At 48.7% G+C, this 201,957-nt stretch overlaps 9 protein-coding genes and 1 long non-coding RNA gene across 36 annotated transcripts; 7 read left to right on the top strand and 3 right to left on the bottom strand.

Moving 5' to 3' along the window:
• Nucleotides 1-1,611: 1,611 nt before the first annotated feature.
• Nucleotides 1,612-4,472, bottom strand: LOC138225489 (uncharacterized). Its single transcript, XR_011183922.1, has 2 exons — nt 4,383-4,472; nt 1,612-3,157 (listed from the first exon to the last, which is right to left on the bottom strand). It is a non-coding gene; the product is annotated as an uncharacterized lncRNA (long non-coding RNA).
• A 427-nt stretch (nt 4,473-4,899) lies between these two features.
• Nucleotides 4,900-11,603, top strand: phospho1 (phosphoethanolamine/phosphocholine phosphatase 1). Of its 11 annotated transcripts, none has more exons than XM_015362038.2 (4): nt 4,900-5,145; nt 5,675-5,741; nt 8,120-8,450; nt 10,301-11,603. In XM_015362038.2, the coding sequence occupies exon 4, from the start codon at nt 10,425-10,427 to the stop codon at nt 11,250-11,252; it is 828 nt and encodes a 275-aa protein (XP_015217524.1). In that variant the 5' UTR covers nt 4,900-5,145; nt 5,675-5,741; nt 8,120-8,450; nt 10,301-10,424; the 3' UTR covers nt 11,253-11,603. The 11 variants fall into 11 exon arrangements, 10 of the variants coding, with proteins under 10 accessions (XP_015217524.1, XP_015217522.1, XP_015217525.1 ...); XR_011183921.1 differs by lacking the exons at nt 8,120-8,450; nt 10,301-11,603 and adding exons at nt 7,056-7,135; nt 7,564-8,113 and having other exon boundaries at nt 5,053-5,145; XM_015362041.2 differs by lacking the exon at nt 8,120-8,450 and adding an exon at nt 7,056-7,135 and having other exon boundaries at nt 5,059-5,145.
• A 5,912-nt stretch (nt 11,604-17,515) lies between these two features.
• eftud2 (elongation factor Tu GTP binding domain containing 2) lies at nt 17,516-34,609 on the top strand. The gene is made up of 28 exons (XM_006638090.3): nt 17,516-17,638; nt 18,684-18,796; nt 18,967-19,129; nt 19,799-19,877; nt 20,214-20,289; nt 20,638-20,703; nt 21,226-21,261; nt 21,559-21,649; nt 22,276-22,358; nt 22,556-22,722; nt 23,073-23,197; nt 23,504-23,567; nt 24,031-24,121; nt 24,460-24,595; nt 24,675-24,802; nt 25,164-25,357; nt 25,606-25,717; nt 26,105-26,245; nt 26,675-26,776; nt 27,106-27,188; nt 27,642-27,728; nt 28,245-28,371; nt 28,784-28,871; nt 29,131-29,249; nt 29,772-29,866; nt 31,377-31,530; nt 33,209-33,316; nt 33,540-34,609. Exons 2-28 carry the CDS (start codon nt 18,695-18,697, stop codon nt 33,633-33,635), a joined length of 2,913 nt encoding a protein of 970 aa, XP_006638153.1. The 5' UTR covers nt 17,516-17,638; nt 18,684-18,694; the 3' UTR covers nt 33,636-34,609.
• Nucleotides 34,610-34,730: 121 nt separating this feature from the next.
• gjc1 (gap junction protein gamma 1) lies at nt 34,731-71,965 on the top strand. 6 transcript variants are annotated; one of them, XM_015362059.2, is made up of 4 exons: nt 34,731-34,852; nt 35,645-35,843; nt 63,940-64,046; nt 64,780-71,965. In XM_015362059.2, the coding sequence occupies exon 4, from the start codon at nt 64,828-64,830 to the stop codon at nt 66,187-66,189; it is 1,362 nt and encodes a 453-aa protein (XP_015217545.1). In that variant the 5' UTR covers nt 34,731-34,852; nt 35,645-35,843; nt 63,940-64,046; nt 64,780-64,827; the 3' UTR covers nt 66,190-71,965. The 6 variants fall into 6 exon arrangements, 5 of the variants coding, with proteins under 5 accessions (XP_015217545.1, XP_015217541.1, XP_015217540.1 ...); XR_001480207.2 differs by lacking the exons at nt 34,731-34,852; nt 35,645-35,843 and adding an exon at nt 40,141-40,665 and having other exon boundaries at nt 64,780-66,487; nt 67,416-71,965; XM_015362055.2 differs by having other exon boundaries at nt 34,731-35,843.
• Nucleotides 71,966-75,779: 3,814 nt separating this feature from the next.
• LOC107079265 (protein DBF4 homolog A) lies at nt 75,780-87,425 on the top strand. The gene is made up of 12 exons (XM_015362094.2): nt 75,780-75,973; nt 76,877-77,010; nt 77,660-77,833; nt 78,473-78,523; nt 79,186-79,258; nt 80,140-80,204; nt 81,150-81,189; nt 81,525-81,570; nt 83,293-83,424; nt 83,893-84,028; nt 84,785-84,912; nt 85,228-87,425. Exons 2-12 carry the CDS (start codon nt 76,885-76,887, stop codon nt 86,552-86,554), a joined length of 2,298 nt encoding a protein of 765 aa, XP_015217580.2. The 5' UTR covers nt 75,780-75,973; nt 76,877-76,884; the 3' UTR covers nt 86,555-87,425.
• Nucleotides 87,426-90,378: 2,953 nt separating this feature from the next.
• adam11 (ADAM metallopeptidase domain 11) lies at nt 90,379-138,054 on the top strand. Of its 6 annotated transcripts, none has more exons than XR_001480201.2 (27): nt 90,379-91,492; nt 91,891-92,063; nt 97,550-97,626; nt 99,156-99,222; nt 107,749-107,831; nt 108,823-108,886; nt 111,788-111,848; nt 112,402-112,484; nt 113,070-113,144; nt 113,680-113,751; nt 114,451-114,617; nt 115,073-115,157; nt 115,670-115,760; nt 118,644-118,695; nt 119,275-119,374; nt 119,820-119,891; nt 120,405-120,497; nt 121,019-121,099; nt 121,741-121,791; nt 122,237-122,300; nt 122,632-122,731; nt 123,232-123,351; nt 123,677-123,845; nt 124,930-125,044; nt 126,037-126,115; nt 130,554-130,571; nt 131,864-131,929. XR_001480201.2 is itself a non-coding variant. In XM_015361998.2 (27 exons), the coding sequence occupies exons 1-27, from the start codon at nt 91,435-91,437 to the stop codon at nt 131,877-131,879; spliced, it is 2,298 nt and encodes a 765-aa protein (XP_015217484.1). In that variant the 5' UTR covers nt 90,379-91,434; the 3' UTR covers nt 131,880-131,977. The 6 variants fall into 6 exon arrangements, 4 of the variants coding, with proteins under 4 accessions (XP_015217484.1, XP_015217482.1, XP_015217483.1 ...); XM_015361998.2 differs by lacking the exon at nt 126,037-126,115 and adding an exon at nt 126,304-126,394 and having other exon boundaries at nt 131,864-131,977; XR_011183950.1 differs by having other exon boundaries at nt 124,930-126,115.
• Nucleotides 138,055-139,314: 1,260 nt separating this feature from the next.
• nmt1a (N-myristoyltransferase 1a) lies at nt 139,315-149,412 on the bottom strand. Its single transcript, XM_006638092.3, has 12 exons — nt 149,266-149,412; nt 147,023-147,131; nt 146,320-146,464; nt 145,701-145,819; nt 144,969-145,060; nt 144,383-144,499; nt 143,318-143,488; nt 142,905-143,013; nt 142,546-142,716; nt 142,121-142,288; nt 141,667-141,804; nt 139,315-140,231 (listed from the first exon to the last, which is right to left on the bottom strand). The coding sequence occupies exons 1-12, from the start codon at nt 149,373-149,375 to the stop codon at nt 140,211-140,213; spliced, it is 1,470 nt and encodes a 489-aa protein (XP_006638155.1). The 5' UTR covers nt 149,376-149,412; the 3' UTR covers nt 139,315-140,210.
• A 2,473-nt stretch (nt 149,413-151,885) lies between these two features.
• Nucleotides 151,886-180,597, bottom strand: LOC102698909 (1-phosphatidylinositol 4,5-bisphosphate phosphodiesterase delta-3-A). Of its 3 annotated transcripts, XM_015361966.2 has the most exons (16): nt 180,507-180,580; nt 169,852-169,908; nt 169,248-169,415; nt 165,540-165,771; nt 165,070-165,199; nt 163,287-163,515; nt 162,590-162,791; nt 162,018-162,162; nt 161,533-161,685; nt 160,169-160,309; nt 159,338-159,488; nt 158,711-158,827; nt 158,277-158,455; nt 156,578-156,713; nt 155,532-155,681; nt 151,886-154,495 (listed from the first exon to the last, which is right to left on the bottom strand). In XM_015361966.2, exons 3-16 carry the CDS (start codon nt 169,408-169,410, stop codon nt 154,383-154,385), a joined length of 2,241 nt encoding a protein of 746 aa, XP_015217452.2. In that variant the 5' UTR covers nt 169,411-169,415; nt 169,852-169,908; nt 180,507-180,580; the 3' UTR covers nt 151,886-154,382. The 3 variants fall into 3 exon arrangements, with proteins under 3 accessions (XP_015217452.2, XP_015217451.2, XP_069041938.1); XM_015361965.2 differs by lacking the exon at nt 169,852-169,908 and having other exon boundaries at nt 180,507-180,597; XM_069185837.1 differs by lacking the exons at nt 169,852-169,908; nt 180,507-180,580 and adding an exon at nt 172,370-180,500.
• Nucleotides 180,598-181,073: 476 nt separating this feature from the next.
• acbd4 (acyl-CoA binding domain containing 4) lies at nt 181,074-193,435 on the top strand. Of its 5 annotated transcripts, none has more exons than XM_015361968.2 (11): nt 181,074-181,148; nt 183,898-184,198; nt 184,337-184,457; nt 184,821-184,905; nt 185,181-185,301; nt 185,763-185,912; nt 187,442-187,527; nt 188,178-188,328; nt 188,767-188,978; nt 189,699-189,752; nt 191,839-193,435. In XM_015361968.2, the coding sequence occupies exons 2-11, from the start codon at nt 184,081-184,083 to the stop codon at nt 191,965-191,967; spliced, it is 1,227 nt and encodes a 408-aa protein (XP_015217454.2). In that variant the 5' UTR covers nt 181,074-181,148; nt 183,898-184,080; the 3' UTR covers nt 191,968-193,435. The 5 variants fall into 5 exon arrangements, with proteins under 5 accessions (XP_015217454.2, XP_015217456.2, XP_015217453.2 ...); XM_015361970.2 differs by lacking the exon at nt 181,074-181,148 and adding an exon at nt 183,264-183,504 and having other exon boundaries at nt 185,763-185,834; XM_015361967.2 differs by lacking the exon at nt 181,074-181,148 and adding an exon at nt 183,265-183,504.
• A 6,063-nt stretch (nt 193,436-199,498) lies between these two features.
• Nucleotides 199,499-201,378, top strand: hexim1 (HEXIM P-TEFb complex subunit 1). Its single transcript, XM_015361851.2, has one exon. The coding sequence runs from the start codon at nt 200,033-200,035 to the stop codon at nt 201,056-201,058; it is 1,026 nt and encodes a 341-aa protein (XP_015217337.2). The 5' UTR covers nt 199,499-200,032; the 3' UTR covers nt 201,059-201,378.
• Nucleotides 201,379-201,957: the final 579 nt, after the last annotated feature.

Below are 201,957 nucleotides of genomic sequence, written 5' to 3' on the forward strand. Positions count from 1 at the left end.
GCTAGATTAACTGACATTTCTAAATTGCTTCTGGGTGTGAGTGTGTATCCCATCCTGGGTGTACTCCCGCCTTCTACTCTGGGATGGGCTCTGGATTGCCATAATTCTCTCCAGGAAGTAGATTCTGATCATGGATACATGGATAACTACAGCTTTCAACACAAAGCGTAATTGGAAACAAATCAGTGGCAAAACTCTACTAATCCTGATCAGCCTCCTCAGAAAAGAGCCTTTTCTAGCTTCAGTCCAGCACCCAGTGCTCTTTCACTGTCCTACAGGAGTTCCTCAGTAGAAGTTCATCCAGTCATTGGCAGTGGATTATTTCTGGTAAGCATCAGAACCTAAAGCCTGCCCAGCAACAAAGGGGGCAAGATGGGCTTGCAATCTGGACAGAATGCCAGTCCATCATATGGCTCACACACACATACAGGCACACAGGGAACTTTAGACTGATCGGCCTGACCAGGATGCCTTTGGAATCTGGGAGGGAACCACAGCACCAAAAAAAAAACACAAGATTTCGAGAAGAACATTCAAACTCCACACAGAAGGTGCCCGTGACTCCCGATCTCTGAAGCAGCAACACTAACTTGCTGCTTGTAGATTGGATCCACACTATCATAGTGGGCAGGCGCTCCTAAGGTCTAGTGTTAATCTTGTGTTCTATCAACGGTTGGACCTTCACTAGCCTAGTTCCTTATAGCCTTCCTGTGCTTCGATGACACCAGCGGTCCTAAGTATTGCACCGTTTTCTCACACCGGTCAGTGACTGAAGGTGTGACTATTGTTTCTCACAAGGAGAAGATCTGGCACCTCCTGAGTGGCTCAGATGATGATGGTCACAGACATCCTGATTTCCTCTCTGCCTCCAGCACAATAGTGACCCTGAAACTGCAAGCTTCCCTGTCCAGAGGATTCTCCTGTTGCTGTGAAGCTGGTTCGTACTCCACTGCTAGTATTTTCTTCTCTGTAACAAATTTGTTATAAGTATAGCTTAGTGTGGGTTTCATTCAGGTTGATTAGAATCTTTAAAAGCCTGCTCACAACAACTCAAAGTAAACTGCACAAGAGCTGTTTTAGTAGCTGAACTATCACACTTACTAGTCAGATCCTGGTTACTAATTGCCAGGTATCTGTTTTAATTTAATCTTTTAACTAGAAAAATCGATCAAGAACAAAGTCTCCTTCATAGTGATAACTTGGATGCCCTTTTCATCCCACTGTCACTATATGATGCACCCTGGAGTAGGATGCCATATACATCAACACTGAGAGGCAGGTCTAGGTAAAATGTACACAGAAAAACAGCTGTAAGGCTCTTTTATTTATACTGTAAGGGGAACCAATTAGCCAAAATCACACAACAAAAGCCTTAGCTCTCTTTTAGTTTCTCACTTGATGTCTCTAGTGGTGTTGATTGATACTGGAAGCCTCAGCTTCCTGGCTTTTAAACATCCACCAAGTGTCATGTGACTGAGGATGGCCGGTCATCTCCCCCCCCAGCTTTCTGGGAAATGTAGTCATCTTCTCTGAACATAGTGCCTTCTCACACTAGGTTTTAAAACACGTCTTTTCTCACCAAGATCAGGATATCAAACAGTAATCCATTCGTTCTTTGCTTCTGTAACAGAATCATTTTATTTACTGTTTTGTATTCTGAGAAGCTTTAAAAATGGAACAAATGCACATGGTTCCATCTGTCGCATCTACAGGCTGTACAGGGATCTCGGATGTTTCAGGCCAGAAGACCTGCAGTTGGGTACAATTACATCAATTAGTCCAGTTGTTAAACAGCTGTGTCACACCTATTATACTGTGCACAGGAAAACTGTTTTGTCATTTTTCTTGCTATTAATCTAGAGAATAAAAACCAGCATTTCTGTATCAGTCAAAAGAAGCCCTGATCTGCTGCTTATTAGTCTCCTCGTTGTCAACTGAACCCTTTCACCTCAGTGCATTAACTAAGAGCTGTGGAGATGGCCTGCAGGCATCGGCTGTTGAGTAACAGTCTTGATTTCTATATATAGTCCAAACTCCAGGATTCCTCCTGCGCTGTGGTCAGCAGGATTTACAGCAGGAGTCCCTCGGGACCCACCTGCCATGAGAAGTGCGATGTATATTCTCACAGAGCATGTCCGGGACGTGCAGCCCTCAGCTTTGTGAAATGTCCGACTTGTGTAAGGGATCTGCCCAGAATGAAATGGGCAGGGTTCCTGGTAAGAGAGTGTTCAGAGGGAAAATGCTCTGGGGTATCAGGTGAGAGCAGTGCCTTGATCCCCTCCCAGTGTCCCAGTAGCTGAACAGCATGTACTTGACGTCTCGTAAAACAACGTGTTGTTGCAACATGCTGGGCTGCTCAGAAGCCCATTCGGACAGGTGACCTAGGCGCAGCACAAGCTCAGAACTTGCTGTCTCATCAGTTCCTTCCCTTCTGAATACAATTGCATTGGTTTAATATTCAATTATTCCTATGGTGGTTTCTGAAAAGTGGTTAAAAATCACAAGAATAAAAAAAACACGACTTTAAACTCTTAAACTGGTTTTGTGAAAGAACCTGCTACATTCTTCTAGAGGAGTAATTAACACATGCCTTTTCCAGTTTTACTTGTAGCAGTTTTCCATTCAAATAGCAACTTGGCACCATTTGATTCCTAAACTGGAGTAACCTCATGCAGGGGCAGATCCATTCATACATTCTCCCTAGAAAACTATGATCTGATTGGTCAATGAAAATTTCCAAAAGGCGATATGAGGTATCTTCTCCTGAGTGGGGGCAGGGAGCACAGGCGGTGTTTCTGAAGGCAGGTTGAGTCCCAAGCCCCAGGTTTGCTGCCCTGAGTCTGGGCTGAGTGGTTAGTGAGCTCAGACTGTATTTCACAGGTATGGGAGGCTGCCCAACAGTGGCCCCTGTGAATTCCCATGAGCCTGTGAGCGTGCAGTATTGTCAAGGAGGATCACTGCTGTGGTCTATGTTTAGATAGGTTTTACTGCTGGCAAGATCCTTTGTCAATGTGAAATAGAGACAGACATTCTGTTATGTGACGGTAATGCACAGTCAGGAACAGGACACTGGGCTGGATTCTCATCATGCCTTCATGATGACTCCTCTGCAAGCTCTGTACTCCAACTTCCCGTGGGCTGTGTAAGCAGAGGCTCCCTATGCTGAAAACGTTATGGTTCATTTTCACAGAGATGACAATCGTATGGCTTCCACAGCACAAAGGATAAAAAGGTCATCAGCTTTAGGTGAACTAGTTGGAAATCTGACAGGTCTGGGCCCATTTGTGTGCACACAGTTCTGAGTTCTGCTAGGTGTCACAGCTCATTATCTGAAGTGCCACAAGCAGGCTCTGTCAGAGCCGCGTGAGGGAAGCCAGCCAGGGTGCCTGAGCGGGGCAGTTCTGGGGCACTTCATGGGTGGAAGGGGTTGTGGGGGTAGTGGTAGGATATGAAAGTGGAGCCCCTGGATCCCCCCTGCGTAAAGCGAGCTGGGCCCTCCTGCCTGGGTGTTGGCAGGGCCTCTGTGTTGGATGCACAGATATCTGCAGTGCGTTCGCAGTGCAGGCCGGCTGCCCAGCCTCCTTCCACAGCCTCATGCAGCCAGGGCTTTAAATAGCAGGGCGTGGCCGTTAATTAGAGGCGTCTGGGAGCCAGTGGACCAGCCCTGCGCCCCTGCGCCCCGGCAGGACCAGGGGCTGCGACACAGAAACACAGCTGCCGGCCCAAGTGCCACAGTGTCACGTGGTGCAGGTGCAGCGCCAGTGGTCTCTGCGTCATGGGCTCCTCCCGTAAATCACTGTAAACCACCGCTGAGTCCATCTCGTATCCTAGTTAATGGGTCTGCAAATCTCCCCCCCAGGTGTTCGAGCCGGCAGCAGATGAACACCGCCCTGGCTGAAGAAGCGTCCTGGCGTGACGAGGGACGGCACCACCTGCAGCTGCTGAGCCCTAGTGCAGGAGGTGGGAAGAATGAACGCAGGAGAGGAAGAAAGGCCACAGGAAGGAGGAGTCTGCCCCTCGGCTCCCTCAGCTGAGAGGATCCCTTTACAAATCTAGCTGGAGAGCTGCTTCCACCCACTCCTCCAGTGCAGAGCCGGAGCCTGTCCTGGCACGCAGGGGGCGCAAGGTGGGGTAGGTCTGGACAGGACACGGACACACACACACGGACACACACACACCAGGGCCAATGTTTCCAGGAGCCGATTAACCTGCCACTATGTTTTGGGGAGGAAACTGGAGGCCCTGGAGGAAACCTACGCAAACACAGGGAGAACCCATGAACTCCACACAGACAGCCCCCCAGGAACTGAAGTGAGCACCGTGACCCCTCAAGCCCCCCTTGTTTTGTGTGAAACAGTGTGCATTTAGGACTAAAAACACACCTGCTTGGATTCTGCTTTGCCTGATAATTGTTCGGTGGCACTGCGAGCTGACTTCCTCAGGGTCGGGTCGTAAGCAGCAGCGTGTGGCTGTCATCTCTGCGCCTTATCGCTGTTCAGCACACGGGCAGCCAGGATGGAGAGAGCGCCCTCCTTTTGCGATAGCACCGCTTTCATTTCTGTGCCGAACCGACGGTCTTGTTACAGCAGATAGACTCGTATGCAGGAGCCTCGTTGTTTTACACGTACGCGAAACTTTCCTTTTGCAGCTGCCATCGCAAAACCCACCTCCCTGCGGGGTCTCCGCTCTTCCCCGTCAACTTTCTTCGGTTCTCCCGAATGCAGCCGTGGCGCTCCGGCGTCTCGCCTCGGTCTCCCACGGGCGGCCCGAGCGCCTCCCCGCCGGGGAGCCCCCGCTCGCCGCCCGGGTCCCTTTAATCTCCGCAAAGGGGCGGTCTCCATTGGATGCCGGCAAGTGACGTCACAAGGATGTCTTGTCCTGGCTTGGCAGCCCTTTAAATGGGCAGAGAGGCGCTGATCCGAGCGGAAAATTACCCGAATCACAGGAATGGGTGTCAGCGCTGCCGCTGGGCGACCCGGGGGGACACACTGATGAAGGGGACCGAGACTGGCATCGGACGGCGAAGCAGCCGGAGCATGCACGGCGATTCTGAGTTTCTGGCAGCCCTCCAGCCCTGAGCCTGCTCCGCTGTGTTAATACCGCAGCTGCCCGGAATGCACTTTGCCCAGAGCCTTCGGAGAGCCGGTAATTATTGTGTAACATCTATTTTTTCTTCTTTACCCTCCCTTCGTTTTGCTGTCCGTTAACGTGGGCACTGGGTGTGAACGGGGGAAAATGCAGGCAGGCGACTAAAAATAAACTTGTTGACCAAATGCAGAGACGTGCTGTAAACAGCCTGAAGTCCGAACGCAGGACAGTAATTTTGCCCGGTGTTAATTAAAAACAAATAAGTGTCATTACCCTGAAGGGTATGTAATGCTCGTCCAGATTGTCCTTGAACTGAAGTCCAGGTGTCGCGGAGCAGGACAGTTCACAGAGGACAGGGGACACGTCCCGGGCTCTGTGTGAGTTCACCGCAGTGATACAGTAGTGTGCCCTTGAACATAATACGTCCAGCTCCGTGGGTGTATATATATCTCTTCCACATACTTTCTACGGTTTTGGTTGCGACACTACCTCACGTTTAATGTTTTGTAACTCGCTGGGATGTGCACTAAACGCTGTTATTTTTATAATTTGACGGCTTGTTATTTTTTTCTTGTATGTCCTACAGATTAGCGGGACCGCTGTCACAGAGGATAAGAAACGCCAATACAATTGCGGAATACCCCAGCGAAACGGTCAGTTGGTGGTATTTATTTTAATTAATTAATAATAACCAACACCCCCCACCCAGTCCCCCCCCCCAAAAAAAGTTGAGATATTGCGCATGGAAACGTAACTTTATAAATAAATCCTCAGACACTGTTCATTTATTGCACTTTGATGCCGATACAGATTTCATCATCTGACCCGTGGCGTTTTGACAGCCAGCGAAGCGCATTCCTAATTTCTTTTCGGTAAAAGATGTGAACTCTGCTGTTGTTAACCCGCGTCTTGCCACGGCACAGCCACATTATTCTAACGCTGTCAGGGAGAAAGCTCTCCTGCTGCCTGCTGTCTCCCTGGAGATTGCCTTGTTAATGGCGCTATTTCATCCCAAGACCCTGCATACATTCACGCTGTACACATGGAAAGGTAGCATCAGGCTCATGCCAACAGCACACCTCACTTCCACAACGACAGAGCTCACCCCCTGCGTGTGCGCGCCCCCTTAACTTAACAAGGCAGTGAACTTTGGCTAGCAGAGACGAGCTGTCTGTCATGTTATACTTTCAGTTCTGGCCGTGTGGGGTGGGATACGGTGGCAGAACATCATGACATTTAGATTTAGCGATCTTTTTAACACTGAACTGAGGTTGGCGGAGAAGAGAGCGCCCCCTGCAGGGCAATCGCCTGCGCGCCTGTGTCTGGGTTGAAAGCAAGAACATGCCGCTGTCCCGCGAAACTCGGTCCGTCTGGAAACTCGCAGAGAACCGATCCGCTTATCCTGTCAGAAAGAAAATCATTGAAAGAGCAGCTGATTCAATCTGCATTGAGGCTGTAGAGGGCCAGCAGCAGGTCAAGTAGGTCCCAAAATGCTCTCCAGTTACCACTATTTCGGTTGTAGTCAGTTGTCATATTTAGTCAAATATGTATATTCAAAATGTTTTACATTTGTAAGTATTTGTCATAATATATTGCATGAAACAACCAAATTAAAAGTCTGAAATCCTTACCTTTATTGAAGATGTCGTGTGTGAGGAGTATTTAAGTGCCCATATTCATTAGTGCCCCTTGCCCAAGAACAGGACGTCTTCTCGGGCTGAAATGGAAGACGCAGTGGTAACTGAGCTGTGTGCACTGTGCAGGCAGTTATTTAGTTACATACAGTACCTAAATACTTTAAGCAGAGACCATGTGGCTGTCAGGCTGGAAACCTCCGTAAGATGTGACAATTTAATATACAAAAGATGGACAGTGGGGAACAGTACAGGAGTCCCTGGAAATAGACCGGAGCGCCTGTTCGATCTCCTGTTTGTTCGGCTGCATTGTTAGGATTGTCTTCTCTTCAGTGTCACTTCAGAGGTTGGAGGATTAGACGTTTTCCGAAAGCAGACCCGTCCGTCCCAGTAAGATGTCTCTCCACATTCAGGTGCCTTGGACTGGTCCAATATTAGGACTTTAGTGGGAGAGGGTTAGCATCTGTTGTAAATATCAGTTTCTGTGTTTTGTGTGAGTTAGTTTGTTTAAAAACGCCTTTCTCTGATAAGCTTGTGCCTGTTGTTCCCAGCAAACTGTTGAAGACAGAAGAAGTTGTTGCTCAATATTCTTTAATCAGTGGGGCTGTGTTATTATTTAACTTATGTGAATTACTTGTATTCAGGCTGGTATAGGAACAGACTGTAATTAATACTTATTTAACCTGCATTTCTTCTTTTATTCACTAACTACCCTATAGAAGAAGGATACTGGGACAATATGGATATTTAAACAATGTTCTGTTTCTATTTAAATGAAGTTCTATCTTCAATATATTTTGTTTTACGTTTGCTTATTATTTTACCTTGTGTTTCTTTCTAGTAAGTTTATTATTTTACAGTACATGGGGTGAAAGTGACACACCCTGGAGTGGAATGTCAATTAGGATAGTTGATAGGTAGGTCAAGGAAAAATAGACACTCGAAACAGCAATGATCTAAAGAAATAGTGCTCTTCTATTTACAACGAGAGACAAAAGAAAACTGCTATCTCCAGTAACATATTTGAAAAGCTTTGAGATTCTCCTTCAATGTGTTCAGTCCCTCCCTACCAGTAGCTGGGCAGCAAAGCTCTTTACCAGCTGCTTAGCAAAGTTCTTGTTTGTCAGTCAGTCAGATGCTTCTGTCCCTCTGGTGCAGCTTGCATCCCCAGAAAGCAATAAAAACCAGTGCTAGACGCCTCCAGTTCCTGGTTTAGAAGCGGTCATGTGACTGTTGTCTTACACCACTTGGACAGATGAAAGGATGGCAGGTCATTCCCCCCCACAGGTTTCTGAGAAATGTAGTTCAGAGAAGGATCTTGAGAGTACTGTGTCAACGGAGGGCGGGGTGGCCCAGAGAGAGGGCAGTGTCACAGTAGAACTGATTTCTGTTTTCAGGTGGAATTCAAAGCTTTTCCCACCCTGAATAATGGATGATGCCTCAAGCTTTTACTGAAGCAACAGAGTGACCAGTGTGGGCTGGACTTACATGAAGTCCAGGGACCCTCTTTTCTCCTGCGAGGGGCTGCCCTGTCATCATCTACTGCTGCCGATTTTTTCCTTTGCAGTTTCCCAGCTGTGCTCCCTAGGGTGATGGGAAGTGGACGGGATTGCAGAGCAATCCGAACAATTTCCTGTCCCTCAGCCAGCAAGCTGCTGGACTGCAACAGGCATTGCAGGATACCTGACCAGCAATAAAAACCTGCAGACAGGCACACCTGTTACCTCTGTAGGTTCAGTCTGCCCTCTGTGTGTGTACGTCAGGGGCATTTGCATACACAACGAATTCAGTTTTATGGTGTTTAATTGCAGTGTATACTCAGCATTGCTCTTCCTGTTCTGACCTCAGGCGTGAAGTTCAGAGGAAAGTGCACTGAAGCAAACAGCCCGTTATTTGCGCACATTGGCTGTGTGCCGCAGTACCTCTGGTGTCTGCACTGACTTCTCATTGAGCCAATCGTGACAGACTGGGATCAGTCTGGACAGTCTGGGTGTTGATTTCAGGTCTTATTCAGAGGATTACTTGATGACCCTGTATTTCGTGGGCTTCAGGCCTTCCTGAATGGAATATGTAGGCTTTCCTACAGTCTTCTCCCTATTTCCTAAAACAGCAGAAATCTCTTTAATGAACGATAAAAAAACAGGACCTCGAGGTTCGACTGAGTTGACACTGAAAGCTCTTCGTTTCAGTCATACGTTTAATCATGTTTTGCTTTGTCCCTCACAGATCACCTGATGAATCTTTAATTACAGTACTTGAGTGGTTTGTTTTCTAATTGTACCCTTGTGCATCACATTGGGCCACAGATTGATAGTTTGTCCATTTCTGGAAGAGGAAAATGTAAAGGCTGTTTTGCTGACAGGGAGCACTCTTGGAGGATCCTTTATTTAGTTATGACTGAAAGCCAGACCTCAGAGGGGCAGAGAGGGAAATTTACAGCCCGGAATCAACAGGAAGCTGGGAGGTCTGGCGTGTCCTATTATTTAGTTGGCAGGGAGAGAGAACTGGACCTTGGTGCTGTGTCCGCAGCAGTCCTGTTCTAGAACATGATGCATGCTGTATTACAATGAGCAGACAGCAGTAATGTGTACAGCGGTGCGATACCAATCACAGACACTGGACGCTTGCTCAGGTAGAGCCATCCTTGTGCCTCTTAGGACCTGACTGCCACAGATGCTCATGCACCAGCCCAATCATACCATGATGCCTTGAGCACGCACTGCAGAATTCCACCTGGGTGTGGGAGTGCTTGTGGCTGCATGATTGGGCTGCCTATCTAAGCAGGAGGTATTCCAGCTGTCCTGAGCCACACTGCTAGTCAGACTTCTCAGTAGGTAGTTTCCATACCAGAGTCACTTCACCTCATTGGGCCTGTGCAGAAGTGGACTCACTTGAAGTAAAACAGCAGATCTGCAGCAGGGACTTGTTATGACAGGGTAGCGACCCACCTGTTAAGAGAATTAACCACTATGCTACACTGCCCTGTAGTTTTGCCAAGTTATCTTAAGCGTTTATATGAATGCTGCTCAACTGGCAAGAAAGGGCAGGTGTGTTTGACTGTCAAAAGGCTCAGTTGACTTGCAAAGCCTTTGTTTCCCTGGTTTGTGCTCTTATTGCTTTTTTTTTAAAGAACCCCCTTCCTACATTTATTCGTGGCTCCTGTGCTGAGCCCAGCTGGGTTTGGTCACACCCAGCAGCCAACAGTTACACAAACACACCTCCTGAGTTTTATTGTCTCCCTGGAGATCATAGGCTCAGAAAAGCCATGTAATACCAGTTTATCGACAGGTTCATTTCATACTATGTTCTTCTTTGTTCTTTATAATCACCATTAATTAGTGATAATGCTTTTTTAAAAAGTAAGCTTGGAAATGAGACCAAATCACAAAAATGAAGATACACATAAGAGTATTTATGGGCGGCTTCCCTGTGACCCCGAGTGTGAAGAGCCGGTGAGAAAACGGGTGGATAAGAGTATAGCTCCTGTCTAAATCACACTGCATTGCAGGATGAGTTTTAGGTGCGAACTGTGTATTCTAACTAAAAGTTTTGTTTTTCTTTTTCTTTTATCATTCTAGTTCTCCTCCTTCCTATTTGGTGCTTAAGTTTGCCAGATTGACCAGATTGCGGTTTGTGTCCGGAGTTTCCTTGCTGTCCGGGACCAGGCGGAGGCAGTTGGAAGGAGAGGGGCAGCAGGCGGCCATGAGGGACTCTGTGTTTAAATGCTGTTTTGTCCCTCCCCCTCCCGCCCCAGGAGAGGAAGAGCCGGCCGCGGACATGGCGGGTCCCGGCGCCAAGCGCTTCCTGATCTTCTTCGACTTCGACGAGACCATCGTGGACGAGAACAGCGACGACGTGGTGGTGCGGGCCGCCCCAGGGCAGGCGCTGCCGGGCTGGCTGCGCGAGACGTACCGCGAAGGCCACTACAACGAGTACATGCAGCGGGTGCTGGCCTACATGGGCGAGCAGGGCGTGCGCGAGGAGGCCATCCGCGCCGTCATCGAGAAGATTCCCGCCTCCCCCGGCATCCCGGCCGTCTTCCAGTTCCTCAGGTCCAACCAGGACCTCTTTGAGATGGTCCTGGTGTCCGACGCCAACGTCTACTTCATCGAGACCTGGCTGCGGGCGGCCGGCGCCCACCAGCTCTTCCGCCTGATCATCAGCAACCCAGCCAGCTTCGACGCCCGGGGCCACCTGGTCCTGCAGCCCTACCACTCCCACTCCTGCCCCCGCTGCCCCGCCAACATGTGCAAGCGCAAGATCGTGCGCGAGTACCTGGCGCGGCGGGCGGAGGAGCGCGGCGGCCGGCCCTTCGAGAGGGTCTTCTACGTGGGCGACGGAGCCAACGACTTCTGCCCCTCGGCGGTGCTGGGCAAGGGCGACACGGCCTTCCCCCGCCGGGACTACCCCATGCACCGGCTCATCTGCGAGACGCAGCGCAACCAGCCGGGCGTCTTCCAGGCCGCCGCGGTGCCCTGGCAGAGCGGGGAGGGCATCACCGCCTGCCTGAAGAAGCTGCTGGGCAGGTGAAAGCGGGCGTGGGGGGGGGCTGCTCTCGCCAGGCCCCGGCTCAAGGAAAACCAAGCACTTTAGGATCAATGGCGGCGTTTTTATAAAAGCATTTTGGACCAAAGTGTTCCTGATTTTATCAACCCAGGAAAAAAAAGTCTGTTACTAATTAAAACAAGAAAAAACACGTTCTTATGCAAGTTCTGTTTTTGCATTGTGATGTAACCATGATATGTTTGCTTTTAATTTTTTCCAGCCCCCCCCAAACCTCTGACAGTGATAGAGCTCTTAACTGCATATTTTGTTAATTGGGTGTGAAAGGCCCTGGAGCAGGCTGTCAAACAGCAATGTTAATAAAAGAGACTCAAAATAGCTGCGAGGTAAAGAGATAGTGCTCTTTTGGTTAACTTGAGAGACAACTGAATACCAGCAAAACTCCAAAACACAAACAAAAGCCTAAGCTGTTCAAGCTTCTCATGAGACGTGTTCAATCAGCAGCTGGGCTGTGTCTCTTCCTCTAAAACCTTCAAGACTCAAAACATTCCCATCAGTCAGCCTGTCAGTCAAGTCCATGCTTGAGTCTTTCTCCCTCCCTCTGGTACAGCTTACACAACAGAGAATCTGCGTTGTTTCCCAGGTAGCAGATAACGACCAAAGCTGGAAGTCTCAGCTTCCTGGTTTTCAAACTGTTACGTGACCTATTTGCTTACACCAATCAGTCAGGTGACTGAGGATGTCATTCCCCACCAAAGGGAATGTAGTTCAGACAGGAATTTCCATTTTGTCTGTACCTCCTGCCTTCTCACACTGGTTATGAGTGATATAGGGAAAAGGTTATAATAATAATAATAATAAGACATCACTACTGTCAGCACTGAGGTCAGTGTCTTTTACTTAGTTTACTACAGTGAATCTGTGCGGCATTTTCCAACAATTCTGCCACACTTTCACCATGACACAGGGACAGCAACTGAGCTTCATCAGAGAATTCGGACAGCCTCAAAACCACCATTCAAGTTGACCTGTGTGTGTGGAGTGCTCCATGACAGCACAAAGAGAAAAAACATAAACTTGCCAAAGAGCAACTAATTGGATCTCCAGTCCAATGGGACCGATTGAAGCAACAAGGAGAACAAATAGTGTTCAGGCACTTTCACCAGCAGTGAAAAAAGACGCTCATGTTGAAAATAAATGCTGTCCCTTCTGCTAAACAAATCTGTTCTGCTTTAGAGTTGTTTTACATCCTCTGGTCCTTGTGTCTTGGTCTGAACTGAGGAACAGATGGATTCAGTGTATTTCAGCCAAAAATCAGCATCTCCTGTGAGGAAACTGGAGGTCAGCTGCAGATGCGCTTTACAAAAGGACAATGACAAAGACAAATACTGTATCAAATTCAAATAGTTAAAGAGATCTATATTCCTGATTGGTTACTAAGGTTGTGATAAAACAAGAAGGAGCTAAAGAGAGAAAATCAGAGCTGGAGAGATTCAGCGTGGAGGAGTGGTGGAACACCCATCACGAGACCCTGAAGTGTCTATGAAGCCTGAAGGTCTCGGGATTTTAAAACCAAAGGAAGGATCACAAGCTATTGATTACTGGAGTGAATAGATTAGGAAAGTTATTCATTTAAAAATTAGTAAAATTTAAAATAAATATCCTTTTCAATATCCTGTACAATCAGCACAACTCCAGGAGTGTTACAGTGTCCTGGTGTTTTCATTCCCTCCTGTTCATAATGAAAATGGTGAAACTTGCACAGATCTTTCGTTTTTGTTTAATCTATATTGACAGTTAATGATGATGCACACAGGCTTTCGTGCTAAAACAACTTTTAGCTACAGTTCAATAAAGGTTTAAATAAACGTGTATATTAGGGCAGTGGTTCTCAGTCCTGTACCTGCTAATTTCCTTTCCAGCTGGGCCCTTAATTACCAGTGCTAACTGCTTGTTTACAGTTTCATTATCATTCTGTCCTTGGCCTCATGAATACCCTAGTTAAAGTACATTATTTCTGTCAGCATATGCAAATTTTGTGCAGAATTATGCAAAAAGTTATGTCTCTTCTCAGCTTGCTAAGACTTGCTTATATCTGACTGGAACAATTTAATAGGGGAGTGTCTGGTGATGAGCAGACAAGGGTGGGAATGACAATCCTAGAGCGCACGTTTCACGTTTTCCTTCAGCTGAAGGAAAGCTCATTCATTTCAGCTGAAAAAAACAGATGAGGGGAGTTCTGCCACAGAAAGTGCCGCAGGGTTGATACAATTACAAACCCCAACAACATTTCTGAGAACTGGTGGAAAGCGCACCAGAAAACGGAAGACAGAGGGCTCCCCCAGAATCAGGATTGGGAATCGCTGTGTTAGGAAATGTGTCCCTGTACTTCAGACTCATGTTGCAGAGAGTTACCTGGCAATACCCTTGACTGCTGTCATTGGCAAGTCTCCGCCAGTGGCAATCCTGACCACTCTCCGTCCCGCCCACTGCAGCGTTCTCAGATGTGGTCTTAACTCTCTGTCACCTGCAGTTCCAATCCATGGCTGTGGTAATTGCTAATTTGTAAAATAACATCCTCCTTGCACAGTCACTGTTACCAGGCAGCAGGTTCCCATACAGGAAGTCAGCTTAGTGTTGCCACACAGTTTGCAACAGAGGTTGTGTTCCCGTAAATTCTTGCTCCCAGAAAAAGCCTTTGCTTCTTATTTTCTTTGGAAGCTCAAAGATTTGAATACAGAGAGAATTGAAGTGTAAACAAAAAAAATAAAGTGACTCCCCTTCCCCCAAGTAGTTTTCAAAAATGATTGGTGTCATTTATTTGGAGCACTTATGAACTGGATTGAGAAATTTTGAAATGTATCTTGTGCTTCAGGAAATGAGAGAGATGATTTCACAGCCGGAATGGCAGACCTTACAAACAAAAACTTTTTTAAAATCTCTTAATCATTTTTAAATTTAGAAATGTCCTTCATGGCCAAGAACCTCTAGCCACGTCTGCTTAAACTACTCAGTTTATTCAAATTCAAAAAGATTTTGATCAATTCAGGACTGGGCAAACAGCTGACAAAGCACATTTACAGTACATTTAGTTGTTTTTGTTGACGTGTCATTTTATCTTCCAAGCAATATGGAATAAAAAATGGGAACAAAATGTTAGGATATGTAGAGAAAAGTGGGGAATGTAAATAAAGTGTGTTAGAGTAAAATTAAACAATGCACTAGAAAGACCTTGTTTAAAATATTTTGCAGACATTTGTTCACACTGCTGCTCTGGAATCAGTTCAGATACAAGCAACCAGATATACTCCTGGCCAACAAATTCAGCCTGCTAATGAGATCAGAATCCAAGTCATTGATATCAATTAGAAAAAGCAGTGGTCCCAGTTCATATCCATGAGGGACTCACCTAATGACATCACCCCAAATTGAGCGTTTACCCCTATCTTATGTTATTGCTGTGGTGATTTTTTTCATTTTAATTCTAGTTTCCTTATTAAGACTGAAGCTGTTGTTTGGGAGGGTTTCAGTTTTTGTCACTCAGCCCCACAGGGCTCTCTGTTCCAGACTCAGATGGACGGCAGCCAGAGTTTGTCCAGGAAAACTCACAATTCACATGAAATATATGGCCACAAAACAAGTTGTTATTCCCCTTGGGACTCATTCACAAACCTTTCTAATGCTATGAGTAGAAGTGTCATCAGGCAAGGGATGCCCGGTGAAACGCCACACCCACAAACCATGAAAATCCGAAAAACGTTAAATTGTAGCCTATCTGCCTTTGTAGTGCCGCGGGGCCCCACAAGCCTGTCTGCACTCACAATACTTAGTTCCCCAAACATCTCTCTACTCCCCACCATGCTCCACTCCTGTCAGCCATGGTGACACCAAACTGCAGGGTTTCAGTTCCTGCTCCACGTCTCCTAACCCCTCTTCAAAATCCTGTCGCTGGTCCACCACTACGCCAGAGGAGAAATACTTCTCCCAACAGTGACAATTTAAAGGTGCTCAGACCCTCGTCAGCACACAAGTTTTTGGATTCAGAGAAGAGCTACAGTTCAATAAAGGTTTGAATAAACTACTGTATGTAGACCACATAATTGCAGTTTTTATTCTGATACTGGAATATTACAGAGGTATCATCTATGTGGTATTGCTATAAGGTATCACTGTCTAATTTTAAAAGAAAGAAAAAGAAAAATAAGTCCCGACAAAGGACACATAAAAAAAACACCGTTATAATAAAAAATCCCAAGGAACATGTCTTACAGTGTTCTCTCTCAGCACATGTCTCTATCTGTGACTTTCCAAAACAAATTCCAGCAGCACAACTCTCATGAACCAGCTCTGTCCTTTAACAAGAAAGGAAACTCCATTTAGGATGTCCTCTTTAATGACCCCTTTAACCTCTTCTGCTAGGTTGCTGTGGGATTCTGCCTCTATCCTCTCACAGAGCCCGTAAAAAGCACATGCTTGTCTGTCCCATTTGATAGTGAGTAGCTAATTGATTCAAGGATCTCGTTCAGGAATGTCTTAAAAAAAAACAGGGCATTTACTTCAACAACATGGCCCCTTTATGTAAATAAATGCCTCCTTTTCCAGTTTTTCATGTGATTTGCACTTGAATCACCCAGTTTAAGTTTCACTGTTTATTCTGAAGAATTACTCTGAAATAGTTCACTGGGCTTACTTTTGTTCATGGGTCTGATTAAACAATTATGAGGTTTTTGAAACTCCCTGTTGTTTAGGAATATAAATATTTATCAGTCCTTCTTGAAAGAAGCCAGTTTCATACTCCCACAATCCTTTGCCTCTTGTTCTTGGTATAAAATTCCGCATAGTTCCCACATGTGTCCTCTGGTTGGGTTTCACTGTTTATTCCGAGGATATTCAGTGGGTTGCAGCTGCCTTCATGTAATGAGAATGCTGTTGTCCCATGAGCAGCATGAGGATGTGTGTTGTGGTGCTGGAATATTGTGTCGTCAGTGAAGGATGACCCTGCAGTGGTGAGCTAGCTGCATTCCTAGGTTCATGACAGTTTTCAACAGCTCTCAATTGCATTTGAAAACGTTTGGCGATGCGGTGGCCAGGCATCGAACCTTTGCTCACCACTATACCACCAACACACGCAGTGGTGAGCTACAGAAGTCATCATGGAGGTATCTCCTCCTCCTCCCGTCTTGCCTGGGCAAGAGCTCCTCTGGACACAGACCAACATGGCAGCCTGCTGGACTGCCCACCCCTTAACTTCTCATGGTTTTTACACCACTCTGTGCTGATGCCACCAGTCAGTGATCCAGAGGACATGAATGCACTGCAGGAGAGCACAGACGGGCCTCTTCACCCACGCAGACCAAGGGTGAATATACAAACACCACGCAGATCGCTCCCCAGGAATTTAAACCCAGGGCTGCAGTGCAGAGTGGGAGAATTGCTCACCACTGCACCGTCGCCTCTTCGAATTCTTAATTCTGTAAAATAACTCTTCTGTTCTTTGTAATTTTACTCACACTGTTCCAAGTCAAGCCCTAGAAGTTTTCATTAGTAACATGAAAACGGTGTTAAGCATTTTCTCTTTTTCTTTGTGATGATGTAACTGCCACTTAGACCATTTAATCGTGTTCTCAGTAGTAATCAGGGAGCCGCTATTTAATCCTTAAAGGGGCTGAGTAGACAAAATCCAAAAGAACATGAACAACCTGCAACCAAACAAAGTATTTTTTTTGTTAACAAGCTAATAAACTCCAACATATATAGTTCATATAATGTAACGCATACGGCCTCCATTGCTTGCGAGAGTTGGCTTACCAGAGTGGTGACGTCACCGCCCTTCCCAGTGGATAGCAGGGACCGCAGCTGCTGGGCTGAGGGGAGATCTCTCTTTAGCTCACCAGGCTGGGTCCCTGTTGAGTGATGCCGGAGGCCCGGGTTTGAGTCCCTGATGGTGGGGGACCGACCTGAGGCAGAAGCGGTGAGGGTGCCTACGTGAACCCTGTAGTGTTACAATAATAAGATGTTAATAAGTTAACACTCTTTTGCAATACTACAATCTTTTTCTGCCCGTTAATATTTTGCTTGACAGGTTCACCTATTTTATCTAATTACAGTATTTATTACTGGATGAATTCTGACATATAAAGTTCCACATAGAATTATTTTATGTTTTTAATTTCATGGATATGAAAAAATCGACAAATTAAATAACAGTAAACTTGTATAAAAGTATTTTTGAACAGGCAGTACAGTGGCCGCCATTATCTTCTTACGTAATTTACTCCGCGCAGGGTCCTTCCTCTCTGCTTGTCGCAGCGGGTGAGGGCGCAAGTGAAACGCATTGAGAGCAACTCGCACCGGATTGAAGAAACATTGGCGAAAATAAAGGCAGTACTGTCTTAAACAACGTGTATACGAAGGTGAGTTTACAGTTATTTTAAATAATTCTGTAGTAAGACCAAGTCAACGTCTCGCGTTTAACACAAATGTTGAGGGAAAGCGGCAAATCATTATCGATTGATAGTTTTCAGACATTTGAATGAACATATAATAAACGCATTTTCATCTAAAGTTTGTTAATGATGCACACGTCGTCCAGGCAAATGGAGTTACTGAAATAGTTCCCGAGTAGCATCAGATTTTTAAAATTGGTTCCCAAATTAGCCACGTCCAGTACCAAACCTGTTTAGGATCAGCTTTACAGACATTCAACTGGGGGCTCAATTCTTTTGCACATTTAACTTTTTTTCTTGGTCTATATGTTAAAGTGCAAAAATAAAAGGATAATAGTTGACTATCCCTACAGTCAAGCTTGAGTTCTGGTGTGAAGTCAGACAAGAAATGCTCTGGTAATAGAAAATAAAGAAGGTGGAATGTCCGTGTTTAGGATGAAGGTTGTTTATACTTGTAGCTTTATTTGCAGCAGTTCAGTAAACCTGGAGCTGAAAAGCAGGAATGACCCATTCTGTCGTACCTTTCATACCGTTGTGGGACGCAGTTTGGTTAGACGTGACTGAAATTCCAGAGAAAGCAGAATCATAATACACGGGCCAGACCTTTACAGCAACTGCAGACGGCCCTGGTGTTCTGAGACACCCCAAATCCGTAGGAAACTGGCGAAAAAATAAACGAGTAAAAAATCATCGCTTTAATTGCCGCGGTTTAGAGAGTGGTTCCATTTGTGAATTTTATGGGTGATTTCAAACACCCCATGCAGGTTGGGGTTTCGTTGAAAATAGTTCAGAGTTCTGGGATTAAGAATAGTAATTATTGCTATAAATCAGATTTGATGCGATGATATTGTGAATTAAGCAAACAACTATATTCCAAGTGCAGATATAATGCAGAGAAATGGACTTGGTTTTTTGTTGACTTTTCCACACGTGAATTTGGCTATGAAGTAGAACCAGGGCAGTGTGTTTCTGAGCCCACTTAGGGCTTTTGATTGATTTTTTCCTCCCACAGATTGTTCCAGCATGGAGACCGACCTGTATGACGAGTTTGGGAACTACATCGGCCCAGAGCTGGACTCCGATGATGACGATGACTTGGACAGGGACGAGCGAGATGCGGAGGAGGTAACAGGCTAGTTGCTGCTGCTGCTCCTGCTCTGCTCTGTGCCCGGAGGAGATGGAGGGGTGTGGGCGGTTGAGCAGAGCCACAGTGCGTGGGACGCCCCTGTGTTTTTTCCTGGTGTCCGGCGGCGTGGGTTCTCCGCTGCGCTCAGCTTGTCCGTCTGCCCGCTCAGGCCGACGAGGACGACGACGAGGAGCCGGCCGACCCCGACGAGGAGACCCCCGGGATGGAGGTGGTGCTGCACGAGGACAAGAAGTACTACCCGACGGCGGAGGAGGTGTACGGGCCCGAGGTGGAGACCATCGTCCAGGAGGAGGACACACAGCCGCTCACAGGTCAGGTCCGGCTGGGGTGCTGCGGCTCTGTGTTCGCAGGGGCCTCTCTCGCTCAGCAAGCGTTCCCTTCTGACAGGTTTCCATTGCCGTCTGTTGAAATCGCTTCATATTATTAAAGAATCCAAAATTCGACCATTTCTGATTTCGCTTGTAGGTTGTAAGGTTTTCAGACATACCAAAATAATTTCAGTCCCTGCTTTAAGACGGCAACATTGTTTTTTATTTCCTTTTTCTGCACTACAGCTTGAAAGAGCAGTGTGAGGTGAATTACATCTGGTTTTGCTGTGAGTTGGAATGTAGCTCTTACAGAAATGGGAGAAAGAACACCTGTGAATTTGTGCACAGAGGGGTCCAGGTTAACGTAATTTTGTGACTTGAACGACCTGTCTGAGATTCAGAGATGTATGTTATAACCTTAGATTAATTTGGCTAATGTAAAGCACTTTTATGTCTAGTAATTTAGTCTCCTGTTTTGATTTTCTGCCTCTGAACATTTTTTATTATTGTTAAGCACTCATAAATGAGAATGTCTGTCATTTAATTATGCAGTTTCTTTTTTGAACATTTCTGGAAATGGAGTAATAAAGATGATGTACTTTGTGTGTGTAGGAAAGCATTGATGAACAAGTTACTTGAACTGTGAATTTCCTCTTCTCTCCTTCCCCCTAGAGCCCATCATTAAACCTGTCAGGACAAAGAAGTTCACGCTGATGGAGCAGGAACTGCCCTCCACTGTATATGACATGGAGTGAGTCTCAGATTACACCAGTTTCATTCAGGTCAACAGGCTCTGGTCTTGTGTAATGGCAGTCGATTGAACATGAATGCTTATCGCCCTGAGGAAGTCTAGCCTCTGCTCCAACAGTCTGGCAGCTGATTCCAGACTCCCACCACACTTCGTGTAACGAAGTGTCATATTTTTCACTTGTTCCTGAATCCTCGTTTCACTTCTAAAGTAGTCCTCTGGGTTGACATTGTCATTGCTTGTGAGAGTTTTAAGTCACTCTGTCTGAATTCCCCTTGTAGCTCCGTTGAAGGCTAAACATTTCAGTTCCTTTAAGTAGCCTCATCTTCCTTTCTGCAGGTTTCTAGCCGATCTGATGGACAGTCCAGAGCTGATCCGAAATGTCACACTTTGCGGACACCTGCATCATGGCAAAGTAAGTCTAATGCAGGATTGTTGGTTAGCAGTTTCCCCCCTGACGGACAAGGTCCTCAGGGGAATGCAGTTTACCTGTAACTCTTCAGCATGTTGCTCAGTGATGCGGACTAGAGTCCATCTTTCTGAAGAAAGGATACGTGCTTCTATATGCAGCACTTCAAGTTTGTTTTTCACCTTTGCAGTAGTATAATCAGGTCCTGATTTGAGATTTGGCCGAGGTCCACAGTAGTTCATTGGTTATGCAGCACAAGGCTCGGGCACGTTTCCTGGCTCCGTGCGGGAGTGAGTGTGCCCTGGCAGGGCTGGCCAGTGCTGGTGTGTGACGGCCTGCTGTCTGTGTCCCCAGACCTGCTTCGTGGACTGTCTCATCGAGCAGACGCACCCCGAGATCCGCAAGCGCGATGACATGGACGTGAGTGTTCAGACACAAGGGGGAGGCTTATAGAGATTCGCTTTCATTTACTGTTTCTCATTAATATTTTAATTTTTTAGCATTGCTGCCTTGCAGCACTGGGGCCTTGGGTTCAGTTCCTGGGGTGCTTTCTGTGTGGAGTTTGCATGTTTTCCCTGTGTTTGTGTGGGTTTCCTCCCACAGTCGACATGCTGACATGTTAATTGGCTTCTGGGGAAACTGGCCTGGTGTGAGTGCGTCTCTCTGCCAGTGACGATCCTGGTGTCCTGCGCAGGCTGTACCCCGTCTTGCGGCTATTGCTCCTCACGATGAGGCTCCAGCTCCCCCATGACCCTGTATTGGATAGATTAGAAAATAGATAAATGTTGGAAAATTGCAGTATGTCTCATCACCTGTGTTTATTTTATACACCCTTATTGCCAAGTCCTTAACGGCATCCTTAATGTAGGAGGTGATTGTACACAGAGTCGTCACCATTTTCACCTGTTTTAACAGGAATAATTATTATTTTCTGTGTTGCAGCTTCGGTACACTGACATCCTCTTCACAGAACAGGAGGTAAGGAGAAAACCTGTATGAATTCCATTCTTTCCATTTAGGAATGGAAAATCATACTTCATGCAGAGTTCTGGGTAGTGTGTAGATACTACGATTTTCCTAGTTTTCCTAAATCGTGAGTGGTTTTATACCTGTGCAGGAGGGTTAAACATTTCCTACCAGTACCACCAGATTTTGAGCTCTATTGAACACTTAGTCAAGTTAATCAATATTGTACTTATGTAGTGTTAGGTGCTGTTCAGTTTTCAGGCTTCATTAACTGGAATGTTGATCCTGTGTGCGGGTTTGTTTCTGTAGAGAGGAGTGGGCATCAAGAGCACTCCGGTCACAATGGTGCTGCCGGACTCCAGGGGCAAGTCCTACCTGTTCAACATCATGGACACTCCAGGTACATCTGGGCACCAGATGGGAGAGATTGGGCTCAGGCATGGGGTGAAACTGCCTGTGACCACAGATACGTTTATCAGATCCTATTATTGTACTATCATACAATAGTATTGGTGTGAGTAGTCATCTAATGTTGAGCCGTGTAGCTCTACTTGTCTTCTGCACCTTGAAACTGCTCATGCTAACTACAAGTCTGAAGAACACGGACATGGTATATTCCATTTTAAAACATTAGGTTTTAGGACTATAGATATCTTGTTGATTTGATTAATTATTTTCAAAGCATTTATTATTTATCATTTACATTTGCTATCCTTATTAATATTTATTCATCTAAAGCTGTTTAGCATGTGGATTTCACCTTTTTTCTCCAATTTGTAAATCCTGTGATCAATATAATTATTGAATAAAAATGTAATAGATCACGTTAATTAGAACGGAACTAAAGCAGTCTAGGAGTTCATCGGCCCATCTTGTAGATTTGCTAGTTGATTCATGAATCCAGTCCAGGCAGTTCTTCAAGATTCCCAGAATGTCATCTTAATAATTCAGCCGCTCAGTTTGTTTGAGACAAGCCCTGCGACTGTGTTTCTGATGTCTTGAATATGTGATCTCTCCCTGTTCCAGGCCATGTGAACTTCTCTGATGAAGTGACCTCAGGAATCCGCATATCCGATGGCATCGTGCTCTTTATTGATGCTGCAGAAGGAGTGAGTCATCTGCCTTGGATAGTTTCTGTTACTATATTTCCATGCAGGATGTGCCGACATGAAAGTAATAAGAAAAAAACAGCAGTTAAAGGTTATTTGTGCGCATTGCGTTAGATCTTATCCATGTTCTCTCTGCTGCTGTTGGAATCCCGGCTGTGACGGCCCTTTCAGCCCGACTCTGCGTGCTCGCTTTGCAGGTGATGCTGAACACGGAGCGGCTGATCAAGCACGCGGTGCAGGAGCGCCTGGCCGTCACCGTCTGCATCAACAAGATCGACCGGCTCATAGTGGAGCTCAAGCTGCCGCCCACCGACGCCTACTACAAGCTGAGGCACATCGTGGACGAGGTCAACGGCCTGCTGAGGTGCGGCCACTGACCCCGGCTCCCGGAGGGCAGCCTGCGGCTCTCCTGTTTTCCCTCTCCCCCCCAGCCTGGGTGCAGTCAGCCGCGCTGACGCAGCTGTACTCTCCTAGGGCTAGGTGGCTTGTAAAATGGGGTGGAGGAGAGAAAATACTTTTTTTTTAAATCCTGATTTTTAGTTACTACCTGGTAAACAATGCACCTAGGCTTAACTCCATCGTTGGAGCAAAAGGAGTTAAAAATGCAATTCTACCAAATTCAGTCTGATTTTTAAAGTAATCTGTTTTTTGCTAACACATAAAAGCTTGTTTTTTTTTAAAAAAAAGATTCAAATGTTTTCTCCCCTGTCTCAGCATGTACACCACTGATGAGAACCTAATGGTGTCCCCACTGCTGGGCAACGTGTGTTTTGCCAGCTCACAGTACAGCATCTGCTTCACGCTGGGCTCTTTCGCCAAGATCTACTCCGACACCTACGGTGAGCCACACTTTTCCACCCCCACTGCCTGCGGAGCTCAGGCCATTGACCCCAGATCTCTGGGCCACAGGGTCATCAGCTCTCACATCCTTGTGTTTCAAATGCTTTCCTGCACTTACGTGAAAGCTGAGGCTTCATGCCATGGTTTTATAATAAGACTATTTTGCCAGTGGCCTGAGGCTGTAACGTGCTGTGGGCCGTGTAAAGATGGAAGGGATGTGTGACTGTTGTCCACGTTGAATTGCGCTTCTCCCAGTCCTGCTGCTCAGCTGCTGAGCTTATCTGTTTCTTGTTTTTTGTTTCAAGGGGATATCAACTACACAGAGTTCGCCAAGAGGCTCTGGGGGGACGTTTACTTCAATCCCAAAACGTGAGTGTGAACAGCTGGTCTTCACATCCTGTTTGTAGGCGGTGATGGGAAATGCACGGCCCGGAGCAGACTGCAGCCGAATGGGTTCTCCTTGGATGCACAGAGAAATGAGACTGTTTGCAATTAACTGAGGATGGTAACTGCGATCTTAGAAGTCCAATCTCCACATTACTACTACAAAGCTATGAGTCTTTTTGTATTTAAATTGCTGCCCAGTATTTCAAGTTAGAAGTAACATTGCTTGGCCTTTGAGTAAGCCTCAGCCTTACAAGGAAAGATGATGACTGGCTGTTTCTCCTTTTTTGTTTTTGATGAGTCAGAAATCCTGACTGTTTTTGCATAGTTGTGTGTCTTTCTCGATTAAATTGGTAGTAGTTGAGAGAGCTCGGGGCCCTGAGGAACATTCTCAGGCTCACAGTCAATGTGCCTTCTGTTTCACTGATCTGTATTTCGTGCTCTTCAGGAGGAGGTTCACCAAGAAAGCTCCCAGCAGCAACTCTCAGCGCAGCTTTGTGGAGTTTGTACTGGAGCCACTGTATAAAATACTGTCTCAGGTGAGAGCACGCCGCTGGGGATCGGGGGGGTTGTGCTGCTTCGCTCATGCAGTACCGGATCCTGCCTGAAGATGGAGGTCTTGTGTTTTTTTGGGGGTGAGAATGAAAACCTCATTCTGCAGCGGGTTGCCCTTCAGGTGTGCTTCTAGTCTTCCTCGGCGGTGATGCACATGTCTGCTCCTGGTCCATGTGAAAAGCGGTGATGCCCATAATACTTCCAGGATTCAGACTTCAGAATTGCTGGTGCTGATGCTATTATTGAGCAGCTCGAAGCTGAAGATAGCATGTCAGCTGGACAGGTGTCCTGGCTGTCTGCTGTAATGGTGCTCCTGCGACAGGTGGTGGGCGACGTGGACACCTCTCTGCCCCGGGTGCTGGACGAGCTGGGGATCCACCTGACCAAGGAGGAGCTGAAGCTCAACATCCGGCCGCTGCTGCGCCTTGTCTGCAACCGCTTCTTCGGGGAGTTCACAGGTACGGCGCTCTGACCCCCCGCCCCCTGCTGGTGCTGGTGCTCTGAAAATAAGGTTTTCTTCTTCTCTTCCTGTGCTAGGCTTTGTGGACATGTGTGTGCAGCACATCCCTTCACCACAGGGTGGCGCCAAAAACAAGATTGAGCACAGCTACACTGGGGGCCTGGACTCTGACCTGGGGGAGGCTATGGCAGAGTGTGACCCTGATGTAAGTGCGCTGAAATAAACTGGGCGCCTGAGAGAGTTATAAAGTGTGAATATGAAGCAATTGAGGGGTGTCAGATCATGTGATCATGTCTGTGCAGTGAGGGGTCTGGACTGGCGCTGGGACGCAGTGAGGGGTCTGGACTGGCGCTGGGACGCAGTGTGTGACAGGGTGTCTGTGCTGTGAGGGGCGCTGGGACGCAGTGTGTGACAGGGTGTCTGTGCTGTGAGGGGCGCTGGGACGCAGTGTGTGACAGGGTGTCTGTGCTGTGAGGGGCGCTGGGACGCAGTGTGTGACAGGGTGTCTGTGCTGTGAGGGGCGCTGGGACGCAGTGTGTGACAGGGTGTCTGTGCTGTGTCGGCAGGGCCCTCTCATGTGTCACACCACGAAGATGTACAGCACGGAGGACGGGGTCCAGTTCCACGCCTTTGGGAGGGTGCTTAGTGGTACCATCCACGCGGGGCAGCCGGTGAAGGTCCTGGGGGAGAACTACACCCTGGAGGACGAGGAGGACTCTCAGATCTGCACCGTAGGGCGACTCTGGATCTCTGTGGCCAGGTGATGCTCCAGAGCCGCAACTAGAAAGGCACAGCTGGGACTCCAGCCTGTCCTGCCTTACATGGCTCTGGGGTCGAACCCAAGAGCCCTGGAGCTGTGGGGCAGCAGTGCCCACCACTGTGCCGCCAACATGCATGTCTTTCAAGTGTTCTGCAAAACTGGATTCATTGATTACAGGATCCAGTTGTTTAAAGAAGTCGAAGTCAGGAGCCGACTCCTCCAGCTGTGTGCCCTCTCTCCCTGCCCAGGTACCAGATAGAGGTCAATCGGGTGCCAGCGGGGAACTGGCTGCTGATCGAGGGCTGCGACCAGCCCATCGTCAAGACTGCCACCATCACGGAGCCCCGCGGCAATGAGGATGTGAGACCACTCCGCTGACGCCTCTCACCCTCCACACACCACACTCTCTCTCACCCTAATATTGTGTGACTAATATTGTCGACACGTTTTCCATGTGGCTTCTTGCAAGTGCTTTAAAATGCTCTGCTTTTAACAATTTATTCTAATATTTTTTCCTTTTTTTTATTGCTCACCTACATTCATGCCACATTCTTTTTTTACGTCAGATGTTCATCTAAATTTTATTCATAGATTATTTTTTCAATCTCAGCATCTCCTGTCTTAAATTAACTTGGTGCCCTTTAGCAGCTGTGATTCCCTGCTCTTGCCTACATCAGACTTCTCCATGGAGGCCTGCACTGGGGCTGTCGAAGGTCCCTCTTTAATCTGCTCTCGCTCTTCCCTCAGGCTCAGATCTTCAGGCCGCTGAAGTTCAACACCGCCTCTGTGATTAAAATTGCCGTGGAGCCCGTCAATCCCTCTGAGCTGCCCAAAATGCTGGATGGCCTGAGGAAGGTCAACAAAAGCTACCCCTCGCTCACCACCAAGGTACCCGCTGCTCTGCAGAGCTCTGGCCCTCCGTGCAGCGTGCAGGCTCCATTCCTGCTGCACTCCCAGACACAAACAGTTTGTTTTAATGAAGTACTGGGACCAGAGGTGCCTGGTCTGTGGCCGCTCCATCTGTCAGAATGTAACTGGCTTCTGGCAGCTGGGTGTGTCAGGAAAGCACGTCTGCAGCTGGGTCTTCCAACAGGAGTCCGTTCTCCAGTAAGGCAGAAGCTTAAGCTGTTGGCGCCTCCAGTATTGTAAAGAATAACTGGTGACAGCAGGTTCTGTCTGGCTCTTGTAGTCGGGGCTGTGCCTGCAGACGCAGCATCCTGCTGTGCTCAGTGCCTGTTGTGAAAGCTGGAGGAGCAGTGAAATGTCCCGCGCCTCCTGTGGGTCCGTGCGGCTGTGTGACCTCTTGGCGTCCCACAGGTGGAGGAGTCCGGGGAGCACGTGATCCTGGGCACGGGGGAGCTGTACCTGGACTGCGTGATGCATGACCTGCGCAAGATGTACTCTGAGATTGACATCAAGGTAAGTGCCCCCTACAGTCCTGGCAGAGGAAGCGCACACGCTGGGCTGAGCGGTACTGGTCTGAAGAAACGGTGTGTGGGTGTAGTGGGCAGATGGGGGCAGTGGGTCGGCGGAGAGCTTGCGTGGAGACTAGGTGGGGTTTCTGTTCTTAAGCGGAGTCAGTGGGGTGGGTTGGCCAGGCTGTGAGATGTCTTGCTCTGAAGTCAGAGTGGAAGTCGCTGTGGCTTTGGGGTTAAAAAAGAGGGCCTGTGGGGCAGCTGGGCAGGACTGACCTGTATTAGGTGATGGAGGCTGGGAGTGCACTGTTTTATTACTGTCCTGTCAAACAGGTGGCCGACCCTGTAGTGACCTTCTGTGAGACTGTGGTGGAGACATCGTCCCTGAAGTGTTTTGCTGAAACGCCAAACAAAAAGTGAGCATCTTACTCTCATCATTTAGACCCACTGTAGCCACAAGCTCTTTGGTACAATAACCTGCTTAAGTAATTATAGGGGTTTTAACTGCTTTTAGACTAATGACTGTTTCTTAAAATAATGTTGATTTTAACTGCTTGAATATTTTGTTATTGTGTTCTTTCACGTCCGGGTCCTGCTCACACCCTGCTAACTCTACCTCTCATAAGGAGAAATTCGAAATGGTTTTTGTAGCAGCAGGATGAAGCTGTTTAAGAAAATACTTCAGAAACCACATAAATAACCACAAAAACTGTGCAGCTTGAGATGAGAACTGTTTCTTTTAATAGTTCAAAGTTTGGGAGAAGAAATCACCTGGGAGTGAAAGATGTACACTGTGCCTTCTGCTACAAGACTGTTGAGCAGAGAATAAGTTTTAAAACCGTTTTATTGTTTTATTTTCCACCCCCTAGGAACAAGATCACAATGATTGCAGAACCCCTGGAGAAGGGGTTGGCAGAAGACATTGAGAATGAAGTTGTACAGATCTCCTGGAACAGGTAACTGGAATAAAAATGTGGTATCTTTGTTGCTTCGTGTTCAGGTCCGTCAGTTTCAACAGTGAGCAGTCTCGCTGAACACATAGGAATCCTTTGCAAAGCCTCACATATGAGTTTTTGCCATAAATTTGTCAAAAGCAAACAATAAACCAAGCCATGCTGCCCCGTGCTGCAGTGTTTGTCTTGTCTCTGTTGTGTGCTGGGTATTTCATTCAAGTAGATGATAACAGTGTATTTTGCTTTTAGCAGGAGTAGAACAGAACTAATCTCCAGCATGCTGTTTTGACTTTATAATGTCTATATAACATTTTCTGGAAGTCAACATCAGTTCTGCTCTTTCCTTGAGACCTGTCTGAAGAGCCTGCCTATTGCCGACCACCATTATGAATACCTATTAAAACATATCTATCATGAGTCATGTGACCGTATGTGGTCATGCGATAGGCTTACCTGAGCGATCAGGAGAGTAAGTCTGTCCTGCTGTCCTGCTGACATGTTCTGGTGTATTTTCTCCAGAAAGAAGCTTGGAGAGTTCTTCCAGACCAAGTATGACTGGGATCTGCTGGCTGCCCGTTCCATCTGGGCATTTGGGCCTGATGCCACAGGACCTAACATCCTGGTAGATGATACTCTCCCATCAGAGGTGAGGATACTTTACCTCAACAGGGCTGCATTACAGCTGTGTCATTGCTCAGAACCTGTATTGATCTAAAATAGTGAACTCCGCTGTTGTCTGCACATGAAAGGCCCTAGAATCCTGCTACTGGTGCTAAGTTCTCAATCACAGGGACTCAAAACTCAGAGGAAGGGATTTATGGAACTTTGTTAAAGTGGCAGGAAGAGCTTCTCAAATCAGTTTGTTAACAGGTGTCTGAAAGGCGTTCTGCACTTATACCCTTTCTTGCTTTGGTATTAATACCTCTCAGTCACAATGTTTTTCCAAGAGTCTTATTGCATGTGAATAGAGTTCACGAACGTCTTTTGACAGCGTTTGGTTTTCTCCATTTTCTACTGCTGCTGCAAAAGAGTGCATGCCTGTGTTTGTCTCTGTGCAGGTGGACAAGGCCTTGCTGGGCTCAGTGAAGGACAGCATCGTCCAGGGCTTCCAGTGGGGCACCAGGGAGGGGCCGTTGTGTGATGAGCGTGAGTACGGTCCCTCTGCTGCCCTGTCTGTCTGCTGCTTTGTCTCCTCTACAGTCCGTGTGGTTGTGCCAGGCATGCAGGACAGACTCCCCCTTGCAGCCTGTATGGACTCGGGTGTCACAGTGCACACAGTTCTTTGCGGTTGTTGGTTCAGTTGTCAAGCCAATATCGAGACTTCAGTAAAAAGCAAGTGATCTCCCTAAAACCTTGTTATTCCTCAGATCTGCTGGCCTTCACCTCCTGTTGTTGTCTTCCTCAGCCATTCGCAACGTGAAGTTCAAGATCCTGGACGCGGTGATCGCTCAGGAGCCGCTGCACCGGGGAGGAGGGCAGATCATCCCCACGGCGCGCCGGGTGGTGTACTCGGCCTTCCTCATGGTACAGCCAGCAAGCGCTCCTCGTCTCCGTCAGCCTTCTGTCAGCGCTGCCCAGCATGCCCTCTCCTTATTGTTGAGCTCTTCAATTAGGAAACTTCAGGTTTACAGAATGATGGGGACCACTGTTGATATTAATGTCGATCGTGGTTTTATCCAAGATCTATTGCCAAGACATTTTTAAAGAAAATTAATTGCATTGTATGCACAATTTGATATTGTGCACCTTGAACACGGCACATTGAAATTAAAAATGGCGTTGATCTGCAGTGTGATAATGTATACCTCTGCGGAAAAGGTGTTATTGTGCAGGTTTCTGCCAGAGTTTTGTTCCCCAGTCTTCTTGGTGACTGTTTGATGCAGGAAGTACCGCACCAGTCCAGCACTGAAGGTGCTGCTGCTGCTCTGGTTTGTGCTTGATGTTTTATTCTGTTTGTTGAGGCTGGTTGTTTCACTGTAGCAGGGCTGTGTAATTATAATTTGCCGATATCTGATCCAGCCGGCTCCATCTTCTCTCTCCTCCCAGGCTACCCCTCGACTGATGGAGCCCTACTACTTTGTGGAGGTGCAGGCCCCAGCCGACTGTGTGTCCGCTGTGTACACCGTCCTGGCCCGCAGGAGGTAATCATTTGCAATAGGAAACTGTTTTCACCTCTCCCACTATGGAGGTAGTTGCTAATTTAATGTAGCGCGTTCCCCGCCAGTCATTCAGTAACCTTCCTCTGGTTTGGGCAGAGAACCGACGTGTCTATTTCTGCTGTGATTGGAAAAAGGAAGGGACACTTGTGATTGGATTTATCTGAATGTGCATTTCAACCTACAAGCTGATTCACACTCCTTGGTCTTGTGCTATCTGGGCTCTGGGCTGTTCTGTATGAACGTCATTGTCCATCACCTCCCTTCAGTCCGAAGCACAACTTCGCATTTCATGGTGTAAATAACAGAGTCCTGTCAGGGTAACAGCAGCACTTACTTGAGCCCCATCACAAAACCTGGCCGTACTGTACTGTATAGCACTGGCTTATATTCTTGATTGTGTTCCACTTGAGAAAACACGTGTATTGACAGCAATGTTCTATTACAGCTCGTGCATAGGGGGGGCACACTGTCCTTATTGTTCATCAACAGGCATGGCAGCAGCCTGAGAATACATATAAAAATGCACTTCTTGGATATCTTTACCCTGGTCATCGGTGCCTTGAAGGTTAGGTTAGCTACCCAGGAACAAAATAAAGTTCTTCCTTACCCTAGTTCAACGTTTGAGAATGATAAATATTACAAAAGTGTTCTTCCTTCACCTATGAAGTTTTGTCCATGTGCTGCCCATTTCAGGGCTGTCCTGTCCCCATCCTGCCATGGATGCTGGGCCTCCAGTACCAAGACTGGACAGTCCTGCACTGTTCTGTCCTAGAATCAGAGAAACTATGTGGGGCTACTGTACCGCTTGCTGACGTTTCTGTCGGTTCTGTCTGGTTTCGGCGTGTTCAGCTGCTTAAACTGTGAGCCCCTGTGATTACGAGTGTTCGAGTCAGCTGTGTATGAGGCTGAGGTTTAGGCATGAATATCTTTAAGATTCCTGCATCAGCTTCTGGTGTCATATAGGATTGTCTTCAAAGTCCTTCTCCTGACCTACAAAACACTAAACAATCAGGCTCCTTCCTATCGTAAAGATTTGCTGAGCTGTTATGTTCCATTCCGACAGCTCTTTAAATTCTGCTTTACTGTGTTCCCATGACATGCCACAATACGCTGGGCTATACAGAAATACAGCCTACAGAAATCGGCCTAGCCTGTGAAATACTTTCTCCAAGACTGTACTGTCCTCCCAGTCTGTTTTAAAAAGCTTCCTAAGATTTAATGCAGAAGTGCTCATATTTATTTTTAACATGTTCTGCTTGTGTACTGTTGATGTTACCTCCATTGTACAACACTTTGAGATGTCTTGACAGCAAAGGCACCTTATAAGATACCTGTTTATCTCTTCTTTGCAAGCCAGAAGCAGACTGTAAAGGCGTTGTGTTTCTCCTGCTCTGCACTGTCTTTGGCCAGGCGTGCGAGACTGCGCAGGCTTGGTGATGTCTTGTTCTCGTGTGTCTGACGCTGTTTCCTTTCTCGGTGTGTGGCTGCGCAGAGGTCACGTGACCCAGGACGCGCCGATCCCCGGCTCCCCCCTCTACACCATCAAGGCCTTCATCCCAGCCATCGACTCCTTCGGCTTCGAGACGGACCTGCGCACCCACACCCAGGGCCAGGCCTTCGCGCTGTCCGTCTTCCACCACTGGCAGGTAGGGCACCTGGGGGGTGTGGCCGGGGGGCGCGGATAGGCCTCCTCATTCTCTACCAGAGAACCTGCTTCTCAAATTGTAATGAAGCACTGCTCAGCTGCCTGCACATTGTGACAACAGTTTGCACCCGGATTTATGTTTGATGAAATGCTAGACCTTCGTGTATGTTTGCTGGCATAAAGCCATTTGGACATCTAAAAACTACCGCATGTGTTCAAATGTGGACATTGTTACACTGTCAGTGTAATTTAGGCAAATTGCTTCATTCAGACCTGCAATGAAATTTATCATTTACTCTAAACATGCCTTCTGGGCCTCCCCCAGGGAAAGGTGCTCACTAGCCTGAGTGCAGGTTAGGCTCTGTGATCATGGGTTCAAGTCTGGTCCGTGTCACTGGCCAACTGACTGATTCCAAGTGGTGACGCAACAGAAGTGTTTGGATTAGACAGCAGGGCTCTCTCGGGCATCGGCACCCCTGTGGTGCCCGCAGTGCTGTCTGTGAGGTACACCCCTCTCCTCCAGTTGGCAGGGATCATAACCACGAGCCAAAGCCTGAAGAGCACGCGACTGGCTCTTCTAAATATAAAAAACAGAGGCATCTCTAGAGACCAGGAGGTGCTGGGCAGAGGTGCGAGGATCCCCAGTTTTGAGTGTGGCTCTCACCCTTGGTGGGTGTGTGAGAGCACGGTGGGTTTGCGTTCTGCCCTCTGTTGGGACATGCCTGTGTGCTCGAGGGGGAGGTGCGCAGGCTGCTGACCCGCGGGATCATGCCTCGGGTCCAGAGCGGACTGAATTGACGTGATGCTGGATAAGCGACTCCTGCTGGGTATATTAATATCTCCGCTGTGTCGGCGTTTTCCTGCTCCTGGAGCAAGCTTCTCTGCCTGGGGCCACTTCTGGGTGCTGCCGGCTCCAGTTCCTCCCAGCATCGCCTTTGCCCTCCCGTGTTGCGCTGGGGCCGTTTGTAACAATGGTTGAAGATTTGCAAAAGGTTTCCCCACTCTTTCCTGTAGTGGCGGGAAGCAGAGCTCCGAGCACAGTGGTGCTGTTTTCCCTGTGCTTGAGTGAGAAGACAGTCGGGCGGCTGCTCTCGCCCGCTGAGCCCAGGCCACTGTCCACTCAGCTTGCACAGCCTTCTGTCATTGACATGTCTGACTAGAACTGCAATTCATCTTTATTTATGATTATCATGAGCATCTGATTTGGAAGGCTGGTATGATTCGCTGATAGGTATTGTTGTTTTTTACCAAATCGCTACGACAGAACCAATTCACACAAAATTACTTGTTACAAAATGTTTGCGGCACGAAATGCCCTTTTCTTGCTTGGCATCTTTAAAATCTGCTGCTCTTTACTATGAAGATATGGATCCCTGGACAAATGGCTTCTGGGCAAATCTTACAAGAGGGGTTTAAAATCTGAAACACCCTACAGAAGTGAGAAAAAATCTCTGAATCTGCTGGTAGGCTGTGAAAGAAATGTCATGGTCTTGTGGATCAGTGTTTGACTGACGAGCAGATAAAGTTCATGTGCTGCTGTAAAGGTTATTTTTCACCTTGTTGCCAAGAACATGTTTTCATGTCCTCTGAGGGACAGGTTACTTTGACACTGGGCATGGAGCTGTCTGCCATCTGTGCACAGCTCTGTTACCAGTAATCTGTGTTTTTCTCTGTCTCAGATTGTGCCCGGTGACCCCTTGGATAAAAGCATTGTGATCAGGCCCCTGGAGCCCCAGCCTGCCCCTCACCTGGCCCGCGAATTCATGATCAAGACCCGCCGGCGCAAGGTGAGTGATAGGAGAGACCGCCCCTCCTCCTGCAGACCACTGTGATCTCAGTATATGTGTCTGTAGATGTAAGCAATGGCGCCCTCTGTGTGAAATGAATTTTGTGGAGCTCGTTTGTGGCCGTTTGCTCGGGGGGTAGAGTGCTGGTTACACAGAGGAGGGTCTGATTGTTCGGGAGGCGTGGCGCGGCTCCTCGAGGTGACGGCTGCTCCTCTCTCCGCAGGGCCTGAGCGAGGACGTCAGCATCAGCAAGTTCTTCGACGACCCCATGTTGCTGGAGCTGGCCAAGCAGGATGTGGTGCTCAACTATCCCATGTAACGGCTCGGGGCGTCGGGACCCTTTCTGCCCCGAGCGCCGGAGGAGCACACGTGCGCCCCGTCCCGTGGCCGAGAGCTCACCTCCGCCAGCCATCACGCAGGACGTCCTGCGAGGGTGTGCTGGGCCTGCCGGCAGCTCCTCACTTTCTGCTGTGGGCTGCGGCCGCTGACGTGACCGCTCCCGCCTCCTCACGGATCGCGCCCTGACGCTTCCCAGCTTTCTGTAGATTTCTCTGAATTTGTTTAGCAGAAACATACTGAACATCTTGTCAGTAAAATGCATTTCTCAGATTCCTTACCAGTTATGATCAGCACTGAAAAACATCGGGCCCACATCGGCTGAGATGTGTTTTCAGTATTGAATAAGAATTGAAAGAGTCAGTTCCAGGCTGACTGTAATTCTTAAGTCACTTTTCAAAGAAATTGGATAAACCTTCAGCTTGTAGTTAGACCAATGTTAAAGCTTTCATGATTTTCCTATAGTTCCAGTCTGTTCATGGTGGCAGTGTGACAGTATTCTGTCTCCTTTCCAGCACCAGACAGTGACTTCAGCCTTCAGTATCATGGGAGCTGATTAGGGCAGCCAGTAAGACTCCTGATTCACAGCCCTTGGATCCATTTCAAGTAATGCATGAGCCAGCTAACCCGAGATTTTCCCTGCTTGGAGTTCACGTTTTGGATGTTTGAAATTGAGTCTCAGCTTCATCAGTGGTTTGTACAGCTGATGAAATCTGAAGTGGTTCAGATTGCTGTCCAGTGAGAGTCCTACCTGTTTTCTCTAGCTAATTCCTTATATAGGCCCTCACCCTGAACTGTGAGAAGGTTTCCAATGCAATGTGATAGTCTGTTTTTATATACATATAAGAAATCAAAGTTTGTAGAAATGTTGGGAGGTGGTTGTTTTTACTATTTTGTATTGTTTCAGGTTTCTGACGTGCTGTACAAGTCTAAATAAAATCTCCGCCTGTTTTTCAACTCGGCTTTTTTTTTCTCCACCCATAACCGTCAGCCAAGTCCAATCAGTGGAAGTAAACGAAGAATCGAGCTGAACGAGGCTGTTTATAGTCGGTCTGGACATTTCCCAGGCTTGCTTTTCCAGGAAATGACAAGACTGTGGCTGGAGCCTCTGAACTCGGGGCTCCTGTTAGTAGAAATAGTGGATCCAAGGCAAGCGAAACATCCTCACAGTCCCAGAAAAGGACGCCTGGTTTGTTCAAGGTCAGGGAACGGTTGTTAGCTATGTGTGCATGTATACTTTAAGAATGTTTTGATCTGCTTCGGTAATGATCTCAAGCACAGGGAACTTCTGGAAATGGAGTGGTTAAGCAGAGACCTGGGTAGCTCATAGCCCTCCCTGAAAGCTCACAGTTGCAGTAGTGTGACATTTCCACTCTTCTGTATTCGGAGATACTGTAATTAACCTTTTCCTGATCTGTGCTTCTCTACCACTTTGTCCTTGACCTTTTTCAAAAGCTCCTTGGTCTTCTTGGTTGGTTCGTCATAGTACTGTGAGTTGTGGCTTAAAATTGAAGTGGAGGTTTCCAGTTGGGTGCCCTGTGATGTGCCCTGCCCTGCACCCGTTTGCTGGGATCTGGCTCCCTTGAGACCCAGAAGAGGTTGGAAACCGAAGGGATTGACTCCTAACTGAAGGAATTTAGAGGCTCATTTTACTCAGGGGTTAAACTTTGTTTACACAGAGACTGAATCACTCATTTGGGATCTTTCAATCTACTTGTTTGCACCTGAACGGATTTTTAGTTTCCTTAACAAAGAGGGTGAAAATACTTATGTAATGGAAGTGTCGTAATTGCAAGATCAGATAGTAAAAAGTGGAAGCTTTGTAGGGAGTGAATACTGAAAACCAGAAAAAGGATTCGGAAAACTATCTTTCCAATTACAATATCCTTCTGTAATATCCAGATGTTTTGCGATTGCACAGCTGCAAACCTCTGGCCTATGTGCTTCTTCCCAGGAGCAGGAGGGTTTAAAAAAGACTCATTTCCACAGCAGACAGGCTCTGGAGCTGCACGTCTAGGGCTTCTGCTCCTCGTCCGCAGGGACGGGCCCGTACTGTACACTGCTGAAGCCCCTCAGGATACTGACCTGCCGTGTGATCTGAGGGGGCTGTGGACTTGTTGTTTCCCAGAGGAGACGTGGACTTGTCGTTCCCACGCGCTGCCCGGAAGCCTGGAAGACGGAGTCTTGTTGTGTGAGTAAGCCTGCGAGAGAAGCCTGTTTGGTTTGTAAATTGTAATTTATGTCTTCCATTTTAGAAAACTCATTTAGGCAGCTGGAGACTCTGTACTGTCCTTCATATTAAAGAGCAAGGCTTAGCCACCACCAGTCCTCGCCGACCCAGGAACGGTCTCACACATCTGGATCATAGACCTTCACACATGCCTGTCGTTAGTTAAATTGTGCCGATACAAAAAATTGCTAGAAACATTACCAGTTGTCTTACATGAAACTAATTCAAAACAAAGAAAATGGTATCTGACTTTCCAGCTGTAGGATTTCTGTCATCATGAGTGACAGTTTATCCGCAGACAGACAGCCTGAGCGACCGGCCCAAGATCTGTCCTCAGGTCCTGATAATGGGGGTTATTGAACACCTGTGAAAAGCTGGGACCCTAAAAAGCTGCTGTGTTTCTCCTTGTAGGGCCAGATCGGACCACCCAGATTTGATCATTAAATATGATCAATTAACATTTTATAGCAGACTCAAAGCAAGCCATTTTATAGATCTGAAAACACGTTTACAAGAGTGCAGAGAGTTCCAGACTAAGGTCGTGACCTTGGCGTGCTGGTAAGAAACGATCAAGCAGAAGGTCAGGCACTTGCTGACTCTTCCAAAACTCCCTGTGGTGGTGAGCTGACAAGGGTGGGGCGGAGGAGACTCGGGAGTTGTTATGCAATTGAATTAGCTGAGCCTTATCCAAGGTGACACACGATGGTTACAATATTACTGTACAAGCAATTTCAGCTTGCGTGAGTGTGATAGTGTTCAAATTTTACCAAGGTGGAGAGATTGGCTTTCCCTTCATTCAAGAGCGAGGTTGAGTTATCAAGGTGTGATTGTGTCCTTGGGTTTGTGATATAGTGTTTGGGCTGAGAAACACATTCATAAACGGGGAATGCGGAGTGAAACATAATGGACAGAATTGCCTACAAATACTGCAGTGCAAACTGAAGGTTACTGCCCATCCACAACCATGCTTGCATGCAGCTTTTATAGGGGAACAGCAAGTGAGCTGAGTGTGAGGATCAAGGACACAGTGAGCAGTGTGGGGGGGGACTGCTGTGTTGATTGAATTCTCTCTCTGTGCTCTGTGCTGGGGCCTGAGCAGGATGATGTGTCTCCACTTGGTGGAGAGGCAGGAGGCCCGTTTGTGTTTGGCAAAGAAGCCGGAGCACAGACAGAGGGAGGAGTGGAAGGGAGAACTGTGGAGGATGAGCTCCTGGCGTTGATCTGTTTTTGTGTGATCCGTGGAGGGAGGGGGTTGCCATTTTGCTTCTCATCTCTCTGTTGCCCACATGTGGCTCTGGGCAGCCATGCTGATCGCAGCAGTGCAAGCAGAGCTGAACGGAGCCTGGAGCTGCAAGTGCAATCTGTGGACCTTTGCTATATATAGCCGGGGACAGTCGCTGCCAGGATCAGGCTGCTGTGGCTCTCCTGACTCAGTCTGTGTCACTGAGGTCCCGAGTCGGCAGTGGAACAGGAGGCAGCGGACACAGGTGGAAACCACCGGGGATCGTGTTTGACGCTTGTGAGAATCAGCCACGGAAACCGCAGACGGGAGGCTTCTGAGGACGATGTCTTTCTGACATTCGCGTGCTGGAGCTCAAGTGGATGTGAATCACGCTTTTGTGCAGAAACGTGCAATGATTGGTGTGCACAATTTCTCTCATTTGTAATCGCTCCTCTATTCTCCCTTCCCAGCTCCAACACAGATCCCTGTTGTCCATAAACTAAGAATTAGAGCAGAATCACCTGGGAGAAGGTTTGTACAGATTCATTTCCATTCAATTGCTCTCTTTATAAACACCTCAATGGGTGAGGCTGTCTGAGACAGAGGACGGTCTCTTGCACTGAAGAGCTGACCAGTATGTGAGCTGTGCACACTGAGCACTGTCCTGGCAAACAGGCTGCTGAACAGGTTCACTTTGATGACAGCCTTGGCTCTGTTTTCAGGCAAGGGTGTACAGTTATTCCACTTTCAATAGCTTCAAGGACAAAGAAGAGGGACTTTAATTTTTAATTCTGTTGCTTAGTTACAAGGTTAATGTGAATATTTCTAATTGCAACTTTCTCTTAGTCCATAATACATTACCCAGACTCCAGATTTTAGTGGAGTAAATTTTGCACCTCAGGGACAGTGGAAAGGTTATTGGGTGTTTGTTAAAGCTTGCCTTTGTTTTTAGGGTGTCAGGCTGGATCTTAGTCTGACTTTGGGGTCTGACTGAGCAACCAGCCCTGCCTCCTGAGTCTTCTGATCCTCCCCGGAGCCTCCTTACAGAACTAATGAGTCCTGATCTGCCCAGAGGCCCTGATTTCTGACAAGGTCGCAATCCGGGGTGACATGACTCTCTGCATTAAGGACAAGGGCACAGTGCTAAATCAGTCTGACTGGGGAACAGCCTGGGACCATGCCTTCCTAACGAGAGAGGATCTAACGAGAGAGGATAGGACCCTGGCTCTGAATTTGCCCATGTAAGCAAGTTCACAGTCAGATCAGTTTTATGGGCTGCTTCCTTTTGAGGTTCCAGCCCTGTAGTGACAGGCTGCCTGACAAAACACAAGCTTGTTCTGGAGATTGAAAAGACAAATCGGAAGACAAACGTCAGTCTTGTGCCTTCATATCAAGTGCAGAGAACTTGTAGGGCTTTTGAGACAGCGCTCACCTCTGGAAAACTAGCATCAAAATTTGTAAATGATTTTCTGCAAGGGGTTAATGAGAATCGAACATCTGTGAGCCCCCAAGACAGATTGGTTACTTTTAGCTTTAATGTTTCGCCTTCAAACTGCTTGCCATACAGTAACAGAGGGATAGAGATCGTCTGTATTTATCGTTTGGAATAACAATGGACAGCAGTCATTGAGTGTACATGTCAAGTGCATGAAAAAAGGTGTCTGTCTTTTTATATTATTTTAATGTTCAATTTGTTAAGTAGTTGACATCTTTATTTTACATTTTCCTAATTGTTTACTTTCCTTAACAAAAAGTTAAAGTGAAGTGCGTTAAAAATTGGAACAAAAATAAAATCTGATAAATCCCAGGTTATGTGTTTTTAAAACATTTTGGAGATTTGTAATAGTCATGTTTTTAAGAACAGATTTAATACTCCTCTTTATCACCCTTGGTCCAGTCCCATGCTCTCAGTTATCCAGAAAGGGGTGAGAGGCGTGATACTTCTGTGACCATGTGAGCCGTCCAGTCACCTGACGTGTTCACAAGCCCTACAGTGTCCAGCACAAATCTGGCCTCCAAAAGAGGAGCGCAGACCCCCAGCAAACCACCCCGGCACCTTTCTGTTTGGAGTCTGCATGTTCTTCAGTGTGCGTGTCCTCCGAATTCCCAGATACGGCACTGTGTTAAAGTGGTGTGGTGCAGGAATGCCAACTCCGCGGCGATTTGATTCGCAAGAGACACCCTGTGTGACTGGCCGAGCCGAACCGAACCGAACTCCCTGAACAGAGGTGGGTTTGCACTACGAAGCTCGCGTACTTGAGTCAGTTCGGATTAATTCAAACGGCCGCGGATACAGATATTACCTCAATACAGTACTCTCCTCTGCAGGTAAAGAGCCCTGCAAAAGAGTGGCGACGGCAAACTCAAACCTCTTACTGGTGTTACAGCCAAGGAATGTGTATTTGTGAACATGAGACTGATATGAGTAACAAGTACGATATAATATACGTTCTGTTTTTGGTTAATTACGTGCATAAATGCGATCGTATTGTAACAAAAACATGCTGCTTTTATAGCAGTTTTTTCCAGTATCTATATTACTAGTTAATTTCAAGGTACTTTCAGAGTGAAAAGTAATTAATTGACTATCGCTTTGAGGTAAAAACTGCATGAAGTCTACGACCCAGTGAGCTCAGACTCCTTGTGATCGTTGGAGACCTTTAACTAAGTCTGTGCTTTCGAGCTCCTGTCGGTCCTTGAGGTTTTCTTCAGTGTGCAAAATGCTGCTCAATTGAATTCAGATCTGTTCTGGAGACGGACGTGGCCAGTTGCGATTTTCCACTAAAATAACTATATTGTTGGCTGTATTGTGACTTCTGAAAGGCACTGCGCGTTGAATACATTTCAAAGTTTGGAGCAAAAGTTTCTGAGAACGTCGTGTTTCCGGACTCTGGAGGAGAAAAACTGGTGTCGGGAGCTTAATTTATTGGTATTTATAAAACATTTCGTACTTACGGGCATATAGGTTTGAAAATCGAATAGAACAACGAACGCATGCTTTAAAGGGACGTTTTGTGCGCGTACATGCATCGGGAGCTCAAGCGTTCCGCTCAAAACAGCTCTTAACGCCCAGCTGGCCTCTCGGCTGTGTCGCGCTGCGGCGCTGTGGCTGCAGGGAGCTCGGAGCAGCCGAGTCCGAGGGGACGGGGGCGCGCCCCAGCGCTCCGGGAGCGCGCCGCCAGTCGGCGGGGCTCTGCGGGCGCGGCGGCGGCGCGTTGCCACGGTGCCTCAGCGCCACGGACGGTCGGACACGGAGCCGTTTCGCGGAGAGGCGGCGTGAAGCAGCCGAGGCAGGAACCGGGAGCTGGGGGCCGGGCGGGCGGTGTGTCGGCTTTAAGCGCCCCCGTGGGGATGGAGAGTGCGGGCAGCCGGGCGGCGGAGCAGCGACACGCCGAGCCCGGCAGCCCCACGGCAGCCCCGGGGAGCGGATAGAGAGGAGGGAGGGCGGACCGGCGCTTACCCCGGACCCGAACCCGAACCGGAACCGCGGCTCGGCCGGGACGACTCGCCTCCGAGACGCTCGAGCGAAACCGGATAAAAAGTCAACGGAAATCGGTCAAAGTAAGGAAAGATACCAGAAGGGAACTTCTATTTCTGTTGGTTGGTTGGTTTTCCCACATCGCCTGGAAGTTAACGGACGGGACCGGCGCCCCGGGGGTAAGAGCCGCGCGCGGAGCAGCTGCCCACCCGGGTCCGTACACGCGTGGGGTCCGCTCGCCCCCACTCAGCGCAGCCCCTAACTCTCAGTCTTGCGCGTTTTATCGCCGGGGGTGGGGGATAATCTAGCCTTTATTCGGCATTTTCTGCTGTGGGGACTCGAAAGCACGACCGAGGTCGCGCTCCTTAATGTCAGGTCCTCCCGACGTCCCTTTATTTTGAAGATGTGTGTTTTCTGAGGGGTGAAATAAAGCCCATGCCTGCAGCGGACGAGCAGAATCCCACTCGTTGACAGCGCGTCCTGAAGTCCGAGCTGTGTAGCGGAGGGAGCAAACCCCGGGTGGGTGCCCCCCGTGCCGTGACGTGGGGTGCCTGCCCTCCCAGTGACGGCGAGGTGCCCCGTTTGATAATGATTCAGGGCGCAGACACGCGTGGAGCTGCCCGAGCAGCCTGGGTACAGGGGTACAGCAGCGAGGTCCCCCCTGAGCCCACTACTTTTCCACTCATGGAAATAGTGTGCGTGGTTTCAGCACTGACCTGCGGGGGATTAGGACTGCTCACCAGACCCACTGGACTGGACTGGTTACAGTGTTAAACAGAAGAAACTAAATAGGGTCGTTTTCCTTGGCATTTTTTTAAAGATGTTTAATGTTGAAGATTTTCCTGTTTTTCTCCCAACACCATATACAGTCATTTCTCCTGACTACTTTTTGAAGTGACAGCAAACGGTATTGTATTCGCTGTTATTTGAATGTGTAATTGCATCGTGTTTTTTTATTACATGAAGAAAATCAAGCATTTAGCATGAAAGATATCCTAAAGCAATATTTTAACCTTGGACAAAGTTTTATTCGTGCGATTTATTTAGCAGGATTTTTTTAAATTCCTTTGTTTACTGATTTTCTTTTGATATGTCCTTGTACGGGATACAAGGACATGGGATTTTTAAAATAAAACTGTAATACTTGTGCATATTGTGCTTGCAACAGGAGCTGGGCAGTGTGTAGGCAGACCCCAGAGCAGAGGCGGTCTGGCTGAGTGGGTGTAACAGGCAGGTCTTGGCCAGTGGGTTATGGCTGAGTGGGTGTAACAGGCAGGTCTTGCCCAGTGGGTTACTGGAGTGGGTCAGGGGCTCTCGCACTGGCACAGCAGCAGGTCCGGGGGTCCGACTCCGAGGCACAGCTGTAGCGACTCTCCTGAGCTTCTGTGCGTTCAGGCTCGGCTCTTAACGACTTCATCAAGTCAGTTATTGACCCACTCGTTATAAGTCGTCCGTCTCCTTTCTCAGGGCTGCGCGGCTGTGGTCTTCAGGAGTGATGGGCACTGCTTTATAGTGGATGCCCCCATCATGGCACAGGGCTGGTCAGCCAAGACGTCCGTCCACTGACAGCCCTGAGAGGCTCCTGTCCACTAAAGCTTCCAAATCCACAAGTTCAGGTTAAAACTGTAGGTAACACACTGCGAATATCTAGCAATTTATTCATATAATTCCCTTCCATTCTTCATTATTCAAAAGTTTTTTATTGTGCTTAGAAAATGCAGCTTACTCGTGGGTGTTATTTTTTAATTGCTGGACTCTGGACTTTATTAATTACTGCTTTTCTTGCTGTTTTAAGGTGCTGCTTTTTTGGAAAAGGGTGTAAAAGGGTGCTTAACTTTTATGTTAATATCAATTTATTTTTTGTCCACTTTGTATTTTTTCATTCATTAAATGCATTAGGCAAACTGCGTTTGCTACGCAGCTGTGGTTGAAAAGCATCATTACTGTGAGCCTCAGAACAGTTATTTCAACGTGGAGACGTGATGCACAGTAATTCAATTTGTGTGCTATTAAGTGCTTGCCTGCCATGTAACAGGACCAGAGTGTATAGAGCCAGCTGTTCTTAAGTTAATGAAATGTCTTGGGGAATTTCTCTTGAGTGGGACTCCTGGTAATTAAGGAATGTGATCGAATGGTAGTGGAAATGTGTCTTGCTGGGTCAGCGCTCTCTCAGGCTGATTTTCTGAATTGCTTTGGGAGAGGAGAAGTATGCTCAGGCTGGGCAGGTGTGTGAGCAGGGGGAGAGTGAGAGGCTCAGTGTGCTCAGGCTGGGCAGGTGTGTGAGCAGTGTGCTCAGGCTGGGCAGGAGTATGGACACAGGGCGCGTGAGAGGCTCAGTGTGCTCAGGCTGGGCAGGTGTGTGAGCAGTGTGCTCAGGCTGGGCAGGAGTATGGACACAGGGCGCGTGAGAGGCTCAGTGGCAGCACTGTGAGCTCAGCCAGGGGGCAGAGGAGCAGCAGGACTCAAGCAGTCACACAGAGGAAGTGCAGGGAGGAGGTGGCTGTGTTGCTCCCTGAGAGGCTCGTGACCACACTCAGACACCTGCTTGTGCCTCCCGCTGACCTTAAGGAAATAAATAGAAAAGGTCTCATCTCGACACATAGTTTGTGGAAGTGTTGCTTTCTTGTTTGCTTTTAGGTGTTGTAGAAATGCTCACTCATAGTCTGGCATGAAATGTTATGAAGCTGCATGATGTCAAGGCGATGTAAGTGTGGCCTTTTTTTAGGCAATGATGGGATTTAGCACCTTGATATTTGTGTTTGTGGAATTAGTGCTTTAATTGATTTTAAGTGGTGTGCTTCAGGGACCTCTTCTTTGGTAGATGATTATGCCAATGCTAAGTGCCACAATCTAGTTGCATTTTTGCAAAGTCTAAAGTGAAAATTAGTACTCACTGTATATAACATAGCCTTTTGTTATCGTCCTGGCATACACCACCAACCACGTCGTGCCGTTCTAAATCAGATGGTTTTGAAACAGATGGAGGACACATTAGACTGCTGGACTGTTTGTTTTAGTACTTTTCTAGGTCATTGTCACACTGTGGATGCTGTTAGGAAGATTGTATATGTCAAGCAGGAGGACAGATGCAGCAACACCAGTGATCTGTCCCCAGCAGCAGGGGCACTTGAGCGTTGATCATCCTGGGGATCGGTGCCGCGGGCTGGCTGTGATGGGTGAACTTGCCCAGCTTCTCCAAGGCAATGGCATGGGAAGAGAACAGGGGAAGTGTTTTGCTGCTTCGTGGTAAAAGCAGAAATGGAGAAATGGTACATTGGTGTCAAGTCCTGGGAGATTGCAGCCCTTGAGCGAGCCTAATGGGGGAAGGATATGTGGGGAGGAGCTCAGCACTTTGAGGTCGGAGGTGTTGCAGCGAGGAGGCAGAGCGAGAACATCGCAGGGCGCTGCGCCTGACCGGGTCGTGCTCGTCCGGCCAGCCCACACCGGGCTTCTCGCTCTCCTTCGGGCTCCTGGAAGACACTCGTCCTCAGCCGCGCCCGCTGAAGGAATTGGCTATTGATCGCTGTGAATCTGCGGAGTTAATCCCACCAGAATTCCTCCTGTTTATCATCCTGGTTCCAGACAGACGGTCGTGTGGTCAGAGGGCTGCTGTTGAGTCGGTAAGAAACTAACAAGCAGCACTACTAAGCGTATGAGAACAATCTCTTTAATTGCCAGAGCTTAGGGAGCACATACTGCTGTTCCAGAATCCCTTATCCTGTGCGTTTCCACTTCTTGAGCAGTTCGGACTAGTTAATGTTTCTTACAAGTTTGTTTTTGCTGTCCCTTTTAATCCCACAGCTTGAATGCGAGCTCGCCTGTCCTGTCAGTCCTTGCTGTGTTCGTTCTGTTCATTCTGTGGACGACACTTAGTAAGAAATACGTGACCCTTGCGTGAAGAATGAAAGCACGTGTTTTCAGTAGAAAAGAAGATTGTCATTTTTAGTTACAAGCTATGTCAATTAACGAGTGAAAGTGGGAGTTATCAACAGTTATCAGTTGTTCAAATTCCTCGTCTGCTCCTGGCAGGATTTCAGCCGGAGAAGCTAATGCAGAACAGCTTACCGTTTTCTGACTGTGAGGGAAATTCTGCTGTAAAACATCCAAAAATGTACATTTTTGAAAAATGTGTATTTTCCATTCTAAGCCAGAATTCTTGGCTTGACATTCCTTTCGCATTAAAAAGCATGCGGGCAAATTCCATTACAGGGTCTATTCCCCACCCTCTCCAAAACCCCATTGCAGAGGAGAGCGAGGCCGCTTGCAGTTTCAGGGCGTAATCGCATCCAGCTGTTGCTTTGACAGGCCCTCTGCACTGACGTATGGCTGCCTGCAGCTCTTCCTCTGCCGTTTTAACCCGCCATGTCAATCTTGCCAGACACACCTATAACTCAGAACTTGGATGAGTCTCATAGCTCTTGTCAGTGGTGAAAGGTGCACTTTAGAGAACAAATATTACATCTCAAGCTTTTTTTAGTTTAATGATAAAATCTCACTCTCTCATGCCTCGTGACACTGAAACAGCGTGAGGCGGTATGGTGTGGGTCCTACAGTCTTGGTGCCATCAGAACCTTTCGGTCCCGTTTCAGGGCTTTCTGTGCATGAGACCAAAGCATCTGCTTCTCTAAATGGTGTTTGACCGCTAAAGTTAGTCGATTTTGGGCTTTGATTTTGTTGTTGTGAAGCGTTTTGTCTGAGCACAGTTCCCCCTCTCCCTTCCATGCTGACTTACAGAGTGTGTGCGATGGAGAATACGTCTGTTGAGCTTTGGTCAAATTAATTTAGTTGTGTCCTAGCAATGAAGCCCACTTCTCTAGGAAAAAAAACAGTACATCAATAATACAATGTCTGACATTGCCCCAGCCTTAGCTGTCTCTTCTGAATTTGTCCAGCTGAGCTCATAATGGCTTAATTTGATCTCTTAAGTTACAGACTTGTGTTGGTCATGTTTCGTTCAGAAAATTCTCCACACCTGTAAATAATTTAAACTGAACTTAAGTTTTGTTCAACTGAAAATATTTTTAGGAGCTTAAACCTCTTTCTAGTGAAGCAGGAGTGTGTACTGAATGCAGATCAGAGCTGAAATAAGTGGTTTGGAGCGCAGATGGCATACTGTGCAGTATTGCTGTATGCCACTGAGACGTCCTCGCTCAGCCCAGCTCATGATGGGGGCATTGCAATTAGAAAGCACAAGCTGTCCAGGTTCTTTTCCCCATTGCTAATTCCAGGGAGAAAGGTGGCTGATTTTGTCTCCATTTGGATTCGCTGTCTCTTCAGCCTTTCCTGTCCCCGGGAGATGACGTGTTGCAGCTGGCTGATCTGGGAGGGCTCTGAGCCTCTGTGCAGTGTGACCATGACTCTCACCTCGCTCATCCCAGGCCTGTTACAGCTCGCTTCTCTCGTCTCGTCCCACGGCCTGAGGACGTCTCTGGCCCCGTTCCAGTTCAGAGTGTGCTTTACAGGCTCGTAAATGAGTGCTCAGGAGCTGGGAGGTGCTCTGTGGGTCAGTGTCAGACTGACACTCAGGTTCACAGAGTAGCTGCTGGAAAGGGTTGATTTATCAGCACATTGTAATAAAAAATTAAGAAGCTGACTCACCTGCTTTTCTCTGTGTCTAAAATAGTCGGGAAGAAAAATGTCATACAGTAGACGCTCAGTGTATGGACAAGCTTTTATAATAAATAGTTGGATTCTGATGAATGGAAGAAAAAGATTCCCAGGTGTCGTGATTTGGCAGAGCTGTGAATGTTCCCCCAGCTCCAGGGAATGTCACAGACAGCAGAAGGGGAAGGCAGAGTGGAATCAGCCATTTCCCCAGTGGGAAAGTCACTGCACGACTCTGGCTGGTACGCTGAAGCAGAAACAGACGTAGATTAAAACTGTCTTGTGTAATGAAACTCTAATCAGAGATGGCAGGTCCCGTGCTCCGCCTCTGCTGGGTTAGAGCAAGGCCGAGCAATGACAGCGGCATCGGAGCAGTGTTTATATCTGAATTATATATATATATATGGCGAGCTTTTGTCCCAGTAAGCTTTTCAGGAATCCTAGCTGTGTGCATGAACACAGCTCCGTTTTCAGGATGCTCAGCTGGTAGTGGCGGTGTGTACTGCTGGGCTGCTACTGTGACACTGGACCATTGGTGAAGAACTACAAGAGCGTATGTTCTTCACAGATACCAGACTTCCCAGTTTCCTGGCAGCCAGTCCAAGGGCTCAGTGTACAGTTATTGAAGGAGTTTCTGTGTGTGATATGTGTATATGTGCACATATATGTGCATGTGTGATAAATGCGTGTTTAAAAGTGCCCTTGGGAATAGAAACAAGCAAAGGCCGCTTGAGGCCGGGCGCTGGCGTCCCACTGCGCTGCGAGGGCCAGGGGCGCCGGCGTCCCACCGCTCTCTGAGGGACTCCCTTGCAGGGATGCTGTAGAGGAGAAATACTGTACCCAGCATGGTTTCAGAGGCCTGTGAGTCACAGCTTTCATATCCAACGGGTCTGCTAACAAGTGTGCCCTTTCCTTGATGCTGGAACATCACTGGAAAGAAAGAAGAGCAGTTTTGCCCTGCTGATCTCAATGCAGTATTGAGCTTTCTTATCCGAGACAAGGACAGTGTGCTTCCTGTGCTGCCACTCTATGGTTTGTTTCTGCTCGTCTACCTCCTGCCCCTGACGAGTGTCAGTCAGTCCCGGGGGCCTGCTGGCACCGATCCACATCCTCACACTTCTGAATGTGAACTTCACACTCTCTGGATCACTGGCCGGTTCCCCGAGGGGGATGAGGCAAAGGGTTCAAAGTGAAGTCACGGCGCCCCTTTTGTTAACAGAGGTGTGGGTTTCTGATTGTTACTGACCTATTGGCCAGCTTCAGAGCTCCCTTGCTGCCCCCATAGCGCTGACTTTACACGTGCAGGGCTGTCCTCCGCAGGGCAGGATCACACAGCGTGTCCTTGGAGGCTGTTTCAGTGCTTGAAGTCCTCCTCTCTGCTGTCAGACCTGCAGGCAATGCTGGGCTTGGTGGGTACCAGAAGTCGGGAGGTTGAGCTCCCAAACCTCACCCGGGCAAGCCCAGCAGACCAGTAGACCTGCTAAAATCTCTTCTCGGTGCAGCAATGTGTAATTTACATTTTCTGGGTCATCACTCAGCTGGGTATAAGAGCTGATTCCAGCCTCCTGCACTTTCTAATACGACACCTAATCTCCAAGGGAATGTTACTTTTCACAGCAATAAATATTCCCTTATCAAAGGCAATTGCTTTCTTTCTCCAGCAGCCTTAGTGCAGTGAGGATTTAATGTTTCACCGTGACACTGTAGAGGCTGTGGCAGCAGTATTTCTGTTCCTTATTTATTTTCACACTCTGCTCAAGGGCTGGAAAGAGATGCTGTCGGCGTCAGCGATAAGTTGATTTATCATCAGGAACACGCAAATAAACAACATGACGGGATTGTCACGCCGAGTCTCCTCCAGGACTGCAGACCCCTCCGACTCAGGCATCTTCAGAGTGGTGTGACAGCCTCCATAGCCTTTGGGTCCCCTGATACCTGTTCGGATTGAGCACAGGCAAGGGAGACGTAACACCCGTCCAGATGACTTTGTCATTCTGTGTTCCAAAAGCTGCACTTTGGAAGACAGCAGAAATGCAGGGATATTGTGCGGAGTGAAAGTGGAGACTCTAAATCAGGGCAGATTTTATTCCCACTGCCTTTTATAAGACCTTATTTGGAACATTTGTTTTTGCAGCACCAAAACGACTTTGGTGTCCTGGATAGGTTTCAGGCACTGTCTAGAATAATTACCGGTTTAAAAGAAAAGTAACATACAGACAGTTTAAAGGATATGAATCTGTTTAGTATTGACCAGAGGGAATTAAAAACTTCAACCAAGTGCTTAAGGATCCTGATGGGTATTGACAAAGTCAACACAATGGACTCCTTTAGTATCAGCAATGAAACAAAGACCTGAAATTAAGGGGTGATGTATTTAAGATTGAAAACAGAAGGCTCCTCTTCGGAAAAAGATCCGTGACTTGGAAGTGGACTCTTTCAGGAAATGTCTAGATGCGATTCTGCAATCGATACGCCAATAACCGCCACACGATTAGCATGGATTGAACGGGCCTCCTTTGTACTTTTTATATGTTGCATGTCTTTTCATTTGGCTAAATCTTCAGCTGTGCTGCATGCCGATCTATTGCCATTCCTCACTGAGGTCAGAAAGGTGATTAATATATATTGAGTAATTACTCATCAAAGCAGCCTTATAGATCCACAGAAGAGGGTGGTGAACCTCATTAGCGCCATGAATGTAATCTTTCTGAGCGGCAGCTTACTGGCTCCGTGAGAACACCAGCAATTTATGGACATTATTTCCTGATGCCGTTTCACAGATACACGTTATGACTTATTGAGCACTTTCGTCACGGTTAAAATCCAGCCTGGAGATGGACTGAAACCATTGCTGCATCTGCTGCTCTCTTGAAAAATAGCTTGAAGGTGTGCAGGTCTCTGAAACTGCTCAACAAGTCAGAATTTTCATTGGCTAATATTTTACCATTGAAAATACTCAGCAACTGTGAATCTACAGATGGCTTTCTATGCAATCTATGGTGAACATTTTGATTCAACACTGATGCCGTGGAGCCACAGCCAAACAGGTTGTAGATGATAATTTACATCACCAATTTCGAAAGATGGGGAAGAATTTCAGTGTTAGCAGTTAGGTTGTGAAACGAAGTAGTTTTCAGTTTTGGGGGGATTAAAATGAGTGCCTGTGAGCTCTCAAGGGACAGAGGTCTCTTAAATGATCAGAGTAGTTAATTCATCACTAATTTGCAGGTGCTACCAATCTGCAGAAACAGGTGTCCTGTCTGGCTAACTGGATAGAGGTAGTAAACTCTCTTCAGATTTCATGACAAAATGAGCACAATCTGCCTTTTCTACATACAAAACAATTTCTGTGTGGTTTGGCAGCAGTGTGGAGCTTAGATCTTGGGCAGGGAGCGAGGACCTTCACTCAGATGGCTACTGCAGTGTCCAGCTGTGTAACAGATCTAAGTCACTTCAGATAGACATGTCAGACAAATTAATAATGAGAATCCTAGCGAGGCAGATGAGTGATTGTGCGTCTGAGACGATCCTGCAGCCTCCTCCAGTGTCCGGTGTGTGTTGTCTTGGCAGTATGCACTGTCATTGGTGTTGCATGTCTACTGTGTGCTGGCTGTCTGTTAATCTATGGTCGAAGTGTAAAGAATGCTGTGGTCAGCCTGCTGCCCCCTGCTGGTGCTGGGAGTGACAGCCCCACTCAGCACAGTGACCCCTCCCCGAGGAAGAAACTGCTTCCTCTGCTTGTCCCCGTTTGCAGGAATGAAAAATCACAGCTTTTGTATTGTTTTACATGTCATGCTTGTAACACAAGATCAAAACTAGATATTGTCCATTTTAAATGTGGACTTTCATCAACGATTTATTAGATCTACAAGGATGAAAATAGCTCATTGCTGTTTTCCCAGTATAACCAATAAATCTTTTTGCACGCGTATTATCGTGCTGTTCATCCGAAGGGCTCAGGCTGTGCAGATCGAACACTTGGCCTTGGCTCACGGAAGCTCAGCACAGTAGCAGCAGGCATGAGAAAAACGAGGGATAAAGCTCATGATAAACACGGGACAGGGGAGCAAGAGGGAGTGGAGCCGGCAGGCAGAGCCGGTCTGGGTTCCAGAGAAATGATGATAAAACAAAAGTGAGAAGAGCTATTTGAACATGTTTGGTGAGACGGGGGCCCTGTCGCTGGAGAGTGGTTCTGCTGAGCTCCCTCTCGAAGAGCTCTGCTCTCCTCCTCACTGAGAGCTTTGTGTGGGGAGTGTGAGCTACGGCCGCCGTCGCATCATCCAGGTGGGGCTGCACACTGGTGGTGGTGGAGGGGAGACCCCATTACCTGTAAAGCGCTTTGAGTGGAGTGTCCAGAAAAGCGCTATATAAGGGTAAGTCATTATTATTATTCCTGTTTTGGATTCTAATACAACAGTTGACATGTGCTGTAGTCTTATAGTGTTATTGACAGTGCTCTCTGGTAGTGTGGTGGATAGCACACCAGCCCTATAACTCCAGAGTCCTGGGTTCGATTCTGGCCTCGGATTTCTGTATGGGTGGAGTTTGCATGTTTTCTCTGTTTTTGTATGGGTTTTCTCTCCCTTTCCAAGGGCATTGTGGCTAGGTTTCATCAGCTGTGCTAAAGTCACTTTCTCCACAGCCTGATGGACCAGTGCCCTGTCCTGGAGGAAAGCAGTCCTTTGCTCTCTGTTCCATCCTTGCTTCTGGATAGGATTCAGCTTGATATGGCTCTGCTATGACTGCAGAAGCGTTGTTTTAACTGATCCAGTAATACTGCAGTTCAGTTGCTTTTTATGAGGTAACAGGATGGCAAAGTTCCATTCCTCCAGTGCCTCATTCAGGGGTTCCATCTGAATGCCATGGGTGAGGAAAGCCAGGAGCCCTGCACTTGTTCGACCCCTTTCACTGTTCCACCCCTCGTGTCCGTGCAGAGCCCTCGTGTGAGGACTGTGCTTGTCAGCCTGTTCTGTACATCCCGGGGTGCTCACTCCAGAGTGTGTGACTTCACTGCGGACTTGTGCGCCCCGCAACCCCCCCCCAGTGGCGCTCATCCAGCTCCGCAACACTGCCACCCCAGGGTGCTGCCTAGCTCCACCAGAGTGTCTTTGCCTGTGGAGTCACACAGGAACCACTAATTACTCAGTTTAGTGTTTTTAATTGACTCGCTCAGAGACCTGGAGCACTTGCTGGCCTGGCGCAGGGAGCAGTGATGGAGAACTGCGCCATGTGGGAAAGACACAGGGGAACAGCAGAGCGAACCAGTTAATTATCTTCCACACTCCACTGCTCATGGTGTCCTACCTTGGAGACCAGGCCAGTGTCTTTTTTCTACAAAACTGGCATGTTGTATCTTAAATTCCTATATTAAACAATTTTTAAAAATCGTAGTCTTTATTCCCATCAGAATATAGTGACCATTATTCTCCAGTGGAGAGCGGAATGTGTCCCTTCCTCCTTCTGGTTCTGTGCTGTGCTGCAGTGATCACTGTTCACAAAACACAGAGACCCTCAGTCCTCTAGGTTTCTCTGCACAGTGCTGTGAAATAGGCTCTTACATGCTGTACAGTCCAGTCTTTGAGCATTCGGAATACAGGGTGAGCACTGTGTTTTAGATGTCCCTCTTGTTTCCTTAACAAAAGGTTATCAGTCAGATGAATTCCCTGCTCTTGCTGTGTGCTAATTTCATCCTCTGAATGCCCTATGCTGTTCAGTGACAGGTGCTCATATTTCTTCCACTTTCGTTTTTGACACTGATAAGCGCACTTCTCCCAGTTCTGCAATGCATGGTGTGGCCTGGGATGTTTTTTTATTTTGGTGTGATATATATTCCTGCTGCGTCGCATCTGTCAAGGTCAGGTCTCTGTCGCGGGGGCTGGCTGCCCCCCCATCTCTCTGAGCCCCGCTCGGGGCACGCAGGCTGGGGCACAGCTGATGACGGACAGATCCCCCAGGATGCATTCGCATATAACCCTTGGCACAGGCTTCCATTTCATGCTTTGCATTGACTTGATTTTGTAAAAATTGTGCCAGTGTCCCACATGACCCTCAAGTGCTCGTTTCATTAGCTGTTCAGGAAACGTCCCCTGTGAGATTTCAAGCTGTGGAAATGTTTTGTACTGTAAGTGAAATGACGGATGGTAGATTGGTTTCTGAAATAGCTTTGTTCTAATTCTGAAAGCTGCGCTTGTCTTATTTACTCTGACAAGTAGTTGTGATGCAGACCTGACCATATCAGTTCTAAAGATCAGTATTCTTGTTGTTTGTTGTGCACGCTGCAGAAGTGTTGACCCCAGAAGTTCAACTTGTGCAGTGTCCTCTTTATCTCAGTAGACATGAGCTCAATGTGGTTTAGTTCTGGAGTAATGAGTATAAAATGAACTTGAATGCATGTCCTAAATCTGAGTTTTGAGATCTTGTGCAGTGGGAATCAGATCGATCATTATTCTTATGTCAGCGGAACTGTATGGTAGTGGGCTGTTCATCAAACGTTGTCTGACACGTGTTCACTCTTAATGCAAGGGGGGGCAAAGACTTAAAGTACTGTATGCGTGCCAGTGTTAAATACACCAAGCAGAACGTCATCTGTTTTTATTCAGAAGAAAATACACATCAGAGTACAGTACAGTAAAACACCTTGTAGCCTTGGCGTGAAGTGACTGATCCCACCCAGACCGAATGCCTGAACGCAGGCGTGTGTTTCTCTACCTCGCTGGCACGGGCGGTGGGCTGGCGTGTGTGCTGTCAGCTGGAACGGTGAAGAATGGTGTTTTTGCCATTGTTCCCGCAGGTCAGCATGGGAAAGGCCAAACCGCTGCTGTAAATCAAAGCAAAGAATGTTAAGGGCACCTGACAGTCCAATTCAAAACAAGCACAGAAGCACAGCAGCACTGCCCATTTGCAGCAGCATGAGGCTGGATCTTATTAAGTCTCTCCCGCTTGGCGTGTCTCACGCTAGTTTACATTGACCCCCTCATTACTAGAGCCAGCAGAGCAACACAAAACTCATCTCTGCAAGATTCATATCGAGCAGCCGGGCAGAGGATATGAATTATACCTTTGTTTAATGGGAGGAAGACAGGCTGGCACACACTGAGCTTGACAGGCTGATATAAAACACCCTTAGCAGCTGCAGGAGAAGAGGAAACTCCACTGGCCCAGTATTGCCTGAAAGCAAACCTTCCTTAAACCTTAAACCAGTTTAATAGTAATAGATTTAATTTGTAAGTCCTCTTCGTATGGTAGTGCACTCGTAACACACATAACTGGAATAAAATGAAAAAGCACAGTGAATTGGCTCCATAATACTAACAGTAAAACTAAATCAGGCCTGAAAGGCTTTGGTGGAAGTAGTTCTGATAAAAAGCCACCAGTTGCAGAATCTGTAATGTTGCACACAAGAAGGCTGTCGTTCACTCTGGTGCGCTCCGCTCTTTAGCACGTGGAGAAAGCCTGATTCAGCAGATCTCACAGGAAGTTCTGGGTTCTAATTAGTAATAATTAATTATGTTAATTATGTCACGCTTGTCATTAGAAAGGATCCCCAAGCACTTTGCGTATAGTAGGAGACTCATTTCACTTCACTCATCACTGCAGAGCAGCCCCCAGCCTCATCTGCAGGGGAGGTGGTACAGTTTGCTTGGAAGGACACTTGTTTACTAATGTTCCTTCTGAGAAGATGTTCTGATATCCTGACATTGTTGGGCTTTCTAACTGACACTGAGAGGCGTTTACTTAACACTAAATCTGCCTTGCTTTGAAAAGCAAGCTATATTTGGAAGGACAACGTATTGCTCTGAAATCAATCACTTCGTGGAGGTCTGTAACAGAAAGGGTATTTCTACCAATATCATTAACGTGTGTCATTTGCTCACCCAGGCAACATCTTTCACCGACGTTCAGTCGGTCTTCAGTCGTGCGGATAACGGCCTGGGAGGCTTCGTTACACAAGAGGACCAGGGTCATGTCTTTCACTCCTCCTGCAGTAATTAATATACTGTAGTTTCCTGATCAGTGGCTATTTGTGCAGGTTCTAAGCTAGTTTTGGCAGTTTTAACTAATTGCAAAAACCCTGAGCACCTGGTACTTGTATGTAATTGGATGACTTGAGCTCTGTTTTTAAAACTTAACATAGCATGCTAAATTAACTATTGATGCAAAACATAGACGGGTTTGCCAGTGTTCCTTACTTATAGTTAGTACTATTTCCCCAAGGTGTCATTCCAGTAATGAGGACAGATCTCTAATGTTGAATGGACTGATTCACTCATGAGCTACAGTGATACAGGCTCATCTTCACTCTTCCACAAGATTACAACACAGCACATTGAGGAATCCATGCAAGGAGCAAACTTAGCATTTCCATTTTAGGAAGACTTGAAATTCTAATGCTGGAAGGACGTGACTGAATGAATCAGATCTTTTAATGTCTTTTTGTCGTCTTCAGAAAATAACACTGGGAAACATCCCTTATTTTTCCGTGTCCAAACCTGCTGCTACCTGTGCTTCGCCACACCCTTTCTCCCTAGTAGCTACATGGACAGGGCAGTGGTAGGATCACCTGGGTGAGTCCTTCCTGCTCTCTGCCTGTTGTGCTTTGCAGATTATGAAATAAATAGGAATACAAGGTTGCAAATGAGGGCTAAAGTAGCCCATCAGGCAGTAGGATCTCATCGAATCATTTTTTAAAAGAAACCAGGGTGTCTGTTTCAACAAGATACCTGGACAGCTTGTTCCACACTCCCCCAACCCTTTGTGTACAGCACTGCCTGCTGTTCTCGGTTTTAAATACCCTTCCACAGTTTCCACTTGTGTCCTCTGGTTCATGTGTCACTCTTTGTTCTCAAATGGTAGCTTCACTGAATGCACCCTAGCAAGAGGCCTGTTGTCTTCTTTTTTTAACAGCCTGAGGGTGGTGGATGATTTGATGTTATTAAATAATACAGTCAATTTCAGTGAAAGGCCTGAGGGTCAAAACTGATTTACCAAAATTAGACTTTGTCAGAGCCTGGGTGAGTGACAGGCCTGCACTGTACAGGGCAAGTCTTCACAGCCACGCAGAGCAGGCTCACCGTTCCTCCCCACTCCCGTGCCTCTGCTTAAAGCAAGTACAGCTGCACTCAGAACTACTGGCGCTTTTCATCTTAACGCTATGATATCTACCTCTAACCCTCCGCACACCTCCTCTCCACTCTCTCTCCATCACTGACACACGCACGCCCACACACACCTCCTCTCCAGTGTCTCCCCATCACTGACACACACACACACACACCTCCTCCTCTCCGGTGTCTCCCCATCACTGACAAACACACCTCCTTACCATTATCGATATGGAGGAGTGCATAGTGTGTAAGGTAACCTTGCGTTCAGAAAGGATGTGTTTTTTTATTATGTAGAGCGTACAATGTACAGTATGACACTAATTTGTTCTGTACAGATTATGACATGTTTCTCAAGTTCTTTTAGTTCAGTATTCTCTAACATCAGAATTTAACAGCTTAACACTTTGTCTTTATTTCCAGTTTCAGCACTGTATTTTAATCTCAAACACAAAGCATAGTATAAATAGCAATTTTCTGATAAAGGATTGCTCTTAAATTATTAAAACAAACAGACTAAATCCTGTTAAGCAGTGCTCCTCTACAGTGCACAGCAGAAGAACTGCTGTCTGTTCAAACCATACATCCCAGACATAAAGCATTCATGACTGGAACAAATTATCACAAAACAGGATATTTTTTGTGTTTGTCTCACATTGCAGCCTGGAGATATAGATCAGTCCCTCTGAGCTTTGTTATTCAGGATTTCCATTCCAGACATCAAGGCCAACGTGGAATTTCATTTTTTCCGAAATACCAGCGTATACCAAATTAACCTCTTCTGTGTGCTTGAGGATGAATTGCTGTGATTGTGCTATGCATGTTTGTTCATTAATTTATCATAAACATTAGTTTTGCAGGGGGAAATATGTTCTTTTACATTCCTCATTTGGAGGACATTTGCACGGGTAGATAAATTGAAAGTGGTGTAAATTGTACTGCTTTTCTTTTTTGTTAATATTAATTACAAAAGGACCTTAAAGTCATTAAAACACTGATAGTGGTCAAACCACTATGATGTGGCTGTTTTGTGTGGCTGAGCTTTGCAGTCCTGCTTGTGAAAGATACATTAATCCGGTATCGTCTGAGAGGGTCACACGTCTGGAATTAGGCCAGAAGAAGCCAGTGTTTCCCTGGAATAACATGCTGAAAGCACAGGACTCCCATTTCTCTGCTTTAAGATCCTGCAGTGTTTCAACTGCTTTCAGTATTCTAGGACATTTAAAATCATGAAGTATAACAGACCCTTAGAACACCTGTTAAAGCCTAAACAAGTCATCATCTAAGTGCTTTTTAAAAGTATGAAAGAAACAACTGATTAATGGGAACCCTCCATTAGTCTCAGAAAGCCACACCTTAGCTTGACAGTGCTTCACTGCCAGAGGTAATGGTATTGGAGCTTGTTCACACCAAACTGCTTTTCAATTGTGCACTTTAGTGTAACCTTCCTGTGTTGTTTATAGGGAATATCTGCTGCACAGGGAGAAAACCCAGACAGTTTGAACTGTATATTGTGCAATCTAGAGTCTTTAGCAACATTTTGTTCTCTATAGTTAGAGAGCACAAGTCTTATTAATATTATATTATATTTCTTAGGAAATTGAGTAAGACTTCTATTTCATTACATTTGAGGATGATCGATATTGCAGGTGTTTGACCTTGTTGTAAAAACAGCTATATACAGATTTAGAGAGAAAAACAGCTTTGGGGTTCATCAGTTGAGCTTTAAGAACCTGTATCTTCCAAAACACAAAACGGGTTTACTGCTGTGGAATGGGATTGTGATTCCTTTGCACAAGTACTACTAATAATAACCCCTTCCCTTCAGCCCTTTTATAGTAACACTGACAATTCCTAACTGTTGACATTTCCCTAAGCATTACGCTGATGAAACAGAAGAGAAGACAGTCCGTCTGAGAAACACTGATCTGTGGTCAGTTAGACACTCTTATTAAACACTATTTATCTGTACATGATGGCAGCAGTAGCACATGGCCCTGTGTGTGAGGGTTCTGTTTGGACAGTGCTGAGAAATGTTTGACTAATGGGCCTAACCTAAGCAAGATGTTTTTCTCAGCAGCTCAGCCTCAGCTGCCAAGACCAAGTTTCAAATGAAGTGCCTGCAGACATTTCTGCACATGGGCAGGGTTAGTGCGGCTCTTGCTGAGCACAGTGAAGCCTGCAGGAGGCGCTGTCCGGGTAGAGCCTCTGGAGGAGAAGCAGGAGAGAGTCTCCAGGGGCGCACTAGGACACTGATGCCTGATCCCCAGTGGGCTCCGAGACAGAACCACGCTGGGAATCACGCGGATTCCAGGAGGTGGACACCTTGACCTGGCCAGAACATTCCCACAGCACGCCTCAAGGCGACAGACATGAAGCAGCTCCAGGGCTGAACGTCTGGACGCCTGGGGAACCCAGCACCCCGAACGCCAGGGACCCCAGCAGGAAGCTCACTGCTGGGGGACTGGCACAACTCTCACACACTGCTGGGGGACTGGCACAACTCTCACACACTGCTGGGGGACTGACACAACTCTCACACACTGCTGGGGGACTGACACAACTCTCACACACTGCTGGGGGACTGACACAGCTCACACACACTCAGACACACTGCTGGGGGAGTGGCACAGCTCCCACACACTCACACACACTGCTGGGGGACTGACACAGCTCTCACACACTCACACACACTGCTGGGGGACTGACACAGCTCTCACACACTCAGACACACTGCTGGGGGACTGACACAGCTCTCACACACTCACACACACTGCTAGGGGACTGACACAGCTCTCACACACTCACACACACTGCTGGGGGACTGACACAGCTCTCACACACTCACACACACTGCTGGGGGACTGACACAGCTCTCACACACACACACACTGCTGGGGGACTGACACAGCTCTCACACACTGCTGGGGGACTGACACAACTCTCACACACTGCTGGGGGACTGACACAGCTCACACACACTCAGACACACTGCTGGGGGACTGACACAACTCTCACACACTGCTGGGGGACTGATACAGCTCCCACACACACACACTGCTGGGGGAGTGACACAGCTCTCACACACTCACACACACTGCTGGGGGACTGACACAGCTCTCACACACTCACACACACTGCTGGGGGACTGACACAGCTCTCACACACACACACTGCTGGGGGACTGACACAGCTCTCACACACTCACACACACTGCTAGGGGACTGACACAGCTCTCACACACTCACACACACTGCTAGGGGACTGACACAGCTCTCACACACTCACACACACTGCTGGGGGACTGACACAGCTCTCACACACTGCTGGGGGACTGATACAGCTCCCACACACACACACTGCTGGGGGACTGACACAGCTCTCACACACTCACACACACTGCTGGGGAGTGACACAGCTCTCACACACTCACACACACTGCTGGGGGACTGACACAGCTCTCACACACTGCTTTATTCAGAATAATTCCTTTTCCCAGCCCTTGTTGCAAAAGTACAAAACCCTGTTTGCTTGACTCTTCGGAGGCTCAGTGATTTTGGAGGCTGTGAGTGTCCTCCAGCCAGTGGCACGCTCCCAGGCACCCCTGTCCGGCTGTGGGGCACTGCGGGTGAAGGAATATTTCATCCTTTCATTCCTTCGCTGGCGTTGCGCGCACGGGTACCCATCGCAGTCGCCGGTGATGGAGATGCGCTGGTTCTTCTTACGCGCTTGGCGGGATTTCAGCTCCAGCTGCTGCAGCTGTGGCAGGGGCGGGCTGCTCTGGGCCAGCGCCAGTGCCAGCGCCGGCGCTCCGGGTCCTGCAGCTGGGCTCTGCAGCCCAGGGCTCGGACCGAGGACACTCAGCCTGGACAGCAGTAGACCTGGCAGGAACATGCCAGCTTTAGGGTCGCCTGAGGAGTTGCTGCACCTGTGACATGTGGGACCTGCAGCTCTCCGAGGTGAATTCTCAGCCTTGTGCTCTCCTGGCTCTGCTCTTGGATATCCTGAGAGATCTTAAATTAATAACGCTGTCTGTTGCTCCATAAAGCTCATCAGTGAGCGAAAAAACCAAAACTAAGAATTCACCTTAAAGAGTCTGTATTTCAGCGACTTGCTCAATATTTTCTTGAGACTGGCTATACAAATAGTACCTACAGTACTATACAGCTGAATTGTGTGACTATAAAACAAGGCCAAAAAAATAATTTACCCAAAGTCTACAAGCTTATTAAATTCAGATTCAAAGGTATATATTGGTATGACCGAGGAATTACAGTTTTGCCAAACAAGATACAAATAACACAACATTTACAGTACAAACGTATTGGACATTTATGTACATCACATAAAACGTTATTGAGAGACAGGTTCTCTGCTTGTTCCTCAGGCTGTGACGGGAGATCACATATGGGACTACAGCTCTATTGAGTTTCTTAAGCCCAGTAAGATCAGATGCTGGTCTGATACTGACAGTTGTAAGAATTCTGGGATTAGATTTGTTAATATAAGGAAAGAATGTTTGTTGAATCCCAGAGTATTTCTTACAGTGCAGCTGAATCTCTGCTTACAGTACATCTCTGTGTTTGCATTTTCCTGATGACAGTGGGAGCATTTCCTGTCCTCTCTGGACAGCCTGGTCTGCCTGCGTCATCCAGTTTCTCTGCCTGGGATGTAGTCACTGAGAATGTACTTTGTCAGGGTCTGTTCTTCCTTGTTGTCTCTTATTTTTGTAAGATAATCAGCTAGTATCCAGTTTGTGTCCGTGTTCCAGTGGGTGAGGTACTGTTTGACTTGTACTGTAATTTGGTTGACTTTCTGTTGTGCTGTTGTAGCTGTGCTTTCCTGAGGCTGTCTGCTGTCAGTGAACTTCAGGACCAGGGGCTCTTCTCTGGGCTCAGCAGGGCCTTGTGCTTCCAGGAGGTCTGATCACTGCTTTTGAGCTGTAATCAATATTTTACTGCCCTGTTCTGTATATTTATTAGCACTGGATGTTGCCCTAATTTGGCCAAAGTTGTTTGCTCATTAAATTGCCTTCTCTTTGTGAATGTGGTCATCTATCTCTTTAAAAACAATTTTAATTAGATGAGAACCGTAAACATGCTTGACACTGTATTTGAAGATCAATTGATCCCCCCTCCATTATCACTGCTTGAAATTCTTGCTAACAGAAAGACCCTACACCATGATGTCATACGAAAGACAAACACTGCTTCAGTCAGCATGTTTGCGCTTTCAGCCCAACACACTGACAAAAATAAATACTCAGGCAATAAATTGTATAAACTGCAATTTCAATAATTAGGTTCAGTCCAGCTAACGATGAATCTAAATGGGTCTGACTTTAGACAATAAGACTTAATGTAAAACATCCAATATATTGCACTGTACAAATATGGCTGAGTTACAATCCCATGTAATCATCACGCACCCAGCAGGGATTTCCAGTAACTGTGAATGCACAGGACGACCAGTAATGAATGATGCAATTTTTTGTTGGCCTTCTGATATATTGTATTGTGGTCTGTGACAACAGCTATATTGATGCTGTTCATGTCAGTGTTTAATGTGACATCAGGAAATCTCTTTAATAAGACTGACCTGTTTTGAAAACTGTCCTGGCATCATTAGACCATTCTTTAATTGGTCAGATGTGCTGTCAGCAGTGCAGAGCAGGCAGACCCGGGCTCTTGAATGTCTTCAGTTTACTGTTTTCAGTTTTCTGCTTTTTTATGACAGTTTCTAAACAACTTTATTGCAAAGAAAATGTCTATCATTGATTGGTTGTTGGTTTCTTTGCAATATTTAGGAGAAATCCTCTAATAAACTAGATGTTTGAGAATAATCTTGGCTGCTCATGTCTTTCTGGCAACAGCAGGGATTAGGACTCCTGGAAACTAAAAAGACACAAATGGGAAAGGTCTCCGATTCTCACTGCTCGGCCGCCCTTCTCCTGAGCAGGACTGCCTGTAGAATCAGCCTCTGCTTGTTCCTGCTCAGCCGACACACTGACCCTGCTCCCCACTCCACGTCACACGAGCTCCAGTCAGGCCGTGTTCATGTTTCACCGATCCCCGTCAGGCTTCTGTCTGAGCCTCTATGGGCGGCTGTCACACCAAGCCTCAGGCCTCAGGCTACACCAAGCCTGTCTCCCTGGGGCCCCGTGCTACTAAAAATTGTTCTTTACAGCGGATCTGTTCAGAACAATCCAGGTGTTGCTCACGTGCAGTGTATTGTCTTAATCAGACGTGGAGTTACCACTGATGGAACTAAAGTGAATGGCTTGTTCTAAATTTTAATTTTAATAACGGGGAGCTACAATGTTATTTTTCCAATGCGGCGTTGATGAGTGCATTTCAAACCACAGTGAAACTACCACGCACATGGTAACGTTACAAGAATTTACTGTACAACACAAAAGAGACACCGTTTCGATGTGGGTGTGAGGGTAGCGCCGTACTGCTGTCATTGCGATTCAGAACGAGGCAGCAAAACCCCGAGTGACACAAAAGCAGCCAATTACATTGTAAACTTGCTAAGGCTAGCGAATTGGACCACTATATTAATAGTAAATATTTTCATGAAACTGAAACATTCAAGGCTACATGTTTTTTAGATATTTTTAAGTATTGCAAAAATAAAGCAACCTGGCAACCAACTAAAACACTTATAGTGATTAAAGTTGTTACTGCAGGAGACCATGTTTCTCATTAGCTTTCAGTGTCTAGTGAGCAGAAAGGGCCGCATCACGTCGCATTTTGCCTGCGGCCAGATCAGCGGTTTGCAGTAACGTGGCGGCCATACAGTACTTTCAAAAAGTTCATGACTTAACACTGATTCACAAAGTTCTTGATACCGTCAATTCGTTAGGATCAGCAATGGAAGTTGGAGCTGGCAGGTCGGCTTCAGCCTTTGAGCCGTGGGAGGGTCTGACATGACGGTGCCCCTCTGGGGCTGGTGGGAGACGTGTGCCTTCCGCTTCACCGCGCAGGTTAATCGAGGGTCCCTGCCTCTCGGTTCCTCTGGCCGGGAGAGGAGAGCACCACATTGTGATCTTCTGCTCCAGCGCACTGGCATTCGCCCTGCTGGGAAAAACCGCTCACTTAGAAGAACTTATCCTCCACTAGCTGCTGCCTCCCGTGCCAACAACACAGTTTCCCAGCTGGGGTGAGCCGAGCCTGGAAGGCTCTCTGCCTCTCGAGGGGAGCTCTGGAAAAGGATTTGTCAATGCGTAGTGTTTCACGTCAGGCTAGAGATGCATCACCCGAGAATTATCTTGTATCCTGTTCTTGTGATAGCGGGTTTGTGCCTGAGTGCCCTGACTCTGGTGTGTGGTTGGAGCAAAATGTTGGACAAATCAAATCTTCAGTGGATTTTAAGTTGGGTTGCTTGAAGAATGCAATTAACTCAGTTTTTAAAAACTGATTGAGTGGGTTTTTTGCAGTCACCCTTCACCTGTTGTATAAAGAAGTGTTTTCTGTTCTCAGTCCTAATCACTGATTGAACCACTGCAGGTTGACTAAGGGGTAGATGATGGGTTCTCAGGGCAAAGAATTGAAACCCAGGGCAAGTTGTACAATGCACTAGTAAGACCTTTTCATTGTCTTCAGTTTTGGTCACCAAGTTACAAAAACATTGTCGTCCTGGAATCTGTCCAGAGAATTGCAAAAGCGTGAATTCTGTGACTTAAGAGAATGCTCTACACTGACAGTATGAAAGAACTGTACCTTTTTTGTCTTGAACATAGAAGACTACAAGGAGACCATATACAAGCGTTAAAAAAAGATAGTGACAAAAGTCAATCCTGTGGACTTGTTCAGAATGATCTGAGAGAAACGAATCGGAGGGCTCAAACGGAAGCTGAGAGGAGTGCATTTAACAGGGAACACAAGTCCCTGTTTTACACAAAGTATGGTTGGGGTCTGGAACAATCTGTCCAACTATGTTGTCGAGTCATTCCTCCTTTCAAGAAATGGCTGGATTTGATCTTGGGTCAATTAGCTACTAAGGACCAAATGAGTTAGATAATGTAAGCGTCTTCATCTCTTTTGTGAACTTCCTCATGTACTTGCTTGATCGGTGTCTCATACTGTCATGCCCCAGTAAACGGTGAAGCAAACAGATCGCACTCATGAGTGAAAAATAAACCTTGTCCACGTGTCCCCATTTCTTTTCTCCTTTATGCTAGTTGGTTCTTTCTTGAATGGTTGTGCTCCAGTGTAAAACTGTCCCTCTTGATAACACCAGTTCCAATTCCCTAAGACACGCTGGAGCTTGGAGTGAGTGTATGTAAAACCATCAGTAATTAGGAACAAGTGATAGGTTTATTCCATGCTGAAAAGAGAAGAGAGAAAATGCGTTATTTAGTGCTTGCAGGAGAAAACCAAGAGAAAATGGCGGTGATAATTAACGATATGTGTAAGTCATTAAGTAAATAAATGCTTCCCCCATTCTTAGGGCCTAGTTGACTATGCCAGTGCTCTTATATGACTGTACTGCAGCTCAAACCACAACAAACCCAAAGGGGCTGCAAAATGGGCTTCGTACTGTGTTCTTCCCTCTCTTAATTTATTCTTTTAATTAAAAACATCTGTTTTTACTGCAAACGAATGCCCACTTCCTGTTGTTCAGCAAATTCCACATGTTTCTCTGCAGCACCAGAACAACCCCGAAGGAGGAGAGAGTGGAGAGGACAGTGAAAGGAAAGCCATTCGCGTGAGACGTGTTCCAGAGACCGCAGCTCCCCCTGCTGCCAGCCCAAGGTAACCCTCTGAACTCTCACTGCCCGCAGCTGAAACTGCTACTAATCTGTCGACGTTGGATTAACTCCTTCAAAAATGCTTGAATATTACCCTGGAACAGCAGTTCCCCTGCAAACTCTGATGTTTAGCTCTTTTAAATTATTTCATAAACAAATCAGCCTAATAAACCGGAGATATTTATCGATGTAACTGTATATACAAAGACAACACTTTTCATTAGGTTTTCATCATGTCTGTGTTGTTCTTGTTGTTATGTCATGATGGAGGTTGTACGTGTCTGAAGACATGCTTAGAAAAATCGCTGCTTGGAAAATTTTAGTAGAGACTCATTTGTGACAGATGCTTTTCCCTAATGTATCATAGTTCTACTAAATTATGCAGAATTCTCCAATGTGTTTTTCTGTTGTGATAGCCTCACGTGGTACATGATGATACACAGACATTTATTGAGAATCTCTTGCATAGTTTATGCTGTATTCAGATCCCCTTTGTGACTCTTTGCCAATCCTTTCATAGTAGTGAAATCATCTATTTATAAACACGGGGGAGTACGCCCATAATTACGGGTGAGGTGTGGGCTTCGTTCCTTGAAGAGGTTGCTGTCGATTGTTGATTTGTGGGAGCAGAATAAGGCATTTGACCATGTTTCGTTGGCGTGGGAGAGCAGAATCCGGCGAGGATGAGTCGTAACGCATTAACGCGGAAGCGTGACCATCCGCTGTCTGTCCCGCAGGGTCGCCGAGGGAGCGCGTCCCTCCCCGGGCCCGCTGCAGCCGCCGCCATGAGCTGGAGCTTCCTGACCCGGCTGCTGGAGGAGATCCACAACCACTCCACCTTCGTGGGCAAGCTGTGGCTCACTGTGCTCATCGTCTTCCGCATCGTGCTGACGGCCGTGGGCGGCGAGTCCATCTACTACGACGAGCAGAGCAAGTTCGTCTGCAACACGGGCCAGCCGGGCTGCGAGAACGTCTGCTACGATGCCTTCGCGCCCCTGTCCCACGTCCGCTTCTGGGTGTTCCAGATCATCGTGGTGTCCACGCCCTCCCTGCTGTACCTCTGCTACGCCATCAACAAGATTGCCCGGCTGGAGGAGGGGAAGGGGGCGGCGGGCGGCGGCGGGTTTGGCTCCAGGAAGCCGCGGGGCAAGATGTTCCTGGGAAGGAGGCAGCACCGTGGCATCGAGGAGGCAGAGGACGACCACGAAGAGGACCCCATGATCTACGAGGAGCCCGAAATGGAGAGCCGCAGCGAGGCCACGCCGCGGGGGAAGGCCAAGACCCGGCACGACGGGCGGCATCGCATTAAAGAGGACGGGCTGATGAAGATCTACGTGCTGCAGCTGCTGACACGCACAGCGCTGGAGGTGGGCTTCCTGGCCGGGCAGTGCCTCCTCTATGGGTTTGCGGTTCAGCCGGTCTTCCAGTGCAACAGCAAGCCCTGCCCGCACAAAGTGGACTGCTTCGTTTCACGGCCCACCGAGAAGTCCATCTTCTTGCGCATCATGTACGGCGTCACCGGTCTCTGCTTGACCCTCAACGTCTGGGAGATGCTCCATTTGGGGTTCGGCAGCATGTGTGACATCCTGCGCAGCAGGCAGTCCCCTCCCGAGGAGGACGAGTACCAGATGAGCTCCGTCGGGGCAGGGGGCACAGGGGTGGCAGAGACGGAAGCGGCCCCTGGAGGGTACAGCAGCTACCCTTTCACCTGGAATGCCCCGTCAGCCCCTCCAGGATACAACATTGTGGTGAAGCCTGAGCAGATCCAGTACACCGACCTCAGCAACGCCAAGATGGCCTGCAAGCAAAACAAAGCCAACATTGCCCACGAGGAGCAGCAGCAGTTCGGCAGCAACGAGGACAACTTCCCGACTGCCGAGCCCCGCGGCTCCCTGCAGAAGGAGATCCACGAGGTCCACGAGGGTCTGGAGGCGGCCCTCCAGGCCTACAGCGACCAGCACCACCACGGTGGCCCCCGCGGCCCCCACCCACACCCAAACATCCCCAGCAGCCACGGGGACAGGAGGGCCAGGAGCGGCCCCCGGCACAGCACCAAAAAGACCGGGGCAGGGGACAGGGGGGGCAGCAGCAGCAGCAGCAACAGCAACAGCAAATCAGCGGAGGCGAAACCCTCCGTCTGGATCTAGCCCGCCCTGCCCACACCAATCCCAGGGATCCCTGCTCTGTGGATCAGAGACTGGAAACCAGGCCTCCGTCTGGCACAGAGCAGAACACAATCCACCTCATGGGCCCTTCTCCCTCCAGCAGGGACGTCAGGCCCTGTTTTTCCTGTAGGAAAGCTGCCCGTGTGCCTGCAGGGAGAACCGTGGCTGTGCTGTGGAAGCTGGACATCAGGAAAGAGAGAACCCGATTCAGGGGACACGTGCGTAGGCAGCAGACCGGGTCACTTGTTTTTCATGCTGAGACCGTCTTCTTCATGGATCAGTATGCTTCTTTATCATTTCGTGTTGTTTGTGCTTTGATCGTTATTTATTTCCATTTTTTTTCACATTTGGAATTGCCAGTTATGTGCCGCCACACATAATCCTGGCCACAGCTGGCTGATGGCGTGGCCAAGACTCGATGGCAAAGTGTTGTCCACAGGGGTTGTGCTGCCCCCATGGTGAGCCCCCTCTTTAACGCCCTGTAGTTCTGAAACAAGGTGATGGCATTGTAGAGTCTGGACGTTAAGAGTCGGACTGAGCCATTTTGTCCCTGACGTTCTCAAGATTTGTGGGGTAAAACTCTATCGAAGTGCCTGGTTGAGATCTGCATCAGCTCCTTTAATGATGTTTAGATTTACATTCCAAGATTTAAAAAATAATTGGCAAAAAATAATCTGCGCTTTCCATTTTCATTTTTATACCAAAAATGACTAAATGATGTGGAATTTCGGTAGAATTTTTTTCGTTCACACAAACAGACGTTCTGTTTCTGAGTTAAAAGGGATCTAAGAGTTCTGGCTTAGCTGGCTTCTAGCTATATTTTTACATCAGTTTTCCAGATGGGGAGACAGTGAAATAACAGAAGCAGAACTAACAGTACAGAATGATGAAGTACCAGCATATTGCATTTGGAAAACATTACACTGCATGTAAGAGTGCACACTGGTGATAATCAGCTAACTTATACAGGCAGTAAAAGGTTGTTTTTTGTTTTGTGTTGATTTTCCTGAAAATATGGGGCATTGATTCCATTCTTGTTTTTTATTTGTATGTTTTTTTTTTCTGAACTTAACACTAGTATCAATATTTTTAAAAACAGTGTGCAAACAGGAGTCATTTCGGTGTAGAGACATCCAGTAAACAAGAGGTTTTTATGGTGCTAGGAAGTACAGTTTTATTTCTGTATTTCCTGGGGCTTTTTCTTGCAGCTGGGGTTGGAAAGAGGAAGGTTCAGATGCTGCATTTCCATGAAAGTGCCTTATCATCCAGCCATAAGAACCGGGGTGAAGAACTCTTCAGTAACAGGCTTCCCGGCTCGGCGTTCCAGAGCAGATGAGCCTCCTCTTTAAAGCCATACACAAGAGACAGTGGATTGCTGTCGACAGGTTTAATGGGATCCACAGGGGTCCTCTCATCCTCGCAGCTCAGAAAGTGGAGTGTGACCAGCTTGCCTGTTTCCCCCCTGCATGCTGCCATGTCCTTCCTAGTCTTCCGTCATTGAGACCAGCCACGTGTGAAATTACCTGCCCAGGACTCGCTGGTACCATGGTATTTGCCCAGAGGCTGATTGCTCCTGCTTAATGAAAACCTGTTATCAAACAGTGCCTGAATTGATTTTGGTGGCTGTGGCGATGCTTTGAAGAGTTAAAAACTAGCCGTAGTTCAGGACAGTTAGCACTGATGCCCAGATTCCCCTTTCCTGGGAGCTGGAGCCCATCCTATGAGCAGTGCGACAGGGTGGCCAGCGGGCACTCAGTCCTGGTGAAGGTACCTGGGCAGCAGTCATCCCGATGGGCTCCCAGCATTCCACACCCCGCCAGCGCCAGCGCCAGCTCCGATCTTCCTTTCGGACTTAGCAGTGCAGCTCCTGGTAGACATTTTGCTCTCAGAAAAAAAGAAAGTGCTCAGGGATTTTTCAGGGGGAGACAGCATCCCAGTCGGATGGCATCCTGCAAAGAAAGGACTGCACCTCTGGAAGCATACCGCCTGCTTCTCCCCCAGCGTGGCTGTTTTTTTAGGTTCTTGTTTTTGTCATTTTTAAGTGCTTTTTTGATCTTGAGTAGGGGGGCATCTGCTGGCCAGATGTGGTGGTGCCAGTGTAAACATGTCATGTGTGAGTCTGTCACTCAGCCGGAGCCCACAGCCCAAGAAACATGGGGGGACTGTTGGGAACATCTTCGCTGTTTCACTGCCTGCCAGACCCCAGGTGATCTGGGTTGGAAGTAGGGTGTAAAATGAACTGTGCAAACAGCCTACAAACGTAATTGCTCTACTTGGGGAGGAGCATTGTAACATGGAAAAGGATTTCAGAACTTCCTCTGTGGCTGCTCATGCAGAAGGAATGGATATGTTCCCTGTGTAAAAATGGTGTATTGTTACAAGTTATCTGCTGTAAATCAAAGCAGTCATCAGAAAGATAGTCTTCTCTAATGCTGTGAAATTGCTGGTCTGCAGTTTCAAATTGCATGAAAGGCAGAAGGTTCTCTTCTGCTAGAGCAGAGTTCAGGCGATCTTCATCAGGGAGAGGAGCAGAGAGGCACTCCCCATTGCAGCACAAGTTCCCCGACCACTTGACCTCAGAAATTACACCTAAAGATTTATTTTTCTGTGTCCGGCAAGAGAGGAAGTCATCTCTGTTTAAGTTATCGCCTTTCTTTCCTCTCTCTGGTTACTGTGAAAGTCATAACCTTCCAAAGTAAATGGACATCTGCCACCCAGTCCTGCAGTCTTCCAGCAGGCAGGGCTTCTATGCACATACTCGCATTTATGAGCTTTGGAGTTTAAGCCATCAGCACCACATCCGCTGGATAATGTACCAGATTTGTACTTAAGAATTTATACCTTGCTAGTGTTCTTCCGTTAAGAGGTTATTTCTAATTGTAAATGAGGTTCTAGGCCTAACACTGTACTTAAGTATTTAAAAAAGAAAACGAACTTCTTTGTAGCAAACCTGTCTGTTTAAATATAAGTTGGGAATACCACAGCCATGGCAAACAAGTTTACATGTACATACATGAAAAGAGTTCAGTTTCAGTCTTCTAGGTCTATATTTTCATAATGTGCATAAAACATTTATATAAAACAGTTTTTGTTTTGCTTTCGTATGTATTCTGAATGGGTTCAGAGAACACAGGTTTTTTTTAAAAAGCTTGGTGAAGTTGTTTTTCTTTTGGGGCATCTTGTTAAAGATTTGTGAATTAGTCTGATAGTAAAAAGTCAAAAGCGAAGAATCTATAACGTACACGCTGAGCAGTGAACGGTGTGGGAATGTCTCCAGTAGATCCTGCCCTGGTGAGAGGTGTAGCTTGGCATCACAGCTGGGCAGTGAAGCCCAGTGGAGGAGATCAGACACTATCGGGTTTGCATGTTATACCCTGGTCAGCTGGTGAACATTGAAATTTCTGATATCTGACTGGATCTATCCCAGTATTGTCAGTTTTCACTGCCATCCTGTGTCATTTTTAACTGCCTTAATAAAGATGTCTGCAGAGTGCCAGCTTGGTGCTGCAGTGCCCACCTTTGCTGTGGTCAGAGCTGGCCTCTTCCCCTCCAGATTAAGGACAGTGGTCTGCCGCACGGAATTAATCCGAAATCAGCGTCTGCAGGAAGCTAGGAATATGGATCTGACAGTCCTCCAGTGGGCAGTCAGCTGTTCTGAAGTGGGCAGAATTAAAACTGAGCTGAATTTAAATTTAGAATTTAGACATGAAACATTTCAACTATTTTGCTTTTGCCATTTTCCTGGCTTTCCCCAAGTTCTGTGTCTCCTGGTGCTTACTGACAAGCTGATGTGTGATGTCTGATGTCTGCTAGCAGTGCAGGCCTGCTTTTTGTGTTGGTTTCCTGTGGACTCCTTTTGGGAATGAATGAGTGTTATAGCTCACAGTGCAGCGCTGTTCCTTCTGTTCTTGCCTGCAGGAGAACCCTGGCTGGGCTTCAGCTCTTCATTGATCAGCAGATCAATACTCTGAAATACTCTGGGGCGGAGGGGTTATTAGTTTTGAGCAGGTGACTGAGGAAACTGGTTTCGGCTAGCTAGACATTTCCTTGTGTTGTGTGCTACTATGTCCTTTTGAGGATTTCAAACTCCTAGTGAACAGGGGCAGGAATAGAAATTGAAAATATGAAGGTTTTTCTTTGTATTGACTGTGTGCCAAAGAAACGTGTGCTGTTTTTTATACAGAAAAGGCAGTTTTATTTACTCTTGAGATTTCTCTAGATAAAAGAGTTTGCATATCATTTTGAGAAGCTTTATTAAACCTTATAGATCTGAGAATTCAAGTGAAACACCTGAAAAAGAGTCGTCCACAATCCTTTTGAGCTTACATTCCTAGTTCAGAAGAAACAATAAGTTGTGTGCTAACAGGAGGGAGTGTTTTGTTGTTATTCATACCTTTCTAATTAAAATTGATTGAAATTTAATTAATCCTCCATTATCAACAGTATAATTAAAACTATTGTTCAAAACAAAACCAGAGAGCAAGCCATTTGTAAAACAAATGGATGCCAGAGCTCTCAAACCAGTAAATCAGACCCACTCAGCAGCTTGAAGATACTGTACCATGCCTGAATTGTGTCTGTTCTTCATGTTGTTGAGTACACAAATCTGACTTCAGTCTGATTTATTGATCAGGGCAGGATTACTGGAATACACCCCTTGATGTGTTAAGAAGTAATGGGATTTAACTGTTTAAGGGTTAGCTGGGATTTTAAGGAGGACAAAATGAAGATGAGGCATTGAAAAGGAGGGGAGTGTAGTTTTGTTTCCAGGTTGGCAGAGCAAGTGCCTTTTTCCGTTGTTGTTTCAAGGACACATTTGAAGACCCAAAGCATTTTACAGAGCTTCTTCCTGCGTGCAGATCTCCTACTGCCCTCCGACGTACTGTACACACCCCCTTACACATCCCGAACAATCCAGTACAGACCAGTGTCCCTTCAAGTGGAGGCAAAGGACACGTCCTTAAACCATGGAAGAACCACTTGCTTGACTTCCTATAGCAACAGCAATACTGATTCATGTTTGATAACTATTTATGCAAAACGTACATTCAGACACAGTCTTAAATAGCAAAGCGAGGAAGAATGAGACCTGTGTCTTTCTTTAAGCTTGCTCTTTAATGAAAACAGTAGTCAGGTTTGTCATTAATGTCCTTCTCTTTCTCGTGTGGAGACACTCATGATGTTTTTCTTTCCGTCAGCCTGTCATATTCAAGTAGTTTATTCTGCTAGTGTTTTGATTTATTTTCCTGGGTACTGGGACTTTGCTACTGCCTTAATTGAAAAAACACAGTGGTCCAATAAAACCTCTCTGACTCTACCAGTACGAAAGCAGCATTTATGTGATGCAACATAATTATAAATGAAGTCTTCTCTGTTTCCTACTATTCAATGTATTATTTTGCTTTAAATTAGCATCCTTGCTAATTATTGACTTGAGGTTCCTCAGTCTACTGTATGATGAAACAGGATTTCACTTCTGATTGGAGGAACAAGTATGTGCAGCTGATCAGACAGCCATGTATGAATTATATTTACAGAACTGCTTCCGATTCTGTTCACATTTGCTGTTATCACCTCATTATTACATTTTCTCTTGTTTTTTTTATTGCTTTGTAGTAAATGCAAAATTGTTTGAAAGTGGCAAGCTGGAGTTCAGCTGTGTGAATACTTCCATTTTTTAATTACTTTTGTAAGGAAATATTAATGCATGTCCAGAACTATTTTGCTAAAAAAACTGTAAATAAAAAATTTCATCTTTCCCAAGTGTCTCTCTTTATTTGTCCTTCTGTGCCAGTTGAATCGGAGCTCAAGGTGGTTTCCTTGTTGCAGTGAATTCTATCTGGTATCAATAGGGTGGTGCTCTGGCTGTGTGGCTCAGGATCTGTGCCTGTGGCTGGAAGGTTGCCAGATTGCATCCCGCGGCCGGCAGGGGAATCCTACCCTATTGGGCCCCTGAGCAGGGCCCTTAACCCCAACTGCTCCAGGGGTGCTGTATAAATGGCTGACCCTGCGCTCTGACTCCAAGCTTCTCTCCCTGTCTGTGTCTCATGGAGAGCAAGTTGGGGTATGTGAAAAGACAAAGTCCTAATGCAGGAAATTGAGTATGGCCAATAAAGTGATCTGATCTTCAATAAGGAAATCGCCTCTTTCCTCACCTCTCACATTTCATGCTAATTCAGATTCTAGACCACAGCTTTCTTCACCACTTTCGCAACTTTCATACAGAATTTATCATTAGGAGAATTTAATGTCATTATTAGAGAAGCGCTGGGATTTCTATGAAGAACTACTCTCCTATTTTATATTAACAATTGAGATTCTGGTGTGATTATTGAGCTAGTTGGGGGATGAAATTCAAAAAGACTGGGAAAAGACCTAGTGACATTCATTAAGAGGTGCATAAAAAGACAAAGACAGGTGTTTATGTTGAATAATCATTTGAATCTTCTAGTGAATGTGAAAAAACAATACTGTATAAAGGTACAGCTGGTGTTGGCTATATAGATGGAAAACAGCATAATTTAAATTAATGAAATGTTAAAATTGGATAATGCCCAGGTAAGATCTCATTTAGAATGTTGCACAGAATGCAGTGAATGTTGTGTACAATTACATTATTTTTTAAATATCTGAGGCTTTCATCCAAAGCTTTTGTCATTGTCCTGTGTTTTTGACTGGATAGTGTTTCCTGCAGACAACTGCTATAAAGATGGGTGACTTTAAAAATAAAACCAGGTCTGTGTGGTTAATTTAGCTAAAGGCGAAAACACTGGACGTTAGCGGCATCTGTCTAACTCTCTTCCAGAGCCTCTCCGTGCGATTCGTTGACATTGAATATTAACCTCACCGAGCTTGAAGGTCTGAGAAGGGTAGGAAGGCAGCCTACAGAAACAAGGCTAGACACGGAGACCGGGAGGCCCGGGGGCTTTGTGACACAAAAACTGATCTGAGGGGCGGCAGGGAAAACCAGTCAGCGGAAGGAAAAGCCCAGCTAAACACAAGCGTGACCCTTAACCGCGTCGGCCTGAGCAGCATCCCATCAGGCACATGCTCTGTGTGCTCACTGGATCGCTGGAAACTAGGGCGCGCTGTACGAGTAATAAGACATTTTATTTATACTGTAGTGCACTTTTCATAGGTCAGTCTCAATGTGCACTATACAATTAAATACATGCGACCCAAGTAATAAACAGGATAGGATACAGGATAACATCAGACAACACAAAGCAGAGAGCAATACAAGTAATACAAGATATCTCAAGCAAACAGGCAGAGAGCTCAAGGCTTTCCTGTGCAGATCTGGCTGGGTGGTCAGTGGCCCTGGGACGCAGTGTCTTCTCTTCGAGCTGAGGAGAACAACATCTACGAGCCGTTTAAGATCTTTCCATCTAGCGGAAGAGGGTTTACACTAAACGTTTATCTGCGAAGTACTGTACGTTTTGTTGATAAGTGTTAGCCTGCTTAGTACATGAAATAACGATTATGTTAAAATCAAGGATGTAGTTAAGGTCGAATCTGTTAGGATTTAAATGGGGATTTGGTTGCCTAAAAGTACATGCACTGTTCGGGAGCGAGGACTGCGGGCTGACGGGCGCTGGGAGCAGAGGACACCCCGCCGGGAGCAGAGGACACCCCGCCGGGACACTCGCAGGTCGCTGGACAGCTAATGAGCCGGCGCGCAGAGCGAGACTGCTGTTCGCTTTCGTTTTCACAGAAACGCTTGGATGAGTTTCTCCTTTTCTCTTCGAGCACTTCGAGCACATTTGACACAATTAGGGTGTCTAATCTCAAGGAAAAGGGTTTCAGCGTCCCGATAATGGGAGCTCTCCGTGTATTCATGCATTTCATTCGAGAGAGGCGAGTGCACGTCCGCTGCCCGCCCGCAGCACAGTTAAACAAGCCGAGCCAGGCCAGCTGTCACCGAGTCCTGTCAGGATGCTTAATTGAAGCTCCCCTGGAGGGAAAGACAGTTTCACAGCCACACAGAGGTGAATGAAGTTGTTTTCCGGAACATGTTTAAACTCGTCTACAGTTGCACGAGATTTAGTGGTATTTTTGCAGCGCGGCGGCGCGGTTTACTCTAATGCTTTTTTGTGTCCCTGGACTTACAAATTCCCCGACATCAAAAAAAGATGTAAACTAAAAACGGAGATCAGAGCGTAAAAATACAAATTTCTAGTAAAATCATTGCAAATAGCTTTGCATTATATAAAGTCACTATAGATGTATGTTACCGTGTTATTTTATACCTGCGTGTGTTTGAAACGTTAATGTAAATTTTACAGCCTCTCTGTGTCTAGAGCGGGTACAGCCTTGTCACCCTCCTGCCACTGACTGGGACAGACCGGGGGGAGAGAGCTGAATCCATCTCGGGGTGTGTGTGTGGGTCGCGTCCTACTGCTTGACACTGCTGCTTGCTAAAACCATCATTTCCTTCTGATGTTTAAATCTGAAATGGATTATTTAACCCCTTGGTTTTTTGCGCTACAGTGGCTTGGCTAGGAAATCACTGTCGATGAGAAACATTTCTCAATTTTTTCATCTGGAAAAATGTCAGGCTGAATGAAAGAACTGTTTGAGAAAACCAAATGTCCAAGGAAAATGTTCTTTTATACTAAAAGGTATTATCAGGAAAATAATCTACTTCTTTTTAGTAGAAGGGGGCACAGATATTCTATTGACCAGTTAAAGTAATTGTGCCGATTGTTATCAGCTTCTCATCCCCAGGGCTGTGCCCAGAGGGTCTGCTGTGTGCGGTCTGTCTGAGAACTCGTACAGTATGAGCTGTACCACTGAGACACATTCTTTGCAGCCGTCTGTCTGGTGCGATTCTGGACTTACATGCATGTGCCTGTTCACTGCCTTCTTTGCCCTGGATGCCAAAGACGATCTCTGCTCATCCCCATATCACCCTGCAACTCACAACTGGCATCCACTGAAGCTAAGCGGGTGTGAGCCTGGTCAGTACCTGGATGGGAGACCTCCTGGGAAAAACTAAGGTTGCTGCTGGAAGAGGCGTTAGTGGGGCCAGCAGGGGGCGCTCACCCTGCGGCTCATGTGGGTCCTAATGCCCCAGTATAGTGACGGGGACACTGTACTGTAAACAGGTGCCGTCCTTCGGATGAGATGTAAAACCGAGGTCCTGACTCTCTGTGGTCATTAAAAATCCCAGGGTGTTTCTCAAAAAGAGTAGGGGTGTAACCCTGGTGTCCTGGCCAAATTTCCCCATTGGCCTTTATCAATCATGGCCTCCTAATAATCCCCATCTATGAATTGGCTTCATAACTCTGCTCTCCTCCCCACTGAGAGCTGGTGTGTGGTGAGTGTTCTGGCGCACTATGGCTGCTGCGCATCATCCAGGTGGGGCTGCACACTGGTGGTGGTGGAGGGGATCCCCATGACCTGTAAAGCGCTTTGAGTGGAGTGTCCAGAAAAAGCGCTATATAAGTGTAAGCAATTATTATTATTATTATCCCACAGGCGTGTCACAACGGGGGTGTCACTTACAACTGGTATCCACTCCATCGATGGCCCCCCTTCTTGCAAGAAATGCGACCTCCGCCGCTCGGCGTGTCCCCGCCGCCGCGCCGTACCGCCGCGGAGGCCGAGTCTTTGTTGGTCGGCGCGCTGGCCGGACTTTCAAACTCCCGGCTGGGGAGCGAGTGTTTGGGAAGCCTTGGGAACAAGGAGGGGAGAGTCCCTGAATCACGAAACAAAGCATCTTTCCTGCACATATAAACAAGGAGTTGGACACCTTAAGGAACCGGTGAGTTGGAAGCGTTTTAAATGATTTCCAGCGGCGTAACTCACTTGCGCGAAGAGCTCGGCTGTTCAGCCGTTGGTTTACTGGGGCAGTGTTTGTATGTAACGAACGAGCTGTTTTTACTTGAGTTTTCGGCCTTTTCACTTTGGAGAACGTGTTGTCACTGGTATATGAAATAATTTTCAAAAATGGAAAATGAGCTTAGCTTTCTTAATTGAAAGGCAAGCTATCGTCTGCCCGGATAGCGGTGGCGTTATTTTGGAGAGAGATATGATTTTTAATTGCTCCATTTCGCTTATTTAGTAGCCCGGGGCGGTGAGAGGTTCATGCTGAGTGCCGAGATTCATATTTCTAAAAGGATATTTGTATAACGAATGGAAAATGTTACTGTTTTGTTTGGCTTGGCAGATGGAGGCCATGTTTGTGTGTTTTTGAATCTGATTAGATCTTTCGGAAGGACTGTTTTTGTGGCCGTTGTGATTATACTGTAAGTGGTATTAAGACTGTTGGTAAAACCGATTTTCTTCAGCCCTGTGATATTTTTACTTTCTATTGATGAGAGTTTAGATAGATAGATAATACTTTATTAATAGATAGATAGATAATACTTTACTTGGTTACAGTGTCGGTGGTGTCGAGACCTGCAGGTGTCTGGACTTTAAGGTCTCTTAATAATAATTATGCAGGCGCTCCGGTTTCCTCCTGCAGTCCGAAGACACGCCGCAACCGGGATCACTCATTGGCGCGCTTGAGTGTCTGTGTGCAGCGGGGGTCCTGGCCGTCACTCTGGGGGTGTGTTGCAGTGAAGGGGCTTGTCTGTGTGCAGCGGGGGTCCTGGCCGTCACTCTGGGGGTGTGTTGCACTGGTTGTCCCCAGCAGTGAAGGGGCTTGTCTGTGATGCTGCAGGGCTGGCGATGCAGTGGCTGGACGAGGAGCTCTCTCCTGGGAGCCAGCCCCTGGCCGGGAAGACCTTCTACCTGGACGGCCTGAAGAGCAAGCACGCCGCCCTGCTGGTGGAGGCCATCGGACGACTGGGAGGGGTACGGCGCAGTCGAGTAAACCCTGCCTGGCTCGTTTAGAGCACCGAGGTGGGGCTGATCCCCCAGCAGCTCCTGCATGGTGAACCTGTGGGCTTGACCGCAGGGCACAGGCTGCGTGTGCATCAGCGTCACTGTAATGTTGTTACTGTGTATATATTAGAGAAAAAAGCAGAGGCTACCCAAGTCGATTGCCGGCCATGTAAAACCAGCTCACATTTTCCCATCTAGTTCCGTATTCGTTACAGGTGGTTTCGTCAACCACAGGGGCATCCAGAAACCTCACTCGCGGGTCAGACGTGGGAAGGTATACTTGGGCCTCGCAGGTTACTTTAAACTGGTGTTTTTCTGCAGGTCCCAGCGGTGACGGTAAGCTGGGAAGTGGCCCAGCCTCCAAAGCAGCTGAGCTCCTCACCTGAACCAACAGGTTCCATTAGAACTTGAAGATGGGAGAGTCTGAGTTTAAGGCGACGGTTAAAAGCCCGCCTCTCTGCGTGTTTCGGGAGTCCCCATGCTGATCCTGCCTTCTGACAGGAGCTGTGGCACTGTCGTGTGGCACCCTGAGGGCCCAGCGGTTTCCATAGCGACTCTGCTGGGGCTCCTCAAGCAGGCCTGCTCATGGCTCCTGCTCATGTCTGTTCTTATGTTCCAGAAAGTCGAGAGCTTCCTCAGTAAGGATGTCAGTTTCGTGCTGTCGGGCAGCAGGGAGGCGCGAGGGGACTGTGGCTCCCAGCCTGCAGCGGGAACGGCAGCGGCCTGCTCCAAGAACCCCGCACGCAGGAGAGAGGGGCGGGCGCGGGGCAGCCAGCGCTCTGTGGACAGCGAGGTAAGGCATGGCCGCTCGCACTGTCTTCAGAGTCCCTGCAGGAGACAAATGCCCGCGCTGCACGGCGGAGAGCTGCCAGTTCTGCTGCGTGTGAAGTGGTTTCAGTGTCTGTTACCCACCTGCAGGGAAACTGGGGGATAGGCAGCATTCAACACTCCCAGAAGTCCACGCGACAATAAGGGTGTCGTTGTGTAGAATGATACTGTAAATTGAGTTCAGGTTTGGCCACTCACACCCGAGGTGAGATTTACACAACGTGAAGGACAGTACGTCTTCTAAGCAGTAAAAATAGTCTGTGGAAGTTAAATAGTTGTCTTTTTTTTGTATGCTTTCTGTGTGTTTTTTATGTAATACAACCAAGGTTAGACAGACGATGAGGAACTGGCACAGTAGATGTAATGGAACTGCCATCAAAGCCTGAACATGGAATAAAGTAACAGACTGGCAGTGAGCCCTAATTACCTACCGCGTTAGTGGTGCTAACTGTGCGCTTCCATTGGCAAACACCCATTCCCTCACAGGGCTGAGTCCTAGTGCTGCAGCTGTCTCACAGGGCCTCTGTGAGGGACACTGTGTGAGGCGTGATGTGCATGAGGGAGACTGGCTGTCTGCTCCGCCTGACTGTTGCTGTCCTTGCAGGTCTGTGGCAGCCGAGGAAAGGTGTTACTGGGGAAGGTGATCCGGAACAGTGTGAGTACAGGGGCCCACGGACGTGACTTCTGTGCATCTGTATCTGGAATTACAGTGATATAAAGTGATCCCAAAACGACCTGTCCATGCATTCTTTACCTTCATGCAGAAATTATAGTGATCCTGCACAGTTTAATCTCTAGTTTGGGTAAACCAGTATAACGTTGTCAGGTTTGTGTTGAGAAATCCCATAGCACTCTTGCGTCGTCTTCTGCAAAAATAGCAGGTGCATTACTTAAACCATCAGAAATTAGCAGGAAGTGTGATAGCATAACATAAAATTCTAAAGCTTGATCAAAACTACTCCTGCAAAAAAATCTGTAGTTTTTTCTTCTTTTGTGAGAAGATCTGTGGTTTTTCCTGACACCCTGCACAGCTCAGTAGGTATTTAGGGAATGTGCCAACATGGGCTGAGAGCCTGGTGGCCTGTGATTTAACATCATCCTGTGTCTCTCGCTGTGATTCCTTCTTCCCACACAAGTGTCAAATGTACGTCGGACAGTATGTGTCCGTTGGGGTGTAGAAACTCAGCTCTGTAAGTTATTGCACTGAGATGTAAAGATGTCTGCATCTGTCCTGTTCACTCAGTAACAACAGTGTCTGGATAATAAGGCTCCAGCATGGTGATGGACACACGGGCTGACTGGCTTCTCTCTCTGCAGGAGGAGCACAGCGAGGGCAGCAGTGTGCTGGCCCAAGCCCGCTCATGGGCCATCAAGATTCTGCACGTCGACGGTATCCTTCATGACATCTCTGTTGGTGTTCTTTTCAGAACCTCACTTTAAATTGACCTTGGCTGCTTCCCCTTGGAGTTTAATCATTTACATCGGGTATTACCATTCCATGTTCACTCTTAGGTCCTTCAGAGATGATAGGTTCAATCTTTCTTTATCTGGGCCTAGACTTCGGGTGGTCTGGATTTAAATAAATGCAGAGTTCCCAAGGTATTTTTAAAACGAACAATTAAGCAGAGACTCGGAAAACTGGTTCAGTTGTACTAGTTAAACATGACTGATCCAATGAAATCACTCAAGCACACGACTAGCTTGTGTACATCTTGGAGAGCCCTGATTCAGGGACTCGCCAGTATTGGTTGTCAGCTGGTGTCCTAGACAGCAACACACTTGCATCTGTCACTGCCTGGACCCCTAGAGAGCCACATTTGACAGGACAGATCCTTCCTGCTTCTTCCCTGGTCTTATTGCAGTGATGTAGACTGCCCACTTGGTGGCAGCATAGGGCCATCTCACAGTGACGACGCGTATCCAGGCTATGTAGCACACCCCTTCCATAGCTCTCTCTTCTGGACCCATCGTACAGCTTGATCGCTATATTGGATTTGCTGATCAATAAAGTAATTAAAATGCTGCTGTTTGAATTTTGCATTCCAGGGGATTGGAAGGACCTCAAGCTGAGTAGCCTGGTGTTGGGTTCGCAGTTAAACAGCGTATTGAAAAATTAAAATCGTCCTCAGTACTTTGAGAAATTCCCCATAAACGTTACTGAATACCGCACTATAATGTCAAACTTGGGGCTCTGCTTGAAAAAGTTGCTAACATTTTTGCAATCTCTTAAAACACAGACTCCATGTCTGTGCCTTAACTTTGTGTTTCCAGACTTTTTGGCCTACGTTGAGCAGGGCCGTGCGGGGAGCTTTCAGTTCAGGAAGGGGAAGCCGGAGGTAGGCTGTGGTGGCCAGGCGTGGTGAATGAGCTGTGGGGCAGGTGTTGGGTGAGCTTTGAGTCAGGAGGGATGCTGGGTTAGGAGGGAGATCAGGATATAAAATCGGACCTGGAGTCCTTCAAGCCTTCCAGGTACATTTCCATGGGGAATTCATTTACAAATTATTTAAATTTTTACTGTGGTAATTAGTTTGACTCTGTAACTAAAATTAGCTTCAGAATGAAAAAGCACGTCGAATTGAGCTTTGTGTTTTTTAGAGAGACTGGTTTTCCATTCTTAAGCAGGTGATCTTCCAACAAGGCATACTTGGACTGGATCATACGTTAGACTCGCTCAACTTGTGCGTTTTGTTTGAAAGACTCGTTTCAGTTCTCTGTGATGGAAACCAGTTGTTAACTGACAGATGGCTTAAACTGTTTAATCAGCCCTGATCTAGTTACAATGAAAGCTCTCATTTTGATGGAAAGAGATACAATTTCAGCTATAACAATGGTTATATTTGCTGTGTTGTGCTGATCTTTGTGGGTCTTGTCAAGTTGACCTTTCCGAAGATGTTTGAATGATGAAAGAATCCATCTAAGGAGGAACAAAATCACAGCTTTCTGCTGGAGAAATGAAGACGGTACAGAGCTCCTTTTACCTCCACAAAACCAAGCTGTGCTCTGTACCCAGCTGCTGGGGAGGGATTCTTTCAGACCCGGCGTCTGGACGGCCCAGAGCAGGACCGCAGGGTTCCATAGCAGCTGAGCCAACAGGTTCCGACAAACCCTGAAGATGGGAGAGTCTGAGTCACTTAAACGCAGTGGTGAAAGGGCAGCCTCCCTATGTGTTTAGGAAGTGCAAATAAACAGCTGAAATTAAAGCTTGTTTTAGTGGTTTGGCTAGTTAGGTTCTGGGACCCTGGTCTGCCCAGCCTGTAATGGTGCTTCTTCTCCTCTTACAGAAGACTGTGGCGCCAGGCCCTGCCGGCCGTGTCATCAAAGGTCAGACTCGCCAGCGCTTCCCGGGAATTTGATCGTGAGCCAGACAGGAACATTTCGATTGTTTTCTTTCCAGAATGTTTAAGTTGGAATTTGTCTTTATTGTCACTGCCTACTTTTTACTTTCAGAGAGTTTATTTAGAAAGCAATGACTTGCATTTATGAACTTGGAAGTCCTTAGAGGTTTTACAGTCTTTTATGTATATACAGTTGTTTTGTTATTGCAGTGAACTAAAATCAAAATACTGAAAGGTTTCCAACAGGCCATAACCCAGACCGTGGTCAGGACTGTGAAGAAACTGCAGGCAGTTTTTGATTATTTTTTTCTTCTGGAACAGCTGGAAGGCTCAAGCAGCCCTTTGTGAAAGTCGAGGACTCCAGCAGGTGAGTGGTCCATGGGGGAGGTAGGGCAGATGGAGCTCAGTCTCCAATCGCCCGGGTATAGTGTCCCCCTAGCTGGAGAGGGTCACCAGCCAGCAGCGCCTGGGAATCCCACAGATAGAGACCTTCCCAGCCTCATTCTCACTGACGCGTTTAGCAGGCTGGTGTCAGTAAAACTGCAGGTGCAAAGCAGCTGCCCTTCAGTCACTGAGAAGTGTGAAATTGTAAGGGGATAACTCAACAGATCTCGCAGTGAAGTGGTTTCTCTGCACTCAGGTTTGTGTGTCAGGGAGAAGGAGAAAAGCTGTCGCAAACTTTAACACTTGCAAGGGTTAGAGAAACATTTCAGTGAAGACAAAAGCCTTCACTGTTCAAAGCTCTTTTGTCGGTGAATGACAGTGTCACAGTTCACGTGCTGTGTGCTGTTTTGATCATCATTCTGTTTCTACATGGTGTTTTCTGCACAACCTACGCAGAACAATGCGTTGTTGCATCAGGAATGAAATGGCCTTTATATTCATCAGGAGTTGACCGGGTGTTTGTCTGAGGTTTGTGGGTTTGTCTTCCTGGGACGGGAGTAGGATTCCAGTAAACTCCAGCTGACCCTCCTCCTGAAAGAAATCCATCCCCCTGGGTGTAACCAGACTCAAGAACCTGAAATTGGCCAGCAGCTGGTATTAAGCTTTAATCAGCACGCGGGCATGGGGAGGCGGGCGTGGTGGGGGAGCCCGCCTGTAGAGGCCTGCTGGGAGGAAAGCGACGCTCCCGTTGCAGCGCACCTGCCACCTGTCAGAGCAGTTTGTAAATTGCATCTTTTTTTAATGAAGGGCTGTGGATCGGGGCCAGGCAGGCTGCTGGCTGTGTGGGGGTGCCCGTCGCCCTGCCTCCCTGCAGCTGTTCCAGACGATAGACCAGCGGGGTTGTGGGGCGACGGCTGAGGCCCTTCCTCACATCAGAGAAGAAGGGTTTGGCTCCAGAAAGCCCCCTTCCAGAAGAGGTTTCCATTCCCACCAGCTCTTTTGTTTGAAGTCAGTTAGGCTGCCTTAGTGAATGAAGCACCTGCAAGACAATATTCCACTGTCTGCAATGCTGCCCAAAAGCCAAAGGCTAAAGAAATAAAACTCAAGCCATCTCTGCCCTTGAGAAATTCTATTCTGTAGTCGGTCTGCCAGCCCTGGTGCCAGAGTGCCTGCAGGATTTCAGGTTCTTGAAAACTGAAGCAACATGACAGAGGCCCGATGCCATTTATTGACTTATTAGTCCTTGTTCCACCTGTTTTAGGTCTTTAGTTCTTGAACTTTGAATTCCCTATGAGACCTGTTTGGCTGTAGCTGTCCAGGGCAGCTCTGAGCAGCTTCATTGAAAGATTTCCAAGTCATTTAAAGTTTAGCTTGAGGTTGACCCAGACACGTGACCCATCGTGTTCTCTCTGTGAAAATGCTTTGTGTGTCCAGCACATTCATTATGTCGACCCTGACAGTTATCAGTAAAAAAATAACCTTAGCTCATGACTGCTTAAATGCTGAAGAAATGTACTAAGCTAGTACCGGTTTGCTTTTATAGCACAGATCTGCTGGGCATCACATCTCTGTGTAGCAGGTCTGAATCGGGTTCAGTGCCACATTATTGTCCTGCTCTTCCTCATTAAATTAGGGAAGAATATCCGCTGGAGTGATCGGTGTGTGTGGGGTGATGGGCACTGCCTGTACTGCTTGATGTTTTTAGGTGCTACAGGCCTTTGTACCAGCATTTCGTCAGCTTTCCTGAGCTGGACTTCACCCGACCTGACCGGTTCAGCCCCTTTGTTTCCCCACTGCCACCTGGGAAGGAGGAGGACTGTGAGCAGAACAGAGTCAAGTAGGTATCCCAGCAGTCATGCTGGTGGCTTTGGAGTTTTCAGAGTGCCACAATGTCCCATAGGGTAAGCATATTTAATTGTAAAAACTGTTAAAAGACTTATCAAATCTTTCAAAGCTTAAATACAGCACATCTGATGCTCGGTGGCAATTAGGAGAACTGTGTAATTTCCCATTGCATTTGGGAGGCTCAGCAGCTGATTTCCATCTCTGGGCAAATAAGCCTTTTTCTTGTGCTCACTGGGAGCTTTGGGGTATTGTTACCAGCATCGTTCCTAAAGTTTCTCATTAAATTTCACCTCAAGACCTTATAGTTTCCGTTGTTCTTCGAATGGACGGTGAGCCGTTTGGATCATTAAGCTCCCAGCAGCCAGATGAGCGTGGTGACCCGGAATGTCAGCTCCCAAGCTGTCCAGGGACTGGCTTGGCTGGCCACTGTAGCTCTTGTCCCTTGTGTCCCCTGTGGCAGGAATGAGAGCCGGGCCCTGACCAGCAGTGAGGGCCAGCGGAGGCCAGGCCCTGCGGTGGCCCCTGCAGTGGGGGCCCGCCGGCCGCAGCGGGGGTTCTGCGAGTGCTGCCACCAGACCTTCCCGGGGCTGAGTGAGGTGAGCCGGCACACCACTGGGGTCTGAGCACGCCACACTCGGTCCCTCCTCCGGCCGCTGGCGTCGAGGGGCATCACCTCGGCCTCCCTGTCTGCCACACAGCAGCAAAGCACACCCCGCCGTTCCGCCTGTAGACCCGACCGCCACAACCAGGGCAGCCGCCGCAGCAACAGAAGAAAGATCAAAGGGGAGAAATTCATTCATTCAAATGCTGGCCATTTTAAACTTTCCCAATTGTAATCTATATGGTAATTTCCTGGAAAGCGAGCAGGCAAGATTATATCCTGAAATGTCAGATTGTCTGAATGCCTCAGAGTGTAAGGTGCTGGGAGGCTGGCAGGGTGTTGTTGTTAGGCTGCTCTCCAGTAGATTATATTATTACAGCATGTTTCCACTGCTGCCAATGACGGTGCATTAAAATTGCAGTGTTGTCTTAATTTCTGCTCGTGTATAATCAGTGCTCCCATTTCCATGGTGTCAACGCCAGGCTTCTGTGTGAGCATCTGCATCAGGCTCTGCAGGTGTTTTGTGCTTGATGTTTTATCAGTTATCCATTCATTTTTTATAAAAAAATTACAAATGTATTTGTAAAAGTGTCCAGCTGTGATGTTTGGCCTTGGTGTCATTTTTTCCTCTGGTGACAGATCTTGAAATTGTCAAGAAAGCTCGTGTCCCCTGTATCACTTCTAGATGTGTAGCTCCTCTTAAAAGGGCAGAAATATGAATGACGCCCCTCTGTGCCCGTTTGCTCTGCAGCACCTCCAGTCTGAGCAGCACAGGCTGTTTGCCCAGGACTCCTCTCACTACAGCGTGGTGGACAGGCTCATCTCGCAGATGCTTCCAGAGTTTGTGGAGAGTCAAGTCCATCACAGTCAGCTGATGAGGTCAGGGTGACTTCTTCACACACAGATACAAGTCCTTTGTAGAAGGAGCAAATGGCATTGCCTGTGTAAAATATACAAGATCCGTATTCCACCTGTAACACTTGACAAGTATTGGATGGATGTATTTGCATGCTGAATTGTTGTCAATTAAGATTAAATTTAGGCTTTTGCCATATTAGACCATCCCCCACTATGTAAGGCAGTATCCATGTAGCCAAAGTCTTCTGACGGTTTGCTTCTTGTTTGATAGAGGAAGCCGTATATTGTGGCTCCACAGGAAATGGCTCATGTGTTTTTTCATCACTTCCTGTCCAGGGTGGCTTCCCCCCCGGCAGGCTGCCTGGAGCCGCCCTGCGAGCTGACGCAGGGCAGCAGCGAGGCGGAGCGGCACCTGGAGGCCCTGCTGTCCCTGCCTGGTGCGCACTGGCCCGAGGACGGGCCCGGGGGGAGCCTGCTGCCAGCCTGCGGCGCTGGAGCCACTTCCCCGGCACCCGAGGCCGGCAGGGCCACTCCCACCGGCCCGCGCCTGCAGGCCGTGCAGCCCCGAGAGGCAGAGGCGCCGGAGGAAGACGAGCCACAGCAGGGGGGAGCGAGAGATTCCAGGCTCGGCGCAGAGCCGGAGCACTCGGAGCCAGGAAAGCCAACCCTCTCTGTCATCCCTTCTCCCCGAAACCTCTGGAAGCGCCAGAGGTCAGCCAGCACAAGCCCCAGGGCTAGGAAGATCCGGAGAACCTCTCCGATCCACGGATCTGACCCCACCTTCCACTGCCTGTCCGCCGTTCATCACGTGGACGACGAAGAGCGATCCCCTCGTCTGCGCCTCTCGACACCGGCCGGCGAGGTCGTTTCCGGGCTCCAGCAGCAAGACCCTGCCTCAGCTAGTGGGCCGCAGGATATGGCGGCTTCTGCGGTGGATAAGCGTGAACCAGCCAGGGCACCAGCTCATGAAGACGGCAGCCCATCGGGTGCCATCCTAAATGAGAAAAGCCATGCCAGCTGTCGGGCTCCACTCTGTGAGTGTCATGTTTGGTGCAGTCAGTCCCACAGTCCCTCGACGGAAAAGGGACAGAATCCGGCTGTCCCACAGACGCTCCTGGGATACGCGGGGCAGGGTATTTCTGCGTGTTTCGGGGCTGTTCACCCTAGGCTCCTTGAAGAACAGTGTCCTTCACCATTTCTGCCCACTCGCTACCAGCCAGGCTCTCAGGACCTCGGCCCAGTGCCGAAGGAAAGGGAGGTTCGGACTGTGAGCCGGCAGCAGTGCGCCTCTCTTGGTTTCAGTGCCCTTGCCCTCCCCCCGTGCCCTGCAGACCCTCCCTCGTCCTGTCTCTCGAGGGCAGAGCAGGTGCTGGGCTCCTGCGTTCCCCACCTGCAGTCCTTCTCCTCCGAGTCAGACTGGGACTGCGGCCTGCTCTCCCAGCTGGGGGCCCCTCCAGCGGCGAGGGAACAGGGGGCGCTAGACCTGGAGGTGCTGCGGCTGACGTGCGCCGGGGTGCAGGACAGCGGGTACGAGGCGCGGCTGTGCTCTGTGCTGCTGTCCGCCGAGCTGGAGTGGGCTGCGGGCGCCGGCAGTGCCGCGGCGCGCTGTGGCAGCCAGACCGACCCGCTGGGCTGCAGAGCGCTGGAGGCCGGGCCTGTGTGACCTGCGGGCCCGGCGTCGCAGCGGGAGGGGTGATCCAGGAGCTTGCTCTCGCCCGTTGGCCAGCTCTGTCAGTCCTCAGGGCCTCTGAGGGGTGTTTCATCTCCTAGAAGCTCGTTCGCTCAAGGCTGCAGGGGTGGGAATACAAATCAGAATTCTCACTGATGCAGCCAACCAGCTTCTGTTGACATCATAATGCCAAATACTGAACTGTTAACAACTTATTTAGATAATTGAGATTTATGGTATTTTTTCAGAATTTCATATTGTTCTAGACTCTTTCTTATTCACCACTTGTAAATGCAAGATTCTTGCTCTTGTCTCAGGGAGAGGAAGTCTTTATTTATCCTGTTGCCCAGCGGGAAGGGTGCTCTCTTGAGTCCTGCTGTGGGTTTTCGGTCACATAAGCTCCCTCTGCCTAGCAGGTAGGTGTGGGCGTGCTGGTTGCAAAACCAGAATTAAATTCCTCAAGATCTTGACTCTGCTGCTCTTGCCCCAGACACCTGTGTTTAGGAGGGATGAAACCTTGATGTGAAGGGTGGCTACACAGTTCCCCAGGCAGTACCTTCTGCAGAAAGCTGGAGAAATGGTTTCACTCCTAAACAGTTTCAGACTAGCATTAGTGTGCTGCCTTTGTATTCTCTTGATATTGGCTGAATTGCCAGCTGAGGAAGTCCTCAGTTTTGCACTGGATTAGTATTGGCCGCACCAGGGAACAGCGGTGTGGTGATGTGTGTTGGTGTATACACATCGTTGGAACAGCTCTAGCTTTTTTTTATGTACTGAAGACTTTTAAAACTAAAGTGTTTTGTATTTCAGGTAATTTAATTGTATTTTGTGGTTTTTATGAAAATAAATCTGTCGTTATGTTAAAGTGCTGTGTCGAGTGTCTCCGAAGTGGACAGCTGTGTCCAGTGAAATCTGCTTCGACGAGCCCACCAGAGCTGACTGGCCGTTTCATCTGGAAGCCTGTTGCAGGAGCTTGCTGCAGTTTAAATGACATCTTCGTTCAGTTAGTCCTCCTTGCTCTTGGCTCCTGGCTACTTACGTGTGTAAGCATATTCTGTTTAACAAGCTGCATCTCCAGACATATGTCCTGTTATGAAATAAGCAGCATGATTGCAACCCTTCATACTGTGAGAGGGAGGAGACATGATTTGATGTTTTGGCATTATCATATCCCCTCCAGTGAGGTAACTGAACAGGTGTAATGTCTCTCATCGTGAGGGAGAAGGAGATGAGTGTGGGCCAGGTCCAGACTGGGGATGCAGGGCTCTGGCCTCAGTGGCTGCTGGGCTTGGTTTCAGCCCAAACCATCAAAGCTTCCAGTTTCTTCCCAGATCAATAGTGCACTGATCCTCTGGGTTTCATCTGCTGTGTAGTCCGTTCCCTGTTCTCTGGAACCACGGCTGGCTGTAGGACATTGATCTCGTTTGGAATGCGGCAGCGTGTAGATCTGAGTGTCGCTCTCCTGCCCCTGCCCCTGCCCCTGCTCCTGCCAGACCCTCCTGGAGCTGAACGGAGTTCTTTTTTTCTCTTGCAGACCGCACTCACTCATGGGATCTTGAGGTTTCGGGTCTGTGTAACAACTGCCTAGCGAAATTAATTAACTTTCTCCTTAATGGTCCCAAAGCTCCTTGTTAATTAACAGATGAGACATCGGGGGCTTGTCGTCTAGGAGGGTGACGGTCCGAGTCCTGCACCTCCTTTTCATGAGGCAGACGCTTTCCTGCCTCCTGTCCTGTTTCCTTCTCGGCTTTGACTCCCTGGTGCGCTGCTCAGGCCTGTGGGCACTGGTCCAACATACACCTGTAGCCGCTGTCAGTGGGAACACCTTCACGGACCTTGGTGAGCTTCAGAGAAAACCCTGCGAAACACCCTGGGAAACCACAGCGAGTCAGGACCTGGGTTCTACATCTCATCTGAAGGACGGCGCCTTTTTACAGTGTGGTGCCTCCATGACTATACCGAGGCATTGGGACCCACACAGACCGCAGGGTGAGCGCCCCCTGCTGGCCCTACTGACACCTCTTCCAGCAGCAGCCTTAGACCTCCTGGGAAAAACTCCCATCCAGGTACTGACCAGGCTCCCACTGCTGAGCTTCAGTGGGCTGCCAGCTGAGAGGGGCAGGGTGATACGGCTGCTGGCGATGTCCAGCACAGATGGAAACTATTGGGACAAATTCCAAGATAACACTGCAGTACACTGCGAAGGCTGGGAGCTCAGTGGCCAGCTCTCTAATGGGCCTCAGCCTTACACAGCTAAAGCAGTGCGTGCAGAAATCGTTGGGCGCCATTAAAAAGAAACTGGGGAATAAACATGTCCAGCGCAATTCCAGATCGATATAACTGCCAGCTCACCATTGGGTTACGGGCAAGTGTTGCACTCTGTCTGCCAGCCATTATCCACTCTCAGCCTCTAATGTGTGCATTAGCCTTTATTATGAACTCTTCCCAGGCAGATCTGAACGACCAGATCCGTTAAATCAATAGCCTGGAAATGTAACTGTAATACTTTCTGAACTACAAACTGTGTGATTGGAAACCCGAGTACTTCTGTCTTTCCGCTGCTCACCCAGGAAAGATATTTGTATAGGGAGGCACGTCTTAATGTGTCCCATGATAACCAAGTTGTCCGCCACATCTATTGGGTTTTCTTTCGCGCAGTGAAACGAAGTTGAAACTGGTAGAGTGGAAATGGCGCAGTTCCCAGATGGAGTCTCTGGGGGTGCTGTTTGAACTGCTGGCTTTGAAGAATGCTGCTGGCCGCACAGACTGCAGGAACGTTGACCCCATCACAATGTTTTAACTTGCCGAGAGTAGGTTTCGTAGATGAGTACTGTTCTATCTGCTCCTGTTAGCGCTGTTCAGGTGTTCTGTGAAATACACAGCGACGACCACAAGTATTTAGCAAAACACTTAAAACTTCAGCCGGTTGTGTGCCTCTGCTTCACAACTGTTAACTAGGAAAACAGGTGCCATTCAGACAGTTTACCGTTTATTTCTGTGAGCCAGAGCCGTATTGCCCTGCGCCTCTCAGCTGGCAGCCCCCTGAAGCCCAGCAGTGTGAGCCTGGCCAGTACCTGGGTGGGAGACCCCTGGGGAAGCTGAGGCTGCTGCTGGAAGAGGGTTTAGTGGGGCCAGCAGGGGGCGCTCACCCTGCGGACTGTGTAGGTCCTAATGCCCCAGTATAGCGACGGGGACACTGTACTGTAAAAAGGGGCCGTCCTTTAGATGAAACAAAACCGAGGTCCTGAGTCTCTGTGGTCATTAAAAATCCCCAAGTGTCTCGAAAAGAGTAGGGGTGTTACCCTGGCGTCCTAGCCAAATGTCCCCCTGACCTTCACCAGCCATCTCTCCTAATAACCCCCCCCTCTGAACTTGCTTCATCACTCTGCTCTCCTGCCCACGGACAGCTGGCGTGGGGGGAGCGGACTGGGGGTGGTGGAGAGGATCCCCATTACCTGGAAAGTGCTTTGAGTGGAGTGTCCAGAAAAAAAGCGCTATATAAGCAATAACGAAAGACTAACTAGGAAACATTGTACATTTCAAAAATGACCGGCGCCACTGCAGTTCTGGGGCAAGAGAAGTTCAGGCGAGGTCCTGGCTAAGAGCAGATCCAGATTTGTGCTTTGGCCTCCTGGTACGATCTGACCTGTTACCTTTCAGTTTAGGGGGCGAACTAAGTTCTCTGCTGGGCCGAGGGGCGGTGGGAGGAGAGTTCAGCCCTGCAGTGAGTCTCCCCCTATAGGCGAAGCTGTATAAATGCACCGAGTGAAATCGGTGAATAGTTGATTTACCACTATTCCGTACTGCTGCCCCAGACCCGCTCAGCACTGGAGACAAACTCGCAGCAGCGCTCCGCCTGTGAGTCTTTGTTCACAGCACAGGCTTCAGTGCCGTCTGCGTGACGGCGCCATTCTCCTTCCTTGCCCGCGTGTGGACGCTTTCACTGCCAGCTGCAGGGTGGGTGCCGCAGTCTCGCCCAGCTGGTTCGTGTCTCTTCATTGTTACCGGTGTGGACGTCGGGGATACCTGTAACAGAAACACGAGGTCGTGTTTCAGGCTTTATTGTGAACAGCGCCGAGAAGCTTTCCACGCTGCTCCGCGGTAATAAAGGCGAATTTGGACAATGAGACCGTATTCGACCATTTGAATTCCCATCTGCTACTAGACCCACCCGGACAGGTGTCTTTCTATGCGCGGTCGCCTCCCTTTGCCCCTGTGCGCGGAGAGGAGGAGAGCACAGGCGAGGGTGCGGGGCTGTAACCCCAGGGTCGCGCTGAAGACGGACAGTCGCTGTGTCCAGACGCAGGAGTCACGTCTTCTTGCAATGCGCTGAGCATACAGCCTACTGGAAAACGATTCTTCAAAGTGCTTGTGTGTGTGTGGGGGGGGCGGGGGTGGTCTCTAAAATAAATACTCTGACGGGGTTATTTCTTGGACGCGAGGGGCTGCTCGCTGACACGCGCGCTGTACCCCGGCCCCGCACGGCCCCGCACAGCCCGCGCGGCGCAGGGGGAGGGCTCTGGCGCGCCCACGTGCCCCGGCCCGCAGACGGCACGGGCTCGGCTCGGCGGCAGACCCGCAGTCTCAGGAAGCAGCAGCGCGCTGCGTGCGGCACCGCCAGCACCACAATAAAAAACAAACACGCATCCCCCCATTCTCCCCCGGTTTTGTCATCGATCCGCTTTGCGTTGTTTCTCCATTATTTCAATTTTTTTTTTCAGCGAATGTAAAAAGCATCTGTGAAAAACGGGGACAATAAAACGATGTTATTCATTTTTTTGGTGATTTAATTACTATCTGCTGTGCAGAAGCCGTGATTCGTTTCAATTTTGTTTCTCAACCCACATACTAAACGAAGGGACTATGTGGACAACATGATTGCTCTGCAGTTCCTGGTTTTTGCTGCAGTGACTTCACGCTTGGCGCTGACAGGTAAGGTGTTGCTTTTCTTCGCAACTTTTTTAGCCGTCGTGTGTTTTTTTTCTGCTTCGGTAATCACTTTCTGAATTCCGATAGGATTTCTTTTTTTTTTCCTCACCTAGTCATTTACACCGGATATTTATTTTGTGCCTGGGTGTAAGGGGAACCCGATGCGGTATTTGCTGCATCGGCAGAAATTGTCTGCAGCGCATCTCGTTAAAATTTGCGGTGGTTGTTGGGGCTCCTGGGACTGAAGGCTGGAGCGGCGATTGGATTGGTGTGGGAATCGTACATTTTGGGGTTGACTTGCTTTTTTTTTTTTGTCGGGGCTGCTCACGCAGTGCTTGGACCTGCGCTGGCTGCGTCGCCCTTGACTGACCGCGCGTGTGGGTCTGCTCTCTGTCCTGCAGGCTGGAGCGGCGCTGCTCCACAGCATGCGGCGCCCCGGGACTGGGCGGCCGGGAGCCGGTCTGCGGGACACGCCAGCCAGCCCAAGCGGCTGATACAGCAGAGCGTTTCGGAGAGCGAAGTCGAGGGCGAGCGGCTGGACACCAGGGTTAGAAACGACACCCGGGGCGCACCTGTAAGTCTTTTTTGTGAAGCCTCGCTAGATAGAAGCGGGAGACCAAGCCGGTCCACGCCGGGAAGCGGGTGGTGATCCTCCATAATAGTAGGGGCCGCTTGGTCAACGGAGCTGCTCGTTGGGGGTGTTTTTTCACAGGGAAGGGCTGAGCTGTGAGAGGTCTCGCCTGGTAAGGAAGGGCCGCGCTCTTGGCTGCTCGCAACACTTTGCGTGGAGTCCCAGTCACCCCAGTTTGTAGTCAGGTACAGCACCTCCCCAGAACACGGTCCCGGGCTCGCCCTCCCCCCCGCGCAGGTGGGCATGTGCCTTGCCCTTGTGTTGTGGCAGCAGCCCGCTGTCCAACAGCCACTCCTGCTGTTCGCCCACGCAAAGTGCTCCCCGGCCCATTTCTTTTCAAATGCCGCTTCCGCCGCCGGTGCGTGGGTTGCGCCGGCCCGCGAGTGTGGCGCTGACATTTCTTTCCCACGCTGAGCCAGCCTGCGGGAATCCCCCGCTCACGCCTCGGCTCGCTTAAACACGAGCGAAACGTTGGAGCTCAGCTCCGTGTTTTTGGGATGACAGTGCTCTGGGATAGAAAGGCACCGTTTCCCCTCGGTTTACCTCGCTTCCTGTGTACCGGTGACTCCGTCCACCTCTCAAAGCGCTTCAGTGCTGCGGTTGTTGCCACGATTTACCGTATGAAAAAGTCACAGAGTGAGAATACAGCGCAGCTCTTAAGTTGCTATGATAAGCCCTGTTATTATCATATCAGTGTTGGGACACACAGAGACAGGGTAAGGCCAAATAAATTAATTTAAAGCAAAGTATTTTCATTAACAGTATTTACCCCCAAAATACAAAATGAGTAATAAAGAGAAACATTGTAAATTTCATACGGTGGTAAATGGCTCATCTGTACAGTGACCACCTGAGTTGAGACTCGTTCTTCAGGGCTTAGAGGGAGGAACTTTGCTGATGAGTCCAGGGCTGTTTTAAACTTGCGTGTCCAGTCTCTCAAAAAAGATTAAAAGCCATGAATGTGGAGGATGTGTTTCTGAGGGCTGTATGTGTATCTGTGTCCGTTCCCAGGTTGTAAGCTACCTGGTTCGGTCAGTGAAAGTTTTGCCGCCCTGAAGGACTGTGGTTCTGAAAGCTGCTGCTTGAGATGTAGACCCTCAGAGGCTCTCACTGCCCTGGCCTGGGTCTGGCAGGGGGCTGCAGCCCTGTCCTGGGGAGCACAGCCCAGCAGGGCTTATAGCGAACCTGACTGAGTAACGAGTAGAGACCTGGAATGAGGGTTAATTGGTACTAATGAAGCAAATTATTGAATCGACCAGCCGTTCACTCCCTGGCTGGAGTGAAAACCAGAAACCCGTCTCCACAGATCCCTGAGCACAGAAGGCTGCAGTCTCTCGATTCAGACCACAAGCGCCACGCCGTTTCATCCTGTTAGCTGAAGCCTAGCTTGCAGCCTGGCAGGGAAAGCCACGTTTCAACAAGGAAAGATATTCATTACTAATATTTATAATTTTAGTGTAATTGTAGTGTGTTTACGTCCTCTGATTTCCTGAATGTGTTTTGCAATTTTCCACACGGGTGTGTGTCTAAATTTTTAAAAGAAAAATCCTGCTTTGTTCCATAATGTCTAGCAGTCTCATAGGCGAGTCTCCTGGTCGCGGATCAGACTCTCAGTTAACGCGCCATCAAATCAGAACTGGCATCTCGCTGCTCCTGTATTTAAATGGCTGAAGAGTTTTAGAGGGTGAAGAGTTTATCAGCGGTGCCTGTGGATCTGGTCCTGCAGTGCGGACAGACCCCGGAGTGGCCGCGTCGGATCCAGGGCTCTGAGAGCCATCTCAACGTTTTAATTAGGATCTTATTTGTATTTAATATTTCATTCAGAGCCCTGGGCTGGGAGGAGCAGTTGGAACGTGAAGGGATGGATACCGAGCTGTTTGGGGGATCTGGGGTTCAAACTGTTCTTGCGTGATGGTGTGGTAGCGCAGAGTCTCCCCCTTTCAGTCCATCAGTGGACAGCCCGAGGGCAGCACCCCGAGAGTCAGTAGTAGGCAGCTTGAAGCAGTGCCACGAAAACAGTATGAGGCAGCACCCTGAGAGCAATATGAGGCAGCGTGAGGCAGCATGCGCAGTGTGAGCTGCCTCAGGGCCTCTGGCATGAGCGCCCGGTATGTGCTGTACTTACAGGTCATGTGTAATAGCCTTTGTTGCTTCTCATGAACAGGGCACGCAGCCAGGGCCTAGTTTCACAGCACTTTCCTAGAGACAATAGGTACATCGATCTGTCCGCCCACTGCCTGTGCCAGTACTGCAGCTCAAGCCCTTATTGTGGTTTTGCTCCCACCTGATACCCTGTCTGGCTGAAGGTCCAGTGGGAGCCCAGTATGACACACAATTCGTCCTGCTACATACAGGGCCTCGTGCCTCCTGATCAAGTTTCACACCTCTCTGTCTCTCCTGTTACCTGCACTATAAATACTGCCTGCCCATCCGACTCTTCTCCTCCCTATCTCCGTACGTCCATCCTCGCTGCTTCTGGATCTTGGGCTCTGCTTTCATAGTTTTGTCCTGACCCACGCAGCCCGGGACAAAAGCGAGAAGGGCCCCAGCCCCTGTCCTTCTTCCCTGTGCTCAGTGACTTGCATACTGACCAGCTTAGTAGATCCCTGTGTTTCTACTGACATTCTGCTTCAGAAAGATGAACTTGGTTCTCTTCTGCTTCTGGGATCCAGAAGGAAATGTCCATCACATGGAAACAGGAGCTGTAGCTTTTTGATAACATGTCACTGGAATCTAGATTAAATAAATCGAAATAATCAGAGCAACTAATATTGCACACTGCCTGGACAAAATATTAGGAACCCTCATTGAATACTGTACTTGCATTGGTACTATATACTTGCTTGGTGAGCAGTGAGAACAGATTGGGGAAAAAGAACATCTTTTATTTCACAAGGTTCGATAATATTTGCAGCCCAATCCCTTCCCTTTCCTCTTGCACGGAGAGCCCAGAGACCCCCAATCCACCTCTTTTTAAAGATTGGCAACACTTTTAAGATATTGATTAATTAAGCAAGTAATCTGTTGAATTAAGAATGTACTGCTCCTTCGAGTCTGAAGCATAGTTAAATTGTACTCCTAAATGTTTGCCAAATTACTTAATTTAACAAGTTGCCTGTTTAATTGATGGAATTGTTCTGTATCTTCAGACACTGGAGTGTAGCCAGGACACGTTTTGCGAGATCAGTAGCCAGGAGTCTGCGTGACTTTTTGTCTCCTGGTGTGATGCTGTTAGAATTTGGAAGTCGTGTTTCAGTGGTGTTTCCGGAGGTTCTGGAAGTGACAGTGTGGATACACTGTAATTCTAACCTGTCTTGAAAAGAGCAGGACGTCTTGGCAGCTGCTTAACAAAGACGAAAACAGACAGAAGCAGATACAGATTAAAGAAAAAGTCTACTCTGAGACGCCATTGCTGAAGAATGGGTTGTGTCCAAATAACGGACTCTGAAATGTTGTGGGAAAACTGCGGAACGACAATGAGTTACTGAACAGGGAGTTCAGCAAAACACGAGGGAACCCCCCGCCAGTCAGACGCATTTCAGAAACAGAAGGGATTCAGAGCTCAAAGGCTTTTGCGGATGCCTGCTGCATTTTTAATGTGAGAAGTGCAGGTTACAGGGAGCGCTGGCTGCCAGTTTGATTGGGTTAACAGCACATTGCTGCAGTGCTCTTCATTCTGCACACTCGGCTTAATTGCATCCAATGGCCTGGCCATCTGCTCGAGACTGCAGGAACGGTGCCAGATTGCAGTGAGCTGCCCTCGACGTCCAGCGTCAGGCTTGACCAGTGGGCACGCTTGTGTGATCTCAGTGTGTCATGTTTGTGTCAGCTTGTTTGCATTGTGTGGAGTGGGGTTCCTCCCCTCTCACCCCCTAACACCCCCTTTTAGCTGAGTGGGGCTGGGGGTTGTAAAGACTGGCTGCTGCTGCCGAGACATCAGGCTGCATCTCGTCTCCTCCTGTTTTCTGTCCCGCATGCCGGTTATCAAAAAAATGAAAACTACGGTATTGCCAGACTACTTTTAGATATTCCATCCATCCGTTTTCTAATGGCTTCAACCCATGCAGGGCTGCAAGGAGCTGGGGTCTGTCCTGGAAAGCAGTGAGCAGAAGCTGGGGTATACCCTGGACGGGGTGCCAGTAGATCGCAGGGCACGCAGACACGCATACTCATGCCAGGGCCTGTTTTCCCAGAAGCCAATTCATCTCCCAGCATGTCTTTGGACTGTGATCGGAGGAAACGCACATAAACACAGGGAGAACATGGCAGCTCCACACAGACAGTGCCCAGGAATTGAACCCGGGTTCCCAGCACTGCAGGGCAGCAAAGCTCCCATGTTTCCCTTGGATATTCCTCTTATTACAAACTCCTCACAGTAACTGTGAAGAAATCCTGAAGCTTTCTGCAAGTAAATATTCACGAGGGAAGTGCCTTTCTCTTTTTGAAAACATGTTGCAAGTTGTTTTTCCTCAGGTTTTTGGTGGCCAAATTCCCCCTTTCGTCTTCTGCCCACCCCGGAGCCTGCTGTGTTTGCCGTGCAGCAGTACAGCAGTGTGGCAGTGATGTAAGGGCTGCCACAGCACCCTGTACCACCAGGCACCATCCCCTCGCATCTGGGGCCGTTTCCATGGCGATGAAGTGATTCCTGATCAGCATTAGATAATAATAACAGCAAGCAGCGATGGTGATTTTTATTTAAATCCATTTCTCCAGTTATCTTCCCAAGCTAATTGTTATTCCATACAGTCACCTCTTTGATGGAGTCATCAAGATATTAGGTGCTGTTCTGGTCCCAGTGAGAAGGGTAACCATGGCAGCGAGTGGTCCCGGGTGAGAGTCGAGACTGTCTCAGGGCTTGAACCAGATTCCACTCTTCAAGACGTGAACTCGGCTGTTTGGGTCTTTTCGTTTCTGCCTGCCCTGCCTCACGGCACCCAGACTGGGTGGGTGTAGGCCCGATTCGGTGGCACAGCCAGTGTTTTCATACAAAGTTGAACTGTGTGGTGTAAAACAAAATCCAGCACAAGCAGCTGTCGGGCCCTGCATGATGCCCACAAGGCCAGGCTAAAATAATGGTCTGTTTGTGCCTCCTCTGTTTCTTGGTTGGAGTTGTCACTCTGTGTCAGTACTGCTTGTTTCAATATGGCAGAGCTCCGTCTGTAGTTTCTCTGACAGTGGACTCTTAGCTACCCGTGCGCTGCATGCCTCCTGGCACGCGGGAGAAAGAGCAGTTTGGTCTTTCTCTTCTGCCGAGTGTCTGAGTTGCTTGTGCAGGGGCCTGCCCTTCAGGAGGCGCTGTACTTCCGTGGAGGGGAGAGAGAGCCCCTCCTATCTGTGAAGTGCGTTTGGATCCTTTGGCTTCTCCATGGATGGAAAGAGCAGCTCTTATTTTTGTCCTCTACTAATAACGCTCTCCGTCTCTCCTCCAGCCTGTCCACCTCGCCCAGGCCAGTTTCCTGGTGGAGGCCTTTGGGAAATCCTTTATCCTAGACCTGGAGTTAAACCAGTAAGTACATCTGGAGGCTTCCTTTACTGTGGCTTTTTTCCACCCTCCTTTCCCATCTAATTATAGAACAGAATTCAGGGCTTCAGGGCATCAGGGCTCTGAGACATTGGGCCCTGTGCACGGCCTACCTCTCCGAGTCAGCAAGCGCGTCAGCAGCCCGGGCGCTCGGGCTGTTAGTGAAAATGTGCTCTTCCTGCGGGTGGGGAGGAGTGGGGGGGCTAATGGAGCTTGAAGCCGAGCTGTCTGGAGGAAGACATGAATGTTTTAGAGAGAGATCCATTAGAGAGGCCGGTGGAGAGCAGGCACGTGATGTGGGCTGGCATTGAGAGTCCGCTGGGAAGGACAGACAGCCCTCCTGCTCTTCCTGGGCTGCCTGCGTGGGCACTGACATCACTGCGTTTTGAAGGTTAGCCAGATGTGCTTTGGAATCACCTCTACGCATTTATCTCGTTTCTTTGAAAAAAATAGAGACGGGCCAGTGTGCTCAGAAGCTGCTCATGATGGCTGTGGGTAAGGAGACACCCTCACAAAATGAGAAGACATGAAGAGAACCTTCTGGACATTTTCAGTCTTCTCCTAATGACGATGGCGGCCCAGCAGAGACTTTCCAGTCGAATTAGTGGGGAAATAGTGTGATTACTGGAACGGGGCTTGATACCTGACTCTGACAGCATTAGCACGCTGGAGAGATCAGAGCCTCCCCTCGGGATAGTGAAGAAATTCTCCTTGCATTCACATTCATACCGTGCGCTGTCCGTTTAGTGGAGCAGGCTGTATGTGAGCATGCTGCTAGCCAGTTCTAATAATAATCCTTACACCTACTGTATAGAGCGCTTTCTGGACACTCCACTCAAGGCACTTTACAGGTAATGGGGCTCCTCTCCACCCTCACCAGTGTGCAGCCCCACCTGGATGATGCGCCAATCTGCTCAGCACACAGCAGCTCTCAGTGGGGTGGAGAGCAGAGCGATGAAGCCAGTTCAGAGACGGGGATTGTTAGGAGGCCATGATTGGTATTGAAATGAAATTCTGCATTTCTGCAACCTCCTCCTCGCCCAGTTTCACCAGGGCAGGAGCTGACCTGTTCGATCAGAGATTCATCCCGGGGCTTTATTGACTGAAATAAAAGGCTCTATGTAAGTGCAGGATGTTGCTTTAAATTTTAATGCTCGAGCTGAAGTAGTGTTCAGAGTTTGTGCTGAAAGCCATTGACTAGTTGGTTCTGTATCAAAAGGGTTTTCTTACTGTACACCTCCTAGGACATGAGCCCAAAACAAGCTTCAAGCCCACTACTCCAGTCAGCTGCTGCCTCAGGGGATCATGGGAGTAACGTCACAACAGACTGTGCACCCTGTTACAGACACTTGCTCCTTAAGCTTTAAGCGGAAGTTAGCATTTAAGTGAAATATTTTCTTTTTTATTTTTATTGATTGGCAGTCTAGCTCTGTTCACATTCTCCTGCTGCATTGCGGTTTGTAAACTGTATGCACGAGTCTTCAGATCTGTTTTGTTTTTGTTTCTCTGTGCAGTAATCTCCTGTCATCTAAGTACGTGGAAAGACAATTCGACAAGGATGGGAGACCAACGCAGACAACGGTAAGAAATTCAGGCCCTGTTGATTAACCCTCTCTGAAACTCTGAATAATTAGATTAGTCTCTCTCCCTCCAGGGTCTGATTTCCATTGTAGTTGAAATCACAAAGGTCTCACCAGTTTATTTGGTCAAGATTCCGCTTGTAATTTAATTGCCTTTACTTGGTTGTTAGTAGCCACTCGATCCAAGAATCTTGTCCAGCTTTTTTCCTGAGTATGATCAGCTTGGATGGGCTGTTTGTTACAGACTCCCACAGCCCTTCATGTAAAGGGCTCCTGAGGTTGCCTGTGACACTGGGAGGATGGGGGCTCTCCAGGCTCAGGGTTGGTTAAGCTGGTTTGTGCTCTGTGATTGTGTTGGATCTGACTGGAATACCGACACCGCATGTGATGGGTCTCCTGGGTCACGCAGGCCACTGTGGGAGACTGGCTGGTTGTTGAACACTGGGTGGGGTTTGTTTTCTGTCGTGGTGTCTGGTGCTTCCCAGAGGGCCGTGGCTCGGCGCTTTCAGCATGTCATGAATTGGTGGTTCTCAGCTGTATGGGACATAGAGCCAAAATGTAAATGCTTGGGCTGAAAGAGCTGCCCGTGGGACACTTTCAGAGCAGGCGGAGTGTTCTTTATGACTGTCCCTCTGCCAGCCTGCAGGAAGAGAGTGTACTGTCTGGAGTGAGAGAGGCTGGATGTGTGAACAGTTTCCAGGGATTTACCCTGACAGACCGGAGTTTAGATGAAGTTCAGAGCTTTTCCTGCTGATGGGCAGACATCCCCAGCTTTGGATGCTTCTAGAAGAAAGACTTGGAGATGTGAGTGCACATCCCCCAGAAACAAAGCATTTGCTTTCTCGGTGTTTGGAAGATGGCTTTTAAAGGGACACAGAGGGAAATGGTACAGGATCTTCTCAACCTCCGGTGAGGTTTACTACCCACTAAGGGCACGGAAAAGATTCGACTCTGAGCTTAGGGCTCACTGTTGAGAGTCACCCGGATCTCTCCTGTTATTAAAGACACGTGGGGCAAACCTGGAAGCAAACTGTTCAACTGCAGGAGGGCAGTGTAACAGCGTGGTACCCTGGTAAAGCCTGGAAAGGACCCTACACGCTGTGACAGTCTGGGAGGCCGGGATCTTTTAATCTTACCTGTTCCAGTGCAGAAGAACTGGCCTCACAGCTGGTCCTTCCTTATTGCTTTGTTACTATGTACACTTGCAGCACTGGATAAGCTTCCAGCTTCTACTAATGTCAGCAAAAAATGAAGCCTGACTCCATCTTTGGTGCTTCTAGCCCGCTTTCAACTTTCAAAGCTCTTTGTTCCCTCATTGTCCTTCACCTGGAGAGCAGGTGCTCAAGGGATTCAGCTCTGCCTGACGAAAGGCTGGCCTGTGCCTGCCACGCCCCGCGGATCATCTCTGAGCCACAGCCGAGCTTCCTTCTGCTGGAAGTGCAGTTTCCTCGCTGGGTCAGGGCAGCCGAACTACAGGCTTGAGCAGACAGGGCTAAAGTTGGTGAAGGCTTTTTGAAACTCTTGGTCCAAAATCAGTTTCCCCACATTCTGTCACAATGTTAAGTTGGGAAGCCGTCATGAAGAACTTCCAGTCTACATTTATGCTTTGCTACAAACCTTCGTGCCTTCATCGATGGTTCCCTGTCCTTTAAGCCTCCCGAGGTCACATGGTTTGGAATAGTTCCTCCTGCTAGATGCTTCTCGATTGGCTGGAAAGAACAAACCCGACATTGTTGAAATACACATGGTCTTTTTGCCATTAAAGTGCGATCAATTTACTTTCCTACATACATTGCTCCAGTGGACCGCGATCTCCCTGTGCCTGTAGCCCTCAGTCATCAGCAGCTCTGGGTCAGATGCAGGCAGCTCGGCTGCTGTCCCACCCCCGGCCCCTCACACTGCTGGAGCTCGGCACAAAGGCCCTTTCAGAGCCTCTCGCTATTAACCTCATGAGTTATTTACGGCTCCGCACTCAGCAGCTTCGTCCCAAGGCTGCTGTCGACAGACCTCTTCCAGAGGAAGGGGGCTGCTTTGCATCAATATTTCAAATGACCGAATCATGAAAGCATTGTTCTGGGTTGTACGGGAAAGCTCCGTGGCCATGCTGTGAGATAATCCTGCACCGCCTCACTTCACGATGCCACGCTGCGGCGCGCACCTGTACATGGCCAGAGCTCACCTGAGGTGATCTGATTCTGCTTAGCTTGGCACCTTGTTCCCCACCTAATGCAGCGGTTTGGCACAGTTAGGAGAAGAGCCCTTCATTTTGTGGATGTGCTGCTCACTTTACAGGTTTAGAGAAGTGCTGCAGAACAAAAGCAAACCCGTTGTATTCACTTCCTCAGCCACCGGATGGCACTGTGCACAGCAAGGCAATGAAAAACTTCAGAAAAGACATCTACAGTGCAGATGGGCCTTTGAAATCTAACTTGCTGGTTTTATTTAAAGAAATTAAAAGTCCACAATCTCTAAGCAGCAACTGCCTCCAGTCAGCTGTGATTTGTCTGAGAAGCACTGTTCAGAGTTGCCCCCCTCCACTCCAGTGCCCACCCAGCTCCAGCCAATCAGCTGACGGCTCCCATGGCAACGGGGAAACCTGGATCCCCACCCACGCTGGCCCAGTCCTGTCGCTCAGCGAGGAGAGTGCGGAATCGGAACGCAGGCTGGCGTGGAGAGGAAAGCACGTAAGGGCAGTGGATCTGTGAGGGTTTCAGGGTGCTCAGACCCACACTCGAACCCTGGCAGACGGCAGAGAACCAGGGCAGCGTCGCAGTCCTGCTCTGCTTTCTTGGTTCTGTGTATGCACGAGATTGGTCAGGCCTCATGTGCTGATGCAGTATAACAGGCCCAGTCTTTCAAAGGCAGTGAGATGTGTGCAGGCAGGCCTGCAGACCGCAGGGAGCTTTCCTCTTCACCCCACTGATTGCTGTGACCCATATCAGCTCAGGCTGATCCACTGAATTGGGAGAGACCACATAATCCTGAGGTGTGTATAGACTAGAGCTCGCAAAATTACATGTATATACGACTTTTTATCTGATATGGATTTTTATGATTATTTCAGAGAAAATCCTGGAATGTCAAGGTGAAATGACCTACTGTATCTGAATGACAGTAGGAGACTCCTGACTTGATCTTGCCTGTGGCCTGGACACAGGCTTTGCAGACGTCTCTGTGAGGGTCCTGCCTGGGGGGCGGGGCAGTGTGAGGTGGGGTCGCAGCAGGGACTTGAACAGTGCTGGGAGTTTGCAGACGCTCCCTAACCCCCACTGCAGCGCAGCGCAGAGCGACAGGCCTCGCGGTGCGGTTATGTAATATCTGCAGTCTCCTGGGCTCCGTCTCTCTCGCGCACGAGCGGCGGCTCCGTCAGCGGGCACTCTCGGGGGGTGGGGGCCCCACTGCATCGGTTTCGGCTGCTGGGCAGCTGGCTCGCTGATTTTGTGCTCTGCGTTCACTTTCCTTCATGCAACGACTGCATAAGCTATCAGTGCTTTTCATCAAAAACTGCTTCTTTGTTTTACAGATTTACAGTGTTAAACTGGACTTTCTCATTTAATGTTAAAAAATGTGATGCGCAGTTTCACACTTGTAGACTCTCTCACACACACGTTTGCTCTAAAACACACACGCTCACACACGTGCATTGTCTCACACACACACACACACTGACACACGTACTGTGCACTCTGTCCCTCACAGCTCACCTATGGCCCATCACACTCGTCTGCCCACACAGCTCATCAGAGAGTCAGGAGGCAAAGCCAATTCATGATTCATTCAAAGCTCCTTTTCCACAATAAACATCCTGCTCCTTTAGTGCCCTTTAGACTATATTTCTGTTTTCCAGTTTTTCCCATGGTTTCCTGTCAAACACTGGGATTTACTATGCTTTATTGTGCTTCAACCAGTGAGCTGTTTGATTGCACTTGAAGGTGTCTTTTGTCCCTTTTAATGCTGGTGTGCAGTGTCTTCAGGAAGCAGTGTTCAGTGTTTAATCAGCTAGGGCTGTCCAGTGCAGGGCTGAGAGATCTTTGCTGTGAATAAAGGCGCTATACAGGTGTCAGTCATCCCTCTGTGACAGTGTTGCAGAACTGTGGGATTCCACATTGTGTGTGTCTCCTTCAATGTTCTCTGTGGCCACGTTCATTACAGTTACACTCCTCGCAACCCTTCACTGGGCTGCGCTGTGACTCCTTCCTTCCTTACACCAGACTGGAGCACCTCTGTGTGGAGTTTGCATGTCATCCATGGGTTTTCTCTGGGTGCTCCGGGTTCCTCTCACCTTGCAGAGACCGGGTGCCTGCCCTGGGGTGTGGGTAAGTCTGAATTGTACCTGTGTGCTCTGCTGATGGACAGGAGTCTATCCCTGTGCTTCCTGCCGGTCGGTGCTGTGCTGTGAAGAGGTGCAAGGAGCAACAGTGAAGAAGGGAAGGACTCGTGCTGTACGCTGGCGGAGAAGACACAGCAGCACTGCAGGAGGGCAGACGCCTCTCGGCTCCGTCACGGTCTGTAGCAGTGAGGCCGTGAAGATGACAACTCCAGACTGGGAGCACTGTGGAACAAAGGGTGGCTTTTTTATTGCTTAATTGAGCTGAAACAATCTGTTTTCAAGGCCTTAATCAGTTGCTAATTCAGAAGGGCCAGCTGGTGTCCAGCCCTGCTGTAGAAGAAGCTTTACCACTTAACGAGAGAGGTGCCTGTTAAAGGCAACGGGTTCCAGCACGGGGGGGAGGGGTGGACAGCGAGGATGGTGAAGTCATGTTTGGCACCAAGGGGATCTCGCAGCCTGTCACCTCCGTGTGGCTGGTGACGGCCGTGTGTTCTGTAGCTGCTGGTGGGAGTTACTGGCTGTCCTGCAAGAGGGAAAGAGACAGGAGGATGATCGATTTTCAGATTTTTTATTTCTTAGCCTGTAAGTGTGTGAGTGGAGAGCAAGGAACTTCTCTGAACACCCTAACCCAGGATTTTTTTAATGAGCAAATTTGTAACAGCCACTATCACCTCAGGACTTAACTGAATGAATGAGGAAGATGCACCACAAAATGAGCCATCTGGAGACACAACACCGAGCTGAAACTGGAGAAATCTTCAGCGTTCAGTAGCTGCTGCCCGGCTTCTCCTGGACCACTTCAGTTCTACACCACATCCAGGTGGTGGTGGGCGGGGTCTTGGTTTTAATCGGGCAGAGCTCTGTTTTTATGGGGGAACCCCACGTTTGAAGCTTGCCAGCAGCCCCAGCTCACTGTGAGAGTGTGAGGAGATGGCTGAGGTCCTGGCTGAACACATTAAGCAGACAGTCATTGCATTAGCCTTGAAGAGGGGCTATCTGATCAGAGCAGCATCTGAGGATTAATCTGATTCCTTCACCTGGGACTCTTTTACGAGAGAACAAAGCAGCAAAATGGAGGGACTGCCCCTGGACTCAGAATAGCCGACTGCCATCAAATTTGTTTTCAACTCTGTGAACATTTTAACTGTGCAGCATTTCACTGTCCTGCCCCGTTGCCATGGCGACTGCACCCTGCTTGCGCTGCAGTTGAGCTGTTTTCATTCGTGCGGCTTCGTACTGAGGGGCTGATGGGGAAACAAACCGCCTCTTGGCAGGGAGGACATATGTTTGCTTTCCTGCCTTCGCTGGGAAGAACCTGCTGGAGCTGCATGGCTGCTCTTGGCACTGAAAAGAGCTCTCTATCAAAATACACATGAAGTTGCATTTTATTAAAAAGTGATATTTTGGATAGCTTAGCTTAAACCAATGGATGGAATTTAGTTTCATTGTACCAACACTTACTGATGTGCTTGCAGGAGGAAGTTTGGCGGATGAGGAAAACTAGAGACTGAGGATCTGATCAGCCTTCAACTTTTCTGTTGGCACATCTACAGTATATTTTACTAATCACATGTAATATGCAAAATTATTTATCCAGCACGTTTTATCAGTAGAGCAGCACAGTGGTTAGCAGTGTTCTGTTCCGGGCCTGTGTTGCTGTCTGTGTGGAGTTTGCATGTTCTCCCTATGTTTGTGTCGGTTTCCTCCTGCAGTCCAAAGACATGCTGGCAGGTTAATTGGCTTCTGGAAAAATTGGCCCTGGTGTGAATGAGTGTGTGTATCCTGCCTTGTGCCCGTTGCTTGCTGAGACAGGCTCCAGCTCCCCCACAACCCTGAATGGATGGGTTTTAACAGTAGTCTGATTGTTAACATTAAGACCACAACAATCATTCAGGGAGTTCTTCCTCTGTAATATATATATTTCATATTTAATTTAAATTTGCACTGGAAAGATACTTCTTTTCTGTTGTTAATCTTCTAAGTGATGTTGAAAAAGACGTCCTCTAAGTTAGGAGTTGGCATCCCTGGTCCTGGTCTGTGTAGCTCAGAGCTCAGCTGGAGTAGACAGGAGGATTTGTGGAGGTCCTGGCTCTTGGGGTTGGGAAAGCTTGAACTAAAAGAGCTTTGAATCCTTTTGTAGGCTGTTAAGGTAACAAAACACCAAATCAGATTTGTTATCATCTTAAACAGTCCTTGCAGGGTGAGCTCTGCCCCAGTGAGTGGCTGTGGCTCTGCCCACTGGTCTGGACTGGAATCCTGCAGTATCAGCGCTGAGTGGCGCCACTGTAAGTCTTTCTCATATGGCTTGGATATGTTATTGTCATACTGAAGTAAGAACAAAGTCACATTTAAATGTTCAGCACGGCTGCCTTTGTGTGTTGTTTAGGCAGTTAATTCCAGTCATGTTTGATTTCAATCACAAAGCATATTCATCTAACTCCTAAGTGTATTCTGCACCCTTTCAAGCTGACTGTCTACAGGTTGCCATAGCAACTGGGCTTTTAATTGCATAATTGCACTAATCATGACCTTCTCTCCTTAAACCACGCTCTTCAGGGATCATTTTTAAACTTTTGCTTTAGATTCGGATTTATTACATTGCCTTCATTAAAGCATGTGTGTATAATTAATAAAAAGAAACATGTTGACCAGAGCTCCTTTAAAGCCCTCAGCTGCTGCTCATCATTCGACTCATCTTCCTAGTGTGGTAACTACAGAAGCATAATTAACAAGACTTGCCCGCATGTGTCCTGCGCTTCATCTAGCACTGAAGAGCAGCCCCACCTGGGTGACACACCTCACAGATCAGGGGAGGAGTGGACTTTAGAGAGGCCAGACTGTACCTGCCCATACTGGTGAACACCCCTGCTCCTACAGTCAGTGCTGTGAGATCTTTAATGACCTCAGTTTCACAGCTCTGCTAACAGCACAGTGTCTGATGCAGAGGCTTGGGAAATCTGCAGCAACCACACCACCTGCTTTTTGTTAGAGGCCCGTGACCCCTGGTCCAGCCAGGCTTTGCTTAAATATGTGACTGAGCAGCATGTGTCCCCTGTAATCACTTCTTGGGGTACCCATTTTTGCACTGGGTTCTTCCCAGTAGGCCATGATGGAGTTTCCCCTGACTGATCTTATTATAACCTTTCAGGATCTTAAATACTTGTATCTTCCTCTTGTAGACTCCTCTGTTAATGTGGCTTCTTTATCTGAGTCTGAACAGAGGAACCTCAAGGAAGATTTTAGGTGCTTTGTGTCATGAGAGGTCTTCACCTGCAGGAGTCGCTGGGGTTAGACACAGTGATGTCTTCAGTTTGTTGAGGGAGCAGACCCATTCATTGAGAGAAGAAATTGAGAGTTTCTGGGAATCAGTGCTTTAGCCTTCGGTCTCATGCTTGTCTGGAGGATTCCACCAGCTTATACACATGGGTGTGACAGACTGTTTGGAGTTTATAGCATTTAAATTATAAATCCAGGAGCTACGTAAGCATGTTGTGAGAGCTCAGCTAGCACCCAAACACATAAACATATTCATTGCTTCACTGGGCCCAGAGCCAGTGATATTCCTCCCATGTAATGTAGCTTTATGCACATGGACAGTGAACCTTCTTTAAAATGAAACCCTGTCCGGATCTGTAATGATAAACCCTCCTGCACACAAGGCGCAATTTTCTGTAAAGCATCCCTGACTAATCTGGCTGCAGCATCTTTTGATCAATAAGTAATAAGACTGTAATGCAGGAGTCTTTATTTTTTGGCTCTTGATGTGCAACATTGTATTCTGTTTCAAGGCATAGTCCAGTCCTGCCAGAGACAGTGGCCGATATGAAAACACTCCCCTTCCTCACGGCTGCACTGGGCAGGGAGTTCGGAAATGTGTGAGCTTTCTGGAAGCGCGCAGTGTTGGGTTTCAGTCAATGGAGTGGTTGTTGCAAACTCACTCATGCCTGATTTAGAAAAAGCCTTCGAGATCGCACAGAGCCTCAGGGTGCAGTGATACTTCACAAGTGTGATGATCTACGCCCTGCAGAACTAAAACCTGCTGTCTCAAAAATGACTATGAAGCAAGTTTCTGGACAGTGTCACTTTTTTTAGTAGTTGCTGTATCTCAGTGTCAGTGTACTGTAGTTCAGGACCAGGGTACTGTGCCCAAGTGTCAGTGTACTGTGTCTTTGTCAGCTGTCTGTGTTTGTCTTGCAGGGAGGGGAGCACTGTTACTACCACGGGCGGATCAGGGGAGTGCCGGGCTCCTATGCTGCTGTTTCCACCTGCCATGGCCTGCAGTGAGTATCACCGCATACTCAGCCACCATCCTCCCATTTTCACCTGCCTGTTCCAACACTGAGCCACCATACCAGACTGCACCATCGTGACACTCCAGTTCAACTGTGTGAGCTGTGTGCCACCCTTCCAGAAGGACGGTGCCACACAAAAGCACCTCGTGTATTTGCAAAGACACTGTACAAGCGTGCCAGAAGTGAACAGGCCCTTCAAGCACAAGTGGGAGTGAAGTGTGAGAGCTACTGGGACCGAGAACAGGAGGCAAGAGCTGTGAGTGTCTGAGAAAACTGGTGCTGTGATCTTGCCTCTCTGAGATGGTTCCTGAAGCAGCCCACTGACTCTTGAATCAGTGAGGAACAAGCAGGCTTGGCTGACCAGCTCGGCAGTAAAGGTCAGGCCTTCCCCTCTCCCCGCCCCCCCCCGGAGAGATCTGGCCATGAGCGCCACAGGAGACCCTTTCAATCATAGCGTCTCTCGCAGAGATTTCCTCCCTCTAGCGCAAATGGTCAAGGACTGTTTTAGTGCCTGTGTGAGCGAGGCCATGTCAGTGCTGTGACTGGGGTGTCCAGCAGTGCAGTGCTTGGACATTCTGAGATGAGACAGGCTTTTCAATATGAGCATGATGGATCCCATCCTTGTTACCTTGGTACCTGATATTACAGAGTTTTTGAAAGTTAGGCTGTTGTAGTAGCTACACATGTGGTTAACAGCAAAAAAATACATACATTGAGTTTGAGATTGCAAAAAGTTTTTTTGTGCAAATAAAAATGTTTCTTCTACCTGCTGTCTCATAAAAGTAGTAATTAGGGAATGATGGTACTTTAGCAAATAATAATGGAAGATTTTTTGACAAGAGGCAGCTTGGGAAGCCTGCTGCTGGTCTCCCCAGGCCCTGCCCTGCTGCTGTTCTGGGCACGCTCCCGGCTGGACGGAGCCGTGTGCTTCTTCGGGCGGCCCAGGGAGCTAACGGCCTGTTCCTCTCTCTCTCTGCAGCGGCCTGTTCTTCGATGGCAACTTCTCTTATGGCATCGAGCCGGCTGCAGGAGACAGCAGCCAGGTGAGTGTGTCTCTCCCTGCTTCCTGCAGACACAGCCTCATGGCCTCCATGCGTCCTCCTGTCTCGCTCTCTCCCTTCCTGGCTGTTACTGTGGCCAGGCCTGCATGTGCGATGCAGTGTTTCAGATTGCATTGGTTGGGTTGATAGAAGAAGACCACTAATAGTGTATGTTGAAGATGGTAATAAACTACCACTTATTTATTGAACTCTTGTTTTTTCCTTGCAAATGACGGTTAACAGTTTTTATTCAGGTAAGCCGTGTCTCTGTGAAAAGCTCTGTGTGTGTTTAGCCATTTGGCTGGTCGATCTGCTTGTCTGTGGTCGTGCGCTGGCCAGTACTAGGGGTCAGATGTTCCTCCTGCCTTTCAGCAAAGTGGCGCGATGAATGTTTAACGCGGCCGTCTCGCTGTCAGCCTTGAGTTTCACAGGCGAGGCGAGGCGGGGGTCAGTGGGCGGCGCTCTCACGGTCACTCGTGGTCAGTTCAACATGGACCGCCTGGCTGCACCACACTGCCCCGTCACCCACAAGGCACCGCTTTCGGCCAGAGAAGCGATCCAACTCCTCCAGCTTCAGCTTTGTTCCGTTAATAAAAATGGGTGTTAAGTAATAAATGTGTGGAATTAAGGGGGCTGAGCTGGAGTGACAATCCAGGCTAGAAACACTCTGGGATAGAGCATAGACTCGCAGAGATAATCACCATCAGGAAAGCAATTGTGATACTAACGTGGCTATGTGTTCGTGTGCAGAGTGAATTCTAGTTCCATGTGGCCTGGAGTGATGTAATAGTGTGAGCTGTGTCTGAAGGTCTCTTGCCTTCCTGACCATGATCAGACCTCCTGGCTGCTGCAGCTGTATATCACGTCACTGGGTCTTAGATCTGAAGGGATGTGCGTCTGTCTTTGTTTTACAAAATACAGCATAAGAAGTATTGATTTTTACGGATTGTTTTTTCTTGAATTGCAAAAACATTTTTTATACGAAAAGGTTGGCATTCATTCACATTCTTCTTATTACCACAGTGGCCTGCGTTCTTGCTGAAAAACAGTGTATGTACAGTATGTACTATACAATCTATGTATGTGAGGTTGTGTTGAGAAATGTAAATTCTTTGTCAGTTCTTGCTCTGTTAAGAGTGCAGTTTTTACTAACGAATAGAGATGTGGTATCCGTTGGATTGTGTTTGAGGGTGTGTCATAATGAGAGTGTCCTTGTCCAGGCTGTTATACCCTGCCTTTGAGCAGACTTTCATTCCATAAAAGTCTTGAGCCGCACTGTGCCTCAGACCCTGGACGCTCTCCACAAGGACTGGCTAATGATCATTTAAACTCACTGCTAGATTTCTACAGGAAAAGGAGCTAACACTACCGTAAATTCAAATATCTCTACAGATGTGCAGGGGCCGTGAAACTTGGATCCCGGCTTTACAGTTCTGAATATTTAGATACATTCCAGGGAAATGAGCAAGATTCCTTTCTGAGAACTGCAGGACCAAACTGCTGATAGATTGTTGGAGAAAAACCCAGATCTGGACACAACTCTCAGAACCCGCTCGGTCCGGGAATGTTATTTAGCAAATTAGGGCAAAGTGGTGCTGCCTCCCAGCGCTGGGGCCCTGGGTTCAACTCCACACATGGGGTGCTGTCAGTGTGGAGTGTGCATGTTGTCACTGTGTTCAAGGGGGTTTCCTCCAGGTGCTCCGGTTTCCTCCCACATTCCAAAAATTGACTTCTGGGAAAACTGGCCTTGATGTGAGTGTGTCTGTGTGTGTCCTGTGATGGACTGGTGTTCTTGTGCACAGTGCTTTGATTGGCTCTGGCTCCCCCATGACCCAGTATTGGGTGAAGTGGTTATAAAATAAAAGGATGGAATGCATATAAGGAAATATCGTTTGTTAGACCTATATTGTTTGACAACATCTCTAAATGTTTGGAGCATTTATTGATCCCAGCACAGGGAAGTTAAAATTTCTTAGCAAATTACCTAATATATAAGATGGAAAAAGAAAACTTCCAAGAAGTGCATTCACTTTAAAAAAGAAGTACAAATGACTACTCTGTTCATGCCTTTTGGATTAAATGAGCTCATTCTCTATGACATCATTACAGTTACTTGCAGGGTTGCTCAGATAACACAGGAAAGAGATCAGAAACAAATATGGTTTAACAAACAATATTTGTTACCCTTAATGAATTAGTGAATGTTGCTGGAGGTGAAGGACTCCAGTATTTATGACTGCACCTGCGTATATCAGATACCAGCGATAAATGGTTTGTGTAACCTGACACCCAGAGTGACCCATCCACTCTCGCCTTCGCTCTCCTGCGATATGAAATCTCTCACACTCGGGGTTTCTGATGTAATACTAGGCTGCTATTCAATCCCTCTGTCTGCCTCTGCGGCCATAACGTCTCCCATAACGCACCTTCCCTCCCAGGGCCTCGCTTTTCTGCTGTCTTCTCGAAAGCCCTCCGCAACACTCCCCACTTGTCCTTCCCTGCCCGGGTGTCTGATACAGCCCTGTGTTCAGCAAGCCCTCTCCCCTGGCCTGGTCTCCCCATGTCAGACTTGTACCCAGTCCTTCACACACCCCGGGAGTGCTGGTTCATGTGCTGAAGGGTTTGGGCTGGCGAAGATTCAGCACACATCAGGGTCCTGTTTCCCAGATACAGACCCCCCCCTGCGAGCTCTGCACGGGCTGGACTTACAGAGCGAGTGTGGGCAGGGGGAGAGTAAGGGGGCAGGAAGGGAGATTTGGGGCAACAGGAGTGAGTGCTGCGGTACAAACACCTCCGCCATTCCGCCGCCCTGCTGGTGGGACCCTGGATCAGCCATGTGCTCCAGCCGAGCGGCGCGGTTCTGACTGCAGCGACATGACGCCCTCTCTTGTCTCCCTGGCCCAGGGTTCGGATGCCCATGTGGTGTACAGGATGCCTGGCGAGGAGCTGCCCATGCCGTGCCCTGGTGAGTACAGTGCAGGAGCCCCTGCTGCTCCATACAGCCGTCGCCTTCCTCAGGTGTGCTTGGCGTAGAGGTAGTTACACACCTCACTTTGAGCTCCTGCAGGAGGGGGCAGGAATCCCACAGGACTAGGAGGCATTGTCTGGAAATAACCAGACCTATAACAGAGATGACTGGTCAGACCAGAGAAGGGCACAGAATGGAAGTGTGCTTGAGTTTGGCACCAGTGGTGCTTACAAAGGTCCCCTCTACACCAAAGGGTGGTAGTTGTGAAGGAGTCATCATAAGTGAATGTGGGTGGGATTGATGGATAACGCAGGTGTTCTGTTGCAAATAGACAGTATTGGCTATATTTCAAAGGTGCTGGCAGTGTAGTGTGAGATCTGTAAACTGCCGCAGTGCAGTTTGCTTGATTGTTCTGGAGTGCTTTGTTAAGGGTGTTGGTCTTGAATTTCTCGCTGCCCTGCCTAGATGGAATCACTTCCTCTTTGACTCAATATGGGTGACTGTGTGCAGTGCTGGCCGATCTGTACTGAGCTCTCTCTCTGTCACCCAGGCTGCTCTGTCAGCTCCAGCAGTGAGATGTCTCGGCCTGAGCAGCTGACCCCCAGCAGGACCCTGAGGAGATCCAAGAGACAGGTCAGGGCTGCTGTCCACCTGTGGGAAGAGTACAGAGTCACTCCCACTCTGGTGTCTGCCTGGGGAGACCAGATTAACATTCAACACTACCCCATTTCATATTAAATGAGTACAATTTCTGTTCAACCCCTATTTCTACTAATGAATCAAAAGCATTTCTGAGTGAAGTCCTCAAAATTAGTGACTCATTAGCAGAGAGCTTTTCCAGATCCTGTAACATTTCTAAAAAACAATTGCTTCCCATTTTCAGTCCTGAAGTACAGTACTTCCTCTTGATTTTCACTTGAGTCCTTGTCTCTTTACAGTGTTTAAATCATTCCATTGCGCTGACACTGTCGATATCTTTTAGGAATCTTTCAAAATTTGACCCAGATCTTCCTGTGTTTTGGAAAAGAGTCACGAGAAGTTCTGTAAATACAGAGCAGGAACTGTGACACAAGTGTTCATTTTTATCAGGGAGGGGTGTAGTTATAAGAAAGCCTTTAGCACAAACCAGAAAGGGGAGTGCTGGTGTCTTAAGCTCTGTGTGGTAGTGAATAGGTTTGGGACCTGAAGCCGAATCTGTTTCTCTGCTGCCCCCTGCAGGTGCACCGTGTGCATTACACCATACAGAGCGAGACCAAGTACATCGAGCTGATGGTGGTGAATGACAATCACTTGGTGAGTGTGTGAGAATAGTGCTCGTGGTGTTTTCATTGCGGTTCCGATAGGCAGGGTCGTGAGCCGGCCCTCTGCTCGGTGACAGGGAGAGGAGTTTTAGACCTGACGCTCCAGAGAGCTCTGCCTGTCAAGGTGCCCATTCAGACCACGGGCTTGACCCTGAGGGCCAGAGAGCACTGTGTCCAGCCTGGGCTGTGCCTTTGGCTGATACGGCTGAATCCACCAGGCTGGATAGATTCCCAGTGTGCTTCCCTTGGTGCATGTCGGAGACCCCTGTGTTGTGCGCAGTGCGCGTGTGTGAAGACATTACCGACAAGACCTGCATCTGTCCTCCCCCCCCAGCCCCAGCTCTCCTGCTGGAGCTGGGGGCCCACAGATTGCCAAAGCAGTTAACGGAGGAGCAGCAAATGGGATTTTGTGGGACATTATTCTAACATTTAAACACAGAAGGGAAAGAATGGTGTGAAGTGTTGGGGGGGGGCGGGCGGGTGATTTTGATCTCTTTTTATCTTTTTTATCTCCTTTATCGCTACAGTTTACACAGATCCGGAGTTCTGCCTCCCAGACCAGGAACTTTGCCAAAGCTGTGGTCAACATGGCCGACGCGGTGAGGAGCCTGCCGGCTCGGGCTTTTATTCTATTCTCCGAGACAGAGCTCTTCCAAAGCTCTGTGCTGCTGTGCGCAATGTGCAAGGGTTGGCAGTGTGGAGGTTAGGGCTCTGGACTCCTGTCCCAGGTCACACTGAGGGCTGACAGTGATGTTAATGGACACGTTCTCTCCACACCTGTGGCCCCTAGACCCCTAGTCTTCTCACTGAGGGACGAAGTGGACAGGTAAAGAAATCTGGCTTTTAGGATTGATCTTGAAACCTGCCAGTGCACCTGTAGCAATCCTTCCGTTTAACTCCAAATACTTTTTTAAAAACCAGTGATTTGTTTGTCCAGCACATGAGTACAGGCAAAAGATAACACCGCTGCCCTGAGGAGTGCTTTACTTGATCACAAGGCAGCAGGTGAGATGGGCTACGGAGGAGCTCCTTCTGCGGCAGCGTCTCGGGGCATCAGCTTGGGCAGAGTAGCTGGGCGGTTTGCTCCTGGTCGCCCAGTGAGGGTGTCTGCAGTCTAACAGCTGAACAGTGGGGGCTGTGTGTGACAGAGCTGCACGCCACATGTGACTGGACTGCCTGTTGCGCGCTGGCCTCCGATCGGGCCCTGAGCTAAGCACCGCGTGGTCGGGGCTGACCTGATGTGGGTTGAGGTGCAAGTGTTCAGTAGGTGTGCTCATCTTTAATTTATTTCTGGATAGATCTATAAGGAACAGCTGAACACCAGGATCGTGCTGGTCGCCATGGAGACGTGGACGTCGCAGAATATGATCTCCATCGACGACGACCCCCTGGTGACCCTGCGGGACTTCATGAAGTACAGGAGGGAGAATGTGAAAGAGCACAGTGATGCAGTCCACCTCTTCTCGTGGGTATTGCAGACAGCCGGGGGGGTAGCACAGGAGTGTGTGAGATATTAGAGGCAACCTAGCAGCCCAGAGATGTATTAAATGCAGGGGTATCCTGGGTGGTATTACTGGCAGGTACCACCCAGGTATTACTGGCTACAGTCATTTGAAGCACATCAGTGTGCAAGGCAGGACAGCACACATATAGAGTTTATTTTTTCAATTGGTACCACCCCTCCCTCGTGATTTATAGCCACCTCAGTTAACCAAGACAAACCTACCTGAGGACATGGATCACAGTGAAAGCCAGCATGCTCTGTTAAATCAAACAGCCAATTCTGAGGCTAAATGCCAGTTCAGTTCCCCCCCTGTGTAAATGTTACCCTTTAGCTCGGCTTTAGTTTTGTAGGTTCAGTGAAGTTCCCTCTGTTCTGTTTGTTATTGCTGTTGATGTTATTCTTTCCCTGTCCAACAGGGGGCGCACATTCCGCAGCAGCCGCAGTGGGGCGGCCTACATCGGGGGGATCTGCTCTCTGACCCGGGGGGGTGGGGTGAACGAGGTGAGAGTCAACTGGGTCTACCGACACACCTGGAAAGAGAGTGCAGGTTGGTCCAGATTATACCACACACTGGGCCAAACAGCAGTGCAGAGGTGGCAGAGCTATAGCCCTGTGCTGGGGTTACATGCGACTGAGTTAAAGATAACAGCAGAAGAAAGTGTACAAAGAGAGGAGGCCATTCAGTTTAGCCTGTTTTGGTCTCTGAAGGTTAACCGAGGTTAGCTGTTTCTTGAAAGAAGGGTATTGGCTTTGGTACCAGGACTGTGTGTAAAGATGTCTCTTGTTCTTCATTTTAAATTAATTTCTCTTTGTTTTCCCCTTGTCTCCTCTGGTTCATGTTTGGGTCTCACTGGGTTGACTGTGTCAGTGTCTTTGAGAGTCTTGCTTGAGTCAGATCCCCTTACAACTTTTGAAGAACTATTGTTGAAGATGCAGAAGGTCCAGTTCTTTGAGGAGCATATTCCTTTGAGCCCAGTAATGTACCTGATCTGCTCTGTGTCTCCTCTGAACAGTATGGCAATGTGGGTCCCATGTCCATCACGCTGTCTCAGAACCTGGGCCAGAACATCGGTATGATGTGGAACACAAACCGAGGCACAGCAGGTAAGAACATGAGGGCTCTCCAGTGACGGGATGAGATGGTAACCAAAACCCCACGCACCCCTGGCTTCTGCCTGGCTCATGGAGTTCAAACCCTTCCTGGCTCTTAGTGCACAGAAGCAGTTTCCTGTTTGCCATCCTGATAACCAGCACTCTCTCCTGAAGGTCGAGTGAATTGGAGCCTTTCGGCACATCACCAGTCTTCCCGTGTGAGGTTACAGGGTTTGTAGCTGCAGGTGGAGAAGTGAAGCTCGCACAAACTGGCAGATCCAAATCGGGTGCCTTTATGTCAAGTATAATCCGTAAATTGTAATTTTTTAACAAGAAAAATTATAGCTCTCGTTGGTTTGATCGTGGTATTCCTGGTACACTTTAACATGGGCGCTGTCTAAGAATTGCATCTTAGATGCAATTGCATTGAGTTGCTTGTTGCCCGTCAGAGCGGAGAGCAGGGAGGACTCTTCACAGTGCGGATTATGACCACACTTCCTGCTGGCAGGGATCGGGGCATCCACCCAGGGTCTGGATCTGACCCACCTATCCCAGCAAGCAACAGGCGCAAGGCAGGATACACCCTGGATGGGGCATCAGTTCATCACAGGACACATGGACACACAGTCACACCAGGACCGGTTTTTGCAGAATCCAGTTAACCTACTAGTGTGTTTTTGGACTCTGGAGCACCTGGATGAAACGCATGATCACGGGGAGAACATGCAGACTCCACGCAGACAGCACCCCAGGGCCCCAGAGCTGCGACAGCCTTGCTAACCACAGCGCCACCGTGCTCCCGGGATCGGGAACAGGTCGCTGTGATCGGAAACCCGAGACTCCTGCTCCCAGCCACTGCGGCCAGAGCCTTTTTCTCACACGGATGCTCAAGGACTCACTTGTCAGAGATGAGAAGTTAAAAGTCAGCCTTGCGAGTGAAGATCAATATCCACTCACTCTTCCTCTGCAGGGGTCTGGTAACACACCACCCAGGCTCGCGGGCTTTGACCTTTCAGGACGTTCTTGCCACTGATATCATTATTATTGTCTCCACGTCCCGTCTAACTTGATTCTGTACCTCGGACACAAGGAGAATATAACCCTGTCATCGTTAGGCTGGTCCTGCGTGCAATGCAGGGTCTGATGCAGATGCTCCTGCAGAGGGTGAATGTTTATTCCACAAAGCATCACAACGGTCCAAGAACAAAGACAATTCCAGGGTGTTTAGGGGGCAGTGCTTATTTTAATTTGGCAGGAATAATACTTGGGGTCATAGAATGAAGCTTGTAAGGGAGAATGGAAACGTCACCCAGCTGTCAAAACTGTTTGGAACATGGTAAAGAATTAGTGCCCAACGTCATGCATAAATTATGAGAATGAGGGATTAATTAGTCATTACGAAACTCGTATAATATTCAAGTGCTGTTAGCATTATATGGGACAGTTTGCCTTTATAGCCCATTGTCCTTTTAAATAATTACTGTTTCGTGTGTTGTGCACCAGTTGATTTGTGGCTGTGTGATCACAAGTGCTGCTGTACTCGGTTACCTGTTTATACGGCAGAAGAAGACACTTCAACACCTAGAGCCTCAGTGACCTGCCTCAGCGCTGTAGAGGGGGTCATAGGGCCTGGACTTGAGGTTGGCCTTGAAACCTCAGCTGGGGCAAAGGTCATACCCTTGACCACAGTGCTTCACTCACACTCTGCTGTTTCAGTGGGCATCCCAGTCGTTATTGTAAAAGAGCATTTGTTCTCAGTGGGCGTACCATATCAAAATCAACAACCTGTTGAATTAGGAGTTTGCTAGTAATTCTGCAAAGATGAGTGTTTTTACATTGTCTTGGCTGGGGCCAAGGTCTGTGCCCACTCTTCTGTCTCAGGGGGTTAGTTTCCTGGGGCTGGCGTCTCTCGGGGAGAAGAGCACTCCTGCGCTGGACAAGGCTGCAAACTTCTAGGCTTGGAACGCTTTTATTCTTTTGACTTTACAAGCCGAGCATGTAACAGCAAACAGATGTGGTTTTTGCCGAAGAGGAAATGGAGTGGTCTGTGCAGACTGTGACAGCTCTAGAGCGGCCTGCTCAGTAGCCCTTTAACCTGCGCGTGGCTGCTGTGCACCTGGCTGTGTGATGCTGTGTGACACTCTTGCTCCTCTGTGGGCAGCGCAGCTCTGCTGGCGTCTGCCTCCGTCGCCATCTGCTGCTTTTCTGCTCGTGCCCGAAAGGTCTGGAAAGCCCGTCTGGTCACTTCCGCTGCCCGCTCCTGGAGTGCGAGGCCTTATCTGACAGGTGCCGCTTGGCAAGTGTGCCCGCGGAGCGGCTGTGTAAGTGGGGCAAGAATGGATTAGTACAAACGACACTCGCCTTCCCCCACAGCGCAGGCTGAAACCGAACACTGACGGAAAATCCATACATTCTAATTAACGAGCTTCTTTGCCACCCTCAGAGAAGGGTCGCACGGCTGGTGTCTGATGACTGCGGCTGGGTTAATATTTAATGGCTGGCGGGCGACGTACACACTGAGGGAAGGGGCCCCACGCGGGGCTGCGCGGGGGGTCAGTGTGGCCGTGGCTGAGAACTTTTCGGAGGCTGCAAACCCCAAGACCAGGACTGCTTCTAGGCTGGGAGCCCATAACTGTTGCGAAACAGGCTTTCGTTTCTCATCAGAAATTAAATTGTTGAAAACTGACCCCCGGGGCTATTTCCACTTACCTTGTTTTTGAAATGGAGTTAGAAATCCACATTACTGCACGTGGTGAATTTGAAACTGATGTCTTGCATTTCTTTCTCTTTCGACTCCCTCTCTTCCTCTCCTTCTCTGTCTAACCTCTCCATGGCTCTCTATTTCTCTGCCCTCTCTCTCCCTCCCTGTCCTTCTCGTGTCTCTCGCTCACACAGGGGAATGCCGGTGTCCAGACACCTGGATGGGCTGCATCATGGAGGACACTGGGTAAGTCCCCTGTCCGCTGGCTCTGAGGTGGCCACTGGCTGTCTGTTCAGATTCTTGGACAAATCATAGACGCAAGTAAATCACCCTGTGAGCTGCTCTGCCTCCCCTCCAGCATGGCTGCCCTGCACACATGGGCGCAAGCCAGTCTGTCTCTTGCTTGTGTCCAGGGTCTCTGGGGCTGTGGCAGCACTGGTGCTCTGAGGTAATCTGCATACCCATAGCGTGCTTTTGTGTTGAAGCCTGGCAAAGAGATTTCCTTGGCACTGAATACACTCCTGCTGAGAAAGAGAGTTTCCTTGGCCAGATTGTTAGAGTGCCTGATTCCAGAGGCAGGTGCTCTCCTTGTACAACAAACAGTCTGAGGGTCTTCCTGTGTCCATGTCTTCTGAGTTTCATTCCCTCCTGATTGAATAACATGAAGGCATCTGTAGGAATCCCCACCTTATAAGAAGTTTATGTGAAAGTTCATAAGTCCATTACTCTGTTTCAGAGTCGGTGCAGTGTAAGCACAGTGGAAATCTGCCCTGAATGAGGTTAAGTGTGTGTGACCCCACTTGACCTTTGACCTTTGTGTTGCAGGTTCTACCTGCCCAGGAGGTTCGCACGGTGCAGCGTGGACGAGTACCTCCGCTTCCTGCAGCAGGGCGGAGGCAGCTGCCTCTTCAACAAGCCTGCCCAGGTGGGTCCAGGAGCTGCTCTGGATTAGTTATCATGCAGCCAAGCAAAGCCTGCCGTTTAACCACAGGATTGGGGCCCCCCTCCTGTCTGCTGCGAGGTTGGGGTGCACCGAGCTGTGTTTTAGAAAGAGGCATCTTTGTGCTGGCCTGGTGTTTCTGGATGTGCGTACTCCAGCTGACAGGGGCAGTGTGGCAGGGAGGAGCAGCACAGAGACGGGACAGTGGGAGATGCAGAATGATGGAGGAACAGGGAGGATACGAACAAAGAACATCCAGCTCCTGCATCTGTGCAGAAACAGAAGCAGTGAAGAGCACACAGAGGAGGGGTGTAGCCCAGCAGGACAGTGATGGGGCTGGGGCAGGAGGATCTTTTAATCATTTATCTGGACCTTCTTTTAAGTTTGTCTTGTGCTGAACTGGAGCTGCTTGGTCTCTCTCTGTTGCCAGCTGCTGGAGGCCCCGGAGTGTGGCAATGGCTTTGTGGAGACGGGCGAGGAGTGTGACTGTGGCTCTCCGCTGGTAAGACACGCACACGCCACGCTCGGCACAACACCATGGAAAAAACCGAGCAGACATGAACACTGCAGCCCTGGAGTGGCTCTGGGCCCTGCACAGCAGGCAGATGCCTCATGTACACCAGTGTGGCAAATACTGGTCAGCTCCTCTGCATGTGTCTTGTCTTGTTTTTGTATGGTTCTCCATCAATCGGAGCTATGCAAGGGTACTGCTGGGGTTGCGATGTATCGGAAGGTACTGAGGGTACAGAGTGGGCACTGGGGCATGGAGGCCTTCTGAGACACACTCCTGTTTCTCAGTGGCGTTCCAGCCTCATCTTTTAGGAAATGCCAACTAATTATTTACTCTTCAGTACGAACAAAGAGCTGTGGTCTTCAGATATTTTTGGGTGAGTAAGAGAATTTGGACATGGGAGAAACACTGATGTTTCGTGCCCAGCCGTGTCTCGGGAGCAGAGCGGGTGAGGGCGATTGGGAGGTCAGGGGCAGTGCTGACGCTCACTCGCTCTCTCGCCAGGAGTGTGCCAAGAATGGGGGAGCCTGCTGCAAGAAGTGTACCCTCACCCATGATGCCATGTGCAGCAGCGGGCTCTGCTGTCGGGGCTGCAAGGTGAGGAAAAACATCCTTTTACTTCAACTGCTTGTTCTCTGCTTGAGAAATCCACTTTTTAATGGGGGGACACTGTGGGCGTGACTGGGCTGTGCTGTCGCTATGGGGCACTGTGGGTGTGACTGGGCTGTGCTGTCGCTATGGGGGGTACTATGGGCGTGACCTGGCTGTGCTGTGTAGCTACGGAGGAGCACTGTGGGCGTGACTGTCTGTGTTGTGTCGCTATGGAGGAGCACTGTGGGCGTGACCGTCTGTGCTGTGTCGCTACGGAGGAGCACTGTGGGCGTGACTGTCTGTGCTGTGTCGCTATGGAGGAGCACTGTGGGCGTGACCGTCTGTGCTGTGTCGCTACGGAGGAGCACTGTGGGCGTGACTGTCTGTGTTGTGTCGCTATGGAAGAGCACTGTGGGCGTGACCGTCTGTGCTGTGTCGCTATGGAGGAGCACTGTGGGCGTGACCGTCTGTGCTGTGTCGCTATGGAGGAGCACTGTGGGCGTGACCGTCTGTGCTGTGTTTTGCAGTACGAGATGCGCGGAGTTGTGTGCCGGGATGCAGTGAACGACTGTGACATTCCAGAAACCTGCACAGGAGACTCCAGCCAGGTGAGAATGGAGTCTCATTGATCTTTTGCTCAATGTCATTCTCTTATATTCAACATTTATACATGTCCAAGTTGGTCAAATACTAAAATTAGTATGATGTATGATGACAGAACCTGATACTGAGGTAGAGACGTTAAGGAGCAGGAACCCCTCTCTGAATGGGGGGACCCATCTCGTCTGGGTGTAGCTGTAGCCCCAGAGACCTGAACAGATCAATGAGCAACATTCCAATCCATTCTGCAACAAGATTTCAGTCAATCCATCTGTTATCAGAAAGTTGTTTCTTCCTGCTTAAGGGTCATGGGAACAATTTAGAGACATTTAATCTGCCTTCCATGACTTTAGAATGTGGCAGGCAATCAGAGCACTCAAAGATGCTGCAAAGCAGGTGTGCTAACCACCCTGATTTCAGCCAAAAGTGTGTAATTAATCAGTGAAGACTTCAATTTCTTCTTAATTATTTGATGGTTTTTCAATTAATTAATTTCATTGATCTTGCTGCTCAAGCTGCTTGCGGTATTTGCCAGACTTCACGCCTCTGCTTGAACTAGATCATTTGCATGCTTGTGAATCAAAAGTTTAAAGAGGCAGGGAGACGACAAGCTGGGTCCCTGACTGTCTGTCCTCTGTTCTGCACACAGTGTCCTCACAATGTCCACAAGCTGGATGGCTACACCTGTGAGAACGGGCAGGCAAGTTCCCTTCACCTCCCTGGGACGGGACGCTCCAGGCTGGCTGTGATCCTGGACGAGCAGCGTCACAGCCTGACAGAAAATGACCGCAGTGTCAATAAGGCCACCTCTGATGCAGTCGAATGTTTGCACAGATTCTGGGTAGTACGTTAAGGTGCTAAGGCAAACAAAGATGGAGCTCTTTGATCGTGGGATCGCGGCTGGATCATGTTTCTAGCCGACTGAGACTGTCGGCCCTTGCATTGACAATCTGAGCTGCCTGAGTGCTCACAATTCAGCTCACCTGGGGGCGGTTTGTTTGCCGTGTGTAGGGTGGGATTCCTGGTACAGGTATCTCTTGGCTCTTACTGACACAGCGACCTCTGTGGCCATGAGAGCAGCTGTGTGAGAGCTGTGAAGCTCTGGGCTCTCCCTCTCTGACTCCCTGTCTCTCCCTGTGTGACAGGGCCGCTGTTACAGTGGGCGCTGTAAGACGCGGGACGGACAGTGCAGCGGCCTGTGGGGTTACAGTGAGTATGGCTCATGAGAAGGGACACGAGCTCTGTGGCCTCTCCTTTCTCCTGAAGGAGCCGGGCACTCGGAGATGAGCAAGGTCAAGACAAAGTGACTGTCTCTGCAAACTGTATGTGTCTGGTCGCATTTTCCAGCATTTAGTAATGTCTCAACACACTACACCCAGAGTCAGAAGATTCTGGTCACAAGAGAATGGGAATGGGATAGTGTTTTCCACTTCTGAGATCGACACTCGGACGAAGATCAAATCTGTGGGTTTGTGAATTTCCATTAGCTGCATGCAGGCCCCTGTGTCTCCAGTGATCCAGTCCTGTTGGGTTTTCACAGGCTCTGCGGACCGGTTCTGCTACGAGAAGCTTAACTCTGAGGGCACAGAGAAAGGCAACTGTGGGCGAGACGGGCCAGGCTGGATCCAGTGCAACAAGCAGTGAGTCGGTCTCGAGTTGTGAAATTGTTTTCCAGGTCCCAGGGCCAGTCAGTACAATTCAGTCATTTTCCTGCAGCAGGGTGGGATCCTTCTGGACTGGCTGTTTTTATTTTGCCAGTTTTGGGGACATGCTGCCACTATTGACTTGAGCGAGGCTGCGCTGGGTTAAAGACCACCTGTTCCTGAGCTGTTTTGCTGGCCTTTAAGAAACAGTGTAAGGAAGCCCCTGTTGACGTGTGACCGCCTTTGTTCTACATCCCCATGACCTGACGTCACCGCGAACTGGGGGGTAATTAACGGGCTCCTGCCCTGCTGGCTGGTGTCAGGAAGGCCTCACGGAGCAAACCCAGTCCCACAGCAGCACTAGCCCTCCAGCGCCTACATGAAGTCAGCATAGCCCTGCGCCCGCCGTCCTCCCTGAGTCACACAGTCCCTTGTGTTGTCAGCAGTGCTGAACTGTCTCTTCACTCCCTCCTCTTCTCCATCACTCCCGCCATCAGGGACGTCCTGTGTGGATTCCTGTTCTGTGCCAACGCCACAGGGAAGCCGCGCTTCGGCGAGCTGTCTGGCGAAGTCACCAGCCTCACGATCTACCACCAGAACAAGTACCTGGACTGCCGGTAAGGACCGGCCCTTGCTGCCGGCACCCGCGGGGCGGAGAGGCACTTCTGCTGGGCTCGTGGTCACACGGGGGGTTACAGGAGAGCACATTACAGACCGTGTGAAGAAACCCTGCAAGAGCTGCAGAACACTGACAATGACTGCTCTCTGGTTAATCGGTGTCCGGAGAAGTGGAAGCTATCCCATAGATTCAAATATTATACAGTAAATATAATAGTTTCACAAACTCAAAGACTGAACCAGTTTCCAGACGATGTGCAGGTTTAGATGTGGTGTGTTGAAGAGCTGCGTCTGCGTCTGAGTGGCCGGTGTGCTTGTGCGTAGGGGTGGCCACGCGCTGCTGGACGATGGCACGGACCTGGGCTACGTGGACGACGGGACGCCCTGCGGGCCCAACATGATGTGCCTGGAGCGGCGCTGCCTGCCTGTGGCCTCCTTCAACCTCAGCACCTGCCCCGGCTCGTCCGACAGCAGGATCTGCTCCCAGCACGGGGTGAGGCACCCCGCTGACTGACCGCACGACTGACCAGTCACACGATCAACAGCAAAGACTGACCTGCTGAGCTTTTTTTACTTTTTAATGATTGGAAACAGTTTACATTTAAAATATGCATACAATGATTAGCTCTTTTTTTCCATCTTTTCTTTTAGGTTAGAATTGTACGTTTTTAGAGCTATTCATACATGGCAGCAGATAAGGGGGATTAAATACAGACATATATTTGCTTATTCAAATTTGTATTCTCTGGTCATTTATAGAAAAAACACAAAATAGTGAAATCAGGTCATAATGGGTGGTCATACATTTTGTCCAGGTTAACCAGTATTTTCTAAGCATGTCTGACTGTAAATTGAGAGAAAAGGTTATCCTTTCCATTATGTACAGTGCATCTCATTCACAATATCAATCCACTCTTTGGATGTCGAAGGCTCTTTGTGATTGCTTTTTCACTAGCAGCTAGAAGACTTCCTAGTATGTATCTGTCTTTTGGTTCAATGTGATCAAAGGGAAAATTTACAAATATGTAACTGAGAATTCAAAACTTCTATAAGTTATATTATAACTTTACCATCTTACTAAGGGCTTGCTGAGCTCTTTGCTTTTGATTAACATCCCTGATCCTCCTTGCCACCATCTTTTCTCATTTTGTCTCTCGTGTAAAATTCCTTCAACTCAAAGGGTTTTATTGGTATGACCGATCAATCACAATGGCGATCGAAGGCTGGTGTTTCTGCCAGTTTTCCCTAAAGCAACAGCCAACAGTGTAACTAGATAATTTAGGTCATTAAGAACAGCTGAAGACACACTGGCTGGTAACTACAGCTGCAGCAACTCGTTAACAAGCTATAGCGGAACAGAAAAAAGAATATTGTATCTGTATATATAACAGAGTAATTAGCAGGACATTGAGAACTAACAGCTCTGTCTGCTGATTGGCCCCAAGGAGAAAATAAAACCATAATAAATCATGAAATATTCGCATATCCCACATAGTATAGCAGACTAAATATTCCACACCGTCGCTTCTGTTTCTCTCTGCGTCTCTCTCACTTGAGCCCTGTGCTGTCTGCCTCAGGTGTGCAGTAACGAAGTGAGGTGTATCTGTGACCGGGACTACACGGGGAAGGACTGCAGCGTCTACGATCCCATCCCTGACCCCAAGCCGCAGGGCGGGCCGGAGAAGTACAAGGGTTTGTGTTGCTCTGCAGCGCCTCGCTCTAGACACACACACACACACCGCGCCGGGATGACGCTGTGCAGCGGAGCGTGGTGCGTACCTTTCCCTGCGCCGCGCAGAGCGCCCAGATAGCAGCGGGCACGCTGGCTGTCCCGCGCCGCCCCACCTGTGTGCTTGAGAGCCTGCACTTCCTCATCCGCTGTTCTCTGAGCGGCTGGGCTTGTGGCCTGCCGCCACAGCCCTGAGCGGCTCTTTACCACTTTACCTTCCAAATACGGCTTATAGAGCCAGGATCTGCAGGAGCACATCGGGCAAAATCAAAAAGTAGACGTGAGAATTCACCTCAAAGAGCTAGATGTGGGAGAGCAAGTCTCACAACCACCAATGGCACGGTGATCCAAAACACTCACCCAGTAACCTGTGTGAATTACTGAAGAGTTTGACTTGTCTGAAAGGTGACTCGGCTGGTTTAGTGCACGTTGGTCTTTCGGATTGTATTTTGTGATGGAGGACACTACTGAAATAGTTACAGCCACACATGTCTGTAATGTGTTACAGTACAGAAAGACTCCAAGGAGGAATAAAGGGTATTTGGTAGTAAGAAATCTAATGCTCATACTTTAATGGTGAGTGGTTTTCTGGAGGGATTGTTCTGCAGTGAAACTCTGATTTGAAAACTGAGTCTTAGAGAGCTGTGCCTCTGCTTTACAGTGCCCCCTACAGGGCAGAAAGTGCTCTGGCATATTTACCTGTTTATAAAGTAGGGGGGCATGTGTACATGTTTTTTTGACAATACTACTACTCTAATACTAGCTCGTCGGGAGCTGGGGCTTTAAAGCTTGCAGACACGGTCCTCCAGCCAGCCCTGGTGTGGAGCTTTGGAAAGGCCTCCTCACCACCAGGGGGCACTGTACTTACTGACCCAGCCCTGAGCTGAGGGGGGGAGCGGGTGGAGGTGGGGTGCATCTAGACTGTATCTCAACGTGTTTTACTTATTTCTTGCAGTTTGCCAATGAAAGTCATTTGGCAATGTTGTGCAAAGCAGAGCAGAGGCAAAGGGGGTGCCCGGTCGAGAGAGGCAGAAGTAATGAAACACCCCCTCGTTTTCTCTGTCCTTTGGCTCTCCGTCTCCTCTCCCCCTCCCCCTGTGCCGCCCGTCTCTCTCTCGCCAGTCGGTGTTGACAAGATGTTCTGTGGTTCTGCTGTTTCTGACGTGTGTCTGGTGGTATTGTCCCCCTCCCCTCCCCTCCTCCCCTCTGTCCCTTTACACAGGTCCCAGTGGCACCAATATCATTATAGGGTCCATCGCAGGTGCCATTCTCCTGGCAGCTATAGTCCTAGGGGGAACAGGATGGGGATTTAAGTAAGAGCTCTGGCATGCCTCTTGTGTTCCTGTCTGCTTCTACCTGATATTGCCACTCACTTCCTGACCGATGGGGAGGGGGCCCCTTGAAAATCGGGAACTCCAAAATGCTGCAGGAAAACAACACAAATTCAAAAGAGGGCCCGTTTCAGTCCGCCTCCCTGCGCTGTCTGGGTCTCGAGCTTCTCCGTGCTTTTTAAGACTCCGTCCCGGCGAAGCCTGGGTGCACACCCCCACCTAGACCAGCCCGATTCCCAAGGTGCTCGTCTAGGCCTGTGGACCAGCCGCTGTTTACACCAGTGAGCCCAGTCCTACCAGTTACAGAGGGGAAACTCCACTTCCCTGCAAGTGACTGTGCCCAGCTGTGTTCCGTGTCAGGGCTCCTGCATACGTTTCCTTAGACACATTTACACACACACCGCTTGCACACGGCTTTCACACAGGTTACTCATATAGTTTACACAAGCATTACACATGGGCTACATACACTTTCCACATGGTTTACACAAGCATTGCACACATTATACACAGGTTACACATACTTTCCACACACAATGCACTCTCTGTACTCTTCATGCACACCATAAAGTACAAAGCAGATTGTACACATCTCCAGATAATCCAAACAAAGTTTACAGAGCTTAAATATTAATGCAAAACCTGAAAAGCAAGCAAGCACTTTCTGTCACAAGTTCCTCACCCTGTCGATCTTGACACCTGAGCTTTTCCACAGGCATCCACTTTAGTGTTTCACTAAACATGCTCCATCAAACAGTATTTATAGCTCAGGTGAAGATCAATCACTTTGGACTGTACATATACATAATTTCATTGAGGAGTGGAAGAACAGACGAGCAGTTAGAGTTGGGAAGAAGCCCGTCTAGATGCACAGGTGTTAAGGAGGCCAGTGCCAACACAGATTACCTCTGTACACCTTGAGCTTTGTCTTACACGTACTGCCACTATGTGGAAATTAAATTTAAACCAGGAACATTAGGCATCCTTACCCCAAGGGTTGTGGGAGTCAGGAACAAGCTGCCCAGCATTCTTGTTGTAGCCGATACCCAGGTTTAACTGAAGAAGCAACTGGATAGATCCCTTGATCGTCTTGCTCTGAACTGCTTTATGGGCTGGATGGCCTCTTGTTAGTAGCTGTTCTTCTGCGCCTCCACCAGCAGAGGAGCTGCAGTCTGCCTCTGTGTACCAGAGTGGGTAGTTGCTTTTTGGATAACCAGTGAAATCCATAATTAAGACATCTAAGAAATTGGCACCCGTCTTCAAATTTCAGCTTCAAGCTTGTCCTCACCTCATCTTTAATTGTGGAATTTTAGCTAAATTTAGACGTGATGAATTCTGCGCCTTAAACAGAGAAGCCACTGTGACAGAGACTGTCCATTTGGAAAGAACTTCCAGATCTGTAATAATGTCACACACACGCTTCCAGACCGTAAGATCTCTCTTGATTTTGGTTAGAACAAGCTGATCAGTGTAACATAATGAGTGCAGCAGTTCTGGTGATGGAATAAATCTTAAAAACTGTACCTGATCTCTGCCAAGTAAAGCTAAAACAAACACTTCTGTTTAATCTACGTGTTAGAAAACCTATGAGAAAACGCCACGTTTTCACTGCATTTGCCTGGAAGTGAAATCATATTGGTGTTTCACACAATCCAGGATTTCCTTCGCTCCTCCTGCACACGGACAGGGCCGTGCTCTCGCTCCGCAAAGCTGCCGGCCTCCGGGAGCAGGACTGCAGCCCCCCCTCACCCCTCACCCCCTCCCTCCCTAGACTGAGCCCCAGGAAAGCCTGCCAGGGACTCCTCTGTGCCCGCTGTGCATGTGTGGTTTGGGTGTGATCTCTGGGGGCGGGCCGGGGGGCGTGGCCTTGATGCCAGCAGCGCATGACGGAGGCAGGGTGACAGCCTGTGGCGGACCCTGCCGCCCCACTCCCTCACCCCTGCGGCTGCGTTCGGGACAGACTGGATTGAAATGAATTTGCTGAACAGTATCGTACTCGCACAGTAGAATGGAACCTAAAGATGGCATGACACTGAGTTTTAGCATCAGATACTCCATCAGTGTATACACACTCTCCAGGTCAATGCATTTGTTTAATTTATTTAACATTTTGAATTTGCACTTTATTTTTCTATGCCCAACAAGCAAGGCACTGCTGTTTTGAGCTCTAATCCTAATCAGGATAATGATCGTGAGCTGTCTGTTGGAGGTCCTGAGAAAAACATTTTCAGTAGGCAGTATGGGGGAGGTGATTCTTAAACAGGGAACCTGTGTACTATAGTACACTTCTCTCCAGTTGAGAAACAAAACCAAATTTCAACCCTGCTGTCATATTTCCTCGATTTATAGCTCAGGCTGGAATCCCAGAGCTTCCTCAGCCCAGTATTCCGGCATGATGGACATTGCCAACTAAATCACTCAATCCACTGGAATACCTCTCCAGCCTGGTCTCGGAGGGGTGGGGGAGAGCTGGCCTGCTCAGTCTGTCTCGATGACCATGCCTCAGCGCTCACGGCACAGCCTGGCTACACTGGACAGGCGATTCCACTGCGCCGTCCTGCCAAACACGATACTAGCAATGAAACCATATTGAAAATTGCTAAGAACATGGCCCTCCCTCTGGCTCCCTAGATCCCCACACTGCTTCTGTGAAATTCTGTGCTCACAGGCTCTCACTGCTGATTTATCAGCACACTCCTCTTCCTACTGTGCATCCGCCGCCAAACCAAGCTGTTGCTCAGCTTGTTCTCAGCCGTAGGTTCGAGAATGTTTCAGAGGTGGCAGTCTTGGCCACCGGCCTCCCCTGCTTGTGTGCGCTATGGCCTCAGTGGTCTCTGTATGGCCTCAGTGGTCTCTGTATGGCCTCAGAGGTCTGTGTATGGCCTCAGAGGTCTGTGTATGGCCTCAGAGGTCTCTGTATGGCCTCAGAGGTCTGTGTGGAAGGGGGGAGGGGGAACACAGTGGCTAGCAGTGGACGGGCCGAGCTCAGGGAGTGCCAGGAGGATGCAGGCAGTCTGTACTGGGCAGGGGGTCCAGCGAGAGTGGGGGCAGGCCTGTCTACCCTGACCGAGCCCAGCTTGCTGGTTTCTAATAAATCACTTGTATGAGAAGTGTGCAGTTTTTTATATATTAAACTGTACTAAGCCTGTTGGTGATGCATCTTAAAGTTGTATCAAGAGGCTGTTCGGAGTGACTGTGTGTAGGTGAGTGGTAGGGTGCCAGTACTTGTAAGAAACTCAGACATGCACCCGTCCAGGAGCTCTTGCTCTTGCTGTGATTTGACATTCAAGCTATTTTGAATTAGTCTGACCTGAAAAGTCATCTCTGTCCTGCAGCTGTCGTGTTTGTCAGGTTCTCCCTGGCAGTGCAGCCCGGCTGAGGCATGGTCAGTGGGGATAACTACATGGGAAAAGAGGGAGGGCAGCTTGTTGTCTGGGATCAGCATACAGGGAACAGCTTCCTCCCGGATGGAGCAGTAAAGACGGACAGCATACTGCTGCCCTTGTCCAGGCGATGACAGGAAAGCTCATACCATCACTCCTGTGCAAGGCCCTCTGTGATCAATAAAACCCAGGATCTGAAATGGATATCCATTTGATTCATTGATCCAGGTGTTGCCCTCTCAGCACATGATTCATGAAGACTTGGTCCACAGACATGCCTTCTCCCAGAATAATAGTAATTGGTTTTGTGTAATTGTCTAACAATTAAAACAATCAGTCTTTGATCCCTGTGCACAGGTGTCTGACAGGGCAGGCAGTAATAGGACCTCATTACTGAGTACTGCACTCTTGCCTAGGACTACTGATGCATAAATGAAAGCCAACTTTAAAGGACATCTTTCCACTGGTCTGCAGAGGGTTCCTATGAACCAGAGCTCATCTGAACCTGATTATCTTCCCACAGGGTCTTGTTCACCCTGACACAAACTTTTCATCAGTCTTGGTGACCACAAGACTGCATTTGTCAGGCTTTGCATTTTCAAGAGAAAGCAGTGCCTCTGTTTCCTGTATGCAATCCCGAAAGTGATTGGATGTTTTTTGCTGTACCTGCTTTTGTGATAATTAATGCCACCTCTCTCTCTCCCTCTCTCCACACCACCACTTCTCTGCGGCCTTCTTGGCGTTTCTCCCTGGAAAAGAAACATCCGAAGAGGAAGGTATGATCCCGCGCAGCAGAGGATGATGTAAACCCTTCTCTGTGCTCACGCTCTCCTCTCCATCCCTGCACCCCAACCTCCCCCTCCAGCACTTCTGCAGCTCAGTGAAGCTCCAGCGGTAGATGGCTACAGCCCCCACTTTATTGTGTTGTTGTGAGACACGACAAAAAGATGATCTTCCTCAGCAGGAGTCACATTAGTCTGGAGCTGTTACTTCCAGCTGAGAAGAACACAGTTAATTCCAGTACTTACAATTCCAAACACTGTGAATGCGGACGCATTGTTCTTAAAGACTCAACGCTGTCGGCGTTGAAGTAGAAACACATTTGTTAATGGCCTGCAGGTCTCGTCACATCACTCAGCTGGGGCTCTGTACACCTCTGCCGAAAATTATTCCAGACTGCTTTTCTTAAAGCAATTTTTTGCACACTGGGGTATCCAGAGAAATTTCACACTGCTTCCTCGAACAATCTCCACATGCCAATGCTCAACATGGTCAAAAGAAAACGAGCAGCACTGCTACGCCGACTGTAGATTCACCTGCAAGCAGCATGATGGGCTTCTTCTGCAAGAGACAAGGTTATAGAATGCGGTGCTTGTGAATATGAGTGCTCTGGTACTGTATGTAATGTGCTCATTGTCGTGTCAACAGCAATGAGAGTCACAGCATCCCTTCTGTCTGTTCTTTAAGCACAGTGGGTTCATGTTCATTTATGTTGTGTGATGGAAATTAAAGTTCGAGTCCCTTCACAACGACGGGAAGTCACTAATGAAATCCTCACCCTGCAGTTGTTTGCTCACAGTTCCAAGGGCAGAGACCAATGACTTCAGAGAACTGAGTCAAAGATGATTAATCTTTGCACCATAGTCTCTGGGAGAGCATTTCTGCAAACTTGGTTTCAGCTGTTTCCTCCTCGTGCTCGTGTCACTGCTGTAACAGGAAAGCACAGATGCAGTTTCTTATTCTGAAGTCATCTCAGTAGCCCTGAGGTTTTGTTTTTTCCATTCTGATGAATAAGTTAGGTTTGAGAGTTGTAAAAAAAATGTTGGGCAGATTTCTTATCTATATCTGCTTTTGCACCATAAACTCTTCTGACTGGGGGAATGCAGACTGATTCTTGTCTCTTCACTTCTTGGGTACTCTCCAGTGAAAGAGCTTTCCTTAGTTATACCTGCTCAAGTCTCACTGTTGTCTCTTCTGCCTCTCCCTCTCTCCCTGAATCCCTCCATCTCCCACCATCTCCCTCTTTCAGAGTTCTGTCTCTCAAGCTCTGTCCTTTTGTTTCTTCCAGATCTGGAGGAGCGTAGGACAGCTGTAGCTATGTGCAGCTTGGTCTTCCTTGTGCTGTGTCCTTTCCTCCTAGAAAAACAAAGTCTTCCACTTGTTTCCAGACTTCCCTGTCCCCACCTCCACCTTTCCGCTCCAGCCTCCTCTCCCCCGGCTTGGTCCCTCCTGGATCTATCCGGGAACGACGCCAGCCATCTCCAACATGCTGCATTTCCGCTAGATCTGCCTGCCAGGTCCTGCGTGACTCCAGAACTCAAGGTGGCCATTATCCCAAGGATGAGCAAGGGACCAGAGCTTTCACCCAGCGGACCAATCCAGCTCCGGGAGAGGCACATCCCTGAACCAACTGGATCAAAAAGATCTCCCTTGTTCCCAGAACAACCTTTCCAGTTTTCTTGGACTGTAGTCGGGGTGCTCTCTGATGCTGCTGTTTTTATATGCTTTGTTGACCCTAGATGTCTTCTCTGGACAAAATGAGAAGACCGGTTTTGCTAATATATCGTAGGTATTCTGTAGTATTTACATGAAGTTCCCAGAGTCGGGGGAGGCCCCTTGCTGGAGTGGGAGTATTGGATCTCCAGAGGCCATCTGCCTTAATTCAGCGCCATTGGACTGAGCAGGTCAAGCTGGTACCAGGACCGATCCGTGGTGATACTGGTAAGACACGCTTTCTGACAGTGGCTGAAGAAAAGCTATTAGCAGTGGCTGTTAGTGGACACTGGCCAGGCTTGGCACCTTTTGTGTTCAGGTAAGGTGTACCCTTGTGTTGTGGGTATGAAACTGTAAGGGCATCTTTGATTTTTGTTAAAATGAAATTGAGAAACTAACAGCACCTGAAGCCTGTGTGGGATTATACATTGAGATGAACAGAGAAGCATGTATAGTTAACCTGGAGTTTGCTGAAATGTCTTGCATCTTATTTAGCTGGACATACTCTTTGTTTCTGAATACGAGTCAAAAACATGTCCTCTAAGCTCAGTCATACAGAAGGCTTGGAAGGTGCTTTCCCATCAGTGTTAAGGTCAGAATGGCAGGAGCGAACACGGCTCTTGCAGACAATACCCGACTGTATCTGCTACTCTGCTGGTGCTGCATTCTGACCTTTGTCCTCCAGCAGCAGTATACTGTAGAACAATGTCATTTGTTGAACCTCTTACTTGGGTCCTGTTTGCAAAGGGGATCAAAGACATCAGAGTAACCAAGGTATTGCCGAGTGGCTCTTCTAGCAAAGGGGATTATCTGAGTACAAGCGGAGATTCTGATCCAGGTGTCCAGGGGTTTGAGCCTCATGTTACCAGCTGGCTGTAACTGGGATTGGCTGTGGACTCAAACATGGCAGGACGAACAGGCACAGCCTCACTGTGATCCTTGTGGTGAGCTCGCAGCTTCCAGCTGATGAGGAATGAACAGCAATTCTTCCTCAGTCAGCACTGATTTAGCAGGGTTCTAAAACCTGTTTTTAGTTCAGTGTACATAAACTGTATAGAAAATGTCCTGTTTATAATATTGTAACATACAGGGAAACCATTGATTTATGAGAAAAGAACTATAGGTAACTAGAAACTGTCATCGGTTACATTAAGATCACAAAGAATACACCAAAGCTGATGTTAACTCCCAAATTCTGCAAGATGATTTTGGATTGCTTCATTATCATGTGGGGGAAAATAGTAAGAAAAACATTCCTTAAATATTTTGTGTAATATTAAAATGTGACAGAGAACCTGACAGAGGTGATTACTGGCAGTATGAGGTCAAGGCTTATTTAAAAGTTTGTGCATCAAAGGCCAGGTGTGTGGATGGACAGAGGGCTGGTCAGTGGTTTCTGTCTCCAGTAACTCAGCTGTCTGAAACATGACAGTCCTGGTGCTGTAGCACAGCAAGAACTTGGAAAAGAAAATCAGCTAATTGTCTCAGGTTTATGCACTTTATTTTTAAAAAGTATTAATATCTTGAATCAGAGGTATTAAATTATAATTTACTATTGCAGCACCTTGCATTCACCCCCAGTCAGTTGAATAAATTGGCTACTATAGTTTAGTCTCTTTCCACCAGACTGGCAGTGCCCTGCATTGATAAACCAAGTAACAGCACTGAGGTCATAAGAGACTCTCCCTGCGTTCTCTCTAAATAAGCTCAAACTGAACAGGAGACGGGGAAATACTGAGAGCTGATTGGCGCAAGACGTCTTTTAGATCACAAATGTCACAAAATCGTAAAGCTGGATTGGGGCCCGGAGAATCATTAAAGAACCCACTCCAGAATACTCCTTTTCCATGTGTTATTTCTACCCGTTTTTCCTGTCTGCTCTCCACTCTATACAGATCCTTTCAGTACAGTTTGGAAAAATAACCATCCTCACCAGATTGCACATCTCATAATTATAATTCTATACAAGAATTATTGGACAAAATGGAGCAGACACTCCTCCCTACAGTAGGTTTGTGGTAGTTTGGCTTTGCCTCTATATATAGTGTCCTATAGGCAGGAAAGTAACTTATAATGGGAGAAGTTTTTTTTTTCTTGTGACCTAGAGTATGCAAAGCTAGCTGAAGGATGGGCAGATGGATGGACCTACAGAACTCATGTATTCTATTCAATAGGGTGCAAGTCTTTCTCTTCAGTATTCTGAAAGAATGGAAGGTGGGCCTTTTAAAATGTCCTCGGAGCAGAGGAGAGCACTTTCAGTGCAGGCTGAGCTTTGGCCAACCCGTTTGTTCATTAAGAGTGTAGCACACCAGCCAGGGCCAGAGACCATGAAGCCATTTCTGTAAACATGGAGATGGGCTCCAGCACACGCACACACAGGTGTGACTGACACAAGGAGGCGAAGTCGTGCTGTGGCTCGGTGGAGCTGACTGCCCTCTAGAATGTGTCACAGCTGAGATCAGGCCCTCTGCATTGTACTCTGACCTGAGGTCGATCTACTAACATTCCACAGTGGCGGAACTATTCTGGAAATATATTTACATGCTGCTTTTTAAAAAGTGTTAGATATACACAAATTAACCTGTAGTAACTTTGTCATTTATTTGAATGAAAAACTGTTTTATAAACCAAGGCTGATATATAAATATCTATTGTATAATCTAAAACAATATACATACTGTATGTATATGATGTGTGCGTGTGTGTTTGTATTTAGTGTATCTGACAGGGGTCCAAGAATAATGTTTTTTTGATTCCATGAGCACAAAAAAAAGAAGTCTGGATTCAAGTCGGGATAACCAGCCTCAGGTCTCTTAGCTGTTAAAAAGAGAGATTGATTAATAGAAGGCTTGAGAGCAGCTGAGTGCAAGGTCTTGTCCTGAAGCAGAGTGGCAGCCCTGTACACCAGGTAGTGCTGGTTCAGCTCTGGGCAGGTTGTTAGCTAATATCTGGTGCCACAGCCACCTCTGTGCCTAATTCGCTGGCCTAGCGAGAGCTGCTTCACTCCTCTGTCAGATGTCTGCTCTCCTACTGGCATGGTGGGGCTCATGGTGTGAAAAACCTCAAGTGCACATTTCGGGGGAGAGCATTACGATCTTCTGTTCCACACTGGTGTGAGGTGTACATTCCAGCATTTAGTATTCTTCCTTCTCACCTGGGAAATCACATTTCATCTTAAAGCACAGGAATGCAAATGAGATTATAGCACCACTCACAGGACATCTAATCCTTGTTTTCTGTTCAAAATCTACAGATCTCCACTCGTCAAACACATCATAAATCCCAGTGCTACACTGGAGTGAAGCCTGACTGATAGAGACAATTGAAAATAATATGGAAGAAAATAAATGCTGATGTAAAAAAAATAAAAATCCCTTTTTCCTTAGTGGCTGTACAGGTAGCCCTCAGTGCTCCTATATACTGTAGCTCACGTTCCATTATGTACCTTAACACACGTCTTGGACCCCTGTTTAGAGTGGATGTGTATGGGACTTATTCCAAAGCAATTTCTATCTGAATTCTGTCTGTGTGTATATAACATATAAATATGTAAAGAGCTGCTGCAGATTAGCAATAGCAATCCCTTTGGTTTAGTTCCTTTGTGAGCCCAAAGAAACTCCTTTAGTTCAATAGTGGGCAGACTGGTCCCACATTGTCATTATACAGTTTGGGTTTGAAGATTCTTATTTTTGAAGAGGTCTTTTTATTTTGGTGCTTTTTGTTTTGCTGCTGTTGCAGATTTGGAACAGAAAGAAAGGTGACCTAGAAACCTTTCACAAAAAACTATATCACTGCCCAGCAGTGGAGAGGCATGCTTTTTTATTTGTCCTCAAAGGCTGCTTAGTGATGTATCCTGCCATTCCAAAGCTACGTGCCGGTGAAGGCCTGCTCCACGTGTGCAAGAGGAATCGGGTGAAACAGTCACACGAATGATTTTGGGCTAGCCTAGCACGATTGTTTCAATGAACTGCTTTCCTATCTTGACCAGAGATCAGGAGCCATATTCTTGAAACATTTTTCACCAATCTGTGTTTGTAGCCCTTTTCTTGGAGAAGTTAAATAATAAGAGTCAAAAGGTCATGTCTTCACTGCCAAGGGATACTGGGAATCAGCTTCCTGAAAGATGTAAATGTGCCTCGGCGGTATCCCTTCCTCTCACGGAGCTATCGGCTACTGGGGAGTTAAACAGGCCTGTGCCCCTGCTGCCCAGCAGACACACTTCACATCCTAGCAGAACGTGAGGATTTAAGAGATTAAATGGATTGATAGCAGTGGATTAAGCTTTCAGGCCCTGGCTAGATTATATGAAAGATGTAAGGTAAACTGGAGTGTTTTTCCTGAATTTTCATTCCAGCCCCCCCCCCTTACAGTTCAAACCTGCAGCAGCTTGAACTGTCCCTGAGGTTTGTACCTGCAGGTGCATTCTTACAGCTCGGGTCAAGGCAAGGCTGAGTCGGATCCAAGTGTCTTCCACCAGCGGGTAGTTCTCTTCCTTTGGCATAACAAAAAAACAAACAAACTGACATCCACTGCCTTCTACTAGGGCTTCTGCTTGAGAGCAGCTGTTCGGCCCCGCTGACCCCCACTCTGGACTGCACTGCAGGAACACTGCGGGGTGTGATTGTGCCTCCAGCTGTTCTCGTCAGTCTGGTGTGCACAGATGTGCTCCTGCTCCTACCAAGACCCAGTGTGAAGCACCACAGCATGTAATCACCCGACTAAAGACAAACCTGTTTTCATACCAGACTTTTATTAATAGTGCACTGTTAAATAAGCTGAAAGAGGCAAACGACAGTCTGCACAAAACTGTAAAGAGTTAGGTTTTGCCTTGTGTCTTTTGCCTTACCTGGTGCTCAGGATTCTTACCTTGCTGTAGAACAATCTGAACAGAAACCAGAAATTCTCTGTCAGCCTGGTGGAGGGGACCTCTCAGGGGAAACACTTCAGGTTTACAGTATGAGGCAGAAGGGGCATGGCCTTACGCCAATTTGCTTCACTTGAACCATCCTGGCAAAGATTCTGGGTCAAAATTATTTTTTAAGGAAATACTCCCTTAGGCTGACCAGCTGAAAGTTGAGGAAAGACCAGAGAACTGTGTACGGAAGGGATTTCACTCTACACAAGCATGAAAATACACCTTGCTGTCTCAGGGTTCAGCGGAGCAGTTCATGTGTGCGCTGCTGCAGGAGAGCACCCAGACGTGTGGGTGCAGTGCAGTGCTACAGAAAACATGCGGAGTACAGGCAGACATCAGGGTGTGGGCGGCAGTTGTGGCCAAACTGCAGAGAACACTTGTCTAGAGCCTCCTCTGGTCTCCCTGGGTTTTCCGCCGATTTGAATGTTCACTCTCAGCAGTAAAACATTTTCTAAAAGCACAAATTGTTTTTTTTTCTACAAATGTATATAGTGAATTCTTTATATGTATAGACATACAAACCATCCTAACCCCCAGTTAGCAGTTTCTCCTGTACGTGTTGATAAGCTCTACCACGCCTGTCTCACAATGCACTCTGTACATATGGTCTGCCTGCACTGTACATGACTACTGGCCCACAGGTGACTGGCGTGAGGAATGTGGGGTTCTGTAGTCACAGAAGAGCCTCATCGCCCCCTTTCTCTGCCTGTGCAGACCGAGTAAAGCATCCTTGCGAAACAGTCACCCATGATGTTTCCGGCCATGTTTTTAATAAAGGCTTCTGAGTCACTGGTATACATGCAACTCAATGCTGTTAATGAATAAGAAGAATAAACTACAAAGTGAAATGATCATCCTGTCTGTCTTTTTTTTCCCCTATTATTTGTTGGGGAACAGATCTAGTCTAAAGTGTTTAAGATCCTGCCTCATCATAGCTCCAGTAGGCCAGTCCATTTCACTGCTCTCCTGTTTCCACACCCTGTCCACCCCCTGTGTCCTATATCCAAGCCAGTCCAGTGTAGCGGTCAGTCCACCCCCTGTGTCCTGTGTCCAATAAAGGCATGTTTATTGCAAAGGCTTTTCCTTGTCCTTTGTTCTGCCAATGCTCCTGTCTCCATGGCACGTCAGCTGGTTTGGAACTATAGCAATCTGAATAAAGACACCCTCATCTTTTCAGAATACCAGAGGTTTCCCCGGGCTGCTGTGGAGACGGGTCACACCGATGCAACTACAGCTTTGAAACAACATGATCCTCCTAACACAGGCCCAGAAAACCTGCTTGAGCCCAGATCCCAGGTCCCCAGATCCAAACCCGAGTTACACTGTTTCCGCACGGAGGCCTGAGGTGCTGTTCAGTTGCCAAGGAAACCAGCGGCTGTGTCTGCAGGTCCTGTGGCGACAGGCCGCTTGTGTGCAGTCACACGTGATGTCGGCCCAGTTCAATACACTGCTCCTGGAGGCCAGTTTCACTCCAAATTAGCTCTTAAACCGGATAAGCCTTTTACTGGACATAATGTAACAACTTAGTTCACATACCCAAGCTTCAAACAAGCCTTGAAATCCTGTAGATGCACTGACTGGACACGGATCCATCTGTGAACGAGACGAAAATGATCTTCTGCGCCCCAATCCTCAGGATTCAAATACAGAGAAGCCTTTAAATGGAAATAAATTACATAATGCTATACCTTCTTTAAAGTGATATTGTTCCATAATTACTGCATATTTGTTGCAGATGGTCACAGCCCATTGAGCAAGACACACCGAACAGCCCCCTCTCGTTTGTAACCCACTAAAACTTCTAATTCCGCAAATCATGAGAGGAAAAACCAGCCCAGGGAAGATCACGTTTGAACAATTTATTTCCTTCATGATTCTTGGAGAGTTTCAAGACAACTGCTGAAAGAAATGAAGGTCTAGCAACCCCAGTTCCCCTTTGGGCTGGTCAGAGACAACGTACAGGTCCAACGTACCTCGCCATCCCGAAGTGCGGAGATCGCCAGGTCAGTGCGGTTCTGTTAAGTGGCGTGGTCAACTCTGAACTGACAGTCTTGGTTGAATAAATAACTTAAAGGAGCCGCAGCCTGGCCTAAAGAAGACAGAACACTCCCTGCAGGATAGAGCACTTCTAGTTTTATTTCGAAAACCATCCCGTCCCCTCACACCCCCTTCCCATGAACACTGCGCTGTCTTCCAAGTCACTGACGTTTACAAAAGAAGAACACTCTGCTTTAGTGTTTATTGCATTGCTGGCTCGCCGTGTCTGAAACTGCCTCGCTCACGCTGATCAGAGCAACGCCTCCCCTCGCCTACTGGACAGGTCTGTCTCTCGCCCGCACCGGCTCTTTCCACTGAACTGGCCAGCTAGACCTTGGACGCAGGGTTTCTCTTTTCCCAAGGACAGCTTGAAAGACAAGAGCTGTAAGGTGAACCGTGATTAAAAAAAAAAAGTATTTTCCGCGTCATCTGAGGATGGATCTGCACAGCAAACCTGTGTAGCCTGAAGCATATCTGGAAACAGCTGGAGTTGGTGATTATAAGCCCTTACAGCTGCTGCTTGTGTCCAGTGTCCAGGGCGAGGGGCACAGAGAGCACCTGCACTGCCAGCCTGCATGAGGACCAGCGACAGCGCCATCTTGTGGCCAGTCCATTAACACGGTTTCTGTCTGTCCGTTCCTTTTATCGACAACTTGGTCAGGTTCGGCTTTTACTGAAACGATGTTCTCAGATGCGTCCGGCGTGGCGAGAAAGTTGTGTGTGATCAGATATGATTGAGGCAAGTCTGCATGTTCTAGTTTTACTCCTTGTGTTTTCCCCTGTCAGAGCAGTTCATCGCAACGAAGTCCAGTCAGCTGCAGCTCCGCGTTGATCTGGCACCTTTCCTCCCCGTGGCAGCGTGGGTCAAAGGTCAAAGTGGTACGGGTTCTTTCTCCTGAAGCAGTCAAGTCCGTCCGTCAGCTTGTCGGTCCGTCGGCGAGTAGCATCAGCTCCCTGCCCAGTCCCGGGGTCACTGTAGCACCAGGCCCACCTGACAGGAAAAGCAGAGGACCAGCTCGTCAGTTGAGATGACCACAGCTCAGGCCCTCTCTCCAGCCCAGGCTCCATCTGGCCATGAGCCTGCTGGGAAACAGCGTCTCAGACGTTGACAGCACTGTCAGGCCCAGGACACTGAGCAGCAGGGCAGAGCGCAAAGAAATGCAGCAATTTCCTCAAAGCTCTGGTGAGACTAACACAACCAGCACCTGGCTGCACCAGTGACAGTGTTTCTGGACAGAAAGGCCGTTCCAGTAGTGACTCCACTGGCCCCCAACCCCCTCCCAGCTGTGCAGAATGCCTCTCCAAGGTTATCTGGCTCACAGTGCCCCCTAGTGGCAATCAGAAAAAAATAAATCCTCTTTCAATGTGACAGAGCCTGACCCCTGCAGTGCCATTGTGCTCACTGCATTCAGAAACAGCAAAACAATGAGGGAACACAAAGAGACAGTGACAATGCTGGCTTTCAAATGGCACAGGGTTTCAGAACAGTCAGCAAGAACTGAGGAAGGGTCATCAAATGGCTTTAAAATACTAAGAGCTAAAAAACCAAAACTTTTCATCTTAGTGAGGTCAATTCATTTGGGTACGATGTGCCACTGCTTTCAGACCCTCACAAAATGCAAACAGCAGATGGAGGTCAGAAGGCTGATGGCAAGTGTCCCTGGTGCTCCCCAGAGGCACACAGCGTTTACGCTTGGTCAGCAGTCGAGAGGAGGCCAGCGTGTCCCCTGCTGTGAGAGACCTGGCAGCAGTCACTGCAAAACACTCTGCCGCCAATTTCTAAAAATAAACTAAAGGGATCTTCTAGGACACTCTGACCTGATTTGGAATCGCCACTGTTTTCACGGGCTGGGCTTCCTGCCTTAACTGCAGGGCGACACCAGGGTGCTCCCTCTCCCTCGGGCCTCCGGCACGTTTACACCAGGGGCTTTTGCTCATTTGACACGGTCTGGGGGACTAGGGCTTGTCAACAGAGAGTAACTGCTCAGGTGCAGACGTCTCTGCTAGTTCCTAGCTGGGAGATTCCAGAGGGAATGTGACTTGGTTAAAGACAGTGTGGAGCAGCAGTCGGGGGGGAAACTTCACCCAAATCACTGCAGGGACCCCGAACGGCCCTGCAGCTGTATCAGTGGCTACCAGGAGACTAGAGCAGGGAGCAGTGCAGAGGTTCATTATCACTGACGACGAAAAACAGCTGTGAAACACAGGAAGGCTGCACAGCGGAAAGGCTGCAACTTTTCTGCGTCAGTGTGAAATTAACCTCTTCTCTAAAAATAGATAAACTGGTAGATAAACCACATGCTAAAGCAATGCCCTAATAAAAATCCATGTTCCTTCTATGACACGACAGTTCTATCCTGTGTAAAGGCATCTTCGGTAGCAAACCCAACAAGAATCTCCACAGGACACTCAGCACGCAGACTCACCTTCTCTGCGCCCATGCTGGGACACTTCCAATTGTACAGGTAATACTGCAGGTTCCCATCTCCAATCCCAAACTTGAGCTTCTCCAGGAAGGTCTTGTTCTCCATCAGGTCCAGTGCATTGAAGACATCAAACCCTTTCTGCAGGAGAGGAGACAGGGAGACAAGGTCTATTTCCATGAGGTTACATACTTCTCAACCGAGTATGTGTTGCAACACCAGTAAGTTAATACTGCAAGACACTAACTTGAACACTTGGGCAAATCTCCTAACTTTCCGATTTCTTGTGCACCAAGAGGCTGTGATTGAGACAACCGATACCATGATCAATGTGGAGTTAACACACTATTATATAAGTGCCTCGGGGGCACATACTCAAACTTGGATGAAAGAATAAACGATGTGGAACGCAAACACCTGTAAAATGAAGACGCCGCCGTGCCGCGGCAAAGCTCACCGATTTGGCCAGGATGAGGGCGTCGCCCATGAGGTCCATGAGGGGCGCGACAGTGTGCACGTTGTAGAAGGAGTAGGCCGCCTTCAGGCTGCGGTGCACTGGGTGGTTCATGATGGTGGAGGGCAGGGTGTAGAAACTCAGGAAGTCCGTCACCACCCCCTCAGCATTCTGGGAAAACAGGCCAGGCAGTGAGTGATGAGAGGGGGGAAAGGTCAGGAACCGACGGCCGTGCCGGGCTGAGGGAGGCGCTAGTGAGCCTGAATTAAGAGTCTGGGATTGCAGATTGGAGAGACAACCCGGCAGATCTACAGGACAAACCAATTTTCCTGATCTGTCAGGGTGAGACTGCCCAGGAGCTGTGGCAGAGGGAGGCTGGCACGGGTTCGGATAGGCTGGCGCGGGTTCGGATAGGCTGGCGCGCTCACCTCCACCACGTAGGTGTCGATGATGTTCTCCTGGGGCAGCAGCCAGTGCTCCACCTCCTCCAGGCTCATCACCGGCGCCAGGTGAAACTGCTTCAGGTAGGCCTGTAGCAGCCGGTGCACCATGGCCACATCCTTCTTCTGCATGGGCCGCAGCCCCTGCGTCTTCGGGTTCTGGACAGAGAGGGAGACAGCTCGGATTGGAACCAGCGCTGCCCCGGAAAGCAGGGCCCGACCCCCCTCCTTATTACAGAACACTCCGGTCTGCCACTCCCAGCCGGGGAAACAGTGAACACACAGTTACGAGCCAATGGCCTGACCAGAGCAGGTAACCCTGGTGGCGACGCAGCGCGGGCACTGACCTCAGGCAGCCGGTACAGCTTCATGGTGCGTTGCATAGTCATGTTCCGGCTCAGGTGAGAGAACTTCACGTCGATGAGCTTCCGGGGGTTCAGGGAGCGGTGCCAGTACCTGCCAACGCCACAGTCGCACACAGACACAGATCAGTGGGCAGAGCTAGAGAACCTGAGAGCCTGCCACCGTCTGGAGCAACAGATTCAAGCGCACGCCCATCCCTGACCTCTGCACCCAAGACATGCACGCCAAGCACACTACAGGCTTCGTGGCACAGTAACTTCCTCGGGACAGGACGCTGCAGACTAAAACCCACCCATCCGATCAGGGCTGGACAGAGGTGTGCTGACCCTCACGGGAGAAGCGGACCTGACTGAAGACTTTCCAAACCAGCCTGCCTGGTATTTTGCTAGGGGCTCACCTGCAGGTGCCCACAGGCTTGGGCAGCACCACACCAGCAGTGTAGACAGCCTGGAAGATGCCCTGCAGGTTGACCCGCCTGGTGATCTCCCGGATCAGCACCGGTGCCACCCGCTTGGAGCGCAGCTTCTTGTGCACGCAGAGGAAGTTGATTTCCACCATCTTCTTCTCTCTGGAGCGAGGGAGGGAGGCGGAGAGAGAAAAGAGGCTTTTTCAAGGACAATACCACAATACCACTTCACACCAGGCAGGCCTGGCTGCTAGCGGCACCGAATGTGTAAAAGCATTGACACAAAACCTCGTCGAACACAAATCGTGGCCTTGGAGAGCTACAGTGCCATCTTAGAAAACAAGAACGGTTACAGATGAGAGGAGCCATTTGGCCCATCTTGCCAGTCAGCTAGATAAGTGACTATTTCAGCCAAAGAGCTCATGATCTCAGCTGTTTCCTGAAAGAAGCAGTGTGTCGGTTTCAACAACATGGCAGGCAGCTTGTTCCCTACTCCCACCACCCTTCTGGTTTTCCAAACCAGCCATCAATTACTTGAGTCGCCCACTTGCTTAACTAGACAGGAATAATAACAATGATAAGAATAATGTGAGTAAGGAAGGCATGGATAGCGATTATTCGGAGTCCATGACTGTTAAAAGCCAGGGGGATATTTGGTCAGGACACTGGCTTTATCAGCCCAAAAAAAACTTTAAAGCATTGGAACTCTCCAACACCAAGGTTAGTGCAGTAGAGTAATATAATGATTAGGAAATGAATACATTAGAAATAGCAGAGATAACAAGGATTTCATCCTGTGTGCACCTTTCTGCTGATAATATCAGATGACCAGCCTGTGAAACTGTTGGAAGCAATACAGTACAAGCTGTATGTTGTCAACCTTCCTCAATTTCACTTTTCATTGTCCCATTGAAAAAAAACTACCAGAGAAATGACTAAAGAGCCCGAGCTCCAGTAACGCAAATGACACTGGGGAGGGCTGCAGTGAGAGTGTGAGCGTGGAGAGAGGCAGGTGCGTGGAGCAGGCGGGTCAAGTGGGCAGTGGCTGCCACTCACATGTCGTAGATGCGGATGGAGGCAGGAATGGCACTGATGAACCCGACCAGCTTCTTATTGGACACCACCCTCACTCCGCAGTGCCACTGAGGCAGCCAGCCAGGGGGGCGCAGCGCCCTGCCAGGAGAGAGAGAGACAGGGGGAGGCGATGATCTCCAGACACTGCTGTGCAGGACCCCAGTCCTGTAGGATTCTTCTACAGCAGTTTTCATGGTGTGCAGAAATAATACCCAACTGCGATGCCTCTTTTTCGGACATCTCGGACAAGCTTTGTGCCGTCTCTCTAGACCACAGTGCATGAAAGGCACTTCTAGAAATACAAGTCTGGGGACAGTCACTAAGTGCCAACGTTAACAAGTATTTTCTGACCTGTGTGAGCTGCAGGTGGCAGAAAGGGCCTAACAACATCACGCTGATGTGACATGTCTACAGAACCTGCTCGTTTTAAAGCACGTTTGCATCTGCGCACATTAGTGGAGCAGACGCTAAAATGTGTGTGTGTTTGAGACTGATCCAGATCCCGATCCCAACAGGTGAAGCAGCTGATGTACCCAGGGCACAGGGCGCCGGAGGCAGTGCCACTCACCAGAGCAGGAATTCGGGGGAGTAATCGAAGCGGAACATGTTGTCGTCGTCCTCCACGTAGTTCTCATTCAGCAGAGTGTAGAGCTCCTTCAGCTGCCGGCGACAGAGAGGAGGGAGGGTGACATGGGGCTCCTGCATGTTCCAGCACAGCAAAACGGGGGGACAGAACCGCTCGCACCCGGCTGCCTGCCAGAGGGGCCGAGCGAGACACATCGCTGCCCACGTCCAGTGGGCCGCTGGACTTCCACAGCCGAGGGCACGGCGATGCTCTCTGTTCACGCAGCAGGGCGACTCTCTGAGGGCTCACGTGCACATGCAACACGCCGAGAACGGGGGATCCAAAGCTAACCGAACTGGACTGGCGTCCCTCGCACCCGTTGCTGGTCTCTTCCGACCATCCACGGCTTATCCAACACACAGTCGCAGGGGAGCCAGTCTCTTTAGAGAATGGATGGATGGTGCCCAGGACCAGATTTAATTTCCCGCTCAACAAAGTTTTCTAACGATTAACAACAAATGCAGGTCTTCCCCTTTCCCAACGGTCTTCCTCAGCTAATACTTGCATGGCATGAAACCGACCGGAGGGAAGCCGGTCCACATGGAAATCGACTCTGGACCTACTAGCAGCCAAGAACTCAACAGGAAGCACAGCTGTCTGAGACGGGCCAAGAGCGAGGCCTGTGCATCAACCGGCACCAGAAACCCCCTGGAGCAGAAGGAAGGGGCAGCTCACCACAGCAGAGTTGCCCAGGTCCAGGGTGTCCCAGATGAAGCCCTGGGGCAGGCTGTAGGGCTCCGTGCGGATGTTGTCCTTATCGGGCTCGATGGAGCCATGCGACATCACCACCTCTCCTGCAAACAGAGCCGGGACACGCAGGTCAGCCAGAGCGTCTGCTCCGCTGTCTCGAGTAGGTTAGTACCTGCAGTACACACTGTAGTTACTGATGAAAAGGAGAGCCTTGGTCCTTGATTTGCATTGCAACAACTTAACTGGATTGTTCCCGGACCCGGAATGTCCCCCTCCCTCCTGGTCAGGTCTTAATGACCAATGAGCAGGAGAAAACGAGGACAGGTGGGAAAGATGCTGGTTACGAGGGCCATGCTGAGAAAAACATCTAACTGTGGGACAGCAGGGCATGAGGCACATTGGGTCCCCAGGAAAGTCCAGGATCGCCCTTCTGATGGTACCAGTCACAGCAGCGCCAGGGACAGTACATAACTGCAATCAGGAGGCCCCGGCACACTGGAAGAAACGGATCTCCTTCACCCCAGGTGCAGACAGTCCAAGGTCGCTCTTGTCACCTGACAAAAACCCGCCTCCCCTCCCTCGGCGCCCTGCCCTCCTGACTCACCCAGCTTGGGGACGGGCTGCGTGTCCCAGAACTGGTAGCTGCGGCGGCTGGCCTCCTCCATGGTCTTGGCAGGCCCCTGGCCCACGGAGAAGAGCTCGATGGCCTTCTGGATCTCCTGCAGCTTGTCCGCGGGCAGAGAGTTCACCTGCGGTGGGGGGGGGGGGGGGACAGAGGTCAGAGGTCAGAGCAGCCAACTATGTGACAGGAACCACCTGCAGGTGGAGTCTAACAGCCGGCCTGTCCAGCTCCTGAGGTCAAAGGTCACATTGGCACAGCCGGCCAGATTTATAACTCCTTGCCTTAGATGGTTGTGTTGCCCTTTGAGCTAATTAAGAGTCGGCTTGAAGGCTGCAAATTTTTTAATGACACAGAAAGTACAATGTACCAAGCCATGCATCTACCTTGTATATTCATGGTAAGATCTTACAGGTCTGGAAAAATGTGAATGTTATTACAACGCCCACCCACTCCAACATTCAGCCTGCAATGACTGGAGGGCGGGAGAACAGGGTCAGGGACAAACACCACAACCAAACCACAAACCGCAGCACAGAGACGCACACCTGAGGTGCTCAGAGCCAGATCTGAGCTTTACTAAACACGTGTCCTTGAGACTTTGAAAGACTTCCGTCAGGACCGATCTGCGCCTTCACCACAGCCCCGACACCCTGCTACGGGACGTCCGGCCGGTGCTGGGGCTCACCTTGGCCGACTGGTCCTGCGCCACGTCCTTCCCCCCCGCTTTCTCCTTCTTCCTCCTCTGTTTCTTCTTCTTCTTCTTGGCTCCACCATCATCCGCTGGGCTCTTCTCCCTGCGGGCAGAGGGACACAGCCGCCGGTCAGCCTCCTGCTCGCGCCCGGGGACACGAGGGACAGCCAGGGCCCTCGGAGGTCCGGCACCAGCAGCGGGACCACCCTTCCATCCGCAGTATGAACTGGACAGAAGGACGGTGCCGAACAAGAGCTCGGCCTCTCGCCCACCTAGCCCGTTCGGAAGTTAACAGATCCCAAATCAAATCCCATGCCCTCATCCGACACGTCCTGGAAGAAGCCAGGGTACCAGCTTCAACAACCGGGTTGGGCAGCTTGTTCCAGACTTCCGCCACCCTTTGTGTAAAGCGCTGTTCCCTGTGCTCTGGGGTTAAATGAGAGCAGGGTGTGAGCATTTCTCATGTTCAGCCATGTTACGTGTTACCCTGCGTCAATGGGGCGACAGGAGCTGTGAACCCTGAGTGTTCGATGGCTTTTAAAGCGTATCAGGATAGCGAATCTAAAGACCTGATTCCCTATTCTACGAAGCCCACGGCAGCTTGCAAACAGACATTCTAACAGATTAATAACGCAAAGCACCTGTCCACATCTACTGCCAAAAGGGCAAGGGGGCATAAAACTAATAAACTCCAGACATCCTATTGCTTTCAACAAAAATAAACTTACAGTTAGCACAGCCTGGACTACTGAGGGATGATGCACTCTTTCACCTTAAAATGATATTCCTTTTCTCTTCACACAAAGTGCAGTCAAGTCCATTCATTCTTAGACATCTGCAGCGGATCCAATCAGAATCTGCACACAGATGTGCCGCTGTGCAACACGAGCAAAGGGTAGTACTTCCCCAGACAGGCTGCTTGAGCCTAAACCACCGGGCTGCAACCACTCGGGGAGGGCAGAGACACCACCATGCAATGCTCAAACTGAGATGCCAAAGCACTGCAGCCACACAATACTACAGATATTAAAAATATTTTACCAAACATTTGCAATTTCTAAGTGTTCTTTGCACTAGTAGCAGGATTTCATGCAGCATTTCAAACCAAGCCCAGCGTGGATGGGATGCCAGCACGTGATGTGGACACAGAGCCCAGCTCCTCTCCTGCCCCGACCCCAACCCGTGCACCACTCACAAGGCTCTCAGGAATGTCCACCGAAGAGCAGCAGAGCGCACACAGCCTTGAGGCGCTGCAGGAAAGGCCCGACTCCCCCGGCAACGACTTTCCTGCACCACGCTGCTTTTACAGCACTGCACGGCTTCAGTTTTCAGGCACTGCGCTGCGGCGTGGAGAGGGAATGGATGTAAATCCTCCCAGCCCTCTGCAGGCGGCCATCCTCGCCGGGGCAGGTGTGTGCGAGACGGGGTGTTACACCCGCCAGGGGGCTTTTACAACAGCACGACAAGAAGAGGGAGGAGCGCGCACTCCGGGCGCGCTCTCGCCCGCCCCTTCCGCCTCGGGCACGGCCCGCGCCCGCGCCCCCGCAGCCCGCGCGAGGGGACAGACTGGACACGCGGACCGGGCAGGGCGGGACGCGGCGATGACGTCATCACCGCCGAGCCCCCCGGTTTCAAACTCCTCGCCGGACCCTCCGACCCCGAGCAGAGCCGCTGCATCCTCACGACGTGCGACACAGAGCCGAGACCTGTCAGCTACAGCTATTATTCTGATGTTTATTTTTTTTCCTGCATTTGGTTGTCTTTTATGCACCACTCATACGAATCCCTGACCGAATATGTGGTTCTGCGTCAGTAATCAGCGTGTGTAGCCCCGTGACTGATTAAATTGGGTGCATTAATTAGACTTGTACCGTTTCCAGCCTAACGGGAAAGCAATATGCTTTCCTGTCAAATGTGGCTACAGTCATAGTGCAAACCGTTTTAGATTTATTTTTACGAGCTGAGCTTTCAGTTTCCATCCGTGCCCCGGCTTTGCCACTACAGAAAGTCACAGACCCCAAGACCCGCCCCCCACCACGATGGATCTGTCTTCCCACCAGTCAGATCCCAGAGCTCGCTGTCAATCCAACCACCCCTCCAATCAAACGCGACAAAGGGGGCAGGCCTGCACGGATTATGCTGTTTCAACCCGGCTGTACTACATCGCTTTATTGTCACGCCGTATAGCAATAAACCCTATTTTGCACACAACCAAAAATAGCCGCCAACGTTCATACCCATCACTGAAGTGGTGCTCCTCATTCTCACAGTCACTGCAGTGGCCGTGGTCGTCTTCTACCTCGTCCTGTCTCTCCGGTTTCGGTGCTGTCTCATTCTCGTCCGCCATCTTTAACCAGGAACTAAGGGACGCTCCGACCCCGCAGTATCTGTCGCGGCTATTGGCCGGGCGGCGCGGTGGCTGCTGGTAAATGTAGTCTTGGGGCTTAATGCCCCAACACATGGCCTGTGCTGTGTCTCGGTGTGTGTGTGTGTACTGGTTGTTTTCAAGTTAGGATACTCAGTTCTGCTGTGAATTAAAGTGCATAAACTTTGTCTTTACCTGAAGTGCATAAAGGTGTAGTGTTTCGGTTTAGTCGTGACCTGAAGTATATATATAGTTTAAAGTTAATAGTTTGTTTTTTTATTTCTTGAAGATTTGTGTAATCTGAAAGATCTGGTCCATAAAAAGGATCACGGTCACGTATCTGTTTTGCTGTTTCAGGAAATAAGTTTCTGCATAAAGTATCTACTTGGCACATATACGAGCAAATGGGAAACAGAATAAAAAATAAGCATTTAATGTTAAGTAATTTTCGTTTCAGTCAATTGCACCTGAGAATCGCGTTTCTTCGTGACAGGAAGTAAAGCGACCCTTCCACACTTTTCGAGTCAGCCACCAGATGGCGATGTTGTAGCTGGTTTGAAGTCTGTACCAACAATAAGATTCTGGTTGTGCGATTTGCAATCTTCAGATTTAGTTGATTTACTGGTTCTGTCATCACTTCATACCTTGAGTCTTTGAAACACAGCTGCGGGCATCTAAAACATTTCACAGAAGAACAGGCCTAAGTGAAAAACAAAAGAGATTTCAACATCTATCACTTCTTCACACCCCAGTGGAAGTACTTCAGTGGAATTTTGTTTTGCTGTCTTTTTCCTGTTTCTGTTATCAGCAGTGATTGAGGAGGTCTTAACTTTCCTTTCTCAAGATAAGAATAATACCACTGGCTGGAAAATTGCTTAATGTTGTGCTTATCTGCAAAATGTATAATAGACCAATACGCCTCATTATATTGCATGTAAGGTTTACAGATTAATTGTGCAGAAGGTAAAATGTTTAAGGTACTGCATGTATTTGATTTGAGAAATGGTTAACCAATATGAAACAGTTTAAATGAGAGGTAAATGCCCTGTGATCTTTTTCTAATCTGTATCAAAGATCAACTGACTAGCAAACAGGACAGTTTTGCAGATGAAGCCAAAACAAAAGGATGAGCAAATTCTTTATAAATTTCAATGGGAATTCAGAAAGACTGAAACCAAAATTCAAAATGGATCAAACCCCTGGCAGGTGATGATTAATTTGACAAGTGCAGGGTGTGAAATGCAGGCAGCAAAAACAAACTGCAAATATAAATTAAGAAACTACTTGTGAAAATACAACTAGTATCATCATTGCTTTAAATAATATGTAGACGTGTATTCATGTGTAAAGGCCAGTTCTAAAATCCGTAAAGCAGGGGTCTCCACCCCAGATCTTGGTGAACCAGTTCAGTTTGTTTCATAGGGCACTGTAAAACCACAGGTCTGTCTAAAACTCTGGTCCTTGCATGTTCTAAACGATCTCTGAGTTAATTAAGCGCTTGTTTAACATCACATTTCTCCAAATTCTGCAGATTAGTGAAGGTCTGATGGCTGCTTATAAATCCTGCTGGACAGCTGCTGATTTTGAGGAGACCAAGAAAATCTGCATCAGCCTTCAGCATGAGGACTCCTGTAGTAACCCTGAACCTTGAGAAGCCTGGGTGCACTTGGTAGTCATTTAGATCAGATCAGATCACTTTATTGGCCATATACAATTTCTTGTTTTAGGAATTTGTCTTTTTTTTCGTATACCCCAACTTGCTCTCCATGGGACACACGGACAGGGAGAGAAGCTTGGGGTCAGAGCGCTGGGTCAGTCATTTATATGGGGCCCCAGGAGCAGCTAGGGTTAAGGACCTTGCTCACGTATCAATAATACAAACAGATCACACGCCTCAGGCCTGCTCTGAACAATACCAGCTAATGTACCTACACTACCCACATCTTGCACATTATTCCAGGAGGGCAAGTTTTGACTAGAAAGGACTGCTGTATGAAACTTTGATTTTAATAATAATAATAATAATAATAATAATAATAATAATTGCTTACACTTATATAGCGCTTTTCTGGACACTCCACTCAAAGCGCTTTACAGGTAATGGGGTCTCCCCTCTACCACCAGCTCCAGTGTGCAGCATCCACCTGGATGATGCGACGGCAGCCATAGTGCGCCAGAACGCTCACCACACATCAGCTATCAGCTATTTTAAGCTGCAGGGAGAAAATTCTGAAGCAAATCCCTCATTTTACTGTAAAATATGCTAAATATAGTCAAGAAACTAAGACACCAGATCTGCACCCAAGCACAGCAGGGGAAATTAAGGATCTTTTTAACAAATGATTTGGAAGACAGAATAAATCCAGGGTCCCAAGACTGAGAGCACTGTCATTGTCCCCCACAGCACCTCTCACTGGGCTTCACATGCCTTGACCTTCATCCTCTTCACTAGGATGCTGCTCAGTCGCGTGAATCCAAAACACATTAACAACTTTTCCTGGAATTAAAGGAAAGTTTATTGTCTCATTTCGGAACTGATGCTGAACTCAGGAGAGCTCACAATGTGCACACCTGCCTGTGGACACTGCTGCCTAGCTCTGATGCCATTGTGTTTTTTGTCTTACTAACATGCTCTGAAAGACATCTTTAAACAAAGCATGTCTAATATCATTGTGCAGATCAGACCTCAAAGTTCAGCATATCTGCACAGACAAAAGCTCTGTACCTGAAACAGAACTGGGAGATTGAGAGCCTGGTGTATGTGGACAGGGTGCACAATCGATCTGGTTTCTTTTTGAAGATAATGGACACAAAAATAGCACGTGAAGCAAAGAGTTGAATAGAGGTATGGAAAACAGAATTTACCCTCTCTTTTACTTAATCAAATATTAGTACTTGAAAACTGATCCAAACTTCAGTATGTGTTGAGATTGCATCAATGCAAAACAGTTTTGAAAAATGTCCTATGAAATTTAACATTATCATAAACATAAATAAAATAAACAAACTAAAAGGCACAAATACAGGGATTGTCAAACTTAAACAGATATCACAGAAAAGTAGAACACACATCTAAGCAAAGAAAACCTCTTGTCCACAAACAACATAGGGCACCATTGCTGTCATACATAGATATTGGAGGAAACAATTGTGAGACGTTCAGACAGAGGAAATTGTGGGACTTTCAGACAACAGTGTTACCAATGTTATAGTGCCAGATCCTGCTGTGCACACGGGCTCATCCCTTGACTAATTTAGAGTATTAATCACATAATACTTGTCAGTACAAAGGGCTGATAAACAATAAATACCATAACTGGAGGTGGGGATACACTGAGCACTCAGTAAGTAATCTGATTACACTATCAAGTTAATTTGGTGAGCCTTTTAATTACAAGAAGCTCTACAAAACACGAAAGCTATAAAACCAACCGCAGTCTTAGTGTTGTTCCAGAAGGCAGCGAGGAGACAGTTAGGGGAGTGTTGTGCAGCAGGTATGACTGTTTAAAGACTCTTCAGAGATGAAGTACAGTTAAGACAAGCAGCTCTTGCTCCTGGACAGATCCCCACTGTGTCCCGTATAGCCGGACTTGGGTGGATAGGGATCCTATGGAGGCACTTCTGATACGCAGCTCAGGGAGGAGGCCTCAATCGTGAGCGAGGAAGGGAAGACTAGTGAGGGTTTAAATAGTGCTGAGTAGATCGGTGTGTGGACGTTTAGGGAGAGAAGAGCTCGTGGGACTGTGGGAGCGCTTACTTCCCCTTTGTGCGATTCGTGACACACTGCTAATGAGCAGTGAATTTCAGCTTCTGAGATAAAATGGCGTTACAGTGCTGTGTCTCTGCACCAGGGGCCTTTAATTAGCCACTGACTGGCAAGTAAAAAACACAGGTGGTTTAACTTCTCATCCAAACATGGAGTTCAATTAAGCGATGAAGTTCAGAGTTCCAGGACACGGGCTCTCGAGGACTCAAATTGCCCACCCCTGTCAGGCACAAGGGCAAGGGAGATTTTAAACAGGAAGAAGTTGAAAAATGAAAAAAAACCAAGACATTTCTTAACAAAACTCATTTCATGGAGCCATGTTCTATGAAAGCTGCCAGTTCACAGCTCTCTTGAATTCAAGAGGCAGGCTTTCGCTGGTCAAATTTGTGGTTTGTTTGCTCTTTGTGTTCTGAGTCATCAAACTAAAATTTAAAAATTACAGCAGCTCATTTTTCATTTTGATGTTGATTTTCTGGTGGACCTGCCCTGGACTAAACAGACTGTGAGCCAGTGAGAGGTGTCCACATCTCAGGGAAAGACAGCCGCTGTTCCTGGCAGTTGCTTCCTGCACCTCAGGGATAGGGATGTGGATCAGCTGCTTCCCAGAGACTGAGCTGAGCACAGGAGCCTTAGTCTGGTTCTGCTCCTTCATGACAAATTGCTCCAGTAGCCCCTGCTCAAAAGCAGCAGCACTGGAATGAAGCCTGGTCACATAAACCTAGAAGCTCCGGAGACAGATCACAACTGTTAAGTTACTCTTTACATTTAAAAAAATATAACTGGAGTATTACATCTCTGCAAAATTGCATATCAAATATTGCTAATTTATCGTGTAAAATAATAAAATCAAATCAAATAAAAAAGGTCAGCTTTCTTAGCTTGATAAGCTGGTGAAATAAAAGAGTGAAAGTCCTGCCAGCGAGGCTGCTACTGTCCTCAAACACTCGACAAGCAGAGCACCCCAATGTCCGGACAGGGCCAGGGACACCCCTGGATTTCCATGAGAACAAGCTCCCTGGTGCTTCTCTCTCCGAGCTCCAGCCAGCTTGGTATTGGACCTGTCCTGGTCCCACAGGGGTAGGACCGATGATGACCAATGGGGCTTGCCTTCTCTCTGGAGGGGGTTCCTTTGAGCTGCTGAACGAGACGCTGCCAGCGTCCCCTCATCACCCCTGTCACTGTGTGTGCGCTGGCCAGGGACCGGAGCACGGGGCTCACGCAGGTCACGGGGACACAGGCTTGGTGGATCCCAGGGCAGAGACCTTGACGTGGATGAAGAGGGTGGCGGGGGACAAGGAGCAGCCGTCCTCTTTCAGCAGGTGCACGTGTCGGAATCCTGGAAGACAGAGGGGTTAGAGGTCAGGGGTAAAAGGTCGTAGAAGCTGGAAAGGAGGGGTGCCTGTGTTGCTTACATAAAACATGACACTGCAAAGTAACGATGAACCCTGACTATTCTTTCTATATTAGATATACAAAAAAGAACAGTGCAGTAGTTAGCTAATTGATCCCAGGATCTTATCCATCTGTTTATTGAAAGAAGTCAGTGTATCAGCTTCAACAACACTGCAACATTCCCTACTCCCACCACCCTTTATGTAAGGGGTGCCTCCTCTTTTAAATGCACTTCAGTTAATGTTTTCAGTTGTGGAAATCTGTTTTGTTTGTTGTGTTACTTTTTCTGAAGAAATTTGCTGCATTAACTTTGTCAGTGTCTTTGAGGATTGTGAATATTTGTATCAGGCCCCCCTATCATTGTCTTCCTCTGTTCAAGACTAAAAAGGTTCAGCTCCTTCAGTCTGTCAGTGTAGGACAGACTGTTCCAACAAATATGTGGTGGACTAAGGATATTTCTGTTATTTAGAAAGACTGAAAACTCTTGGCTCTGGCTATTTCAAAGTTCTCATTAAGAGCCTATTGGTCACACAAGTACATGTCTATATAGCAGCTTTAAACAAAAACCTGAGAAAGCCAGGAATTTTCCCATTTTCATTTTTCAATAACAGGTGGTCAGAGCTCTTGACTGACAACTAAAAAATGTTAACTCTTGGATTCTGACTGTGTGGGGCTTTAAGAGGACGAGGTTTGCTGAAAGAGGCCTTGACCATTAGGCTAAGTACACACTCCCCCTTCCTGTGCCCTGATACACAAGTCAACACTCCCTGTTGACACAGCAGCGTGTGGTATGACTCAACAGTAGTACAACACAGAGAGCTGTCCATCCACATGCCATGCTCATGCCATGATCTTTTTTCCACTTTCCAGGAGAGCGAATGTTCTGCTCATTGACTGCCCAGTGAGGCTGCCCGTCCCAGGGAGCAGAGCCAGACAGACCCAGAGAGAGCGGGAGAGATAGGAAATCAGGCCGACATTACCTCTGCGCAGGCTGGTGAAGGGCAGAGTGAACTGGCCCACAAAGTCATTACTGGAGGCCATGTCATGATCTTCCACCACAAATCGGATCAGAGCTAGCTCAGGCACCTGGATCTTGAAGGACAGAGTGCAATTCCACAGTGGATTGAACCCTGCAGGCCACAGGAGGACAGTTATCAGCACACAGCAGTCATCCCCTTGCCCAGGCAGGACCCCCAGAGCAAAGGCCTTGTTAACGTTGCTGCAGCACACAGTCTCTTTAGAGATTAAGATGTCTTTTCTCAAGAGAAGCTGTAGAGCAGGAAACAAACTGTAAGCGGATTAATGGAGGGCGTAATTAATGTTCCTGTTGGCAATCTGACCCCAGATTTAGCTGTTTTATCTCCAGCTCAGGACAGACCAGTTCAATCGATTTACACTACACACAGAACACATCGACCACAGTGATGAGAGAGCTTCAACAAACTGATAACTGTAGCAATGATTATTAAGAGGCACAATGATCCCCACTCCACAAAATTCATACATGGGTAAAAGGAAAAGTCGTCAGGATGCCAGAATCCAGCAGGAATCAATGTTGGTTTTGATAAGAAGTACAATACAGACTGGAGTTAATGGGAAAATAAGAACAAATCCTCAGTGTCAAGTGCAACACAACTGCTTTAAAATACATTGCTCTCTTAATCTGCTTTGCACTACATTTTTTGACATTATTGATGCAACAGGGTCCTTGCTTTAAGGTATTGTTACAGGCTGGTTAGGAAGATGAGAGCACATTTCGTTTCAAATTCAGAAAGGAAACTGGTGCTTTTGCACACTTTAATTTTTCCTCACAGAAAAACAAGATCAAAACAAACTGTTCTTTTCTGTCAGCTGCTGTCTTCTCCTTTGTCTGCTTCCTTTCCTGACTCATTGTCTCTCTCATTCACTCCCCCTTGGAGTCTGGACTTTGTACTGAGCCCAGACTCCAAGGGGGAGTACTGAGAGTTTCGAGCCATCTGGGATCACCGCAGCCACTACCAACAGCTGTGCGCTCTCGGCGGCATACCGTTGTTAGTGATGTAGGGCGTCTCGGCCTTGGTGGTGTCGGACGACACCCCGTGCACCTCGATCCGGACCAGGGGGTCCACAATGGAGTTGGGCTTGTCGGTGTTCAGCTTGGGCAGCTGCTGGGCGGAGATCACCTGGTAGAGGAAGGACAGACTGTGGTCAATGAGTCAAGTAAAAGTACTGGAGAAATTCATTATTTTTAAAGATAAACTAGTTCTAGCTACCATTATCAGTGGGTGAGCTAACACATTGTTTTACACAGACAGTGATGTTTTTCAATAGAATGTGTTCCTGAATTCCATGAGCTCTTGGAAACAGCAGCGGTCTGTAGGCTCCCTGCTCTGGGCAGTGTGAAAGAGTGCCACGGAAGAAGATGTACACAAAGCTATAATTTTGTAACAATATGAAGAGTTTATTCAGCAGGGACTAAGCTGACACAGTCTGGATTTCATAGCACTTGTGCAATTGGATATTCTGTAAGCAAGGAAAACAAGGTTTTAGCAAGTATCTAAAGCTCAAACACTCAACATCCCAAGCTAGTCTCAAACCAACACACCCTTCTGCTCCCTATGGCATCATGATAGTTAACCTTTTACATGGTAACCTCTGCCCCTTCTGCTTATAGGTCATCTGATCTGTTAAAGTGGTATCCATCCATCCACACATTTTCTAACTGCTTTATCCAGTTCAGGGTTGCAGGAGAGCTGCATCCAATCCCAGCAAGCAATGGGTACAAGGCAGGATACACCTTGGATGGGATGCCAGTCCATCACAGGGCACACAGACACAAACTCACAACAGGGCCAATTATTCCAGAAGCTAATTAACTAACCCCTACACCACTGTGCCTCCCCTGAAACTGTATCCTTTCTCCTTCACAAACAACAGCAAACAATTATAACCAGCAAATACACATTTACACTCATTCACTTGAACCCGGTCTCTGTCCTAATGGTGTCTGTCAGTCTTGTATCAACATAGATGTGTCACCAATATTGAGTTTACTATTCGAACAAAGAGACCTAGTTGTACAAGAAAAGGGATACCACTTCCCCTCCACGCCACTAGATGATGATGTTGCAGATAAGGACAACAATGTTTACCTGCATTAGCTCTGGAAGGCCATGTGGAGCTCAATATGCAGGTCTAGTAATTTACAGGAAAGTTACAGAAATACATATCCACCATTTTAACAGAATAATTATTGTTTTTTTGTATATTGCACATGGCTTCTGGGAAATATAGGTATTTTCTTGCAATTATGGGGGTGGTGTGAAAGCAGACAAGTTTGTTCAGTCTATAATAAATGTCTGCTTACAGGCTATGTGAGAGGGTTCCATCACAACCACAGAAGACAAGATAATAATCTGAACACAGATAATAGGGTTCCTGCAGCTTGACAGCTATTACATTCCAAGACAGTTGTAATTACATAAGCTTGCAACTGTCACTATAATTGTCTGAGATAAGCTCTTCATAAACCTTTCCGCTCTCCTGAATCAGGATTGCGATTCCTGATAAAAAACTGATTGGAAAGAGGCTTCCCTGACAGCCTGAATGTACAAACTGGTAAGGACCGTCCTGTAGGCACACCAGCGAGGTTACATCTTCCCCTGGGACAGTCCTGAAGGCAGGCCTGCTGTGGCTGCTGTCCACCTCCCCTCCCCCACAAATCCCACAACTGCCCTCTCTCCCACCTTGATGGTCAGCTGTGTGGGCTGGTAGCCTGGGCCCTGCAGGGGGTTCTCGGGGTCGAAGGTCGAGTTCTCAGCGCGCAGGAAGGCGGGTTTGAGGATGTAGCCACAGTGGCCGTTGGGAAGGAAACGTCCCTGGTTCAGATCCATCTGCTCCCCTGGGGTCTGGAAGTTGAGCGCCACTGTGGGACACAAGACACATCCATCATCTTCATCATCGTTAACATCACCATTGTTGTCACCCTCTTCGTCATCATTGTCATTGAAATCATCATCTTCATGATCGTCATTGCCATCGTCATCATCGGTGTCATCAGAGAGTCACTTACGCCAGAAGAACAGGGCACAAGTAGGGACCACACTCAGATGAAGCAGTGTGGCTCAAGAACTATTTAATTGGAGGAATGAAAGAGATTTTTTGTTGTTTGGATGCTGACCAATCTGACAGCCGCAGTTCCACATGTCCTGGGGGTTGTAGTTGGAGGACTGGATTCGCTGCCCAGAGGGGTAAATTCGACTCAGCTGCCGCGTGTTGTGCTGCACAAAGGCCGTTCCTGTGGAAGCAAAGTGTCTTAGCAAGTTATGAGTTTTACATACATGACATAAAGGAAACTCCCTTCAGCACTGAGAGAGGAAGACCAGACACCTTGCTCCCACAACAAGCAGGGTGTAATCAGTGCAAAGTTCTCATGAAACTGAGCAAATGCTGAAACAACTCGGATGTCTGTTTATACCTTATGTTTAAACTGCTTTTCGCTAGGCTGAAAAGAGAAGAAAAGAAACAAAACGTTTCGTCTGTCGAACCTTCTTCGAAAGCCACCCGAAGAAGGCTCCACAGCTGAAACGTTGTTTCTTTTCCGCTCAAATAAACCTTTACTTGTTCCTTTGCAGCCTACGCATGCTGACACAGCTACCTGCTCGAACTGCTTTTCGCTATTACACAGCCCAGCCACTGTTACTGTAGGTCCATAAGCCCATGAGATGCTTTGTTGAATAGAGTAAATTGGGGACACTGGGTGAAATAAATGCTGAAAGCTGGCAGATTCATGCCCCCCCATAAGCACCTGATTCCTTGATGTGGCGCTGGGCTTCGCTCTCGGAGAAGGACGACATCTCGTTGGGCAGCTGGGCCGCCTGCTCAAAGCCCCGGAACGGGGTGCTGCGGCAGTATACCACCAGCTCGGACAGCTCCGGGCTCAGCTTGGAGGTGCCGGCCTGCGGGCAGACAGACGCACTGGGCAACGGGGCAGAGCTCCTGCTGGCATGAGAGGGTCTGCCCCCTCGGTCACACCGCCTTTAAAATGGGTCTTCCTCGGACGTTCAGCTGTCCCTCTTGCACTGCCCTCTGCATTTTGAGAGCTCTTGCCTATTGCAGGGAGGACTGTATGTCCTTAAAGAATGGGCTTAATGGGACAAATTTAACAACTTAACAGCTTCTCCGAGTTCTTTAGGGGCTGCTGCTTTGAAGAAACCAAGGAACCCTGCAGAGACACCAACCCTGCAGATCTACGTTTGCCCACCTCTGGTCCATACATACACAGGAGAAGCACAGAGCAATTCTTCTTTTGAACCAGGCGGCACAAGAATGTCTTTACAAGTAGAAAGATGTGTGAAGTCTTTCATGTCCTCATCTACTGGTGCCGTTTGGCTCCAAAGTTTAGGGGAACTATTTGCAAACTAGGAATATCAACACCACCTTACTTTACCTAATGTTTCCTTTTTTCAAAAGAAAATAAAACAGGGGTCATGGCCTTACAGCAAGGCCCTGTAAGCCCACCCAGTTCCGCACAGAGTTAGCCAGCCTGTGGAACTGTGGTCTCAGACTTCATGTCTGGACCTGAGCTGCCAATGATCAGCTGTTCCGTCAGTTCTTAAGCACGAGCTCACAGCCTCACCTTCGCCACCTCCTTGTTTTTGTTGTTCCCGGGCCTGCCTACCATCTCATCCTCTGAGCCGGATGAGGAGCCAGCGCTGTCCGTCTTCACTTGCTGGCCTGTCTCCTTCTTGCCCTTCACCAGGATCCGCCCCTTCAGTTCCTGAGCCCAGCCAATAAGAAGCCATTAAAACACAATAGCTCCTCCCCTCCCGACCTACTAACCCGTATGCAATCAGGTTTACTACCAGGAAGTCATCCACAGTCATGACAAGAGCACACTTTCCTATTTTTTTACTATAACGAAGACACTTGTTAGTGTTAGTATCTTTGTAGTATAAATGTACCATACCTCTAAGCTGCTTTGAAAGTTATCAGAATTTCAGCTTAGGAAGAACCAAAGGTAATTGATACATCCTCTTAGTTGTTTTGTTTTTTTGCTGAAGATTTTAATGATAAGTAGAAATGAAAAAAGCATCGAGCTAAAGTCACCAGACCACTGGTTTGTTCCCAGACTGTGCTGTGAGGAGGCTGCCAACTGTAAAGCAAACCACAGGAAAAACACAGACATCGCAAAGTAACACAGGAGCCAGCAGGGGGCAGTAAGACATAAAGGGGCCTGATCAGTGGAGAGATGAGCCGATTGCACAGCAATCTGGCAGACAGGAGCTCTTTCCTCAGATTATCCTGCTGGCAGGAGCTCTTTGTGGAATTAGATTTCCTGCTAATGGATCCCACAGCCTTGCTTACTGCCGTCTGTGACTCTGCTCTCTGACACTCCAGCCCTGTGGTCCCTGACGGACCCCCGCTGTGAGTAATTGCACCCGCAGGCAGCTCTGTGACCCATCAGAGGCCTCTTACAGTCTGCGGACAGAACGTGCTCCCTGTGCCGGACAGCAGGCCCATCAGACCCTCGGCTTTAGGCTGGCGTGTTTGTTGCCCTCCCCCTCCTCACCCGTTCTTCCCACTTGAGATGTTTAGAAAGGTAAAGAAGTGACATAACCACAGAAATAAAAGCACATGACAGGAGCAAGCAGAAGCACCTGTGTGTCATTCCCAGGAGCACCTCTTGCGGTTCCTGAGTACCCGTGCTCTTTCACTAACACGCTCTGACAGGACTTCAGACCTCCTCCCTGACATCTCTGCTCTGTGTTCTGTCTAAACTCCTCCTTTTAAACACTTGATCCTAACAAGTATCACTTGTCAATTTAAATCCATTTACGAGAGAGATGCTTTTCTGATGAGGCATGTTTTTGGCAGTTCAGGGTTTAGAACTGTCTCCAATAACAAACCTCCTCCTGCCAGCTTGAATTAAATCCCACCCTGCTGCCATTTTGACACGTCTTCTCTGTTTGCTGCAGGACCGCCGAGGCAGAGAGACCCCACCTCTGGAGAAGGCAGGCTGCTGCTCAGCTGGCCGCTGATGGGCTTGGTGACCAGACTGTCTCCCAGCAATGTGCGGAGGTGCCTGGCCATGACCGCCTGCTGCTCCACGGTGCAGTGATTCTCCAGAGACAGGATCAGGGGGTAGGGGGAGGCCTGGCCAGGGAGAGACACACCAGCACAGTCATGACTCTGAACATGCAATGGGATCTGCAGTAAAACTAAAAATGCCAGTGATGTGTAATCTATTACATGTATAAATAGTACTGGAAGCTGACACCTATTTAGAAATCATTTAGCATCTGGCACACCATGATATTTTACAGAAGGGACACGGCGCTGATCATTTCATTTTGTGGGGATGGAAAGACATGCTGTAAGCTAGAAGCCGGACTGTCCCCCGGGCCCTGGCCTGCAGAGGGCTCTCCCCCGGGCCCTGGCCTGCAGAGGGCTCTCCCCCGGGCGGTGTCTGCAGGGGCCTACCATACCTTGAAGGCGTACTGGGCGATGGTCTGGATGACCTCTCGGAAGGGGATCTTGGAGGTTAGCGTGTGGCCGTGGCAGATGACCGGCTCCCCCTTGTCCCCGTCCCAGCAGTCCAGCTCCACGCAGCGGCAGCCCTGGTTCAGCGCCCTGCGAACACAGGCGCCCCCAGGTCACCCCGAGTCAGGACCCCCGTCCTTTCGCACTGTCACACTCCCGCTGAGGAAGGGGGTGATTCCGGCTGTGTGCAATTCCTCAACAAAAGCTGTCCTTTGGACATTACAATCAGCTCTCCCATGGGTTTGCCATGCTTATACCATATAATTACTTTATCCCACCATGACACCTCTCTACACTCTACAGTACTTTCACAGTAATTTCCCTTTGCTTTACTGCGCTTTACCGTGGAGTATCACAGTACACTGTCACAAGGGTGTGCTGTTTCTTGGTCTGGTTACTTAACATTACAGGACAGCACTCCCTGAAGCAGTGGCAGTGCTTGGCATCCTCCATTTTCCCTTTAAGATGGGGGCCTGGCTGGACGGGGTGGCTCACAGGGCCGGTGTGTCGAGCGTACCTGATGTAGGGCTCCGTGCTGCTCATGCTGGTGATCTGGTCCTTGGTCAGGTAGGTGTTGTGGGAGGCCGAGATGAAGTAGTGCGCCAGGGGCTGGGTCATGTCCTGAGAGACGGTGGCGTGCGCAGGGTTGAAGACGTTACTCTCGCTGGACAGCAGGTACATGGTGAACCCATCCATCGTCATGAACTGGCTCTTCTTAGCTGCGATGAGACAGCGAGGCAATGAGGCGCTTTGTCAAGCTGTCAAGTTGTGACTGTAATGTAGCAGTGTACTGTGTTTTGTCTATGATATGTGTGTGTTATGTCTGATCTTTCTTTCTCTCCCTGTATCTGTATCGCACCACAGATCTGGTTTGGCAATAAACCCAACTTTATCAGAGACGTCATTGTTATTGACAGAGCAGCAGGAGCTGCTCGAATCCAGGGGGAATGAGATGGGGGACCCTGGTTACAGGAAGCCATTCCCTTTGTCTACAGATGTGCCTCTTTATAAGAAGAAGTGAGTAAGGAGACATCATTCCCCTTCCTTCCCTGGAAATGTCTCCTTCTGCAGTGGGACATCTATACATTCGGGACTCCCCTCTGGCCTATAGCACTGCTTCATCTCCCTTGACAGTTTCTGAGGTAGTAGCAGCCGTCTCACTGGGTGGGAAAGTCAGCCCCAGTGTGGCTCCCTGTCCCGCTCCCCCGGCTCACCCCTGTCGCTGAGCTCGTAGGTCTGGATGATGGCGTGTGCGTGGGCCAGCGTGGCCTGCTCCTCGCCCTGGTCCCACAGGAACTCCCGCAGCTCCTTGGCGGAGAGGGCGCTGTCGTTCCCCGAGTACTTCCAGAACACCGCCTCCAGCTCGGGGCGCCGCATCAGGCGCCGGCAGAACTCGGCGATCTCGCTGTTCTCCAGCCGGCCGTTGGCCGATCGGTCGCACTGCTGCAGAACAGGAGCGCGCGCTGTGAGCCCGCCCCGAGCCCGCCCTCGGAGCAGCGCCCAGCCCGCTGGGACACCGCGGCTCTGAGGGATGTGAGAGCGAGCCAGTGTGCCTGGGTGTCAAGCAGCAGAGGAGCTCTGAGCCTTAACTCTTTTTCACCCAGGCATCTGCTAACCCTGTAGTTGCCCCTTTACCAAAGTGAGGCTCAAACTGCGGACAAGACACCTGCTGCCTTCAGTGGCCGACAGAACCCAGGAAGTGACTGGTCTCAGCGTGTCGGGGACCGGGGGACTGGTTACATGTTTATGCACAGACAGACGTTGAAACCAGCGACAGTGACCTTTCAGCCTTCCACTTATCAGCTGGCTTCTACCGTCACAAAGCGAGTACCAGCTAGAATATCATCCCCACAGTCCATCTTCTTTTTCTTTATTTCCCCCAGATCATCGGCTCAACAGGAGGACGTTCTGCGACGGGGGATGCTGACTGCGAGGTGCTGGAATCAGCACATTTTTTATTGGTAGCTCTAAGCATACTTGCTTTCTGGTGCTGGCAGGCGGTGTAATTGAATCCAGACGTTTACTACAGACTGTCTGAGGCTGACTACAGCTGCCTCAGCCTCAACATGTCTCCCCAGAGCCCCCGCCACGCCACCAGTAACCCCCCTCCTCCCAGACCACACCCCCGAGCAAGCGCTCTGCTTTCAGAGGTTCACTCTCCTCAGCTGCAAAAACCAGGAAAAACCAAGGCCTGATTTCTGGTAGCTATCAGAATGCCCCTATTGAACTGTTTCATAATAATTCTACAAATATGAAGTAACACGTGTAGCACAGAAATCTCCTCCATCAAAAGTTTTGAGCCTCTTTTCAGGATGGCTGCTCTCTCCTGGTGCGATCCAGAAGCTGTTTCCATGGCAATGATCTCAACAGGCCTGCAGGCTTTAATTAATATCTTACAGATGAAAAAAATCAACATGATATGTTTTTAAAAAATCTTTAGCTTCCGGTCTATTGATTTGTTAATTTGATCTAAGCCAGGGATGTTCAGAACAACAGCAGTCCTGGATCTGCATTCATAGGTATAATCAGGTCTTAATTACTTTATGGAGTACTTTATGATTTTTAATTGTTTGATTCTTTGAATCCCTAGTTCCTAGAAATCCCGCACTGGGAGTACAGGTCCCTAGACTATCTGGTCCCAGTCCAGGACTGGTCTTGGGCAGCTGGAATCAGATACAATTCCTTGGTTTCTTTGTTAACGGGGCAGGTTCCAAAAGAAAACCGTAGCCAAAAACAGGAAAAACAATCCTGAAAAGAACAGATTTTGTTTTGTTGATTCTTCTTTGTGGCTTAGAAAAAAACAAGATTTGAAATCCTGCAATACGACCGGCCAGTGAGGCTGGAGAACTCTCTCGGCAGGACCAGGACTGCTGTTATAACTTTGACTTTCAGCAGGAGGCGTCAAGCTCCACGCCTCTGTCTTACAGACACTGGCCTCTCCGGGACTATAAAAGGGCCAGGCCGCCCCCCCTCGCCGCGCCCGCGGGCTGCCCTCACCTTGAACAGGCACCTGGCGTACTGCTCGTTCAGCTCGATGTTGATCATCTTCAGCAGGCTGCCCACTTCCTCGTAGCTCATCTTGCCATCCTTGTTCAGGTCAGCTCTCCTCAGGTAGCCATAGATCCAGGTGCAGGGAGTCAAGGACACTGACAGACTCACGGGCACCCCACTCCCACAGAACCCCACCCCCACTCCACAGCACCCCCAGGAGCCCCACCCCCACTCTATAGCACCCACAGGAACCCCACTCCACAGCACCCACAGGAACCCCACCCCCACTCTATAGCACCCACAGAACCCCACCCCCACTCTATAGCACCCACAGGAACCCCACTCCACAGCACCCACAGAACCCCACCCCAACTCCACAGCACCCCCAGGAGCCCCACTCCCATAGGAGCCCACCCCAGACCAGTGTCTAGCGTCAGTGCAAGAAGAAGTCTCGCCCCGCTGGCTGTGAAGGATATTGCTCCAACATGTCTCGCTGGCTCATGCTGAGCGCCCTCTCCTGCAGCTTGCGCAGGCCTCGGACCCAGCACTGCACCTCCTCCGAGCTGCCCCCCCGCAGGTCCAGGCTCTTGCGCTTGCCCCCCCTGAACACCACGGTGAAGCACTGCTGCTCGGGCGCGGAGCCCTCCAGCCCCCGCAGCGCCTCCGACTGGCAGCCCTCCCGCACGCAGTCCACTTCCAGCACCGAGACTGCGGGGGCACAAGAGTGGGCACACACATGGGCACGGCCCAGGGGCTCTGCAGCCGAACCGGCCTGATGCTGCTCTCGCTGCTGGCGCTGCAGGGACACTGAGCGCTGCCCGCCGGCACCTGGGCACGGCCGGTCACCGCCAGCCAGCGCACAGCCCCGAGCTGAAGTGGCGACGATAGCCTTCCCTACGCCCAAGAACAGGTCGAGGCAAAGGAGACCAGACTGGACCCACCCAGAACTGCGCTGATAACTCGAGATCTTGAAACATGTCTGCCTCCAAGACTATGGATTTGTTGTCAGCTCTCTCCTCTTGAACCTCGCACTGCTGTAGGTGGTTTTACAGTATATCTCATTTAAGACATTTGCTAGGACAAATCTGCCAGAATCCCCAAACCCAGTGTTACGCATAATCTCTGAAGAGGCTGTTATTTGGGAACCCAGTAATCCCTTTGCTTTATCAGGACAGGCAGTGCGCTCTTCATACTAACAGAACAGATGAGATGTCAAACGTATTATCACATCTCTGCTGTCCGCAGATATTCAGGACAGGAGTGGGTGCGGTGCTGAGCTGGGATTGTGAGTGACCTTAAGCCCTGAGTGCTTGCAGGCAGCAAGTCACAGCTCCTCATTAACACAGACATGTGAGCCTGGCCGGCTTCTCTGCACAAAGAGCCTCTCGCTGCTAAATTCCAGGAATTCTCCAGCAGCAAAGAGGCTCATAGCTGCAGAAACATCCACACCAGTAACCAAGCAGGGAGAAAGGTCTCCCCCTGGGGCTGTTTCCCAGTCAGGACCCTAGTATCTTCAGATTCTCATTCCATCTGAGCCCAGTTCACTCACTGAACCTTTAACTCCTCTAGTAATTTGATTAATTACATCATTTTCATTTATTTCCAGGTTGGGAAAGCCAAGATGCCTATTAGAATATAGCTATGACAATAAGTATTCAGGATGTGAAGAATTTGAAATCTCTCCAAGGTAATGATAAGTGAAAAGGTTTAATTGCAATTAATTGCAAACTACAATACCACAAAATCCAGAAGTCACTTTGCCATAACTGCACTTTACCACACCACCCTGCGCTTTATAGCACCTTCCCATCATTGCTCTGCACTTTAATATAGCTGACTCTCCTCTCCCCATGGTGATGTCACAGTCAACCTGTGGAGGCTCCGGAGATGTCCTCTATCCCCTCCTTCTTCAGATGAATAAAAGCACTTCTTGCATGCCTTGGTTACTCCATAGAACAGTCATGGGCAAACACACATTGCAAAGAGCTTCTTCAAATACCATGTGAATAATAAACCTCATTCACCTGTTCCTGCAGTTATCAGCTTATCCTGCTCATTTTTTTATTCCAAAAATAGTCATGTTTGTTTTTAGCTGCTCCACGTGCCTGTGTGTTTATTCATTATTTCCACACAGGAGAGCTTCACTCTTCATCCCTCCTTTTGTTCACCACAGAAGGGTTGTAGGAGTCTAGAACGAGCAACCCAGCCGTGCAGTTCAAGCTGGTACCTTTGGATCAATCTGATACTAACTTCCAAACAGGCTAGATGGGCTGAATGGCTTCCTCTCATTTGTAACTGTTCTTATATTTTGTTGTCTGAGTGAGCCCTGAGCTCAGAGAGGACCAGGCCAGCATGCTTGCCAGCACACACACACCCTACAGGAGGAAGAGAAGACCTGCACTCTGCCTGTCTGCTGTCCCAGCTGTTGTCTGTCATGTTCAGCAATAACTCCAGCCCAGCAGAGCTTCAGCCACCACACTGAGCTCAAGAACATGTCCAGTAGATGTCAGGCAGTGAATTTAAGAGTTACGTTAGGAGTTTATTTTGTCCCTTTTCAAAACAAGCGCAGGAAACTTACGAAACTAAGAAGCAAATGTACAACAGGGAGGAAACTGAGTGTCGCACGCAGCCTGTAGCACTGCCGTGCAACACAGATATTCTTCCCCACATCATTTCTTGCCTCCTTCCAAAAAATCAGGGTTTTGAAGGAATGGACTATCTGTCAGCACAGGAAACGAGAGGGAAAAGAAAACACAAGACAAGATAGAAGAGGATACGGCTCCAGTCAGAAAGAAAGAAAAAGTCCTGCAAGGACAGGCTGTACCTGGAGGTCAGGGAGCAAAGGGCAGGAGCATCCAAAGAGGCCCACTCTGCTATTGGTTGCAGGAGCCCTGCCCCTCAGAGTCCTCCAATCAGAACAAGTGTGCAGACCAGGGATCACAGCTGGTCCTGGGAAACCACACACCTGCTGGTTTGCGGTCCAGCGAGCTCACAAGGATGGGGGAGAGCTGAGGCTAAATGTAAGACAGCTCTGAGATCTGGAGAGTTAATTACAGCAGTGACATGGGCTGGCTGGGGTGTGCCATGCTAAGAGAAATCTACTGTGTAATTTGAACTTTTTTTGGCCCAACGTTGCCCAAGGATGTGTTTAACCTGGGCCTGCCCTGATCTATTATTAGCTCCTGTCTAATTAGGATGAAACTCTGGTTTGCAGTGGTGCGGTTCAGAGGCACACAGGCCACAGAGCTCAGGACAGGAGATCTGAAGAACCCCAACTGCAGGGAAAACCAAAGAGCTGGTCTTCAATGGGAGGCCAACTCTGTTATAACAGCAAGAGTTTGTACATCATTCATTTAAGAATAAATTTATTTATCGGCTCTCAGATTGGGCTGTGTGGGAAAAAGGAAAACCAGCTTGTTCCATTCTTTTCTTTGGGTGCTTAAAATGAAAAATTTCAATTATTATCATTAACACTCACACTAGATTTCAGATTCCAAATCCATAAACCGTTTTCATATTTCTGAACCTCTGCTTCTTAGATCAGGAGTTACAACATGTACATGTAGAACAATTTACTCAGAGCCTCCACTAGTGTTTTAGTGACTATTACCACTAATGACTATTGAAATACTGTATTTAGTATTTAGCTTAATGCTATGCTGCATTTAATACAGTTTTCCTATAAAAAGAAACTAAAATCTTTCATTTACACTGAGCAGCACCTTCAAAAACCTGATCGCAGCTCAAGGCATGTTTACATGAAGATGAGCCCTCATCACATCATCATGCGCTGTAGTAATTCATCCAACACACCAATCACCAATCAGATCTGACTGAATCCTTGTCACGAGTTCCATTAAAATTGCTTGTCCTACTTAAAAGGAAGTTTCTGTAAAACAGCCTTGCAGCACAAGTCTGATGACATCACTGACTCTAGTCTCCAGGCCCTGTGAGCCAGATAACCCAAGTATGATCACTATGGTACACCACAGTAAAATGATTAATAATGCACAGTGAAAGCATGGTAAAGTGAGCAGATATATGGCAAATCTCACCCCCTCCCTCACCCCTCCCCTTATCCCACCCCCTATCTCGCCCCTCCCGTTGCCCCGCCCCCTATCTCGCCCCTCCCCTGGTCCTGCCCCCCATATCGCCCCCCCCTCCCCTGGCCCGTGGGCACTCACAGGTCTGCTGGGCGGCTGCCCGGCGCAGCCGCTTCTTGGACTCCAGCCACACGGTCATGCCGTCCTCCAGCAGGCGCAGCAGGCGGCTCTTCTGCCAGCTCGCAGAGCGCACCTTCACCATGCTGGTGCCGCGCAGCATGGCCTGCACGTCCGCGTCCTCCATCACCCCTGGGCACACACAGGGGCAGGAGCAGGGCACACGGTTAGCAACAGGCACTGCAGCGCAGGGGAAATCACTGCACCCAGCACCTAACAACAGGCCTCTGCAGTTTAATCTTTTGAAAACAGATTGATATTTTTTGCGGCCCCATTGGCTGTGTTTTGTGTTTTTTGACCCATTACAATAACTAGGTTACGCTCCGTGAATCACTGAAATTAGGTTCCCATACAACTGGGAGCATGGGAAGATTTTCTCTAGGGCAAAGACACTGTATTGGCTTGCTGTGAGTGCTGTGTGTGCCTATGATGGTCTGTGATGGACACGGCTGAAATTGGGTGGCCACCGTGCAACAGAATGTGTTACCCAAAAATATTGATGAGTATTTTGATTTATGCAGCACTTTTCCTCTTAAAGGATCCCAAGACAATGAAGTGCGGCCCCCACCTGGGTGCCAATCCACTGCACCGCTGATCAGGCAGAGTCGGGAGACATTTCTTCATGCTGAAAGAAGTGAGAACTTCAGGGAGGCCAGTGTGGTTACAACAGACAGTTTGTGCCCAGCCCAGAGAGGAACGTAGCCTGGACACATGGGTCAACACCCCTGCTCTTAAGAACAGTTCCACGGGATCTCTAGTGACCAAGAAAACATTAGTTTGGAAATTCAAGTCCAGAGGGAAGATCGCCACCTACTGGCCCATTAGCACAGCACCACTTACAGCTCCAACCTGTTGATCCTTAGAGGTCTCCCTTCCCAGTACTGGCCAAGTCAGCGATATTCCAAAGAATCTCCCAAACAGTATCGAAAGTCATTTTCAATACTTTCAATTCAAAACAAAGGCATTTCTGTTTCTTTAGCAGCTCAGCATTTACTATCAATAAATCCCAGGTTATGACAATGTCCACAGATTAATGAAAACGGTCACATTGTGTAACATCCATTTTCTAAAGGTTTCATCCATTGCAGGGTCTCAGGGGAGTCAGAGCCTAACCCAGCAAGCAGCGGTCACAAGTCAGGACACACCCTTGATGGGAAACCAGTCCCACAGACACACACACACCAGGGCCGACTGCCAATTTTTCTAGAAGCAATTTTAGATGCCAGCATATCTTATCAGGACTGTGGGAGGAAACCAGAGCACCTGGAGAAGAACGAAAACACAGGGAAAACACACAAACTCCATGCAGACAGCACCCCAGGAATGGAGTCCAGGCCCCAGTGTGGCAGAGCTCACCACTGCGCCTCTGTGCTGCCCAAGGCTACAGGTATTTGCCATTATTTCATTTTCCAGCTGAACCACTGAAAGCCAAGTGTAAAAATCCATCTATAAACGGATGTGAACTTCTGCTGTTAGGTTCTCGTGGGATTGTTATAGCACCCTATGTATACGTGTTCCCCTGCAAGTCCGCATGTTTGGCATGGACAGGTCACGTGCGAACAGTGTGTCCTTCCAAGTCACTGTCCAGTCGTTGTGTTTACAATTTGCCTAAACACGGATATCGTCAAGATATACAATGTCCAGCTGCTTCACTTAGCAGGCTTACCACCACACCTTCCTCTGGCCCAGAACGAGATGAATCTGAGTCCATCACAGGCCAAGAATGCTGGAAGTTGAGTGCACTACAATAAACGAACCCAGAGGCACAAGTTCTAACCTCTCTTAGAACTCTTCCGGAATGGAGATTTTCAGTTTATTCAAGATGATAAATAAGCCTTATTGTGGGCTTGGAGGAAGTCACCTGAGTCTCCTTTATTAACCTTTTCTTGTCACTCACAACACTAGAGCCAATGTGTGTTGCAAATCAGGAATCAGGAATCCTAAAGGCATCTGCCAGGGTATCACCAGCTCTGACCAGTGAAGGTCCAAGGCTGAAGTGAGGTATGGGAGCAAGATGGCATAAGACCTTCAGCAGTCCAGAGCTGGGAAGCTGCAAAAACAAACAGTGGAATGGAAGACTAGGAGCAGAATCCCAGGAGCACACAGACGAATTCTGGGCTGTAATTACCACAGAGCATTTTAATGACAAGGTTGGGAAAAACCACAGAGGAATCACAGCCCAACTACAGCATGGCTGGGATCACAGAGATAAACATCAGTGGGCCTGTTGCTCAGATCTTCATGTAAAACGGAGCTAAAACATTGATGTTTTCCCATACCGAAAGTTGAGGGAGAATGAGATTAGCAAGAAACAAATGCTAGACCAATATAAAAACATCAAAAAAAGGTATTAGAAAAAATATCTCCTTTTTCATTATCTTTTTAGTACCTGAGGCTAGCGGGTTGAAGGATTCTAGAGGATTATACAGCAAGGGGGAAGCTGGGGTAGACAGATCTAATTGTCAAAAAGCAAGCAGATGAAGTGCTGTGAACCAATGGCCTTGATGAGGTCTTCAGAGCTGATGGAAGGGTCTGCAGCTCTTAAAAACTGGAGGTCTTTGGGAAGAAGAGCAGCCCATTCCTGGTTTCCAAGCATAAATACCTCAGCTAAAGCCTTGCTTTGTAAATTAAAGAGAGGGCTACATGGTGATGTCAGGAGGGGCGTGATAGACAGAGATCTAAGAAGATATAAAATGTTTGGCCTCGAGGAATGATTCACATAGCACAGCTCATGCAAAATATCAAATCTCCCTTAAACACAAAACATCATTACTTTTAACTAGTAGCAGAAAGAATTGCCTGTTCTGAACGATCTGGTTCTGCAGTGGTGAAGCCAGTGAGGATCGGTGCTCTGACCAGAGGAGAGCTGCTCTCGGCCGGTTCTCTGCTGTTTCTGCCAGATATCCTTTACATTTGAAAAATACACATAGAACCGAGCTTGTGAGCAACAGTCTGATAACTGACACATTGTATTTGTTCACAGAAATTTTAATGTACAATTTATTTGAGTTGGCTCTCAGTTGGTCAATTACTGGGTCCTGACACATAATACTGAAGATGCTCACAACCCATTTACACAGCCTTACCCCCTCAAGCAGTGAAGCAGCTCTTGCAGGTAGAGTGTTTTTGAAACATGTCTGTTGAAGGTCTGCAGAGGAGCGGAGTGTGCTCAGTGACTCAGCTGTGCAGGAAGGTTGCTGGAGAAGCCGCGGTGTCGGTGTCAGGATTGGACGCCCCAGGCTGCACCTGAGGAGCCCCTTTTCTGGCCACTGTGAAGCCTACTGTGGCTCACTGACCCCTCGTCCAGGGCCCACACTGTTGCTGACTTTTGTCTGGCTTACAGACACAACCCACACACCTCAGCCATAACACAAGGCATGCAGGCTACTCTTCAAAGGCGCTTTTACAATCACTCCCAGAATGAACCCTTGGGAGTTTTACAATGATGCACCATGCTGCACGGGGCTCGATGAGTCATACCTGAAAAACTGGTGTAACTGGTTATGCTCCCGAAAGAGTCAGAGATGTTATTCATGACCAATAATAGAATAATCTACAAAAAAACATCATTAGAATAATTATCCTTTCCCAAGTGCTTTCTTTTGAAAGGGCTTTGGAATTTTGCCCATTAGTGCTAGGGACCTCACCATGATGTCTGCAGGACTCTATGACTTGCAAAGTGGGATCTGGTCAAAGTGGGTTAATTCTTGTTTCAAGTCTGAGAGAAAAGGGCATGATTGTGTCACACATGGCTCTAATTATTTAACAACGTAAATGCTGCCCAACTACTGTATAAAGCAAACATCATACATTCACGCCTTGCTGACCAGTAGCCAACTTCCTGCTATTCAAGAAAATCAGAAACAGTCTAGTTTCTATCTGAATTGCAATTTATCTGAATTTCTGAACCAATTAATCAAAATTCACAGGTCAGGTCCGCAGCCAGCAAGTGGGTCATAAAGGTCAAACCATTCTTTGGGTTAAAAGGTAACAGCTCACTGACATTAGGGCACCCATACAATCTACCATTCCTTAATGACTGAAAAGCAAAAATGCAGACAGGCTCTGATTTGACTGGGCTGCTACAAAATAAGATATGCTGAAGGTTTCTGGGAACTTGGGAGATGAGGCCACATTTGCACAACACTGACCACTTAGTAGGAGGTGTTTCTCGTTCTTCTGCTAAAACCAGAACCAGAATGATTGTCACTCAACACATGCTCACAGATGAGCAGGGAAGAGATTAAATATACACAGATCAACCAGCCAACCCACAAAAATATTAAGGGCTGTGGGCCAATGCACAATTGAGTTTATCAAACAGGCTCTTCTTAATCTTATTCACAGAAGCTCTGGGAGTTATCCAACATTTCTGGGTGTCCGGATAATGCAGGCCATTGGGTGAAGCAGCCGGGTGTTTTTCAGAAGGGGGATCTTGAGTAACAAACCCTGTCTCTGCCCAGTTTACTTCTGGGTGCCTCAACTTCGGCCTCCTCAATTACAGAGTCCAGGGCCAAGCCTTTTTGGCATCCTGCAGCAGCACAAGCTGAGAAGCCAGCCCTGGACTGCACACAGCCAGAACTCCAGTCTGGCAAAGACAGCCCTGGCAAACCACTGTGGCTGGATTTCACAGCAGAGCCACAGGAATGTCACCGATGCTTGGAGCACGAAAGCAGTCAGCAAAGTGCTAGAATTTATACCTTATAACAAAAACAAGTTCCCCCTTCTACAGTGAGGAAACGTATGATGTGTTCACAGGGGTTACGGGTCCACACTCACTGTGGTGGGTGTCTCGCTGGCAGAGAGCACAGGCCTCACTCACACACAAACCTTACTTCCTGTTGAACTGGGGGGGCATAGAAAGGTGACGTCACCAGGTAGGTTTGCGCTCTGGTGGTGGTGGAGGGGATCCCCATTACCTGTAAAGCACTTTGCGTGGTGTCCAGAAAAGCACTGTATAAGTGAAGCAATCATTATTAATTATTATTATGAATTAGAGGAAAACTGATTGAATATTCAATTCAAGTCCAGTACTGCTGTTTCTTACGTGTGCAGATTTGTTTTCCTCTGTATTTTTTCCTGCGTCTGAGGTGGAGCTCATTTGTTTTCTGTAACTGAGCTGCAGGGAAAATCCGTGTCGCTCCTTGTGACAGCCTGGCTTCTCTGCCAGTCACATGACCTTTGACCCACAGATCACAGCTCGTTGCCTTATTCCTCTCTTTCCCTAACAAGCGAAGAATGCCCATGTGCTCTGCGGGCTCCTCGCAGAGCTGGCGTGACCCAGTTCAGACTGGAATGAGGCCATTGTGTAATCAAGGCACAGGTCTCAGGGGTGAATTAGAAAGCGACGTTTCGCTGGGTTGATGCTGCAGCTTCTCTCTCTGGTGCTGGGACTAACGTGACGCAGTCAGGCTTTATCTCCTTATCTCCTCCATTCTCCTCAACATTACGTTCCTCTACAGACTGAATGTTTCCTATTGAAAATCTAATTTCAGCTGTTCTTCTGAACAAAAAGCAGAAGGACAGGTGGGCCTGTTTGTAAACCAGTTCCCACAGGCAAGCCCAGGGCTTGTATAGCTTTGCCCGGCAGTACATACTGTACAATCATCTACATAACGTTCTACAAATACGACAAATAATATTGTTTGCTTGGCTGATACTTCTGTGAACATTTTGTGTTCATTTTCTAACCAGAACTGTGATGGGTTGGTGTCCTGTGCAAAATGGGACTGTCCTTTCAGTTCTACCTTCTGTCCTCTGCTTTCAGGACAGACTCTGGGCTGCCGTCACCCTCACTAGAAAAAGCAGCTTTCGGTTAAGTGGAATTACACAATGGGACGACGGGAGTACAACAAAAATATGTTCACCAGTCAGTTCTAGTCAAAAACATTACCAGCTCTTTATCACACTGAAAAAACACAATTATTTTGTCATTTATGTTTTTAAATCACTTGTTTTCTGTTGCATACTGTGTTAGGCTCTTGGCTAATGTGATGTGATTTGTAGGAGAAGTGACCAAACAATGAAAAACAGTGAAGATCATGAGAATAATGCCTACTTGTAGACTCAGTTCTTTTTTCAGTGGGAAAGACAGCTTTCTTGGTGATATTGGCCATTGCAAACTGTAGCTCTGTAATCAGGAAAACAGTCCCAGAATTTGGCTGTTTGAACGTACTTAATCCACCCAAAGCTAACATTCTTTTTCAACGGAACAATTTTTAGACTAGATGACAATTAAAATTTTCCAAATTGCCCTTTCAAAGTTTGAAGGATCTTGGAGATCAATGCAATCCCTTCTGAGTATCCCATTCCTAATGCAACAGCAGCTGTTGAAAACAGGAGTGTCGCTGAACCACTGCTTCCACACCAGCAGTGCCGAGAGCTGGAGATTTCTGCCACGTTGGATGCTAAATCTTAATTTTCAATTAACCATTCCCCTCAGGAGTGAAAAAATAATCAGCTGGGTGTCGTTATCTTAATTGCTTCCACTGGCAGACCTGCTTTCAATTGTTTCTAATGTCGGTCGAGTGTCTAAAAAAGTGCAGCTTGAAAGGAAAAAAACAGCACTGTTGTTCTTGGAAGTCGGCTGTGCATTACGCTCAAATTGCAAGTTTCATTCAAGACCTGGGATCACAGAACACATGTTCAAACTGGAATATTCAAGTCTTACAAAGCTGTTCTGAACCATCCATCCATCTTCTAACCTCTTTTTGCAGTTCAGGGTCACGGAGGAGCTGGAGCCTATCCTGGTAAGCCATGGGCACAGGGTGGGGTACACCATGGACAGGACAACAACCAATCACAGGGCACAAGGTGGGGTACACCATGGACAGGACAACAACCAATCACAGGACACAAGGTGGGGTACACCATGGACAGGACAACAACCAATCACAGGGCACACACACTCACACTAGGGCCAGTTTTCCCAGAAGCCAATTTAACCTTCATGTGTCTTTGGAGAACATACAGACTCCACACAGACAGCCCCCCAGGTCCAGAACTGACCTGAACTGAAGCCAGGGCCCCTGTGCTGTGAGGAAGCACTGCTGACTCTACAGTTTTTACACAACCTGTCTTTAGAGCCTCAGCTGACACTCCACTCAAAGCGCTTTACAGGTAATGGGGTCTCCCCTCTACCACCAGCTCCAATGTGCAGCCCCACCTGGATGATGCGATGGCAGCCATAGTGCGCCAGAACGCTCACCACACACCAGCTCTCAGTGGGGAGGAGAGCAGAGTAATGAAGCCAATTCATAGGTAACCTTATAACCTTCTTCATTAAATGCCTGTTTTTAGTATTATTTTGGGCCATGCATTCTCAGTATGGGATACAAGTCCAGGGCCTTTCTCCAGTCTGTTGTCTAATAATGTCTGTCCTCAACTGGATGTCTCCTGTTAGTGCCTGAACATCTGAACTGCCTTTCACTTTGTTTCCTCAGAGATCATTTCCTCTACCTGATTATAAAGAGTTAATTATTAATCCAGCCGGTCGAAGTTCAGCTTCTTGAAAGGTAAAAGGCATGTGTGTCTATCCAGCGAGCACGGGGCTATCTGTCACACTCAACAAGGCACACATTACAGCACACAAATCAGCCCAGAAGACAGACACACCTCACAATCTTAATAATGGCCTTAACACACAAACCAAGGGCTGCAGATTCCTTCAAAGTACTGCTGTGGTCTGGGCATGAGACCAGCCCTGCAGTGCAGATTGACAATGTATCCTGTGTTTGCCTGAAACGCCTGGACATAGCGACTTCAGCCGAACGAAGGGGGGAGCAGCCAGCTGGCCAGAGCCCCCCACAGAATCATAAAAGCTGATTTGGCTGCAGCACCTCTGCGCCCACGTGCATGACCGTCTGCATCAGGCCCTGTAGGACAAGTATAAATCCAGCTGCTGGTTATTCATGTGCTGGTTCCTGCTCCATGTGGTGTCTGGATCGTCACATTTCAAACCGCTCTGCGATTGGTCTAGATCAGCACTGGCTGAGGTGTCAGGCAGCCAACACTTCCAGGCTTGGTACTGAATGATCGGTGCTGTGGAAGAAGAAGTGAAAGAAAACTGCTTCCCCTGGAGAAAGAGGAATTAAATTAATCTCATAACAGTCAACTTTCCCCCAGTGCAAGCGCAGCATTAAAAGAGCCTAGTGGCTCATTCACGAGAAATCAAAGACAAGGTGCCCCCCGCCCCCAGAATCCAGGCTGACAGACTGTCACTTGTCGCTCAGCTCTGAATCGGGGGATGGTGATTTTAATACAACTGTGCTTTAATTGCTCTGAAGCACGTCATCTAGAGTAGCGTTTCTGACCTGTTTCAATCCCACTGCACACCTCCATAACAAACACACGTCACCGGCCCGAGCGCAGTATTATTCATGTTTTGAGTAAAACTCATTTTAATGTTCAGCCTGAGTCCACCTCCTCCATACATGAACCTTTTGTTTTGTCAAGCGTCCAGCTTGACTCTCTCTGCCTGCGAGGACTGGAGGCGTGGCCTCTGTCTCGTGAGTTCACATGTAACACCACACTTTGGTTACTCCACAACATTAAGACGTACAGTATCTAAACACCCCATTTCATTCATTAATTTCTTGTATTTCTGAATATGTGACCTTTCCAAAACACCTCTACGCCACGTTAATGTCTGAAGGCACGTCGCGTTAGTTAGGTGTCAGGTGTCAGTCCCACCAGTCAGAGACACTCATGTAGGACACTCTTACACCAGGAGTCCAACTCCTCATTGGTAATTCAGACCAACTGTATTGATCAATGCAATGTGTCATTTCCATTAAACAGCTGGGATCTTGCAAAAGCATGAACATAAAAATGTGAATAGAAAATTTAAAAACATTGCAGCAATGAAGGTGCTTTTGATTTTCAACAATCTGTTACTATCCAAGTTTCCATATTCCCAGCTCCATTTGTCCAGTTTTGAACCAGTTGCGATAATCTGCCATTCTGGTGTACACTTCTAGTCCCAGTCCCAGTGATATGCCCAGTTAATGATGAGAAGTGCCCGATTCAGAATGAGCCCCTGGAGATCCCGTGTTTGTTTGGACCAGGATATGGGAACCCAGTATCGGACAGGGCCAGCAGTGCAGCTTGAGGGACATTGTGGGACATAAACACACAGTCTCCAGCCCCTTATCTGCAGCTCCTTTCCTCCGCTCTATTTCTGTCGACACGGCAGTGTCAGTCAGCAAACTGGACAGGCGGCAGGTCAGCACGTACAGAGGCCACCCCCTCCTCCCACACTCGTTCAGGAACACTTCTGAGTGCCGTCACAGCCAGGGAGCGCTCAAGGCTGCTCTGACTCAGACGCACCCTGGCTCTTCAGAGGCCCTCCACATCCTCAGTGAGAAACGCGCCCTGCTGTGGGAGCTGTTTTCATAACCATTTCCTCCTTTTGTGAGGTTCAGGTTGAAATCTTTTCTGTTTCTCCATGTTCCTGGCTCAGGAAAGGCAACTCACTGAACAGAAGGACTCCATGTCTCTGCTGAGCACAGACAGCTCTGGACCTGACTCTCCCTACTTCACTGTCAGCCCAGTAGGGCTCAGCTCAGCTCAGCCCAGCCCAGATGGGAGGACACAGCCCACTAGCTGCCTCAGAAAAGGTTCACGCTGTATTTTCCCCTACATGGACTCCAACCGATGAGCAAGAACTAAGAAGGAAAAATCTTTTCAAATCTACACTGCCTTAGTTTTGAAATATTTTACAACTGCTTCCAGTGCAATTTGTGCTGTCCAGTGCTGTAATTTCCAGTGCCCCTCGTTGTCCTTCTGACGAAATTAAAGGAATCAGCCTGGAATATCACCCTGACAGTTATTTAGATCAGCGGGACCCTGCTCACCAGTATAGGCCGCGATCTGATTTTATCCCGGAGACTGTAAAAATTAGTAAAGCACAAGAATATTCTCCACCTGGTTGGGAATCATCGCTCACTGGAAAATTCCACTTCTTACACACGGAGTTCTTTCTTAGGCGAATTTCTCTAATGCGCCGCTCCACACCGTTTACAGTCGCGTCTTTAAATGTCTTTAACCATTCACTTCTGGGCAACTTCCAGGGTCAAAGCGCATCTTTAAACGGCGAACCAGCACCGCCGCTGGTACAAAAATTAACAGTGGTGACACACTCGCGAGTCTATGGGAGAGGAACATGTATTCTTTCAGGTCTAGTAATATTCTGTGTCTTTCGTGAATAGTATCTGCGCGAATGAGTATATTCTCCGACACAGCATCTTTCAGCCAGTTTGAAAAAACAGAGGTACCAAGTAGGGCACCGCTGGCGTCTAGCGCCAGCCCTCTGAATCACAGCATCTCAACAAAGGCTAAAATAACTTTTCAATGATCCATCAACAAACACAAAGCGACAACTCTTCCCGATGACAAAGCCATCACAGCTCATGTGATCCTATACTTATATAACAATAATATTAATACCAGTCGTCCCTCATCGCACATCCAGGAAAATTGCTTTTATCTTTACATAAGCTTTTCCAATAAGCCTCACTCATTTTTTCCATGGGCCGTAGCCTGTTTTTAAATTGCAGGCAAGATAGTCTGGCTTCACAGAGCCGTGCTAAAACTCTCCGGTACCGTCCGCACCCCAAGTTCGGCATGAGCCCCGCCAGGACCTCCAGACTCCTCAGCAGGTCCCTGGGTGGCCATGACTGTCGGACCAGAGAAACACGCAGAAAAGTACGCGGGTTCCGCCCAGAATTGGCGACAGGGGAATCAGACCCAGCTGGCGCACTTCAGGGGTAACCAGGGATAAAGAACTACAGGCATGCCTGACACACACCGGCCACACACATGACGAGAGGGATCGCTGGAGTAGTTACTGGCTCTTCATGGAGGGATGGTTTAATTTCAGTAACTCTGGCCAGTGTCCCGGGCTCGCTGTGGCATCTATCCTGCGCTTTGCTCTTAGGAGCCGGGACGAACTTAACAGACGGGAATGTGCGCTGTCTAATGACACCTAATAAGGCTCTCGGTGCATTCCCCACACCGGAGTCCTGTATGGTCTTCGCCATCAATAAATCTGGTACAGTTCGCCCACGTCTCGAATCATTTCGAAGGCAGATGTACACTTGTCTGTATCTGTCGATGGTGCACAGTAAATTATTGTTCAGTCTGCGGTGACTTGCAAAGTCCTATAACCGAATGCAAAAACTGGTCACTATCGCAACCGCAGAGGCTGCCTTGATGCCACCTTACCTAACTTCCTCAGTGCGCGCAGATCCTGTTTACACTCCGACTTGCCCGCCTCGTTCTCCAAAACTCTGTCCTTCTTGTTTTTTCTAAACATGGTGCCAACCCGGGTGGTGTTTAGGATTTTTTATTTTTATTTTTCCCGGCTGTTTGTTATCTCTGAGGCCAGCGGTCCCGGTCCGTTCCTGTGAGCTCTCTTGTGTTTGGCGTCTCCAAGACGTCTCGCGAGTTAAAAAAACTTTTCCTTCGCTAGTAGTAGGGAAAAAAATCCGGAGGCTGCCCACAGAGCCGGTGATGTCACCGAAAATGTTTGAGAGAGGCTAAAACCTTTTTTTTTTTTTCGAAAAGAGCAAAGCGCAGCTTGATTGTGGGGTACGTCTCCTCTGAAGCAAAGCGAATACGGACTGAAAAAAAAACCCGATTCGTGAGAACAAATAGCTTGAGACGAAAGACAAGCTCACACGCAGGCAAGACAGAGAGGAGATGGCGTTCCAGACTAACAGGACAGACCCCCACCTCAGGATTTCTACCAAAGCTTTCGGAAAATAGGCACCCTTTTGTTTATTTCATTCATTTATTCTTTTACCACGATCTCGTGGAAACCGGCGCAGCCAGTTTCCCCAGTTGACCAGCTATCTTCTAATGCGAGTATGTAATTACAGTATATATTCCACAACACACCTCCGCCACACCGGCTTTCTCCGGACAAAAGCAAAAGTAGACGGGAACATATACACAGAGCTTTGGAGTCGCCAGGGTTTAGGGTTTGCGGGTAAAATCCACACAGCGAGGATCCGAAAATAAGAGGAAGCAATCCTAGATAATATTTCCCTTTCAGAGAACCTGGGATACGGCGAAGCTCGTAATTGACCGGGCTGGACTAAAGCTTCATAAGACATTCAGGCGTCGAGATTTATTCAGTATCCCAGCTTGGCGATATGTTGCCCCCTAGTACCGGCTGAGAGAACTTCGACTGGAAAAAAAGCCACCCTGCCTCGACTATGAGGTTCTTATGAATTTTATGCCGCTCTGTTTTCCCGAGAATGTACCGCGATAAAGATGTAAAACGAAGCTTTAGGTTAGAACACAGAATGAGCCGTTCTCTGTGTCACAGCCTTCAACACCGGTCCGGGCGTTAATATTGTGAAGGTGTCTGGAAACCAAACGGCTGTTTATGACATAATAAAGTGTTTATACACTGTAGACTGTAACGCTTTTCAGAGGATCAATGAACTAAATGTAAGTTACAAAGATTGATATATAGATACCTAAATATAATTTGACAAATACAGTTTGAAAATGGACGGATAGCGAACAGTCTTGTGTTGGCTGGTGAGGTTTAATAATCTGGGGACGTCTAGGATTACAGGGGGGCTTTATCGCCCTTTTATTTCACAGAGGGCTGTTAATGAAAGGTAGATAAGGAGCTAGGAGGCTGTTTGAATTGAGATAAGGATAGGGAGTGTGGAAGAGAAAGAGACAGGCCTGAAAAGGACAGGAGGTGAAAGAGCGATTTCTCCTGCTTTTATTAGGTGAAAGAGAAGGGTTGAGGCTTAAGGTGAAAGGCTAAGGGTCACTGGGACACTCCATTCTGGGGGGGTGCGAAACGCTACAATATTCAGTTTCTACCACACTTGTACGAGATCTCGCCATCATAAATCAGCGCTCGGTGACTGCTCTGGAGAACGTGGCAGAGCCTGCATGTAGTCCTGAGAGTCAGGCTCAGCGGTAAAACTAGAAAATGCTAGAGCATATAGCGCCGCCTTCTGGTTAATACAACCTACAACAAAACTATACCCTGGATACCAGATGGGATACTCTTGCACACGTTATTTCAATGATTTTTTTTTCATGTTTCGTCTAGACGTGTTTAAGGTCACTTTAAGGTTTCCTTCAAACGTGTCCATTTATTTGATGAAAAAACACTGTTGCCATCAGCGGTTTGTCAGAGGAGCCTAGTAAACCGTCTCTGAATTGAGCAGATCACCGTCAGCCTGATCACAGTCATTGCTCCTTGCCTTCATTGTTATGCACTATGCAACTAACAGAGTTATCCGAGAAATCCCGATGTTTCCACTTGCAGTTTAATTTAAATTGAGACTGTAATGCAACCAGCTTATTTAAAGCTGAACATTAACATGAAACTCTGCAGGGTCAGGGGTGGCCACTGAGTGGATTGTCCAGAAAAGCGCTATATAAGTGTAAGCAATTATTATTATTATTATTATTATTATTATTATTATTATTATTATTATTATTATTATTATTAATACTATTATTACTGAAGGAGTAAAAAAATTGAGACAAACAGACATCCGAATTCTGAATGAGCACTCTGGCGTGACAGTTCACGCTGTGAAATGCACCTATAAAAGCCCTGCTTAGATGCAAAACTATGGTCTATTTGCGTTCTTCCAGTTACAAGAAATGTAGCTCTAGAGCCCCGCTGCTGGAGAACACAAAATCTTCTTGTCGAACCCTTGAGGTCACAAGTCCTGTGTCCTGAACACAAGGACCTCCGAAGAGTCGCCTTTTGCCACAAGAGGGCGCTCAAACTTCGCCTTCATATGCAAGTGTGTGTGTGTGGGTTTGGCAGGGGGGAGGGGCCACGTAACATTTAAAATCTTTTCATTGGTTATAACGGTTATGACGGTTTTGTCCCAGAAAGTATCTCATTCCGATTGGTCCGTCTTAACGTCTTGCGCAGGGGGTGGGAGGATGGGCGGAATCTCGGCCTGTGATTGGCTAAGAAGCGAGAGGAGAAGCGGAAACATGCCCGCCCAGGGACCAGCTGATGGATCAGTCTGCTGCGCTGTAGCCCAGGGCTGCTGAAGTCTGTCTCTCTGCGTAAAGCGCGCAGGGTAACACAGGCGATATGGGCTCTACCTGACAGCCTACAGAGTCGAGCTGAGCCGCCCCGCCGGGCTAGTCGGTACCGGTCAGGTGCGCCGTGAGCTCCGCTGGTTTCAGAGCGGTCAGGAGACGCCGGGGTTAATTTTGTAAGGTAACCGACCTTAGTCAGAAGGAAAGTGCAAAGTATCACTTGCTGAGCTCAAGATACAAGCTATCAGCGCGATACAGCCGCCGCCGTTTGAGTGCATGGGCGAGTTTCAGCACCGACACTTTCAGCGATTAAAGGCTTTAAGATTTAAAGGTCTTTGCGTATTGGCGAAGTAACGCGCTTCTGTAGCTAAACGGAATCAAATAAAATCTATGAAACTGAGGCTTAGCTTTATGATTTCATGTATCATGTACAGAACACAGTGTTTTGAAAATGTATTTTCTGCTTTAGTTCTCTTTACAATGGCACCATACTGTGAAGAACTTTACGTAATTAACTTGGTCATTTAAGAAGGCTCCACAGCCTAAACGTGTTTTCTTTCTTCTTTTTCCGCAGGGAATAAACCTATTGCTTGTTCCAGTTTAGTTTTCACTACGCGGGCTGAGAGGTGTCTCGGCAGTGTTTGCACTCAGTTGTCAACTCCACGGAGGGTCCGGGGCGCCCTGACGGATCAGTCCCAGGCGGGCCCCCCGGGTGGCGCCGCTGTGCCGCAGGCCGTCGCCCCTGAGCCCGGGCCAGATGCCCCTGGAGGGCCGTGGGGAGGCTGTGCCCGCAGGGGGCATGGCTCTCGCAGACCAGGACTGCCACCGGCGCTTCCAGACCGCGGTCTGCGTCATCCAGAACCTGCCCAAGACCGGTGAGCTGGGCGCCACCCGACAGATCTGCCGGGCGGACGTTAAAACCTCCTGCGGGAAAAAGATGTTGCGATTTGTTTCGAATGAGTTTCTCGGCCTCTGCTTGACTGACAGCTGGCCTGTGTGGTGCTCTGCTTCAGGCTGCTACAAGCCCTCCTATGACGTGATGCTCCGGCTGTACGGGCTCTACAAGCAGGCGACCTGTGGCCCCTGCAGGCTGCCTCGTCCCGGGTTCTGGGACCCCGTCGGCCGCTACAAATGGTGAGGGACTTGCAGGGAAGCTGGATAGATCTGTTTCAATGGTTATAGACTGGAATATGCTGCTGCTATGAATACAGTACATACAGTATGTGTGTTAAGTTTACATAAGATTTATTAGAAACATTGCAAACATTGCAAACCAGAGAGGGCGGTTCTGCCCATTGTGTTTGCTCACTTGCTGGTATTCCCCAGGGCATCTGCTTCAGCATGTGGTTGGCAGGCTTGTTCCAGACGCCCATCGCTCTTCGTGCACAGGAACTCTTCCTGGCCGCCGTCCTGCATGCATGCCCACTGGTCCTTGCGTGTGACTGTGTCGTTGTGTGTGCCGCTGGGATTTGGCTTTATAATGCCTCTTCCTCGCAGGGACTCCTGGAAGCGCCTGGGAAACATGTCTCACAGCGCAGCCATGACAGCCTACGTTGATGAGATAAAGAGAGTGGCACAGGAGGTAGGGCCTCTCTCCTGTCCTCAGCACAGAGAGTCACTGTATTTCCTACTGCTGGAACTCCAGGCCTCTCTTAATAAGGTAGAAAGCATGACGTACCCAGCGTCTGGCATTGTCTTCTGCTGGTACAGCCCTGGGGGGGATCAGACTGATACCCCTGGGATTCAGACTTGTTTCCGTGTGCTGTGTGTTTCGGAGCGCGGGGTGACCTGAGCACGTATGAGCACGCGTGTCCAGGCAGCGTGCTGGCACGACTGAGGCTGTGTCGCCCCCTGCAGGTGATTGACACCATGCCCGTGACGGAGAAGACGGCAGCCCTGTTCCACTACTTCAAGCCTCTCTACCACGTCATCCACGACATGCCCCAGCTCCCCGAGGCGCTGCAGAGCCTGAGGGCAGGTCATTATCTTATCATTCATGATCTCATCTGTGACTGGTGCCTTCAAGTCCACTGTTTGCAGAGAATAGGAGAGCAGAGCCCTTATACTTGGCACAGGACAGGAAATACGGGGTCCTCTGAAACCAAGAATATATCTGATGGTAATTTCTGACCTCAGATGACCTCATCTGAAGCTGAAATTTGTAAAAGGGTCTTTGTAAATAAATGGTTCAGTTTTAAGGTTGTTTGATGGACCTCAGGTGGACGCAGGTCTGTGAGGACCAGCACCAACAAAGCCAGAGCTGAGCGTGCGGGTGCCAGGTGTGTCAGAGAGGTGAGCTGTCCCTCGTGATGAGGCGTGTTTGGAAAGGGGTCAGGCTGACCATCAGCCCCGCTTGTACCCATGCGAGTGGTGTGGCCCTGTGGACGGAGCTAACGCCACTCACACTCTCTTCTCCCTCCTGCCTGTGTGTGTGACCAGGGCTGGAGCGGACGGACACGGACAGCGGCGCGAGTCTCGAGCTGAGCCAGGAGCTGCAGAGCCTGGGGAACGGTGAGCTTCGTCCTGCGTGGGACACGGTGCGGACGAGCGGCTGTCAGGGGGAGGTTTCTGGGAAACGCATCACAGCAGGTGATTCTCAGGCTTCCCTGGTACAGTGTGATGGTCTAAATAGTATCCCACAGATGCTGAATACTTCCTATTTATAGTGCAGGAACATGCACAGACATGTTGCAGTAAGTAATATGATTAGTTCAGCATTGCTGCCTCGCAGCGCCGGGGCCCTGGGTTCAGTTCGGGACCTGGGGTGCTGTCTGTCTGTGCCCTGTCTGTGCCCTGTCTGTGCCCTGTCTGTGCCCTGTCTGTGCCCTGACTTGTGCCTCTTGCTTGCCAGGATAGGCTCTGGCTGCTCCGTGACTCTGAACTGGATTAAAGTGGTTAGAAAATGGATCCATTGTTTCTGTATTGACATACATTTCGCAACTAACATCAAAGAAAGGGGACAAGAGAGACTCTTGCCTGGTTTATCGCTCTGAAGAAAGTTAAGAATGAAGGAAAGGCAGTGCGGATGACTTCTTAAAAAACATTTCAGGACATAGCACAGAAACAGGACTGAACCCAAATACTGGCCTTGACAGAAATAAGAGATTTGAATCAAAAGAAAAATAATTAAGAAAAAAGTAATTTGTTAAACTACCATTTATGCCTTTGTGTCCTAATTAAAGACATAAGTGAGAAGCAAAACCCAGCCTCAACTATATTTTTAGGACTTAAATCAGATCCTGTCTCTAACGTATTCACAGCTTTGAGTTTAGATGTTCAGCTCATTTATTTATTTAGACTCTGCTGTAGAAAGGCTGTGGGACTGATTCTGTGAACTGGGCTTCTTCAGGGCAGTTCATGTGTAATCAGTAATACCACTGCTAACAGAAGGCAGGAGGATCAAGGGGCCTGTTCCTACATATAGTACCACGCCTGTGACTTCCAGGATCTGACATTGTGAAACAAATGGCTCAATTCGGGCCTACCAGGACACGCCCCTCTCAGCTGGTTTGGGTTTTTAAACAAAGGGGTGTTGAGTGAAGAGGTAATTAAGAGCTGTCATTCTCCTGCACATTCGGTATGCAGTGTCTCTTATCATTCTCCAACATGGTCCCTGGCTCTGTGATTGAATTACTTGTCTGAACTGAATTCTGTTGTGAGCCAAAGAGCACGCAGTCAGCCAGCTGCAAACACTCCAGCTCTGAAGTGACCCTGACTGAATAGGTGCTGCATCTAGGAAATTGTGGTCCACTGTCTTCCCCGGGCAGCTGTGAATTGAAGGAAACTCCCCAGAGTGTGACTGGTGTCCTCAAGGAGTGATGAGCTCCTTTTCTCGCTGTGAGGGAGTTATCGGTGTCTCGTGAGCGGTGGGTGGCTCCTTGTAGATCTACCTGTGTAGCAGGGCTGGATCGACTGGTTGGTGTTTCTGCTGTTAAGAGGGAAAACTCCCTCCCCCAGTCCCTCCCCCGGTCCCGGTCCGGTCTGCACTCCCTCCCCCAGTCCCAGTCCGGTCTGCACTCCCTCCCCGGTGTCAGTGCTGTCTGTTGGGGTTCAGGGACGGAGGGGTGCTATCCGGGGAGGGATGTTTCATGCTGGCGACTCGTGTCTCTCTGCTGCAGGGGTGGTGCTGGAGGGCCCTCGGGTGTCCAGTGACTCGGAGGGAGAGGTCTTCTGTGACTCGCTGGAACGCCTGGACCACGATAAGGTACAGGAGTCAAAGGTCACAGATTTTTGACCAACAGCCTGTTGAGCAAAGGTGAAACATGTTTCTCCACTAGCTAATGATGTGAGTTAATTACTAAGAATCTATACTGTAGTAATTACAGTAAAGCACAGATTTGGTAAACCAGGATGTGAATATTGGGAAGCAGTGGAAATGCAAAATAAATCCATGAGGAAAAAAAAAGTGCAGATTTTATCTGGTTCTCTTTCATACAGGAGAATTTTTAACCACTTATCCTAATAGCTGGGTGATGGGCACCTAATTTGTCCAATAAGGGGCTGACCCAATATCTTTTAACCCCCTGACATTTTGACAAAGGTCTGACAGTGATGGGTTGTGGTTGTCCACAGTGCAGTCCCATCTAGCCTCAGGAAACAAGGATAGGTTTCGGGCGGCTGTGATCCTTGCAGTGGGAAAATGGAAGGATGGATGGGAACTGCAGAGCTGGCAAGATCTGTGATGTTTCGATGGAGAACCAGGAACTTTAAACTTTAAACTTCCTTAAAGAAATAAAGAGTGGAGAAGCACCCATAAGGGCCAGAGCCTACAGTCCATATGTGGAGCTCTGTAATGGGGGCGTGTCTCTTTGTGGGTGTGGCCTGTGGAGGTCACACTGTGTTCTCTGTCTGTAGTGCGACCAATGGCTGAATGGTCTTGGTTCTGACCACACCCCCGTTGCTGAGGCAACCCAGATGGGACTGGGCCAAGGCGGAGAAAGGGGACAGAGGATGAGGAGGAGGGGTTCCCCCAGGGCAGTACGAGAAGGACGCAGAGAGGAGACACGTGAGAAGACATCGTTCTCTTATTCCTTCTCTTTGTTGGCTTAAAAAGAAAGAAACCTCAAAAGCTTGCCCCTCGTGGGGTTGATTCATGATACGTATGCTTGACAACACAGCTAGGCTGAAATCACTGTCACGTTCAGCTAGTGTGATCAATTCGTTGCCTTTCAACAGATCCGTGCAAAGCTGCCTGCCAGCCAGTGCATTTCATATTGATGATCTATCCTCGGGACAGCAAATCAGACAGGTGCTGAGATGCGGACTTGCCCATTAGTGCTCCTCATCGAGCTCCTCTCTGGGTGTCCGTGTTCATGCTGGGGCCCCGGGCCCCTGGGCGCTTGGCCAGGGGGGAACCACGCGCTGCGGCGCTGCTGCTGGCGGGGGGCTGGTGTGGCGCCACGCCTGGCAATCTCACCATTCATTTGCGTTTGTGTCGCTGCAGGCTCCAGGGACCGGGGTGACGTCCCCCGCGCGGGGCGGGCGCTGGCGGGGGGCGCGGGGGCAGGGGGCAGGGGCGGCGAGGAGGGAGGCCCGGGGGTCGGCCAGGGGGCCGCGGTGCAGGAGCAGGTTGCCCTGGCGCTGCGGAGACTGCAGGAGGACATGCGCCACCTACTGGAGCGGCTGGAGACGCTGGAGAGGCTGACGCCGGCACAGGTAGGCTCTGCTGGCCCTGCCCAGCACCTCCGGGGGGCAGCAGAGAGCCGTGTGGCAAGGCATGTGTGCTGGCATGGGAGCCCCATCCTAGCACAGTAAGTGCATGGAAATACTCGAGACTGAACGTACCACACAGATTTACTATGGGAATTCAAGAAGACAGTCTGTGTCAAAGGTTGTCAAAAAACATCCCATCCCAGTATCCCGAGCATTTAATTACCCAGGTGGACCAGACCGAGGAGACATGCTGGGCTACAGCTCCCAGAGCACAGGAGCCAAGATCCCCTGACCTACAGGATAATCGGGGAGCTTAAAAAAGCCGGAGGTCCTTCCCGTGACAAACCCACCGGCTGCCCTCCAGCTGGTCAGACCTCTGCTTCTCGACATGTTGAGAGCTGTGCCTGCGAGTCAAAGCGCAAACAAATGCAAAGAGCTGGAGCACCGCTCTGCACTGTTAAACCAAGGCTCAGGCCACAAATGGTGGTGGTGTTGGTACGATCCTGCTCTGGAAACGGGGAATTCTGCTTACCTGTGTAACATGGTGGACAGGTCAAATTCCTGGCAGTGTTATGTGAAAAGGAGGAGCTCCGATGTCAGGAATGCGATTTCGGAGGGGCAGCACGGTCACCCTACAGCACACGCAGGAGGGCGTGAGCGCTGAGCGGTAGGCGTTGGGCACTCGGAGACCTGTCTCCTGAACTCTGTCTCTCTGTGCTCCAGGAACGGGAGCCAGGCTGGAGACCTGCAGCGCGAGACGTCACTCCTGCGGAAAAGGTAAAGAGCTCAGGCGCTTCCGCAGGGCGACACGGGCGGTTAGCGGCCGAGGCGTGGGGTTGTGTTTGTCTCCGTGATCGGATGCGCATGATGAAAGAGGACGAGACGGGCCAGGGAACCCGTCACACCTGTCTCACGGCGGCTTTGCAAGTGCCTCTTTCGTTCAGAGGAAGCAGAGGTGAAGACGTCGTGCTGTTAGGAGTGTGGCGAGAAAGAGGAGACTGGAGTGCAGGAGACATGTCATCACTCCAGGGATCTGTCAGGAAGCGTCCTCGGAGAGGGTTGTAGAGGGAAAAGTCATGGGTATGACAAAGCCTTAGAACAGATCTGTTCAGGGAGAGATCTACATCTCAGTCTATTGTTCAGTCTGCTGGAGTCGACGGGTGTCGTGTCTGATTATCAGGGACAACAGTGTATCTCCGACCTCTGGCCAGACGGTTATCTGCTGGTCAAAGTTCACTTTAATCCAGGGTGTAGAAAGAGTAAGAGTGAGTGAGGAAAGAACAGTGAAGCTCAAGGACCAAGTTAAAGGAGGACAGGGAAATACCACTGAGCCGGTCGTGCCTGAGCTAAGGAAGGCAAGACTTGGGGTTTATGTACATGGGCCCTTCTAGTCGTGCTGCCACAAAGAAGCACCTGTTACAGCAGCTAGGAATGTGAGTGTAGTGTCAGGGCTGAGGTACGTTATTCAAACCTGTTCTGAGGAATCAGCCAGCCTACGTGACCTTCAAACCTCGGGTTAAAAAATAAGCTTATCAGCAACGGATCTGACAACAAAAATTCCACCTTTCATTAAGACGGATGGAGCGTTGCTCTGTAATTGGCCAGCCTGTGTTCTGACTGACAGTGGAATTTGTGGGCGGAAGTCTGCTCTCGCCCTGCAGCGGGGAGGGTGTGGAGGGGTGTGCTGGTGTCTGCTGTGATCATCAAAAAGGCTCTGAATACCAATCATATCATCTGGCTTTCCTGAAACTCGTTCTTGGTAATGCTTTCTAGTAAATGGCTATTTATGAATCATTAGTTACAGTTTCCTGCTGACTTCAGTTCCATTCGACTGTGCTCCACAGTACACATTTTTATTAATGACTTTAAATTTGACTGCATATTTGTTCAAAGGTTTATCACTTAGACAAAAAGTTCAGATTGTTTTTACAATTGGCTACACCCCAATCTGATCTGCAGAGATGGTCAGTGACACCTGAGGAGCTGTTTGTATGAAGGAACAAAAAAGGTTACAAAGAATAGTCCACCTAGCCTGCCTGGCGGTGATTGGTCAAAAGTGATGAATGCTAGTTACTGAATGGATTAATGACTTTCTGGATTAATATGGACAATGTCACATTAATTGACACCTTCTGAAGGTGTGGCATTAAGGTGGTCACTTACTTTCCAGCAAGTGTCATTGGTTACCTTGTTTAACTGTTCAACTGTTTAAAACACTTTGGCAGCTCGTCATTTAATAATTTAGTGATTAAGAGATGTCTTGAAGTGATAACAGGAGCTCTCCTTAGCCTCTCCACACAAGAGATGAACAATCCAGACTTCACTAAACAGAATACCTGCTAAACAGACTGAAACATTGCATTTCATACAACATGAAAATGCGGTTTTAGTGTGACCTGTGGCTTTCCAGGATCGGCCACCCCCAGATTCCAGGCTGAATTCACTGCTGAACTTGGCAGCCTGTTCATGTCACTTCATGTATAATTACACTGGAGTAACAGTTCCTTGTTACAGCATATTAACCCCATTGCCCTCTTACAGATTGGCCAACCTCTAACCTTTAGCCCTTGACCTTTACCCTTTGAATCCTTGCTTTAAAAAACAACCAGGACACTGACAGAAACACCCACAACAGGCTCTGTCCTGTGCTGGATTTGAGATGAACCTTCCTGCTGTCTTAAGTTTTCGTTTTCACATGGTTCAGTCTTTTTGGAAAGGCAATTCAGGAGGACCAGCCTATGGTCCTCATACCGAATACAGAGCAGGAGAGAGGAGATCTTGAAAACAGGCTTCACGATTTTGCATTGTAAAGAGCCGTGTTTGTGCTGTGTTTTACTCTTCTCTGTTTTGTGTTTGCCTGCAGGGGCCCTGGTATGGGGCGTTTGGTGTGTCTGGGCGCACTCTTCTCTTCCTGCTCCTCTGGCCCTTTCTGGCCCAGGGCCTGGCCAGCCTGCTGTGGCACAGACACAGGAAGGTCCGGAAGGCCGCGTGACAGACCCACGGGTCGGGGATCCGGTGCCACTGCATCTCCTGCCATCACAGCACTGGTCGAGCCGAGTGCCTGACCCAGACCGGAAGACCAACACCGGCTACAGATTGCTTAGAACCAGTCGTGTCAGCACGCCGCACGACAGAGTGGGGCTCCTCCACCTTAGACACTAGTATCCCATCATCCTCCAGCGCTGAAGAGTCCAGAGAGGAATGGATGCGAGGGGTCCACAAGGACTGAGGGGTCCACTGGCATCCTGGATTGCTGTTGAGCACTGAGCAAATACACCAGTAAATTCTGTGTCAGGGGAACTAAATCTAGGAGCACCTCATAATGCAGAGATAATAACATCTCTAATTATTAACTAACTATTACTCAACAGCTCTGTTATCTACGGCCCAATGAGCTCTCTTTCTTATATTTGGGGTTTCTGGTTTGTGTGAATGTTTTCTGTTTCCATATTTCCCCTTTGTATGCTAAGCACTATGTTTCAAGTTGAGTGTAATGAACAGACAGGGAAGCATTTCAGTGTTACGCCACAGAGCTGACCTAATGGGGAGAAAAGGAGCAGTGACACAACTGTGACTTCTGTCCCCCTTCCCCCCATGAGGTTAACGAGTTCCTTTCAAAAAACTACGTGAAAACAGCACCTATTATCTTGGAAACATCTAAGAAGAAGAAACAAAGAGAGTCACACAAGAACATGCAGTTTTGTTTTTCCTTTTAGTGTTGCCAGAATCACTAAAGATTCAAGTAGCTGTCCCTTATCTGAGGGGGCGTGGCTGCTTCTCAGTAAGGAGGTGCTTCAGTTCCAGTGCCACTGGTGCTTTCAGGTGCAGCGCAGCGTGACTCTGAGGTCACTGCAGCCCGTTCAGTGAAACAGATCTGGGAGGGGCTCGTGGGCGATACCAGGGGGTCGATGTGGACCCGGATTCAGTGCCTTTCAGCTCTTGGGTGAGGGGTGAACCGAAGGGCTGCTTAACATCAAGAAGCTTAAACCGGCTTTAGCCCTGTTAATCAATTACATAGATCCAAGATAATGGAGACTCCTTTGTGTCCTCGTTATTGTTGTTAAAAAAAGCTTGCTGACCCTGTTCCCAGAGTCAACTGAAAAGGGTTACAAAATATTTTCTCAGTGCAATAAGAACAGTTATGATTTTGAGAAAGGTAAGATGTACAAAGTTCAGTGTTTTGACATGCTGCAGGAATGCAACGCTGATCAAGTGAGTGGGATGGAATGTAAATGGAGACACGTACAGTATATGAAGCAGGAAGGCGTTTCTAATGAATTACCTCTTGACACTTGAATGATCTGTATGCAAACAGAGAGTAACACTGAGATCAGACTGTTCCTGTCTGTGGCTGAGAAAAGATTCACAGATAAAACAAGATGTGCAAAATTATATTTGGTGTGGGGGGGTGTATGGTGATTAGAAAGTTTTAAAGATATTAAAAATATATTACATCAGTACTTTTCTTCTGAAATGTCAACCTTAAAACTGAAAACACAAAAACAGTCTTTTCAGTCCACTCTGAATGTTGGCACCTTACAGTTCATCCCACAGCTGCAGACAAGAGGCACAGTATTAAGAAGGGGCAGTTTATCAGTAAAGAGGTATTTTAATTACTTTCATCTGACCCTGTTGCACATGTGCCCAGAAGGGGCCGCTGTGACATGTGAAAAGCTGCTTTGCTAACCTGATGACAGGCCCAGTGCTGTCTGTAGCTGGCGGCATTGGAGAAATACGTCTGAGTGTTAATGAACCTGCACATGCTGTGTTGTGCTTCAGCAAAAACATCTATTCCTCATCTTCCCAGAGCTGAGCTGACCTAGGAATGGAGAAGAGTCCAGCCATCCACAGGGAGTGCTTACAGATCAACTAGTGATGCAGCCGTGCAGAAATCCTGAGTATCCCTGCAGCTGTCAGCCCAAGTTATGAGATGCAGAGGTGTTGATGTCTGTTCCATGTTGTGCTAGGTGCTGTGCTGGAGTTGTATTCTTCATGCCAAGGAGACAGGTTTTATAAGGCTCCTGCACACACATTGTGTCCGGTTGACAGTTGGCCTGTCTCAGTGTGGCTTTCACTATTAGAAAACTTCCTGTTTTTCCGGCCCAGCTCATGACTTCGTGAATGTGACTGCGCACTGAACTAAGGAGCGGAGCTGTGGTCCGTGAATTAGTGAGAGTGTGGGGCTCAGGGCGCTGCTCCATTCTGAGGGAGATCAGGCAGGCAGCCCTGCAGGTCCAGACCCTGCTGACCAGTGATTGAACTGCTGTCTCCGGTGCAAAGCCAGGACCCTGACAATGAGAGAGTCTGACTGAGGCAGTGCTGGGCTGTGCGCTGGAAGAGCGGACTGATGCACCAGCAAGAGGCAGCCTGGCCTTAAACATCATGCTGTGCGTGGAGCCAACACTTTTACCCATCTGCTTCCACAGTGCAGAGTGCATGTTACCCATAGTAGTACGGTACAGTACTGGTGTTCTGTAACCACTCTCCCACAGGCTGCTGGTGCCCTGCTGAGGAGACAGTGCGTTCAATAAGAAGGTGCTCAGCTGCCAGGTATCGGGGAGCTTGATGACTGACGACTGGCTCTTCTTAGACAGACACTCACACTGCCCGTCACACCTCTTTGCCATGAACTCTTGTACGTGTGCAGGATAGGAGCCAGTTTCCAGTTATTGTAGATGTGTTTATTGTCTTTATCGCCAGTCCCAGGGGATGCGTTGTGCATTACCATGCTACTCTGTGCAGCACTTTCACTGCGCTGTGCTGCACTGACCTCTGATTTTACCCTGATTTCACTCTGCTCTGCACTGCGGCGTTTCCTGAAATACCCTGTGCTGTGTTGCTCTTTGATTCTCCCCAAGTTTCCCAGTAAACCTAGACAAGGGACGGCACTGCCTTGGCAGTTGTCTCCCTCCCATGAGGAAGTGATTCAGGAGGAGGTCGGCTCTCCCTGCCAGCCCAGGGAGCACCCTGGAGCCTACTGGGGTCACGGTGGCAGGGGAGGGTATGGCTTATGATTCTTACAACGCATGATGCAGTAAAGTACAAATCAGATAACCATTTAGGGAATTAAGCAAATAATACCTTGCAAATAAGCAGGGAAAACTATTTTTTCCTTGTTTTTTTTTCAATCTAAGATATAAATTTACTGCATGTGTGCCTGTATGGATTTGACTACAGCTGCCGTCATCTCAAGCAGGTGGGGCTGCACACTGCGGGTGGTGGAGGGGATCCCCATTACCTGTAAAGCGCTTTGAGGGGAGTGTCCAGAAAAGCGCTATATAAGTCTAAGGGTTATTTATTTATAATAACAATGTGCCCAAAATCAGTAACTCTTTTTCCACAACCCATCCGCCCTTGCAGGAGGTGAATATAAATTCGCAGTTAGGACCCGAATAGAAAACCGAAATCCTTGACGATTAAGAGCTCGGCTGCAGCAGAAACCGGAAGACAGCCGTGCCCCTGCTCGGGCGCGGGGAGCCCCTGTTCGGCAGCGCTGCTCCAATGCGGCTCTGTCTCCACCAGATGGCACTGTAAACACAGAGCGGGCCCGCAGAGCTGACGCTTCGGCCGTCCAGTTTGTTGAACTCATGCGAAATAGTGAAAAAGAGCCCAAACGGTATGACATCAACTTCCCTTTATCTTGACAGTCTGCACTGCCTGTTTGTTGCCCAGTGTATCTGTGTTGTCACTCAGGGCATCAGCAGTCCTCTTGTCATGTTCCCATTATATTAAACAACCACACTTTAGCATGATTTTGCATTTCTAAGAATCACATTTTAAGTGACAGAGACACATGCAGGCGAGCTCTGTCTTGAGACCTACTGTACATTTGGGCCCCTCCTGAGAGACACTAGCCTGGCTCTGAACCTGCTGAGACAGACAGCTCTGGCCAGAGGAGATAACGCACATCAGAACCCTGGCCAAAAAGATGGAGCAAGATAATCCCACACAGGTTCCCTATCACAAGGCATTTTCTGGTTTTCCTACAACACTCTGGTACCAGTGATAAAAATATCACCCTCTGTATCAAGTCCTTCACTGGATACAGGGCCAAGCTGTCAGATACCGCTGTGTTAGTGTTGCTCCATTTTGTGCTTGGTGCTGGGGGTCTCCAAATGAAGAGAACATTGAAGCTTTTCATTCCAGAACAAAGTCCATATACTGAGACTTTTACAACAGTCTGTATAAAACACAGGCATCAGATAAAGACTTATTTCATAACAGAAAGCAAACATGATGAAATGTTCACTTCATTGCTTCTGCTGCACCTTGATTGAGTGGATCTACAGAACCTTCTTAAAGTCAGCTGTCTTTACTGTGGAAAATCACAGAGCACAAAACAGAGCAGACACAAACACCAAAGTTGGTCACACCAGCCTCGTGCAGTTATGTAGGCAGAATGTAAGAGAGGGAGTCTACTAGTCCTCACAGTGGGAACTGCTTAACAAATTAATTTCTAAGACATAATCATGATCCAGTAGGGAGCTGCGTCAGCATGCGTAGGCTGCAAAGGAACTAGTAAAGCTGAAAGTTGTTCCAGCTGAAAAGAAACACAACGTTTCGGCTGTGGAGCCTTCTTCGGGTTGACACACCCAAAGAAGGCTCCACAGCCGAAAGCTGTCTCCTTTCATCTGCTTTCAGCTGAAGCAAACCTTCACTAGTTCCATAATCATAATCATAGTCGTTGCTTGTTTTTTCGTGAGCAAGAGACAGCCTTTACTGGTGGATAGATGGCTTTTCACAGTGGAAAGTATTCATTGTGGCCCTTCTCACAGTGTGTGCTAACTCACAAATGCAAATACAACCCCCTCCCCCTGATTTATTGGAGTGAGCCCTTAGAGAGGTGTTTCACATTCACAATCTCCTTGCCAGGAGGCTGATTCTGTTGGATCTGCCTTGTGTTTGGCCCACAATGCATTTGTTTCTTACAGCTATTTTTCACCTCATAAAAACAAAGACCACATGGAGTTTATTTGCTTGATGGATTGGACTATAACAAAGCAAGCCACACAACTAAACAGAGTGTGAAATCTGCTGGCTTACTTCTTCCAGTTTTCTCTCAGAAGAACCACAATAAATGCAGTCCGGTGGGAATTGGGAATAGTCCCAAACGTCAGGCCAGTTTAACTCAGCTGGTTCAAACAGTGTGCTAACAGTACATGGCTCCTTCCTCTTTATAGATGTGGAAGCAGCAGAAAGAGGTTTGTACTACCCCTTTTGCTTAGAAAGAAAGGTAAAAATAAATAAGCATTGGTATTTAAAAACTGAATCGTAAGTAACATCGTAGGTCACAAGAGGGAACTATTTCGGTGGTCTCAGCTCAGTCAAGGTGACAGGCAGTTGTACTTTGACCTGCTGTCATGCAATTGGCACCAATTTGTGCTCTGCCAAAATAAAAAGAGCACACCCAGAAGATTACAGACCACTTTTTTTCTACAATATTTACAATCTCAAGAAACACTTATTATCTTTCTACAGAAGCCTGTGCATCAGGCCCTGCGTGACACACAAGGCGGTGTGGGCAGTGTGGTGTTTGAGCCTGCTCCGTTTTGTGCCTGGTGCCAGCTCACACCACACGCATTATTGCTGTGGCTGAGGCTGAACTAAAATTCTTGAACAAATGGACTGCTTAAACTGAACAAAACACGGAGGAAGATGCTGTTCCGTGTGCTGAAGATGCTGGAATCGATACCTTGGGAAGCAAGGAATCTGACACTCAAGGCGAACAGGAGAATCAACTTTAAAAATCTAAACAAGCAAGAAGAGCAATTAAATCATCGATGAACACCATAGATTCAGAGCTCAGCAGTGTTCCTCCAGTAACAGGATTGGGAACCTCTGTACTATCCTTTCCAGAGCTTGGAAAAACCTTTCTAAAGAAAAGCTAAAGGGGTTGAGTTTTTAGCCACGGCCTAACTTAAACAGTCAACACTGAGAGCTCGGCAAAAGGGGGAATGGGTGTTTCAAACTCTGTAACAGTGGTGTTTAGCAACAAATAAGGCCAGATATTTGAAACCGGTGACGTTGTGCTGTCACTGCCGGAGCGCAGCACAAACACAACAGACGCGCATCGCCGCCGCGTCCGATCGAGGCTCGGAAATCCACGGTGCCGGTACCGGTTCCAGCGGTACCAGTGAGCCCTGACCTGCAGCTGTGAGAGCAGTTCGCCACAAACGGCACCAAACCGAGCGGCGCCGCCCCCCTCCTGGGGCGCAGCACGGTACCCCCTCACCTGACATACACCCCTGGGCGTCTGGAGTCACCCCACACACTTGCAAATACTGTGAATGTGCCCCCTGTAAACACTGCCACACGCAGACCAAGATGCGAGGGGGCCCGAAAATCATCCTCATCTTTTAACTTGGATTGGGTGCCCTGACACGTTCAGTAAGAAACCTCTCCTTCTCGCCGGACGGTCAGAGTGGACAGCCGCCTGCAGCCACCCCCGGCCAGCGGGCCCCTTGGTCACCCGGGGCGGGGGGAAACGTCGATTTACGGCTACAACCGAGGAACCGCCTGCATGTTTTTCTTAAGGGAAATAATTCTGCCAGCCTCGGCGTCTGGGAGACCCGCAGACCTGCGCGGGGGGCTACTGGCCGGACTGGGGGCGCGGGGTCCCCCGCAGACACGGGGGGCACTCGGAGGGCTTCGCTCTCCGTCGTGTTTTCACGCCACCCCGCTATCGCCGTGAAAACCGGACGGCTTCAGCCGGTTTAGCACACTTGGCGCAGAGCTGTGCGTCGGAATGGGCCCCCCCGACACGCACCCGCAGGAGCGACCGCCCGGAACACAGGACCGCTAGCAAGAGCCCGGGGAGGAACAGCACCCCGGGAACGGCGATACGGCACATTCTTAAATGAAACTACGACGTTACAGCCCCGCCTTGCCTTTAGGTACACTCGTTTATTTCACATGCGTTTACGGTACAGCTTCACAGCTGGGCTTTCCTTGCGCACTCCTTTCAGCGGAATGAAGAGAGCGCCGTCAGCATATCCATCCGCTCTGGAAATCAGGGGCTTGGCAGGGCCACCCTCACAGCGTTTGAAACAACGTAGACATGTTGAACGATTTAATGTACAAGCGCAGGCAAAAGTCATCGTAAGATTTAATGCAGATTTATATCTATATGTTACAGGACTGAGTGGGGAACTAGTTTCTGGATGAGGGAGCGTTCATCTCTTCAACTGAGGTGATCAGTTCTGGTTAGGATATTCATAGTACTATTTCTTTAACATCTAGAAACATAAACATAAACGGTCAGTTAATTAAAACTGTTCTCAGCTGTATCTGATGTTGTCATTGTGTCTCTGTAGCGCTTCTTCAAATAATGATTTCAACAGTTTGTACGGAGTCTCCCCCTAACATTTGGAAGTGGTAGTTCCCAGAAGGCTGGCCCCGTTGACGTTAACTGATTGGAAGAAGGAGTTTTAAATTGACAGCTCAGCAGACGAATCGAGAACCAGTTGAAGCTTAGCAACAGCGCACGAGTCATTCTGTCCAATGGCCGCGCGCAAGGACCGGGTCGAATCTCGTCTCGGGCCTCGCACGGTGATTGGTCGACAGCTGGGGCATGTAGCTGGGGGTTGTGGGATAGGTAGTTTTTTAGGCTCCCCTGGCCGTGCTCGGAATAGGGCGTTCGGACTACAAGTTCCAGAACGTCGCTCCGCCCGTAAGTTTCTGGCATGCGCAGAGCGCGCGGCGGTGTTTGTATATAAACAGGGGCTGCTGCTCTCCGCCAGCAGTTGGGAGAGAGATGTGGAGGCGGTAGAGTGAGGCTTAGGAGGCGCGGAAGAGGGTCACGGGTGCTGAAAGAGTTAACTGAGGCACTGGAGAGCTGAGCAACTAGCGGCGCGTCAGGAGTAACAAGTGAGAAGTCTGAAGACAACTTTCTGCTTCGTCCAGGCTCGACGCTTCCTAGATAGAGACCGGATGTTGTTGAATTCAGGAAAGAGGAGCGACTTTTGATCAAGCCCGAGATCTCGCTCGCGTTGACTGGGGGGAGAGTCGGGGCTCGGATTTGCGCAGCGGAGCGGACGAGCCGCCCACCTGCTGCCAGGATGTCGGAACCTGCCGACCCGGACAGCCAGCGGGGCCCGCAGTCCCCCGGGGCCCCGGCAGGGGGCAGCCCTGAGCCTCCGGGGCAGCTGGCGGCCTGCGAGGGCGGCGGCGCGCAGGCGGGCGCTAGGGGGCGCTGCGGAGCCGGGGGGCCGGCCCAGAACGGCGCTGCCGAGGAGCCGGGTCAGGCCCGGGGCAGCCCGGAGGCGTGTCCCGGGGAGGGCGGGCCGGCGGCGCAGGGCCGGGGCGGGGGCGGGGGCGCCCTGGACCCCGGCTGCCCCGGCGGGGGGCTGCCCGCCATCCCGGAGGCGCGCCTGGGCAAGAAGAAGCACCGGCGGCGGCCCTCCAAGAAGAAGCGGCGCTGGAAGCCCTACTTCAAGCTGTCCTGGGAGGAGAAGAAGGAGCTGGACGAGCGGGAGACGGCCCGGGCCTCCCGGGTCCGCGCCGAGATGTTCGCCAAGGGCCTGCCGGTGGCGCCCTACAACACCACGCAGTTCCTCATGGACGAGCACGACCTGGGCGAGCCCGACCTCAACACCGAGCTGTGCGGGCGGCGGCTGGGCGCGGCGGGCCGCCCGGAGGACACGGCCAGCGAGGAGGACTTCCCGGAGCCGGAGGACGAGGAGGAGGGCAGCGGCGGCGGCAGCGACGGCATGGGGCGGCCCGGGGACGGCGGCGGGGAGTTCCTGCAGCGGGACTTCTCCGAGACCTACGAGCGCTACCACGTCGAGAGCCTGCAGAACATGACCAAGCAGGAGCTGGTGCGGGAGTACCTGGAGCTGGAGAAGTGCATGTCCCGGCTGGAGGACGAGAACAACGTGCTGCGGCTCCGCGCCGCCAAGGGCCTGGACGTGCCCGCCGAGAGCCCGGCCCCCGAGCCGGCCCCGGCCCCCGCGGACCCCCGGCTGCAGGAGCTGCAGGAGCTGCAGGGCGAGCTGGAGCGGCTGCGGGCGCAGAACAGCGAGCTCCGCCTGCAGAACGAGCGCTGGAGCCGGGAGCGGGGCCCCGGGGCCTCGCCGGGCGAGTGAGCGAGCACTGCCGGGCCCTGGCGGCCCCTCGGCCCCGGGCCGGCCCGGCGGGGCTGCTGGCCCTTCCCGAACTGGACTGCGGGGCGCTGGCTCCGGACTTCATCAGCAAGGAATGTACATATTTTAAGTCGGCTTGAAGCTTTTTACAGATAACGTGGTAAAATGTTTTCCTTTTTATCTTTTAGTTTTCTTTTCCCCCTCCTGGTGTTAAAACTGAACCCTCCTCTGGTCTGTACTGGTCGGACTCGACTACATCTGACAGCTGTTGAAAAGCCGCCTGTCCTTTCCTCTTCAGTTTGTAAATATATAAATATACACGATATGTGCTTTTGTGTTTTTATTTTTTCCGACTGTTTTGTTCTTGAAGCGCTAGCCGCATCTCATGAATAAACATCCCCTTTCAAACTGGGGTTATCATTTTGTTTTAATAGACTAGTGGCTGCTTCAGACCTCCCTGTCCAGCTGCTCAGTTCTGGAACAGCCTGAAGTTTCAAGTGGATGAACTGAAAGACAAATAGAGACCTGACAGCTAAGCCTGACATAACCGCTTCAATAATATCTCTTTGATTTAGATGACTAGGCAGCTTTAATCCCGTATGGTTGTGTTATGGTTAAAAGATTTCAATAGTTAAACTGTGTCCTCTGGGGTAAGGAATCGTGAGTTCACAGGTCTTGTATGGGTGTTAATGGTGAGCAGTGCAGGCAGTTGTCAATGGGTCTGTAGCAGGGAAGCACTGTGCCACAGAGTCTCGCTGCTGGTGCCCTTCTGAAAGGAGGTGCCTGGTGCCATGCTGCAGCCTGGCCTCAAGGTGCCAGCGTTCCCTCACTGTTCACTGCCTGCACACAGGGTAGTCACACCTGATCCCAGTAGACTAGAGCAGGCCTTGTGCTGAACAGCT

The sequence above is a fragment of the Lepisosteus oculatus genome, chromosome 28 (assembly GCF_040954835.1).
Source record: "Lepisosteus oculatus isolate fLepOcu1 chromosome 28, fLepOcu1.hap2, whole genome shotgun sequence".
Classification (NCBI taxonomy): Eukaryota; Metazoa; Chordata; class Actinopteri; order Semionotiformes; family Lepisosteidae; genus Lepisosteus; species Lepisosteus oculatus.

What these genes read in the sequence shown, in the direction of transcription:
- phospho1 (XM_015362033.2), top strand. Translation starts at nt 5,377, where the DNA reads ATGCTCGTCCAGATTGTCCTTGAACTGAAGTCCAGGTGTCGCGGAGCA. An exon ending in GGACACGTCCCGGGCTCTGT is followed by an intron (nt 5,466 to 5,674) that starts GTGAGTTCACCG and finishes TATGTCCTACAG; the next exon opens with ATTAGCGGGACCGCTGTCAC. An exon ending in AGATGTCTCTCCACATTCAG is followed by an intron (nt 7,136 to 10,300) that starts GTGCCTTGGACT and finishes TTATCATTCTAG; the next exon opens with TTCTCCTCCTTCCTATTTGG.
- eftud2 (XM_006638090.3), top strand. Translation starts at nt 18,695, where the DNA reads ATGGAGACCGACCTGTATGACGAGTTTGGGAACTACATCGGCCCAGAG. An exon ending in TGTATAAAATACTGTCTCAG is followed by an intron (nt 24,122 to 24,459) that starts GTGAGAGCACGC and finishes CTCCTGCGACAG; the next exon opens with GTGGTGGGCGACGTGGACAC. An exon ending in CTCTGGATCTCTGTGGCCAG is followed by an intron (nt 25,358 to 25,605) that starts GTGATGCTCCAG and finishes CTCCCTGCCCAG; the next exon opens with GTACCAGATAGAGGTCAATC.
- gjc1 (XM_015362055.2), top strand. Translation starts at nt 64,828, where the DNA reads ATGAGCTGGAGCTTCCTGACCCGGCTGCTGGAGGAGATCCACAACCAC.
- LOC107079265 (XM_015362094.2), top strand. Translation starts at nt 76,885, where the DNA reads ATGCAGTGGCTGGACGAGGAGCTCTCTCCTGGGAGCCAGCCCCTGGCC. An exon ending in CCATCGGACGACTGGGAGGG is followed by an intron (nt 77,011 to 77,659) that starts GTACGGCGCAGT and finishes CTTATGTTCCAG; the next exon opens with AAAGTCGAGAGCTTCCTCAG. An exon ending in CCTTCCCGGGGCTGAGTGAG is followed by an intron (nt 84,029 to 84,784) that starts GTGAGCCGGCAC and finishes TTTGCTCTGCAG; the next exon opens with CACCTCCAGTCTGAGCAGCA.
- adam11 (XM_015361996.2), top strand. Translation starts at nt 91,435, where the DNA reads ATGATTGCTCTGCAGTTCCTGGTTTTTGCTGCAGTGACTTCACGCTTG. An exon ending in GCTGCCCATGCCGTGCCCTG is followed by an intron (nt 111,849 to 112,401) that starts GTGAGTACAGTG and finishes TCTGTCACCCAG; the next exon opens with GCTGCTCTGTCAGCTCCAGC. An exon ending in TGGATCCAGTGCAACAAGCA is followed by an intron (nt 122,732 to 123,231) that starts GTGAGTCGGTCT and finishes TCCCGCCATCAG; the next exon opens with GGACGTCCTGTGTGGATTCC.
- nmt1a (XM_006638092.3), bottom strand. Translation starts at nt 149,375, where the DNA reads ATGGCGGACGAGAATGAGACAGCACCGAAACCGGAGAGACAGGACGAG. An exon ending in CGCAGGACCAGTCGGCCAAG is followed by an intron (nt 146,465 to 147,022) that starts GTGAGCCCCAGC and finishes CCCCCACCGCAG; the next exon opens with GTGAACTCTCTGCCCGCGGA. An exon ending in ACCTGGGCAACTCTGCTGTG is followed by an intron (nt 145,061 to 145,700) that starts GTGAGCTGCCCC and finishes TGTCGCCGGCAG; the next exon opens with CTGAAGGAGCTCTACACTCT.
- LOC102698909 (XM_015361965.2), bottom strand. Translation starts at nt 180,597, where the DNA reads ATGTTTAGAAAAAACAAGAAGGACAGAGTTTTGGAGAACGAGGCGGGC. An exon ending in GCGCGCACTGAGGAAGTTAG is followed by an intron (nt 169,416 to 180,506) that starts GTAAGGTGGCAT and finishes GTGTGTGCCCAG; the next exon opens with GGGTGATGGAGGACGCGGAC. An exon ending in ACGCCAGGTGCCTGTTCAAG is followed by an intron (nt 163,516 to 165,069) that starts GTGAGGGCAGCC and finishes CCTGTTCTGCAG; the next exon opens with CAGTGCGACCGATCGGCCAA.
- acbd4 (XM_015361968.2), top strand. Translation starts at nt 184,081, where the DNA reads ATGCCCCTGGAGGGCCGTGGGGAGGCTGTGCCCGCAGGGGGCATGGCT. An exon ending in CCCGTCGGCCGCTACAAATG is followed by an intron (nt 184,458 to 184,820) that starts GTGAGGGACTTG and finishes TCTTCCTCGCAG; the next exon opens with GGACTCCTGGAAGCGCCTGG. An exon ending in AGGACGCAGAGAGGAGACAC is followed by an intron (nt 188,329 to 188,766) that starts GTGAGAAGACAT and finishes GTGTCGCTGCAG; the next exon opens with GCTCCAGGGACCGGGGTGAC.
- hexim1 (XM_015361851.2), top strand. Translation starts at nt 200,033, where the DNA reads ATGTCGGAACCTGCCGACCCGGACAGCCAGCGGGGCCCGCAGTCCCCC.